Source organism: Trachinotus anak, unplaced genomic scaffold (genome assembly GCF_046630095.1).
Source record: "Trachinotus anak isolate AG129_WGS33_773 ecotype Australia unplaced genomic scaffold, CSIRO_AGI_Tana_v1 ptg000005l, whole genome shotgun sequence".
NCBI classification, from domain to species: domain Eukaryota; kingdom Metazoa; phylum Chordata; class Actinopteri; order Carangiformes; family Carangidae; genus Trachinotus; species Trachinotus anak.
Window position 1 is genome coordinate 13721923 of NW_027273856.1, and position 288358 is coordinate 14010280.

The following is a 288358-nucleotide window of genomic DNA, read 5'->3' on the forward strand; positions in this document are numbered from 1 at the left end:
GGACAGCTTTCTCTGGACCACAGTGGTGGACAAAAGAACAGGTTAAACCACATGACCACCTTTATGTGTAACACACACATCTGCCAGGAGACATAGGCTGTGGGGTTGGAATCAAAACTGAATCCTTTCAAATCCCTTAGCTTTCAACTTCTGTGCTTCGGTCAGAAATAACTGAAGCCGAAACATTTAATCTAAATCTGTTAACACTGTTTGTTGGCAGAGAAGGCAGAAACAGTTTTGAGTGGTTGCCTCATTATTGTTGTAGATATGGCCTGAAAAAGAGATGAGCAGTATGAATCTGACACGCTGAAATCATACGCATCAGAAGAGAGACTCTGAGCCTCTCTTGTCATTGGCTGACTCTTTTCTGATTGATTTGATAAAAATATATCAGGTTTCAGGTAAACAGAGAAACCAGATCCTATAAGGTTGGATGGTGGGTCCAGGTGGGCGGGGCTTGGGGCATGGGTGAGAGTGATGACTGCTTTGTTGTGACATCACAAAGTTCCAGAAGTCCTGACGGCTGGTTTTAAGGCTCAGTTTCTGAATACAGGCTGCGTGCATTTCTCTGTGGACTGAGGCTTTGATACTTTCACAGTATTAATATAGAACCTAGACCTGCTTTATGATCAGAAAACACATATGGTACCTTTAATCTACAGTATACAGCAACACTACAGCTTTAGCTGTCTGTGCTCTCTTTCAGGCACAACTCCAGGTCAGACAGTAAAACAATATGTACTGTATACTGTATAAGCTTCATTCTTTTACAAAGAGTGGAGCATTAAATTTCATCTAAAATCTGGAAGGGACAGCGTTCCAGACAGAGCAGCCAGATGTCTGTTTAAGAATACAATTCCCTAATTCTGTTGTGGATTAGATTAGTCTGGTGGAAACAAACCCTTGCCCTATGGGGACTGAAGCCCCAGGTGTGCGCCCACACACACACACACACACACACACCTCCACCCCAGCTTCCTATCCCTCCCACCCTCCCCCAGGACACATAGCACCCCAGCCATACAAGATCTAGGAAGCACGTGGCAACGGGAAAAACTGAGATTTTGGGAAGTGGCATCAGACTGTTTAGAGGGGTTAATGACAGAGGACTGGGGGTTGGATTGGGGTCAGTTCAATTAGATGATATGAGACTGAATCTGTTTACGCTTTTTCTGGTTTCCAGGAAATGCCAAGTAGTTCTTAAGGTATTGAACTCAAGCCCCTGGGGCAACCAAAAGAAGACAAGCATTTAATTCTGGTGGTGTTCACAATCTGACTGCATCTTTTTAACTTCACCTTTCATTTTATATTTTATGAACACTGGAAATATTCACTTAAGTTATTTGCGACATCTTGTGATTCTATAGTACAGTGGAGAGCAAGTCTCTGTACAAATGCTATTGTCATTTTGAACCAGGATGGTCTTGGTCACATGTGTCCACCACTTCTTCTTCTAGGTGTTTTCTGCTCTGTCCAGGTAGGATCATTGAACCGAGGGCCACACCCTTCCACTGGTCCTTGCAGTGATTTTAAGATCAGTGTTTTACTTGTAAGTCAAGTGTTTAGCTATATCATGGGGATACATATCAATACCCCCTCAATCAATCGCCACCTTAATGTGCTGACAAGGTTTGTGTGTCTCACTCATCCTGGGAGTTGTGTTACTGGGAGCATTAGCCCATGGTAGGGTCTCACAAGGAAAAGGGTCTGTTCTCCGGGCAGAGAACGGACTACGAGCAACGACAATTCAACAACAACAGCATATGAAGAAAACCTCCCAACTCCATCCGTACTGTGGACAAGCCTTTATTCTTAAGTCTTTATATACTGGATAGTTTTGAGCCCTATGAATACGTTTTGTATTTTGGACATTCGTATGCATGGGTGTTCTCTAGGATGACCTTTTTCATGATGTAATGTTAATTATTTTGTATATGTCTTCAATGTTTTTGTGGTTTTTCATTGTAAGTTGAACTCACCATTTCTTGTTGTGCAGCAGTGTGATCATAGTGGGTCATTTAAGAGTTTGCTCTTGAACGTCCAGTTCTGCTGTTTGTTGTCCTGTTGCTGATTAAGTGCAGCCACTCCCCTTACAGTAGTTCATTCACACATGTACCTCAAGTAATCATGGTGTAACCTCAGCTGGGTATATATATATATATATATATATATATATATATATATATATATATATATAGTATATTGTCAATTGTTAGAGTAAGAAACTGTTGTTACCGCTGTTTCTTACTCTGATGATAGCCAGATGACAAAATGAGAAGCCTGCTAATGGCGCTGGTTCTTCCTTTGATCTTTTAGAGGACAAATCAGAGCTGGGAGGTGACCTTTTGTGTTATTGGTGTGCTCCAGACCATAGTCTGCATGTTTAGAGCTCTATTTTGTTACATTTACAAGAGGGTGTAAATATACCGACTCTCTGAAGCAAGCGTGACTGCTGCTGTACAGAAGCCAGGAAATATTTACTTACAACATTAAAAATAGACATAAACATTACCAGTATGCATTTTGGCAAGATGGATATTAACACCAGACAAACATAATCCACTCAACCTGCATAGGAGGCACACACAGCATTAATGCCAGGTGTAAAGGTTGGCTTTGTTTATTTCTTATTACAACTCCACAGTGTATGATGAAGGCAGGATAGCAGCCTGTTTACTGCTGGTAATTGCTTCCTCACTTCCCACAAACCCCTGCTGGTCTCCCAGTGTTACGCATGGCATATTAGGAATGATGAAGCTGTGGCAGATGGGCACACTCCCCCTCCATGCCCACTTGCCTTATTTGTGTCACAGGCTGGTGAGGCAAAGCATCATTATCTGCTAAGTGGCTTCTTTTCCCGGGGTGTGCAGCCAGGTCCCTGCTCCGAGAGGGAGATAAAGAGCGAGCGAAGGAAAACATGAGCAGAGTGAGGGACGGAACGAGAGGGAGCGAGAGAGGACGTTGCCCGCCTGTGGTTCTGGTAATCAGCTGGAGTGCAGCCCCGTGCCCTGCCGTCTGCACGCCGCTGAGCCTCAGGAGACTGTTTTCTTTAGGCTGTCATGCTTCACAAAGCTACTATCCATTCAACATGGCACTGAATTAAAGGCCTGTGATTTATTTGAAATGCTCCATCTTACAGCTTCACACTGGGATGCTAAAGGTAGTCGTTTATGTCCAAGAATCAATTATCTGAAAGAGCTAATTAATAAATGTCTGAATTAATCATAGGAAGAATATGCCATCGCAGTCCTCACAGAGTCACATCTGACCGCCATAATTGGTTCGGTTCATCATCACCTCCAACTGTGAGCATCTGAGGAAATGGCTACCATTATCGCTGATGACAGTGCGGCCAGCACTAATGGCCACGTCGTTCATCACAACTGCAGGTGTGTAATTGTTCAGGAGGGATTCTACTAACAGACAGAGAAAAGCCAAAACCCATTCTGGAACAAAAACCCTGCTGCAGCACAAATAAGATGAGACAATGCGCTGCAGTATTTGCCACATGCTGTCAAGACCTGGCTGGCCATCTTCCAGCAAAATAATGTCCAAGCGTATGAACACACAGCAACCAAGGGAAGGACGCAGAATACACAGCAACTGTGATAAAAATATGCCGTATTCAGAGGGAGGCTGTAGCCAGGCAACAACTCAGAGAGACACATGAGATGTTGTAAGGCTCCTCAGCAGGAGGCTGGAAAACAAGCCCAAATAAACCATGTTATTCATCAGTCTCCATTTCAACCATCTTACATCAACAGCTTCAGCCTTAACTGGACTCAAGACTCCATTCATTCTTATTAGACCTGTCAGTTCAGCCAGTTGTTATCAGCAGGTATCCCAGCTTAATCTTATACTGCAGCACAAGGAGACACAGAGAGCCCATGATTGATCTTGGTGATAGAGTGGATCAGATGAACCCATCAGACCACTGAACAGCAGGAGCTGTCACAGTTTAGGTATCTAGGTATTTAGGTTGTATGTTCTGAAGTCAACCCCCAAGCCCTCTGTGAGCCTAGTCATTCAATATTAGGTTGATACTACTTAACAAATTGCAAGTTACTTTTGTGTTTCTGGATAAAAATCATTCAATTGATGTCTAATGCTGAGCAGTATGTGTAGCATGTGTTCTCTGTGGCCTATAGGGAGCCATCGAAAAGCCCGTAACAGTGGCCAGAGCAAGACTTCTCCCACTGAGACAAGCTGCTCAGGTTAGATAAAGATATAGCGTTAACACTACATGAAATGCAGCACACACTATCAGGCTGGAACAAATCAGCTCATGAAAATCTTGAAAATCTGAATTACACTGCCTTCACGTTATGAGAGAAATGACTCCTCAAATATTGCATCAAAAGAAATAAACTTTATGAATAGATACATTTTTGGAAGCATGCTTATTTAATTTTTTCATCAGAGTGGAATTTTTAAGATTAATATTAATCTCTAATCTTTTTGGGTGTTAGGTACAGAGCTGGAGACCTGATTAGCCTAGCTTAGCATAAAAACTGGAAGAGGAGGCAACAACTTCCCTGCTTCTGTCATATGCCTACCAACACCTCCTAAACTCTAATAAACACACACAGTACGTCTGGTTTGTTTAAAAAAAAAAAAGATAATTTATGCTAAACTAGGCTAAACAGTTCCTAAATTCAGCTTCATACTTAAATAAACAGTTTACCATTTTATATTACGTATTAACTTTGTTTCTTAGATTCCAATGATAAGATTGATACCACTCTCACATCCTGTTTAATAAGTGCCAAGCTGCACTCAGGAAGCGGTTAGCCTAGCTTAGCATAAATACAAGAAACAGGGGCAAACACATAGTATGGTTCTCACATAGTAAGCTCAAAAGAACACCTAGCAACACCTTTAAAGCTCACAAATGAATCAGGTGTATCCTGTTTACTTCTTCTACATATAAACAGAAGGCATGTTCAACAGTTAGTAGTTTTAGAGGCAGTTTTGCCAAGTGTAAGTTAAACATGTCCTGAATTTAGCTTCATTTTGGAGAAATTTGCATGAATCTATTTTTTAAATTTGAGATGTTTGTGTGAAAAGTAGGCTACTAAGGGATGTGATTACCCTAGCTTAGCATTTAGAAAACGACAATTCATGGTATAGGTCAGGGGTCGGCAACCAACGGCTCCGGAGCCGCATGTGGCTCTTTCATCTCTCTGCTGCGGCTCCCTGTGGCTTTGGAAAATAAATAATGAGTATATAATTAAATTTATTTTATTTTAGTTTGTTGGTATTTTAAATGTTATTCTAAATTTGAAGATTATGGTGATCTTGTAACATTAATATAAAATGTGTTTCATTTTTTGTCTCTCAAAATATTTGTCACAAGCGCCAATGTGGAACGCCCGCCAGCATGCGATTTATTGAGCTTTTCGACCCCCAGTAGGCCAACCATGGATAAATCCAAGAAAAGATACGTTTTTGAAGAAAACAAAACATTTAATGCTACGTGGGCAGATTCATTCGCTTTCACTGCTGACGAGGAGAACTCAAATAGACACTTAGTATTTCATTTGAAAGTAATTCAACCAAGCGTCTTTTTTTGCAGAGTTCAAAATGTTTTTGTTGCAAGCAGAAATAAAATTTTGTTTTCTCTGTAGCAGTTCATTGATTTCATAAATGCAACACACTATAGTTTTTTTTTTTACATAGCATAAAGTTAAAAAACAATATATGCAGTGTTATCTTCATTTTAGATGTCAAATGGGTTTTGTGGCTGCCAGTGTTTTCTTTTCTGTGGGAAATGGGTCCAAACGGCTCTTTGAGTGTTTAAGGTTGCTGACCCCTGGTATAGGGGAAGTTGTGTGTTGGGAATATTTCTGGGTGATCAATTTGGACCTTGTGAGTCTCACAGTCAGGTTTGGCAGGTCGTTCGTTAGGGAGTAGCTCCATCGCAGAAAAGCTGGTTTAAGGTCTCTCTGAACTGGTTTGTATGATGTACTGTGTGACCACATTGGAAATCAAAAGTGTTTGTAGTTGTTCTGAATGGCCACACTCAAAGGTGCAGTAAAAAGTCAGCTGTCATAGAGAGAGGGTGGGGGCGTTGTTTAAATGTGGGAATAACGTCACAGGGAGACATATTTGCACTCGATTGCATGAAAAGTCCAACAAATAGTTGAGTAAAAAAATAATTTCAAAAAATATAGCTAGAAAGAAGTAAATTGCTTAGCTCCTTTCTCATCTTTGCATAGCCGTTGGTTTCAGAAAGTTAAAGAAATGGTGGGTGGAGGGGGTTTTTGAAGCTATCTGACCTTTATTTCTCAAAAAAAAAGAAAAAAAAAGAAAACACCAGCAGGATACAAGAAAGAAACTCCACATATCTCACCCGTCTATTGAACAAATATTGTGATGACTGTTCCATCTCCAGCCATATATTTGGAACAAGTTTGACTCATTAGAACCAAATATTTACATACACAAGTACTAACGTCAATCATTACATATTTCAAGAATAAAACTGACAAAAGATTATAAGAGAAATACAGAAGAGAAATACAAAGACGTGCTAAATTTACTGTAACCACAGCAACAGTCTCCTGTTGTTGAAGCTGCATCTCTTTTCAGTCCAGTCAAGACAGCTATATGTATAAAAACTGCAGACAGCATACCTTTTCTCACTGCCTTTATTGTTTAAGCCATCCAAGTTGTTGAATTCACTTAGAATAAAGAGAATGTGTGCACTTCATTTGACTGTAACTTATAATGTGATGAGTGATATCCTCTCTAGTTTCCAAACCAACCCTTGTTTTGTAACTGGAGCCCATGTGGAAATCTGGCCAGGAGGACGGTGAAATGTAAAAGAGCCAGGAGGAGTTTCACTGAACCAAAACCTCAAAATGAAGTGAGAGATGGAAGGAATTTTGGCATTTTTCTCACTTTTATACAGTGAACTTCAGGCCCTCTCTCTGCTCCTCTCGTATGTGAGTCTTCCTCCTCCTCTCTGCCTCTGCTGCCTGTGAAGATTGGTTCTCATTGATGGACCTCAGTGAGGACAACGGTTCACTGAAGGCAGCAAAGATATCAGAGTTATTTTATCTGGAATTTTATCTCGAAATCGTATTTTTCTGAACACAATTTACTGATGAGTGAGTCAGTGAGGGAGATCTAGTGCACATCAAAGGATTTAAATTGTTAAGAAATAATAATGCAGACAGTGATGCACGCAACTGTTGCTGAGCTTGATTGGCACAAATTTATTTGAACTATTTGTTGAGTTTCTACAAACACCCTTTGCTCTGCTAACTCTACAGGCTCTTAACTCTGTAGGCTCTTGCTTGTTAGCAAGCTAGAAATGTATGCCAGTATCTCCAGTCCTTTGTTATTTTTCATCGGATCAGATGTTGCATTTTGCTCCACCTAGAGAGAACTCCTTCTTGTTCACATTCCCTCTGTCTGATCTTGCTCGGTTCGGTTTTGTTAGCCACTGATTACATCACCTTCAAGTGACAACTTGAACACATCACCTGTGAACGAGGACGTAGAACGTTGCAGTATCTTAGATTATCTCAGAAGTGTTATACTGACTGTGACTGTAACTGAGGAATAGATTTTGAGGTCAGCAATTGAGGACGATGGAGAGAGAAAAAATTAGAGCACAACCACATTTTTTGGAAATAGTAACAAAGTTTTTGACATCCAAACACATACCTCCTTCTGATCTGCTTCATCGCACGGTCAGGTGTTATTTTATATGATGTATGGTTCACTTTACATTCAAATCACTGATTGAATAAGTGTACGTGTTCACCCCTGACTTCAAGAGAAGGCTTCAAAAATGTTAATGTATTTAACAAGTGAACAAACTGCATGGTTAACACAGAAACAGGATGAAACGTATTAAGTTTATTGTCGATTTCACAGTGTCTTCGTTACAGTTACAGTAAGTTATAATCTGTAAGCCTTCCCACATTAAAATGCCTAAAAACAACTAGACCTATGTTATATATTTTGTTTAGTTGTGCACTTACATTTTACCAAATGTTTCTAGCGCTTTCCAAACCCAGAGGAAATTTCATTTGGTCACCTGTCATCACATCCCCTATGTGCATTTGACTGCCAGAGCCACCAAAATTGGCTTTTAATCTAGTTTTAAGTCACATTTTTATGATACACCTTTGATACCAGATTTTCAACGGCATATTTTAACTAGATGAAGGATGTTAGCCATCGGACATCTCAAGTTATCAGAGAAAAAAGCCAAGTAGCTCACATGCTCATCGACAGAATCAAGAGTGAAACAGAAAGTCTCACCAGTAGAGCTACAAGTGATTAAGCTCAGGACAGGCCAGGTTTAATTTGAATAGAGAGGTTAAGTGGCTGAGACTGAAGCTCAACTTATTCCTGAGGAGGGAAATGTAAGACTGACTCCTCTTCACCCTGATCTGTGACCTGTAAAGATCTGAGAGCAGCTGGTTTTCCATGAACAAAAAAAATCCTATCTTATGTTTTCTAGTGAGTTGATATAAATCTGGATAATAAAATGTGGCTGGAGAGGGAGTCTGATTCCATTCCATTATCTTTAATGGTATCTTCATGTCTTTAGAACAAAGACACATGTGACAGTGAGAATGAGATAAAATAAACCACTTCAATGAGGAAATAAAAAAAGACAGAGGCTAATTTTACAAAGTGAGACTCTTCCACACAAGTGTCAGCAAACAATAACACCACGCTGTCATCAGGGAATTCCAGCTCATCTAAAATCCCTCCCTAAACGCCTCCATTAGGCCCCTGAGGTATCGCGGCTCTAATCTGGGCTTTATTGCAATTCCTTTATGGCGAGAGGTCAACCAGCAGAGGTCAACTGCAATCTGGCTGCGAGTGTCACTTTCAAAGGCAGACATGCGCCTCCGAGTGACAGCAGTGGCTCGCCCCAGGCACTCACCCGCCAAGTTCATTAGCTTAATATCCGTGGACATCTGTTTAACGGGCAGGCTGCAACTACATCTTACCTAATCAGAGTGCTCCTTTGGGAAATCATCCTGAGGATGACGGCATCAAACAGCAGCATCCCTGCCATCCGCAGGGCCGCTCCATCATCACAAGTAATTAGGATCTCAGTGAAAAGAAGCTGTGTCCTGACAGCTTTCTTATCATTTTATTTTATGAGTGGGAGGAGGATACACAGCTCATGTAAGGCTGCTATTCATTTCATTTTACGCTTTGAGTTGATACTCACAGCCGCGAGACCCAGAGACAAGTGAGCAGATTATGTCTCTATTCAAACTGCTTTGGTCTTAAGGGTCAAAGTAAAAGGCTGGAGAGAAAATGATATTCAGAGACCCTCTGCTTCAGTCTGACAAATCCCTTCTGGATCAGGCACAGTTGCTGTGGGAATGGCAAAGCCTGTTGGTCAGTCACTGCGGTCAAGATGGAAATATTTCAGCATCTACTCGGTGGAGTGCCATGAAATGTGATGCAGATAGCTAGCTAGCTGCTAACTGCTGTGTAGGACCGCTGAATAAGCATGATAACCATGCTAGCTAGCTGCTAACTGCCTTGTAGGACCGCTGAGTGGGCTGTAATTCATCTGTAATTCATCTGTAAAAGAAGAGCATATTATATGTTTCAAACCTCAGCTCACAATCGGCAGGACCTGGAGACTGGGAGGATACACAGGGTGAAATAAAGAACTGCAGCATCTTTGATTTCACTGAATCGTGGCTACACAGCTACACTCAAGACAAACTGCAAACTTCAGCCAGGAGTCTTAGAGGTCAGCAATGATACCCTGTCAGGTAGTCTATTTCACAAACCCAAGACAAGTTCTGCAATTGAAGCTCTATGATTTATTTCTCTGCAAATGTGACCATAACACACCCACATCAGGACAGCGACACCTGGACTGCTGATATATGTGGTGCATTGTTAACTGCTGCCATCAAACTAAAGTCCAAAGAGTTAAAAAAAAAAAAAAAAAAAAAAACCCAGTCAAAGGAAAGGAGCTGAGACAGTCTGAGATTCTTCAGTGGACAGCAAAAAAGAAGAAACATTCTAAAAACCCACTTTATAACAATTCCAGGTGTCTTTAAATCTCCATAGACAGACTGCAAGTGTTAAATCCATTAGCTGTCCATGTAGAGCTGCACAAAAAAACACCAGAAGATATGAAGCTTGGCGTCTGCATCCACTGCGTCCTCAGGTTTGTTTTGGCTGTTGGCAGCGAGACAGCACAGTCCAATGAGTAAACCATGTCAATGTTTAAGCCATGAATCTGGAATGTGAAGCACACTGTATATCTACACACATTTGCATTACCCCCTTCATGTTCTCTTCACTTCAACTCCTAATAAACTAAACTGCAATTCACATAACTCTGTCAAACATTTCATTCTAAGTCTTAATAGGACGCATAGAAGATGACTGTATCATGTGTGAACTGGCTCCACCTCTGCTCCTTCATGTTGTCCCAGGCTCCTCCAGCTCTGCAGAGGCTTTAACAAGCCTCAGTTAGATTATAAATTATACAGAGCTCGTCAGGGCTGCCATCCAAGGCAAACTCTCCCAGCACACATGACGTGACAGCTGATCTGCAGTTCATGTGAACACATTGTGCAGATGACATGGAGAGATAAATGAAGAACCACTGAATCTACAGAGACAAATCCACATGTTAAACTAAAAGAAATGATTCTAGAGTAAACTGCAAACCTCCCAGAAGTCTGATAGCAAATCTACAGATTCATTAGCGTTTGAATTTCTAGCTTATGGAACTTCAGAGGCACAGTGGGCGACAGATATGAGTGACTCTGCGTACTGCACTTGTACTCTGGATGCTTACAGATGAACACCAGATACACCAGGTTATAGACTCTATCAGACTGGGAGATGGGAGTTTGGCAGCTTCATGTCAACTTTGACTTTCCAATCCAACATCTGCTCAACACATCAGCTTTCCTTGACAAGGTTTAGAAAACACATGCTGGACAATTAGGTAATTAATTAAATACTCAATTGAAATAAAAGTCATAATCAATCTATGAAAATAGATATTTTGAAGCAGAAATGCCATAAATTCACTGGTTCTGTAAATTGTAAATTGGTTTTGTGATTTTAATAGGTCACCTTGGATTATTGTGATGATAATACTATTTTTTTACTATTATCTGAGGTTTTACAGAGTAAAAGATTGATGGACTAATTAAAAAATTATGTTAAGATTAACAAACAATGAAAACAATCAATAGTTCCAAACACAGCAAACAACAATTAGCACCAGACTTTTGCTCCTGTCGCCAGCTGCAGGCTGGGGAAAAGGAATGTGCATGAAATACTAATTAAAAAAAAGCAAAAAACAAAAACAAAGTAATTAGGTTAATATTAATGAACACAACATATGATGATAGTAATACAAATAAATATGGAGTCTTGGCTTTCCTTGAGCCCCTTAATACCAGTCAATCAGTTTGATTGTCACAGTCAATCTGAGTGTTTTTGTTGAACATGTTCATCCCCTTGTGGCCACAGTTGACCATCTTCTAATGGCTACTTCCATCTGATAATGCTCCATGCTCCAAGTCCCACCCACCTGGAAACACCATCCAATCCTGCAGGATTTGGTTTCTCTTAGTGTTTACCTGAAATCTGATACATTTTCAATGGATCACTCAGAAAACAGTCAGCCAATCAGAAGAGAGGCTCTGAGCCTGAGCCTCTCTTCTGATTGGCTGACCTAAACTGACCTAAACTGACCTAAACTAACAAAAGTAACTTTTATGTAAATAAAGACTTAATGCCCCCCACGTGTGAAATCTGGCTCTGCCTTTAAGAGACCAAAAATGCCAAAAAAAATTGGATTAAGGCAAAAAGGAAAAAAAACAAACAAAAGAAAAAACAAAACAAAAAACAGTTCCTTTAAGACGCTGCAAACTGAATCTGACTCTGAATGCTTTCCACAGAGAGACTTTCACAGAGAGATCCAAAGAAATCCTCAGAGGAAATTTGTGTTTTTGCAGCCTTTTATTAGAATTTCAAGAGTGAGTGGATGATGGGAGTGAAACTAGAAAATGCCTTTTAACATCTGCCCAATTCAATCCTGAACCATTCATCATTCCTCGTTTTCATGAGTGCCTATCTTCCACTGGAGCAAATGAAGAGGCCATGGGATTTTCAAGGTTTGACTTGTGAATCCTGTTTGCTTTTTTTTCTTGGGGCTCACCACAGTGACAGAGCTCAGCCTCCCTTCCAGCGGGTCCCTCTACCGCAGTACAGGAAGTGAGTGTTTTCTATGGGGATACATGGAATGCCAGAAGAACAGTACAGAGCCCAACTTAAAAAGCACTCACACCAGGACAACCTGCGGAAGAATTCAGGAAGTGTCGGCAGAGCAAAACTTTTCCAGGAGGGGGGTTGTGGGGAAGGCTAATCTTTGGGGCAACACTACCCCCTGCTCAGCTGGAAAGGAATGCACCCTTTCACAAGTTGAATTGAGGGAATGCCTGGCACGGAAATAATAGGAGAAGAAATCTGAATTTCCCAGATACTGTTGATGAGAGTGGAACATCTTGAGCCATTTTACCCTTTTCCAATTAGAAGATCTGTGCTTCACATAAATGTCATGTTAGACATGTTGTTACTGCAGCCCTTCGCTCTCTGGAGACGAATACATCTGGAATGAAATATTTTCTTTTCTGTTTCTTAGCATCACCAAATTCTGGACAAACTTCTTGTATGTTTCTGTGCACGTTTTGCTTTGCAAACAATCAGATGTATGTTCTTGTATTTTTTTAGGATTACATGTGACCATATCTTAAAAAAAGGTATGGACAGAGATAATAGATTTTGGCCATAATCTGAGTTTAAAACAAAGCTTACAGCAGTAAGACACAGAGCTCGGGCCATATAGCCAGGGCTCATTTTAAACTGACTCAAACAGAGCACAGCCTCTGACTGAGGAACAAACTGCTGCTCCGCCTCTCTGCCCCTCACTGAGCAGAGTAGAGGGTAACGCAGGAGTGGATTTTTACTCCTGCCACCGTCCTAATCCCAGGACAAAATAAAAAAAATCCTGTCCCCTCCCAATCTTGGAAGAATGACTCCTGTCATGATGTTAGCACACAGAGTTGCCTCTAGTCCACATCAGTTACTGCAGTGCAGCAACTCAAACAGGTGTGTGGTCAAAGCTTAATGAGTAGTTCTAATGTAAGGGACCCGTCATGCACACGTCAGGTGGTGGGTGGTGCAGCCAACCAGCAACCAGCCTCCAGAGCAGACAGGAGAGGGTAAAACAGAAAAAGACAACAGAACGACAGCATGATGTTCCATAGACAGAAAATTATATTCATTCATATTAGAACTCCATTTATAAAAACTGACTTATTGTTATTATGATCCCAACTCTCCTCTTTAGAAAATCTCTCTAAACCTAGTGACACATGCTCTAAGTTGTCAACACTGTGGCTGTAAACACCCACAAACAGAAAGAGTTTGTGCCAATTCATTTTGATAGAGTAACGGCCAATGGGAACTCTAACTCAGTCACGTGGCTTTCAGCTGACCAACAATGATCACTCTACGCCACCACTCAGTCACTCAGTCACTGACATTCATGATTATAGGGCTGGCCCAGCTGTTGCAGTCCAGCCAATAACTGTAATCTGTTCTAGTCTACTACTGCAAGGTGTCATGGGCTTAGACTCTCTTCTAACTTAATGTATAAGGTTTCTGGAGCAACGGTGTAACGACTAGTAACGACCGTCCATGCCAAGTTCCTAAAATGTGTGAGTGTGAGTGTGAGTGTGTGTGTGTGTTTGTGTGCACCATGTGATATCATCACCAGCTCAGTGAGTAATTTTGCCTCCAGTTCCTCACTTGCTTGTGTTTTGGGCCTTTTACAGTGCATAATTATCATGTCTCACAGCAGCAGGTACAGTATGTTACCTGAGTGGAGTGTGATGCTTTCACCCCGAGCAATCAGACCAGGTTAAAGCAGGACGGGGACACGCTGCAGGTTATGTCACCTTATGTTTAAATCAGTAAATAATGAAGATGTCTGTTTCATTACTTTATATTCGTTGATGATAATCATCCACTTACAGTGTTCAATTTGACCCAGACAGACATGATCACTATAAGCAGTTTCCTCTGTAACCTATTTATTTTTCTAAAATGGGCCATTGTGCATAAAGAGTGCTTCTACTGTTAGTATTTTAAGTATATTTAATGTTAAAACTTATGAGCTTTTACCTAAAGTGCAGAAGTTCTATATTTTACAGTTTCCTCTTGTTTTATTTGAAGTGTTGATATCCATATAAAAACATTTCAGTGTAGTTTCACATCCCCACTGTCAGGCTTCTGTCAGGACTGCTAGCATTAACAGGTTGGCGAGCCAATGAGAACAGATGCTCGGAGCCTCTCTTCTGATTGGCTGACTGTTTTCTGAGTGATAAAATAGAAATATAGCAGATTTCAGCTAAACACTCATAAAAATTAAATCCTGTAAGGTTGTATGGTGGGTCCAGGTGGGCGGGGCTTGTGGCACGGCTAAGAATGGTGACTGCTTTGTTGTGACATCACAAAGTTCCACAAGTCCTGACAGCTGGTTTTAAGGCTCAGTTATCTGAATACAGGCTGTGTATTTATGTATGTATGTGCTATCTGTGCATTTTGCCTATGGATTTAACACTTAGATACGTTTACAGGTTTTGTATAGCATCTAGACCTGCTTTACATTCAAACTACATGATAGTTTAAGTATAAGATATGAGGACTACTTTGCCAACTGATGGCAGCTAGCAGGGATTTTAAAGATAGATTCATGTGTTTTCAGGCCTCAGAAACATTTTTGTGTGGAGACACAAAGAGGGAAATTTCACACTAAAAACACAGTCGTTTTGGAAGATACCCAGTGTATTTGTCAAACTCAGAGCTGCTGAATTCAAGAGTGCATTTTTTGCACAGTTCAGGGTCTGTGGATTTTTTCCTCCCATTAGAGCTGGATGAGGAAGGGATCTTTTCAGGGCCAATATGGAAAAATTACAGCAACCCATAACTCTGTCAACGGATGTGAGTATTGTTTCATGAAAAGCTTGAGAAAATGTGAATCTCTCCTTTAAACTTGGAGGCTTGTCCTGCTAAGATCTATGTATCCTGTCAGTGCCCGGCTGCCTGTGTAGCCTGGGAAAATGAAGCCACGTCTGCATATCTGTGGTTTTGTAAGGAGTCGGCTCTGCCAGTCTGACTGTGCCACACATGGCCCTGTATGTCCCCTTCTGGAAACACTATAGGTGCTCAGCATTCTTTGTGGCTTCCTCCAGACTAAATTGGCTTGTTTTCCAACACAGGGAAAGAATATATGTACAGTATAAACAGAGGCAATGAGGCTGATCTTCCCTCCGTGTACAGTGACGTGGAGCTTTTACCAGTGAGGTCATGTCATCTATTCAAATCATGAGCTCATTCACTTCTATTCATAGTTTGACTCAAGAAACTTCAATCATGTGTTGCCTTAAATCATGGGAGGAAACTTGAATATTACCTCTGTAATTACCAAGGAAGTTTTTCTCTATAAACAGACAGAAAGTGGGCCTAATCACAGTATGATATCCTCTTTTCCAACCACTGTGTTTGGCTAGTTTTTGTGCCACATATACATTTGAGGCACATTTTCCATTTGCAAGTCAGCAAATAATCGAATCTTGGGAAGTGTATCAGACAAGCTGTCACAAGCAAATTGAAATGTGCATCTGTTTTATGGAAAAAATGAAAATGAAAAGAAATGTCAAACAGAGTTATCTGAGTAACTTCTCTCACAAGCTTGAGAATCTGAAGTAAATCCAAAATCCAGCCTTTTCTCCATTATTTGATAAGTGTTCGTAAAAACAGGATTTTGATTCTCCATTGTTTTGCAAATTTGTACAATGAAGTTCGTAGCTTAGTTCTGTGGACTTGTTCGTCTGTGTTTTTCTCTGTTTTATCAAGTAGGCTTCGAAGGGTTCACCTGTTGGACGCACTGCTCGGCCGCATTTGAAGAAGCCTTTGAAATGTGACTGCCTAGTCACATGATGCAGTCAGCCTCAGCCTGTGAAGGATGCGGCCCCTGAATTGAGACACAACTAGTGTCTTCGGAATTCCTATGCACAGACTCAGATGGCTTGTCACCACAGTCAGTCAGCCCTGGGTTCACCTGCTGGGTCAACTCATCCAACCCTGAAAGATGGACTCTGCCCAGCGTACACGTTCACTTGTGTCCAATGAAACATTAACTTTTTTGGAAAGTTAAAAAAAACCCCAAAATGTTTAGAAATATTTTTTACTAACAGGCAGTCTTACTCAGGTAACTGACGTTAGCCAGCCAGCTAACTAGCGTTAGCATAATATCAACTTTAACCACTCCCTTGTTGTAGCTGAGTTTCCAGGCAGAAAACAAAATACACAAGTTTACAAAACCACATTTATAGATGCAAAGCTCTGTTCTCAATACACCTTTTTGAACAATATAATATTCAGTACAGGAAACATTGTGTCACCTCATTCTATAAGCAAGAGAGAGTATTGCAAGTGTTGACCCTGGGGGAGCCATCTCTCTCCTCAAACTCACCCCACATGAGGGTACTGGCAGCACGAGGTGCACCAGGAGCTGTGGTGGACGTTTCCTGCACACTCAGCACCTTGGATGAATGGCTGTTCCTCCTGTTCTTTCGACAGCCTATTAAAGGCTCCTGGTGCATATCTGCTTCACATCAGGATGTGGGGATGTAATTACGGTTCCCAAGTAAAGGATGGGGAACAGCAGAGGAGCACAACAGCCTTTTTTTCCACTGCCACCCTTTCTGTGCCAGTATGGAACTGCTGGGTAACCAGTTCTGCCATTGAAAGTTAAGGGAGTTTCTACATAGAGCCACTTCATCTTATGTCCCAACCACTTTTCAACAGTTTTTTTTTTTTTTTTTTAGGAAATACAGATCTATGACCTCACACTTCTGGCATATTCCAGTTGTATTTCCTCGAACATCCATAAATTTGCGTTGCCAAATATGTTATGCAGGAAACATAATTTCTGGATTGTGTTTTTTCAAATCCACACAGACGTCGCAGTGAGGGAGTCAGGTTGGATGGTTGGAAAACATGAACATTGTTGTGGAATTATTATTTCTGAGTCTCTTTGCTGACTTTTTGACTCTTCTGCACTTGTTATCCTGTTACATACATGTACAGTGAGTGCTGTGCAAAAATTACATAAAGTCACTTTAAACAAAGTCAGCACCGCACTACTCACAGATGAAGTGAATAACATTGATAAGCTCCTAACAATGGCTCACATCAGCATCTGAGATATATTAGCCGGTAGCGAAGATCATTAGATGTTGATTTGGTTGAATGTAAGTTGTAACGTGAAAAGATTCAGTGTCAGGACAATATTTAATGCCAACTTCAATGTGATGTAGAATACTGACGACAGCTGATGATATTCTGTTGGTTTTAAGTTGTTTTATTAAGTGACCAGAAACCATTGTCTTCCAAACGCCTCATGTCAACACCATCGTGACATATAAAATACTAACATTCTATCATGAGCAAAACCCAACGTTTGCTAAATGTAACAATGTCAGTTACACCCCCTTTCCACTGGTGATAAAATAAAGGGCTTTTGTCTGCAGAGGAAAAGGGTACAATCAACATTCACACCAGGATCAAATGACCACATGACCAGACACGGGCATTCATCAGGTCTGGCTCCGACTGACTGCGATTGGCATTGAATGTGCTAATTTTCACCCCTTTGCTGCTGTAAAGGGTGTTAGCCAACGACGGGTTTTGACGGTTAGAGTCAGTTTTCTTCCTGATGTTACATTGATGTCAGGTGCTGCTTGGTATGGTCAAAAGATTGGGTCTTAGCTCCGACAAGCAAGGCTCCCTATCAGGTGTAGTGAGTACCTACCAACAAGTCCAGTCAGCAGCTCCAGCTCACTACTAAGGCCGGAGAAACACTGGATGTGTCGCGTGTTCGTGGCTGCTGTGGAAGTTTGGCATCTCACCTATTTTTCACGCGTGATGCATGCGTCTTGCATCAAAAATAGACAGATAAGCGCCTGTTGACATTTTGACATCATACCAGCAACATGACACAAAACTGGCGTTCTGTTGCCATGGCGCCGCGGATGGCTGCCTCGGTGTGTTGGTGCGCACTCTTTTGCCTTATTTTCTTTATAAATTCAGTTTCTGCCTTGGTTTCCGGAGCTCTTTCACCAGAGAAGAGCTCATTAACATCAGAGAAACAACTCCAGAGGATTTTTTCCACCTTTCTCGACTCATCTGTGGGATTATTGGACATTTTGGTCAGAGGTCACTGACCGTTGCTCTCGCAGTGAAACGCTGGAGGAGAGGAAAACGTGCCGGTGCGCTTGCGCATCTCCACCGGCACGGACTTCGCACACCGCTCCCAGGTATCTTTCTCTCCAAGGTGCGTTCACTGCCCAACAAGCTGGATGAACTTCAGCTACTGGTGCAGAAGAACAGAGACTTTTCTTCATCTGCCGTCCTATGCTTCACGGAGACGTGGCTGTGTGGATCGATCCGGACTCTGCGCTGGAGCTGGCTGCTAACAGTGGCTGGTGCAGAGACGTGACAGTGATCCTGCAGCACTGTTCTCCTGACCTGGAGACTTTCATCATAAACTGCAGGCCCTTCTACTCCCCCCGTAAGTTCACCTCAATCATCGTGGTCGGTGTTTCCATCCCACCACAGGCCACAGCAGATACTGTGTGTGGAGCGGACCAACCCGGACTCCGTAGTTATTGTCCTTGGTGACTTTAACAAAGGTGACCTCAGTCATGAACTGCCCAAATACAGACAGTTTGTTAATTGCCCGACCAGAGAGGGGAACACTCTGGACCACTGTTACCCCACAATCAGTGGTGCTTATCACGCCGTCCCCCGGGCTGCACTGGGCCACTCTGACCATGTCATGGTCCACCTGATTCCCACATACAGGCAGAAACTAAAACTGTGTAAACCTGTTGTTTACAAGAACCTCCAAGAACCTCCAACTGCACCAATCACCAAAACAAATTCCTTGTTTGTGGAAACATACTTGGCAATAAAACTGATTCTGATTCTGATTCTGAACTGACACCTTCCACTGCAGTCTCTGTGTCTAGGCTGAATCTGAACATCTCATAGACATGAAAAAAGCAGCTGCATGTGAAGACGGTGGTGTTTTAGAGACATTTTCTGTCAAAAATAAATCTAATTAAAAATGAAGAGAAATCAAACATTCAAGTATCCTGCAAGCTCTATGTAAACAGAGCTGGCAGGCACAAAGCCACTGTGAACACACACACATTTTTTCCACAGCAGATCATCAACAGCAGACACCCATGCCACGCATCCAGTGTTTCTCTGGTGTTAAAGGACTTAAAGGATCTGCTGCTAATGTCTTGGTACCAGATACCACGGAGCACCTGTAGAATCAGTACACAAAGGTCCCGCTGAGCACAGCAGTGGCTCCTCTGTGTATCATTAATAGAGCTCATGGGGAATTTCAGGGAGTTATCTGCTAAAACACCATATCTTCAGCATTTAGGAGGCAAATTAGGCAAAAGGGCCAGAAATACTTGAGAATTACTCTTCTGATCACAGGAGGCTTGGTAGAAAAACTGCCTCCTGTGATCAGAAGAGTATCGTTTAAGTCGCACATGGACAAAATATGCATCTCAACAAATGAAAGTCTAATAAATTTGTTACTTTTGTAGCTGATGTTTACAGATGTTATTAGTTCCACAATCAAAGTTGTTATTGTCATAGTTTTCATTTGAAAAGCAAATCAGACTTTATCCTAAGTGAAGTACTTTCTAGACCAGCTTTCTCTCACACTTTGGTGGTAACACGTGCTGACCTGTGACATCATAGTGCAACTCTTCTGCTGACCTCCTGGAGGTCAGCTTGTATTCCTGGCACAATGTGACTGTCAACACTCATTCCCCAGCCTGATGCGAGAAGCGCCACATAATCAGCGCCGTCGTCACTGAGCAATGTCATTAGGAACGCCTGGCTGAGCTTCTATGGCCGACCCAACACTGAGCACATCAGCGCCTGGCTGCTGCTGCTGCTCTGTGACCTCTGAGAGCACCGGCCCAAAGACTGTTAAGGGTGTTAGCACTCAGCTGCATGCCACTCTGCTGACTGGACCCATTTGTTCTGCAGCAGAGAAGCTGTGGCAAGCTATGTCACTGCACCTTCACATCACCGACTGACTATATTGTTCTATGTCAGACATATGTGATGTGAAAAAGTCACCATTAGGGCTCTCTGTTTCTATGCAGATAAATATAAGAAAGGCATCTTATTGTGAGCTGCAGGCAGAAGTGCTTAAACTGCAGACTGAAAAGAGCATTAAAATATCATCGGTGCAGTGAATGACTCTCTTCTTGTGCTGGGGAATAGTTTGCTGTCAAAATTTAGCCTCAGCTGACACACATAGTTAAAGGTCCAGTATTTTGTATAAAGTGAGATGTCTGTGTCCTTTTTGATTATAGAGCAGGTCTAGGTTCTATATTAATACTGTGAAAGTATCAAAGCCTCAGTCCACAGAGAAATGCACACAGCCTGTATTCAGAAACCGTGCCTTAAAACCAGCCGCCAGGAATTCTGGAACTTTGTGATGTCATAACGAAACACCCACCACACCCCAAGCCTGGCCCATCCGCAACCACCTTCCAGCCTTGCAGGATTTCATTTGTCTGAGTGTTTACCTGAAATCTGCTCTAATTTTATTCAATCACCCAGGAAACTCAGAGCCTCTCTTCTGATTGGCTCTTCACTGACCTGTTACTAGAGCTCCAGAGAGAAGCCTGAGAGAGGAGATGTTAAACTACACTGAGATGGTTTTTGGAACTTAAAACCACAAATATATCTTCTTATGGAGATCAGTACTTCAAATAAAAATACTGGAAAAGTGTAAAATATGGGACCTTTAATAATGCTGTCTGCTTGTGTGGAACTTCCCTGTCCTACATTCTCAAGCTTTATATCACATTCAGGGTAGTAATTCATCTCCTTGTTAGAGTGCATGCCTTAAGCAAAAGGCATTAGTTAAAGCTCAATTAATCAATGCGGTTGCTAATGTAGTAGCCTGGAACCCATTAAAATAAATAAGCAGTCCCATATGTTCTCTGGAGTGTAAATGAGTTAAAATGTGCTCATTCCCTTGTTTTAATTCATGCTTTCTGGCCACTTTGTCAGTAACTACTCAGTGTCCAGTGAAAACCTTTTCAGATAGATACTCTGGCAAAAAGTCATGATCAAGAAAAGCCAATTTGCCAGCGTCCACCCACAGACCGCAGTGTCCTGAAATTTTTTATTTATTGAAAAGATACCAGTCAGTAGGAGCTGCCCAGAAAGGTCCTGATGATGCAGAGGAGGCATTTAAAAATGGAAACAGCACAATTGAGCAACAGGACTTAGTTTTACAATGTTGCTCCTCACAGTAAAGAGAGACTCACCCCTTTCACTCAACATTTAGTGCTTATTCTGAAACTGCCACTTCATCTCCTTTCAGTACCGAGCTCTCAGGCCTACTTCAACTCTACTGTAGTGCTTTCATTCCAGCTGATATTTCTAACTCCTTCAACATTCACACTTCAGCTGGAACTTTCACATTTTTCAACTCCTTTCAGCAGTTTCACTTCAAATGATGCTTCATTCAGACACAAACTGAAACTTCAGTGTCTTTTAGGACTCCAGTTGACGGCCATTTGTGTCTGCATACCTCTGTTTCAACTGCCACTTCACTATCTTTCCGTGCTTCAACTATAGCTACAATATAATATCTTTTAATACAATATAATCAACTACATCTATTACTAACTATGTTATAGTCCACAGAGAAAGGCACCATAAAAATATGATCCAAGATCCGAAAACTAAACATCTGGTATTATTTTAAATGTTTCTCTACAAAGTTCAAGAAAAATTTATTTTTCTATTTTTATTCATGTACTTACTAAGACATTAGGTAGTCTACATAGAGCTCCTCATATTGCTGATGAGGCATTTACAAAAAATACCAGTCTAAATCAAACCATTTCCCCTTTTTAATTTCAAATCATGCAACAAAATGTGGAAAAATGTCTCATCTTTAAAGGCATTGTCCCTTTTAAGTATTTTAAAGTATGTAAGTATTTTAGTGTGAAACATTCAAAATTAAAAAACAACATTGCAGAGATCTCTACTGAAGTTAGCATGCTAACCAGCTAACCCGGACCCTGTCATGGAGATGACTCAGTTATCATCAAGTGAGCCTGATCATGTCATAACAGGGGGGTCATATAGGACAAGTTGCAGAAATGGAAAAATTCCTTAAGTGGACCTTGAGTTGAGATTGTTTTGTCAAACCACTACATCCAAAGTCAAGAATGGACTTTGAATCTTAAAGTTATGTCGTGTTTGACTGAAACATTTTGAAATACTGTGTTTAATCTCAGGTGCTAAGAATCTCAAATATTTCAGAAGCAAACTATTGTTCTGATATGAAATTAGCTCTTGAGTGTTTTGTTAGAGAAAAGACACTTTCAGCTCCTGAAAACCACATCAAAAGCTATGAATTGTACATTAAATGTCCAGTAATAAGTATCTTTACAGTTGTGACTGACTTCAAAGTTTCATTGTAGCTGAACCGATTCTGAAAGTACACAAAGGGCCATTTAGAGGAAGTGTCTTCAGTGCATTTAAGTTCCTGTTTTGTATGTTAAGTAGTCAAGCCACCTTCAATAGCAAAACTACTTGGCTCTCAACTCTGCTTCCTTTTTAGCTTAATATAGCCACAAGGATGCACAGAAGCAGACATGAACATGAGCACTTCTTTGGGCTTTGTATACATCATTAATCAGAATTTAAAGGTGACATATTTTACACTTCTGTGTTTTATCTGTAGTGTTGATCTCCATCAGAAGATATATTTGTTGATTTAAGAACCAAAAACCATCTCAGTGTAGTTTTACATCTCCTCTCTCAGACTTCTCTCTGGAGCTCTAGTAACAACAAGTCAATAGGACCTATAACAACAGGTCAGTGGTCTGAGTGATCATATAAAGATATTTCAGATTTCAGTTTTAAACACGCAGAGAAACCAAATCCTGCAAGATGCAGGTTGGCTGGGCTCTGTTGTGACATCACAAAGTTCCAGAAGTCCTCATGGCTGGTTTTAAGGCTCAGTTTCTGAATACAGGCTGTGTGCATTTCTCTGTGGACTGAGGCTTTGACACTTTCACAGTATTAATATAGAACCTAGACCTGCTTTATAATCAAAAAGAAAAAAAGACATGAAAATCTCATTGTATACAATACGGGACCTTTAAAGTTTCTTGTAGAACGTTAACAGCTGTTCACTTAAGGTAACTGTTGGAGATGGAGCAGACGTCTCTGCTTTGTAGCTTGAAGAACTGCAGTTAGACTGCTGGGACTGGCTGGGCTTGTCTCCAGCTGTGTGCAGTGTAATGAGCAGCAATTACTCCATATGACAAGTTAACATTAAGTCCCCCGCCACCACCGCCGCACTGTGTCAGCTCACCCTGGGAAGGCAGCGCTCTGAGCTGAGCACTTCTTATCAGCCCTCAGTTAATCAGTGAACTGATCCTGAATCAACAGCTGTGCTGCTCTACATTTCTGGCTCATGGCCTTAAAACACAGTTTAGCTCAAGGATTTTATTTTCCACGTTCAGACTGTTTCACTCGGTTGTTTTTTCTAGGGACTGCAAATATGGTGGTTAAAGGGATCATGTGTGATTTCTCTTTAGTTTGGCTGTGGGGTCTCTGCACTGCATTTCCCAGAGTCATTAAGCTCTTTGTTCAGCTGATTAAACATCATTGTCCCTGCTGTGAGCATGTTATCCCTCAGAATCATATTTTTACTGTTTCTTTATCTAACTGTGGAGCTGTTGTTACGCAGTTTCTCGGTTTCAGTGGATTCTTCCCAGGGACTTTGAAGCCTATTGTTTCTTGATCTCTCCTGTCACATCTGTTTGACTTGTGTCAGATGTTTTTATGCCATTTGTTTGCAGTGCAAGACCAAATTAAAATAAAATAAAAAACCTTTCTGGCATTAAATGAACAAAAATAAAGGCTTTCCAGAACAGTAATTTAATCACTACTAAGTCCAATTTCAAAATGGACACATTTGCTAATAATAATTTCAATTTTTTTTTATCTTGACCACGTTTTAGGATGCTTAGTCAATCCATTCCTTAAATACACTTTGGTAACAGAAACTCTATATATGGACACATAATCCTGGGTCACGCCCTGTGCTGAAATATAGAAATACGTGATCTGAAACATCCACAGCAGGGAAGCAGGAAGCAAAAAGGTCAGGACTGTGTGTGGGCTTTATTAACCAGCCTCCAATAAAGGAACATATATTCTTTAAAATTCTTTTCTTCACATGAACAGATCAAATGACTGTGTGTAATGTGAAAGGTGTTGCTCATAATGAAGAACCCACTGAGAAATCTGCACCCACCCCCCAACCTACTATTATTATTTTATTAACTTTCAGCTCATTGTTTTGATTTTATGGCCCAAACATGTCTGTTTTAGACACTGGCAACAGCAGGCAGCTGATTTCAGTGTAAAACCCCTGATAAATCCACTGTACACTAACAGAGCTGAGAGGTGAGAGAATGTTTGACTGAGATTTGTTTGTTGGGCAGAAACACAACTCTAAATGAATCCTTATGATTGAGTGAATAAAAATATAGTAGATTTCAGGTAAACACTCAGAGAAACCAAATCCTGCAAAGTTGGATGGTAGGTCCAGGTGGGCGGGGCTTGGGGCATGGCACCTTTAGACTGTATGGGACCTTTACATTAAGTGAGTAATTAAAGTAAAATTGAGGAGCATACGCAACAATATTTAGTTTAGGCCTTTTTGGTTTCTTTTACATGCAAATTTCACTTCATGTTAATGAGGTTTAAAAAGGCTTTTAGGGTATATAACTGAGGTATTTTGTTCCCTAGGGGTTCTTCTTCTACTTCTACTTAAATCCACTGTATTGAATCTATGGTACAGACATTATGTTACAGAGGTGTTAGGAGTTAAAGCACATTCCCTTAAGCAAAAACCAAGGAACTGCTCTGCTGTTCAGGCTCCTCCACACCCTATACTTTCTGCAGACAAACACAGCAGAAGAATATGAGCTCCTTGTGCTGACATTTACTGTTTGCTCAACGTGGAACTGCAGCCAGAGATGCTATAACTCAGTTTAACTACCGTGTTGAGTTTAATGGAGTGGCCACACAGCAAACTGTTGTTGGCAGTAAGATAACATCCACTGTTACGGCTCAGTCAGCTGATTGCAACATACAGCTGAGCCGCTTAGCTTTATGGGCCTCAGGGCGTCTTCATCTTTAGTAAAACATTATTTTTTTTAAAAACACAACTAAACAGCCTCATTTGCTGGAAGCCCTGCATGACCAAAAGTGTAAACACTTTCATATTAGTTATCACAGCTGAGGGAGGAAAACATCAAAAACCACAGAGTTAAAGAAGAAAAAAAAAAACAGAGTGGCACACTGAGTGAAGCAATACTGGAACCAACAAGAAGTGAAAGTGATAAGGTCACAGTTTACATGAAACTGGCGTCTGTTTGAGTCACCCACAACTTCTGTGTTAATGTCATCTTTCCCATTTGCAGCAGTAACTATTACATTTATTTTTCTTCTTTTTTTTCATTTATTTTTCTTTATTATTCTTGACTATGAGACATTTTAAGACATTTTTAAATAATTTCTGACACTTCTGAAATGAGTGTAGATTATATCATCCTGTCTGTTAAAATGATCTATAAATACATCTATAATTCAGTGACAGACTCACCTGCAAGGAAGATCATGTGATGTGATTGAATGCTCCAACGGCTACTAAACAAACCTTGTGGTTATTGCAGCTGCAGTTATGCACAGTTATGCTTCTAACTTCTATCATTGTGGTATTTTATTGTCTAATCTGTTTATTCCTCAACCCATTTATATGCATGATCATCTGTAGTTTTACTCAACTTGTTAAAACCTTCTTTGACAAGTTGAAGTTGACGAGAGAAAGTGCAGAATAAGTGAAAAGAGGAAGTACAGCACAGTTCATATGTTTACTCTGACTGCTCTCGGTTCCATATTTCACCATGTTTTTTCCACGTCATTTATAGCAAGTCTGTGTGCACCCATGCCCTCTCATACTGAAGATTATCACATAGAAATGAACAAAAACACCTTCTCCAAACTTCCTTGATATATTAGCACAACTGTCTGTAGCTGTACTCTGATCATAAGTTGCCATTATTACATTAAAATAACTGGATCATTTGGGATCAGCTCTGTGAGAAACAATTTTAGATTTAAATTAAAACAAAGTAGTGTTAAAGGGGCTATATGTAAGTTTGCTATTGCTATTGCTGCATAGCCCACGTTAACATTAACAGCTCTTTACTTAACAGTCTAGAAGAAACGTGAGTTCAGCATCAATTTTTATTGCTTTACTCATCAACAGCTGTCTCCAGTTGTGAAAAGGAACCCTCTTTCTTAAGTTTCTTTTTCTTTTCTTCCACTGAAGTTAGCTAGCTCTGGTGTCTGGTCACTGTAGTGTCCTGTCTGCCCGAAAAAAGTAGCTGCTCAGATGTTGTGTTCATCAAATGAAAACCATGCAAACGCTTCATCAGATACACATACCTACTGTAGATCCTGAGTCAGAGCATTAGTGACGATTACTGAGCAACATCCAACTGGTCTGCTCTTGAAGGTTGCTCTAACATTACAAAAAATGTCCAAGAATAACATTCCTGTCCATCAGTCCACCAAAACAACATACTGAAAAGACCACATGCAGTGGATATTCCTTCCCTGCTACTTGCACACAGTCACAACCTCAGATCAGTGCCATAAAGATGCTCATCTGTTCCATCCATACATCCACTCAAACATAAAACTGGATATGCTGAAAAACTAGTATCAAATGATTCTGTATGGTGGGGAAAGACCTCATTTTTTCTAAGGATCTCTTAGGGATTTGCTGTAATTGTTGTTCAGAATGTGAGATGATAATTTAATGATAAAGTATGCACAGTTCAGTTTTTTAAATAAAAATTAATTTATGGAGGAAAATCCCAGGAAAAGAGAAATATCTAAGTATGTATATGAGGTAATCATTTTATAATCACATGAAAACCTTCAACCCTTCTGGTGACCGGCTGCTTCTGGTATACTGCCACTGTGGACAGCTTTCTCCCCCACAGCCCCTCCACCTGCTGAATGAGTAGTTCTGACCAACTAGTGACAGACGTAGTGACCAAGACACTTTCCCTTCACCAGATTCAAACACTGAATGTTTTATAATCTGTGTCACCGACATCTTATTTTAAAGACTGAAAAAAATCTCTCTGGATATATTGAAAATTGTACCTTCAGTCACCACTGTGACATTTCAAACAATGTTAAATGATTCTAATGTCATATAATTATATATCTTGCGCTGTCAGTTTGTCATTAACTTTAATGTGGAAACTGCCACTTGATAAATAGAAAGCCCTGTCAAATTAAAACAGTTTTGGGACATCAGTCACAGTCATGACTGTTAAGGCTGCAGGCTGAATATCTTTTCAGTGTGACTGCACTATGCAAATATTCAATAAACTGATATAACTGACAGAAGTTTGTTAGAATATCGTTAGAATCTTTGAATAATGAACCTTCCCTGACAATATTAATGGATGATGTTGCAAGTTGTTAAGAATGAGAGAACAAAGCGACATTCCAAAGCTAAGGATGGTTTTGTGCTCTACAGTGATGTTACAAAGGTGCTACAAAGGTGCTGTTGTTCTCTGTTAACCCTTTCAAAAATGTTTTGTCTGACAGTATTCGAAGTGAAAGCGCCTCACTAAGGTTTTTTTTGGGTGAAAAGCTGTTAACGTTGACAACCCTCAGTGCTCTATGGGCTTCTATGGTATATTGCTGGGTCAGGCTGTTTTCACAGAGGGGCCCTCTGCTCATCAGGTATAAAAAGGAAGGTCTCCAGCAGGTTGACAAGCAGTTCAGCTCCAACAGCAGCAGCACCACCAGCAGCAGCAGCAGCAGCAGCAGTATTGCCTCCAGTAACAACACCTGGCAAAGATGACTTCCAGCAGCATGAACATGATGAGCAAGATCATCTTCTACGAGGAGAGGAACTTCCAGGGCCGCTCCTATGAGTGCATGAGCGACTGCCCCGACATGTCCTCCTACCTGAACCGCTGCCATTCCTGCAGGGTGGAGAGGGGCTGCTTCATGGTCTACGACCGCACCAACTTCATGGGAAACCAGTACTTCATGAGGAGGGGCGAGTACGCCGACTACATGAGCATGATGGGCATGAGCGACTGCATCAGGTCCTGCCGCATGATCCCCATGTACAGAGGTTCCTACAGGATGAGGATGTACGAGAGGGAGAACTTCCAGGGCCAGATGCACGAGCTGATGGAGGATTGCGAGAACATCATGGACCGCTACAGCATGTCTAACTTCATGTCCTGCAACGTGATGGAGGGCCACTGGCTGATGTACGAGCAGCCCCACTTCAGAGGAAGGATGATGTACATGAGGCCTGGAGAGTACAGGAACTTCAGCAACATGGGCTGGGGCAGCATGAGGTTCATGAGCATGAGGCGCATCATGGATTCCTGCTACTAGACGACGACTCCTGATGGTGCAGCAATTCGTTACAAAGCAACTCATCTGCAGCAACGTACGCTGGCTGCAACAACTGGATGACAAAGATTGAAAACAACTGAACTGCACATACAGATGTCTCTGACTTAGGTGTGGCTGTTTAAGAGAATAAAGAAATCCATGAAGAAACATTAATAAAGTCTACTTTGTTATAAAAACATGTTGGAGTTTAGAGTTCTTCTTTTCCTCTCTTCTAATTATTTTCCTACTTATTCCTAAAGGTACCTCATCAACCTTGCAACCTTCCCATAACCTTGACCAGCTAATGCAGGCAAATGAAAATAAGTTGGGTTTTTTTTTTATATATATAAAAATGGTTCGGGTAGGACTAGGTAACAAATTTTGATATCTATATGGTACCAACAAACTGGAGAATTAAAAATGTCAGTCAAAATCCCACATGTGGACTGACTCTACATTTATAAACCTACAGTATATTTTAAGATCACTTCTGACGAAAGTAGTGATATGGGAAATAATTACAATAACAGGAAACATGGTTTTGGTTATGTCTTTTTTTCCTTCCTCTTCTCTCCACCGCTCTCTGTCTGTGTTTTAGTGCAGGGCTGGGAACTTCCACACTCTCCACATAAACACAGAGTAGAGACCAGAGCAGAAGCCATGGAGGGGATGTCCCGATCGCCATACCTGGCTGGTTAGCTATCTTGGCTAAAAAGCCAGTAAATGAATTAGCCTTGGGTCAGCCTTCAAGTAAAATGCAGAGGCGCCCAGCTGTGCTAATGATGCTAACAGGAGTTTATGCTTGCCATAATTATTAACCCGATATGGACTGAAGTCTTGGCTCCTCACATGTCCCACCTCTTTGCCCATTTTTGGATTAGCAGGGAGTTAGGTGGAGTCAGGCACTGCCGAGATTGCATCAGAACTACTCCTCAGAAACCTGTGGGTAAAGTCCATCTTTATTTACAGTCTATGGGTGATAATGAGTCTGATCAGATGTGTATATTTACCTAAATAATCATTACAATGGCACCTGACACATTGAAATTACAGCTGAAGCTATTAAATATGACACGCCTTATTTTTCACAAGTTACTTGAGCCAAATGAAGCTCAGCTTCAGTTCAAGCAGGAAGTTTGCCTAATTTCATTATGCCTCATTCATTCACAATCCTCTCTCCCTCTCTCACCCCACTTATTTAGCTGATAACAGGTGTTTTCAGTAACCAAAGAGATTTTGCCACAATCTCAACCAGCCAATCATTTTGCCACTGTCAAACTGTAAAACCTGTTCTCCTCTCTTCTGCTCTCAGCTGTCATTTTAGTGAGTGAGACCTCAGGTCTTCATATCCAGTATCAGGTTGAGCACATCAGAGTCCACTCCACATCATATCAAGATCATCATCATTCTCTTCTTCCCACCACCACCGCTGCCGCCAGGGATATCAGATACGGTGACATCACGATGGGGTCTAATTGCCAAAGAGTCTTCTTCTCTTGTTTTGCACAAGGCAGTAAAAGTTTATTTGTTGGCTCAGACAGAAGTCTCTCCTGATTGAAATACTGGGGTAGGCAGGACCTGCTTCAACACAATAAAGCTGGTCATCTTAAGTTATTGATATGATATGGATGAAAGATTAACTGGAAGAAAACAATTCCTGAAATTGTCAACATGACAACATCCAAGTTTCATTTGGCTGGTGATCAAGTTACACACAGTGTTAGCATTAATTTGTAATTTATATGACCTGGTGCTGCTGGCAGCTTTATTCAGCCAATACAGATCTGTAACGTAGCTACACTAACTCTTAGTTTGTTTTTATTTTGGTTCCATGTCACTTCACTAACTCTCCTGTCATTTCAGATCCTGCCTTCCTTCCCTGCCATACAATCTACTCATTTCCTTCACCTGGGTTTCCCCACCCATCTCCTCCTCACCTGCAGTCCATTTGCTCATTAGTTCCTCAGTCCATTTTCATTTGTTCCCTGCCAGATTGTCTTGTGTTCTACGTTGCCAAGCTTTCCAGCATATCCTAGTACTGCCTTCCTGCTCTGACCCCGTTTTGCCTGTTTTCTTGGACTACGAATACCTGCCTGCTCCTTGTCGGATTTGTTTGCCTGATTCTGATCTCCTGGTTTTGACTCTGCCTGTTTTCTTGGACTAGTAAACTGATCTTCCCTTGCTACTCGCCTGCCTCTTTGTCGTGCTTCTGGGTTCTCCTTTGTTGGCTCCAGTGACCGTGACACAGATCTATTAAAAGGCCCAATACCAGTTTTTAGGATCAGCCTGGGACGTCTCTAGGAAATGCTTCAAGGAAAAAATTAGATATAGTTAAAGCAGCAGATGCTTTGAAATAATACCTGTATCAAAGTAAAAGTATTGGTATTAGTATTGTATCAGTAATTGTATGTTGATACCCCGCTCTGTCTCCACAGCATCGTGCCACTGACCCAGACAGGTAGGTACTGTAAATACGAGCTGAGCTAAGAGGCACTCATGGATCTGGGAGGGTTTTTTGTTTCAAAGTCACTTGTTTTTAATGTCTACAAGTCCCCCTGAACAAAACGATACATTAATCAATGGGCCCTGGGGCCCGTTCTAGTCTGTTAGTCAGCTCTCTAACTGATTGGTTATGCCAAACCATCAGTAAGATACCAAGAGTCAAGAGAGTGATAGTATTAAATGACTCAGATGATTAACTGCTTACACTAACAGGAATCTCCCTGTATTTTAATTATTGATGAGCAAAGTTCACAGCTCTCTGCATTAATCCTAATAATAATAAAGTCAGGCTCCCATGATACAGGTCAGGGTTTTTCTGCTTTCTTGCACCTTGTCTGCTCTTTTTTCTCATGTTAGAAGTTGTAACAGCACCCATCACTCCCTGATCAGCCTAATTAGAGCAGATCTGACAGATAAGAGCTATTATAGTTGGGCAGCATGATACTGGTGGTGAGCTGGAATCCAATAAAGCCTGTGGCTCCTCTGCAGTACTTCCCACTTCTTCATAGCAGCACATATCAGTAGCAATGACTAAGGGATTTCAATTCCAATAGCCCAAGTCCATGTCCCAGTAGGAATTAGGATGCTGTTAACAGATTTATTGAGAAAGAAGGAGGCAGTGGTGGTGGTACATGAGACACAAGTGTGAGATGAAAATCCCTGGGATTACCCACTAGCACTAGCAACCATGAAAAGCAACTGGAAATGTCTGGGAATGCAGCTACCACCTGCCCACAGCATTCAATACTGCTCTGACACGCCGAGCAAATCTGCAGCAGGGTGTTGTTGGAGCATGTGTATCTGAACATCACCCTTAGTGGCTGAGTTAGCGTGTTGATCAGCATCAGTGGCAGTTGTCAAGAGACAGCTAACTGAGCCTACAAGTTTCTCCTTGTTTTAAATATCTGCAGTTTGTCTTCTTCCAGCAGCAGTGCTGAAAAAAATGCTACTTAAAGGAGTTATTTGCAAGTTTTGCTATTGCTACATAGCCAACATTAGCTTTAACGGCTGTTTACTTACCAGTCCAGAAGTAATGTTGTGAATTAAGCATCAAACTTCATTCCCTTACTCTCTAAGAGCTGTCTCCAGCGGTGGAAAACAGTGCCAATGTTAACTCATCACGTCTTTTTTCTATGCTAACGAGCTAGCCTTGGCCTGTCTCATCACTTTATGATAGAAATTCAGTGTAGCCTCTTCCTGAAGATTTTGTAAAGAAAGACATGAGTTTAGCATCAAACTTGTCAAGAGACAATCCCCACCACCTGAAACAATGTTCACCGGCAGACAAAACTTACAAATAGCCTCTCTAAAACTGCACTAATCAATATTTTATGTTTATACTAGATGAAGTAACATGAAAGGTGTTGCTCATAGTGACAAACCCACAGAGAATTATTCCCAACTCTGCAGTTTCCCTCAGCGCTAATTTAGCTCATTGTTTTGGCTTTGTGTTCTACAATCTTCTTGTTCGGTTCAGCATCAAACAGCAGGCTGACAAAGTTAGCGACTGACTGGTGAATACAGCTGCATCAGGAGTTCGTGGAGAGCAAAAGAAGCCATACAGTTGTGCAGGAACATGACTCCAAATGAATGCTAATGTTGCCCCATGTCTATTTGGTACCTGCTAGATTAATGCAGCTTTAACAGTGCAATGAGATTAGAAGAGATGATTGACATTTGTTTTTTTTCCCTGCTGATGTTCTTAGAGAGAGCAGACGCTAAAATCTGCTCATTACTGTGCATTTACAGGAGATTGTGGTGTTGGTGACGATGATGATCTCTGTTAATCAGCTCAAATGACCCTGTTTGTGATGTGTTTTCCATCTGACAATCCAGTGCACTGTGCAATCGTTGCTTTGCTCTGTTCACCAATGCCTAGTGTCTGCCAGAGACAATCCACTGCTATTAGCTGTTGTGTATGTCTGAGTGTGTCCACCATGACCCTGGCTCTTTTCCCCTTTCTGTTTCTTCTATGCATCTACAGGCCTTATATTCCCTTTTTTAATTAAAAGAAAAATTTCTATCAAGTTTCTGCCTTTGTAACTTTGGTCCAGTATCTCATTCTGATTTATTGGTTGTAAAATTTAAAGTTACTTTTCAAAGCAGACCTTGGATATACAATCAAAACAGTGGAAGAACAAAAACTATTTCATTTTGGGTGCATTATTTTCTGTTGTGGTGTTTTCTCAGTGGTGAGAAAATCATTAGCAGGGTTGAATTGTAATTTTTTTTTCTGATTTCCGCTCATGCAGGCACACAAGGTAGATTTAAGTTGGCGGTACAACAGTAGATGGCTCCAGTCTTTGTGGTGCATTCAAGCACTTTTAACAGAAATCACTGTGGGGTAACACATCACTGTTTGCTGCTGAAGTTTTTGAAATTTGCTCGGGGAGGTCAGAGCCTACTGCTAGTGGCTTTAAAAGAAACTTTAAGAAAAGACGTGACACAGTCATCTTCATTACAAGAGCTGAGACACTTCCAAACAGGGAACAGAGGGACAAATCTGCTGAGTTTGACACCGAGTGTTCCTGTCTCTAATGCTCCCTCTGCTTCCTCCTGTGCCTCTGGTGTCTTGTAGAGAGATCACAGGAAGAGAAAGGAAAGGGGCAAAATATCCCCATTCACATCTTTTCATGAAGAGAAAGCAGCCATCTGCCAAATGCCTCTTCACATTAACTTTGCACCATTGAAGTCAGTGATGGTGCAGGACAAAACTACACAGTGCTGGAGCCATTATGGCTGGCACATCAGGTTCTCCAACTGATTTATTTCTCCCTCTCACTTTTTTTCCCTACACATATCCCTCCACAGAAGCTGAGACCTGTGTTTCAGGGGGTTAATACAAGCAGACAACAGCAAAATGTTTTGTCTGAGAAGAAAATTAAGGAAGAAGTCGGACAGCTGCAGAAATAATTCATGGATTGTGCTGAAAATAACTCTGTTCAATGTTTTAATGCTGCCGTCTGTGATCTTGGGCGGTGATCCAGCATGGCAGGCTCCTGTTTGATGAGAATCATCCATTTGGAAAAAAGATATAAGCGGGCTAATCCCAAACTAAACAATGAGCTCATCTATATGGATCCACTGACTATTTAGGCCCAGTAATTTGAACGGTGACACAGGTCGACAAATACACCAGACTTCCTCTAAAAGGGTACGTCTTGGCAAAACAAAGGGAGCTGAGAGTTACTGAGTAGGTTTAACAAGTCTGCGGGCCACGTTTGAGATTGTTTGGTTATTTGGGCGCTGGCAACAGTGGCACTAAGGTTAGTCAAAAACCTGTTAGAAGAGAACAGAGCCTGGCAGGAGACAACTGCTATCAAAGCCGCTTTTGTGAGTCACATCAAGACAAGGCTTGAACCGTTTGAAAAACAGCACGGGGGTGAGTGAGGCCAGCATTTTCTTGGACACAAACAGCACTACTGGGGAAACCAAACCAGAGTGGTCAACACAACACTCGACTGCAGCGCTAGCAACGAAAATTGGAATCATATGAATGACGGTTGTCGTCCGTGGTCGCGGGGACATGTTAACAATGGTGGGAAAAGGATTAGACACTTTAGGGGCTTCTCGGCAGTTCATTGTGTGTTAAGTGGCGTGCTCGCCCCCAGCCTGTGCTCACATCAACTCACACATCAGTTTGTGATCATAGCGCAAACTCATACGTAACAGCTGGACTACAATCGGCAAGTCTGGATTTATTATAAGAATTAGAGGTGCAAGGGAGAACGGGGGCGGAGGGGGGGGCAGGGGCAGGGCGGGGATCAGTCTATAGCCAAAAGATCTCCCACATATGCAAAGAGAACAGTGTGTGACAGTTTTATAGCACTTTCTGCTACTGATGAACAAGAACATCTCTATTAACTATGCCCATCCCTTTTTGTATGTGCAATCAATTGCACCACACTATCAGACCCCAAATGCTGTTTGAAGGTGTTTCAGTGTCTCAGCCCTCCCTTATGAGGTAGTTGTCTGGTCCAAGCTGAGTTAGGTCCAATGAAAACAAACACTTTTACCTTTAGTTGTGTTCAGATGACAGCACACCTTCTCCTTTTGTGTTATTTCTCAAGTATTCATGTCACCACATCAGGTAAAGCACTGTGTACATTGTTTATAATGGGTTCCTCTGGTTGAATTGTTTACTGCCCTCAACTCATCAGTTGTGTGGCTTTAGTTTGATTTAGTCTTTTCTATTTAACAAGCCAGAAAATTAGGAGTCAACTTCAGGATTGAATCAACCTGCCTAGTGAACCTCAGGGAAAAACATACATCTGTGAAAAGTGAATACATCCTGCAAATGAAAGCATGTTGAGACAACACCAGTACTCCTTTACTGAATTACTTCCACTACCCCACTGAGGTATTTACTGACATATTTTATGTTGTAGAATAAAACTTGAAAATGTCTTGAGACCTTATTTCAGTTATCTAACCAAAAACCCATTCAACAGAGACAAGAAGAAGAGTTCTAAAATGCAACTAACTCCAGGTTTTAGGATTCACTCCTTGGTATCATAACTGAAAGGAGTGATGACTGACCCACACAAAACAGGACCCACGTCGCAATAAAGTAGTGAAAGCTCGTCCTGCAGATGAAATAAGTTAGTTTTTCAGGCCTTTGGCTGAAACTGAGTCTTAAGGATCAGTTTCAGAAGCTGTACTGAAAATGGAGGAGGTGCCACCTCACTATAGGCTTTCGGACAGAGCTAAAGGCATTTAGTTGCATTCACTCTCAGTAGTCAACATTATGCTTTTTGGAGTCTTTGTTTTCAGATCTTTATTTCACCGGTTGCCATGGATTGAGGCTGACAGACTGGAAAAGCTCGTTTAGGGCACAGAGGGGAGGCTGAGATGGAATATCAGACCAATGACCCCAAGGCCAAGGACAGGCAATGTGTGTGCAGTGGTGGCGGTCTTTCACATTGACTCTTTGTGATTTCTCTAGTAAATGTACATGGGAAAAAAAACACATGTGAACTTGTTGAAAAAAGAAAAGAGTAAGAGGAATCTAATTTCACACTGACTGAAGCAAACAGCTGCACGTTAGTCAGCCAGTACAACAGGCTCACCAAAACTGGACAGCTGAAGACCAGAAAGACGAGGCCTGGACTCATGAATCTGGATTTCTGCTGAGGCAGCAGATGGTAGGGTCAGAATTTGGTGTCAACAACATGAATCCATGGACCCAACCTCCCTTGTGTCAACAGTCTAGGTTGGCAGTGGTGTTGTAATGAGTGGGGGATGTTTTCTTGACACACTTTGGGCCTTAATGCCAATCAATCACTGTTTGAATGCCACAGTATTGTTGCTGAGCATGTTCATCCCTATATGGCTGCAGTTCACCATCTTCTAATGGTTACTTCCAGCAGGATACTGCTCCGTGGCACAAAGCTAAAGTCGTCCCAAACTGGTTTCATGATCATGACAGTGAGTTCAGTTCAGTCCTCAGACCTGGATCCAGAAGAACACCTTTGGGATGTGGTAGAACAGGTGATTGGCTGTGTGAATGTGCGGCTGAGGAATCATGTTGACATGCAGTTATGGCAACATGGACCATGACATAAGGAACTGAGGGTGTTTGAGAGCGAAGCGAGAAAAGGCGTACGTAGGATATATTTCCCAGTCAGAGGAGGATGTTTGTGAGATTAGCAGCAGACTTGAGTTGACTGACTGAGCTATCTTAGGCTGTGCTTCATTTATTCGTCTTCTGCTGTTTTTTTTTTTTTTTTTTGTGGCAGCCCAAACAGCTTTGCATGTAGCACTGAAAAAGTAAGACGCAGGCAACCAGATTTATGCATCTAATATGTGAAAACACACAGGCTTTGCATTTATTTGAATGGGGCCTGTTGTTCAGTGTTTTTACATGTGATAAGCCTTTAACCACGTTTATCTGTTAATCCAGAACTTCCTGGATTGAATTTCATTGTCTCACCTCTACCTTAACAATCGCCCACCACCACTGCCACCCGCGTTGTATCAACGCAGGACTATTTTCTGTCTAAATGCCCAAAGTGTAAAAAAAAAAAAGTGTACTATATCACACAAAGACTTTATTTGAATGTAAGACACTTTAATTCAAGTGTAAATGGGGACTCCCTGTTCAGACCTGGCATTAACATGCATCTCTGGTCACCACTTGGGATCACATCTCACTTCCCCGCTCGATATGCAAATAATCAGGTACGTGGTGTTTTTAGCCAGTCCGACTATGACAGACGGTCTGTTGGCAAAGTGTTTGTGAGAGAGAGAGAGAGCGGGGCACACAGAGCAGTGGGAGTCCTTTCACTGCTCACAGCTCTACAGTGAAATCATGTTTTAGCCGTTTGAAAAGTGTGAAGTGAAATATTATAGTAAAATAGAGTAAAATATTTTCACTTCATTGTGAAACTGTGTTGGGACTAATGAGACTGTGGCAGAGGATGTCAGTAGAGTAGGTGGCCCTTCAGTGTGGCCTGGGGCACATTTGCATTCACACTGCTGAAAGAAGCAGTGGCCATGTGTCCCAGCAGTGGCACCGGCAGGATTATATTTCATAGTACGCACTATAGTATAGTAGGCACTATAGTAGCCCATAGGCTACCTTTAGCCTATGGGCTAAAAATCATTAAAAAAAAGATATATGTACAGTGTGCTCTCATCCTCAATGCTTCTCAGGTGCGCTCACACCTGAACTTAGAGAAGTCCACTTGTGATCGGATCACCTGAGCCAGATGTTAATACCAGGTCTGAACTGGGCCTTTATTGTTATATATGTATGTAGACATGGTTTGTCCCTGCTCGGACCTCAGGTACTCAGCACTGCTGACCAGGAGAACCCCAGAAGCCTGACTGTTTTGGAGATGCTATGACCTGGTGATTGTTAAAACTGCTCAGGTCTTTACAGCTGCCTATTCCTCCCACATCCAACATGTTGACGACAACAGCCGACAGTTCCCTCACCGTCTAATATATACCAGACCTGGACATGTACTGTTGTCATTATTTGCTTCAGTGTAAATCATCGTATAATAATTCTCCAGTTATTACTTGACCCCATGTTTATGCTTGTTAAACCCAGGTTAGGAGCAGTTTGGATAATGCCTGCTGACTCACTGTTGACACATGGGATGGTTTGGGATCCTGCTTTAGTCTGCAAGGGATGAAACAGATGGGACAAGATAAAGAAAAGCACATATCCAGAGTTTTCAGTCCTGGGAGTCTGTGGACTGGACTGTCACATCTATTGTTTGTCCAGTCAGCACAACAGTTTCTATACATACAGAATATTAGGGTGACAGGGAGTCGGCCTGGCAGCCACTGTGTGGCTATTATCCAGGTAACAAACTACCACAGCAGGTACCCAGAGGCAGACAGACAGATTGCTGATTGTCACTGGTGTTATCTGAGCCGAGTGGTGGCAGTTGGCAGGGTAGGTTTCACCCTGTGCAAACGTAAAGCGACAGTGTGTTATTGTGACAAAATCGAGGAGGGGCCAGTCTTACTCCAGGGGGGTTCTGTTGGCCAGAGACAGGGGCACCATGACACAGGCCAGCTTTGTAATGTGAGCTGAACCCAAACTGCCTGTTTCCCTTTGTGTGAGAGGTGAAAATCTGCCGTGGCAAAACTGTTAGACTGTTACTGTGTTTGTTTCCAGCACTGAATAAAAGTCTGAGTCAGATCCACTGAAAACACTGTGACCTGTTTTAAAATGATACATTTCTGAATGTGGTTTAGTGTGATCATGACAAACAGAATAATCAAGATGGAGAAAGGGAGCAGCCCACTGACAGAACAGCTCAACACGTGGGGTGGAAAAAAAGCAACTGGCAGTGAATTATGGGAGCATATGGCACAGGATGGGAGGAGCGACTGGAGTCATCAGTTTGGCTAAAAGGAGAAAGAAGCAAGAAAAATCTGTCACCTCATCTCTGGCAGCAGGAAAATAAAAAGTCTGTGTTGTAATGTCTTCACATGTGTGTTTGGTGATCTCTTATCAGCATGCACGGTGAAGAGAGGGAGAGTGAAGGGCTGGGAGTGGAGGGAGGGAGACCAATCTGAGAGGGGGTATAACCCCATCATTGGCTCCTCTGCCGGTCAGGGAGCCCCACACTTCCCTCCCCTCTGCCAGCTGCCACCACCGCTGCCTCGTCAGGGCATTGTGGAGCTGTTGCCATGGAGATGTGGGTCAGAGCACTGATGTGCCAGTACAGTATGGATTTGGCGCTGGCAGCGGAGTGCAAACAGCACGGGCTGGAGCCGGCAGTAAACTCTGGCTGAATCTAGGTCACCGGGATTCTCTCGAGCAGAGGCGCAAGTTACTGCAGAGAGGGTGCGAGGCGGTTGGAGAGGGGGGAGGAAGGGAAGGAGGAGGAGGAGGAGGAAGGAGGAGTGACTAGGGCTGGGGAATACCGGCTCACACATAAATGCATTGCTGTAACAGCGTTGCACTGCAGTCGCTGGATATGAATAAAATGAGAATCAGAGATTTCCCATTTTTGAATTTGTGAATGAGACCAGATCAATGAGCTTTTTGTTGGTGCATCCAAATGCAACACAGAGCAATTTCTTCAGGTTTAGTGTGACACTACAATGTTTCTGCAGTCAGTCTAAACAGCCAAGAGACATAGTTTGCTGCAAAACACAGTGACTCCATGTGTTTTTGTGTGAGACAGCTGGTTAATATTTAAGTTCTCAGGAACTCGCAGAGAGTTCCTTTGTATTTACTTCCTGGTCCTCACCTTTCTTTATCTCCAAACAACTGGAAATCCAAAAAGGCCAATAAGAAGTTTCGAAATGAGTAATTGTTTAAATACAGATAAATATATATTATTACTTATTACTCATTATTATTTCTCAATATAAATGTAAAATGATTTTATAATTTCTTAAAACTTCAACCCATTTTTACAAAATTTCTTTCATTACTTTTATTGTTATAAATTAAAACCATGTTCCCCTCGGGATGAACTGTAATACCTTTGGTGATGCACTGACTTTTCATGTTGCAGCAACATCACTTTAAATTTCATTTTATCTCATATCTTTGGTTTAGGATCAGATGACAACAAAAGCAACATTCCCAGCATCCTCAGCTGCACTCTTTGTTTAGTGCTAATAAGCTACTGTTAACCTTCTCACACACTTAATTAACACAGTGTCACAAGTTAAATTTACCTGCTAAACAAGCATGCTATAGCTGTCATTGTGAGCATGTTTTCATGCTAAGGTTAGCATTTAGCTCAAAGCACCACTGAACCTAAGTAGAGCCTCACAGAAGCATTAGCATGGCTGCAGACTCTCAGTCCTCAGATAGTGGTTCTCAGTTTACCAAAGCTGGTAGTGATGATGTTAAGAAGTCTCTTGTTTTATGGCAACCTCTGAACTGTGTGGTCAACCTTATCAAGGCCTTATCAAGTGCAAGTAGAAGGAGTGCATTTAGCATATTTTAGCAAAAGTATGTGTGTTTGGAACATACTGAGACACATGGACTTTATTCAGCTTGCCTCTATCAGAACCCACTGTGACTTGAGACTAAAAAGAATTCATGTTGACAGTTCAGGTTCAAGCACACATGGGGTGAATTCTGGTTACTCACAAGTTTTCAGTAAATTACACAGGACATGACGTACAACTTTCAGCAATTTCCTGCACTGATTTATTCTGGGACAGGTTACTTTTCTTTTATCTTTCTTCTATATTTTTTTTGTTTTTGTCAGTTGGTCCATCTGTCAATTTACCCAGTCCTGTTAAAGCACATTACAGCATAGAGGTGGGTGGGTTTAATGTCCAGATAAACATCAGAAATCAACATCTAAGAATCATCATCTACAGTAAATTTACATGAAGTTATAAAGTGGGCAAGAAGATTTCAAAGAGTTTGTCCAAAGACAATTAAAATACAGCCTTTATGAAATCAAAAGACTGGTCAGTGATAGCTGACTAATGTGTGTGAACTGGCCACTGTAGGATCAGTGGTTACATAACCTTTACATTGAAACGCAACTTAACCGTGCACATGCATGTATGCGCCTCTGATCCCAGAACAGCAGCTTGCTATCTAAAAATCACACACTGGGCTTTATGCCAGCTTTGTTTGGTTCAATGTCAACAAGTAGAGCCGCTGTGATGAAGGAGGTCCTCTTAACGGTGATATAGCGGGATCTCTGATTAAAAGGGGCTTCTGACAGTGTAGGAAACAATTCCTCCCATTCTCCCTCCATCACCGCTGACAGACAAAAGCCCAGGATGAGAGATGGATTGCTGTCCCTTCCTTTTGAGTATCACTTGTTCAAAGGAAAATGCTAATGAGGTGCTGGAAAGCCGTAGAACTGGCACGGTGTGGCCATTGTCATTCTGATTCACCACCTTGACAGGAGAAATAATTGACTAACTTTTTCACTGGTTAACAGGAGTGAACTGGGCAGGTTCAGGAGGAGTACACCAGTGCTGCCACTCTCAGCTTTAAAAGCTTTACAATCTTCAGTTAAATACATGTAAAAAGAAACAACTGGACCCTTTTCTTTAAAATGAATTTCTTTCATGAAATCCTGTAGATTAAAGCAGATTTTGGGGCCACTGAAGGACAGCTCAACGAGTTGTGAACAACACTGACATATTATCTCTAAAATTAGCTGACTTCTTAGCAAACAGTTGCCTGTTTCCACATCCAGCAGACAAAGAGCAACTTGAGCATTCATTTGGACCCATGTTTCTGTCCACCTTGCTTATGGTGTCCACCCACTCCTGAGAAAAACATCTGACTCTTTAGCTTCTAAATGCTCCACTCCAGCTGTTTTCACTTGCCAGCCTGCTAAACTGCTAACTTTGCTGTGTGCCGTGGAGCAGGTAGAGTACAGTGGGTTTTTTCTGTGGGTTTTTCTGCTGAACCAAACTTGGTTGTGAGCAATAAAACCAAAACAATTAGCTAAAACATAACTAAAACGTTAATTTGGATTTTAATTCTCTGTGGTTTTTATAAGATTTAATAAGGGCCAACTTGAGTTTTTTTAGCACCTCAGCCAGTGTTTGAAATATATGGGGACACCTAGTTAATTAATTAATTATTATATGCATAATTTGGTTTAATTCAAACCAGCTGCCTCCTGCTAAAAAAGTTCAACGATGGTAGTGAGAGTAAACCAAAACAGTGAAGTTAAGCAGTGGCTCCCACAGAGCTTGGTCAGGTCAGCAACAAAACAGTCTGATAATATTTCACTAGGTGATAAAGCAAAGATCGAGCTGTATAAAGATAATCTCATGAATGTATAAACTTTATGGCAATGAATGGGCCACTTTTTCGAGAGGTCTAATCACAACTGAACCAGCAGGATCTGTCAGGAGAAACTACCCATGATGGATGTTTTCAACGTTCTGAAAACTCAATTTCAATTTGAATTTTTGTGGCTCAATGTTAAGACTAATCATTAATAACGCACAGGTCGATCTAGTACAAGTGCACCGCGTTATTGGCTAGCATCAGTTTCCTCCAGGCTCACAGTCCAAGAGACATGCAGGTTAGGTAAACTGCGAGTGTGAATGGTTGCTTGTCTCTATATGTCAGCCCTGTGATAAAGTGGTGACTGGTCCAGGGTGTGCAAATTAGCTGGGACTGGCTCCAGCCCTTCCACAACCCTGAAAGGATAACCGTTATAGCTAATGAGTTCATTTATCCAAAAACTACAAATAGGGAAGAAAGAAATTTGCATTTGCAATGACCAGTCCACTGCATACAGTACACCTCAGCCCATGGCAGTAGGTCATGACTCGGACTTAAGTCAAATCTGAGTGAACATTTTAATTGAAACTCAATAGGAAAATTACAAATCAGATTTTTGTGTCTTGCATTATTTAAAAAAAAAAAAAGAGTTTAATCTTGGTGGGTAGTTTAAAAGATAAGATTTTGCACATTAGTTACAAGAAACTATGACTTTTATGAGAAGCATGCTGGACACTTTTTAATTATTTTTTTAATGTGCTCTTCTTACCAATCATTACACAAATGATCTTTTAATTTCACAAGTGTATGTACCTCATCATCTTAATTGAGTGTGGTCATTATGTTATTGCTGCTAAATGCCGACTTTTTAAATCAACACTTGTATTTACACACAATAAATGATGCTGACAATATTTAAAGCAAGATTAAATTCTCGAGTGAATACACTCAACACGCAGAATCACTGATATGTATTTACTACAGCAGTGTGATCTGCATAAAGTCGTATGAAGCAACAGGTGACCATGAAGTCCAGGTTTTCAAGCACATGTAGATTTAAAAAGGCTGACTACTGTTGCCAACAAACAGATACTAAAAAAAAAAAAAAAAGCAGGTAACAAAATAACACCCAGTGCTATAGAGGTGATGGGTGCTGTGAAATAGACCATAATGAGAAAATGTAGGATATCAGTTTCAGTTTGATGGGGATGGATGAGCGGCTGCGACAGCCTCAGGTGGGTTCTGCTATTTTAAAGTTGCCTTTTCTCTTCCACAGATGCTGCTGACGCACAAGCCAGGAACCCTCAGCCAACACTGTTGTCACTTGTGACTGAATTCACCATTTACACAAGATGATTGTGTAACCAGTAAAGGCCCTATCACTGGGGAAACCTGGAGACCTTTTATTCTAAACAAGAAAGGAGCAGCAAAACAAAATTAGCTGAGATAAAGCATCTATTCAACTGACACATGTGCTGATTAGGTCACTGCTCACCATTAAGATATCTTTGCTATTTTTTCCTGATAAACTGGACATGATGTAACTACTCATTTTGCTATTTAAAATTGAGTGACTGAGAGAGCTTGGAAAATAGAAAGAAGGGGGATGTGTGAAAATAAGCAGTAGGCTAACTCATTATGGTGTTTGCAGTGTCCATTCGCTTACTGAAACAAGCTCTGAGAAGTTCTGAATAACTGAAGAAAAGACATCATCATCATCATAGATGTCAGAAGATGGTTTAACTGCCTTTTACTGAAGTATGTTTTATTACATTGACAAAGAAAAGGTTCAAAGAGGTCAAAGGTAAGAAAAAATACCCATCACAAGGTTGCATGAAGTTCTTGCACGTTTGGAGGAGCTGGGTACCTGGGACACTGAGGTTTCCTCCATCTCTTCTCTGTTTTTCTCAAATCTGCTTTGTATCATATTTCAAATAAGCCAAAAATAAAATTCTACTTCGTCTAAATCTATGCCGCCTGCTAAAGCAGGTGGTGCCAGAGGCTTTGATGACACCGTGACAAGGCTAATAAGTGAGCCAATGAGTTAACCGCTAACACGCTAGCTAGCAAGCTAACCGCTAACACATTAGCAGTGTTGGGCAAGTTACTTGAAAGCTATAATCAGTTAGTCATGACACGTCATTTACTGAAAAAGTAATTAAATCACTTTGCTAACTATTTAGCAAAGATAAGTAAGTTACGCTACATGTTACTTATCCTTTATTACTGAGACCATCGCTGTCGAACTGTCCTTAAACATCTCAAAATCCTCCACACACAGATGTCACATATTCAGTGTTTAATACCAGTAAAAAAAAAAAAGCCGTGCAAATGCAGTGAGCTCATGAGTCTTCATAATGTGTTACAAGCTACCAAACAACATAACCAACAATGTACGCTTCACATTCAGATCCGTCTCCTCAACAAACTCCTGAGTGTGGGTCTGACTGAGGCGCAGACATGTGGCTGAGGCTCTCTCTCTAATGTTATATTGATATGCACTCCTTTTTTCACCTGTCAACGTAGCACAAGCAGCGGTGGTGGGTGAGGCACCAGTCCTGATCCAGATTTCTCAATGAGGAAGTCAGAGTAGATGTGCATCCAGACCTAGTTCTCCATTTTTTTTCCTTTTTTTATGTGGGAAAACCATGTTTTAAGGAGAGGAACTTAAATAGACATCTTAGAAACTGTAATGAGCAGGCCTTCTTGTATGATCTTTATCAGAGGGACATTTTAAATACAGTAGAAATCCTGGATGCTAAATTAGCATACATACTTTCAGTTGAGTGGTTAACAAACTACTACATTTTGTGGCTATTTGTGTTTTAATCACTATGTTATTGTCTGTATTACCATGTCATGTTATAAGACACTGTGGTTGAGGGACATTAACACACAGTAAAACTGCAAATTTACAGCTACAGGGTGCAGGAAATAATTCAGACAGGTCAACCATTTCTACAGTTCTATCTGTGTGAGTGACTGCAAAGACCTTCCTGAACAAACTGAAAGACTGTCAGCTTAGCAGCCGTGGTATTTTCAATGGTCCCTAATTCATAGCTGCTCCTTTTGTATCCCTCTTCAACATTGTTCACATGCCCACTGATGCCTTTATTCACCCAGACAAATCCCAAGCAACTGTGACCACATCCTTTCCATGAAAACTCCAACTACAGCAATTAGGGGACTGTGAGTTGCACTGTGCAGAGGGCTTGGGAACATAACATTCATAGACCTCGGAAGACCTTTCAAAAGAAGACAACAATGCCTTTCCGGCATTCCACAGGGAATATGTACATATGCCCTTGAGTGAAAAAGGGGGGAGAGCTCACATTCTCAGTCATATAGGGCTCACAATTAGTCTCTGCCAGAGTACAACAGAAAGACGTCCAAGAGGTCTCGTCGAGGATGAAAAAGCCCTGTTGAGATTAACTGTTTAATTCCAGTCAACTGAATTAGCTCTGATGATCTGTGGAGCCCAAGGCCACACGTTCAACCTGTTTCCCATAAACCCAGCGCAGAAAAACGTAGCGGCGGACGTGGGATTAAAACCAGGCATGAGCAGCAGTGCAAGTGTGTCACATAACGAAGAATTCCCTTCCATCCGTCAAAGGGAATTACAAGCGTGACGGGACATAATGTGCTCATTGTGCTCGGCAGCATCACTTCTTATCTTCAGTGAGAGGAATGCCAAGGAGGGGTTTAGGGAGCTGCCACAGGTTTGCAGCTGTTGGGTACAGTGCCTTGATATATCGAACCAGGATTCTCAGTCAACACGAGGAACCTGTTTCTCCCCAGCATGAGGAAATCTGGGCGAAATATGGATCAGAGTATATCTACAAATCCATAAAATATGATGCCTCAGATAATAACTGAAACATAACTTAAAACCTGGAAAGATAACCTTTACACTGATCTTTTCAATCCAGATGTAAATACAAATACATTGACCAGAAAGAGGTTCCATAATCAAAAAGCTGATAAAGCCATAAAGAAAAAAAAATAAATTCTGAAATTTGTTTGTCATTTATCAGGCAAAAATGCCAAATTTTTTTGTTGTTTACACAGCTTCTCATACACAAGTATTTTCTGTTTGATATTATTTTCATTTATTGTTAACCAAATAAATACACTTGATAAAATTCTACAGATGAATGGAGAAATAAAAAAAAATCAGATACCACTACATCAGTTTGTGGAAAAAATAAAACATGAGAGGAAAATGAATTTTGCACTGTTGTACAATCAGTGTAGAAAAAAGCCTTGATGGAGACAATACAAATAAAGGTCACCGCTGCTACACGACAGGTCAAGTTTTCATTCTGAAGAAAGGACGAAGCCATCACATCACACATTAACAATCACCTCATGTCGTTGCTGTCAAAAGAAAACCATGCATCGCCATATTTGATCATTTTTAATTTTTCAGAGAAACTTAAGTATTCAGTGTTCCTTTCCTTGTTCCTGTTTCCGTGTTCCTGCTTCTTTTTAAAAACCACTGGATCAGCTAAAAACACAGATTTTATTTGGAGATGCATGTTTTTCACAGGAAAGTGAGGATGTGTAGGGAAAACGTGTTTCCAGAAGAACATTGGTATAAAGGACTAAATTAAAAATGATTATTTTGCACTGTAATATTGTCAAATAGCTCAATAAGACTTTGGGTTTTGATTAGAGGATGATGGCTAAGGGATCATTTACTGCACACCTGCACTACAGCACCAAACCAGACACTTATTATGTGTGTGAAGGAAGATCACACATGTTTAACCCCAAAATTTCCTATTTAAGGTCAAGTAAGGTTAACAAAATATCAGAGAAGCACATGACAGGCTGTGTAACCACAGGCCTGCTCTGTGATGAGTTTCCAGCATCTTTTTACCACAAGAGGAACTCACAAACCAGCATCAGAAACCTATATACTGTATGTACAGTACAGCACAGTGACTTTAATTCTTTTGTTTAAAAGTGTCAGAACTCAGGACAGTGTCCCTCACTGCAACATAGATACAACAGTAATAGATTATCAAATCAGGTGGATAAAATTGCAGACACATCTTGTTGTTTTTCAAAACCTAAAATTTGGCACTTTTCAGATTATAGGGTTTATATGAATATCTCAACAAAGACACATAAAAACAGTGTGACTGCTGCAGGAAACACCATGAAAGTCACTGTATATTCACTGTATTCATATAGTGTGAATCACTGCCATAGATTATTGTACTTATCTTGCTTTGGATGTGAATGATGGCACAGTTTTCAACTTCTGTTGAATTTTAACATTTTTACATTAACTAAAATATAATACGCAGTGATGGTGTCACATAACGAAGAATTTAGTTTGTTGAGACAGGGACAATAAGAAACTCTATACCCTGTGGATGGAGAGCCCTGTAGTGTTTCCTCACCCCCGGCAGACAGGTGAATAAAAGGGCTCATTAAAAACCTGTTCACTTCTCTGAGCCCTCTGATCGTGTCACCACCCCAGCTATGACTCATTAAACTGGTACACATGGGAAACTCATGTGGCTTTAAAGGTCATTTTCAGACATTTGCAGCACTAGTGGAGGTGGCGGGGAGAGGGTAGTGCCTCTTGGTTAGCTTCTGTTTAACACTCAGAGTAAGACATGACAACTAGAGGCCAGATTGCCATGGAATGTGTTGTGTATATGCATTGTTCTCAGGTGGGGTCTTCTTTTGGTGACCATTGTGACATTTTTTTCTGCTACCATTAGGATGAAGATGTACACCTAAAGATTAACATCTAACAGGCAGATGCATCCCTGTAATAGCAACATTCACTGAACAGTTCACTGGGGTCATTCTGTACAATCATTTTCTGAGGTGTATTGAACATTTCAGCCTCTCGGTGCTGCCAGCCAGGTGTAAATCACTTACAACATGTAACAATAGCAAACAGTTAAATATGCAAAGATAAAATCCTAATAAATTCTTGTCTTGCTCATCTCCACGTGATATCACACATCTTTATCAAGCTTTTGAAATTCATGAACATTCTCACCGACTAAAAACTGGATTACACCAAAACCACTGTTTAGTGAGCTTATGGCCTGGTCAACTAATGAATGAATTAGTCGTGGAAGCTCAGTGATCCAATGACGACTTGGCAAAGCTATGGAGCTAGCGAGCTAACAGCTAATGTGCTAACCGATTGGAAACATGCTAATGCTAGTTGGTAGTGGTGGTTAAAAACTGGACCACTGTTTCTCTGAGGGTTAACGAGGCTCATTCTCTCCCACCGTCCGACAGCTCAGACCACACTGCCACCCTCCACATAGTGGGTTATAAACAAAGGTACAGGATGCTGTGGTGACAGCAGAGGTCAGGTGTTGGACCACACAGCAGGATGTGCTGAGTGATGCTGACTGTGATATATTCCAATCCAGCTGTGACATCAGTGAGTGACAAGTCTCCACAGTGACGGTGGACATTTTTGAACCACAGACCAGGTTTGATGGCTCCATCCACGCTGCCTCGAAACCTGCAGCTCAAGAGCTCAGAGATGTGGTGAACTGAGACCTGGTCAAAGTTGCTGAGCAGACTCTGTTATAATCAACATTATTATTACTATCATTGCACATTAACCTTTTGGCAAATCCTCTACAGTATGCAGCCATGCAATAATCCTTGATTTCTGCCAGCTAGTTTGGTAGCAACCTGTAGAATAAGTTAACATACATTTTTTCAAGGGACGCGTTTGTACCATTAACTTCTGTCTCTTAAGCCCACGTGTATTTCGTGGAGCTGGTAATTCAGCTAATGTGCTTCAGCCTCTTGTGTTTTGGACTTTCCAGTTGCCTGTCCCTTTAGATCTGCACTACAACCCCTGGTTAACAATAATTTTATCTAGATCAGTAATTCCAGAATGAAAACACAAACACTACCGTCAATTTGTCATATTTTAGTTTATAAGTTGAAATTCAACAGAATTTGAAAAATGTGCCACCATTCACAGTGGAGTCTTGGCATATTGGTAGTGGCAATGTATATCTGATTCATTTAGAACTGTGGTTTCCAACCTGTGGGCCGCGACCTACTGGTGGGCCGTGAAAGTATTGCAAGAGGGTATTTTTGAGATGGGAAAGGGTTGGGAACCACTCATGTAGACGAGTCTCTGAAGTTCATCTCTGAAACAAAAGATTCAAAGTAAACAGATCTAGTGAATGGAGCTCCATGAAAGGCTGTTTTAACTGTTTCTGACCAAGCCAAAAGGAAGATTTTCATACACATACAAGCCCAAATTTTAATTAGGGTTAATCAGGACAATTAGTGTTGGGGTTCAATCACGTTACCATATGAGTTAAATACCCAAATCCAATCTATTCAGGTTTAAGTTTTAAAAAATGTAGCATCATTTTTAAATGACCCTCACATGCCACCCAAACTATGAGGTGATTTTGATCTTGTGCAGTGTTGATGTGTTGTATCTTTAATCTTGTTTGTCCACATATGAACAGAACCTGTGAACAGAACCTGATGCAGAGGAGCACATTGATTTCTTGCTTGTGGAAGAAAATAATTTCCTGTGGTGCCTGCTGGTATCTAATATTCTACTTGGTACTGGTTTTACATTCATTATATATGTTATCGACAGGCGCTCAGCTGGTGGGCTCTGTATGTCCCTGCTCTACTGTACATCCAGGCTTGTTAAAATGTGTTGAGCAGAGCCTGGATATATACAGTGTATTGTCAGGATCTCTACAATCCCTCTCTGTATCTGTTATATAGGGCTCGGTGTTCTTAGAAAACACAAGTCAGGAAGCGTCTCTGTGCATCACTAATCAGGCATTCAGGATGTTTTTACTCTGCTGTTTTTGTTTTAGAGAAATTGGATTGTGTGTAACTGTGTGTTAGCACTGGCAATGCTGCCACCAGTCAATGGAGAATAAAACAACATACACATCCATTCAAATGTTTTTTAAAAAAAACATGAAGATAAAGGGAACAGCTGTTGTCTGATGTTGAAAGAAATTGTTTCTGTCCCCATGGACTCGTATCAGCCTCGCCAGCAGGAAGCTGGTACCAATTTAAACTGGTCTTTGATCTTGGGGTACATGTATGTCATCCAAAGAGGAGCTCAGCCATACATGCTGAAAATGTACACTTATTTAGATCATGTAAGATGATCTGGATTAAAGCATCCAGTAAATTGTAGGCTACATATTTATAGAAGTGGAGGCCTGTAACACACCTGCCATCCTGTACACCGGAAATCGAACCACCGTGTTCCCCAGAGGGAAAACAGCAGCCACAAATCAACGTGAAATGAGCAGATGAGACACTCTGAGCTCGTAGCCACTGACCGTCTCATGAAGAATAAGCTGGCCGCTCTCTGCGCAGTCGCTCTAGGTTAAAGCCAAGCATCCTTCAGACTCGATTGTTTTATCATGAAGTGAAGACATGAACTCTTGAAGTGGATCTGTGGAGGTTGATGGTTTGTACTGTTAATGGAAGTAATTATGAACTGCAGCCCTTTCAGCGTCTCTGTGCTACAGAGAGCTCAGACTTGTACTTGTTAGCTAACATACAAAGCTCTTGTTCAAGCACCTGACACTGGAGTGGAGTTTTTGTAGGTGGTGTGGTTACACCAATAAACACCGACAGTGGCTTACCAGACCTCTGTCGCCATGCTTATAATAATAATAAATGGTCATGACTATGTTTAGGCACAACAACTACTTGGTCAGGTTTAAGAAAAGATGGTGATTAGGGTTTAAATAAGTACTTCCTTAACTTTAGCTGATCTTTGTCGTCATGGTTACAATAATAATGTTGTTGCCTTTGTAGAACGATCATGGATAATAGAAACAACATAAACTGCTGCTGTCACATGGGAATCGAACACCGCTCTCCTGTGTCATATTCATCCATCCACCCCAACCTCCTCCTGACGTGGACTGTGTCGCTCTGTCACCGCACTTTTCCCTTTGCTCCTGCTCCGGTCATAATTATTACAGCCACTAGCTGTCTCCTAGCAACTAAATGTAACTATGGGTTATAACAACCTGCTGCACGGACGACCTTACAGGAGAAAGGTCTCAAACCTTCACGACTTTCCCTGAATGATGTTTTGTCTTAAAGGCTTTCATTTGAAACTGACAGTATTAACTGTGACAGTCTGCTAGGGGCGGGCCTGCGGGTTGGGCAGCTGGATCTTCACTGCGTCTTAGGTGCCTTCAGCCATCCTGTAAGGTGGAGATGTTTCTCAGTTATTCCATTCTTGGAAATTAAATGTGTATCACCTCATTTTATTCTTTCAGCTTCACATAAGTGAAGACGTCTCTTTGTGCCCACTGGGACTGGCCTGATTCCTGCCTCTTCTCTTAGTTTCAGTGGATGAGAAGGTCAGACAGGAAGAGGAGCTGAACTGACTTGCTCTGATCTTACCCACCGACTGTAGATGATGTCTCCGTGGTGCTGCCTTTGCTCCCCTTGTGTTTTGCCGCCTCTTGTTTCTTGTTCTCTCCTTCTCAGAGAAGAAGAATAAGCGGATGGAGAGTTCCTGAGCTGGCAGGGGCTATGTGCCTATGAAGGAGTGATGACAGAGGCGAGAGGCCAGAGCAGCTCCTCGCCAGCTCAAAGCCGTTTTGATAACGTTATAGTTGCTGGACTTTTCATTTGGGTTGGAGGCCACCGGTAGTCCTGTTTTCAGTTTTTGTTTCTGTTAGGTTAGTTTGCACTGTTTTTCAGTAGGCTGGGGGCGAGGGGTCTGGGTCCCACAGCCCATTGTGTAGCTGACCTATGACCTTCCCCTTCCTTATTTTGATTTTGGCTGGGGCCTCCATCTCCCTCCATCTGATCTGGAAGTTACTCTGTTAATTTTGCAATAAATATTGTTTGTTTTGCATAACCTCATGGGAGTGTCCGACAGGTTAAGGTCTCGTTCAAGTCATTTTCTTTTGAAGCCACAACATTTTGCAGCTCAGCCCGTTAGCAGTGAACAATTTTCTCTTTGGATGTGTTTTTTTTCTGATGGGAAATGTGAAGATTTGTGCGGAATCACCTTGAAAATATCTAAAAGGTTGTGATATTAAAGCACAAACCCTAACATTTACAATCTGTCTACAGATAACAACTTAAAGCCTGTGAGATCTTCATTATTAAATCAGTTTACTGTTGCACATGTAGTTGAGACAGGGCTAACAGGATTGTATGCTGTGAATGTGGTGTGGGCTGAGCTGAATTACTGCCACAGTCCCTGTTGGTGTAAAAATACCAGGTGCAGCAGGGCAGTGCTGTGGCCTGGAGCAGATATCCAGGAACTGCTGCCTCCAACACCCAAAACAACCCCTCTAAGGTTAGCACGCTGCCAGCTGGCCGCCGGCCACGGAGCCTTTCCTTCCCGCTCAGATCCCCCCCAGCTGGCCTCTCTGTGATTATCAGCAACTGATGAAAAGAAACACAGAGTACACGGACCTGCACGGGAGCTCTGACACCCACTGCCCCGACCTACCTGAATCAGATCAGCCCACTCAGGTGTCAACCCCCCTTGTATATACCCCAAAGGCTACAGACAGGCTGGTCTAACTGAGAGAAAAGGCAAAGGATATACACATAATGGCCTTTTGTTGCCATTATTGGTTCCAACTGTACAACTCATATAAAAATATTCACATTGAAGTTGCGATTAGGGGTGGGTTCTGATAACCAGCTCCATTTTGATTCCAGTTACAAGTAAAATATCAGGATTCATTATGTCTCTGTGGCCAACGAATCCTTTTTCAAATTTTTCATGCCTGTTCTTTATTAGTCTTTAGTGCCCCATGACACCACAGGAATCTGCACAGACAAAAAGCTGGTGGTTTAGACGTGCTCACTCACAGGAGCTAACAGTTAGCATACTGGATCACAGAGCTGAAGCACGAGCAAAAGAGCAAGCTAGCAAAAGCACTTCTACAAAACTTCAAGCCAGATCTGTGATGTGCATTTCAAAAGAGCGTTGTGGGTTTCAATTAATACTCCACACAACTGAGCTCAGTATATAATACCACTCCACCATGGAAAGTAGTGCCCAAGCTTTAGGAAGGTCTTTCATAAGATATAATGACCTTGTGAAATGAGGGTCAGTCTCAGCAGCAGGGCAGACTGTGCAAAACTGCAAAAAATGAAAAAAAACAAAAAAACAACAATATTGAAAAATATTGGATCACAATATTCCATATTATCGAATATAAGCCCAAGCCTATTACACACACTGCTTTTAATCAGAAACAAACACACATTTTGGAAAACCCCCAAAATAAGCTGGAGGAAGTAGGAAATGTCAGAGCTACAAACCACATGGCCGACCCGTGTGAGTGGCAGAGAATGGATGAATGGATGTCAGTTCGAAGTGGAATCATGTACAGGTGAAGCAATAACACACACAGGAATGATCCTCCAGACAAATCACATAGGAGCAGCTATTCTTCTAGTCTGTTGTTACATATTGTCCCCACATGGGTCGATGCGGTTGATGTGCTCCAAATTACCCCTGATGTATAACATTCAAATGTTATACATCAGTACAGCTCGTGTGTTCGTAAGCAGTGATGGAGGAGGCATATTTACATATCTCTCAAATATGATAACAGCTCTAACCGATGCTGGTCTGATGCTGCTTGTAGTTGAAATGAGGCTTGGGCAGTGCGCGCAGCGGCAGTCCTGTTTACTGAAGCCAGGGGTCAGAGCTTCACGCCACGCGTTTGTCATTAACTGGGAGCAACTGGCCAGAGGACGATCAAAGGAGCGGCTGCAGACATGTAAACTGGGTCCAGGTCCTTGGGGAGGGAAACTGTGTGAGGCCCGATCAGCAGCTCAAGGACTTTATATCAGGATTTCACAGCCTCTAAAACTGACAGTTGATGATTTGTTTTACTGATTTTACTTCCATTCCTTCCTTCCACTTACATTGGGACATTGTTGGAAAACGAGTGGCAGGTAGTTTACAGTACAAACAGCTGTCTGCTGCTGCTGAACACAACACTGACCAGAGGTTAGAAGCTGAAACTCCAAAACTATGAGCTCAAACAGTGTCTTAGGCGCTGCCTGACTGTGTCCCATCACCTAGGCCCCACTCCCACGTTTTTTGGTTTGTTCCATTTCCAGTTTCATCTTTTAACTTCCAGTTGCTGTTGCTGGCCTCCCGGTCTTGGTACTCATCAGTTCAGGCAGTCAACTACACGTTTCTCAAGGTTTGGAACCCATGTCCACATTTTTTGAGGTGGTCATGTGACCTGACATCACCACATCCACCTCAGATATGGGATGGAAAGATCATCTTCAGAGCAAAGTTACATTAACTACCTTAATCTAAGTCCACGCTACTACTTTTTACTTTCACAGCTCTTTTGTTATGTCCACACTACTTTTTTTGAGATTTCGAGCCCCTAAAACTGAGACTTATGGAAACACTGCTGATCCCATTTTAGTTTGAAAACTCCGGGGCTGTGTTGTAGTCTGGACAGGCAAAAACTGTGGAAACGATCATGCAGACACCTACGGTCGCTCCCTGATTGGCTCTTGTCAGCCTCCAGTGGTGAAAGCAACATGGATAATTAATAACAAGTGTCCTTGTTGTTCAGTTAAATTCTGCATTTTAATACTAAAACTGTCTTTGCTATTGCTCGTTTGTAGTATTTTCCAGAACTAAACAACTATAAAGTAGACAATCTACTTCCTGTTTACACCAGCTCACGCATGGCCAGTGTACATGAGTCGTCATGTGATGTGTTTTCAGGTGCATTAGTATGTACACAGATCATTTCTGATATGGAGCTAAAACAGTCATCTGGTCATTGTTTTAAAATGCAGTTTTAAATTGAAAATGTCATAGTGTGGATGCAGCCTAAGCTAAGAGAGCTGATATGTGTCAGAACATCTGATGATGCTGGCTGAATAACAACATGAAGGATCTTTTGTATAAAAAGACTGTTGGTTACGATCATCCCATCTAATAAGTCTGAAAAACAAAAAATGATTTAAAGAGTCATTGATTCATGAAACTGTCCTGTCACACTGGAGCCAGAATCAAAGAGCATTGGTCTGTGAAAGGTGTGGGGCGACAGACCTTCTCTACATCAAGGTCAACATGAGAATTTTACTTTCAGAATACAGTGATAAATACAGCTTCATTTTCCAGGCCAATACTGACAGACGTGTAGTGACTGATGTACAGTATTTTTGTGGGGTCAAAGGCATGTGGCGCACAGGCAGACTAAACATCCACTCCTGCTGTATCTGTCAGCCAGAGGCATCCCTGCAGCCGCAGCCTGTGCTGAGGCAGCAATCTGCACAGACAAAAGTCCTATCAACACACACAAACAACAGTCTGACCCCCAGCCCAGCAGAACTGACACACGCCGCCACCCGCTCTCTGCCTCTGCCCGTGAGCCTGCTTTAAATCAAATCCTTAAAAGGGACAATGATGAACAATCGTGTAAACACGTGATGGTCAGATCAGCACTGAATCATAAATATGAAAGCTGTGGTCGAGGCCTCAGAGAGAAGCACTACAGGGAAGTGACTGACCTTCTCCTGTCTCCATCCATGACAGGTCTCCATCCTGTAGGGTGTCTGCACAGTCTGTACAGTCCACACGGACTTGCACACATGAGCACAACCATGGCAAACTTCAGACCTCTCACATCACAGACTGCACGTTTGCACGGTCCACAGACATCTATGGGGAGGACTGATTTAACGTGGAAGCAAAAAAATATATGATTGACACAACTTTCCTCAACCTTGAAGAGAAGAGAAGGGTTTATGGAAAAATTATAACCCAAATGTAAACAGGGAAACAGGGATCCAAGCAACCATTACATTTAATATTACTCATTACTCATTTTGTTGATCAGTGAAAATGCTCATCATAATCTAACAGGAGCCCAAACATCCTCAGTGTATAATCATACAAACCAGATTAAAGCAGCAAATCCTCACATTTAGAAGTTCAGATATCTTCGCTTGATAAATGACAAATGATTAACTGATCATTATAATTAAAAGTGATCAACTGATCAAATAATTGACTTTTACAGGAAGAGTTTTTCTACAACAACAACTTGATAAGTAGAGCAAACAGTCAGCTGGTCCTTTAGGCCTTTAGTTAACTCATCATGTGAAGGGACACGACTTGAACTCATGATGTTTCGTGGTGAAATGGTTCTGAATGTGAGATAAAGGTCATTATGTCATTATTAAACTGTACAGATGTGGCTGCCCGAGCTGACAGATGTGGTGATAGCTCGCTTGGATTCAGAGGCTGCCCGTTAACTGGTTCATCATGAGATAACAGCCACAATGGAAAAGTAGAAGAGGAACTAACCCTCATGTTTCTTATCAACCCCCCCCCACTACCCCCACCCCCCACCCCAACAAAGCAGCCCCTGGTTTGTTCAAACACGTGGGTATATGCAAATAAAATCCCGCCGTGTGGAGCATGAAGTCAGTGAAGTCACCGCGAGTGATAAGGCCAGCATGGTGTTTGACACGCAGGGTGCCCGAGTCGCCATCTGTGTGGCGAGTACAGAGGCACACCCAAAACAGAAGGAGATATTCCCTGAATGCTCCCAGCCAGGGCGGGGGACCTGAGCCGAGGAAGAAACAAAGCGACAGGAGCAGGAACTGGGGCCAGATCCACAGTGGGGAGTGGAGACCTGCAATTATACAAGCCAGCGGAAGCAGCTACCCACCCCCCCACCCCCAATCACACACACAAAACTTCAGCTTACGAATAAGAAGATCACATTTCTTGCTTTTGTGCGGCCCGAGTGTTCGGTTCCTATACCTTTTGTATATGAAGCACGTAGACAAATCTCTGGCCTTAGCAGCCAGGTTGAGTCAGGCTATTCCCACAAAGCACAATAGGCCCAGCTAATAGCATTCCTGTAATGGCAGCAGAAAAGCTGTGGATAAACATTTACGCTTGGCCAGATTGAGTTTTAAAGAGCCTCTTTTCTCCCCTTGTCCTTGTCCCTTTCAGACAGGTCAGTGGGCTCCTCCCTGGTGTTTTGTGTGATGCCATTCAAGGCGTTCCATCACTCAGTGCCCCCAACTCTCTCCGCTGTCCTCTGCTCACTGAGCTGGACAGCAGTGACCCTGGGATTCCTCAGCAAGGAGAAGTGCTGAGGGTTGAAGAAGATGAAAAATATGAGGAGGGGAAGTGAAGAAAGAAGTAAAAGTCCAAAGAGAAAAAGAAAAATCCATCTTGAATTGTATTGTTCTTGTTACATCCCCGTCTTTCATATTCATGTTGCGGATGCAGCTAATGATTATTTTCATTGTTGCCCTTTTTTTTTGTCAATAAATGTAAGAAAACTGTGGAAATGACCCCTCATCACACGTCAGAGCCCAGGCTGACGGCTTGAAATGTCTTATTTTGTCCAACACTCAAAGACATTCAGTTGAAAATGATAAAACAGAGAAAAGGAGTGAATTGTCACATTTGAGAAGCTGGAGTCAATCAATCAATGGTTTGGAGCATTTCTGGATGAAAAACCAGTTGATTAATCAGTTAACAGAAAAGTTCCCAATTACTTTTCTGTCAATCTGCTCATTGATTAATGGATTAATGGATAGAAAGACAAGTGCTTCAAATTGTATTTAAGTACTTGATTAAATTTTGTCATTGCTACAAAAAGTGTGTGTGGCCCAGCCACCAGTTTCTCACAAATATCATATTTTGTGATATAGTTATATGACACATAGTTAATGCACAACTCCCAGCTGATCTCTCTTTCTTTCTCACGTGTATCTGTTTGACTATCAGATGCTCTTTGTGAAAGTCCCTCTCACCCTCACTCTGTCCCCTGTTCTGTTGTGTCCAGAGTAAAAAACCCAAACAGGCTCCAGAGAGAGTAAAACTAAAAACGCTGCCTCGGTGTTCCTGGGTAAGATGTGAGCCAGCCCAGGGAGGGTCTGTGTGGTCACCTCTAACTTTCTCTGTGACACCTCGTTTTAAATGCAAACACACAGACATAGCGGAACTGTCATTACCCAGGGTTCATGCTGATGTTGTCAGACGATTATAAAGTAAGGATTTTACCAGCAGGGCTGCAGCCTGGGAGCGACTGCTGGTTAATGTGAAGTCAGAGATGAAATCACTTCTTCATAAATGAGAATCACTGCATCCTGAAACCGGCGCACAGTGACAGTCATCACAGAGGTGTATTGGGCAGGAAATGAAGACGTGTCTCTGTGTCCCGCTCGGAGCCACGTGCCAGTGGTCCTCATGTGTCTCATCAAACAAAGATGTCTTCACTAAAAATTCCTGTCAGTTGGCAAACACTGACTTTCTGTTTACGCATCGTTACAGTTGTGTTAGTGAAAGCCAAGCTGCTGATGAGAGATAACGCTGGAAACACCGCTGCCTCTTCACTCATTAACCTGTCTGTTACCAGCGGACCCTCGTGTGGGAGCCTCTTATTATTCTGGCTTCACACGCTACATCAGCACTGCTGTGTTTCAGTTTTAAAACACTTCGCCTTTGCTACGTTCACGCCTGGCGTCCACACTGCTCTGCGATGCTCCTGTTTTCATTTGAAAACTCGAACTTGAAGTCTGGATGGGCTGAAACTGAGACTTTTGGAAACAATGACACAGATTCCCGCCTCGCCTCCTGATTGGGTCATGAAAGCAACATGGATTATCAAATAATAATAATCAATAAGCTTGCAGCTGTTGTTCAGTTAAACTCTGCAGTTTAACGCTACAGCTGTTTTTTGCTGTTTGTGGTATTTTCTGCAACTAACCAACTGCAGTAGACAATCTGCTTCCTGTTTACACCGCCTTGCCCAGTGTACCTGAGTGGTCATGTGATTAACGCTTTCAGGTGTGTTTCAAGTGTGGATGGAGATGATCTCTGACAGGGAGCTGAAGTGGTCGTCTGGATGGAGATGGTTTTGATTTTAAAATGAAATGGTAGTAGTGTGGATGAAGCCTCAGTGATCAGTGCGGTCCCTTTTCTGTGGCACTCTTACACTGAGGTGAGGTTTTAGGTTTCTAATGTCACCTGCACATACACTTCATAAAAAAAATAAATAAATAACAAAAACATATAGGATGTATTTGTAATGTTTTGCAAACATTTCAAAAACAAAATTATTTTAAATGAATTTGTTAACACAAAAAAGGGTGAAAATATGAACAGATCTGAACACTTTTTCTGACAAATGTTTCTGAACGTTCTTGCCCCTGAGATGCAGAAGCTGAAGTACAAAGTAGCATAAAGTGGAAACAGTTCAGCGTAGAGTGTGAGCTCCCTTCCATCTGAAACTGAACATACTGCAGTTAACACAACAATAACTCAGATCAATACATTATCCTCCACATCTTCCCCAGGAAACATGCGCCGCCTTGTCTGAGGAGCGAGTTCAACTCACGCAAACACACAACAATATGACTCAGATGAGCCGAAGCAGGAGGTGAAGCAGCTGCGGGGGGAGTAGAATAACTTTTATCACTGTGATCACAAACAATACGACACAGCAGCCATCATTTTAATCCTATAATAAAACAAAGTTATGATGTTTGTTTTGTCGTTTCTGCAACATCACACACACAACACACAATCTGGAAGAAATTTGAATACACAGGAAGTTACTGTGTTACTGTGTTAGGTCACTGTCTGTGTTACCTGACCATACAGCTGTCCATGAAATTAAAACAAAATAACTACTTTAATAATGGACCAATTACCAAGTATTTATGGTGATTACAGTTGTGATGACTTGTTTCTTTTCTCTCTTATTTGATAAATAACCGAATATCTTTAAGGTCTGAACTCCAACTTGAATACGTCACCTCAAACTCTGCGAAACCAAAATGGAGATTTTTCAGTGTTTGACATTTTATAACCAAGCAACTAATCGATTAATTGAAAAGATGATCATCAGATTAATCACTGATTAAAAAAAAAAAAATCTCCGTCCAGACGACTGTTTTAGCTCCGTATCAGAAACGGAGTGCAGTTTTGGTGCAGTGCAATTATTATGAAGCTAATTTTAAATTCAGTCATTCAAACCAACAACATGAAAAAGTCAATAAGGAAATTACCAAAGGCACTTGGTGCTTTTTAATTGGAATCAGCACTTTGTAATAGATTCATTTCTTGTTTTTCTTTATTTCTCAGGAAGCCCATGAACTGACTTCATGTCTTCCCCTTTCCTGCAAAGGTTCATTTTCCACAGAAAGACCGCTTCATATTCCCTTTAACCTGTGACTGACTGGAGTTTTCTGTGGGTTTTTCCAGACCACTGATTAATCATTTAGTGGACAAAAAGACAGACCAACAGGGACGTCTTCGAATTGTTTATTTTGGCTGACCAGACCAGTCCAGAGAGATTCTGTGTATTTTTGACCCACGGTTACTGATGATGCACTGATGCTGCACAAAGCTTAAAAAAATTACATGATCTTGGAATTTTTTTCTGATGGTGCGTGATTTATTCTTGACCTAAAAAACACTACATTGAAGGTCCAGGTGTCTTAGAGTTTGCAAAGTCTAATGAAGACCATAATATGTGGTTGAAAGCTGCAGAAAAAGCTAGCAAGAGGGGGATTTTATGCCAAGTTTTCTTGTGGTGCTGTGTCTGACTAAATCATATGATCAGGTATTTCCATTGTTTTCACCAGCCCATGTATTTGATGCCTTGCTCACGGGCTCCAGACAGGACACACGACTGTAGGTGGAAACACGGGTCATCCAAAGAAACTGAATGAAGTCATGTCGTTTGCATCCCAGCTGAGAGTGGCCCAGCAGTGCTGCTTTGCATTGCACTGGGTAACATTTGAAACTGGTGCAGGGAGCCCCCCCGCTGCTGCTGGTTCTGGCCCCGTGTCTCTCGGTGCAGCAGAGGACAGTTGACTCTGCCTCTCTGATGGATTTGCATTGCAAATGTGGGCTGACGGACTTGTTTGAACACTCACAACCTCCCCCATTGGGGACATCACATGGTCGTCAACAAGGCTGCACCGGGTACACTTCCAGCCCCCCAACCCCTCTACTACCTCTACACACATACATGCACATACAGTAGGGCTTTTTCCAACTGTTGTTTAGTTGGGAAAGTTCCTGAAACCAGCCAAACTTGATTGACTTCTTTTAACAGAAACTGTGTCTGTTTCCAGCCCCTCCATCTTCCCTGTGTTTGCCCTCTGTTTGATCACATCTTCATGCAAATGATACCTGACAAAGTGGATGCAGGTGGCGGCTCACTCTGAGGTGGGCAAACTCCATGTGAAAACAAAAACAGGCCCAGGTGGATGGTTAGAGCAGCAACACTGCAACAGCATTGTGTCACTTCAGTCAGTCCAGGTCCTATAACTGGCTACATGTCAAGTTTATTAAGTGTTTAACTGTATATAAAAGAAATGAAGTTAAGTGCAGCTATTTAATTTAAATATATGGCTCATAAAGCAGAGAATTTGTGGCCACAAGTTTGACCCAACAATCTCTCGGTGCTGCATTAAAGGTACATGTTAAAAAATTGTACATTTGAAGTTCCGGCTGGGAATAAGGACCATGATGACTTTCAGATGAGGAGTAACTGTGTAGTGCTGATCTGTGATGTCAAAATGAATGATTACATCGCACAGATTGTTTGCTGTTGCCAGTCTTAATATTCTGTATGTGTAACAACGAAACGCTATTTTGTCATTTTGATTTCGTGAACACTGTGAGGTTTTCCTGTAAAGTATCAACTGCTATGTATTCTGCGTGTTAATGTTTCTAATCAGAGCAGACTCACTCTGATCTGATCACACTGTGTCATAATCAGTACAAGACTAAAGAGTGGTTCTCAGTAAAGTGTTGCTGCCTGCATCGATGTTCTCGCTTTAATTTAGTTTGTTTGTGTTGACAGCATTTTGAATTTTGTGTATTAGGACTAATTTAATTAAATTAAAAAAAAAAAACTTTACTTGTCCCAACAGGACAATTTAAAGGGAGAGTAGAGTGGACAGAGTGGACATAAAATTTAAAAAAATTAAACAAAAAAGAACACACACCAGTGCAAGACAAACTGTGTGCATTAAGAAGCAGCATTAACAAAAGAAAAACGACGACAATGACATGAAGAAACAACATCAGTACAGAAAAAATGTAATATTATAATAAGAATGACAATAACATGGGAGAATCACATTACCAGTGCAAATAAATAACATTGGGTTTGACTCGTCCTCTTGACCTGGCCTAAAATGTAAACCACTATTTAAGCTGGGACGATGGCCTCCAGTTACATTTAATTTATCAAATTGTGATAAAAGAAAGTGATTGGTGCAAACAGAAAGAAAAAGAATATATTTCTATAAATTGTTTTTATGCATTTTATACTTTCGATGATTTACTTTTTGGTAAGACGCCATACTATTGATTTAGTTAAGTGTTGCCTGTTGAAATTCCATTATTTCTACGGATCCTGAACGCAGCGCTACAATCTATTGTTCACTCCCTTTCCCCCAAACCCCGCCCACTCCCCGAGAGGAGGCTGTGATTGGCTGAATCGGAGTGCGGTGCCGTCATCGCTTGGAGCGCCCATTCATCTCTGCACTTGGGCGTTGGACTCCGCATCTTATTAGCAACAAGGGAAATTTCTCCATTTTGCAGCCCTGTCTACAGCGACACGGCCACCGATCTGGGATTTTATTACTCCTCCTCACCTGCCAGCTTCATCCTGCTATTAAAAAAAAAATCCACCTCACTAACTGGACTTTGCTTTACATCTTCCCTGTGAACTTTTTGCTTCGTGCAGACAGTGAGAGAGAGAGAGAGTGGGGGACAGCAGCGAAGAGCTTTGCGTTTCAACAAAGAGGCTTGTGGGTCTTTGTTCGTTTTTTTGGATCAGTTGAGTTTCTTTGTTGGAGCGAAGAGCATGGGAGCGCAATTGTCCAAGACAGCTGGAAAGGCTGAAACCGCGGCTGAAAAGCCAGGAGAGGCTGTTGCTTCACCCACCAAGACCAACGGACAGGTAAATCATATTTTAACACCCAGCTCGTTGCATCCATCAGAGGGGGGAATCTGCTTGTTCTGGAGGGGGGGCTGCGCACTGAGGGCGCAAATCCGTGCGTAATTGTGGATAGATTGAATGGAGATCAGTGGTAGGAGTTTAAAGAAAATGGAAAGATGATGATTATTATTATTATTTTGTATATGAATTTATTACACTTCATGAGCAACAGTTGAACATTTGATATTTTCATTTTTCTTCAGCGCAATATTGAGCTGTGTTACAAGGAAAACGAGCTTTTATTTTCTGAGGAGAAGAAGAAGCCGGTTTGATTGAGCCTTTTGTTGTTCAGCACTTTGAATGATGGGGTTTGAATGAAGTCATGTGTTCGATAGTTGACTGGTGAATTTCCTCCAAAAATAATTTCTGGATGATGATGATGATGATGATGGTCTGCTTGGTTTGGAATGAAGTCGCCTCTCGGTCGTAATTAGTGAAGTTGTGGAATAAGACGAGATGCACGACGTCAACAAAGGCTGAGTGCGCCCCGAGCACCACGCCTTTTGTTACAGATGCTCGACTAGAAAGTGGAGATGGCTCCTCGGCTATCTCACAGTGGGGGGGGGGGGGGGGCTCGGGGCTCGGGGCCGCTCGTACAGGTCTTAGCAGCTCATATTTTTAAAGTTTGGATTCAGTGGGGATAAAAAAAACCCATCAATTCAGAACCTCGTTGAGATTTGGTAGGTTTTAGGAAATGCATGTGAGCTCTGTTCTCTGTGATGTGCGGGACTAATGAGCATCTGCTGTTTTAATGAGCAGCTGCTTTGCCTTGGCGCCCCGCCGCCGGAGCGGCCCCGTACCGACCCCTGGCGAGCCAGCCCAGGCACTGCGCGCACTGCCGGCCTGAGTGAGAGTGTAACCCGGGGAGAAAAGATGAAACACGGTCCGTGTTGTAGCCTGATGCACGGCTGTTATTTTGTGTGTGAATTTCCCCATGTGAAGTGTGTGTTTGCAGTGAAAGCAGATAAGAGGGTCCAGACCAGAGTGAGTCTGCTTTTGTCACTGCTGACTTGATGGTGTGTGCTGCCCCTGGTGTCCATCTGTGGCAATGTCCAGCTGGAGGCTTGAAACCATGCCAGCTGTGTTCATGGCATTAACAGCCACTGTTTCTCTCCTCAGGAGAACGGCCATGTCAAAGCCAACGGGGATGCCTCTCCTGCAGCGGCCGAGAATGGCAAAGAGGAGGTGCAGGCCAACGGCAGCGCCACGGCCGAGGAGAGCCCCAAGGAGGAGGCCGAGAAGGCCGAAGCTGCCCCCGCTGAGACGGAGGCTGCAAATGGGGAGAAGGTAGAAGCAGCAACTCCTGCTCCTGCGGAGGGAGAGGCAGCAAAGGCAGAGGACGGCGCCACACCTTCCACCAGCAACGAGACCCCCAAGAAGAAGAAGAAGAGGTTCTCCTTCAAAAAGTCGTTCAAGCTCAGTGGTTTTTCTTTCAAGAAGACCAAAAAGGAGACGGGAGAGGGGGCAGAGAACGAGGAGGCGCCTGCTGCAGCAGCATCCACAGAGGAGGCCAAGGCAGAGGGCACAGAGGAAGCAGCGGCCGCGAGTGACGAGGCCAAGCCCGCTGAGGGGGAGGCTGCACCTGCTGCAGAGCAGGCCAAGGAGGAGGTAGAGGCCAAGCCAGAGGCGGAGGCTGCACCAGCAGCAGCACCAGCACCAGCAGAGAAACCTGCCGAGGAGGCCAAGGAGGCCGCTCCCGCTGAGGAGCCAAAGGCAGAGGAGAAGCCAGCTGAGCCCGCGGCCGAGGAGGTGCCCAAGACAGAGGAGGCCGCCCCAGCCTCACAGGAAGCAGCATCGGCAGAGGCTCCGGCTGCAGCTGCTGAGGCCGCCGAATAAGTTTGGAGAGAAGAAGAAATTAAAAAAAAAAAAAAAAAGGAGAAAAAAGATAATCAAAGAACATTTCCCTGTTTGTATGTTGGAGTGATGCCAGGTCATGGCTTTGAAGAACTTGTCTACATCCAGGGATATTTTAAAGCTTTTCTTTATTTTTTATTTTTGGTTTCCATACCCACCCCCCCTCACACAAAACCCATCTCAGTCCATCCCAACGGGCCTGGAAGGTGGGTGGCTTCAATATGTACAACAGATTACAAACACCCACACTCTGCCATATATTTTTTCATCAGTATTAATTTTTTTTTTCTTTTTGAATTTTTATACAAAATGTAAACAAGATGGTATGGACATGCCCACGGTATGAAGGAGACGGAGGGGTCGAGCTGTAAATGAAGGGGGGGAGGAGAGTTCAGGGAGGGCAGGGGGGAGGGAGGAAGGGGGCCTGGGAAATGTGCCGCAGACTATTATGAAAAGAGTAGTCTAAAAAAACTATGAGACCAACATCTATAAACACCATACGGTTTACAACACTAAGTCATTTTTACCATAAGACGACAAAAGGATCCCAGAGTTAGGTTTTTTTTAGGAAGTCATATAAACTCATAGGAGCTTTTCACTTCTCATTAGCTGTACCAGTCAGTGATTCAGTAGAAATACAAGTTGTATAGGCTTTATTGTTTATTGTTGGTTTTATGACCTTAATAAAAAAAAAATGTAAGTATGTATAGGCGGGGTGTTTTTAACTGTGATTATTGTACAAAATGAAATCTTTGATCTCAAGAAGCACATGAAGTTTGCAGCTCTTTTTTCCACCCGCTCATTTTTGTAAGATAACAACACACACACACACACACAAACACACACACACAAAAAAAGAAGTCATCCGGGAAGACCTTCGTAAGCAATTTTTGAAATCGAAAACCAAGCTGTGATAAGTGGAATGGTTAACTGTTTATATACTGTGGTATGTTTTTTGATTACAGCAGGCGATGCTTTTTCAGTGGTCTTTGACAAAATTTAAGGAACCTATCAGATGCAAATGTTTGTGTAGCATCTTGTCTCTCTCTCTCTCTCTCTCTCTCTCTCTCTCTTATTTTCTTTTGTAAATACTGGAGAAGCTTTGACCAATTTGACTTAGAGATGGAATGTAACTTTGCTTACAAAAAAATGCTATTAAACTCCTCTGCTTAAGGTGTTCTAATTTTCTGTGAGCACACTAAAAGCAAAAATAAATGTGAATAAAATTTGAGCTGCATCTGTCGTTATTTATGGTTTACCGGCTTTAAAGGTCCCATACTTGACACTTCTTCTGTTTCATTTGGAGGGTTGGTATCCACAAGACAATATATTTGTAGTTTTTAAGAACCAAAAACCATCTCAGTGTAGTTTTACATCTTTTCTCTGGAGCCTCTGGTGACATCAGGTTGGTGAGCCAATTGCCTCTCTTCTGATTGGCTGACTGTTTTGTGAGTGATAAAATAAAAATATAGCAGATTTCAGGAAAGACACTCTGACAAACCAAATTCTGCAAGGTTTGATGGTGGGTCCAGGTGGGCGGGGCTTGGGGCATGACTGAGAGCGGTGACTGCTTTGTTGTGACATCACAAAGTTCCAGAAGTCCTGATGGCTGGTTTTAAGGCTCAGTTTCTGAATACAGGCTGTGTGCATTTCTCTGTGGACTGAGGCTTTGATACTTTCACAGTATTAATATAGAACCTAGACCTGCTTTATAATAAATAAACACATGGACATCTACCTTTAGACTACGTGGGACCTCGAATGATTTCCTTCATCTGTACTGCAGCAGTTCGGTGGCTTCAAGACAAAATCCAGGGTATAAATATTTGTTATAGCTTGTACAATCAGATGTTAGAGTATGACGAATATAAAAATTGCAGACAAAAGCTGTGGCTCTACTGTACATGGCCAAAAGTATATGGACACGAAAGCATTACACCAACATGATTGTTGAACAAACCTGCAGGCGTTAATGTGCTGCTCTAACAGCCTCCACCCTTCTGGTTTCAGGCTTTCCACCAGATTCCTGAACTTGGCTGCAGTTCCAGTTCATCCCAAAGCTGTTGGACAGGGCTGAGGTTCAGGATCTGGGAAAACCATTTCTCTTGGTGCACTAGGGTATTATCATGTAAAAGGAATAACATAGGTGGAGCATTAAAGGTCCCCTCCAGACATGTTTTCAGACATATAAAAATACTCTGCTTGGGATAATATTTTATAGCTGACATGGCTTTTCTGCAAAAAAAAGAAACATTCAATTAATGAGTTAAAATTGTCTTTCAAAAGTTTGGAAGAAGCTCATTTTCCACGTCACACTGGTGTAAGTTGCATGTGGGACGTTGTGATGTCATAAAATCAGATTATACAGTGGAACTAAGAAGCATAAACCAGAACACACCAGACAGTGATTACAAACTCTATTTAGCACTTCAACTACTGGTCAAAAGGTTTAGAACACCCCATTTTTCCAGGTTTCATTGACTTGTCAGCAGCAGTACAAAGGGAAACAGAACAATCAAGTAAATGTCATAGAAAACTGTTTTTCAGAAATGAAGACATTGGTTCACTTCCATCTTCCCTGCAGCAGTGGAAGTAGACGAAGCCTTGAAAGTTGAAGTAAACAATTTGTACAGGTTGATGACTCACACACCTTCTGTCTGTACTGAGGCAGTGACACTGTTACTACACCCTCTGATGCATTATTAGGATAATATTATCCTGCAGGAAGCAGGGCTGCGTATTTCTATCAAAATGGTGAGAAAAAGACGAGTAACACGGGAAGACAGACCGGTTGGTCGGAGGTTCATCCTACAGGAAGATCATGAGCCACAGCATTAGAACAGAACCAGATGGAGGCTTCACATGATGAAGACCAGCACAGTCTCCAGACTGAAACCACTTGGAGCAGGTTTGGGATGAACTGGACAAAGCAAACTGCCACACATTAGTGGAAACTTCTGCAGCAATGTTTTGTTTTTTTTAAATAAAGCTGTAGTTTATATAAATCTCTGCATGTAAAGTCAGAGATCTGCAAGTTTCCACTTTGAGATGCAGTTGGAGTGGGTGGGATGCAGCTGCTCTGATACCTATGGATTGTAATGTAAGCCAAGGCCTCTAAATGAATGTGTTATAGGCCGTGATGTGACTTGATTTGACTTGATTTATTATCTGAGAAAAATGTTGTGAACAAATCTGATTTTGGATGGAATAAGATCCACAGCAAGGGAAGTGAACAGGTGATAGAGAACAATTGTTGGTCTTAACAATTGTACTTTACCGTAAAATGGAAAGTGAGTTTTCTGAAACTCAGGAGTACAATTACGCAAATGAAAGACTTTAAAACAGCAGTGTCTCTACTGAAGCTAACATCTGTCTATTTTAAGTCAATGACCAAAACTGGAAGTGGTGATCCTCATCAGAAAGAGGAAGGTGAACAATTCGTAGCCGGCAGTGAAGGTTTCAGGTGACTCAGACTGAAGCCAGAGTCAGTCCCTGAATTAACTGACCATTTAATGGCAGAGAAAATTATTCCAGTACAAACATCTTATTTCCAAACATCGTCCCACCTCAGTCATGGCTGATGTTCAGTCAGTGTGACCTCCAGGCTAGCTTAGCACGAACCTCTGCATGTGGAGTAACAAAGCTTGACCTAATGCTAGACTGAAACTAGGTTAGTTTTCTAACTAGTTAGCTTAACTTTCAGTGCAGAGGAAGTATTCACTCCGGGACTGTATTGAGTCTTCTACACAGGACTCCATTCAAAACTCTGACTATTCAAAGTTTCTTTGACAGCTACAAAGGAAATATTCCTGATAGGACTTAATGTTCAAATTAATTAGGAGACACTTTTCAATTCGCCAAAACTTTAACGACCAGTTTAAGCATAACTAGCAGACAACTTCTACTTTTTTCAACTGTAATCAGAGTTGCCTGTTGTTCCTTCAGCTCTGCTTCGGTTAAACCAGAGATGGTGGATGACAGAACCGAGGAGCTTTGTGATCCATAAATTGTATTATGTCAATCTTTGTCACTGGGTTTCCTGTATGCCCAGCTGCCCAGAAGAAAGGACTCATGTTGGACATGACTTATTTTGTGCTGGTGATATGTTGTGGGATCTAATAACACTAATTTAATTCTGCATTGTTTGCAGTAAATATGAACATCTACAGGGCACCAACAGACTCAATAAATGGTACTGGAAAATAATCAGATGTAATAATACGTTAAGTTACATTACATTTTTAACTGGGCAGTTAGTAATCTGTAACATATTACATTTTAAAAGCAACCTTCCCAACGCTGTGCATACACATTATGTTCCGTACTGTACCTTCAGATGTTATCTCTTGGGTCAGACTGCCCCCATGTGGCCGAACATTTTCATTACACACAGCTCAGAACAGCATTACAGATAAAGTAACACACATTTCAAGGGAATAGTATAAAAAGTTTTATTGACAAATGCAAAATATCAAAATTTAAACATCAAATCAGAACAGGTTCGTCTTCAGATCACCCACAGTTTTTTAAAAACAAGCAAGTCAGCGTTTCCTTCAGAAGATCAAGCACATTGGGGAAAAAAATGGTTTCAGGGTTTAACGAGTCAAAGACAAGTGGTGGATTCAAGGAACCCACTGATACACTACACAAAGGGAGATGCTTACAATTCACAAGAGATTTACAAGTAGAAAATGGAGAGTCATAATAAATATAATGCTTCTGACAATGATTCACTGAAGAGCAGGATCCTTGAGGGTGAACAGCACCGCAGGGTTGTGTTTGTGTGGGAACGATTCAGGCACTGCTGGTCTGCTCAATCTTCACACTGTAAAGACAAACGAGACGATCTCAGCTTGACTGTCATTCTGAGGTTCACAGGGAAAATATGGATGTTATGGACTTTAATTGGCCAAATTAAACATTTAAAAATGTAAGTGCTAATTCAAAACAGATTTGCCAATACTTTCTATTTTCATGCACTTTAGATGCACAACTAAACGCAGCCATCCCACTAAGTCCATGAGCAATTCTAAAGATGTAAGAACGTCTAAAGCTGTGGTCCCATCCACTGGTCCAGGCCAAAGTACAACACGTCTGTTTGGAGTTCACACCTCTTTATTCAAAATCAGTTAACAGCTGTGCAACTAGACTCTACACAAAACCAACACAAAAACGTATTCAAGAACTGACAAAGTCATTCTGCGTGTAATGTTGTCTGCTGGTCACAACAAGCTCAGGAATAAATGAGCAGTGACTGACAATCTGTTCAAAGACTAAACATGAAGCTGGAACATGATAGACTGTATTTAGACAGCACCTTTCCAACAGCAGTGTACGAAGCAGTCCAACACCGACCGACACTTCATTTACATGCACACAACTAACCTGGTTACTGAGGTCCTGTTCAGACCTGGTGCTACCATCAGTCTCAGGTGATTTAATCACAACAGCTCTAAGTTCAGGGGTGAACGTACCCAAGATGCACTGAGGATGCATTTGAGATGTGATCACTCAAGACCACATTCCGAGCTGGTCAGGGCCAACACAGTTTCACTATTTCAATGGCTAAAACATTATTCAGTGTCATTAGTGTTTTTATGAGACTGTCACTGCTTTGCTCCAGTTCAAGGTGGAAACACCCAGTCATGGTGTTAACTGATTATTTCACTCATCATGTCTTTATTATAGAAAAAACATAATATGGACATTAACAAGGTTTAGCACTTGTTTTTCATCAGAAGGATCATTCAGAGGAAGTGGGCAAATGGGAGTAAACACAGAAACAAAGATATCAATAGAGGCTCTTCACCTTTTTGAGTCTGTCTTCTCAGCGCTGCCGTCCTTTGATTTCTCCTCCTCTTTAATCTCTGGATGGAACAGAGAGCAAATCAATTACATCTAGAAAAATAACATTTCCACTTGTTTTCCTCAGAGTCCAAGCAGCAACTACCCACCAGTTTTCTTCTCCTCTCCTTCCTTCTTGTCTTCGTCAACTCTGGGTCTCTTGGCTCCTTTCTTGTGATTGGCCACGTTCCTCCTGCCGCCCTCCCCCTCGTCCTCAGAGTCAGAGAACTCTTCATCGCAGGCTATCCTCTTATCTGTGGCACGAACTGCAACCACACAACAGGACACTGATTAACAACATGACAGGGAGACATTCTGAGGACAAGGTTGTGTTGTTCTTGTGCGTGGATGTAACGTTACAGCAGCAACTGATGAGAACATTTACTGCTGAACTGTGAGATCATCCCTGTTAACGACCAATCAGATTGACAGCTCTGTTATAATACATCCAGTTGCTGGGTAAAGTAGTAGGAGCTCTTCATCATGTCTGAGGAGTTGTCTTGAAAGTATTTTACATATTAATTGAAATTATTTGGATTTTTTGCCAGTATGTTCAAACAAATACATGTATACACACACACACCAGTCAAAGGTTTTACATCACCTCAATTTTTCCAGCTGTTCACATGTTTTAATGTCTCAGACTGAACAACAACAAAGATACATTGTCTGAGCCCCTCCAGATGTTTTGCCCTGCTCACACCCGGAGCTCAAGGATGTGAGATATCAGAGACCCCTCTGAGCTGTTACTAGTCACAATCAACTGGGAAAATACAAACAAACAGGCCAAAAACAACATTGACAGGGGTAAATAAAATTCAAGTGGACTGATTTCGCTCCACTTAATTTCTTCAAATGTGTGGGACTCCTGTTTTATATGTGCCGCACTACTGGAGACAGAATTCATTTGTCAGTGTAATGTCTCCAGCCACAGTCATGTCCAGAAACACATTCCAGGTAATATCCTGGAAGCTGCACATAAGCAAGGCTCAGAGGGAGATGTAACAAATCATAGAAAACACAGTCACCAGTGTATGACTATTTGCAGAAAGCTTTACCATCCCCAGCAAAATGTGTCAACAGATGAAATGGCTGCAACTAAAGCAAAAACTGGACTGTGTCACCACATGAAAAATAAACCCACCGAGGCTGGAATAAAACTCTTCATGTTGGCTGGTTCCAGCACCGGTTACACAAGCCATTTGTCAGTTTACACAGGCAGATCCCAGTTCACACCAGGTCATGGAGTCTCATACAACTTTGTTAGGGCTTTATGGATCACAGACACCTGTGACATGGTTATCACCTAGATTGTGAAAACTTCTACACAAGACTGAAGCTCTTCAAAGACCTTCTGTCTTTGAGCGTTCATGCATGTGGTACACCAGAGATACAAGAAGAGAAACCCCAACCTCAAAAATAAACGCACTAACTAAAAATTCCAGCAGAGGAACAATAACGTGGATCACAGATGGACCACTGCTCTTCACAAAGTGGGTGGACACCAGAGAGGTGCCTGTCTGCTCAACAACTCACAACCTGTACTCTGGTGAAAATGTGAGAAGACAAGGAGAGGGAGTGATGGACAGTAGCAAACACATAATGTCCTCATACCAACCCCGATGGCAGAGTGTAACACACACATGGGTGGAGTAAAATTATCACATCAGCCAATTCAAGACTTTTCAGTGCACCATAACATAATAAGGTGGTGCAAACTTAACTCAACACTTCATTGACATTGCAGCCACAAACTCCTACATCCTTCACAAGGAACTGTGTTAGATAAAACAAACAACCCATGATTCACCTGAAATTCATGGAGACCCTAGTTGCTGAACTTCGTGGCTATTTGTTATTCGTATCCCCTGCCTCACCACCCAGCCCAGCCAGACCTACCCCACCCACACAGACCTGCACCCCTGTGCCTATAAAACCAGACACTGAGGAGGCAAAAAATGCCGCAGGAGGAGGCTGGTGTGTGTGCACTGCAAAATAAGACTGCAGTGAAGTGCAGACAGTGTGGTGTGGCACTGTGTCTAATGTTGGACACTGACTGTTTTGCAGACTGACATGATTCTGGTGCATGCTGAAGTGGCTGTGTTTTAGTGTAGGTAGTAGTAGTGTATAAAGTTGGTTTCAACACTTTGAAAATAGTTGAAAACACCTGGTTTGTAGTGTTGTAAAAATGTAAATAGTTCAGTATGTACATCATGTGGCGCTGTTAATTTTTTCCCCTTATTCCTAATGCTGGAGTCACACTGGCTGTGTGTCTGCTGCGTCGCTGCTACTGCAGCTCTGTCTGTTTACACAGAGTTTGCAGGACACTTGAATGTTGGATGCTCCTCATTTTAAATTTCTGATTTATTTTTGACAGAAAATGCCTCTAAAACTCCACAGTCTTCACATGCAGCTGCTAAAATGGATAAAAAAGATATTTATATTTTTTCACTATCATGAATCTATCTATCATGTTCAGATTCAGGCTAGACACAGACTATAGTGAAGGATGTCAGTTTTGTATAACATTGCTAAAAAAATCTCTGTGTGTGTGTGTTTAATGCTGCACATAAGATATTTTGAGCTCTCTACCTCTAGCCATAGTTGTTGTGTTTCCATTGAGGTGCAGGACCTTATATTGCAGAGAAAAATGAGCCCACAGTGAGTAAAAATATGACAGATGGTAAAAACACCCAGAAACTATTTGAAGTTCAGAGGGTGAATCTAAATTCTTTACTCAGCCAGCAGCTGAACACACTTGTGAGTTGTAGGAGATCCCACAGACGTGTTGTACCTGCAGTTTGCTTTGCTTTCACCTTCAGTCCAGTTCATATGAAACCAGCTCTGTGGGGTTGAAGTCTGGAGACTGTGCTGGTCTTCATCATGTGAAGCCTCTGTCTGGTTCTGTTTTAATGCTGTGGCTCATGATCTTCCTGTAGGATGAAGCCCTGACCAACCAGTATGTCTTCCTGTGTTTTTTCCTTATCATTCTTACAGAAATATACAGTCCTACTTCCTGCAGCACAGTCTGTTCCAACACTGCCTTTGTATGACAGACGGTTTGTGAGTCATCAACCTGTGGGAATTGTTTACATTAACTTTCAAGGCTTCATTTACTTCCACTGCTGTAGGAAAGCTGATGTTCACCGGTTTCTTAACCCATGAGAAAGTCCTGTTTGCTATTAAATTTACATGATTTACTTATTTACATCATCACAAGTCATTTCCAGCTGAAAGGTGTTCATTGATTGTCCCATACTAAACAGCTGTGAGTGCGAGTAACTGTGTGTGTTGGCACTTTTAGGGTCAGCTACGACCGAGCACCTGATACAGTGCTCAGGATTTGGAGCTGTGCACACTGACAGTTTGCTGAAATTTTAATGAAATCTGGAAAAATTGAGAAGTTCCAAAACTTCTGATTAGTAGTGTGTATAATACACTGTAAATATGTATATGGATGGACAGAGCAGAGGGTGAGTGTTTCAGGAATATGAGGTTTTGTACCTCAATTCTGCAAAAAATATATTGATAGTGTAAAACAAGAAAAAGGTTTTTTATACAGTTTTTTTCTATTATTTCTACTGGGGGTTAATAAGGTCTGAGTTTTGGCGGTACACATGAAGCCATTTTTACTACATGTAACTAAAGGGATTGTGGGTAAATGATGGGCTCTCTTACTGGACAAGCGTTTGTCAGGATCCTCCGTGTCTTCGTCCACTGTGTTGTCTGGGACGGCGTCCTCTGGGATGGCCTGCATCTGAACTCCGGGAGCGTGAGGAAGCATCCGCAGGTTCTCAAACAGGCGCTGCCTGAACAGTCAGACACACAAAACCAACACAGTCAGGTCCCTCTGGAGCAGTTTATATAACCAACCATGAAATCCACTCTCACATGGCCATTACTGAAGTGCTGTGCCAGCAGTCTGTGATGATGGTGATGTAGGAGATTATTTTTCTGTTTCAGTCATTCAGCTTTTTAAAGTTCCTCTCCAGACACGTTTTAAACAGTGTAAAAATCCTCTGCTGTGATTAATATTTTCTTTAACATTTTCCCACATAAGAAGGAAATGGAAAAATGGAAAACTGGAGATGGAAGCACACCTATGCTTACTTCCTGATTGACAATTGCTTGTGCTATGTTGACAGGTGAGAGAGCAGAGAGTATTGAGATGGTTAGAGGAGGAAACATCAGAGAGACTCAGCCACATGTTTGAGCCTCAGTCAGACCCAGACTCAGATGAGGAGCCTGTTGAGACCAGAATCAGAGACTAGAAGACAGATCAGAATGGTTAGCGCAGTTAGCATCTTTTATCTGTTTATGTTGTTTGTTAACTCGTAACTGGCAGTGGCTGACACAGTGTGACTGGTCGTGCCATTACTAACTCTGGCTCTCTGTACTGACAAGGTTTGAGCTGTGTTCAGCCCCACCCCCCACCCCCACAAGTTGACAGGATTGGTTCCTTAGGTTCTATGACATATGAATCCCTGTGTGTCTGAATCTGTTGGTAAATACTAACTACTGACTGAAGGAAAACGTCTTTACGATACTGTGAACAAGCTGAAAAGAGTGAAGAGTGAAGCTCTGACATAAACAGGACGTTTCACTTTTACTTTACAGAAATGTTGTTGTTGACTTTCACAGTGGCTCTGATGGTAATGTCTCAGAAACAAAGGTATGATCAGTGGAGCTCTTTCTAAAACTAGACAAGGTAAGTTAACGATGAACACCCACTGACGGTGCTGAGTGTTTTGAATTAAAATGATGAGATGTGATTGAAAGCTCCAGAAAAATCCAGAAAGTCGACATTAATTCAAGGTTTAGATTAAAACCATAATATTCATCATCACCATTAATAATATTTATGCAAAGTACAAATGAGTCTACTTACTTGATCTTGTCCATGTACTCCTGTGTGTTCTGGTTGGTCATGTTGGAGGGGCTGATGTGCAGCTTGAAGTCAGGCCCAAAGTATTCAAAGTAGTCGTTGTAGGGCAGTTCTGCAACAGAAACATCACTGAGTGAAAACAGAGCCAAGACCAACAGCTGCAGAAGATATATACGCTGCAGATAAAACAAATTGTCAAATTATCAGTCGTCTGGAATGAGAAAGGAGCGATAACACACCTGTTAATATGATTTATTGAGGCTTTATAACCTGTACTGATCCTCACTGAGTGCAGGATGAATCAGAGCGAGTGGGGAGTTCAGTTAATGTCCTGAAATTCCATTAAGAGGACTGCTGGCCCATTGGACAGCTTGTGATTACATCCCCTCTCTTTATGTTACACATGCTCAGTGGAACAGACAGTCTGCTGACTCAGCTCTCTGTGAGCAAAGGTAGCAGGCAGCCTGTCCCTTTCCAGAGGTGAAGTCATCTTACATTCTCCCACTGACCCCCCAGATCCATCTAACACCCCAACACTCAACAGAGCAGGCTGAAGAGAGAAGGAGGTGAAGCACGAAAAGGTTCTACTTTCAATCTTCAGTGCCTCTCTTTCCTAGAAACTGCATTCAGCAGAGCCCAGTCATTGTGTTCAGTCCATGTTAGTGCACAACTGTAGTGTATGGGGGTTGCCACAATACCAGAGTTTTGGTAGTCCAATACCACTGAAATTCCACGACTCTCGATACCACAGCAAACTAGAATTACCTCCCCGTGGTTGTCTGCCTCCGCCACTCAGACTAGTTTCAGGTTACATCCCTGTTTATCCAGAGCCATATAAAATATGAACCATTTGTGTGACATCTTGTCATAATTGCTGTGTCAAGTCTTGAGTAATGGCTAAAAAGTGTTTTGTGAGGTCACACTGACCTTGACCTTTGACCACCAAAATTTAATTACTTCATCCTTAGTCCAAGTGAACATTTTACCAAATCTGAAGAAGTTCTGTTGAGGTGTTACTGAGATATTGTGTCCACAAGAATGGTGATGTATGTGCCACCTGAAAACAACATGTCTCTGGCCCTGGCTGTTGTCAGCACAGAGGCATAGAAACGGGAAAAAACAGAGGCTGCTGCACAGACAGTGTGCTAACACACATGCATGTATGCCTGTACACACACACACACACACACACACACACACACACACACACACACACACACACACACACACACACACACACACACACACACACACACACACACACACACACACACACACACACACACACACACACACACACACACCTCTTTACAGTCAGTGTGCAAGCAATCATTTGAACTGACTAACAATGGTGTGATATTCATGGAAACAGTCAGTGTTATAATCTGACAGTCTGAACAGTGATGACAGCAGCTGCTAACATTGTGAGCCCCCAGCTCACGTTATGAGCTGTCACTGTGTTAGCCTCAACAAGCTAACGTTAGCCACTGTAAATGTGTGTGGAGCGTTTCTACAACACGTCTGCTGTCAAAGTTCACAGACAGTAACAGAAACATTTCAGGATGTGAAAATGTTGACAACAGGTTGTTGAGATAAAGTGAACTGAGACTCACTCAGCCTGAACTCTGCACAGACCTGATGTCTGTCTCTGAGCTGCTTCCTCCTGTGGCTCTGTAACTTGTCCCTGATGATCTGTGTCAAATACATAATATCTCCATAAACATACACCATTTGTGGTGTGTGTTTTTTTTACACAAGTCACTGCAGATCTGTTGCTGCTGCCATTCCATATGTCGTTATTGTTTACTGTGCTGTTCTTCTTCTTCTCTACGAGTTTGATGTCAGACAGGAACAGCTGTAGTGTTATTATACTGTGTTATTATACTTCATCAGTCCTGGACGAATCCCCCTGATGTTTTCAGCCTCTAATCACATGAAACACACTGAGAAGAGAGTTTTTTCTGCTCAGAACTCATCTACAGCTGGGGAAGGAGGTGGGGGTAGAAATTTGTAACCTCTTAAGGCTCATGAGGCAAAAAAGTTTGAGACATGCTGCTCTGGCCTATCACAACATGGTCAGAATAGCTATTTTTCAGTGACCAACCATCAGGGATGTCTGTGTCCAGAGCCACAGCGGTCTCGTAGGTCCAGCAGCGGGCCACGTTACGGATGGTGTATCCTCCTCCACCTAGCATGAGCAGCGGCAGGTTGAAGGACTTCATGTACTCCACACATTTGGCATGTCCTGGGGGACACAAGAGACACAATGTAGCACTAACAGATAAAAGAATAAGCGATGCTTTCACATGTATTTAAGAGTCCAGAACCATCAGACTATCATGTAAATGTTAGTATTTATTTGTTAAATGTGTGTGTCCACATACCGCGGATGGTGAGGTTAAAGCAGCCCAGGCGGTCTCCTGAGAGAGAGTCTGCACCACACTGAAGGACCACAGCGCTGGGCTGGTACATCTCCATCACCTTGGCCATCACCTGCAGGACAAAGATCAGTGTGCATCACCCTTCAACTTAAATGGAGCTTTTAAATGTAAAAAGACGGGTTTTGTTTCGTTTTGTATCAGCAATGACAAAAAACAACTTGAACAACTTCCATGTTGTGGTGTATTCATAATGGAGTCTGTGTTGCTGTCTGTGCTGCGTGTAAACACAATTTAAATAAATGTCCAAATGTTTTTGGATTCTTACAGAGTATCTCTGTTTCAGTGTGTGCTCAGAACTGCTTGTTGGATGGTCGGATCACTTTGAAAACAACTTTGAACCCCCCCGCCCCCGACTCTCCTGACTTCAGATTTTTTTGGGGGGGGGGGGGGGTGCAAAGTCGATAAAGTACCTTGGGATTTCACACGGTTGTACATCACGTTGTATAAACCACTTCTAGCATAACACATCTCTTACACCCAGCAACATTATAAATCATCAAAGTAATAACATTTTTTAACTGACTTTTAAATTTCCATGGTAACCTGATGAGCACTTCCTGATCTGATCATCTGATCAGAGAAACTTGAAGCTGAATTTATGGATTTTTATGAGGCAGCAGAAAATCTGACATTTTATTAAGGTGTCCTTGCAACACTTCACCAAACAGTTGCTACACATCCAGTGGACATGGAACAAGATTAGCATTCACCTGGAGTCATGTTTCTGGCCACCTGATCAATCTTAGTCCAACAGTCACTCTCCTTTTAGCACTGGTTTGTTGTCCACCAACCACTATGTTCACCTGTTCATCTCTCACTGTCTGCTGTTTGTGGCTCTGTATAATGTACAGTGTGGGTTTAACATTCAAACTGTCCCCTTCACATTACACACACAGACCTGATCCAATGTTAGATTAAAATATTGTTTAGTGCAGCTTTGAGTCTCGTAAGGTCAGGTATAAACACTCGAATAACGTGCAATAAAAGTCTTATTCAAGGTCATTCGGGTATAAAAACGTTTTCCTGGTATCAGCTTCCAGTGAGCTTCTGAGAAAACAAGTTTTATCATTTTCATGATTTAAATGTCAAACTCACAGGCTTGAAGATTTGCTCATAGGACTCATCATCAATACCATCCCGCAGAGGGAAGTTGACAGCGTAGTATTTGCCTTTTCCAGCTCCAATATCCTAAACACAGAGAGGAGCAAAGAAAAGAAGATGCATCACAAAATTATCAGAATATTCATCACAGTTTTTAAGTGAAAATGTCAGCTGCAACAAGACGACTGTGCCTTTTCATGAGTGAAAACTCACAGAAATCCATATCGCTTTGTCACATATCACTTCAATGGCAACAAACAACAGACTAACAATCCAGTGTTTGCTGTTGTCATATAAAAATTATGACTGTAACTAAGTGAGGATGAAGGCAGAGGCTGACCCTGAGGTCTCCGGTTCCAGGGAAGTACTCCCCGTATTTATGGAAGGACACAGTCATGACCCTGTCTGTGGTGTAGAAGGCCTCCTCCACCCCGTCTCCATGGTGGATGTCTATGTCAATGTACAGCACCCTCTGGTGGTACCTGGGAGAGAGGGACAACACAGACAGCAGAGGTAAGTACAAACAACACATAGTTTGGTTAAGTATTTTCAAAAGAAGAAGAAAAAGGTCTTTGAGACAACATTTTGAATGTGCTTTTTGTTTGCATCAATGGACGTCATGTGAAACGTAAATGCCTCCTCACGCTGTTGAGTTGTGTAAAGCTGTTGGTGAAACTCACTTGAGCAGTTCCAAGATGGCCAGCACGATGTCATTAACGTAGCAGAACCCAGAGGCTTCAGACTTCTTAGCGTGGTGCAGTCCTCCGGCCCAGTTCACCGCAATGTCAGTCTGCTGTCGGTTCAGTTTCACTGAACCAGCTGGGCACAAAATAAAACATCTGGTTTAATTGACCTTTACAGCTTTCAATAAATATGTGACAGATACATTGCCGATATGACCTATGATGTTACAGACTATGTACTTTTCTCAATTCCCAACAGATTTAAATATGTTAAATTGATGATTAAGGCTGTTGTAGCAACAAGAGCACAAACGTGGTTCTGTGCGGAACTTGTTCATGTTAGTGTGAAGCCGCAGTACACTGTAGGATCCAACCACAGGTTATAAAGAATCTCAAGTCTTCTGAAGACTGCAGCTGACAAAGCTGATGTGATGATCTCTCATTCAGAGAAGACAAAAACTACTATAAAGGAAATAGTGGCAGGAAGCTGGTCAACCAATATTTCCTTAATTAAACACCCTGAAAACCTGTTTTCTCAATCAGCTTCTTACTACAAGAGCTGGGGTCATGCAAGAATAGTTTTATGCCAAAATGACAACAGTTCCAGTTTCAGTATGGTTTTTAGGTTTCTGTCTGTGCACTTCTCAAAGACGGAGGTCTGATGTTGACAGGACTTTCTACGCCCCGGCACCAATCAGGATTTTGAACATCTGAATCAGTTTCGAGGGTGTTTACAGATGTTTCCAGGCCACTGTCAAACTGAATAACACACCCACACAGTCTTAATGAAACAGATGTTAGTATGTTAAACAATTTTTTAGGTTAAACTTGAACTTTGATTTGTTGTTTCAGTCATGAATATTTAGTTTTAAACAAAACCTGAACCCTAGAAACCCATATTTTAACCGCTTTAATGTTTAATGCCAGAATTATATATATTATATTATTATATAATAATAATTCTGTCAGCAATTTTATTACAGTTTAGATATACAAGGCTCAGTGTTGATGATTTAGAAATTTAAAGGCTTACTCTGGGTTTGGTTTGAAAATGTCATGAACATTTCTAAAAGAGTCAGATTATGAATGAAATCCTCTTAGTGATAGCACTGAGCTTTGAGTCTTTGTCAGAGACAGGTAGTACAGCATCACACACTGTATGTAGACAACTTCTGCTGCAAAGGCGACTTTAGTCCTTTTCCACATTCATCTGAATGGTGACAGTGATTTAGCAACAGTTTATTTACCATAAATAAATTATGATTTTACACTCATTGGTGTACCAGATGAATCACTGTACAATGTGGCAAATTCTATTAAAAAATGTTTGATATAACAAATAATGATAGTTGTTCAGTAATAAAAATATGGTGTAACAAAAACTGTGTTTTTTGTATCCTCTTAATTAAATCGTTGTCCAATATAGGTTTGAAATCTTCTCTGAGTCAAGGATGTAATGTAAACAGGCACTGATACATCTAATGATTTCCTACCACAGTCCACAGACGTGCAGGTCAGGTGAACTAGGGACTCTACACTGACCACAAAGGTGAATGTGAGTGTGTATTTCTACATATGTCAGCTCCTGTGAAACTCACTCCTCTGAGGAGGCATCCTGCCTCTAACACACTACATGCTGGTTTGTATAGATATCTTGCATGGTTTTGCAGAGTTTGATCTCTGTTATATCATTATTAGGTAATAAAATCTAGGAGTTTGCTGTGTTACTAATCTATTTCCATCCAACTTACCAGCAGAGCCACCGGCAGAGAGTTGGCAGAACTCAAACAACCCATCGAATACAGGACAGTCCTCTCCAACATTGACTGCAAGACAAAAATGATGAGAAACCATTGGACCACTCTTATGAGCACAACAATAACACAGGAACAGCAGCTTGGTGTAAGGGTCGTCTTTTAAAAAGTGTTTTCATATAAAGTGCTACTCTAACCTTAAAGAGTAGCACTCTGTGTTTCTTTGGTAACATTTCTTTGGTGGATCTGGTGGATGACAGGATCTGTTGGAGGAGCAAACTGACAGACAGAGCCATGGCTGTGGCTCCTGATGCTAAAATACAAGGTTAGCTCGTCGATATCTCACCATAATGTATGTAATAATGTATATGCTTATGCTGCCGAGGTTTTTTTTTTCCCGAATCCCACACTGTACCCCACCCCCCCAAGAGTATAGTTTGGGTTCTGTTATTTTTTTTTCTCCTCTCCTCTCCACATGTCCCCCCCCCCCCCCCCCCCCCCCCCCCTTTTGCTGCGCAGTCATCCTGTTATGTCTGTCTTATTATATGTTGTATGCCCTATGTGTAGACGAGGTGATTGTTGTAATTTCGCTGTAATTGTACTTGTACTGTTACAGTGACAATAAAGCTCATCATCATCATCATCATAAACTAACTTCAAGCACATGACAAACATAGTGGGCAAGCAGTGTGCGTGTGGTCAAATCTGCAAGAACCGTTGCAGCTTGAAGATGTACCAAGCAAGAATGAAGTGTCTGCTGGGAAGAGGATGAGCACAACACACAGGAGTCCCACCATATGAGGTGCAGGAGGTGCCACCCCACTGGAGACACCCCAGAGTGCCAGGACCCTCCAAGTGTTGCACACTAATTCCTCTCACATCAAGTCTAACATGAGGTGGATCTAACAGCCTAATGCTAACATGATTTGACTATGTAAACAGTTCAACAAAGATGTCAACCAAATTCTGGAGTGGGTCAAGAACAAAATCCACTAATCAGCAACTACCTTCTTTTGTAAAGTTGGTGGAGTGGGCCCAGATGTGTTTCAAACCAGCCAAATCAGTACCTATGGTGCTGAGTAAAGGGAAGGCTAAAGACAATTTCTGGTTCTATTTCGTAGGCAAAGGCATCCCAGCTATTACAGCAAGGCCAGCCAAAAGCATAGGGAAGGATTTTGACAGCTATCCAGCCAGGGACACAACATCCATCCAGTCGACCTGCTCTGTTCTCTATCCTGATTGTCAGGCAGGTTGTCGTGTGTGGTACAGTCTGTCAATCACACAGTAGCTTCACACTAATGCATAACCCTGCTTTATGGTCTATTTTCCTCTAAATGGGACCATAATTTTAAAAAATGAACATTATGTTGTAATGAAGACTTGAAAGACTAGAGACTGAAACCTTAAACTCATTAGGAAAACATTTACTGAGGTGATAAATCAAGTGAGAAGTAGGGCCATCCCCACAGACTTCAATAAAATCAGACTTCTTTTTACAACCAGTGGAGTCGCCCCCTGATGGTCATTAGATGCAGGTTTAAGGCTCTTCAGCATTGGCTTCACTTTTCAGGCCCCCAGAGTCTATGTCCATTTTCCTACACAGTCTATGGGACAAGTCCAGCCTACTGAGGAACTTCAAAGCCTGGGTGTATCAGTATGACTTTCTTCCCCGAAACCTGCAGCCAATCCTTATCTACGTGGTTCTGATCTCAACACTCAAGACCTAAGAGAGGAAGGTCAGCAACCACCTCAGGAAATGCCTGGGTCTGCCAAAGAGCCTGACCAGCATCATAGTCATTGGACAACACATCAGGAATTCAAAGTGACAAGAAGCAGACAGGTAATACACTACAGGGAGTCAAGTGATCCCAAGGTGGCTAAAGTAGGGATCCACATAAGGACTGGTGGGAAGTGGAGGGCAGAGGAAGCTGTTAGGGGAGCAGAGGTAAGGCTGCATCACAAGAGGTTGGTGGTAATGGTTACACAAGACTGAGCCGGGCTGGGATCCTGTCCATCCTCCCAGATGAACACCATCAGAGGGAAGTAAAGGCAACGGGGAGTTTGGATAGGATGGGAGAATACTGTCAAGAGGAAAAGTGACCATGGCTGAGCTTTGGAAAGCCGAGCCACAACACATCTAATTTCTCATCCAGGTGGTGCCCACTGTGCTCCAAGCTAGGCACCCTGGAGCACATCCTAGCTGCACAAAGGCACTTGGAGAGGGACAATAACAAAGAGGCATTATCAGGTCCTGAAAACCATCAGTGAAGACATCAGTGCAGGACTTAAGTGGGTGAAGCTATCCCAACCCACCAAGCAGACCATCACCTTTGTCAGAGCCGAGTGAAACCCGCCATAAGAGCATCTTTGAAGTTTCTCAAACACAGAAAGGCATTTGAAGAAGTCTCCTTGAACAATGTGAAATTGTGATTTCTTTCTGACAATATATAATTAACTACAACAACAAATGAATGAATAGTTAAAAAAAAAACTACTTACAGCGCTGCATCTGCTTGCTGAACTCAGACATGTTGTCTGGTCGTATGGATTGGAGAAACTTGATGTAGTCATCACTGTGATATTTTGTCATCTCCTCTGCTGTGGCTTTATGTGGTCTCTGAAACACAAAATACAGTAGCTGGATGAAAACTAGGCCAGAAGAGAAGAAGACATATTTCATATTTCATCTACATCTCACATTCTGTCACAACAGCACAGCATACAATAAATGAATGATTAGAAACATACATAGATTTCCATTTTCCTGTACAGTCCATAGTTCAGAAGCAGGTTGTGAGTCATCCGGATGCGATGTGGTTTCATTGGGTGCCCCTGTCCATAGTAATAATTTCCTATGTCACCTGCAAACAAAAACATAGGAAACATAGGTTAAAGCCCTCGTTCATAAGCAGGAGTATGTGTATGTGACATGTAGGGATTCATGACTGATACTGACATAAATTAAATATCACAAAATTCATATAATTCAATAATCTACTTCATATAACACTACTGATATTATGTTAATATATATCCTGATGATAATGAGTCCCATTGCTATGGATCTTGACCTTAAATTGGGCCATGACTGACATTGTTTTGTCCAATATTTTTTCTATTAACAGTAGATCAGATTACTTATCGCCAACTCTGCGGCTGACTGGAGCATTTTTAGCCTCGTCCATGCCATTGCTTTGGTTTTCTTCTGATCCAGACCAGTTCAAGGGGTAAGGATCAGCAATTAAGTACTAATGAATCCAGTGTACACCAACTGTCCAGGATCAAGATGAAGACAAAGTTAGCGAATACTGCAGCTTTAAAACATTTGAAAATTGCCCTTTTCTCATGTCAGTTTCCCTCATTTGGTTTTCTTTCTTTTCTACTAAAATTGAATTTTATTAAGGCAGTGGTGTCTTACCCAACAATAACTCCACACCGTATATCCAAACCAACCATGTTTCACATAAACAAATGTCTAAATAATTTTAACATCTTCACATTTCCACATGCACTCATAAAGTGATCTTGTGTTATCTTAAGTGATCTTCATATTTTTATTTTTTTTTTTTTTTGAAACTGTCAACAAATTCCATGAAAAGACCAAAACTAACACGTTAGTCCGTCTCTTAATAATGTCTGACTTCCCTATTCCACCTGTGGCACTCAGCCCTAAACTCATTGGTTCCTACTGAAGACATAAATCCTTAAATGTTTCACAAATATATAGTTTCCTTTTTACAAAAGGCTCAGTGATTTTAATAAAAACAGATGGGAACTGTAGTTTTTAGCGAACATTACTTCAGCAGGTGTAATCCTGGGACCATTTTCAGTGGTTAAATAATACACATTTAGTGCTCTAGTTAGTATTTCCAACTTTGGCTACATGGAATTTCTTTATGTAAAATGTAGAATATTGCCAGCCTTGTTGTTGGGTTATACTGAGTTGCTATATCTAGGGAGAAATATTCCTAAATTTAATGAAAATAACCAGCAACAATATGATAACTTTTGACTGTTTGGCTTATTAAATGATTTAGAAATTAAAAAGATTTAGACAGAAACTGGACCTCTATGCTGTAGAACATTGTAATATGATTGTGTTGCAGTGCATGTAAAATTAATGTAGGATTACATGTGACCAACCATATAATTGAAATAATCTCTCTCCCATAGTTTGTGCTCCTCTCTCTGTCCTCATTCTGCAAGTGGCTCTGACTCTGGAGCTGCAAGATCCAGATCTGCCATTATTTTTATTTTTACTACTACTACTAATAATAACCAGTTCTGCTATCATTGCTGCTGTTATTATTGATAAGACCCTTACACCTATGGGTATTTCTATTATCATTTTCACGATAACAATCAACAGTATATACAGTAGTTCCTGGTCTCTCCTCTCCCCACTGTCTCTAAGTGCTGCTCATTGTGGGAAGTGTTGGGTTTCTCTCTTTAATATTATCCTCTAATGTGCTTTCAGATAAGGGATGTTGTGATTTGGCACTGTACAAATAAAACTGAACTGAATTCAAACCAGCTTTCATCCGAGTAATGTGAGTATTTCCAGGCTTATCATCACACTGACAGTCTTGGTCAGTATTAGTGCAAATTAACAAAAGCTTCAAACATGAGTCAGGCCATTGTGATGCCACCAAGTGACACCTTACGGCACTGCTGCAGTGTAAATGAATAAGAAAGCCAGATCAGCATTTTACTTATTGTGACTGACCGTGTCCTCATTGACCTGAACTGCTGAGTTTAAAAATAAGTGATTCCTCTAGGCAAGATCAATGGGGACACTGTCCGTTTCCTCAACTTGAAATTCTGCTAACTTGGCTCAAAGAGGCATAAACACTTCTACGCACCAATTAGGCCTGAGCACACTGTGCGTGGAATAGTTGCACATTTCGCTTTGCGGCTTCAAAGATGTAACTTTGACACACTGGGTCCACGGTTTCTCATCACTTCCACTCATCCATCCGGGTACTTATAAATAACACGGTGCACAAAGCCTGGTCTGCGGTCGCAGTTTCACGGCTCAGACAATGATGATAATGAGTGCTGCGACCCCCCCGTTAGGTACGTTCACGTTTGGCTAATTGCATCTTAAAACATTAATTTAGCATTAACTTCCGTTCATTTCTAGACTCTCACTCGGTTTACGTTAAGTGTAAAGTACATATTTGATTCGCTACGCTATGGTTTTTAAACCAGTTAACACGCAGAGTAACACTAGTTAACGCTAGCTCGTTAGCTAACTTGTGTTAAACACCGTTCATTCACCAGCAGCACCAGCTGAACTGGCTAGCTAAGCGGCTAACGCGAGCTTTGCTAGTCTCAATTTGGGCTTCCCACTGAGACTCTTCGGATGTCCCGTACCGTCATAGTAGTAGCAGACCTTCTTCTTCGTCCCACCGGTCGTGTAAGCCATGTTTGGAGCAGTTTTAAAACAAAAAAGTTGGTTTGAATTGGCTTCAGCGGATGGAAAACTGAATGGACGGATGAATACACGGCAGCGAAGCGGAGCGGCGTTGAATGGGAGGCGCAACTACTTCGGGGCGGGGCGGGCTGTTACGTTGTAAAGTGGCCCCTGGCCCCTGGCAGCAGAAAAGATGGAGAAAATGAATACTGTTGTAAATATCATGGGTAAATTAGTCTTTACAGTACATGAGGAAATGTAAATGTAAAAAAACTCAAGGGCTTACAGGTAGGCTATATAGAGTACCTATTATCAGAAACAACCTCTGCCATACTTTATGCAAAACACATTTTTTGGCCTAGTACTTCACACTTAGCTCCAACAGAAAGGAGTACAGCACTTTATTTACTGCTTTGACACTAGATGTCAGTGTTATCTTTGTGACATTCTGCTCAGCCCTTAGTCCACAACAAGTGAAGTATAGAAAAACACTATCTGGCAAATACTGTGTGTGAATTTAACATTGGGTTACAGTGTCTGCTTGCAGCCAGGCATCTAATGGTTATATGTCTTATCTCATGCACAAGGTACACTTTGACCCCCTGTTTCCTTAATCCTTGTAGAGAAATTCTGCGGGGGTCAGGGTCAGCACCCAAGATAAGCAGAAAGGGTTTACTAATGGTCAGGACCAGATTTACCTGTTATGGGGGCATAAGGGTAAAAATAAGATCTGGGCGCCCAGAGAACTATCCTGCTGCCTCAAGTACCCATCAGATCCAGTGCACACTGCAGACTGCAAATGACAGATGACAGTATATTTGACTCAGAAACCAAGTGGCACTTTGACACTGAAATTCAACCCTGTCTCAGTTTGCTGTGTGCATGAAGTTATGTGATAATTAGTTTTAACATAAATGTGTTATGGGGCGGCACGGTGGTGCAGTGGTTAGCGCTGTTGCCTCACAGCTAGAAGGTTCTAAATGTGTTAATTAATGTGTTAAAATCCAGCATCACCTTTTACTTTTGAAGGTGGATATAAAGTTTATTGAATTTAAATTAATCAAATTGCCACTAACCAGCCATAAAACCTAGTGCCTTTAGGTTTGACTTCATCAGGACTTGAACCAAAGCCTCCAGGTAAAAGTGTTGTCTCCATGTTTCTTATACCATCATGCTGCTGCCTAAATCTTGCCTCTTTTGTGGTACTTGTTTAAAAGCAATTTAAACATGGTAACAAGTTGTTCGTTTGGTAACTTTTCTGACACATATCCTACTTAAAACCCAAAAAGTTGAAGGGTTACCCATCTTTTATCTAACAACCTATATCAACCTACCTAACAACTTTATATCAAAGATATAAAGCTTTATGTTATATGACATCTTACCGTGTCCAGATAGAATCATGATTTATCTGTGGTCAAACAGAATGTGATTCAGTTTTATCTTGGTTCAATGAGAAAGTCCTTGTCCCCTTCAAGACCTCTGTACTACAATGGTAAACATTTTGAGAAATATCTATTTTTGAGACTTAGATTATAGGATTGATACCACTCTCAAATTTGAAAACAGCTGGGAAAGCAGCTAGTCTGGTTCTGTCCGAAGCTCAAAAGCTGGGCTAATCACCTGCAGACTCCAGCTGCACAATTAACGCACAGACATGAGAGTGATATCAGCCTTCTTATTTTATTTATAATATGTTAAAGGTCCCATATTTTATTCTTTTCTGATGTTTTATTTTAAGTTTTTATCAATAAGAAGATATATTTGTGGTTTTAAGAACCAAAAACCATCTCAGTGTAGTTTTACATCTCCTCTCTCAGGCTTCTCTCTGGAGCTCTAGCAACAACAGGTCTATGGCTGACTGTTTTCTGAGTGATTTAATAAAATATACCAGAATTAAAGTAATCACTCATAGAAACCAAATCCTGCAAGGTTGGATGACGACTCCAGGAGGGCGGGGCTTGGGGCATGGCTGAGAGCAGTGACTGACATCACAAAGTTCCAGAAGTCCTGACGGCTGGTTTTAAGGCTCAGTTTCTGAATACAGGCTGTGCGCATTTCTCTGTGGACTGAGGCTTTGATACTTTCACAGTATTAATATAGAACCTAGACCTGCTTTATAATCAGAAAACACATGGAAATCTCAGTTTATACAATATAGGACCTTTGAACTATTCTTTTCAATAGCAAAAAACAAACAACATGACACAATAAATCAGTTGACAAATGTCTACATGTTCTTTTAATTTAACCTTTTTTTTAACAACACACATGATACAGAATGAATATTTGCACAGAAACAGACAGATTTTGTTAATCATTTTAGAATAAGCAGTCGGTTTGACAAGAATCATCAGAGGACAACCTTTTTTTTCAATATGGCTTTTTTGCCAGGTTATTCGCAAAAGAATGAAAAATCTGTAGGGGAAGAAACAACATACTTACAATAAAACACAAGCTTGAGTGTGAAATTCTCTGAGGGCTTTGAGTCAAACTTATTCTGATGATCCTTTTTTGGACGATGATAATCTGGGGTGAGAATTAGAGGTCACCATCTAATGGATTCATCACAGCACGAATTAGAAAGAAAATGTGATGAAAAACGATATGAACAAAAGACAACTAATTAATACAAGATCCTATAATGTTACTGTTTAATGGCATCTTGATTGCACATGCAATTTTGGTCAAATTAACAACATGACGGGGAACAAATGAACAGTTTTGTTGTTTATCAGCTGTCATTTTGTCATCTTTTATGGGGTTTCATCATGAAAAAAAGCATCACACTTAAAGCTTATCTTAACAGCATGGATGTCAGTGTTTGATAGTCCCTTTAAAAAGCGACAAAAATAATCTCTTTAGTTAATCACAGTTCAGTACTGGTTCTTTTCTTCATGGGGGAACATTGACAGACAGGTGAATTCATTTGCAAGATCAAGTGCTTTGAACTGAATCTTTTAGTAAAATCAGTCAAACTATTTTGTTTTAATTTCACACACGTAAAAACAAACTTACATCAAGTTCCTTTTTATATTTGGTCACACTGTGGTTCTTGTATTAAATTCAGTCAAAGTGCTATTAATATCTTATGAGATCTCATAGCATGGCATCTTTTTAAAAACAAAAAAAAAAAAAAACACCAATCCAAGGAATCTCAGAGGAGAAGTTCAGATCTCATCAGGGCCAGTTGAATGTTCTACCAGTGATCTGGTAAAACTTCTGATTGAAGGGGTGAAAGAACTTCTGCAGTTTAGTCACCACTGACGGGTCCACCTCTGGATGGATGCGGCCCTTGCTGCCTGCCAGGCACTTGTTGAAGACAATGTTAAATCGCAGACAGTAGAATCCCCTGGTAGCATTGAAGTACAGGTTATATTGGCTGATCCTTGAGGGTAGGTTGAGGAAGCGCTCAACAAGCTGCAGCTCTGGCAGTGGGTCCGTGATAAGGCGGTCCCCGTCCACAATGTGGAACTGCTCCACAGGAAAGTACTTCAGCCAGCGCTCCAAATGTTTGGTGTAGATGCTGGTCCGGACAGCCTTGTACTTTGTGTTCACCTCACAGGTGTTGGCGTCGATGGCCAGCTTCTCAAACTTGTGGTAGGTCTTGTTTTTGCGCTCCTTGCCCTCCAGAACTTGAGTGTAGTCAGACACAGCTCTGGTGGTGGGCTCCCGGACGATGATCAGCAGTTTGATGGAGGAGTTCATCTTGAAGATGCGTTCAGGGACCTCCTCTGTGATGAAGTAGGCGGGGCTCTTCTCAATGGTGATCTGATGAGGGAAGGAGAAGGGCATTTTCCCTCTGTACCAGTCAATGCCCCGGGCGTAGTTTTGGTCATTGTCAAAGAAGTGGATCTCCTGTGAGGCCTTGACCACCGCTGGGTGCAGGTTGAGCATCTCCAACAGAGCGCGGGTGCCCCCCTTGCGCACCCCAATGATGATGGCCCGAGGCAGCTGCTGGACCAGGTTGTGCAGGCGGATTTGCTCTTTGGTGGCATTGCCCTTACGTAATTCATGGAGCAGGCCACGCTTGAACTGCAGGGTGCGGAGAGGGATTTGCTCTGGCTCAGGGGGGGTCAGTCTCCTTTCGATGGGGCAAATAGGCTGAAGCCTGAAAGAGAACAAAGAGAAGAGAAATGAAAAAGACGCTATAATAACTTATATTAAAAAGGATCCATATTCAAAGGGATGTTTGATTTGGTTAAAGTACTAGAGGGCAAGATTTTATTGAAGATGAGTTTTTTATGCAAAACGCCCAGGAAGTGCTAAACACACACGGTTTGCCTTGGAAATTAATTTAATGAAGTCTGAGTTTCTAGGTGCTGTGCTCTTTGCCTGTTCAGCCATGACAGTCTTTCTAGTCCATAATGCAGCATGTTCTCATGAGATATTCAAAATTCTTTGCACAAAAGCACATCTTATTTTTCATTTGCACACTCTAAAAAATCTACAGCTTATCAAGTAATATATGTCTAATACTGAACCCTGAAGATGAAAAAAAGGACCAGTGCAGTATTTTTATTACAACAGTTTTTCAATTTCAATAAAATTTTCAAAAAATTCACAGAAATCAGTGTTAGCGTCTTACAGGAGGACACAGTAATACACAACAATGCACTACAGTCAAGAAAACTCACATAAATCCTAGAAAATTCCCAAAAGAAGTTGATTTGTATTGGAAACAGATGGGAGTTATGTGAATGTTGATTTCTTTAAAAATTGTTTTCTGCAAATAAGACTTGTAGGAGTGAATGACAGAGAAGTGATGAGATGAACAGTTCAGCAGTGTAGGTGAAGGAGGGTTTCATGCAGGCTGCTTTTAAGGTTCAAAAACCCATGACCAAAACCAAAATCTAAAAGCAACAATATTACATTTTCTGGGCTGGTTGGAAAACACAACACTGACATATTGTCACCTTACAAAGTACAGCACATGTTTGAATTACGTCCAACTAATATAAGTCTAATATTCAATCCTTCAGTGCTCAGTACTTTTCCGCTGTTCAACGCTAAAAGCTCCACTACATTCACCATGTGGTCGTTAACTTTATCTGCTCTCTGGTGCTGGAGAGGAGCAGGTTTCTAAAAACCTCTGTAAACAAGGTTAATAAGCTTAAAGATGCTGAGAAGGTTCATAAAGCTGAGGGGAAACTGCAGAGTCAGTCACTACAAGCGGCCCCCTTCCACATTACAAGTATTTGTCATTTGACCTATTGTTCATATAAAAACATTGATCAGTGCGGTTTTACTTTTTCCAGCTCCTGACTTTGCACAGACACGTTTGAATTATTTACCAGCTCAACAGCCATTTTCCTTCGCCACACGTGACACCTTTCATATCGCACAGTCATTTAAGTCAAGGTTTTGATTAATGCAGCTTTAACCAAAATGGTTAATGATAATTATTGTGACAGGAGGCGTAATATTACCGCTGTATTACACAGCAGACACACTGGATGTGTGGTGTGTACGTTGTGGCTGCCGTTGCTGATCTGCTGCAGAGTGACACAGAGTGTGTGTGTTCACACCGGCTGTGTGTCTGCTGCGTCGCTGCTGCTGCAGCTCTGTCCGTTTACAGAGAGTTTTTAGGAAACTTGAATGTTATATTTCTTCTCATTTTTAACTAAATTCTGATTTATTGACAGAAAATGTCTCTAAAACACCCCTGTCTCCACATGCAGCTGATAAAATGGTTAAAAAAGATTGTTATTATGTTTCCTCATGTCTATGACATGTTCAGATTCAGCCTAGACATAGAGATGATAGTGGAAGGTGTCAGTTTTGTGTAATATTGCTGGTATGATGATGAACAGGTCTTTTCTCTGTCTATTTTTGCTACAAGACACGCGTCACTCGTGAAAAATACACAACACAGCCGTGATGCGAGAGATATGCATCCCACGCATGTTTCACCCAAGCAGTGTGCCCACTCTGATTCGTTAACACAGACATTCCACAGCCGCCATGCACACATGACACATCCTGTGTGTCTCTGCCCTTAATGTGTGTGTTGCTTTTTACTGCTGCAAGTGTTTAAGTTAAGTTTGAGCTAATTAACTACTATTTTATAACTATTTTATATAGTGTTGGGTTGTTTAATCTACAGCAATGCATCATATTCTATGAGATTATCAAATGTTTGTTCGTGACACTGTCATGTAAGAACCACAAATCTCTAAGAAGCTAATCTGAGAGGGTTTTTTAATGGTTTATTTATCCAGATCAGCTTCAGTTACTTTAAATAAACATGTAATATCTCTGTATGTGACAGTGATGACTTACCTATCCAAGGTCCCAACCCTGGCTACGAGATAAAGGACACTTCCGATAGCGAGGCTGCCCAGGACGAAGAGCTTCTGTCTCAGCAATGCCTGCTGTTTGAATAGCATGGCCCTCCATCAATCTTCAGGACTGCGTCTTCAGCCTGCAGAGAGCAGAGCACATAAACCACTAATCACCAGGGGAAGAGAGACAGCCTAATGTTTATTAACACACACTCAATCAAGTCTTACAAGTGATTAAGCCACACTCGCGCGCCTGAAAAGTGCTGCAGCGCCATTAGAGGAAATGCTCACCCACCAACCACCACTTTGTTACTTTCATTTATTTATTTCTGACAGCTCCAGAATCAGATTAGATCCAGTGCACAGGCCTGGCTTTCAGACCGGACCGTGCGGTGTGCAATAAAGTTTCATTTTGAAGCAGCTCAGTGTAAGAATCTTTGAATAAAACCATTTCAGTGGAGAAATGATCCAACTCCCTCATGAATAAGACCACCCCACCTGACAGAATCCTACCTGCTTAACCACCTCCACAAACCACAGCAAATACAAGGCCTAATACAACATATTGTCTTCTCCTTCTGCTCCTAGTTGTGGTTCTGCAGGGTTTGAACGATGATAATAACAATAATGAAGGTGCTAATGATCCAAAGTTACATATTTCTGTTAAATTTACTTTATTCATTTAAAGACATGTTTGCTTTTGTCCTTTCTGCACCTTTTTTTATGCCTTTTCTTCTTTTATTTTACCCAGGTGTCACTATCTATCTATTCATCATCATCATCATCATCATCATCATTTCTCCCTTTTTTTCTTTTTTCATGTCACTTTTCAAGATTTAATTTATTAATTCCCTGTTTTTCTTTTTCATTTTCATCACTTTTGTTGCCTGTTGCCTCTAACCCTGTTAAACAGGACGGGGGACCCTGTGGACCCCCCCTTCCCAGAGGCCATGAAGAACCACACCTGTCAAACCCTTCCAACCCTCCAGTTCCCCAGCCCCCTCCCTCGCCAGATCTTGTTTTTCCCCTTTTCTTGTTTCCTCCACTTCTCTGTTTTCATTTTTCTTCCTTCCCGTGTTTATGTGTTCACTGAAACAACATCCCCCTAACCAACTGCACACACACACACACACACACATACACACACACACAAACACATCATCTTTGTTTATCCACCTGCTGTGTAATGTTATTTCTTATGAAAACAAAACCAAAACTTTTTACTGTTTGTTTCATTGCCATCATCTCAACTTGTTTCCTGTTTTCAGGAAAAGGTTCTGATAATCTTGGTGCATACCACCAAACAAACAGGTTAGCGAGTCGCTGGTGAACATCAGCAGCTAAAGAGGCAGATGTTTTTCTCAGAAGGTGGTGGAGTTTGTCAGGATGCTAGTGACTCCAAATGCATGTTCATGTGTAAATAGGCAAATGTTTGCTGAAGATAACAATAATAATATTTACCAATGTTATACTTTGCATTAATTGATTAGGGGGGGCAGTGCAACAAGCTGTAAACACAACATTAGCAGTTTTCGTACATCCAGCAGACACACAGCAACATCAGTGTTCTTTTAAAAACTAATGTCTAAAACTAAAGTCAAACATTTTACCTCCTTTTATCATGTTTTGGTTTACGTCATCTTCTGAGAAAATTATCTGGCTCTTCCTCTTAGCTTTAGCATTTTTTGTTTGTTTGTTTGCTGCTTCTTGACCTCAGTGAAAGCAGACTTTAACATCTCCATCCCTAAATATCTCAGATTAAGACTTTAAGATGAAAAAGTGTACGGATGGTCACATTATGTTAATGCTTACTGCTGGTTTGACCATTAGAGAAAATGCATCTCTTCCTCCAAGAGAGGGCAGTGCTTTTATACAGATGGGTAAATGCTTGGTTCACTCTAACTAAACGAAAGACTGTTTTTTTGCGGATCGATTCCTGCATCTGGAAACTTACCGCAGTGTGACTGGGTAAATCACATTATGGAATAACAGATCTATACAGAAGTCATCGCACTATTACAAAAGGGCCAATTGCACTCTAATCCAGCCTTTAAAACTGCCTACCATTACCAACAGAGCAGATCCTCTACAGCATCTCATAAACAAGTAGAGAGAGGTTCTGACCCCGGTGTGACTGGAAAACATTTCACTCATATTGCCTTGTGGTGACTTCTGAAGGGAGACCAGCAGAGCAATTTCAATTTTGTCAGTCTGACAAGGCAGAAGAATAAAGCCAGTTAGCCAGGGGCCAGCCCCATGTTTGTGGAGTCCCATTTGGAAAAGAAATGTTTTTCATTACATCCTGTATCTCTGAAACAAGTGGGAGCCATAAATTCAATTGTTTCCAATGGAAATAATCTGTTCAGTATTTTCTTTTAGTGGCAAGACACACCATTCTCATAGTACAGAAATCCCGTTCTTTTCCTCTTCTTTCAGGGCGCGTAATTATTTCAAGGAAATGAGATCATATTATCCAGAATGTTTGTTTTAGATTAAAGTGAGACTAACTTCTTGGAAAACAAACAAACAAACAAAAAAAAAAAACCCAAAAAAACCAAAGAAAACTTTTTTCTCCTTAAATTTAAAAAGTTTAATTCCCAGGCAATAATTCAATACATTCAGGTGGTTTGCTGCTACAGTCTTACTTTAACTGCTATTTTCATGGCTTTAAATGATAGATATTGCTGTACCAATTACATTACTGTGTCAGTTTGAAGATTTTAAGGCTCTTGTCTGTAGAGTGCTGCAGGAATGAGTCCTACAACCCTTAAATAAATTAGCATTTTAGCACTTCTGGTTTCCTTGTCCTGAAGTTTTTGGTTTGGTTTGGCTGAATCAAACTACAAGTTGAAGTTTAGTGGTGCTGATGCTGAAGTCGTGGTGGTTCATGGCCTAACAATAGCTTTTTACTCCTGATTGTATTTAGGCTTCAAACATCATAAAGTGGTGTCATTAGTGAAGATTATCCTGCTGAACAAAACCTGTCACGATCATTAACTTTTGTTTGTCACACAGTTTATTTTCTGCAATAATCCAAAAGCCCATGTAAAAATGGCTTTTTGTCAAGGGAACCAGGGTGACACTAACATCCACATAGGCCTATAAAAATACATTGTCCCTGTAGCTCTCTATTTGTGTTACTTGTACAATATGTTAGCGTTGTCCATATTTCCATGAAAATATAATTATAATATATATAATTATATAATAATTAGGGTTTAATTACCTTAAACAGTCATGTTTGTGCAGTTAATGTAATTTTTGAAATAATGGTTTCTGGACAGGTCTAGTCCACAGAGAAATGCAAACAGCTTGTATTCAGAAACTGAGCATTAAAACGAGCTGTCAGGACTTCTGTAACTTTGTGATGTCACAACAAAGCAGTCACTGCTCTCCCCACCAAGCCCTGCCCACCTGGACCCACCATCCAACCTTGCAGAATTTCGTTTTTCTGTTTACCTAAAATCTGCTATATTTTTATTGGATCATTCAGAAAACAGTCAGCCAATCAGAGGAGAGGATCAGAGTCTCTCTTCTGATTGGCTCACTGACCTGTTGTTACCAGAGCTCCAGAGAGAAGCCTGAGAGAGGAGATGTAAAACTACACTGAGATGGTTTTTGGTTCTTAAAACCACAAATATATCTTCTGATGGAGATCAACACTTCAGATAAAACACAGGAAAAGTGTAAAATATGGGACCTTTAAATATGCATTTGATGATTCATGACATTATGATGGCTAAATATAACCCATAATCCCAGAAAATAATGTTGTTTGCTGTAGTCTAGTAGTAATGCTAATTTAATACTGTAGATGATATTGTCTGCTTATGTTTTTGCAGTTTATGTAAGAGCAGAAAAAAAGCACTCTAATCCATGCTCAGATATTATTGGTTTTTGAAATACGCTAAAAAAAAGTCATGACCTTTAAAATACTGTTGAAATACTCTTAATAGAGCCCTGAGTCAGACATACCTACTGGGCCTGGTTACGCTCGCTAAGCTATGATTGGACAGTCACAGGTTTAGCCAACGCTCATGTCACTTAAGGCCACAGTAATGTTCAGCAAAACATACATGGTGTTGTTTTAAAGACTCAACAGTCAAACTCATTAAAATGGAATCTCTTCTGCAGTGTATAGACAGAGTCTTTGACCTGCAGAGAGACAAAGCAGCTCTCAGCAGGCACTCCTCTGTTGCACTAATAAATAGAGAGTACCACTTTCTGCACATTCTCATGACTTATTTATAAGCATACATAGAAATTAATTGTAAGCCCTGTCAAAGACCTACAACCATAACAGCTGCACCAGGCCAAGAGCCCAGCAGGGCACTCATACAGAATGATCAATTATGGAGCAGTTTATTTTCATAAACTATGCACTGGGCAAAAGCCACTACTTTTGTGTGTGCGTGCTTAACTCTACCATACAGCCAGAGAGAAGCATATACAGTACTTCAGAGAGGTACTTGAGAAATGACAGCCCTGCTCCTGCCAGGTAAGATCACTGGGGAAAGGAAAGTGTAGAAGTTATTTGTCTTGTCTATAAAGCAGATTCTCATACACTGTGACCTAAATAAACTCTGCTGTTTTCTCCTTGCAGCGCTTCACGACAGTGGAAGGTTTTGATCGCACAACCAGAGGCTGGCAGCATCGCCGGAAGAGAGAAGAGGAAAAAATCTTTTTTCACAAATGCTAGGTGTGATGCAGTGAGCACAGAAATGCTCAGCAAGGGAAATAAAATACGTCTGCAGATGGGTGAGATTGAAGTGCACTGTCAGTAATAATCTTGGGGGGGGGGGGGGTTCTCCCTGCAGTAGATGTGCTTAGGGTGTCTGATCATGAAAAGTTTTTCACAGTGTTCAAAAATTTTTTTCTGTGGGGGAGCTGACATGAGTCAATAATAATATATAAGACTTTTACTAGTTTACTAAATTGAGCAGTAACTCATCTCTAAAGCAAGGGGAAAAAAAGCTGCATTATTCACAGCATCCTGAGCACAAAAGTGTTACAAGGAAAAAATCTGATGATGTTTCTCATCAGGAGGCTAAAAATGTTTCTTTTGTTTTGTGTTTGTTTTAAAGAGACACCATGTAATTTATTTAAAGAAGATGTCACATATTCTTTTTACAAGTAAGAGGTTGAATTCATAAACAATAAAACACATGGTTGCTCCTTGGTATGGTATGGCCTGTGGCTAACTAATGTAATCTACTGTTAGTGAACTTTAGATAGATATGGCTCTATAACTGCCATTACTGAGCCAGCCTGCTGGCTTTATGGCCATTGTTACACCATATTTAAGCATTTACCATGTTGGCCACAGTGACCTTTCTGCAAAAGTTGCACTGAATCTAACCTGGCGTTCTAACAGTACATGTGTTGTCAAACTGAAGATTAGATTTTCTGGTTTTGCTTGTATTTTGTCTGTTTGCATGTGTTTTCTGAAGTTGCAGTGGCTCTCAGGGCCACTGTGCTTTTAGACTGTGAATATGATATTCTGCTCAGTGAATATCATAGTAATCTAACCACTGGGCTGATATGCATTAATATTGTATATTGCGATATTTCCCTACATATGGGATATTTTTCACAATATCTTTTTTTCCCAGCTGTGGAGTCTGACCCCCATTTCACTGCTCTGCTTTGTTTACTGTACACTGTCCCTTGGCATGTGTGGTTTAGCAGCAGCATCTCTTAGATGTGAATACTAAAATATAATAGTATAATTATGTAAAAAAAAAAAAAAAAAAGAAGAAATGTAAACAATTATGTTGTGTATCTCAATATTAAATTTTGGATACTGTGATATTAAATTTTGGATATTGCCCAAACCTCACCATTAGCTAACTGATATCTATTGTGGAACATTAAAGAAAGCATATTTGACCTGGCAAAGATCAAGAGGTTCCTCCTCTGAGGACCATGAAAATCCACAGTAAATTCAGTGGAAATATTGCCCGTATTTGTCAAATTACCAAAAGTGTCAGTCGAGTGGAACTTTTGACCTGATGATGGTACTAAACAAGAAGTCAGTGGGTCAATTTATCATTCAGGATCATCCTCTGGGGATTAATGAAGTTCATAGTAAGAAAAGTCTCCTCTTGTGCTTGTTCGAAATGCAAAAACATCTGCATTAACAGTCTCGTCCACAACACACACAGATCACACTTTTTCATTTTCCATTTTCAGCTCCTGACCTCTGCATGTCTCAGATCACCACCACTCCCCTTTGACCACACGCAAAACAGGAATGAAATGGAAAGCAGGTCATTTCCTTTTTCTCCCCCACACACACAGTTTTGACTGACATGTGTCACGAGTAATCAATCATAAACCAGCTCTCAGTCTTCATGGCTAATGGGCTGAGAAGCAGTGCAGCAGAAACCACTTACAATAGACACTGGAGCAATTAGAGAAATGCTGACTGGGCTTTTTGTGTGCAATTAAAACACTGAAAAGCGGTGCTGTTTACAGGCCTGATAACAAATATAATTAGTTTCTAAATACTGGAAAATGGAATATATGAGCCTGATTTAAAAAAATGACACTGCACAAAAACCTGTTTAGTTATGACATCACTTGCTGCGATGCTGTGTTCTCATCTTTAGACGATTAAGCGAGGGCACTGGTAAAAATAGACCACTGCAGCTGAGCTCTCATTGGATTTCTTCCTATATTGTTAATTAATTATTTTACTGAAAACACTGTTGTTGGAATAAGACAGCCAATCCCTTCAGTCTCGCACACACATTCACACGCATACAGTATCTCATAAACTGTGGGGCCCGGGGACTCAGCAGCAGCAGTAACAGCTGGGTGGTGTGACAGAAAGAACCTTCATGGGGACTCGTGCTGTATTGTGCCCAGATCTATCAAATCAGTTCAGTGCTATTTTCTGCACTTCACATAACTCAGTGAGGCTTTTCTGTTATTCCAACAGTGGGCTGCTGCTTTTTTTTAAAAATGTGAACCGAGGTGCACAATATCCAGACAGATGGAGAGGGACTTGAGAGAACTGAAGAACTGTTTGTGTGGGAATAGTCCCTGACTGCATCCTACACCTGGCACAGCTCGCAATGCAAGTGTCCTTCCTAGTTTCAGACCAAGTCTGTCAATCACACGGTAGCCCCACCCTAAAGCATACTCTGCTTTATGGTCTATTTTCCTCTAAATGGAGCATAATTTAAAATGAACATCATGTTGTATTGAGGACTTGAAACTAGGGACTGAGACAATAAACTCATCAGGAAAACATTTACTGAGGTAATAAATCAGTGAGAAGTAGAAACATTTTCCTGTGGACTTCAATACAATCAGACTTCTTTTTACAACCAGTGGAGTTGCCCCCTGATGGTCATTAGATAGAATGCAGCTTTAAGGCTCTTCAGCATTGGCTTCACTTTCCAGACCCTGAGTCTACGTCCATTTTCATACACAGTCTGTGGTTCAGAGCGAAGCAGTTGTCATTTTCCCGTCTAGTGCCCAGGTGGTCTTAGAATGAGGTGCGAAAACAAGTGCATGATTTACCAACACAAACCCAGTCTGAAGTTAGTGGTAATATTTTTCACTGTTAATGTCAGGATGCATTATCAAGAAAGTAATAAGTCCCTACATAGGCACGTGCACAACTCCAATACAGTTTGTCTGTTACGCACAAGCAGCAGTTGCAACAGTAAAATTCACATTGCACAGTGTGCATCACAGCGTAATAAAGCTGCATCTGCATGTTTGACAAAGAAAACATATTTTTTTTTTGTCTCATTAAGAGGTCCGTTTGGTATTGTGTTGTTATGGAAATGTAAAAACACGAGTAATTATTCATCCTCCAGTTAAAGAGCTGGTCAGCAGCTTCCACAGCTCGGGTCAAAGTTTGTAGTACTTTTTGCAACCTATCCTACAACCTATACCTACAACTGAGAGTAGGCAACGTGCTTCCTGTTTACACCAGCTCGTGCATGCCCATTGTCCATGAATGGTCATGTTGGTGTGTTTTCAGGTGTGTTAGTATGGACGCAGATCATTTCTGATACAGAGCTAAAACAATCGTCTGGACGGAGATGCATTTCATTTTAAAATGCTGTGTTATAACAAAAAAGTAGCAGTGTGGAGGTAGCCTTAGTCAGACTCATGCACTAAATGCTTGAGATGATTTCTTTAACTGAAGTCTTATAGAAAGCTGTAGGAGGCTGCCATCACTTGCCCTGATTTCTGTCATTTTTGCAATTCCTCTCTACAACAGCAGTGACCACTGTGTTATCACAAGCAAAACACATAATGGGGAAAATTGTGGAAAATAAGACAAGGATTGAAAAATGGCATTAATTTGCCTTGAACGGTTTGAATTGTTGATGGACGGTGCGTTCAGCTGCCTGTTTGCCTGTTATTTGTGGAGAGAGCCAGGAAGGGACTATAAATGGCAGACACCACTGCTTCCACTTCACACATGCTATCCTCTGACAGAACTGGTGCATGCTCCAAAGCGATCAAAGATCGAGTCATTCAGTCATCAAAGGCATTTACATGTGAGAAAGGAACAAAACAAATAACATGCAATTGGCTCTTTGTGGGTGAAAATAAATTCTCCAAAGTTTGATGGAGTGGCAGCGGCAGCACACTGCAGCTCTTAGTACTGGAGTTGAGTCAGCTGAGGAGAAGAGAGACGGGGAGACAGAGCGAGGGCAGAGTAGTGATGAATAATTCACCACTATGTGCTTTATTATTGTTATTGATGCACAAGGGAATGATTCTGCTGTTCTCCAACCTTTGCCGACCTCCACTCCACTAAACCATGAGTCCATTTTATGATATTACACCTGCATTATTTATCACCCATTGCCACAGATCCCTTAGTCTCCAGCTCTACCCCACCGTCATCTTCCCCCTGACATTGTGTATTTTATAAGAAACACTGAGGTAAGAAATACATGTACAGTATACATTTGCATGTGAACGTCTCCTGTATCTCTGACTTTCCTTTTTTTTAATTTTTTGCACACACAGCAAAGGTCCATCAAAGTCACAAAAACTCTCCTCCAATATATAAACTACCATTTATTTTCAAAACCTTTTCAGGTCGTCAGTGGGTTGGCATCTGAGTTTGTTACAAGTTCTTTATATATGGTGCATAAATGCAAAAAAACCCAAAATTTACTACATATTACTGTACATAAGAACATCAAATATCATTGTCAAAATAGTTTTTAGCAGGGGCGAAATCTAATTTGTATATTTTAAGTTATAATATGTAACTTTAGCTCACTAAAATACCTAAAAATGACTACACCTATATTATGTATTTTCATCCCAAATGATTCCAGCTATTTTCAGACCCAGAAAAATCTTCATTTGGTTGCCTGTCAGTGATGTCATATCCCCTGTGCTGATGCATCATTGTTGTGTTTTCTGCCAGAAGCATCAAAATGTACTTTTATCCAGTTTTACGTCACATTTTTAACTTTTTACACCTTGGTTGTTTTCAATTACGATTTTTAAGTGGATAAGTGGATAGCAGATTTTAGTCATCTGGATCTTAACTTAAGAGAGAAATAAGCCAAATGTTAGACAGCTCAGGTCCCAGCTGCTCTGAGACGTCCTGTGTCTGCAGAAGAGCGTCTGCCAATCACTGATTTTTAATGAGAAACTGCTTTACTCTGTGTTTTAACTGGTTATAATCCCCTGGTCTGTTTGTTATGGACAACAACTCCCATGATCCCAAGCTACTTCACAGTGTAACCCAACTCTGCCTTTTTTAAATTTTGATTGTGAGACCCCCTAACAGCAGAAGTTACATCCTGTATGTTTGATTATTAAGTCATATTGTATATACACATATAAGATGTGACACATTAAAAGCTGACCAATGGCAGATACAGCTCCTCTGCCTTCATGTTGTATGGTGAGTGAGGCCAGTCCTGCAGGCAGCACGCTGTCATGAGAACTATGTGCTCACACACACACACACACACACACACACACACACACACACACACACACACACACACACACAGATTTGGTAAAAACCTGTGCTCCCAATGGCCAGTCCGACTATGACAGACATATCCGTTGTCAGTGTGTTTGTGTGTGTGTGTGGGAGAGAGACAGAGAGAGAGACAGACAGAGAAAGAGAGGGGTGAGGAGGGGCCAAGCTAATCAATGCGCTGCTCACAGCTCTACAATGAAATAAGATTTTACCCATTTGAAATAATAAAAAAATAGAAAATCAATATGTGGTGGTGGATGTTGATATTGTGGGGGCTGCCACAAATAAATCAATGTATGGGAAACACTGGCTAATAAAGAAATTGGAAACAACTTCATATAAACAGACTAACACAAACTCATATAGTGAATTTCCACCTGGGGATGATTGAAGTCTTATCTCAGATATCACCCAAGTGAAGGCAGGATCATGGATAAACAGCACAAACATAAACTGGTACTTTCACATTGGAACTGAACACTGCTCTCCTGTGTCATAGTCCTGTGTTTTGTTGTCCCATCCATCTGACACCCATATCACCTAGCAACAAAACGTAACTATGGGTCATAATAACCTGCGTATGGCTTTGTTTTTTATAGGACAGGCTCCTCTGACAACAACAGGAGAATATAACACAGGGAGTGAGTTTTGACCTCAGACACAAATATCCGGCTTTACTCCTGACGGTCGTGTGACCTTCAAAGACCGAATAAGACAACAGTCATAAACGTTCAGCTGGGAGGCAAACAGGAGGACATATCCTCACAACACTCAACACATGCACACAAATACACACACATACTGTATGCATGCACCCTACGCACAAAGACAAACACAAAAGCACTCCTTTGAGAGGTTCAGGTGAATGACAAGACAGTCTTTCAAGAGGTGTAAGAACATACATCTGAGTACACACGACTTCAAACAGGAAACTGTCATGGTGTCATCCTGCACTGTAGTTTTGAGAAGATGCCAAAAGGGAATAAAAACTTTCCAAAAATAGGCCAGGGCTGAGCAGTAACCACTTCTGCACTTGAACAGCATCATGTATTGCAATTACACAAACTAGAACTACCTCCTTGCATTTGTATGCCTCCGCCAAGTTGCAGGAAATATGAGCTGTGTCCCAATTCAGGGGCCACACCCTTCGGAGGACATGGTCTATGAAGGTGTGGCCCTTCATACCTGTTGTAGACCAGAAAGGCTGAACCGAAATGAGACGGTCTAGCCTATGTGGGGTTTTTGCTTTGCATTACCAGCTGTGCCCACGGCTCCTGTTGCCTAGCAACCATGACAACACTTACTTTTTTCTCACAAAACCTTGAGGTTTTGAGGCCCTTGGTTTTAACAGTTGGATGCAGCCCCTGTGTTGGGACACAGCTTTGGTCACAGTTTCCCTTTTCTGAGTTACAGCGTTGAATAATGGCCAGAAGTGTTTTTGCAGAACATTATGATGTCACAGTGAAGCTGCCCTTTGGCCTTTGGATATAAATCACTTCATTATCTTATCCTATTCAACATTTGTGTTAAATTGTGTCATAATTGTGTATGATGTCTTGAGGTTTGGCCAAAAACATGTTTTGTGAGACACAGTGAACTTTGACCCTTGCCCACCAAAATCATAAAAAGGAATATTTTTTGCATCCTGAAAGCTTCATCTGGAGGTGATCTCAGACAGAGCTCAGGCAGGTGTAAAGATAACCTGTCAAGTGTGGCCACATTATTAAAACTAGTCTTTGAATTAAAAATCTTTATTAATCTTTATTTGTAAATAAATAAATACAAAAAATTAATAAAACTTGGATGTTTCATATTTCTAATTTAAATATTTCAAAAGAGGAATTTGGTGGTCTTGGCCAATGGGAAATCAGTAATAAAAACAATCTATTTCTAGCAGCCCACCCTAACACAGCAGGCTAAACCTGGCCCTGCCAGACATATGACTTCAAATGAATGCTAATGTTCATCACTGTCTGCTAAATGTATAAACAGGCAAATGTTTGCTAACACATTGTCACATCAACTTTATGAGGTGATAATAATTAATTGTCTTCAGCCCTCAGCTTTTCACACATCTCTAAAAGGCCAAAGAAAATCAGTGAACGCAGATGTCATATTCACAGCAGAGTTTCAGTCTGCTACACTAATTTACACTCTTAAAATCTAACATATAGCATATTAGATATGTTAGATAAAGTGTCATGCATCATTTAAGGTGATTTATTTATTCATTTTTTGAATGATATCAGTCAATAAAAAGGAGATACACAAACAACAAATTTATTTACAAGTAATTACAAATAAGTATTTGTTAATATTGTTTAGAATTTTTCATTTATTTATTGTATATCCTGTATTATTGTCTATAGATAATGTTGTTGGATTCTGCAATTGTATAAGGCAGGTGATGGTTGCAATTTTAAACCAGTTAGTTGATGTTTTATGTTTTGCATCACCACAGAGTTTATGTTTTTGAAAGTACATATTATTATATATTGACAGTATTATGATATTATATAAATATTTTTACATTTTGACAGCTCTAAAAAGTCTGCTGAGACTGTGAAAGGCACCTGAACTTTTTACAGGTGACCAGCTCAGCCCTGCTCAAGCCGAACTAACGCGCATCAGATTTCATCCGTTCCCAACCATTCCCAGCTGTCTAGTGAAGTTCTGTTTCCAGGGCAACATGAATGTGCGCCTCATGTCACATCTCTGCCTGTATCATTGTACATGGTGACAACTAACAAGATTAAGTAAGAAGGCCTGTTTTTAGTTTTACAGTTAAGTGCACTAATGGGATTTGCTAGCGGAGGGTGTGTGTTACGGTGAAGAGGGAGGTATCCTAGGAAATGTGTGTGTGTGTGTGTGTGTGTGTGAGAGAGAGAGAGAGAGAGAGATACTGTCTGCTCTCTCCATCTCTTGGGTAATCCTGAATCACATCAGGTAGAAACATCTGCTAGCAGAGAGGTCTCTGGAGCAGCTGTGTGCCTCTAACAGCTGGTGCCTCTAACCCCCCCCCCCCCCCACACACACACACACCTCCAGAGTAGAGGCTGTGTCCTCACAACCAACCAGCTCCAGGTTCTCCTCTGTTTCCCACAGCTCTGGAAGGAGCAGGGAGCTGCTGGAGCCTGGTCCTGGCCCTGCAGGCAGACTGACAGGCAGACTGACTGACAGACAGACGGGCGGTGTTGCCGGGGCCTCTGAGCGCCGCCTGTAGTGTCTTCACTCAGTTCCCAGTGCTCCCTGCAGCACCTCGCCTCTGTGGCTTCATTTCATCTGATTTTCTCCTATGAACCTGACACACTTTTCCCCACAGTGGGCGCTGCAGCCTCCCCTCACCAAGCACTGACATCAGAAGCTACAAACTTTATGGTCTGAAGATGTGAGCTGTGAGCTCTCAATCATTTTAGCACCTGTACCTTTGCTCTGCAAAAGTGGCTTCATCTTGAAGAGCCTCTATTACAGGAAGTGTCATTCACATCGGTTTCTAACACTTAATGATTATTTTTTGGAGTGCTGAAATGAAAAAGTTATGATATTTTTAAGTATGTATCTTTTTTTGAAGGCCAGATTTTTGGTCTTCCATTGTTTACTACTGATTTAGCTACAGCTGATGATGATGATGATTATTGTTGCCATCGCTATTAAGTTGTCACTAATCAAAACTGTAATCCTTGTAAACCCCTGTAAAGTGTAATTGTAAATTATAATCCCTGCAACACCTGTAGTAACAACAAGCATGTTTTAATGACACAAAGTTCTGTTCACTGTGAGTGTCTTGCTCTATTCCTCCTTCACGACAGTTTCACTCAAAACCTAAAATGTCAAACTTCTTCCTTCCTTTGGGGACCATGAGTTTCTTACCAAATTTCATGGTAATCCATCCTGCAGCTGTTGAGATACTTCAGTCTGCCATTTCTTGAGCTATGCAGCTAGTGTGGTTAAAAATGACTTTTTTTTGTAGTATATTTTACAACTTTTACTCTGAAATTTTTGGGTCAGTGGTAGTACTGGGCGATATGACTTCAAATCAGTGTGAGGGTTATTTCAAGCTTTAACAATGATTACGAATAATGAACCATTACTTTGGTGCTTACCCAGATAACAAGATACATCTGGACTACACTTGGGCCACATGCTTGTGTTTCTTTTGGCCCAATATACGCCCCAGTTCCATGGCCCAAGCTGAACCAATTCTAGCACACATACAGGAAATGTTCTGGCTGTCAGTCAACACTGAAGCATAACAGCCAGAATCTGCCCAGATGTGGAAGTATATGGGTCAGACTCGGGCCGTGGAACTGGGGAGTATACTGGGCCAGAAGTTTAACTTTGCAATCAGGCTCTCTCATTTTTTTAAGCCATGCAACGTGATTGTGTTCCAAGTTACAAATTGGTGCTATTTCATTTGGTCAGTATCAATGCTGCATTCACCACTGGTCACAACTGATAAACCCAATCAGGAGGCGAGGCTTGTGTCTATGTCATCATTTTCAGGAGTCTCAGTTTCAGTCCTGTCCAGACTACAACACAAACTCAGAGATTTTAAACTAAAACAGTGTTTCCAAAGGTCACAGTTTTACGGGCTCAAAATCATGCACAGTATCTGTATGTGACTTTGTTTCAGTCACATCTCTGACGCCTGATCATCTTCTCCCTGAGATCCTGCTGCAGATAGAAGAACATGCCAGGTGCTTTACTTTTGTTCACATAGATGTAAAATTAATAAGACCAAATTCTATCAGTAAATTATTATGCGCATCCACACACACACACACACACACACACACACACAAACACATAGAGACACACACCACCAGGGGTAAACAGATACCACGATTCCTTTAAGGCTGAAGCAGTGACAGTCTGTCCACACAGGAAAAATCTTGTCATCTCATTTCATAGCTGGACTAGCAGAGGCCTTGGGGGAGAGCAGGGGGGGGGGCAGGCAGAGGTTAAAGCTGAGTAATGCGTTAAGTTAGGAGTCTCTGAGTCATGAAAACACTGCAGGGACTGCTGGGATATCTCGGCCACCTCATGCATTCACCTCCTCGTTCGCCGGCTCAGCCTCTGATCAGCTCCTCCTCGCTGGCTCGAGATGCAGCAACCTTGGGCCATCCTTGTAATGTAGCTTCAATCAAAGACTCAGCCCTGGATGCTTTATGCGTACACCCTTTGAAAACCATGTCAAGAGCCGGGGAGGATCCGTCCACCAGGTTCGACTGTTAAATGACACTGATGCTGATCGGATGTTAGCGGGGGGTTCGATGGTCTGTGTGAATGTCCTGGGGATTGCTTAAGACGGGAGGAAGTGAAACCACGGGTGGCTCCTGGCATAGGGGCAGCCCTGCGGTGGGAGACGACATATGCGTGGAGCTAATTAGCCACGGAGCGCTTATGCAAAAAAACAAAAAAACCTTTTAACTGTTTCCAGCCATCAAGCACCTTGTGATTCCTTCTGACAGGCCCTCTGCTCTGCTTTGCATAAAGACGACAGCCTGGGTGTTTAAAATTTCATCCGCCTCCCTCAGCAGAGGCCTATCACTGCCCAGGATCACTTCTCCATCAGGCTGCTGGCAAGTGGCACAGCTCAGCAGGATGGAGCTATCATCTGTAGCACCTTTTATACAGCCTGTTCAAGACGGGAATGTTGCACCTTCGTGACATCTCTGTATAAGAGGTACCAACGGGGAATCGGGGTCATTTTTGCTCCAACATTAAGCTGGCAGTGGAGGGAGTCACAGAGCTGGATCATGTCTAAGTAAAATGGAATGTGGGCAAGATGGGACGGACACAGATGCCGATGTGTTTCATGTCCTGCTATCTATAATTCCATATGGGGCAGCATTATGCCGGCTTTCTTTGGTTCAGTGTCGAGGGCTGGGAGTCGTTCAGTAATCTTTGGTATCAGTACTGAGCTTGATTGTGTTGATACTGAGATTAACATGAACTACAGGAGTCTGCAGACCAGAGAAATCCAACATCCTTGTCTCATGTCACAGCCCTGTTGATCCAATCACCATTTGCTTTGTATTGTATTAACCTTCAGCTGACACTGATCCACAGAGATGTTCAATGACACTGTGACAGGACACACAGCTGTTGACTGATGTGTCGTCTTTTGCAGGAATCAAATCACTGACCTTCTGGTTATGAGCCTGTATCTGTATTAATATTAAGTCAATAGTCTATGGCACTTGGCTGGGAATGTCTTGCAGGGCGATGATGGTCCCATCACACCACCTGTGTGAAAACGAACTGTAAAAATGCAACGATTCCTTTTTAATTTGCGCCCAACTGGTTTGTTGTGTAGATGCTACACAACTTCACAACACATCATCACTCTGCCTCATAAAATTTGAATTTGGGGTCAAGCTCCTTAAACTGACTCTTACGGGATTAATAATAGTTTCTCCAACCCACCATGGCTGTTGTTCTGTTGTAGTTTCCATCCTCCTGAAAACTGTCATTTTTGACGAGTGTTGGAAAGTTGTTAGATTGTAACAGCTCCAGAGATCCTGCTAGAAGTAGGGCTGGGTAAAGAACCTCAGTACGTTTTTGGTACTAGCCGACATGTCTATAGCACAAAGTATCTAAAACTGTTAAGTACCAAAAACAGGTTTAATTCTTTGATCAAATAGTTATGGTTTTAAACCTTTTTTTCCCCACTTTTTAGATTGTTTCTTATCATTAAAAAGGTCTTTATTTGATTTATTGTTGTATTGTTATTCATGTTTGACAAAAGTGTCTATGGTAACTGGATCTGTTTATTAAAGCACTAAACCAGAGGTCACCAATAGGTGGACCGCTGTCTGGATCCGGACCCAGATGCTGTCGTATACAGACCCAGAGGAATAACCTTTAAATTATTTAGATTGATTACATTTTGAGTCTTTCAGAGAGGCTCTGAGGCTCTCTCCTGATTGGTTGACTGTTTTCTGAGTGATCACATAAAAATGTAGCAGATTTCAGGTAAACACCAAACACCAAATCCTCCTTTCTGAATACAGGCTGTGTGCATTTCCTTTAAAGTATAACAGGGTGGAGAATGCAGGCTGATGCAGTGGTGTGTGTACAGAAAACCACCTGTCTGGATGTGGGTGGACATTTATGATTTGAGGATGAACATCTTTATAACTGGACCCTCTGGAAAAACTGGCAGCAAGTTTCCCGCAAAGGGTGGAGCACATCTGGATGTAGACGTGGAGGAAAGACATTCAACAAACAGGATGTATCTGTGTGGACGGTCTGCCAGTTTCCACTCCGCATCAGTGAGTAGAGAACTCATCACAGAGAGGCACTTGTATGGATAAATGCTTGTAAATACACAACAAGGGTGTTATATATGGGCAAAAACACAAACCAGAAGCAGTTTATCTGTCCATGAAGCTGTTAAAGATGAAAGACGACTCTCAAAGTGTACTTTATGTCTGAAATGGTTTAAATAGGACGTGAAATTTAAAGATAGTTAAAAAAAAAAAATAATTAAAAAAAACCCCAAAAACACAATGAGGTCTTTCAAAGATTCTACACACAAACACAAACCCACTTCAGTGTTGTCAGAGTGGAGAAAGCAGCAATGAGGTGCCCATCATCTGCTCAGGGAGCCACTCAGCTGTTGCCAGACAGACAGGAAGCTCTGCTTGGTTAGGCAGATTCCTCCTCACATGTCCATCTCACTGAGTCTCCCTCCAAAGCCTAGGCCTAGCATCGCTAAAGTATGACCTGACATGTCCATGTCAGTCCGCAGCAGAGAAAACACAAGAAAACAACAGTGCTTGAAAGTCTGATAACCGAGGTGTCAAAAGAAGACTGATTAACTAATGAAGACTTTTAATATTCCGAGCTTTAAAACTACATTAATCGTCTTTGTCCGTGGATCAAATTAAAATGTAATGAAAAAAGTGTTGCTCATATTGATAAACCCACAAATAATGATCATCTCTGCAGATCCCCACAGCTCTACGGAGCATTCTCGCCTGTTATCGCTCATTGTTTGATGGCCACAAATGATGCTCTCCACATCTCAACAAACTTCCAGCAGAGGCAGGCCACTGAAAAAAAAAATGGACAGGGTACCTTTAAGCTCACCAGATCCTAACCAGAGCTAATTAATGCTAATGTTGAGTGTTTAATTTTAGTTCAATTTTCAGCAACCCCAGCCAAACCTGTTGTTCAAGATATCTTTACAAATACATTAGTTGGGCCTTAAGCTTAGTTTCCTCTTACAAAAGTGAAGCATTTTGTTTAAAAATATGAACAATAAAGCATAAGATATGTGTATTACGTGTCCAAATCTGTTTTAGAAAAAGGAAGCCCCCAAACTGTTTTATGTTTGAAAGAATTAACAGTCCGATCACTGTACTACAGCGCTAGGGCTAACTAGCTCTATCCTGCAATTCAAGGACAATACTGCTTCTCTATTTCCATGTCTTCCACATACATCATCAGTAGGGGACATGTAGCCTGAGCCTCAGCCTGTTAGCACAATATCATATAAGCAGCAGTCAAGCACATTAGGCTTGGGATCAAAAATTTTAATAGCTCAACAAAGTCCAGCCCAAATATTGCGATATACAATATTATCCAATATCTGCCCAAGCCTAAAGAGCATGTTTTAGACTCCTTTTAATGGCTCTCATTTTAAAACCAACAAAGTTAAAGCTAATCAGCCAGTTAGCTGCTAGCAACAGTCGTCATTGCAGCCAGCCATGAAGACTTTTAAGTGGTCAATCTCATCTGCCACCGCAACCATTTTAAACTTTGTATGTGCTGCACAAGGGGGGTTGGACCGTAGCAAAGCACACATTTTTTCTGAACTTTCTAATTAATATGATAATAACATGTAATTAAATATGTCATTAAAATGTTAATATTGTGTTTTCAGCTTATTGTGGAGATCTTCTGCCCCCAAGAGGCCTGACAGAAAAAAGGAAAATCTGAAAAAACAGTTACTCCTTTAAGATGTATTTCTGTGAGAATCACACCAAAGACAAACTGCTGTGACTTTCTCCCTGATGTTATCTGTACAGATGTATGCAGTCATGGTATCTACTGCTTCATGTTGTTGGCTGCTCTCCAAACCATAAACATGTTGTGGATTATTAATTGAAATATGTAAACCCATATATCATACATAATTCTTGAGCAGGAAACATTCTGCATTCGACAAAAGCCTGAAGCCTGGAGCATACGATTCACTACATGCTTCAAATACTGATTCTCTATTAATAATACATCCAAATATAGATACACCTATGCTTTGCTTTTCTTGGAATGCCACTCAAGCCACAATGAAATATTTATTCATCCTTGCTGCTTGTGCAACTACCAAGGGACCCAGACTGACTCACTGTCAGTACTGTGTCTATCTGACCCCGGAACTGTTTCTCATGTGTTTCTGAAAAGCGTTAGCATAAATCCATATGTATAGTGTATGAGTGCCATTTTTTTTTTTTTGTGTCTTAGTCAATAGGTTGTACTTTCCTTTACTAAGGATTATGTTACTTTCAGGGGACCTTAGCGTCTGAGAGCTCATTTAGCAGAGGAGGGTAATAAATCACAGACGTTGCTTCTGCCCTGCCTGTGCTCTGATCCCTAGTTAGTTTGGACGTGAAGTGTAGGTCCCTCTCTTAATTATAATTTCTTATGAGAAAGCATTTATCTAAGTTACAATAAGGGCAAGAATCCATCAAAAAAAAGCATATTCTTCATCCCACAGATGATAACTTTTCTAAAAGACAATTAAAGCAGCAGTGGAAGCAACACAGTGTCACATTTGAAGATGTTAAGAAGTTCACAAATTTGCAGCGGCTTCAGCTGCACACGCTCACTGAATATTGTGCAAATAACCTTTGTCCTCTGCAAAGCACTCTTGTTGCCCTTAAATAAACACTTCATAAGATTATAATGCAGGGGATGGAGGGGCATCCATTAAAATGCTCCAGATCTCACACAGCCAGACACTGGAAGCCTCATTCGAGAGCAGAGAGGTCTGGAGTCACAGAGGAAACAAAGCTCAGCTCTGTTATTAATGGGCTCAGTCTGTCTCGGACACGTTTGCCATTTCTGTAATGTCACAGAGCAGTGAAGGAGGACGCAATAAAATGCAGTGCCTGGAAGCTCCACTTATTACAATTAATAATTCATATGACTGCATTAACTAAGTGAAATCCACAATTTCACATGGCAGGCATGGATTTTGTGTGTGTGTGTGTGTGTGTGTGTGTGTGTGTGTGTGTGTGTGTTTTGAAGGTTGGAGGGAAGGTGGGGGGTGGGGGGTGGGGGTGGGTAGGAGTTGGGGGGGGTCTCCAACAGAGCAGGGGGAGACAGAATCAAAATGCTTTGTTACGGCCAATGAAGACTGCAGCAAATGCACAGGCCATGAATAATAGATGGGATATGTTGATGCTGAATGATAAGTTTACTTGCTCCTTTTGCCTTTTTACCTGGTTTTTCTGCCGACCTGCTCGCTCTGTTACTTCCTGTTTTTCCCTGTCTGCTTTTGTCTGCCAAGTCTGAACAAAGGTGAATTGTATTGAACTTTTATCTGTGTCTCTAAGTCCTGCATATAAGTTCTTGCAATCTTAAACTGTGACACATTTTTCTGAAGAACGAGTACTTTTGATGTTTTTGCATACACATTGTTAATAATACTGCTATTTGTAGTGGAGAATATTCTGGAAAACAGGGATGTTTCTTGATAAAAAATATGATATACTTATATAAAACAAATGCAGCAATACAGTTAACGGCAGACTGTTTCTGATAGGCCTGGTTCTAGTTGCATTTGAGGTGAGTAAAAGCTTACACAGCATCAGCAACAGAGGAGGTTGATGATGTCATGTCTAGCTGACTACCCTCTCAACTTGACATCTGCATTAAGTGCTGTAAAGTGACATCAGGCACAGCTAAAAATATGATTGCAGCAGCCAGTCCAAGAGACAAGAAATCTGGGTTTAATTACATTCAAAACAACCTACAAAGTAAATGTGGCTTTAATCTGATTTATAAAAAAGTGCTTTAAAGTTCCCATATTGTATAAAGTGAGACATCCATGTCTCTTTTGATTATAAAGCAGGTCTAGGTTCTATATTAATACTGTGAAAGTATCAAAGCCTCAGTCCACAGAGAAATGCACACAGCCTGTATTCAGAAACTGAGCCTTAAAACCAGCCGTCAGGACTTCTGGAACTTTGTGATGTCACAACAAAGCAGTTCCAGAAGTCCTCACCACTCTCAGCCGTGCCACAAGCCCCGCCCACGTGGACCCACCATCCAACCTTGCAGGATTTGGTGTTTACCTGAAATCTGCTATATTTTTTTATTAGATCACTCAGAAAACAGTCATCCAATCAGAAGAGAGGTTCAGAGCCTCCCTTCTGATTGGCTCACTGACCTGTTGTTAGTAAAGCTTCAGAAAGAAGCCTGAGAGATGAGATGTAAACTACATTGAGATTAATTTTGATACTTAAAAACACAAATATATCTTCTGATGGAGATCAACACTTCAGATAAAACACAGGTAAAGCATAAAATATGGGACCTTTAACTTCCCAAAGCAAGAACATAGCAAACAACTTAAAACAAGTAAAATTTCCTGAGCTCCTTCTTAAGACTTAAGATTTAATTACTTGTTGAAACACTTGTATGGTGCATATTTTATACAACAGTCATGCACTGGAAGTTGTGCTGTTGGAGTAAGATACCAGTGATGTTAGTAGTCTGCAATGACAGAGTGAGGCAGCTCCACCAGTCTAACAGCACATGATCCTAGAAATAGATTGAGTCAGAGCACCATATGCTGCAACGCAAGAAGATGCATGCAGAGATATTTTCTCTTTGGCCATGGGAGTGTGTGTCTGCAGGGATTACACTCAGCATGATAGATTAGGAGCTTCTTTAAAAAGATGTTACAAAGTCGTCCTGTTGTTGCACACCTGTTTTTGGCCTTTTGTTCTTAACTATGCTGTTTTCTATTTTCTGTCGGAGTCATACCATCAGCACAAATCAGCGTTGGCCAAAAATTAATGTTGCTGAAAAATAATGATGGTGGGGGCCATAATGTGTTCCATGCCTAGCAGGTGTTTCAGTGATGCAGCAGTTACCCTTCACGCAGCACACAAACAGCTCGAGGTGAAGCTGGTGTCATTTCACATTTCGCTCTCTCCTTCAAGTTATTGTCCTGTGAGTACATCTTTAAGTGGTGACAATGTCATTATGCCAAAGCGCTGAAGTCAAGGGCTCGTGTGAAGGGCAGTGGTTTATGTGTCTGTTTTGTTCCCTGTGTAGCCTGGTGGCAGCAGTTTGTCATGTATACAGGGAAGGTGACTGCAGTTACACCCGCGTGTCATTTGGCCGAGATGACCTCACTGTGTTCCTCTCATGACTTACGCATTGCTCCTGTCTTTTAATATCAACTTCAATTATGGCCCAGGACCAGCAGCTAGTCTGAAGTGCCCAGCAGCGATACGTGACAAAAACAAAAACAAAACAAACAGAAAGCATGAGGTAATATTGCTTTGTGCAGGTTTCAGCTCCATAGTTTCCAAAACGTGAATCATCTAACCAAATAATCTTGCTTGTAAAAACAAACATGAATGAATAATTTCAAAGTAATTACAAGAACTATTAGATTAGTCTTCCTGGGTGACACGTGGATATGAATAATTTACCCCTCTGTGTAGGTTAAAAATAACTTCTGTTTGGTAATACCAGAATACCCGTCTTTTTCTCTGAGCAGCATTTTGTTATTGACTTTTCCTTCCTTCCTTTTTCTGATGAAGTTTCTCAGAAAAGGGAAGATGGTGGACTGGATGAAAGTGACACTACACGGCAGCAATTCAATAAAAAGTGAACTGACTGGCTCATAATGATCACGTACAGAGCAGTGAAGCGAGTGGTGTTCAGATGTCCATGCTCTCTGCGTGGACGCACAGTCTCTCTGCTCTCACAAAAAGCAGTGCAGCAGCAGCTGTTTCCGACAAACCCCAAAACACACATGAATTTAAAACACCTTCACGTTCAGATTCAAGGCCAGAGCTTCATGAATTTAGCAGCAACGGTGTGTTTCATTACCAACTGAAACAATGAAGCATTGTCGGTCTGTCACAGCTTCAGATTAGCTTCTTTTCCATAGCAACATCAGCTGAAGCAACTGGACATTGTGATACATGGAGCTATTTGCAAACTAGGCTTGGGAATGATATTTCCATGTGCAGTATTTTTCAAACTGTGTTTTGTTTTACAGCCTTGCACAGTTTGCTGAGTCCAACCCTGATTTCACTGCTTTGCTTATAGTACATTGTACCTTGGTATGTGACAAATAAAAATTTCAACAGCTGTTCAAAGTGACAGCATCATTTACTGCTAACTATAATTACATATTATAAAAAAAACATGAAACATAAAAACAATATAATGATGTATATTTAAAAAAAAGAACATCAAATTATGGAACATAAATACAACAACTTATCTTATATATAAACAAACAGAGCAAACTGGTGGCCATACCACAAATCTATTGCATTAGATTGTGCACTATATTGGGGATAGTTTGGAATATCATTAAAAGATCTTTTTTTGAACACAAATTTACATTTGTGACACACAATCAAAAAATTGCAGCTAAAAAATCCAAAGTCCATATTGAAATTTCAATAATATTTTGACTAATTATTAAATTCTAGTTGCAGCATCGCTTATACCTGACACAAAAAATACAATAATGTTGTTATATATAAAACCAAATCCTGCAAATCTAAAATGAAACACAAAAAAAGATAATATAATTATAATGGTATAGATAATGGATTATCCATCCATTATATTATAATTATGGATTATTAAAAAACTATGCACCTATATTGTGGATAGTAGAAGATTATAATAATACTATTACATTTTATTTATAGCTCCTTTCAAGGCACTTGAGGAACCTTTACAACACAACTCAAACATACAGTGGCAACAGAACAGGTTTGAATATAAGTTTGAAGAGGTGTGTTTTGAGGTGGGATTTGAAGGAGGATGTCATCATTGATCATTAAAAGAAATTTTTCAAATGCAACTGTACAGAGTAGAAACAGCCTATTCCCAGAAGTGCCCACTTTGCAACACTATTACCCGTAGACTGGTGAGTGGTAAGGCCACTTCATGTCCACTGTGGAGTCGTCAGTGGTAAATACTGCACTGCTGCAGTCATTTGCACTACATCAAGCATTGGGGCCAGTGTAGTCAACTACAGGGAACACGCTGAGCCTCTGTGTGTTAAGACTAACAAGGCCAGAAGACGCATCACCCCGCAGACTAAAAGCACCTCTCGGCTGGAAAAGGTAAGAGATAAGGCTACAAGAAAAAAATAGACTTAACCTACATTGAGACAAACCCTGCAAAATAACTCTGCTGCTTTCCAACCTTTAACCAGTCAGCCGTTATACACAGTGAAATGCATTTAATTACTGGAGTCCTTTGTTGGGGCTGTTCTCATTGCGTTGTGCTGGTGCAGCTATTGATTTCAGGTTGTCCTCTGCCTCATTAGACCGTGGCAGAGCTCTGCCCCGCAAGCTAAAAGGGAACAGCATCAATCCATAAATAAGCCGACTACACAACATCTTCTATTGTGTTGGGGTGAAATATCTGGATGCCTGAAGGTGTGTGAGCAGCGAGCGCTCAGCCTTTATAGTTACTCTGGAACATTTAACAGAGCTGCCACCTTTGATGCCCATGGGGCTGACAGAGCATCGGGGGGCTCAGGTTTGCCAGGGCTCGGTATTTGCATTGAATCAGAGGTAATTGTGTCATTATAGTTATTACCACTTGCTCCTTGCCAGTGGCCTACACAGGGGGGCAGAGACTTGGGTGAGGACAGGCAGTCAGAGTCACAGCCAGGATCAAAATGATGATTCCTCTGAGGATGTGCCGCCATTGATCTGCTTCAAACTCTGGGGCTGCTGGGAGAAAGATGTAAACCTCCGCTCACCACACGGCTATAGACCAACGGCCTGGCTGCTCCTGTGTGCCTGATCAGTTAATTAGAAATGCTAATACAGCTGAAGGGCATGTAAAGGGAAAAATTAATTCTATTTCAAACTCTTTGAACAACCAGAGAGAATTAATCTTCCAAACCCATCTCACGATTTCACCTGCTGATTTTAGTCTGGAAAGGCCACCGAGGCTCAGATGTACAGTGGATGTGTGACAGTTCTTTCTTTCCCTCAGACATCAGCACGAGCTCTAAACTCTTTGAATTTGAATCGTGAAATAAAAGTGCAGCTGCAGAATCATTTCATTTTAGATCTTCAACAACAAATTCAGGGGTTGTTTGGGGAAATGCAAAATCATGTTATTGTCTATATGTTTACTTAATTGTCTCTAACATCAGTGGTTATCATACTTTTTCTTATCAAGGACTCCACAGAAGGAGCAGGAGAAGAGAGGAATCCAAAAGAGTGAGCGTCAGGTGAGCTGCAGCTGTGCACTGAAATGAACTCACGTCAACACCAAGATGGGCCAATCAGCTGCATCCCACAAATCATGACTATATTTGTACCGACAAATGAAAAAGTGCCCCCACCTCAACAAAGTGTATCAGAGTTCAACACAGTGCGATCGAGCATGTTTCCATTTGTAGAGCTGCTTGCTGAAAGGGGACCTTTGTGTCTCCTGCTTCATCTTTAGCCACTATGCAGAGCTGCCTCAGTAAGACTGAACTAAATCTCTGTGATCTTAAAAGTAACTGAGGGAAATTGATGGCTAGGCCTCCATAGCCTGTACTTTATAATGGCTGACAGCAAAAGGGGGGGGGGGGGTTTCTATGGCAAATCTGAAAATTTAAATTCCAGCCCCTTCAGAGGCGGGCTAAGTTTGTGCTGACAGGTGATAATTTAAACACAGTGGAACAGCTGGATCCAGAGCCGCGCCTCACGTTTGAGTAGACCTGCGCCTGTGTGTGTGTGTGTGTGTGTGTGTGTACATGTGCATTATCTCGAGCCCATACGTGCTCGTTCGACGAAGCCTGTCACATTTCCTTTCAATGAATTCCATCCACTCACAACGTTTGACTTCATGCATATGCATGGGGAGTCAGCCTCAGAAGCCAGGAGCCAGTTAAGGTTTTCAGAGAACTCTCCGGCTCCTCAGCACACTGCACACACACACACACACACCTCCAGAGATATTTTTCCTCTCCCTCCTCCTTATTCAAGTGCCTCTCTTACACACACACTCTCTATAAACCTGCAAAACTTTCTGTGACTTCAAAGTAAGGAGGGTCTTTTTTTTCTGAAGTCCTGCAACTAGACATGAATAATGTCTAGAAGGTGTTGCTGTCGTAAAGTGAAAGTGACATTAAAGGCCCCATATTGTATAAAGTGAGATTTCCATGTGTTTTGTGATTATAAAGCAGGTCTAGGTTCTATATTAATACTGTGAAAGTATCACAGTCTCAGTCCACAGAGAAATGCACACAGCCTGTATTCAGACACTGAGCCTTAAAACCAGCCGTCAGGACTTCTGGAACTTTGTGATGTCACAACAAAGCAGTCACTGCTCCTAGCCACGCCCCAAGCCCCGCCCACCTGGACCCACCATCCAACCCTGCAGGATTTGGTTTCTTTGAGGGTTTATTTTTATATTTTTGTTTGTATATTTTTATTTGATCTCAGTCAGCCAATCAATCAATTCTGATTGGCTGACTGACGAGTTGTTACTAAAGCTCCAGAGAGAAGCCTGAGAGAGAAGATGTAAAACTACACTGAGATGTTTTCTGGTTTTTAAAACCATCTTCTTATGAATATCTACACTTCAAATGAAACAGCAGAAAAGTGTAAAATATGGGACTTTTAAAATAAATTTTGCTAAAACATCACAATACAATATATATTATGGGGGCTTGTTGTGACTGTCTGGTTCTGACTGATGCTGTCAGGACTGTAATTTGATTGATGCAGCATCTCTGTGGGTGGGCACTAAAAATAATTAATCATCTCAGTCCCACCAGCTCAACATGGAATTAACCAGCTAGGAGGCTGCTGCTGTTTCAGGACGTGTCTCTGCTGCAAGTTTTAACAGTTGCCATAGACCGAACTGGATCAATGAAAGAGAGACAGCTAACATGTTAGCTGGAGGGAAAGAGAGAGAGAGGGAGGGAGAGTGTTGAGACATGGGCACACTGATTGATGAGCATGATGTGGATTTACTGCCCTGCAAGCCAGACCCCCCCCCCCTCTGTATAATGAGGGACAAACAGAACACTGAGTATGTGGAAGTTGTCCGTGGCTTGGCTACCACTGAAATAACATAAATGACAATGATAACATCAGCCAAGGTCACTAATAGTTGGACCAGGGTCTGGATCTGGACCCAGACGCTGTCTTATCTGGGCCCAGACTTATAACCTATAAATTATGAAAGATAATTAAATTTTGATGGAGTGTTTCTATTTTAACCGGCGCAGCTTTTTCTAGCCTTTGTGGCACTAGTCACGTGATACTGCTGTCGCAGTCAGTGAGTGATACACACACACACACACACACACACACACACACACACACAGGTAACAATCAGAGAAATAAGACGGGGAGTGGGATATAAGAGGTGTTGAGATTGTTTATTACAAAAATGGCTGAGACTGTTAAGATGTGAAATGTTGAGTTAAAAAATTTGACAAAGGAGACGTCCAGCTCCACTTTTTATTTCATTTTTTTTCCAAAATGAAGCAATTCATTTTAAGATGCACCTTTTTCAACTTTCTCTTGTTATGGACTTATTACAACACTTACTTCACTTTAAATGACAAAGAAACATATAGTTAGTATTAGATAAGTTATAAGTCATTATGTATTTAGTTATGATGCAAAGAAAGGAACTCCATGTACTGTATGTACTGCTCTCTGAGTGGCTCAAGGTTTGCAAGGAAGTTTACTACCTTGACCAAAAACTGTAACCAATAAACACTCATACAGCACAACAAAAGTATGAAGACTGAAGAGATGCACTGATAGGCAGAGTCTAATCAGTCTGCAGAACAGGCTGCTATGACATATATGAAAATTCAGTGCACACACTCATTAAAAAAAGGAAGAGCTGCCGTTCACTAAATCCAAGATTCACACTGAATTGTTGAAAAAGAGCAAGTGAATCCAGCTCACAGCTATGACACAGCATGTGCACAGCTCACTGGAGATTCACTGAAAAAGGAGAGCAGTGGAAAGATAAAGGTTTCCTCTCATCTGTCCTTCATGACGGATAGTGACAATATGTCAACCAAAGAATGAAAGGCTATGGTACGTACGTATTAATCAGAAAAAAAAAACAGCATAGCAGGAACTATTCTGATCCTCTACCTCAGTATAATTAATAATTACTAACACCAAAAAATATGAATGTGTGTTGCGTTGCATGTCGGTTTCAGTTGTGCTCCTACATTTTGTACTACATCATTTTTAGTAGGAAGCACCACTGCAACCAGTGGAAAAAGTTAGTCCTGAGCTGTGTACAGGGTTAGGACGTACATACACTGTGTCTCCTGCACCAGCTCTCAGATGTCACTGCTACTGGGAAATGCCTAGCTGGTGTCTCGAAGCTTAGTCACTGCTATATGCATAATAGCCAGAATATAATACTCAAAAAAACACCAAAAAATAACTTTTTTTTTTTTTTTAGGTTTTAAAGGTCCCATATTGTATAAAGGGAGATTTCCATGTCTTTTTTTAATCATAAAGCAGGTCTAGGTTCTATATTAATACTGTGAAAGTATCAAAGCCTCAGTCCACAGAGAAATGCACACAGCCTGTATTCAGACACTGAGCCTTAAAACCAGCCGTCAGGACTTCTGGAACTTTGTGATGTCACAACAAAACAGTCACCATTCTCAACTATGCCACCAGCACAGCCCACCTGGACCCACAATCCAACCTTGCAGGATTTGAGTTCTTTGAGTGCTTTCCTGAAATCTGAATTTTTTTATTAAATCACAAAGAAAACAGTCAGCCAATCAGAAAGAGCTCAGATCCTCTCTTCTGATTGGCTGACTGACCTGTTGTTACTAGAGCTCCAGAGAGAAGCCTGAGGGAGGAGATGTGAAACTACACTTTTTGGTTTTTAGTGCTTAAATATATCTTCTTATGGATATCAACAATTCAAACAAAACAGCAGAAAAGTGTAAAATATGGGACCTTTAAAAATGTTCAAACTGAATTTTCAAATGATACATTTGTGACATAGCTTATATAATATTCTCCTGCCCAGAAATGCAATCATAACAGTGAAGTGGCATGTTAACATCTGCTGTTTCACAGATGCCTGTATTTATTTGTGAGCTACACTCCAATAAATCCATGTGTGATTTATGAAAACAATTTTTCAGGAACTAATGCATCACAAACATCACAAATACCATCAATAATGAGTAGCCAGCTGGGAGATGACTAACGTAGTATCAGCTAAAAAGACTCAACCACACAAAACAACCTTTAAATATTACAGGGTCAACAAAGTTTTAATAGGAGAGTTAGGCATTGCCCTTCATTTGATTTATGGTTTTTGGTGTATATTTGCGCTGTTTACACATGCCAGCAGTCTTAATTTGGTGATATTTCAAAACGGAACTGTCACTTCATTCCAGAATAAGCCTATAAAACAGCGAAGGTGCTGACACATGAGAAGAGATATGAGAGGTAGGATTAATCATGTGCCACAGAACGTGTATAAGTGGGGACGTAGCTCAGCTAAGCTGGAGGGAGAGAGGCAGCGAGCGAGAGCGGGAGAGAGCAAAGACATGGGCACAGTGATGGATGAGCACGGTGTGGATTTACTGCCCTGCCCACCTACACTCAACTCCACCCCCACCCAGCTGAGCGTAGTGCTGAACTAACAGCACGTGCTGGCGAGGCAGCAGCAGGTCTCTAAAGCAAGACAGGGAATCAGGACAAAATCAGAGGCCAAGGCTGGGGACGGAAGCAGAGTCACCTCTATGTGCAGAGCTGTGCAGAGAGGAGGCAGAGCTGATACTAGACCAGGATATTAGTCCGAGGTGTGCACTTCAGAATTAAAGTTCCTAAATACTTTGCCCACTTGTCTCCACAGCAGGCTACTGTCTCTCTCCCTGTTGACTCCCGGCTGTTTGTCTCTATAGTTTCCATCATTTTCATAGGCCTAACTGTGTGCTGTTGAGAGAGGCTCGAGAGTCAAGCAGAGAGGGGAACAGCATTTTTGGATGTTTGAGCCTAGAGGATAATCCTGGGATCTTTGGCTGGTGATTAGCTATATCCAAAGTGTGCTTGTCAGGCTGCACTTGACTCAGCCTCTTCTAAGCGTTAAGAGGCAGCAGTAGCAATGAAATGAGCAAATTACGTCGATTTATCATCTCTGTGCAAAATCAGCAGGAAGTTTGAGAAGTTTGAGGCAGAATATTGTTACAGGGGAGAGCAGCTCCTCTCAGGAAGAGATCGGTATAAAGGTTGTGTGTGTAGCGGGCGAGAGAGAGAAAGAGAGAGAGAGTGGTTATGCTGGTGATTGGAACAGAGAGTTAGCTAGTTAGCTAGAAGTTAGCTGTGTAGCTGTGAATGTACAATGTGATGTATATGCAGTTTAGGCTGTTTGTCAGTAAATAAAAGCTACGACTCCTCAAGACTGAAGTTCCCTCGTCTCCTCTGTGCTACAGTCCAGATGAAGAACCAGGATGGTCAACAACACTGAGGCGGGAAAATACAGTTTTCTACAATGTCACTGGAGTGAGTCATTGTCAGTTAACGCTAAATATGTTGAAGATGACAATAGAAGTGATTTTTAGATGTTTCCTCTATACCGCACATTCAATTTCTTTAGTGTCAGTTGAAAGGAAAACGGTTCTGAAAAAACCAAGCCCACAGGTCGTCTGTCAGCAGGTTATTATGACTCATAGTTAGATTTTGTTGCTAGGCAACATCTAGTGGTCGTAGTAATGATGACAGGAGCAAAGGGAGAAGTGCATTGCTGTAGTTTATAGAGCGACAAAGTCCACGTCAGGAGGAGGTTGGGGTGGATGGATGAATATGACCCAGGAGAGCGGTGTTCGATTCCCATGTGACAGGAGCAGTTTATGTTGTTTCTATTATCCATGACCGTTCGTTGTTATTATTGTTAGTAATTGTCTAATGTTGAGAAATTACTAGTTATTTTAACACAACCAACTGTGCCATGACCGTTATTATAATAACCATGGCAACGACAGTTGGTACACTGCACTTGGTACAGTCTGCGTGTTTATTATTGTAACCATGACAACCAAGGTCTGGTACGCCTGCCGCTGTAGGGGCACTATTACATCAGGAGACACTCTTTTGGGTGGTAAAAGAGGGTTGAAAAAGGAGCTGAACTGTAAACTGAGATGATCGTTTTTGGAGTGGGGGGGTGAAGGGTGGGGGGGTTAGTTGGTTGGTTGGTTCTGCTCGTTGTGAAAGTCACCGCACGGCACAGCCACAAACGTTAACAGCAGTTGACTAAACCCTGTTTGGTCCCTGTTCGCTTCAACCAATAATCTTTTAGTGTTTAACCAACACAGACAAAAAATCCTGCAAGTGCTCAGAAGTGAGCAATCTTCATCTGCTGATGAAAACTCTGTGATATGGTTCAAAGCTCCTCTACCTGGACAAATGTTGTGCATGAAAAAGATTTTATCTTAAGGACAGCACTGTCCACTGAAACAGATCATTCTCCTGCAGAAAAACAACTCATGTGAGCTTGTGTTGTGATGTCTGTGCGCAGTGCACCAGGCTGAACTGACCTCTGTGGGTGCAGCCGTGTGCCTTTGGCCACTGCCTGAACTTAAAGATACTAATAAGCCTTCTTTTGTTGCTGAATTTCAAGAACTGTGACTGTTTAGCTGCTCAGCAGGAGGGAGGGGTGTGTGGTGTAGGAGAGGTCAATACATACCCTCTATTCCTCATGACTGCCAGAGGTGGAGTATAGCACCTGGATGCTTCTTCATGCGCACACGCAGATCCAGTATCTATAACACAGAAAGAGAAATTGAGACTAAAACCAAATGGACAATCACTAATTTGAGATCTATTCTACAAAGAAAAAAAAAATACAGTGATGAGAAGTTTATAGAGCAGAAACTTAAATGGCAAAATTTCCTGCCTCCACCCATTCTGAATTACAAGTCATCACACCAATGGAAATGTCAGAGTGATTCTCAGCTCTCAGCCTGGAGAAAGGATCATCCAGTTTCTAGTTTGCATGACAAATAGGAGGCGAGGCAGTGCCTGGCATCCAGTGAGGAAACTGTAAGCTCAGTTTAAAATACACCCTCAGTTAATTAAAAGTGTGTGGACGTCCGGTAAGAGGGGGCGCTCACATTTGAAAGTCAGAGCCAGGTTATGAAAACAGTGACCACCGCTGAGTGAGGTTTCCTTCAGGTTCAGAAAATGAGAGCACATGCTCCTGTGTTACAAAGGAAAGTGTGAGAGGTGAGTGTATCTTAATTGTGCTGCTCAGAGGAACAAAAGCACCAACACTGTAAAGGGTATGAGGCCAATCCCCACTGGGATCAATGATGCTTAGAGCATCTGCCCCACGGTAACTGCAAACGCACTGCACATTACAGAGGCAGGAACAGCTCACAGGCATCAGAGCCTGGCTGATAAGCGAGCAGCAGCTTTTCATAGACATATCGGCGCTATCAATGCAGGTCAGTTAATTATTATTTAAAAACAGCTAACGAAAGTGCTTCACAGAGAGATTAGATTGTTTTTTGATGACTACATTCAAACAAAATCACAGACATAGTTAAGAGGACATGGTTGGGTGTGTAGCAAACTATCTCACAGCTTAGGGCCAACAATGGAAAATGTCAGATGAGTCAAGGATTTTAACTGGGCGTGTGGAATGAAGAGCAGTGATTGCTCAACACATCTGTAGGTAGTAGGGGATGAGCAGTTCAGTCCATGTAATGCTTAAAAAAACAAATGAAATAATCTTGACATCAATTCCGTACCTCAGAGGTAAGAGATGAAAAGAGGCCAGTACAGGGGAGACATGGTCTCTGTTCTTGGTGCCAGTGAGGAGTGGAGATAAGGAGGCCTGAGGGAGTCCTACTTGGAGAGAACTGCAGAGGTTGAGGCGAGAGGAAATAAAAGCACAAACTATGTTCTCTAAATCTGAAATGATTTAAATTAAGCCAATGATCTAAGATGGAAGAAGCTAACGCTGACAACTGAGTTGATCAGGTGATCAAATGCTAAAGTAGAATGGGAAAATACATTCAGTGACAAAGGAGTAGTTGAGAGAGCCAAAGATTAGCTGTAAGAAACTTTTTGCCAGTCAGGATTTTACTTTCTCATTTGAGTTGAGCAGCGTGAATCATCAGGTTTTAGTATAGTTAGATGTCATCTGCATAAAAATGATAAGAGATATATTTCGTAAAAACAAACGATGGATATACACGGAAAGTAAAATAGGTCCCAGAATGGAGTATTATAGAATACAAACTGCAGTGCCAAGGATGTGTCTTAAGTCATGCAGAGACAGTGTCTGTTACATAGTTTGTCCACCAGAGAGCTCATAAGTTTATTTTTACACTGTAAATGTCACTCTCACTACACATCATGGACTTGGTTCCTCAAAGTTCAGCTAAAGTTAAATTGTATGTCTTATTTTTTTTCTGTTACAGCACATATATATCTGCCCCTAAAAATATATGTTCCATGCTCTGCTGTACTAAAAAGAGAGAATTTCTGAATGGAAGTATTTTTTAGGCATGTGAGTTTGACGTTTGTGATTCACAAATCAGCTGCTGTATTTCCTGCTAATTACAACTAATACATACAAGTGCAACACGCTAAGACATGCAACATGGTAGCATTGCTACTGTCAGCATGTTAGCATGCTGACATTAGCATTTAGCTGAAAACACTGCTGTGCCTACAGTCTCATAGAGTCGTGGCTGTAGACTGAAATTGAATTGATTTTTTTTCCTACTACATCACACGTCCTCCAAAAGGATAAAATGATATTTAATGTTATTTGTTTTCATGATTGTGCTCCCTGTCACTGCATTAATCAGTGCCATTAGTTTTGTCTGTGTAGATGAGGGACTTTTTTTGGTTGCAGTTTTCATACAACCAATCAAACTGTCAAATCAAATCTACTTCATTTTAAACTATAGCCTATTTGCATAAAGCTGTAATGTCACCAACTGTCACAGAGATATAGTCAGACAGCAGCCTGAGACACAGGAGCTATACACTATAAGTAAACCCTGATTATCTTATTTGTTAATGTCTCTTCCTCATCTGAAGCCTGGGACACGTCTCTGCAGACGGAACACAGGTGAATGTGGATGGAGGCCATTCTGAGACCTTCAGAATGGCCTTCTGGTTTCTCTCACACACATTTGTCTGTACAACTGGTTTAAGTTTCTGTTTTTCTTTTTTCTGTCTTCTGCCCCATAACACCCTTCTCTGGGGAGGTTTACTGATGCCTTTGTGTGTATCCTTTCCAAAGCATGATTCCAGGTTAGAGTTGCCCTGTTAAGTTTTCTTGTAAACAAAAAACAACAAAAAACTCCAATCACCGCCTTGCTATGGTCACAATCTCCTCTTCCTGAGTCACAGCATTGAATAACGGCCAGGATTCCTTCTGTAAAACATTATGATGTCACAGTGGAGTTGACTGTGAATATAAAATATAATCTCTTCATTTTATGAAGGATAAAATTGTCATAATTAGTGTATGAAGTTGTGAGTTATGGCCAAAAATCCATTTTGTGAGGTCACAGTGACCTTTGACCTTTGACAACCAAATTCTAATCAGTTCATCCCTGTGTCCAAGTGAAATTTGAAGAAATTCTCTCAAGGTGTTACTGAGATACCATGTTCACGAGACCTGGACAAGCAACCTGAAAACATAATGCCTGTGGCCCTGGCTGTCGCGGGCACTGAAGCATAAAAAATCGTATCTTTATATTCACTGTTAACTCACCATTATGGTGCGGCTCTTCCTTCCTCCACTGTAACTAACAAAATAACTAACAAAACTCTTATCTTCACCCAGGCTTTGTAACTTGTTTGCTTTGCCTCTTCATTCCCCTGCTGGGGCTCAGCTTGCCTGCTACGCTGTAAATAAAAGACATACACAGACATGCCCCCTCAAAGGGAAAAAGGAAACATCTTTGATATTTGCACAGAGATAACGTTTTCTTCCTTTTCATATAAATTATAATAATAATAATTATGTATCCTGTTTGCAGTGGTTAGCACACAGCAAGAATGTTCTGGGTTCAAACTTTGGTTCTGGGCCCTTCCTATGTGGAGTGTGCATGTTCTCCATGTGTCTGCGTGGGTTCCCTCCAGGTTCTCCAAACACGTGCGCATTAGGTTAAATGGTGACTCCAAATTGCCCGTAGTGTGAATGTGAGTGTGAATGGTTGTTTGTCTCTATATGTCAGCCCTGTGATAGACTGGCATCCTGTCCAAGGTTTATCTCACCCTTACCTAATGTCAACTGGAACAGGCTCCAGCCCCCCCATGACCCTGCATGGATAAGTGGTATAGATAATGTATGTATGTATGTATGTATTATTATTATTATTGTTGCTGTTCAACCCCAAAAAGGTGAATGTGGTTTTAATTTTTAAAAAATGTACATATGCATACATTTAAAAAATCTAGTATCGGTCAGTCTCTAATAAGCACAGAGCTTGTGAAGTAAAAAAGTAGAATATTATAAGCATCTGTGCCTTCCAGGCCCACTCACTAAGGACAAGGCAAGGAAAAAATGAAATGAAATTACTGTCATAATAAATAATCTCCTTGCCACTTCTTTCTGCTTAAAATCAGACTATAAGTTATCCCATGGAGAGTTATGTAGTCCAGCAATACCAAATTATGAGAATATTATAACATAAATTTTGAAGTCAAAGAAAATAACCATCAATAAGAATTATATTCAGTCCGTTTCCTCTCTCCTCAAAAGGAACCAGGAGCCTCCAGGTTATGTTGTGATTAAAGTGCTGAAGACTAACCCCGGAGGTCAGGGGCTGCAGGGTCAAAAACCCTGGGGGCCGGCATCCCCCAAAATGAATGTGCAGCACTTTAATCACGTAAAAAGAGAGGGTGCATGGAGACCCTGCGAATCACACAGGATGGGGTCACACATAGAGCAGTGAAATGGTGCTGGATGTGTGCCGCAGTGTGGAGATTACTGCTCCTGTAGGACAACAGACTCTGCCAATCATGACCGTGCTTACACACTGTGGTGACAGGAATGTGTTTGCCAAGCCTTGCAGAACAAATATTCATTTAATTTATGCAAATATGCACAAGAGTATATTCATTTTAATTATTAAAATGAGACAGCTCTGTGTGCAACAGATTGTTCTGCTGGTGAATCGGCTGCGTCTTACACGTCCCCTCTAATTATTAACAGCAACGTTGTTCATGGATGAAACAGAACAGAACTTGGAGAGAGCAGGATTCCCTGTGGCTCGCACCAGTGTGAGTCAAAAGGAGATAACATTTTTTCACACTGTGTGGATTTCTGCTCTGTCTCTCTCCATCTTCAACTTCCCCTTTGTACAAAAAGAAGCCTCTATCTAAACCGTAACTTTGGTTTATTAGCACTTCTTATTTTTCTAGTTTCTCTAGTGATCATCTGTGGGTTTCGATATGATTGTACTCACCAAATTAATTGCTGAGATCAGGAAACACGGCAGCAGTTTCAGGGTCCTGGTGCGTGCTGGCTCATTGTCACACTGTCATGTACGTTATGTGATTATGGTAACACCTGTACTTTTTCTGCTACCACAGGTAGTAGTGTCAAGTGTCTGCAGTGAAAAAGGTCCATAGGGGTGTCAGATAAGGAAATGCCAATGTGGGTTGTTTTGAAAAGCGATGAGAATCTGCATCCAGTGTTTTGTTGTTTAGTTTGAAGGAGTTGCTGATCTCAACATTAACTCGGTGACCAGAGTGTTATAAAAGAAGGACCCAAGTTGTTGTAAACTGGAATTATTACGTCAATCTCTGCAAAGCTGTATTTCTTATATTCTTTACTGCTCAGTAAAGTCCAGCTCAAATATCACAACAAGGCGATATACAATATTATAGCAGGAGGTGGGGGTGGATGAGTACTAACTGCTCATATAATAATACTAAGTACTCTTTCTGATTCAGGTGTTTGTTTTTATAATATATAATGATAGTTCAAAGTTTTATTTGTGTCTTTAATGCTCTGGTCAAACTATGCTTTCTGCCCTTTTTCATGGGATTACTGTAGTTTCCCCTCTGAGTGTGGGTCACAAAGCATTTCCTAACAGTCTGTATGTCTGGAACCAACACACCTTCTCTACTAATAACTGGTGGAAATTACTTGAGTGGAGCTCAGTTGTCTTCAAGGCAGTTTATCAAGGTACAGACAATTAGTCTGGAAGTAGACGACACAGAGCCCAGAACAGCTTCATAACAGTGTCTATAAATGGCTAAAATATGGATGGGGGAGACATAGATTGAAAGCAGCAACACAAATCTTTGCACTGTGGATAACTCAGAGTAACAGAGCTATATAGATAGAAGCTAAATCATGAAATCATATGATAAGATATGGTATGGACACACAGTATGCACATATTTAAGGCATCTGTGTGTTTTAAATGAAGCGCTTGTTGGATCATGAAAGGGGGCCTGAAACTTGCTGCCCTCACACATTTCTGACATGGATATTGGTGTCTTCAACAGTGTTTAACCCCCCCCCCCCCCCCCCCCCCCCCTTTTCTTATTAACTTGATGTAAATATCAACATTCTGTTAATTTCAAGTAAATTCAAGTTAGGATTTTATATTATAAACATGAGTGATCATCAGGCCCGGGCCCATACTTACTATTCTCAAATAATGCAATATTTCCCACCGTGAGGTAATATCAGATTTTTTTTTTTTCTTTCTTTGCAGCTTTGCAATTTCGCCCCGCTGCCAAATGTAACTGCTGCTTAGTGGCAGCAGTGCTTATACCTGAAATGTAAAATACAATAAAATTATAGGCTATATTATTAAAAAAAAACTGAAACCTAAAATACAATTTTATAATTATGTATTATCGCAATATTTCAGCTGGACTGTATTGAGATATTATGTTTTGGATATTGCCCAATCCTAGTACTCATTACTACATTATGAGTACTTATTAGTCATGGGTTGGACAACACCCATCTTCAAACTTGGTCTTTATTTTGATCTCAACTACGCACCTGCAAAGTTTAATGTCTCGCAGGGTGTGACACTATCGTGGTGACGAAATCTGTCCACCGACAGACAAGTAAACAGTACTCAAAAAAAAGGGCTCAAAACCGATGACACACACACACATGCACAGACTCACATAGTGAAAACAACACCAGCCATATTCTGGTGGACAACAATAGACTGTATATTTAACCATATAAAGTCACTTATCTGTAATCCAAGTGAAAAAATAGCACTCTAGAGATTAAAAAAACAGGATTATAAATAGGCAAATTCTGTTCCCAAAGTGCTTGGAAATTGACTTTATAAAGTCATTCAGCTTTCTGGAGTCAAACTTTTTCCCAAGAACAGCAGAAACAATCCCCAGTGTGACTGCGTCCATGATGTCCCCTGCTGCTCTCCTAGTCCTGTTTGTTAATTAGTTTGGATGTCTTATGTGGGGCTATAGCAGTAAAATAATTAACAATGACAAATAGCTTTTGTGTCCACTATCTCTTATCCCACCTCCACAGCTGTGGGGATCTCTCTCCTCTGCAACCTGTTTTTATAAGGCCACGGAAGCCAAACTAAAACTGCTAATGTGTTCATTTATAACATGACCTGGCATCAGACTTGGGGAGAGGGAGGGGGAGAGGGAGGAGTTGGTTGGGTGAAAAATTGCAGCGTCACCACATGAGTCCACTTTTAGCCCTCTTGTATCAAGTCACTGCGTATGCGCTGATACAGCCCTGGAAAGCAGATGTCCTTGTGTGCGTTGTGTCCACTGTGATTATTAATGGGTGGGACATTAAAGGCTGAGCTGGGTGGCACCACGTGCGGGAGCTGGATCTCCCAGTGACAGACAGGAAGACTCGACATGGCGACACAAGTCAATCAAGGTGGAGAGAAAATGGAGAGAACTGACTGTTGTAGAGATGTGATATTGTTCTAATAGCCTCTACTGGAAGACAGTCATGATGTTGCATCTGGTTATCCACATGACAAGTGACAGAAACAGCTGTGTACAGAACAGAAAAAGAGAGTAGAGAGAGAGATAAGTCAGTCAGATCAGTCCCCTCCATTTCTGACATCAGAAAGTTGCAGGGGAAGGGGTTTCTGAAGAAGCCCATCTGAGGAGGAGCAACGCCGCTTTAGCTTTAGATACAGGTGCACCTGACAACCTGCAGTGTGCAGGTGATAGTACACTCGGCCGGCAGTTTATTAGGTACATCTCTAGCAAAAACTAAAGCATGGGTGTCCTTAGGTCTCGGTCTCTCTCTATTCATTTATTTCATACAAAAATCAAGAAAGAAGATAGCCCAGAATCTATTCATTAGTTATTCCAATCATTCACCAAAGACCTTGAAACTATCATATATTGTTGATCAAAAGCTAGAAGAGGTGGAGGAAGAGACGCCTGATGCTGTAGCAGCAGGTGAGTCAGGATGTCAGAGAGACACTGACTGACCTACAAGCTCAGGTTGGTGAAGGAGAGGGCTCTCGAATGTTTTTGACACAGGCACACCGTACATGTGATTATAGCTGGTCCAGCTGCTCTGCAGTCACTGTGATATTACTGTGGAACATGGGCTGAGCATAGACAGACTGTGGGATGACCTCATTCTGCCTTTGTAGGATCCACCTTAAAAGTCACAATTTTAATTTCCCCTGAAGCAACAGGTCATTACAGCAGTGACGTAGGCTGCTAATCACTTATCATGATTATTGGACTCCGTCAGTGTCACTTTTAATTGTTTAGAGGTCACTGCACATTACACATTTGTGTGCCATTCAAACATCTGTGTGTGTATTCACTGAGAAGAATTATCTATGAGGTTAGAATACATGTTCCTTGTTCATAGTGTAGGCCTACTAATGACTAATGTACATTTGAGGACACTACACAGACTAGTTTGTGTATGTGCGGACAATTCATAATAATAATAATAATAATAATAATATGTATGTGTATATGATATTACATTTAATAAATAAAATGTAGCCTAAAACACTTCATATATTATTATTATTCTATATTAGGAATACAAGAGAGAGTGAAATGGAAGGTGTAACAGACAAGGTGGTGATTGAATGTAGGCTAATATAAGACAATCAAACAAAAATACAGTGTAAAAAAAGAGATCTAAAACTCATCATCTGCTGCTGCTTCCAGCAGTGTTGCTGCAACTGTGATATTGGTTAGTGTGTTCAAATAATTGATGAATAACATGTGTAATCAATTTGGAGGCAGAAGACTGAAATATTTGGACCTAGACCTGGACCAGAGAAGACTGAGGAAACTGAAGCTGTTTAGTACAATGGTACCAAAGCATTTGATGGGCTAGCTCATATAGAGTTACTCAGGAAAACTATGCTGTATTTCAAAGAATAATATCACATATTTTGCACTGATAGAAAGATAGTCCAGGCATCCCTCTCCTGAGCCACTGTCACCACTTCCCTCTGGGGAATCACAAAACCTTCCTCAGCCAGATGAGAGAAGAGATCCAAACCAGCTTGTTCTGGGATTGCCCATGGTTTCCTTCCAGTTGGAAGTGTGTAGAAAACCCCTAAAGGGCAGGCATCTGGGGACACATCCTCCTCAAATGCCTGAGCTACCTCAGCAGGCGTCAAGTTACGTCTGGATGTCTGAGCTCCTAATGAACCTCTAAAGGCCAACACACACGTGGTGTATGATCAAAACACCCAAACCCATTATTTTAAATGTAAGCCCACACACTGGTGGTGCCTTGAGTCATCAGGATACACCACCGTCCCACTTCCTGGTGTTGACATTCATCAACTCTTCTGAAAAGTGGCAAGTGTGTCATATTTGCCCCCACATCAGCACATCCTGGATACTGTGCTTGGACTACCTCTTGTATCTTTATGGCTCATTCAGGAAGTGCTTCAAACTCAACTGACACAGATCTAAGGAAGCAGAATCCACGATGTAGCAAATGTGTTGCACTTAAGGCTGAGGCCAGATAACTGTGAAGAAAACTCACTTCAGTTGCTTGCATCCACAGTCCACATCATTCTCCTGGCCACTCCCCAAGCTCTCTCTCAGCATGATAGTCTCGTACAAAACCCTCATGCCTGATCAAAAAAGTCAATGCCCAGCCAACTGTGGAGAAAACTAATTTGGGCTGCAATCTCATTCCCCAAAAGCCCATGTCCATAGTTGAGGGTTGAAATGTTGAATCGAAAACTTTGCTGCCAGACTAAACGCCTTCATAAACTCATTCATAAAAAAAAAAAAATCAGTCAGAAACTTGATGACATGATGAAAAGCCGAGCTCAGCTGAGACATAACTGAAGAATAGTTCCTCCAGCTTCCCATGTTGCCAGTAGTAAGACTAATGATTCAGTAAGGTTACATCAGTTAACTGCCCTGTCGGCTCTCACACACAAAGTACTGTTGCCTTAAGTCAGTCAGTCTTAATGTGACTGTGAAACAGGTAGCATAAATTGCAATAACTATAAAAAACAGCAGCTTTTTAAGTATTAATTCCCTCTTCACATAATTGGATCGAATACCAAGGTGCCTGTCAGTATTTTTTATGGGACTGCCCTGTCAGGAGTGCAGATTGTGTTTAGAGGCAGAGTGGGGGCAGAGCACAAAGTGACAGTGAATCTTGGAAATAGGAGTCTTTAGAACATTATCTGCCATAAATTACAGAGAGGATCTCTGCTCAAGGTCAAGCTGTAAAAGTGACAGCCTTCAAGCGAAGCCCATCATCATCAAGAAAGCGCCGTCCAACTTTATCAGTGTCACCCAGTGTTTGTTCCACCGACAGCCAGCTGAGCAGGGGGCATGACCCAGTCCTGTGTTAGGCTGGGCCAGTAAAAGATGGTCAGTCTCCATACAAACCTGAAGAGGACTCATAACAGAGGACAATTACTTGGCAGCTGCAATAAAGACTTTAAGGTCCAATATTTTACACTTTCCTGTGTTTTATTTGAAGTATTGATATATTTTTGGTTTTAAGAACCAAAAACTATCTCAGTGTAGTTTCTCATCTCCTCTCTCAGGCTTCTCTGGAGCTGTACTAACAACAGGTCAGTCAGGTCAATCAGAAGAGAGGATCAGAGCCTCTCTTCTGATTGGCTGACTGTTTTCTGAGTGATTGAATAAAAATATAGCAGATTTCAGTTAAACACGCAGAGAAACCAAATCCTGCAAGGTTGGATGGTGGGTCCAGGTGCGCTGGGCTTGGGGCATGGCTGAGAGCAGTGACTTTGTTGTGACATCACAAAGTTCCAGAAGCCCTGATGGCTCAGACAGCTGGTTTTAAGGCTCAGTTTCTGAATACAGGCTGTGTGTATTTCTCTGTGGACTGAGGCTTTGATACGTTCACAGTATTAATATAGAACCTAGACCTGCTTTATAATCAAAAAACTTGAACTTTGGGATTACTTCACTCTTGTGTGGCACCTAGTAAAAGGTGTCACAGTACATCAGTACACAGTACATGTACAGTATACTGTACAGATGTAGCAAAGACACTCCATTTTATTTAGATGTTGATTATGACCGATTTGTTAGCAACATTAAACACAGACACTGGAGGAATCATGCAACATATCAGTGGGTGCTGCCTTGACAAATACCTAATATCAACAGTATTTTAATTTACTCGCTGAAATCACAGAAGCATTAATAGAAAAGGCTGCCAGAGCCATTGTAGTTTTATGAGTGCCCTGTAACTGAGGTGAATGGTTTCAATCTTTTTTTTACAAGCTGCTCCTATCAGGTAGGACCAGCGATCAGTGAGACTGGTCTACAGGGGATTAGCCCACTCTGATCGTCCAATCTAATTTATGAAGCAGAAAATATGAGCAGATGTTAACCACAAAGCTGGGTGTTGCTCTTGCAGGACTTTGATCAGCTGCAGATGAACGACACACACGCTGCACCACATAATGGGCCAAGATCTTATTCATGCATTCAGATAATATTCACTTCAAGGAGTATTCTTGTTGAAGGTCAAGAGCCTTTGGTTGTTCAAAGCTGCCAAACTGACTCTAAGTCAATGACAAACCCATGTATACATGTGTATTAATGGGCAATGCAATGCAATGGTGCACCACATGCACTGATTTCCTACATTTACATCCATTTACTTGTTGGTTTCAGTTCATTTCAGTACAGTATGAAAATGAATTTGCAGAGGGATCAGAATGGATAGGTAATCCATTCTTGTTGAATTTTTGTTGCCTTTATTTTTGTATAATAGTTTCACTGTAAAGCAAATGTGAGCAGAGACTTTGCTATCTGAGGTAGGAGAGTTGGCAGGTGAAAAAATGGCCATGTCACATATTGTTAGGAGGCTGATTTAGTCCTGCTCTAAGAGGTAAAAAAAACAAACGTATTACTCCACTTTAAGATTTACAACACCGGTTGTCATTTTGTGTTATGGATTGATTTTAAGATTTTATTGATTACTTTCATGGCTCAGTCTCCAGATCTCTCTGTACCAACAAGTGAACTGCTTGAAGACAGGTAAACAGATGTACTGGCTGGATTAAAGCTAGAGGGGTTTAGGCCTTGGCTGTCAGGGCACATTGGCTCTGGAATGAACTGGTTTGCTAAACCAACAACTTCCCACATCTTATAACTCATTTCATCTATTAGCCTAATAATATTTTTTACACTCTAACTTTTAGATACTTCTAAAATCAGTGTGTTATGTAATTATACATTGTACCTCTGATATTTTTATATTTTATTTTGGGTAACTGTAAAGTTGATCATGAGTTATGCTATACAAGTAAACTTTTTAAATGTATTACTGTTATTGTGTTTTTGCTAATTAATCAACCTTTATCATCAACCTTTATTTATTTTCTCAAGGATACATTAAAGGGTGAGCCTCATTTTCAATGACGCAGAAAGAAAACAAACCAAACAGCAGAAATACTAAAATCCAATCAATTTAAAAGATTTAAAAGCATGTTTCTTAGCTGTCCCAATGTTACCAGGAAATCGATATTTAAAGTGCGTTGTAGGTTAGTCCAGGAGTCTGGAGCACAAAATCTAAAAGCTGTCTTTCCAAGTTTTGAGCTGACCTGAGAAACATCCAGAGCAATCCAGTCCTGAGAGCAGGTTTGACAGCACCTACACTGAGGTCTATTAGTGAAGTGAAGGGAAAGTGAAGTGAGGTCATTTGGTAATTTATTTAAGAAAAAAAAAGAAGTCTCTCACAGAGAGAGAGGACCAGCCAAGCTTTTCACAGAGAGTGCAATGATGGTACTGTAGGTATCCCCAGTAATAAATCTAAGACAAGATTGGCAACCAGCATCTAAGGGCTACAGGTTGGTAACAGCAGTATGTCAATATATTACATAACTATAATCCAGGACAAAGAAATATAGCTTCAACAATCTTTTTTTCGACTGTACATGACAGGTTCCATTTCTGTAAAGGAAGCTAAGTTTTGACCATCACTTTTTTTTACAAGATTGTCAACTAAAATAAATTTATCACTAATCCATATCCCTAAATATTTATAACTCTTTCAATTGCTGTACAATTGTTTTAGCTCAATGAGTGCCTCTTCAAAAGCATTAAAAAGAAAGATTTAGATTGTCGACAGCGAACTGCATACAATCAGCCCAGCAACATAACATTGTGTCATCTGCATACAAATGAACATTACAGTTATTTAACAATGGGGCAATATCATAGAAAATATGATGTGAATTTTGAAAAACACCTTTAGAAAGAATAGTTTAAAAAGTTTTAAAATATCTGTAAATCCCAAGGTTTTTTGAATCCACGTCATGTAGAGAGGAAAGAGGAAAAAGACTGGAGACTGGAGGAAAATTATGGAAAGAACTAAAGTCACTGTTGAATTCAGAGATCAGTCAGACTGAACTGTGAGCTAGCTTAAAATGCAGTGGAATTCTGTCCGAACACACCTTGAGAAAATAATTCAGCTGTGAGAAATATTATCAAAATTCTAAGAGGTAAGTTGCTTATGTAAAATTACCCAAAATCAGTCTAAATAACAAAGTATGACAGCATCTGGGAAAATGAAGAGTTTCAGAAGCAATCCTAATCCTAAAGTGAAATACAGTCTTTAATACAGCAGCAAGTGACCACGCTGGCCGGAGCAGCAACATCTGACCTTTCACCTCTCTTGTCCTTTCATCTTCTTTGATGCATAGCTGGCTTTGTAAATCTGAGCATGCTGCGTGTACTGACACCACACTGCATTATGTGACCTCTTGCTGATATGCCGAGCTGCTAACGTTCCTGGCTGCCTTGTGCAGCTTTAATGAAAAATATAATCCCACGCTATCTCAGACGGCACTATTACATTTGCCCAGACAGTCCGTCAGCCTTGGCTGACATGCGTATTCCTCTACACAGGGGACGGTGACATGTGATAACACTGGGCTTATTCTGCTTTTTTTTTCTTAGCCTCCAGTGATAATTTCCACAGGGCATGCAGTCAATCATGCTGTGCTACCCTGTCACCGGCAGCAGCCCCAGCCTTCAGTCGGACTGCACCGCCTTCATGGAGAATAAACCCCACCTGCTTTGTTTCCTTGTCGTCTCCATGCATCTCTGCTGACTGGCAACAACTCGTCTGGTGACAGCACAGTGAGCAGCAGCGGTGTGTGTATGTATTTGTGTCTGTGTGTGCGTGTGTGTGTGTTTGTGCCAGAGATAGGCCTGCTCTGAGATTCCATGTAATCATCCTGCATTCAGCCTTTCTGTCTTTCTCTGTCATTGCTGTGTCAGGTTTCCACACAGATTCATGGTAATGATCTTAGCTGATGCAACTTGTAAGATATGTAGGCATGACCAGTCAAAGCACGGTTCTGCAAATGTGTTTTTTTTTTCTCTGTTTGTTTGTTGAGTTTCAATTCTCAAGTGCCTTGTTTGCTGATACACTTCAAGGTTTAAAGGTCCCATATTGTAGAAAGTGAGATGTCCATGTCTTTTCGGATTTTAAATCTAGTCTAGGTGCTATATAATTGGGAAGTATCTGGGAAGTATCAAAGTGTGCCATTAATGGAAAAAATGCACAGTCCATATTCAGAAATAGTGTCTTAAAACAAGTCATCAAGGCTTCCTTAACTTTGTGATGTCACAACAAAACAGTCACCACCCTCAGCTATCCCGCCAATAAGGTCTACGTGGACCCACCATTCAATCTTGCAGGATTTTATTCAAATGTTTACCTGAAATGTGTTATATTTTATTTGATCACTCAGAAAACAATCAGCCAATCAGAAGAGAGGCTCACCAACTAGAGCTCCAGAGAGAAGCCTGAGAGAGGAGATGTAAAACTACACTGTTAGCTGATTTCTCTTAAGAGACAGAGACACAGGTTATTTTTGTTTTGTTTTAGCCTAAACAATCAGAGGAGAGGGATATATCCATCATGTAATTTCATGGAAGCTATGGTAACTCTGTCATTGCTGATCGAAAGAAGATGTCACTCTGCATCCTCTTACAATGACCTCCACAGCTGCAGATTGATTTTAGTTAGTCTGTATTTTTCAGACATGTAGCTAATACCTAGTTAGCAATGTAGGCTGATGATGTCGCCATTCTTAATCTTGTTTACAATTGTTTTGTCTGTGAGCACAACACCAAATCTACTTGAATCACTGAACAAACTGAAGATGTGGGGAGTGATTCAGAGATTTGGAACTGGACCATTAATGTTGAGGATGACCCAGCAAACCACTATCTGAGTTCTCAACAACTGGCCAGAGAAATCCTGTATCTCTGGTCACATTTACACTTGATATGAACACTTGGATAGATAACCTGTATCGTGACCTCCAGTCCATTGGCCTTTATGTTTATAACTGGTATTGTTAAGCGTTCTTGTTTTCTCTATTCTGCTTGTACTGTCATTGGGTTTCAATATGCATTTAGGTGGGGTTGATGGAAAAATGGAGCATCCCAGGCAAAGGGCTTCTACTAATAGTTCTTGCCAGGTTTTATTGCTGTGTAAGGTGACCCTGCGACATTGTAGGGAAGGTTTTTCCTCAAAAATGTGGTCAAGCTGCAGATAATTACACCTGCAGATGGGGTCCAGGCACATTCCAATCAAACTATCCTAGGATATCCAGATACAGATCACAGATACAGATCACAGATTGCAGATTGCATGTGTACATATGAGGTATGCATTTACATACCGGTCACAAATTAGGGAAATACCTGAAAATGAGTAAGAGTTGAGGAACAGAACGACAGTGCCCCCATCCACGAGGCACGAGGGGTCACTGAATGATTTGAGAATGAAAATGATGATATGCTATGGCCAGATCACCAGATCCAAACCAGCTTAATGCAAATGGGAGAGTCTGGACTGACATGTTAGACAGCGCTCTCCAACACCATCATCAAAACACCAAATGAGGGAATATTTTTTGGAAGAATGGTGTTCATCCCTCCAGTACAGTCCAGAGACTTGGAGAATTGATACCAAGGAGCAATGAAGCCGCTCTTAAGATGTTCCTTCCTAAGACACTTTCTGTTGGTCCTTCCTTTAATTGGTCATCTGTATGTATTGTATATAAACAAAAAAAAAAAAAGGTGATGTTTAACACATCTAAGTTTCTGCTGTGATGGGTTATATCTGTGTTGTGGCAGGAATCTGAGACATATCTCAAAACCTGGGCAAACAGTTGATCTAATAGGAGAAATGGGGCTTTTGATGCAGTAATGGGAGGGGTTGGACATGAAAAGGGCACCTTTAAACAATACAAGATTATAAGACTGAAAGCCCATAATTTGCAGAACAGCTTGGCATCCAGCTTTGTTTTCCACTTTCCAAAACCCCTCCACAGTAACCATCAACTGTTTGTCCACATCCTCTGAAAACGGCACAAAGTGCTGAAGCAGTTCAGAGGAGACTGCATGATGGTAAGAGACGACCAGCTTCCCCCCTACCCTCCCTGCCAGGACTGATGTGAAAGCTTTTAAAGCGACTGCAAGTGTTCATTAGAGATAAGGGAGTTTGTCTGCCCACGTAATTGCCCAGCTCCTGTGGCAGACTGTATGTGCCAGTCAACTATTACCAGTATGACAGCGGCCTGCCATGCTCCAGCAGCTGCTCTTGTTCCCTGACATTTAGACCCATTTAGACACATTATAACTAAGAAGCCAACAGGGCCTTTTGTGTTTGGCCGTTTGGCTCACAGAGAAGATTAATGAGTGGAAAGTGTGGGAAGTGGTGAAAAATGTGAGAAGAAGCCAAAAAAAATATCATCGCATCAGTAAACTGCAGGTTTGTGATTGATGAACATCACAGCAGAGCGGGACAACATTATCTTTACAGAACATTTCATACACAAGGATTCAAAGCACATTAACGCTGAGGCAGACGACTGAGAGACTGTTCCATGCTAACGGCTGATAGATGCTAACGGCTCTGAGAGGCTGTACTTCGGGCTAAATGTTAACGTCGGCATGCTAACATGGTCACAATGACATGTTCAGGGAAAATTAGCAGGTAAAATATTAACTATATTCAATATCTTAGTTTTGCTAATTAGTAATAAACACGAAGTAGAGCTGAGGCTGATGAGAACATCATTAGATTTGTGGGTAGGCTGTTGGTTTTTAACCAAAATACTGGAGTTAAATTTCGCATGAAAATAGCAGTAGATGAAAATATAAGGGGCATATTTCAGTCTGCAACAAGGGGGTGCACCAACAGAACCACAGAGCCATGCCTGGAGCTGTGCTAATAACGTGGATAATTGTAGACTAAGAGAAACAAACAAAAGATATGGGAGGACAAAAATGAGTAAAATTTATAGTGAAGATCTAAAAAACAAACCCACTCAGAGTGAGAATTATACAATGACAGCTGGGGGGGTCAACAACTTCTCCGGGATGAAAGGGAACCCAGAACAGTGCAGACATGTGCCTCTGTGAACAGACTGACACAGTCCTTACAGTATCTGTAGAAAGGACAAGATTTCCCGCTGGAATGTAGAGGAGTATAAGGTGGATGTATAAAGAATCATAAAATGGAAATACATAAGTAAAGTACAAGTACCTCAAAATTGCACTTAGTGCACATGGATTCTAATATTGTTCAATTACCCAACAGATAAAACTCCTGAATGCCTGAGCGAAAACAAAGAGGTTGCCTGTTATAAAAGCTAATATGTAAAGGTAACTAAACCACCTCTGCTACACAAGAGACTATTCAAATGAAATAATAAACTCTATACTGACATCAAAACATATCTCTACAACAACAAATCCCCCATTCTCTCTCTGCTGAGCACCAGTGTTTGCTAAAATTTGATAATATATGACATTTTATAATTGTAACAAAATGCCAAGCCAACAGTGGAAATGAAAGGGCGTGCTATCAGCTAGCTAACATTAGTTAGCTCAACTGTAACTTAAGGCAAAATTTAGAAACATTTTTGTTCCTCCAGAGATACTTGACACAATCTAACTCACTGATTGTGTCATTTCTTTTTCAATAAACGTCCAATTCACTTCACATCTGACAGATATTATTCTAGGTCCACCAGGTGTAATGACACCATTAATATTTATGATTTTATTTGTCCAGATAATGCCCAGAAAATGAAGGAGTTGCTGCGAAAGAAAACCTTTTTGTGATTACCTCTCTGTGCCAGCTTGCAGGTCATTAAAATAAACCTGCTCCACCTCCAGTTTTTAATCTGCTCTGACCTCTGACCACAAAGTTAAAATTAGTGGGGACCAAGTCAGAACTGCTGCACTGTTGATCTCACTAAGTTTCTTTAACAAACATAAAAATCTACTTCATGACTGGGGTACAGACCGGCTCAGAGGCAGCATGTGGCTCAGGTGGGAAGCCTGATAAAGAGTCAGAACACTATGCCTTGTTCAAACAGGAATATGAATATGCAATTCTGTTCCCAGACCAGTCTGATGCTAGAGCAGTTATTCTCTATGAAGACACAGACGTCCTGCAGCACATCCAGTCAACAGAGGTGATGAGGCCCGTGGTCGAAAGTTGGGGACTCCATCTTTCTTTTGCATCCTGTCTTTTAAGAAGCAGTTTGTGTTGTGCACTTAAAGTTCACATCTGTGCTTCTGCATATTTTACCCCATTAACTACAAATACACACACTTACAATATAACATCAACCCATTTTAGGATGATCTAGAAATGTTTATTCTTCGCTAAAGTTATTTTCACATGGAACTGTAGATGGTACAATTATGTAAAATCAAGTCAATTTTATTTATAAAACTCAAAATCATTAATGTATCTAAACATATCTACACAGTTCACAAAGGGGCCCAGCAGATCATTTTTCCTGCAGGGACCTTTCACAGGATTATCTGACTTAAAACGCATCACTGCTCGTACATTGACTTTTTTAATAGAGTATTGACATGTCTGGAAAATGTGTGAAACAAACAGGAAAACAGTCAGCAGTGTTGTACAGTTTAGGGAATGTCCAGTCAGTGGGAGAAAGAGCAGTTTGGTTGCATTAGTTTGGCTTCAGCAGTTCCTGTGAATCTATGGGAGGTGGGACATTCTTCTCTATCATAGCCTCACTTTGTGATTTCAGAGAACAAGACAACTGTATCTCTACAAACAGTAATCTTCCTTAATTCTGTAATGCTGGCAATTTTTCTTCCTTGAAAACCTATAGGAACTTAGCAGAACATTGTCTCTCTTGCTTCCCTTTTAAATGGCCTGTTTAAATGGTATACTGTACAAGATTGCAAACTTTACAGCATTGCATAATTTCAAAGAGAATATTTTTAGTGTTTTGAGACAGACTGGATCTACCCTGCAGCTCCGACTCTCCCGGGAGGGCCAATTAGCTTGTTTTTCTTTTCTTTGATCATCTGAGCTGAGATGGTGCAACAACATGCCACACTCAGGTGATGATATTATCTCCTATTAGTGATGTTCAAAGCAGCTCTTTCCAGCGTCCCTAGAATCAGTTCATGAAAAAGATTCGCTCACTGAACCGTTAAGAGCTTGACCGGAGCTCCGACTTGAAACAGTGTTGATTCCTCACGATCCCCTGTGCTGTCACTTCGACAATCACACAAAACTTAGCTTATAATTCTCGAGATTTTAAAAGTTGCCTTGCTGAACATTGGAGATGAATGCTGGTTACCTCTGTAATTTTCTTTTCTTTTAACCCGTGTCTGTTTGCTTGCAAAAAGTACTGAACCGATTTGCATCAAGCTGGTGGAGGGATGGAGCACGGGCCAGGGGAGGACCTATTAAATTTAGGTGTGGATCCAATTAAAGGCATGGCTATATCTATGTGTGTGTTTGTGTGTGTGTGTGTGTGTGTGTGTGTATTACAATACCGATTTTAAAATATCAACAATACCTTCTCTGTATAATAATATACTAATAACTATATGTTCTTTTAGTGTTTCAAGGAAATAAACGGCTGAGGGCTTTTGAAAAATTATAATGAAGTGTTTAGTTTTACAAAATAAAATAAATAGTGTAGCTTGACTTTACATTTTTTCTTCTGTATGGTTCACTCCAACAGTTAACCAACAGTCTCATCTCACATCTTAACAGCGGAATAGCTTTAACACGTCAACTTTCTCTGATGTTGTCTTTTACCGTGTGTGTATCTCACTCACTGACTCGCATCAAAATGATTGGCTGAGTAGCATCACCTGGTCAGTGTTGTTAAGGGTAGAAAAGCTGTGTTAAAATAGAAACAATGTCAAAATTTCATATTTCTCAAAAAAAGACCAGCCTATCAGAGACCTCTGCCCTACACTCTCCTCTATTAAACGGGCCAGCCTAACATTTCAAGTTAAGTCAGCAGGGAACTTGAAGGTGTGTGTTTGTGATCACGTGGCTTTGTACGTGTAATCACAGGAGGAATAAGGCCACGTATTAACATGTGCTAACTCCTGGATACATTAGCGGTTAACTCAGAGAGAAGAAAGGCCTCAATGTGAGTGTATCTCTGCACGTTCGCTCACAACTGACTGAGAGCTGGGAAGCGAACGGATCATTTCAGGAAGTGATTCAGTTCAGTTCGCTGACCCACAAGATTTGTCCTTTTAAACAAATCAAAGCAGACGACACAACGCGAAAAACAACACAATCTCACCTGCCTGTGTGTAAAAGCAGACACCAGACAGAGATCAGATCTGTTCTGTTGTGATATGTCCAGGTGATGATACGTGGCACCACAGATGAAGACGAGTCCAGCAGTAAAAAATAACACAAAGATGCTTTTGAGGATTTTATCAGCCCACTGTGCTTTGAAGTGGATTAAACAGAGAGTGGGTGCATTAGAAAACTATCAAAGCAGAGGATGACTCTGCAGAGCTGGCACGAAGCCATGACCGGATCTTCAGGAGGGGTTGCACATAATTTGGCCCTGGCACTAAGTTGCCTCAAGAGGACTTCCAGGCTAAGGTGAGCATGGCCAAGTCCTCCTGCAGCAAGTGACATCCATAAAGATGACAGCCGCCCTGCAGGAGACGCTGCTGGGGACACAGGAGAAGAGACGTGCCCTAAAATGACCAAGCTGTTCGGGGGTTGACGAAAGCGCCTAATGATAAGAAGTGGCAGGGGTAGCTGTGTTCCTGTTGGCAGGCACGGGGCCCATTTGGCATAGCTGCACTCGCTGGTGAGGCGGTGATAACTTTAGATTGCTGAAATCATCAAGCGTGAAGCTCTGTAAATGGACATCAACAGGAAAGATAAATGGTGATGAGTAAGCCAGCCAAAGTTGACACCCTGCCTGTCTGACTGATGCAAACACACCTCTTAAGTAACACAGTCACCTCCAAGGTGGCCAGCACGCATCAAGCAGACCCACCCCCCCCCCCCCTTAAAGTTTGATCTAACTTCTTCCAGGCTCAATCAGTGGCCTGTCACATCCTGTGATCAACATTAAAACAGTAAATATGAGAAATAAACAACTTTAGTTTTCAGCTTAAAAGAGTTATTTTTCACCAGTGGGAGGAGGATGAGCGAGCTCCCTCCACAGTGCCCCCCCCCCCCATGAAGTGTTATGACAGTAAGTTTAATAAAGCATGAAAAACTCATTAATAAGTAATGCTCTGCTGTGTTGCCAAATAACGTGGGGAGCATCAGCTGGGGGCCCGATGTAAATCACATCAACATGAGCAGCCACACATCAAGTCACTGAAGCCAGATCAGGAGTTATTTCAGTGAAGGAAGCTCTGCCTGTGAGAGCTGTGATGCATCACGAGCAGAGGAAAACTCACAACATCCTCCTGTGGGTTCGGGTGCAGACAACTCAACAACTTAACGACAGAGCTGGAGTCTGGACTCTGGATTTTTCAGCCTGGGCCTTATTTTCCCATGTTTTGATCAGAGTCAAAGCATGTCCACTATAAGTAGTTGTTATTGCCACAGACGGGTTCAGATTGCGATAATGAGTCTGAGAAACAGTCATTTCATTGCTCTGTTATTGTGTGGCACTTTTACTTAAAGCTGAAAGTCACACAATAACACAAACAAACTAATGATCGAGGCAGCAGCAGAAGAGAACTCCCATGTTCTGCAAGGTAAAATTACTGTTTTTGTCAATGGAGTCTGGTGGCTGGTGAGCGATGTTGCAGCTGTTTCTGCTTAAACAAAAAAAACAGAAACAGCTCTTTCCTTTGGTAGGGTAGTAGGTATTAGGCTTAGTAGTTGGTTAGTAGTAGCAGTAGGAGGGCATTAGGGTATTAAGTAGTAGTGTAGCTGGGTGGTAGATAGTTGGGTTACCCTACTCTACCCTAAACCTGTGCTAACCCTATTCATAATATTGTTAGACACTTGACCAGTTCAGATTGTTATAATAACAATCTGTACTGGTCAGTGGCAAAACCAAGCACTTTTAGTGGGCCTAATTTGATGCTAATCAAATGCCCCAGCTGTTTCACGTTTGGCAGGTTTACTGCTGTTGCTCAATAGTCAACCAATTGCAAAGGTTTCTGTCCCTATTAATCAGTTACACTAAAATAACAGGCTCAGAAATCCCACGGTTATCCTTTAATACACAACTATTAGTTTGATATCACTGCCATCATCTCACTGCTGAAAAAGAAACATATTTCCCATATGTAACTATATCTTCAAGCGTCAACACAAACACATCTCTCATGGTCTGTGACAGAAAGGCAGCAGAAACCAGACAATAAAAGGAAGACAGGGGCCGACAGCTGATATAAGCTCATAGAACATTGGTTACATGTGTGGGCCACGTGTGATGTATGGTCTGTTATTGCACAGACCTGTGCTGCACACATCATAATGGGCTCCTGCTGCTCTCACATTCCAATGCCAAGCTCTGAACCATGAAAATAATACTGAGTCAAGTTGGCTTCATAAAATATGGCCACTTTTGTTAAAAAAAAAAAAAAAAAGAGGAGAGCTGAGAAGAGGAAGTAATGGGATTCTGCTGTTTTACAGAAGCTCATCTGTCTGTGGCCACTCGTGCAAGCGGTTTATTTACAGCAGAGGATAAAAATGCATTCCAGTGATAACAGAGCTCATATAAACTCTGCCTCATAACCTAGACCTTGATCGTCATCTATTTGCTTTGTGCCACAGATGCAATCATGTTGCAGCCGCGCCCTTTATGTGCAGCCCATGTCACATCTTAACAGATTTATTTACAGCTTCCTTCTCCTGCTTAGGGCACAGAGTGGCCTGACAGGATGCAGTACACAGTGCAGGAGTGCAGTGGTGTACATGTGCACGTGTGCCAATAGTGTTTTACTAAAAAACAGAATTATGCTGAATGAATGCTGCTTATCTGACAAATCAAACAGCAAATAATTCATCATTGTCCACTATTAAACAAATAACATGATGCAGCTGTAGCCTGCTATAGAGCACATTTCCTACAGGGTAACAACTATTTGCCGATCCTGATGCTAATGAGCTACAGTGTTTGGATTAAGAATATTTTTCCTTGACTGTACAAATATCTTTCTGTCAACGGAGATAAGCGAAGAATCATTACATTCATTTTCCTAAAAGGTAAAACCCATTATTGTGACAAAAAGCCCACGAGCACGCTGCCCTCAGCTCTTATCCTCTCATTGTGTGTCAATGTGCAGGGTAATCCAGGGGAAGAGGCTGATTCAGAACCATGGACAGCAGCTATGCCTGACATGATTCTTCTTCTACTTCGACAAAAACCATTATCCTCGGCAGCTGCTGCACAGTAGCCACTTCTGGACTTCTACACGGTTTACGCCAAGGTTTCCCTCTGTAGACCAACTCTATTTTAATTTAATTTAACTGGAGCAATGAGATAATTTGCAGTTTCACTGCAGTTTTAAAACTAAAAAGGTTCAAAGATTTTAAATAGGGGATGTATAACAAGAGAAAAAACCCCATAAAACTCATTAAGAAATAATAGTTTTAAAGAATAATTCAAATTTAATACAATATTTATTTTATTTTGTTTTTTGCCATTATTTACACAGCTATCATTTATCATATATATCAGTTATATTAACGTTAAAGGTCTCATGTTGCGGGGCGGCCTGATGGCGGAGTGGTTAGGGCACATACCACATGAGCGGATGCTCTCAGCAGGCGAGTGCCGGTTCGACTCCTGACCGGCCCGACTCGCTCCTGCGTGTCATTCCCCCTCTCTCTGCCCCTTTCCTGTCACTCTCTACTGTCCTGTCAATAAAGGCAAAAATGCCCAAAAAATATCTAAAAATATCATATTGTATAAAGGTAGATGTCCATGTGTTTTTGATCATAAAGCAGGTCTAGGTTCTATATTAATACTGTGAAAGTATCAAAGCCTCAGTCCACAGAGAAATGCACACAGCCTGTATTCAGAAACTGAGCCTTAAAACCAGCCGCCAGGACTTCTGGAACTTTGTGATGTCATAACAAAACAGTCACCTCCCTCAGTTACGCACCAAGCCCAGTCCACCTGGACCCACCATCCAACCTTGCAGGATTTGGTTTCTCTGAGTGTTTACCTGAAATCTGCTTTATTTTTATTTGATCACAAGAGCTCCAGAGAGAAGCCTGAGAGAGGAGATGTAAAACTACACTGGGATGGTTTTTGGTTCTTAAAACCACAAATAGATCTTCTTATGGAGATCAACACTTCAAATAAAACACCAGAAAAGTTTAAAATATGGGACCTTTAATTCTAAACACTCACTCTGTACACGATGCACCTCCCATCTGTCAGAGAAAGTTTTTTCTGTTTTGTCAAATGCTCTGCACTGCTGGCAAGCTTTTATCATGTAGTAATCATTCCCTCAATCTCTCTTGTGTTTTATCAGGCAAAGCAGACATTTGTGTATATAAAAAACGTCAAAGATTATTACATTGATATAAGTTTAGAGCTCAGCTGAAAATATATTAGCAGAGAGACATCTCAGCTGCCTGCTTATAAACCTTGTTGAGCACTATCTTGTCAGAAGCTGAGTGTGGGCCAAAGGCAGACAACTCGGTCACAGGGAGTGTTTTTTATCTTCTCATACAAAATAGAGGTAGTGAAAAAAAATCAGACAGAAACAGACTCATAAAAGCAACCTTCAGGATTTACCCCCCTGAGGCATGTCTCCTTTAACGACTCTCATAAATGTGACAAAGTTGAAGTAACATGCTCCATTGTGTAGCATGTAATGCGACACAATCTGTATAAATGATGCAATGCAGTGGCACATATTTCCCACCTACATGTAGAGACTGAAGCTGCATAAGTTAGAGAAGTCACAGGTGGGTTCATTATGTGGAGCGTGAAGGTGTCAGCCTCATTAAACCGAAGTCAGATCAGTGGAGTGGAAAATGATCATACCACTGGGACTGTAGGCGTTCCCTGTGCAGCATATTTATCATGGTGACAAAGAAAGAAGACAATCAAACAGAGAGAGATGCTGCTCAGCTTTACAGAAAACCCAATGCAAATATGTTGAGGAAAAACTTCATGTTGTTAGAAACTGTGACTGTTGTCTCACAAATATACATCATCATACATGTGAAGTCTATGTACAGTATTTGATTCAGATATCTGTGTGTTTACATATAGAATAAAATTACTGAATTGTGGGGGAGTTGTTCCAGCACGGGCCTTGGCCAAGGCTGGTGCTGGAACGCAGATTAGATTATGATTGTTTGGGTTAGGACGAGCAGTCGTATTTCAATAGACACAGCTTACTCTGTTTGTCCATTCTGGTCATCTTCATCCATTCTCCTTTTCAAAGCTGCAAGCTTCTCCAAGATGTGACCCATGTTGCGATTTATGTCCACAGTCTGAGCATTAACAGCTCCTTCCAAGGTGGGTCCCAAGTTGCGGTTCACAATCACAGTCTGAGTGCTTACAGCTTTACTCACTCCATCAATTATGTCGGGCAGCGTGGGGATTTGGACTGCTGTCACCGTCTTACGAATTTTCCGATACAATGCCTAATCCAATCAGCAGAACGCCTGATATCACAATTCCGAATATGTAGAGATCTTCGATGTCCTCAACGGAAAGAATCGCCAGGCACACGACCCTCCACTGCTCCCAGGAGTCCCTCATGTAGCCAGCGGCATACGTTCCGCCAGGGCAGACAGGTTCCCCCGAACCCGGGCTTCTCGTCGAGAAGATCCTGTCAATTGCGTTGAGAGACCAGTTGACCAATTCCATGATTTTAGATTTAGAGAGCAGTGCGGAGAGAGGCTTCCAAGGTTTAGACAAGATAGGACGAGACGTGAGACAGTCTGTCCTGAAGGAGTTGGCAAGACTGGTAAGTAAACAGCTGTTAATGCTAATGTTGGCTATGTAGCAATAGCAAAACTCCTTAAATAGCTCCTTAAAGAGTAAGAACATGCTCAAATTCTGCTAGAACCCTAGTCTCCACTTTGATAAGCCATTCGTTGACTCCCTTTCAGTTTGTTGATTTCCTGACATTACTTTGCATAATTTGTCAAAGTAAGAGACAAACCTGTCCCAGAACATTTACAGGCATAGCTACATTTTCCTCATATGACATTGGCCTGTTACTTTGACAACACTGCCTGTTTTAGTTTGTGGCATCTTGGAGATGGCTCTGCTGTAAAAGGTGCACTGTAAATAAAGATCATTCATTCATTCATTAAGCCCACAAACGTCTGTGTGCAACTGTTAGACAGCAGCTCTGTTTGGACCAATAAAATGCCTGCTCTAAAGTTTACTGAACTTATTCATATCCCCGGGGTGTATAAGATATACCATTTCGATTTCAATATCCCTTTGGAAGAAACTAAATTGTGAGGCACACTAAAAGATTCAGTAGTTCGACTTCTGTCCTACAGTTTTGTATTGTGCCAATAGTACTCTAGATGATATGTTGTTTAGAGAGTTCATTAAAGTGAAAGTCCCATTAAAATCTCCACTTCTATATCCCCCAAGCATCAGTAACACTTCAGCTCTTCGCAAAATCTTCCAGAGTGCAGCTTTAAGTAAAAGAGAGTGATGTGGCAGGTCGGTGGTCACTCTACTAAAGATAACCACTGAAGGTCAAGACATTCATCCACGTATCCGATGTACTGATCCAGGCATTTGCTGGCGTTTCAGAACAGATGGCCCTGCTGACTGCCCTCCGTCTCCAATCCAATCACTGCTCCACCATCTCTCCCCTGTCCTCCCCCCTCTGTCTCCCTCATCTCCATTGTGCTTGTGAGGCGTAAGGGGCACCTAATCATGGAAAATGCTGGTATGGTCCTCAGCCGGATGAAGGTAGCACGGGAGATAGAGGACGTTCATGACCGGTGAATGCATTTGTTAACCCTGAGGTCAGACGCTTCAAACAAACTGTTATTTTAAAGAGTTGGTGCATTTTCTTGTCTCTGCTTTCACCTTCTTACTTCTCCAACCCATCACCCAAACATGACTCTTGCTACACTTCCTGTAAAGTATTTTTTTCTCACTCATTGTCCAAATTCTTCACTTTTGGTTTAACCCTCATTTACCGTTCTGTTTCGTACATTCAGGGTTTCCACACTCATACTTAATAATAATCATAATTATGAAGAAGTTAGTAGCATACCTGGATAACTGCAGTCAAACAATTGAAAGGTCAACTAAGCTAACTAGCTATCCTTAATAATGCAGCATAAATGCTAATTTCCCTCACAACATTAGCCTCTTCTTCTTCTACAGGCTTTGGTTCACTGCCAGATTTAGGTAAGTATTGGAGATTGGATTTTTGCCCATTTCCAGCAGAAGCAAGCAGCTGTTTTCAGCTTCAAAGTTCTGACAAACCCAGCAACCATGACTGCCCAGCACCAAACAACAGGCAGACACAGTGTAGTACTTTGCAGCTAAACAGCCAGATATTTTCCTCTGGAAGTAGAGTGAATATTGTACTAATGTTTCACTACACTGCTATTTAAATGTGTAGTAATTAGGGCTGAGTTGCAGCAACGTGCAGTCTGTTTAAATATAACTTATTTGGACAGTCACCCTACAGAGAGTTTACACAGTATTTGTAACATGTCAAAAGGTTATTAGTGGAGTTTCAACCCTTCATCTGTTGCTAACCCCAACCCCCACCCCCACCCTAACTTACTGGTATTTGTAGTCCCCTAAAACCTAACCAAAAAGAGGTTTATTCATTTTTGGTCGAATAATTGTGTAGAATAATTGTGTATACATTGATGAATGTTCAACTAAGATTAGTGTAATATTACAAATACACTCTGTAGGGGGACTGTCCAAATAAAATGTTAAAGCCCAACTTAATAATCACAGGTTTCAAACAAACCTCCTTCAGTCACGGACATAGTTCTCTGACCTGGAGACTTTTCTAACCTAGAACTACGGTTCATAGGTGCATTTCGTTTTTGTTTGCTTTTTTTCTGTATGGACTCACAAGAAGCAATTGTGTAATAATAGACAAATCTACCTCGACTAGGCGCGGCATGGCTAATGAAGGAATGGATTGATGGACAAATAAATGCATATAGAGTACATGTACTAACATGTCTTAGATGTACAAGGTCCAAGTCTGTATTGTATTTAGCTGTGAATTAGAACAAGGTGATAAAAGTGCAATACATGTGCTGAAGGAGCAAAACTGTAGAGAAGGTTCATTGCTGCACTTTGCTCAGGTGAGAGGAAAGCAAAGGGGTGACTCAGCAGAAGAACGAGAACTCGCCCAGCTGTGTTTCCTTCAGCACTTATAACTGCAGCCTCAGAGATTTTATACCATCCAGCACACAACACAGCTTCCCCAAGAGGAGCATCGTCCAGGCAGATAGTCTCCAGGTGCTTGTGTAAATGTTCCCCCCATGTGTGAACAAATACAACCTGAAACAAACCGGCTCTGAGCTTACTGGATTTCTTTTTGTGGGCTAATATATACCCCATCTTCCTCTGTTCGCCACCCCCGAGGTCAACAGAGCAACAGTATTGAGTCAGAGATATGGCAGGCATGGCAGCAGAGCTGTGCTGATAAAAACATCTAGGTTACATCCCAGTGGATGTTCTGTACCCTGACTTGAAACACATTTTCACCTCATTCTATCCTATGACAAAAACTCTTGATGTATTGTGTGTGATTCTGAGGAGGAACCCTTGTCCTGGGAGGGGTGGGAGGGGGCAACGGAACGTTCACCACCTGTTTCTCTGTTCTGAATTGTAACAGGTTGCATAATGTTGCATCTTTTTGTCACTGCTGAGGGTTTTATGCAGTTTTGGTGGAAGGTGACATCTTGTTATGGAGGGAACTGAGCAGAAAGCAGAAAGCAGAAAACGTTAGTGTGCTTTTCCTTTTCTTTTTTTTTTTTCCTTTGGATTTTCCATATTTCAGATAACTGGAATCCTGCTAGAGTTGGCTGTATTTTTGTAAAGAGGATTATTTGAACATTGCTGACTTTTTCCCAAAGAGCACTCAGAAGAGAAGAATACTGAATGGTAATTTGAAAATGCCCTGCCTTACAACTTTAACAAGTAGGGCCTATATTTTTATTTGTGTTTACGTAGTTTTAAAGGAGACAAATGATCAAAATCTATCACTTTTTTAAAAAGTCAAGTTTGATATTTGGATTTTTTTATCATAATTCTTCTCCTTCTCCTTAAACATTGCCAATTGGCTGCATATCCTAACTGTAAATCTTGTTATTTCTATTAGTGATGGCCTTTTTTTATATGAGCTTTTGGCAAGGGTCCTGAGAATGAGTGTGGTGCAAAGTGGGCAGTCAGACAAGGTCGTGGAGTCGACGTTGCTCCTCTCACTTCTGCTGCCTCACTTGGCTGCCAAGTTGGCAGGTGATTCCTCTGATTTGTCCTTATTTTTGTTGGTAATTTCATCATCTGTGCTGCAGAACCCAAAATGCTTTCACGCACTGTTTCTCAGATGCTTCAGCGTCACAATCATTTGCTCACTTAATATCCTCCTCCATTCACGTTTATCAGCTTTGTTTACTGATTGGTTTGGAAATAGCTGATAGTAGATTTTGAGAGCGCCCTCTGCTGGTCTGGTCTGTTGTGCTAAATGACTGTAAACATTATATTCAAACAGATCAGTTTGAAATTGAATATTTTTCTTATGTTTGAATGAAAGTTCAAATTTCAAGTTGTTGGCTGAGTAGGTTCCTTCTGGGTTCAAAGAAATCGGACAAAAAGCAAAGTTTTAGGTAAACTTGAGTATTTTTCTATAAAGGAAAATGTCACGTCATATTTAAGTACTGTACTTGACATTACTCAATAATATAATAGTGAGATATAATCATTAAATTAATAATGTTCCTGAACAGCTACATCGTTAGCAAGCTATGCTTAAAATGAAGAACTTTTTTTTGACAAAATAAAACTAAACTACCTACATACCTGCAACACTGCACTTTACCTGCTTTAGCTAACACAACCTTTACTCTGCAGAGTGACAGAACATATGCTTCACAGCTTTGAACCCTGAAAAGTCTGAAAAAACAAAAAATAAGCTGTTTATGCTCTATGACTACTAAGCTAACTGCAAGCTAGGCCTAGCTGTCTGAAGATAATATGAACCAGCTGGACTCTAGATGTGTTCATGTTTTTGAATGACTAAAAGACGCAGCCCATTCTCTATTTTTCTAAACTTCAAAATTATACAGTGACGTGTCAAAGTTCTGTTTCTTATACATATCATTTGGCCAGTTCATACAATTAAAGCTAATTATCTGCAGTTGTCATTGACATCTGTCATTATACCTGAAAATCAGGGGCTGCCATCTAAGACTTTCACTGCCTACACCTTGGTATGGCACCGTTAATTATAGAAGTGACACAGTAATTACAATCAGAGCTCTCTTTCAAATCATAACACCTCATTCGTCACAACCAACAGATGGACTTCCTGTTTAAACAATCAGATGCTCGCACAGCATCAGGGTAGAAAACACGTCTCCACAATATCATTGTACCTTATATATGGACATTTTCACCATTTAGACACACAGCAGTTTACTGGAAAAGCATGCACTTACTGCAATGCAAACCTTTTTTTTAATGATCCGCCACCCATACGAATAATGTACAAACTATAATGTATTAGAGATGACTGCAGTGTAAACAGGCAGAGCTTCAAACCTGACAAACTGTGTCAATACAGGATTTAATCAGTATTATTGATCAGCCCCACGGGATCATGAGTACAGCCTCTGGATGCCTGTTTCATCTCTTTCCCTGGAAAATTATAAACAACAACATGGCATATTTTCCATCCAAATCCTTCAGTCTAGCAGCTGTCACTGATTCCCACACTGAAAACTCTGAATGCATGTCCAACACAGAACATGTCAGACAGGGAACCTTTCCAACATCCATTAAAATAGAGTTAAACACAGGTGTTTATTCCTGCAGGTTCAGAGTGAAACCAACCACAGCCTTCATAAAATCCAACTACTCTACCCATCAAGACAAGAGGAGGGTGGTGTGCCTCTTTAATATCACCGGCTTTCCAAAGGTGATTACAGGCATCACAAGTGCTAATGACCACAAACAAATGTCTCAATGGAAACTATTGCATTTTTCTGCTGTAAATGCCTTACCTTTTTTCCTTAGCTAAGGAAACCTTTTAGGAGATTCTGTGCAACACCCTTAAGTAACTCCCTCAGCTAAAGGGAAATTCAACCTCAACTTAAGGCATTTGACGTCTGACCAGATCGCTGGAGCTAACAGCTAATTCTACTTCCTGAGCAAACAAAAACATGATAAATAAATGTAGACATAAATGCAAAATGAATGAAATGAAAAATTGCTATTTCTCTATTTTTAAATTTTATTTATTTATGCATTCCTACATGTATTTATTTACCTCAGAATTTCTGCATTCATCTCATTATTTATATATACATGCATTTCAAAATGTATTTATGTATTTTTTCTGTATTTCTACCTCAGTCTTAAGCAGGACTGGTCATAGCGATCTAGAATATATTGTACAGTCATTCCAAAACATGTCTAAGAAGTTGTGTGCTCATCTCTTTCTGTCTGCAGCAGCCATCACAGTATCCAGACTTCAAAGACCCACAGAGCTCTCATCGCCAACTTCAGAGACCTGTAGAGTTTTTGGTTTTTTTTTTTTTTCAATCCCAGTATATTTCAATCCCAGCATAGTTCTTGTTCGGCGCAATGAGGGGTCTACAGCACAATGATTTGCTGATATATTTCCCCCTTTATTCTACACCCACTACCTCCTCATTCAGCACTGCAGCTGTATGCAACAGAAAAAAATCCATTCACTCACTAATATAGCACCGACCTCTATCTGGTTAACTATAAAAACCAAGACCAGTCCCCACATTGTTGTAGCCTCTAAAATCTGCTCTCATCCTGTGGGAGCAGGTGGGTCTGCTCATGATTACAGGTGACGCAGCTAATTGACAAAAAAAAAAGGGAGAACTGTCTGCACCCAGCTCAGTCACAGTGGACTGCATTAAGTATTAATAGGATTTTCATATTTTGGCTGCATAATAATTCCTGTTTTTCAGGCTTTATGGCCTTTGACACATCCTTTATTAAATCCCTCAGAGCATTTAAAAGCCGACCTGAATGCAGAGCTGGAGAACTGACCTGAGACTGCAATAAACCTGTGAGGACTGCTGCTGCCTTCTGTTGGACAGAAGCTTGGAAATTAAGCCACGAGCAAAGGAAAGTCATGATATATTTCTTTTCTTCTCAAACTGCATCAGTAGCAGGTTAAATATACTTTGCAGTTAATATATAATGTAATTGATGTCTTACTGTACAAAATATGTTCAACCAAGAACATAAGATCTGCAGTGATGCAAAGCTTCATAGACACCTACAATACACCAATGCAAGAAAGACTTAAAGGAACAGTTCAGCATTAGTATAATGATGAGTCATTATTTGACCCCAGTTTCTACCTTTCAAGAATCTATTCCTGTGCCCCAGTTCCATATCTGACCATATGCTGTGTAGTGTAGGCAGCATGTTCATACTGTGAGGGCGACAAAATTAAAAACATTAAAAAGTACTTTAAAATGACCAGGATGGAGCCACAGAAGTAACACAGTGTTTGAGTGAATGGGCGATATCCAAAATATAATATTTGAATGTGTATTTCAGTGTTAATGTACAGCTTGGATGTGGAACAAAGCCGATATCCAATAGAATAGAATGTTTTAACCACCCTCATGGAATTCAGTGGAATAAAGTGTTGGCATCAAGAAAAAGGAGCAGAGGCCTAATTATCACTGAGGACTGGAGCACAGGCTCTGCAGTTTCAGTTTGATGTTCTCACTACCGTCTGTCTGAGCAGCATCCTCTTATTGTCCAGCCACCAAATACCAGACATCTGAATGAAAGAAAAATTCTGGGTATCAATCATCACCGTGCAGTCACTATGAACAACACAATATAAGCTTTGTGAGCAATAGCGAAAGCGTGTTGAACTTTTTTGCCCTGGGTGAAATTGAGGCTGCCCTACACTTCTGTTTGATTGAGTTTTGAGTGCTGCACCAAACCAAGGAAGAGAGCTGGACTGTGAAGCTTTGACATCTACAACTTCTGGGTTCATCACGTGACGCACACTGGCACAAAAAGCATTTTTTCACACACAATCATTGGAAAAGGAAAAAAAAAGTGGCTGGTGAATACATTTTTCTGAGCATCACAAACATTGTGTGAAAACCCTTTTGGTGATCAGAATGAGATCCATCAGGTCCCTACAATTGCCCTTCGATTACATCTGTTTGTCCCATTAATGTGTGTGTGGGGATACATGCCAATACATGTCTCAGCAGGTGAGGGGCTCCACTGAGCATGCCCAGTGGGCCCATAAATGCAGAAGCATGAGGAGGGGGGAGAAGGGGGGGCCATCTTCTGAAAGTGGTATCCAGTTGGTGGGCTGTGCACAGCCTGGATATGCAGCTCTGCTGCACTACTCAGGAATAAGGTAAAAAAAAACATAACATTTATATTTTAATCTGTAGATGACATGTGTAATGTCACTAAGCTAAGCACAAACTCGAGCAGCAAAGAGGAGAGTGTTGTTGAGTAGGGATGAGTATCAAACTTTGATACTTTTACAGACCAACTGAATTGGTTTGATACTATCGATGATCGAAAAATCCCCTGTCACATTTCAAAACCTCAGGAGGAACCGAGTAAATCTCATTAGCATCAGTGAGCCAATCAGCATGCAGCATGCTTGGACCAACATCTAATAATGCTGGTGATTGGCTGTTGGCTTTCACAGTCACAGCCCCAGAGTTCTGGAAGGAGCTCTCGAGGAAATTCCCGTTTTTACTTCATTTTAGATGAACCAAGGCAGATGTCTCTCGCATTAGATTTGTATGGTTTGCACTTTTTTTAACTGGTGACCTTGTATTTGATTCTGTTTTATTGTCCAGATTACTCAACCCTTTATTTCATGGTTTTATTGGTTTTTACTGTTCGCCCTCTTGCTGGTGACTCTGCCTTTGGATATTTGCACTATAATATTAAGACACTTTAATTGTATTTCTGATTTGCTTGTTTTGAACTTTGCTTTATATGACCTGCGTGTTGTATCCTGCTGCTGTGTGTAAAAAACACATTGTAACATGGTTTTAGTAAAGTGCTCTATAAATAAAGATTATTATTACATTATATAGAGACCAAGCTTAAAAATAACACTAAAGTAAAACTAAAATTTCTACCGTAATGTGTATTGTAATTCCTTTGTGTTAAAATGGATTTGATGAAATTGGTATGGTTAAGAATCAGTATCGAAGTCAATGTATCAGTATCACTACTGATGTTGAAAATCTTTAAACGACACCCAACCTTATTCTTGAGACAGTAATTGCTTCCTAGTGACTAAAATCATTTCTCAGTATTTATAATAGTTTTTGCATACTTTACTTTATTTATTTATGCTCTATGCTATTATTCTTATTCCAGAATCAGAACTAGATTTCAGGTTCACTTTAGGTTTAACAAAATAATAGAAATTTTGGCCCAATACCTCATTTTGTTGTTAGAGGTGAATTTAATTTAAATTTATGTTTCTTGGTCAAAGAACTGTGGATTTCATTGAGTTCCCTTATTAAACTTACACCCCTGAAAGAAAGTCAAATAAAAGCCCAGTTCAATCTATACACAACACATACACATGAAAAAGAATTCAAAGTGTGCGTTGCAGGACTGTGGGTTAAGGTTGAGACCATGAACCACAGAATTCTGGGTTCTGGTCAGACCAGTGGTGTCAGCAGGATTACAGAACGGCCTGTCCACTTTAGGTCTCCCACTATGGTTGCCACCAATCCGGCATAAGGATGGTTCATCCTTATAATACGGGATTGTTCCGTATTTCAGGATGAAATGCTGCCCAATTTGTCCCGTGCTGTGAATAATCTAATGTTCAGTAAAACCAAACTGGTTATAGTCTAAAGTGGACTGGAGAAGTTTATCAATGAGCAGTCGACTGACCAGCTCTGTGTGCTGTGAGAAAATACATGTCTGCTGCCTTTTATATATAAAAGTTACCAGGCAGCATGGTGCACTGGTGGCTCACCTGGTAGAACTCAGGCCTCAAAGGCTCATATTGAACCACAGTGGTCTGGGTTCAAGTCTGACCTGAGGCCTTTTGCTGCATGTCATCTGCTTTCCTCTCTGATACTAATTGTAAAGCAGTAGTTCATTACAGGTGGCAAAGTTGGCATTTAGCAGCCAACAGACTCCTTCATTTGGCTAAATAAACAAAATCATTTTAAAAAAAAGCATGCACAATGTAAACATATCTCTAAAGCTGAAGCTCCTCTTCTCCTGGTTTTCAGTGAAATAAAGCCAGAATTAAGCAAACCCTTAAACCATGTACAGCTTCTCAGGGGAAGTACCGACTGTTTACATCAAAAGAGAAGCCACACTGATAACAGCCTGACATTACTAATTCTAATAAAAGTGTTTGATTCACTCTTATCATGTGAATAATTCAGCTTGGCATTAGATGAAAGTCAGTCAGGCACCATCTGAGACAGCCCACATATGAGCATCCTGTGGTTTTATTGTCCCCTGTGGCAGTGAGTCTCAAGAAATTCAACGACCTTTGACATTAAGCTGATAAAAGTCAAAAAGGATCGTTTATCTGCTCCATTGCATTTTTTTTTTTACACTTTTGACAGTTTGAAAACAGACCACTAATAGCACAGGCAACCTTTTAATTGCATAGCACTGCCACATCCTGCTTTGTCACAATACATTATTAATGAGGATAAAAAACCCCTCGGTCAGAGCAGAGACCTCCGCAGTATATCTTTCCCACACACAATTCCAACATACCCCACAGAAAAATGAAAACAGTATGAATTAAAAAGGCTGACGCACGCTGTTAATTTCTGTAAATGACTATCCTGCCACTCGCGCGGCAGTATTTTATCTCAGCATCAGTTTAAAGAAAACATTAATCTCCTCGGGCGACAGAAACCAATAAAGCATTAAAACTTTTAAACTGTGCTCAACATTTCTTCTTCACTGGCGTGCATGCAAAGGCTATTTTTAATTGAGTTTATGGCTCCAACCTGCTTCTCAAACTGCATCTATTTGAGCCCCAGTCACAGGGCCCCCCGTGAAAGAAAGCAGGGTAATAGAATACAGCCGCAGGTCGTCACATTTAATAGTATGACTCATCATTAACACTTGGCAACGGCGATCGATCGGGCGTAAGTGAAAAGAATACTTGAAAACAAGGCTGGGCTGGAGACTAAGTGCTCCATCAGATAAGGGAGAGCCATAACTCAGAGCTGGGAGGGAAGGAGGCTGCTGCTGCTGCTGTTCCTCACTCTGAAGAAGGTTCAGATTACTGCTCATCAGCGTCACTCTCCACGCACAGAGAGCCACACACTCTGAACGCTTCCTTCTTCTGACAGGATGGCTGAGGTTGACAGGTCTCTATCAGCTGACAGGGCCCTAACCAGGATTTTAGCCACCAAAAGTATAAGTACAGTATTGTATTTTTATTCTATTTTCTATAAGTTTTATCTCCTTTCATGAAGGTTTTCAATACTGTTCTGTAACCTTGTCTCAGCTATGATTCTGTTTAAGAAATAGTCCCTTTACCTCAAATAGTCACATTTAAAGATGTTTGGTCTAAACGCCTACAGAAATGTAATATATGAAATATATGTTCTCATATCAAGAGTGATCTTCCCATATATGTCTCCTACATTATTGTCACATATATACATCCTCTGGATATATAAAATTATAACTTTATAACATATGAAATGAAATACCCAGACTAAAATTTGTATATGTGCATATTTTACAAATATGTATATGATGATTTTTTATGTGGTATAACATGTAACCACATATTTTATCAATATATATTTAATTTATATACACAAGTTTATTAAAGTTTATCAAAACAACATACATGTAAAAGTCATATATGCTCATATATGTTTTTCTCATTCATTTTAAACATATCTATCCTCATATTCTTGGAATGTGGTCTCAGAATTACTGTTTATAACATCAACATGTATTGACAGGCTTTGGGATGGATATATATTTATGTAACATATGCCTACAATATAAGCATAGACACATAAATATGCATATTCATATTGGCTAGACATATATTTTAATAAATAAATTTATTCCAATTTCTGACAGGTTTCACTTATAAATATTTATATTTCTAAATGATACATTTTTTATACATTTTTACATTTTTATTTTAATTTTCATATGTACATTTATTTCATGTATGGAAATTCTATACTATTTATATATTTGTAATTAAAAAAATCATGATATGAATGAATGTCTAAGTATGCTTGTGTCGATATTCAATAATATCAAATATCACAATATTTCCCACCATCTGTGATATTTTTCATAACATCTAAAACATGTTTGCTTTTTTGTTTTTTTTTTTTGCAGTTTTGCACAGGCTGACCTGCTGTCTGACCCTCATACAATAACATAATTATGTATTATTAAAAAGGGACAACCGAATAATATTGTATATTGCTGTATCTGGCCTGGACATCATCAAGACATAAATCGCCCAAGCCAACAATTGAGAGTGTAAAGCTAAACCGATACACAACGGAAAACTAATACAACAGGCAGAGACACAGCTGCATTGACACACAACCACAGATGAGCAAATCATGTGTGAAATTTGTCAAAATTTCATACAGCTGCCAAAAACACAATCTGTCCCCAACACTCTGTAGCTGCTTCTCTGTGGACGTCAGGCCTTTTCTGTATGCGTCTGTCATACAGATGATCGATGAATGATACTGATCCAGGAAGTGATGTAAACAACACCTACCTGATAGCATCTCAGTGAAAAACTCACTAACTTCACTGAGTACAAGCTAAAAAGTTCCCCAGTTCACTGTGTTCAGTGTTGCTGTTGTAACAGTAAACGTCACCTTCTGGGATATTTGATTCAGTCCTCCAAATAAAAACTGATGAAATCTCTTGTTTCTTAAATTATTGCTACTTGGTGCTAATATTTTGGGCTAAAAACAGATTTAGTCACTGCTGAATCAAATACACTTGATCATCAGACCATGGACCTTGTGCTGACTGGGAAAATACTGAGTCCTTTAGTGCAGAAATACTGGGAGCAGGAAATGAGCTCTGCATTTCCAGTGGCAGCTCTGGCTCTGATCCATTAAAGTCAACATTTCAGTTTGCCACTAATGTAAAACTCATCCAGCTAAATCCAAACATTTTGAGAAATCAGGCCATGACTGGTCATAAAGTGTGTTATAGAAGAATAGTGAGCTGTTAACGCAGACATTTTCATTTGACGGAATCCTAAAGCAGCCTGTAAACGTGTGTGTGAGCAGATAATTCGTGAGTATGTGCTGTAGAACTCTGGGCTTGCTTCCAGCAAATTACTGCTTCTGCCTGCTAGACACTTTTGCAACTTCCTCAAATTGTCAAAGCTATCCGTTAACATTCAAAATAGCCTCAGCGACTCACACAAAGCCAAGACGCCGAGGAGAAAGTGGGTCCATGAGCAGCACAAGTCTGCCAACACTGCTAAGTATTTCATGCTTATTGTTTCTGTCCCCAGGCGCTGAAGATTTTGAATCTTTAAAATGTACTGTGCAGTAATACTTGCAAGCGCTCCATCCACAGCCCTGCAGGGGATGCAATGCACTGCCAAAGTCATTTGGTTGCCATGGTAACTCTGACAGCACCTCCCCATAAAAGCCCTAATTGATAGCAGCGGATAGCTGCAGAGAATTAAGCATCACGCCCGGATCACTGGTGCTATGTGCAGACTGACTGCCAGACAAAAGCCACGTGCAGACCAATATGTGCAGCCAGTCGAAGCTTCAGATGTAAGGGTGCTCAGCTGGGACAAATCCTGAGACAATCCTTAAATCACCCATATTTGAAGTCAAGTTTACTCCACCAAAAAAAACTTTTTTCAGAAAAAATCATTTCTAATGATCTCATCCTATTGTCAGCAGTCCCATTCTTTCTTTTTTTTCTACCAACTCTGAATTATCCCCAGGGGAGAGCACTTACCGCAAAATTTGATGAACCTGCCTCTCATATAGTTAGAGCTCCCATTACGCTGCTGAAATGACCTGGAGTGAATCAGCTTGCTGCTAGAAATATAATTATGAATGATTTTTGCATTTAGAATGGCAGCATTATGTTCAAGCATGTCAATAAAGCCTGAATGGTAGGTCTTTTTTATGGCTGTGTTTCAGCAGCAGCAGTGGGGGCTAATGCTGAGAGAGAGAGAGTATTGAGCCATGATACCTCACGGTCTGTCTGCACACAGCTGGAGCAGACAGGCATCAGCTTTTTTTTGTCAACACAGGATGAAAACGCTGGTGCCGACAGAGAGAGGACTGCAGGGGCTTTGTCTTCGTCTTCCTCGCTCCGGTTGCTTGTTTTCAAATTAGACGTCTTGACTGGGCTCATAAGCGACGTGACAGACGTGCCAGCAGAGAAGAAAAAGTCGAAACAGTGAGTCAGACCTAGGATGGTGATGAAATAGTTCAGAATACAGTGACGTTCAGGCAGATTAACTCCCCCGTGCTGGACTTGACGCAACACCGAGCCCAGACTAAAGAGAAATCCAGAAAGCAGCCTGTCACCAGGTACTGATTTCAGCTCTGTAGTAGTTGTAGATTTTAGTGGATCACAGATGTGTCACATATGAGTAAAAGCTGGACCAGCCAAAACATCCAGAGGCCCCAGGAGCCCACATAAGTGGTCTCTTTCATTCATGCTATACACACATAAATGCACCTGAAGCAAATTTTTATTCTCAGAGTGTATTTTTGTTTTATGCACAGAAAATGCATGTGACCTACACTGAACACTGAGCCTGAACACATCCTGTAGTGACACAGATGGAGGACTGACACTAGCATGATGCTGTCACCACATGGGCCGTAGGTTGGCTACTGTTGAATAATCATGAATTTTGCTCGACAACTGAAGCAGCAATAATATCAACCAAGGTTGGTCCTGCATTATTACCAGGGTCCCAGTGTCAAAGTCCAGTTTTAACAGCTCGTATTCCAGTTAATCTATGTACATGTGAAAACAATTGAAACAACAAACTTGGGGCAAGCATGTGCAAGCAAGTACTAAAAGTAGATCTTATTCCTCTGAGCCATGCAGCTCCACTGTTTCCAAAAAAATTATTAAAGACACATCAGTGAGCCACACTGTATCATTTTGACTCCCAGATCCTGCTTTCTCAAATGCTCAACACCAAATGCGGATTAATTCGCCACTGAAAATAGTCCCAAATGCAGTCTTTACTACTGTCTGGATCACGTTTGCTAAAAACGACAGTGGCTCAGCCATGAATCGCTGAGACTTTTTCTGAAAATGAGCTGATTTATGTCTCCAGTAGCAATGAGTGGACTAGAGGAGGACGGAGAAGTCGCAAAGCACTGAGACATGGACAAACACATTGTTGGCTAAAAGTTCAGCAGCGTCATCCTTAAATGGGAACTTCGACATGACTGGTTACATGAACAATGACAAAAGCAGGTAGAGTAATGGTTAACAGGGGTCCAGCAACAAACTCTTGCCTCAGGCCCCCCCAAAATGATTAGTATGACCATGAACGCTTGTGTCAGCCAGGAGGAAATAAGAAACTGTTGTACAGAAATAACAAAAAAGGACACTTTGGATTTGAGTTCAACCTGCTGCCATAAAATAAAATATTTCAAGCAGTTTGCATCACATAGACAGAAGCAAGAGAAAAGTAAATGAAGGATGTGTTAATACTAAAGGATGAGTGTCACTAGCGATGGGCTGTTTGTGCTGTCACCTACAGGCTTGCCCACACAACATACTAATCTAATTTTCATTGTATTTCAGTGCAGACGACTTCATAAACATTCTGATTCATTTTTACTGTCACAAGCTTCATTTTTATATTTAAATATTATTTAAAATTCTGTATATTATTGTAATATTTGTGTTGTTTTCTATACATGTTACTAAATTAATTAATTAATCACATGATATTGAAAAAAAAAGGGAAATATTGTGATGATATCATATATCATGATATTTGGGCTGGGCTGTATCAAGATATTACATTTTAGATAAACAAGCCTATTAACTGGTTAAATTCACTGCTGGTTTAATGAGTGACTTTATCAACTAAGCCCTATAGCCTAAACATGGGAGCTTGTAGCCCTCTCACATTATTTAAACTCTCAGGAATCTGTATCAGCCTTAAAAATCCAGCATGGCTCAGGCTGTATTATCGCTGCAGCCTCTTTCTCAGCTGCACGTAGAACCGTGCTAAGTGAACAGGAGCGCCTCCTGAAACCCCAACTGCTTACATCTTAAGCACGAGTGGCTGCCCTGGGAATTAAAGCCCCTTTACCCCGACCATGTCTGCACTATCCTCGACCCACTGAGCGCCGCAGGCCCATAAACAATCCTCACGGCCAGATGAGAGATCATGTTTTATTTCCAGACACCTCATCCACCTGGACTGAGGCTTTGTTTACTCAGTGTTTCAAACTTATTGCTCTTTGTAGGGCTGTGACTGCTGCGATAGGAGGTGGAGGTGAGGCAGAGGAGAGGACGGACAGTCAGAGCGAGAGGGGCGGGGGAAGAGAAGCCATAAACACGGTCATGATTTATGTGTTCAGAAGTCAATTACACAGCAAACACAGACGCGGTAATAAATATGGATCCATGCAAAACTCCAGCACAAGTGTAGTCAAAGGCTTTAAAATGCAAGCACTGCAGAGAGAGAGGTATCACATTTCACTGTTCTGCACTGAGGAAAAAAACAAACAAATAAAACACACTCTACATTAAAGTGTTTTACCCCATGATTTCATCCTGCGGTGTATTTTTAGTCCTCTCAACAACATTTGACACAGTCGATTATAAGATTCTCTTTAGTTAAGTTATGGACTTTAGGACATTATTCTTACATGTTTTGTTATTTCTGCTTGATGAACAAATGTGAATCGTTGATGGTAACAGAAAGTATTCAGACCCCTTTACTTTTTCCACATTTTATTGTACTGTAGAGGTCCACCGGGAGCTCCTTGGACTCCATGGCTTGGTTTTTGTCCTGAGATGCACTGTGAATTGTGGGACCTGATATAAACTGGTGTGTGATTTTCTAAACTGTGTCCAATCAATTCAGTTTGCTACAAGTGGACTCCAATCATGCTCTAGACAAAACTATAAATACATGTTTTCAGCTGTCATTGTGGGTTATTGAGTGGAACTGATGAGAGAAATGGAAATGGTATTGATTCAAAATTAAATCTATAACAAGCTACTGTATATGTCCAAAAGGAACAAACCTATGCTCAATTTTAAGAAGAAAAACTTTAAATTATTTTTCAATACAAACAAGAATCATCCTATAGACTCAGAACAGATGTTAGTAAATCGTGGAAGTGTCTGTTAAAAAATCCAGAGGAGACCTTTTCAAGGAAAATCTTTCTTAGAAAATCCACATTGAAAATATGTCTAAAAAGTTAAAGGTACCTTATGAAATGTTTGACCACTGGCAGTACTGTGAAACTCCCAGTGTTGGGGGAACAGCATGTAATTAAACAGGAAGTTTCATGACACTTTGCAGTAACTTGCTGGTAGTTCAACTAGATTTATATGTGTACAGTTAATTACTTAAATTACTTTTTTTTTTTTTACAGTTTTTTGTGTGGAATTGTAGTTTCAGTAATTAACTACACAAGTTGGACCACAAAAGGAAAGAAATTCTTATTTAAGCAGTTATTGTTTACAAAACCATAGATGACATTCCAACACTTTCCCATGAATGTATGTATGTGATGTATTTTAGTTTTTTTGGTTGTAGTTACAAAATTGTGTTATAATTCTGTATCACTTGTACACTGTCAGTTTGATCCCTTTGAACTACTTTTTCTAAGTAGCTATAGTTAGACTTCCCCCTCAGGTAGCTTTGCCGTAATTCAACTTTTTCCAGTGTAAAGTAATTGGTAGCCGCCAAAACTCTGCTTTAAAAGTGGCTTCCCCAATAGAGTCCGTAAAGAGTGGGTCCATGCACACGAGCAGTAAACAGTCCTGCTGGTGAGTTTATGCTTTTCCACTGATTGACAGACAGTTTCGTGAACGTGCACCAACAAAGGCAGGGAAGAAGACGACGACTGGCTACAGCAAACATGAAGGTTTCAAGTTCTGCAGATTTTATATGGAAGGAAACGTCTTCAGCTTGTTTGTTAGGCCTCAGGGATACACACAGTGAGTGTTGAGCGAACTTGACAGGTAACCACTGAGACATGATTTGTGTGTTTTTTACACTGATGCAAACTAGTGACACAACTTAAATATGAACCTTTAACCTCAATTACATCTGGTAGTAGATTAAAAATTTATTGATAATCAAATAATCATTTAAATCAAGACAAAATATTAAATATTATCTGGTAACAGCCTGTACAATGTGAGGATTTGCTCATTTTCTCTGTTATATGTCAGAGTAAACTGTACTGTACCGTTTTGAACAGTTTCAGGGAAATTCTACAGGGCATTTTTCTGATATTTTACAGATACTGTCCAAATTATCAATTATGTAAATAATCCTGAATTGCAGCTCTTATGTGAACCACAGAGCAAATTAAATTGAAACAAGCTTTTGGAGCAAGGTGTACTGTAGAAACCAGGGGAAGAAAAAAGAAATCATCTAATTAAATGAATCCGGGGATTGCACTGTGGCTCCGCTGTGGGAGGACACCAAAATTGCATCAAGCAAATCTGGAGAATGGAACCCATATGGCTAATGGACGTGGGTTATGGTATTGTTTTGGAAGGCTCCGCAACATGCCGTCCTTCAGCTGCTACAGCGGCACAGACCTCCACAAATCATTACTGCCGGATAATAGAACACACTTGATCAGACCCAGGAGGAAGGGATGCCAGGGAAAAGTCTGTGAATAATGATTACGGTCACCTTAGTCATATATCACCATCCTGGAGAAGATGACTTGGATAAAGGTGTCAGCACGGATGGCTGACAAATTTCTGCACCATCCTCAGCTTTCAGTCCCGCAGAGCCACCCTCCTCTTTGTGTCCTGCCTCCTCCTGCCTCTGTAATTGCTTGCTAAGCCAGAAATTAATCCATGTTGTAGCCACCCAAACACAAATTGGACATAGCAGGTTGACCATCATGAATCGGGAGTGATGACACAGCACACCACAGGGCCTCACTTTCACTGAAGTGGCCTGTTCACTCAAGTTATCAGGAAGCGTTAGCCAAGGTCATGTTGGTACAGAAGGTGGGCCTTTGCCTGAATATTGGATGCATTCAATTAGTGCTTCTGCAAAGGCGAACGTGAGTGAAATGTTATAACTGGCTTGGGCGTGAGGGAGCGGCCGGAGTGACGCACTGGAAAAAGGCTGCTGTAAGAATCCGACTGATAGACTAACTCTCTCCTTTTCTCTTCTCTCTTCACAGTTTTACTGGAGTTGGCAGCCTCTGGAGCCCAGCTCCGCTGTGTCGTCTGCCAGGCACGAGGCACTCCATTTGTTACTCCCAGAAGGTCACTGAAGAGCGTTTTCAGGCACCTTCCTCAATGTCCACTTCCTCCCTGCCCACAGGAGTCATTAAGATGAATAGGACAATATGCTGTCCGGGCTGCTGCTAGGTGTGTGCCATGGTGACCTCTAATAGCTCAAATTAGACCTTCAGGAACTCATCTACAGTTATCCCCTGATGAGATCCATACTCAAAAGACTGTGATGCATGGGTGTCATTCCGAGGTGATGTGGAAGTTGTCTTTAGGTTGAAGTGAAAGATTGCAAAGGGGACAAACGGGGGGGGGGGTTTGACAGTCAGTGTAGTTACGACTGAGGACACCAGCGTTTTTAGATTTTGTATATTCAAATCTGACTACCTGATGGTCAACAGAAACAAATAAAACAAATAAAACCTGCAGTTATACTGGAGTACCTGTTTAGGTTTTGGCCGATACTCAATAATATCAAATATTTTTCATAATATTGAAATTTGTTTTTTTCAGATGCTTTTATCAGTTACTACTACTAGAGGATTCGCACTAGGTTTGGGCCGATATTCAGTTATATTGAATATCATGATATTTCTCGTCATATGGGATAATTACTTTTTTTTATGGGATAATTACTTTTTTTTAAGAGAAACAACTGTTCACAAGTGGCATGTGACTCCAACGACTGTCGTTATAACACAATAGGGCTCTAGCGAAGTGGAAACCAACTCTCCACCAAGACAGTCACTCTAACGACTGTCGTTGGCACATGGAGCACAAAGGGAACCAATGACATCATCAGCCTTGTGAAAACCCCTCCCTGAGGTCAAATACCTGGGTCTCCACACCAGATAGTTGGACCAGTCCCAGCCTGGTCAGGTGCGAGAAGGAACTGATGAAGCCTCTTGGATGAGAGGTGAAACGTCTTCCTAGACAAATAACCAAGTCCAGTTGCTTTCGATTTAAAACTCCTTTGAGATACCTTTTTTTTTTTTTACATAATATCAAATTTTACAGTTTTGCACAGTTTGCCCTGCTGCTAAATCTGACCCTCATTTCACTGCTTTGCTTACTGTACATTGTACCTCGGCATGTGACAAATACGACTTTGAACTGCTGTTTAGTGGCAGCATCACTTATACCTGATACATACAATACAATAATATAATTATATACTGTACAAACACTTAAAACATGAATTACAATAATGTAATTATATATTATAAAAACACACCTGAGATATAAAATAAAATAATATTATATAGCAGCATATTTGGGCTGGACAACATCGAGCTATTATGTTTTTGATATTGCCCAGGTCTCTCAGCTGACTACTGCTTTGCTTACTGTACATTGTACCTCGGCATGTGACAAATACAATTGTGTGAACTGTGTTTAGTGGCAGCATCACTTATACCTGAAATATAAACTGCACGCCAAACTGCAAAGAAATCTATATTGCAGTATTTGGTCATACAATACCATACACCATACAATAATATAAGACTGACAAATTTAGAATCATATTTTCTAAACCTTAATCTGAAATAGGGTTGTAAAGGGATACTTATGCACTCTGAACAGATACAAACAGATACCAACCACTGTCCACTCCCCCGACCTGTGTCCTGACTGACACAGTCACATCCTAACACACAGACATCATACAAACTGCTGCCATCAGCGGCGTTCACTCGTTACACGTCAGGCTGTCAGGATCTCCAGAGTCAACACATCAGTTTAGAAATCATAGGAAAATAAAGGTGCGCTCCTCAAACTTGAGCAGACATCACTGTATAATCATCACATTCAGACTTTCAACTTCAGTATCAGAGTAACTCCAGGTGATTGTTGTCTTTGCACCGAGAAGGAGGAACTGCTGGCAGCCAGAGCAGTAGATGTGTCAGACTGTAAACAAACAGGCTGGAGATGCAGGTTCAAGTTCAACACTCGACATTCACTCTTCTGTGTTTTCACCACATTAGCTGTGCCAGCTGTTCCACAGGTGTTACTTCGACGGCGCGATCAGATACTGATGCCTGGCACTGCGCAAGGTTCTTGACAGGGGACTGGAAACTGACAAGCGGAAGTGTTCCCTCGCAGCAAAAGTAAAAAGGAGCCAGGAATATGTGGTGAAACGCCCTACACCCATTTACCACAGAAGGTATTTTATAATTTCAGAGACTTTCTTTATGGTGTTTTGGTGGGAAAATATCAAATCAAAATCCTGGTCACAGCTGTGGTTAGTGGGTTTTTTCTGCTCCACCACCTCCATGGTTAGTAAACTAAGACAACTGTGTTAAATTAGAAAAAGATCACAGAGATTTTTTTTTTTAAATGACTTGAGTCGGGAAAGATCGCAGTCATCCCTAAAAAAAGAGCAGCTTTTAAAGAGCATGCTACTACTGCCAATGTTTTCAATGTTCCTGCAGCCACAAGAGCTCGCTTCATCAAAACTGTATCAGGTAAAATTATATATAGCACAGAAAGAAAATGTTATTTCCTGCATCCAAGCCTTTATTTCCTGTTCTATTCTTTTTACTCTCAGAGCTGTAAGGTAGCGTGGAGCATGTTCAAGTCTGAAATATGGTAGATGCAGGAGTGGAAGAAGCAAGTACCTCCAGGAGCTCATATAAGCAGCATTATCATGCAGGTGGTATTAAACCAGAGCTCTGTAACATGCAGCACACCTAATATGGCTCATTGCTCTGGTCTCTGCCTTTTCATCTTCATCGTCACAGACCGCCACAGAGCTTTAGGCACTTAACTAATAACAAAAGCCGTCTCAGATAGTTAATGCAGAGTAATGATGACAAGCAGCAGCACTGAAAATAGCACCTGTCGCCCCAGACAATAATAAATCCCCAGAGACAAGGCTGCTGGTGGTGCACCGACACAAACACAAGGGATGAAGGTAAGAAATGTTTGAGGGCTGAGGCAGCGGATGTGTGAAGTTTGAACTGATCCTCCTGAAAAATGGTGGTGGGGGGGAATCTCAGTGTAAATGTGCCACATGCGTCACAGACAAAGACTGTGCTGAAATCAACAGTAAACACTGGATGTGGCAGCAGGTTCACGATCCAGGAAACACTGAACAGTGTGTAAGTTTGAGCTGCTTTATGCTCTGGTGCACATTAAGATTTTTTTTTCTCTTTGAAAAATACATGATGTTTGGTTATTGAGCTGCTGCAGCAGTAGAACAATCCTGCAGAGGGGGAAACTCAAGTTTGTTGTATTATAGTTGGAAGTTGATCATTTATGTGACAGAAGAAGAATTTATGATATGGTTGGGGAAACTGATGAAGCAATAATGCAGTTTCTGCAATAATGAAAAAAAGAGCCCATGAACTCAGTGTGGGTCCCACCTGAACTGCATGCAGAGCCTAGTTTGCACATGCTTGGACTAATTAGAACTCCACGGAAAAAGAAAACATCTGAGGTTGTGTTTACCTGCTCCGCATCCTCAGCTGGACACGGCTCCCCCCTCCAGCCCGGCGCTCAGCAGGACCAGTCGGGACGCAGCGGAGGTCAGAAAGCCTCTCCACATCCCCCACTCCCCCCTCCCGGAGGATTTTGCAGGTTCAGGTTATACGGGCGGTGTGGAAGTCAACACGGCTCCAACTCGGATGCTCTGCTCGCACTGGAGCAGCCAGGTGCGTAAGAACGGAGAAAAAACACGCAGAAAGAACTCAGTGTGCGTCCGGGATCGTTACCTCTTCTCTCGCTTTAGTGGGCTGTGAGAAAGTGAAAACAGACAGCCTCCCCCCGACTGAAGTCCACTTGTGTCGGAGCGCCCCTCCTCCAGCACCCCCGGGGATGAGTGTGGCGTCGGGGTGGCGTGGAGCCTCGCTGTGGTGCCGCCGACTGGAGGAGGCTGCACGGGGAGAGCCGGGGCGTGTTCCTGGAGGAGGCGGAGGAGCGGGGGGGGGGGATGCGCAAAGATGCTCAGCTCATTGTGAGGGCGTTAAAAAAGTTTCTAAGAGCGCATCAGGGAGGAAGTCATTTAGCCTCCGGAATTCTGACAGCTTCGAGCTATTTACTGCGGAGTTTAGGGGATGAGCTGTAGATTATTGCTTTTAAATTCTGAGCTTGTTACATGAACATTATATATGTATATATATATATATGTGTGTGTGTGTGTATATATATATATATATATATATATATATATGTGTGTGTGTGTGTGTGTGTGTGTGTGTGTGTGTGTGTGTGTATATGTATATGTATATGTATGTGTGTGTGTATATATATATATATATATATATACACATTATTTTATTTTATTTTGGCTGATCTGATTCAAAGAATCGTGAAATCACCTCCAAACTGAGGGTCTCAGCTAAAAGTCTTGTCGCTGAATTCTGAACGAGCTGAAGCCGAGCAGCTGAAAAGAGAACCGCAGCAGTCCGAGTTAATATCTTTACCCCGGAACGACTGTCAGGAGGCAGAGCGGCATCAGGAGGTCGGTGGTTCGATCACGGGCTCCCACAGTCCCCAGTTTGCCTCTGATAGCTGTTCCGTCAGTGTATGAATGTGTGTGTGTGTGTTTGTGGTGTATGTATTTACATGGCACTGGTCTTACCATATTATAATATTTTATTTGTTTTGATTCTTTTTTTGAGGAATTATCCAGTAATTCAAAGGAAATCAAAAAACAAAGATTACAGTCTAAAAGTCTAAGCTTTTTTTTATGAGACATAAATATTTTCTGTTACTTGTCTAAGCACTATTTTAAAGATGAACTGTTACACCTCTGATGCCTGGGTGTGTGTGTGTGTGTGTGTGCTCTGTTGCACGTCTAACCATGGCCAACACTGATGTCACAATTGGCATCACTGCAGCACAGTGAGAACTTAAAGGTCCCGTATTGTATAAAGTGAGATTTTTTTGATTATACAGCAGGTCTAGGTTCTATATCAATACTGTGAAAGTATCAAAGCCTCAGTCCACAGAGAAATGCACACAGCCTGTATTCAGAAACTGAGCCTTAAAACCAGCCGTCAGGACTTCTGGAACTTTGTGATGTCACAACAAAGCAGTCACTGCTCTCAGCCACACCCCAAGCCCACCTGGAACCACCATCCAACCTTGCAGGATTTGGTTTCTCTGAGTGTTTACCTGAAATCTGCTAGATTTTTATTCAATCACTCAGAAACAGTCAGCCAATCAGAAGAGGGGCTCAGAGCATCTCCTCTGATTGGCTCGCCAACCTGTTGTTACTAGAGCTCCAGAGAGAAGCCTGAGAGAGGAGATGTAAAATTACACTGAGATGGTTTTAGGTTCTTAACACCATAGATATATCTTATGAATTTCAAGACTTGAAATAAAAAACACTGGAAAAGTGTAAAGTACGGGACCGTTAACACACTGTGTGGGAATAAACATTTATCTGCAGATGCAGAATTTCTGCCTTCCTCACTTGTTCCCCCTTACAGTTTTGTGATGTAAAGATCTTTGTTAGTCTGTGAACTCCTGATCTAACAGAAATGTGTGTGTGTGTGTTTGTGTGTGTGCATGTAAGACACAAAGGAGATTTTACATTCCAGCTTACATACAACTTGAGTGTGGAGTCAAATGGATTTCATGTCATATCAACAATATTTGAGCTCCCTCTCTGATTGCTCATATCCTCCCGAATAAGCTGTCAGTCTGACACAGCACATTTCAGTTTGCTGGTAAGCAGCTCAATCTGCCTCGTGCAGGGGGTCCTGCTGCTTCATCCCACACCCGTTTCACAAAAGCTATTTGAGGAAGGCTGGTGTCTCGCACGCCTCGCTTAGGACCGCCAGATGGTCCTGCGTAAGAACTTTGAATTATTCAGCCATCCCACAGCAGATTGAAGCTGTCATGTGTAAGACAACTTGGCTGGCCTCTTCCTGTGCCAGGGAACACCAGCGGATGACTGACTACAACTGCTGCAGAGATGCTACCAAGTTACGCAACTCCACACTGAAATTTCACTAATGCACAATTTAGGCCTGGCTCACAATTTACTGCAGCCATGAAATGTTTTTTTTTTGTCAGATCAGACTCGGAGTGTGTTATGCTTTCACAGACAGGGATGAGAATCATAAATTATTCACCTGATCCAGCTTTTATGTGTGAATGCTGAGCTTACAGCAGCGCTGGCACATCTAGAAACAAGCAGTTAAGCTCTTTAATAGATACACAGTGTCTGTTTGTGCTGTTCTCTAATGCACCACATTAAGTGAGAGTGTATCAGACACAATTATGGAAATGACTAAAGTTGGACAAGAACTGGTGAAAAAGCCATAAACCAAAACATTGTCATAAATTTTCTGGAAGACATCATGTGGGTCCTTAGATGTTTAATGTGCTACAATTACCCACACTGGCCATTAGTGATATTAGAGTGAAGCTTTACTGATGGCAGGGATCATGATGAGAGCCATAATTTAGCAGGATAACTCCTGTCACTTTAACACAGCCATTGACACTATGAATACATGCCATTACCAAATACTGCTGTATAATATATCACCACATTAGGGATGATGTATGTGCCATATTTCATTTTCTCCTCATACCTCCCTCGTTTGCCTCCAACTAAAACCAGCTGCACTTTGTCAAGGTTGAGATGATCTGAACCGAGGGACACGGATGTGGTCTCGTCTCTATTTTTGTTTGCTGTCAGAGTGTGGGCGGGGGCATGGGGGTGGGGGCTAATCCTTTCAAAACAAGATCAAGAAATCCACTTCACATGGAGGGCGCTGTGTGTATACCTGAGTGTGTGTGGTGTAATCACTCTGAGAGTGGCCCATTAATCCAGTTGGGTGGGGGGGTTCAGCGCTTTGATCTCCGGTAGAGTGGCTGCAGAGCGAAGCTGTCGAGCTCACCTCCTCCACTAAGAATCACTCAAAATTAGGAAAGAGACTTCTTATGTGAAATGGGTTAATGCCGCCTCTTCAGTCAAGAGGCCCGTCTCCCTCGTACATGCAGCTTAGATGTGAGGCTCATTTTGAGTAAGTGGGCCAATTTGAGTCGAGGGCCTCTTTGCAGGAGGGAAACGAGGTGGTTATGTACTCTACAAAACAACCTGTGTGAAGAACATTTAACCAATCTGAGATCCTTACACTGTGATTGCGTCAGGTCTTCACTGCAAGTGTCAGCTAATTGCATCTGACTGATGTATATGTGAACATGTACAGTGTGTGATGCGTCTGAAGCCTGCTGTGTGTTAGCAGACTACAAAATTTAAAGGACCATTGGGAGCAACACACCGCAGGAAACTGGAAAAGTGAGCTTAAAGTTCTGATAAAGTTACAATGAATTTGTATTTTAGCTGAATTATTATGAAAATACCTCAACATTTTGCATTACAGTTACATTTACATTTGAGATATTATCACCTTAAAGGAGCTATTTGTAAGTTTTGCCATAGCTACATAGCCAGCATTAGCATTAGCAGCTGTTTACTTACCAGCATCAAACTTCATTCATCTCCAGAGATGGAAAGCAACCCTCTAGTTTTGCCTCAATACCACTCACTTTTTTCGACTGAAGTTAGCATGCTAACCGGCTAGCTCCGGCCCAGTCAGAAACCCAGTCACTGTAGCGTCCTGGCTGCCCTGAAGTAAAGCTACTAAGAGGCCGTATTATAACCTCCTGTATTGTGAATGCAACGATAACTGAAGCTCTTGTAAGTAAATAGGTGTTAATGCTAAAGTAAAGCAAAACTTACAAATATCTCCTTTAAAATGGTATTTCTGTTATACATGCAGCTGTTTTTGTCTTCATCAGGTCACTTCACCACCACCAGCGAGATGCCAACTCTGTCTGCTGTTGATGAAAATGCTAAGAGCAAGCCAAAAAGAACAACAAGACCATGAGTTAAAAGTAACTTTGTGCCCTAGAAATTTAGCTTATGATACTAACTTGCAGCAGCAAATATATTTTGGAGGAACCCTCCCGTTCTGTTGTCTCTCCTGAGAAACTCCCATATTTTGCGTGCCCACAACTTGATTGGAGTGGTGTGTGCAACTGCTTCTCTGTGCAGACAGGTGGGACATTTGCCTGCAGAACTTATTCATTTTGTTAAATTGACAAGTTAAACAAAACTTTGAAACCCTGAGAAATCTCCCGTATTATGCAAAATGATTGATTGATTATATCTTCCATTAACAATGAAAAGCTGCAGTCCACTGTGCCACCTCTGATGCTCGACTGTGGTCAGACGCGTGCTGTGTTGCATGTTGTAAATGCTGGTAATTATCATATCCGAATAATCTTGTCTCAGTGTCACAAAAATGTTGACACTGAGACGTCTTCAGCCAAAACATCTGGTATGGCAGTACAACATCTGCTCATTGTGACTACAGCATTATTTAACTGCTTTATGGTTATGTTTAGGAACTGGCTGCACTTGATTAAAGTTAAAAAAAAAAATCGTCACACAGAAAAAGTCAGCAGTGACTTTGTTGCCCTTACAGAAGGAACTCAGGATTCTCTTCAGTCACCATTCACTCAAAAAGACATCGGTTCAGAGCATCATGCAGTAAACAAGTATTAGCTACATATGTATTTTCTATGATTTTTCCTTTTACAAATGGAAACTCATAAGTGATGACATGCACCTCGTCTCATTTCAGTACACTCAGTTTTGCCATGACCATTAGCTTATGGTGGTAGCTCAATAGTAGCTACCTGTAGATTACTGACTACATATAGATATTGCTGATGGGTTTACTGAAAGTTATGACTTTTCTATTCATGCTACTGATGTTCTAACATGTCACAGACAAGCTTCCCAATGGTTTCATCACAAATATAACAGAAGAAATAACTAGACTGTACCTCACCAGGAGACATGTTTGCGGTCCCACCTGACCTCAGTCGTGTCACCTAATGATGATGTCTTTAAAGCAAAGATATGAGAATCTTGAGGGATGGAGGGAAATTTTAAATGCCATGATCCTGTAATTTTTTGGCCACAGTGGCCACTGTTCAGCAAAAGTTACATAACCCTGCTTTAAAGGTAGAATCCCTGATTTGGTTAGGATACCCAGTAGTGCCCCCCAGTTTTACAAAGACATTAATGCACTATTAATATTTGAAACAACACAACTAACAAACTAACATTTGGGGATTTAGGAAGCCATAGGGAACTATAATAAAATCATGGAGTGACTTTTTTTTAACAGTGCAGACAGCTTACACAAGATTACACATTCTTCTCCTTTTTACATAATAATTATCACTGTGTTTTTGTGCTTATACTGAAGTACAGGATTGTAAAATCAGGTTGAACTAAATAACCCCACAGTGAAAAATGTTGAAAAATCAGATTTTTCTTGTTTTTCATTGCTCTTGGGTGAAAAAAAAAATCAAAACTGTTTTCTCTTTATGCAGTGCACCTTCATGAACTTCAAAGAATACACACCAGCCTGTTGTTTGAAGCTGCTTGTTAGGACACATATTGACACCCACATACATAACAGGCTGCATGTGTCAAGCTCAAGGAGGAGAGGGTGCGCTGGGCTCCCGCAGACGCAGAGATAGGCAAGGCTGTAAATATTCATGGCGGAGCTGACAGCATGCAGTGCCTCTCCACTGGCTCCTGTCACTCCATTGATCTCTCATACATGACTTTCACGTCCAATGACCGCCCTGCCTCACCTCAATCATGTGGGAAGACGTGCCCTTTTCTCCTGCCTGCTTGATGTCAGTTCTTCCAGGAGACAGGAGCATGCTGATGACCCCCTACATCCTAGGCTCCTACATCCCCCTTGTCATTATCGTATGCACTTTGGAGAATCTAAATCAGCTTACAAGCTTTACATCCTGTGTATGTTCTCAGACTCTGATCCCTCTGATCTTTGCACTCAGGTGTCAAAATGTAAGTTTCCGATGTCCTTGTTTCTCTAAATCTGCCTTAAACCATCTTCTTCTGTTTTTGATTTCCTACATTTCCCAGAATGCCCTTTAAACCCAGAGATGAATGGAGAATGACAGCTACAACACAACTCAAAGTTCTACAGTAATTGTGACTGCAATGCCTTATGGTCCGTAAGGGCTACATTGCTGGAGAAACTGTCCCATCCAGGATTGGGCAGGTTACAGTGTTGGACTGTTTTCTGTTGACTGTTGTCACTGTTTTGGTCGATGACTACTTAGTGTTAATTACCAAGTTAATTAATTAACTTGAAGTCCACCACATTTGATCCAAACTATAAACCATATACAGCAGATGTGGCATCAGTTCTATTATCAAAAAATGGTAATTCTAGATTTTGTTTTGGAAAAGTTTTTAAAGGATAGAATGTGGACTGAGAATTATGTACAAGCCAGCTGATGACAATTTTCTGCTGTGATCCCAACAATAAAAGTACATTACCCTCATCGAATTCTACTTTTCAGTCATATTTATGTTCTTCAAAATGTAAACTTCTTGAGGAGGGTTGATAAGTTGTGGTCCAGGAATGGTTAAAGAGTTGATAAACTCCCTTTGATAAATCTCCCTTTAAAGTAGGCTACACAGGTGAGAACGGTGTTGCATGTGCCTTGTGTCTGTGGTTACTTGAGTGGAAAGCTTGTACATCACAACCTCAAAGAAGCTATTTGTAAGTTTTGCTATTGCTACAGCAATTGTTGCATTTACAATACAAGACATTATGATAGGTCCTCTGAGCAGTGCTACTTCTTCAGGGCAGACTGGACACCACAGTGACTCACTATGGGAAAGTGACGTAATGGGCCAAGCAGGCTAGCTGGTTAGCATGCTAACTATATAAAAGAAAAGTAGAGATATAAATAGAAGCAAAACAAAAGGATTGCTTTCCACCGCTGGAGACAGCTTGTGATGAGTAAAGAAATGCAGTTTGATGCTGAATTCACAACGTGGTAAGTCAGTGTGTCTCCGGAGTAACAGTTGTTAATGCTAACAGTGGCTATGTAGCAATAGTAAAACCTACAAGTAGCACCTTTAAGATAAATTCATCACTAAACAACTCTCTGTTTCATTATATCAGCTCACCAAATCCCAGAACCAGACAGTGACCAACCCTGGTCAAGCAGCTAAGTGGAACTCAGCTATGATTCCTTTTGTATTTACACCTGAGCTGTTCCTTCTGTGACATGAAAAAAAGGTTTGTTGCTTGTACCTGTTGCTCCATTGGACATTCTTTCATCAATGTTGAAACAGAATCTGAAACCTCATCAGGTGGAAAAGAAAAAAGTTTGAGGACAAACAAAACCATCACAACCACACAAAAGACTGGTAAAATGAAATCATAAATGCTATATTGATTTCACAACATATCTGTACAACATCTAATCCTCCATCCATCCACAAGCTAGATAGTTTGTTACTGTTGCTTATGTTCATGCACAGTGTATAAATGTTTCAACCCCCAAACTGTTGTTTTTACCTCTTTTGCGGGATCCAAGTCTTACTGGGGGGAGTGAGGGGGGTCAGACCTCCCCATTCCTCCCAGTAATTGAACCCTGCTGTATGTAACTACGTTTCAGTCCTTATGATCACCGATTTCCTGTGCACAGTGCTGCTTTTCTCAGGTTATAATCACCCATCCACACTAAAAGGCACCAGTCCCACATAATTACTTTCATAAGGCCTTTATACACTCGCTTTCAGTGTGTCTTCAGTGGAACAATCAATACATTGATAGAAGAGAACCTGTATTTACTGTTGCTCAGCAAAGATATTAAAGACACAGCCGTACTTTTTTGCATGCAGCGTGCAGCAGCAGAGCCTAAGACACTTTGTTCTTCCTGATGTTCCTTCTCTATCCCCTCTGGCCCTTGCTCTGGTCATGCTTCATGAACCCTGGCTGATGTACAGGTGGATCTCAGAGATGGGGGGGCCCCAGGCAGACAGGGGTCACAGCCTGTTTGCTGAGAGGATGAAGAAATCTGTCATTATCCTCTGCAAGACATTCCTCTCACGTTGCCTGGGACTTGACTGTTAATTGCCCCAAGAATTCGTCCAAACAGAAACACAGGGAAGAGGCGCCACAGATGGGCCGTGAATCGATAGCTTTCATGAGCCTGACAGAGAATCTTCGTTTCTTTACCTAACAAATGTTAAAGCATGACTTCCCGCTAGGTGTTGTTATTTTAGAGATGATGGCAGCTGTTACACTGTGAAAGGCTTCCGTTATTCATCTACCCTGCACTTTCCAGTTGCAGTCTACAATACAGCTCACATTATTTGTCAAAATGTTATACAGACATGCCTGTTCAAATGACTGAATGCCATTTTGTGTTTTTTTGAGTAAACTAAAGTGAACTAGTGATTTTTTTTAGCACTTTTAGAAATAGGGTGGTCACTGTTTAAATTCAAACATGGAAAGAAAAATCAATAATTGATCAAATTTTAAAATCAAAGTGTATAAGTGCAACAGGTCTGATGTGTAGCTACCCCACGGTTGAGTGTTCATAACATGCACAGTCACTGTGACCCAATGTATGCTCAGTGCATTGTACTCTTCATTCACACTAAATGGAGAAACAATGACAACTAACTTTCATCACAGAAGGACAATCATCATAGAAAGAAAAATGTGCATAAAGGAAATGCAAGTAGATGCTGTACAATATTAGGTTGGTCAGCAGCTACAGGCTGTCGCTTATACACTCACTGGCCACTTTATAAGGAACATCTGTTCAACTGCTCGTTAAGGCAAATGTCTAACCAGCCAACTGTAGTACCAACTGAGCATCGTTTAAACACCACAGCCTACCTGAGTATTGTTGCCGACCATGTCCATCCCTTAATGAACACAATGAACCATCTTCTGATGCTGCTTCCACCAGGATAACGTAACATGTCACAAAGCTCACATCATCTCAAACTGGTTTCTTGAACATGACAATAAGTTCACTGAACTCAAATGGCTCCACAGTCACCAGATCTCAGTCCAACAAAGAACCTTTGGGATCTGGTGGAACAGGAGATTCACATCATGGATGTGCAGCCGACAAATCTGCAGCAACTGTGTGATGCTGTCATATTAAAATGGACCAAAATCTCTGAGGAATGTTTCCAGCACCTTGTTGAATCTATGCCACGAAAAAGTCCAACCTGGTACTAACAAGGTGTACCTAATAAAGTGATGATTGATACTTTCACAGTATTGATATAGAGCTTAGACCTGCTTTATATTCAAAAAAAGTCATGGAAATCTCACATTATACAATATGGGACCTTTAAAAAGAGCAGTAACTACATCTTCATGGTGGAGCATGAAAATCGAGTTTGTTAAGTGTTTTTCTTTAGAATAAGAGATAAAAGAAAAGAAAAAGGAAACTTTGAGGTACAGATGAAAAATCAACACTCACAGTACAACCATATATATATGTATATATATATATATATTTATAATACATAATACATACTTGTGTACATAATACAGAAATAGTTCACTAGTCAGAGTCAGCACAGACAAAGGTCAACAAAGTGAGCAGGGCTCAGAGCTGAGCGCAAAGAAACTTAATGGGGTAGGGCAGCTCCATCAGTGGAAAGAAAGATGGCTTTGCTGCAAATCCATCAGCAGCAGGAAACAGTGAGGAACACCAAGGCCATCTCAGAGGCAAACCAGGTCACAGGATGCAGAGGGAAAGTGTAGACAGTGCAAGGGACTTGGCTGGAGGGAATTTAAGGGTTTTATACTCTTTTGCTTTTAGAGTCTTTTGTCCTTTTCATTTATTCTTTCACATTGTGGCAACAAAGTCTGTGGTTTTAACTGATTGTACTGGTTCTATGAGGCAATTTGAATTTGATTCTTTCAATGTTAATCCATATATCAGCAGGTAGATGAGACCCTGTCTCCTCCTCGCACAAGGTGTTGCTCCATTTACTACATGTACACTGCAATCAGCCCTATACACCTGACAACATCACCAGCTGCTGAAGTAGCTACTGTACAAGCAAACAGTCAGAAGTCGATTCATCAACAGACACAGAGGAAACCCCATCAAGCCAGTTTGTCCCTGCAGGAGAAAAGATTAAGAGAAGAATCTGACGGCAGGCATGTTTTAGAAGAGTGGAGGCTGAGCAGAGTCTACAGGAGATTTAAGAACACGTCTGATAATCCTGCAGGATGCTGCAGCACTAAGGCCACCTTGAACTGTGCAGGTACTTTATTGACCATATAGACATACAGTACACACAGACTGTATTGAAGGAAAATGCTGAGGTATTGCAAGTTGACAGCAGAGGTGGAGCAGCAGCGAAGCTCAAGAATATGTTTGTTGCTGGGTTTGTCCCAAAATAAATTTTAAAGTAAGTCAGAGACAAGCAAACGAATAATAATAAAAAAACTTAATATGGGGAGCATCATGTAAATTTATTTGTTTGCAAATCAGACATCGTTGTGTGAGAACTCATTTTGTAGTTTGCTGTTATTTCATGTTCCTCATTGTTTTTGTAATACAAATATTCATTATTAATTATCTTAACAATAATCAATTTTCATATAATCTTAAAGGTCCCATTTTTAAAACTTTCTGGTGTTTTATTTGAAGTGTTGATCTCCATCAGAAGATATATTTGTGGTTTTAAGAACCAAAAACCATCTCAGTGTAGTTTTACATCTCCTCTCTCAGGCTTCTCTCTGGAGCTCGAGTAAACAGTTAGCCAATCAGAAGAGAGGCTCTAAGCCTCCCTTAGTCTCTTATTAGCAAGCCTCTCAAAGAAACCAAATCCTGCAAGATTGGATGGTGGGTCCAGGTGGACTGGGCTTGGGGTGTGGCTGAGGGCGGTGACTGCTTCATTGTGACATCATAAAGTTACAGAAGTCCTGACGGCTCGTTTTAAGGCTCAGTTTCTAAATACAGGCTGTTTGCATTTCTCTGTGGACTGAGGCTTTGATACTTTCACAGTATTAATATAGAAAATAGACCTGCTTTATAATCAAAAAAGACATGGACATCTCACTTCATACAATTTGGGACCTTTAATAGATTCTTCATTAGATAGGCTGGTTGGTAAGCAATTGGAATTTGCATGTTCTCCTACAGTCCACAGACATACAGCTCAGGTGACTGGGAGAATCCAAGTTGTCCATAGATGTGAGTGTGAATAGTCATTTGCCTCTGGTCCCATTTACAACAATGTGATCTGATCTAGGGGTCTTTCATATCTTTTGCCTCTTTCATTTCTGCTTAACATGTTTTCATGCCCCTCAGCTGATATGACCCTGTGTCCCCCACTGTCGTCAAGGACCCTTTAAGTTTCATCTTATTATGTCCTGTGAATTTGTAAATGTGAAACTGTGTCCTGCTTGAATCGCTAAGATGATAGTGAGGCAATCACCTGGAGAGAAAAACAAGGACTTAATAATGAAATAACAGTGAAATGGAGAAGCTCAGCGTGTGACTTGAGTGATATTTGCTTGAGATCACAAATAAGGATTTTAGCAGGGGTTGTCATTTTGATTTATGGATGTCAAACACACGTTAATAAGTTACGGCTTTGGTGAGTTCAGGTTGCCAAAATCCCATCTTCCACATCCCTTGTCTTTCATTGGGGGATTTCAGCTCAATGGCTTTAATAACATGCATGAATGGATAGGCATTTTTTTAAAGAAAGAAATTTGTTGCAGTAATTTTTTTTCTTCCCCTCCTCTTTCTGCTATTAGCAAGTAATCAATGGCCAATTGCCTTTTTAATGCCTTCTCCAGGATCTTGTTGAAAGTCAGACACACTTCAAGGTATTCGCCTTAACTTCCTCCACGGCTGCCCCTTCATTTCTGCTCAGCAGTGGGTACAAATAATAAAGATAATGTTCGCTGAGTAATGATTTCCCATTTTCTCCTTACTTGTACCCTGATATTAGTTAGATCAGTATGGCAGTGAAAATTAATTTTCTTTTCACTTAGAGGGGACATTACCATGATTAATTTCAGCATGGAGTGGAGGAAACCGGAGGATTGCTGCAATGTGAGGAGTGAAATCAATTTGCTGGCGAACGTGGGGTATAAACAAGTATGAAATTACCCTCTCTGTCTTCTCCTCTAAACGAAAGAGAGCATCATTTGGCCAGGCCCCTTTGTGCTGGAAACGTGACCCTCTTTGGCCTTTCACTGGGATGACAAGAGCTTGGAAATGAATTTCTCTCTATCTATCGGCCATTATTTCAATATCACACACACCACTTGTGTGGCTAGCGACTGGAAAACCAATTTATCGGCAAAGATAAACACAAAAGAAATTTAATTCAGTGATGTTTCTGTTTGGATTTATATGGAAGCAGTTTCAATTAAATCAGCAATTGAGAACCAAACCAAAATTCAATCACTACTAAATATTGATGAAATTTAAGTACCACACACATTATTGCACTGAAATGTTTGCAATTTAAGATATCAAATTCAGATCTTTATATGCAGTGTCATGATTTCTGTCTCAGCCCTGTTTATTTTAGCCCTCTGCCTCCCGGTCTGCTCCTCCCGTCCAGCAGATGTCCCCAGACTTTCTTCCAGTTCCCAGATCCACCTGCTCACCTGTTTCTCATTACCAATCACTGGAACGTTCCTGCTACCTACTGCTACCTGTTCCCAGGTTTAAATTTGCTCATGTATTTGGTGAATGTATCCATTTGCAACTAATGAACCATTAACGGCACTCAAGCACCAGAAGGTGGTGGTAATGCACCAAAAAGCTGTTTGCCAAATGGCGCGTGAACTGAAATTTCAATTTGTTTTATCTGTATAGCGCCAAATAATAATATACATTATCTCGAGGCACTTTACAGGGTAAGGTCGAGACCTTACTTTGTTACAGAGGAAAACCCAACAGTTCCCACAAAGAGCAAGCGCTTGGCGACAGGGGGGAGGAAAAACGCCCTTTTAACAGGAATAAACCTCCAACAGAACCGGGCTCAGGGTGGGCGGCCGTCTGCCTCGACAGGAAATCATAGCACATCTTGCAGTTGGTGACTGTAATATAGCCATGGAGCTTGTATCAGCCTATAATCTATGTTGTGTTCCTGAACTGCTGCATCATTTGGTGCCTAACTTGCATTCCATTTACAGTAGCCTACACCTGTATTGCACCTCTTTTTTCACTTTGTGCATCATATGAAAAATGTATATAGAGCTGAATTACACTTGTAAACTGATCAAGACAACAGGAGTTAACATTGCAGTTACTTTCCACCGCTGGAGACAGCTCTTTGTGGGTAAAGGATGAAGTTTGATGCTGAATTCACAACATTTCTTCTAGACTGGTAAATAAACAGCTGTTAATGCTAATGCTAGCTATGTAGCAGTAACAAAACTTACAAATAGCTTATTAAAAAACAACAAACCAAAAAACAGAGGAAATGAAAGTAAACTGGTTCATTTTTTGGGGGCCTGTGTATTAAGCTCTGAATGAATGAACTGAACTTCGAGGTAGCTCTTATTTACCTCATTTGCCCCTCTGCATTTATACCAGCTTGTATAAATACAGATTTGTTTTGTTATGGTTGTGTGAGGTAGTTTGTGTTTGTGTGTTTGTGTGGCCACTAGCAACAGGCCACCACGACGAGACTCCAGTTGTGATTAATAGTCTCCAGAAAATGTTTCTGCTCTGTGTTCAGTTCCAGTGCTAAATAAACAGCATATCCTGTAGTTGTGTGGTTTACTGGAGCACAGGACTTGCTTTAAAACTAAGATCTCTGCCTCCCAGTATTTCCTCTATGGCCTTGTTCAGACTGCCAGCCAAAATCCGATTTTTAGGCCATCCAGATTGGAACTGGATGGCTCTTTTGAAGTCTGAACAGTCACAAATCACATGAAATCCGATTTTTGGAAACCAGATCGAAACCACCTTCGGGAGGTAGTTTCAGATCGCATTTGGACAGATGCGTCTCAGTCTGAACAGCTCCAAACACTCAGATCGGTTTTGACTGTCCGTGACGTCACTCTATGCGACGCCAGACCCAGCTCTTCGGGTGGAACCACACTCGTCGCTGCTCAGAAACTCCGGCAGTGAGTGCAGCACGAAGCATTGTTGTGTATAATCCTACCAGCCTCCTGCGGCGTTGCAAATGTCTAGGGCAGGGGTGCCAAATACGTCGATCGCGATCTACTGGTCGATCGCGATCTGTCCAGTAGAGGTGCAGATCTACTGGTCGATCGCGATCTGTCCAGTAGAGGTGCAGAACATCTCAGACGCACTAGACCAGGGGTGCCCAATATGTCGATCGTGGCATTAGAAGAAGTAGAATCTACTTCTTTTAATGTCGTGCGATCTACATTTTTTCCTCAACTTCATTGGGAGTTCCGTGCGATCTACCTGCACTTCTCTTGCGATCGACCAGTAGATCGCGATCGACCTGCCTCCATCATGTTTGTTGTTGTTGTTGTTGTCGCTGTCGCAATTATATGACATATATCAGACGCTCCGTTACTACAGCAACCTGTCAGATCAGTCAATAATGTGGCACAGTCTGAACAGAGTCACATCCGATTTGGACACTTGCTAAAAACTGTGTGGACAGTCAGCCCTGAAAATCGGATTTGAGTAGGAATCTGATTTGAATCAGATTCGCCTGCAGTCTGAACGCGGCCTAAGTAAGCCTGCCACATTGGTGTCAGAAGTGGGATTGGTCACATAGACACAAAAATGGTGAGAGAGATCCAACAACTACAGTAAGCCATTTAGCAGACCCATATGCACTTGGAAAACCTGGCATGTCCCGCGAGGGATGAGAGTTTTTCAGGTTGCCCTGATGGCTCCAGTGCACTGCACCCCACCAACCCTAGAGGCCAAAAGTGTCCCGACAAAGAAATGTCTGCTGTCTGCCGGCACTGGCTTCCCCACAACTACCAGATGGACAACACCCTCCTGCCTGTTTCAGATACTGAACCCCTGCTGCCCATCACTGCACCTGCTTCCAATGTGCCACTACCACAGGCTTCCACGCCCAGGCTGCCACATGCCGCTTCTGCTCCGAGAAGACCAGCCTAGCTGCCCAAGTACAATGGAATGACACAGCTAAAGCCCTATCTATCACAAGTTCAGCTAGCAGCATGGTACAGCGGCTGGAGCAATGAAGAAGCTGCCATCCACCTGGAGTTGGAGGGAAAGGCATTGCAGGTTCTCTTCGACCTAGACCCAACAGAGCAGCAGGACCTCCTGGCCCTGACCATGGCACTGGAGAGATGATTCAGGCAGCTAGCAGTTCTTGCCTGTGCAGAGCAAAGAGCAGCCGCTGCTGCCGAGAAGGAGGGAGCCTGGGTGCCTTCATCACATGCTCAACATAGTTACCCGTGGTTCCCAGCAGCAGCTCTGAACGGGCTGAGTCAGTGCTCTCAATGCGGCCTTCCCCCAAATGGCCCCTGCTCTCCAAGTCAAACTTGCCTTAAATTTTTAGATCTGATTTGAGCTTATTGAGATAGAGCGGCTTTTGAATGTTAGGCATGTGAACCCAAAACTAAACGTAGATTGGTTTTGAAATGACAGAACTTGCCAATGAGTATTGATAATTTCAAGTCAAAGTCAAACCACAAAATTCAGAGAGATGTGAAATGTTGTAGTGCAATAAATTCAGTGGTATTTACATTTCAACAGTATTAAGTTGTGACTGAATTTCCTAATTTTGTGTTTGGTTCCTGATGTAATTCAAATTATTATGGCAATTTGCCTACGTAGTTTTACACTGTTGATGGTAATAAAGAGGTTGTGTTATTGTGATATCTACTACCAGCCTCATGTGAACTCCTTACAATGACCAGATTTTGCCCCAAAGTGAAGCCAAAAGACACCCTAACATTACACCCACTCAGTGTGTAATGAAACCATCTGTTGTTAATGTGCTGCTGTAACAACCTCCACTCCTCTGGTGTCAGTCTTTCCACTAGAAGTTGAACCTACTGCAGGGATTTGCTCCCATTCAGTCACAAGAGCATTAGTGAGGTTGGGTGATAATACCTGGCTCACAGTCAGCATTCCCATTGATCCCAAAGGTGTTGAGACAACTCTCCTGTCAGGCACAACTTTCCTGTTGGACGAATCTGCAAAAGCCCAGATTACCGTCAATTTCTCCAAAATACCTAACTTGAACATTAACTGTTGGATTGTGACAAGACACAAACAAGACACAAACTCAATGAACTGGATGAAAGCTGAATGTGTTACATACCCCAGCCTCCCACATTACCTACTGCTTTAGCACTGAATGTTGGTCAAAGTCAGTTCAGTCCTCACCAAACTGAGAAAAACATTTGTTTGTGAAACATTGTCATATTGAAACAGGGAATGACCAAATGACCACTGTTGCCAAAAATGCACACGAGAAAACATGATGTAAACCTTACAATAAGAAGTGCTCCTTTTTTTAGATATGGCAGACCAACATAAAAAGGTACAAGAATAGGATCAAGGATGGGGAATGCATTTCAGACATACAGTGTCCAGTTTGCTTTTCTGAAGCATGTGCAGTTGTTTGGATGGTCTGCACAGTCACAAATTTTGGCCCACACATGGATGTCCACACCCCAGATAGCAAAATGAAATTTATGTGTCTTATATGTCTTATATGTCTAGGTCATCAGCCAATATGCTTTCACATCAGGGCAGATTCCAGCAGTTATCCTCCAGTATCATCTGACAGTGGCAGGATTTTTTGTGTGTGTGCCAGAATTGGTCCAGATGTGTAAGTAGTATCTGATAATCATGCTGTACATGGGCCAGATTCAGGCCAGAAGAAAACAAGCATGTGGCCCAAGTATGGGCCGAATTTATTTCACCACCTGGGACAGACCTTCACAGATCTGGCAAATGGTGAAATTTACATCACACAGACTCATGTGGGTGTAGAACCCATGAATCAACTTTCAGGCTGCATGTCACTTCAGCCCAGCTACCAAAGTGTTCTGACAAGATGTGTTGAGCCACAAGGTTTTAACTTGGGTTTGATGTGTTTCACTCAGCACTCCTGTCGTGGTTATTGACTTTGACATCTCCTGACATCTCAGATCTGCAGAACACCAGCACTTTTAATTTAATTTAATATACAGTCAACCCAACTTTATATTAAATGTCACATGTTTTTTTACACTTTTACAGTTTTATTTGAAGTGTTGATCTCCATCAGAAGACATATTTGTGGTTTTAAGAACCAAAAACCATCTCAATGTAGTTTTACATCTCCTCTCTCAGGCTTCTCTCTGGAGCTCTGGTAACAACAGGTGACTGAATAAAAATATAGCAGATTTCAGGTAAACACTCAGAGAAACCAAATCCTGTAAGATTGGATGGTGGGTCCAGGTGGACTGGGCTTGGGGAATGGCTTAGGTCATTGGCTGGTTTGTTGTGACATCACACAATTACAGAAGTCTTGACAGCTCATTTTAAGGCTTAGTTTCTGAATACAGGCTGTGTGCATTTCTCTGTGGACTGAGGTTTTGATAACAGTATTAATATAGAACCTACACCTGGTTTATAATGAAAAACACATGGAAACCTCACTTTATACAACATGGGAAATTTAAATTTAAATTTAAATTCTCTTGGTAATCCTCACGGCTAAGTTGTACTCCAGAGACTGGGCATCAAGATTTCTGAGCTATCTGAGCTATTAAAAAGAATTTGGTGTCGTCATCCCTCACAGGAGCTCTGAGAGGCATGAAGGTTGCTTACTAGCTGCTACAGCCGGACACTGAAAGTCATCACACTTGTCAGGTCAAGATGGATGGCTAAAATCCTTGCCTTATGCTGAGAATCTCTACTGCAGGACTGATGAAGACAGATGAGCACTAATGTGGGCTGATTTTGGGGAGGCTCTGTGCCATCTCTCAAGTGGACGGAGGCTGGAGGACCATCAGGGTGGGCAGGCTGGTGTCCTTGGCCGCTGGAGCGACTCGAGCTCTGCGTCCTCAGGGATGGACCCACTGACTGATTAGAGGGGTAAGGGTGAGATGGGCTGCCAGTGTTTTTCATCAGCTGCTCTGAGACAGAGCATTGATGTATGACAGGAGCTTTCCTCTAACACTTGGTCTGGTGGATCAATAGAGTGAGAGCTGCCTGAGCTGGGGAGGGATCTCATGAACGACAAGTTGCTTCAGACTGAGAATGATGGTGGGTCTTTCTCCCAGGCCCTCCGACACTGGGGAGTGACTGAGGCTGTGATTGGAACACTACACAGAAGCCTCTGAAACTCACCATTCCTCAGTGGACTGAACAACTTTCTGCAGAGCATGTGAAAACACTTGAGAGAAGTCCCTCTCTCTTCTAAAGTCTTCTGTGTTGTTGTCAGCATGTTGTTGTTTTCTTAGATATTCTGATTTTGAGTTTTTTTTGTACCTTCAATCACTAGCTTAATTCAGTGTGAGATAGACAGATGGATAGATCAGAAACAGCAGGACGGTGTGCAATTTAAGAAAGCTGAAGTGCAATAAAAAACTGTGCAAAATAACAGTGTTTACTAAAATAGACAGTATGCAAAGATGGTAGTGCAGCTGTGTGTTCATCTGTCACACATAGTTGAGCTCTTGTTAAGTGTTGTTGTGAATGGTAGAGACTGTCCTCCTATAAAAAGGAGCTCATAGATTGACTGTGCAGCAGGTTATTATGAACCATAGTTACATTTTGTTGCTAGGCGACATCTAGTGGCCTTAGTAATGATGACAGGAGCAAAGGGAAAAGTGCGGTGATGCAGTTTATAGAGCAAGTCTACATCAGGAGGAGGTTGGGGTGGATGGATGACTATGACACAGGAGAGCGGTGTTCGATTCCCATGTGGAAGTAGCAGTTTATGTTGTTTCTGTTATCCATTACCATTCAACAAAGTTAACCATTGGTATTATTGTAACCATGACAACAAAGATCGTCAAATGTTGAGGACATTTTATTATTTATATTAACCCAAATCACCCTCATTTCTTAAGCCTAACCAAGCCATGAGAGTTATTTTAGTAACCACAGTGATAAAGGTAGGTACACTAATCTTGGTACATCCACAAGGCCATGTATTTATTATTATAACCATGACAATCAAGGTCCAGTACACCTTCAGACATAGGGGCACGTTTCAAGAGATACTCCTATGGGTCATATCAAAGGGTTGAAAAAAATGACCTGTATGGTTGTTCAGGTTTTAGGACTGGTTTTAACGGTAGGGATTAATTCCTGAAATGCTCTTTATGACACCAGGGCTGAGTGAGTTTGTTAGAAAATGAGCTCTTCTGTCTCTCTGCATTACGTTGTGTAGGGGGTGGTATGAATTTTCCATGATGAAGAGCAGTTTGTTCAGTCACCTCCTTCCCCTCACTCCCTCAGATGTCTCCAGGTTCTGACCAAAGATGGTCCCGGCCTTGTGGATGAGTTTAGGACCAGCCACAGCTGACAGCCGCAGCAGATTAATACCAAGTGTGCCAGCTGATTGCTCAGGTACATCAGTCAGGTTGATGATGTCACAGACCCACACAGCCTATGAGATTTAACATTAACAACACAAATGAAAACACAAACGTTGGGAGAGAGAAAGACGTCTGGACTACATTGCTTAACCTGTCGCCACCACAACCCGTCTTTGGATAAGGGGCAGAAAATGGATGGACCTCTTTAAAGGTTCAAGGAAGGTTTGATACTGATACTATGATACTATTAATGGTATTGATTATCCAGCACACCTGGTATTTATCTGTCGTTGTTTCCTTTATGTAAGTATTCGGACACTGTTACAACATACTTCAATATTCAACCATAAAACTTTAAATTAATTGAATGGGCTCACATTCTCCCTCTTGACTGTCAGCGGAAAGTTACTCCAGCATGACCAATAGGAGCAGAGGGACAGCGTTCACTCGGTCATCATGTCTGCAGGGGCAGGGCTTCTATCTGACTGCTCACTCACTGCTGGAAAGTGAACTGCTAACCTGGCAGAACTCACTTGAACCTTGACTCAGACGGAGTGAAAACGGCGCAGCTCTGAGGATCAACGAGCCATTTAAACTTGCTGACTTTTATCATTTTTACTGGAATGTCGTGAAAGGCCTTAATAAATCAATTAGATTAAAAGAAACATATCTGTCATGTTCATTTAATAGCATATTGGACACTGTTAGTGTTCGACAGGGGTGTCATAACATGGATTGATAGAGCTGAAACACATTTAGGGGGATTGATGGGGTTTCATTTGATTTCATTACTGTGGATCAGTGTTGAAAGGGCCAAATGATGTGCAAGCAGCAGTCAGTGAGATTATGTATTTTTAGTCATCTTTCAAGTGGGCTGACTTAATGCCAACTCATCCTCTTTCCACGGTGTAAGCATGAAGGATGATAAACTTGATAGATTCTGAGACTACGGGAGGAATCTGTAAAGACCAAACATGTACAGAGAGAATACACACAGATAGAAATTCTCATTGTTTCAAAATCACCAATCACTGCAGCAAAGTTCAACTGGTCTGGGTTCAAATTACAGGGGGGATGGGGGGTCTGAACCCCTGATTAAGGCTTGGACCCCCCCCAAAAGAGGTAAAACAACAGGCTGGGGGAGGTTAAAACATTTATATATCCTTCTTACCTGTAATTGTAAATATTACAGTATGTTTCTCATATTCATACCTGCAATAATCTTGTACAACACTTTCAGAAGCCCTTAAAGTGGACAGTACCATTTCTTAACGTTAGTTGAACATCTCATCTACCTGCCTAATTCCATCAGTGGCTCACAGGGGTTGAATTTGGCTGGAGCCCAAAGGAGTTGAGCTCCGTCCCCTTCAATATCATAACATCATATCATGCTTGTATTTTTTTAAATCTCCCAGAAAATCTAATAGTGTATGAGCAGCAAATACAGTTGCTAATGGTGCGAATAGCACCATTTAACACTCAGTAAAATCATTTTGCTCCGTGGTGAGTTTAAGGCCACTTACCTTACCTTACCTGGGATCAGCAGGGTGCAAGGAGCCCCTGGCCAACTGTCAGTCCTGCTGGCTGGTAGGACTTTTGCTTACATCAGTGTAATTTTAGATACTGTAACTTTGCTTGTGCTGGTGTAAGTGTCAGTTGGACTGCTAAACATTGACACATAGTGTTATGTTATGACAAATAATATGGCAGAAATTTTTTTTTTTTCCATATTTGTGCCTTTATTCAGAGGTGGACAGTAGAGGGGCGACAGGAAATGTGGTGAAAAAGAGGGGGAGTGACATCCGGCATCATGGCAATGACAGTATTTATGCATATTAACTACATAGCTACCATGATGACCTGCAGCAGATTTCTTCTTGTTTTTTACATTATTATTTCCATAAACTTTACACTTGGTAACTGTTCCCTGTTAAATATAACCTTGAATTGTAAGAGTCACTGGTACAGTACGTTTATATTTTACAAGATATCTCTGTATGTGTGTTGATCCGTATCTGCTGTCTGTGTATACTTGTAACTGGATTATACAGTTCTGTTTTATTTTCTGGTAACAAGGGAGGTTATAGGGACAAATGACAACTTTTAATTTTCAAAGATTAAACTTGAAGCAGATAGTTGGTCTGTAAAGAGGTTTACAACAGTTCCAAGATGTCAGTAGTTAACTTGTATGCTTAAATTAAAGGTCCCATATTTTACAGTTTTGCTGCATTTTATTTGAAGTGTTGATATCCATAAGGAGATTTATTTGTGGTTTTAAGAACCAAAGACCATCTCAGTGTAGTTTTACATCTCCTCGCTCAGGTTTCTCTCTGTAGCTCTGGTAACAACAGGTCAGTCAGCCAATCAAAAGAGAGTCTCTGAGCCTCTCTTCTGTTTTCTGAGTGATTAAATTAAAATATAGCAGATTTCAAGTAAACACAAAACCAAATCCTGCAAGGTTGGATGGTGGGTCCAGGTGGGCGGGGCTTTGGGCGTGGCTGAGGGCGGTGACTGCTTTTATATGACATCACAAAGTTACAGAAGTCCTGACAGCTCATTTTAGGGCTCAATTTCTGAATACAGGCTGTGTGCATTTCTCTGTGGACTGAGGCTTTGATACTTTCACAGTATTAATATAGAACTTAGACCTGCTTTATAATTAAAAAAAAGACATGGAAATCTCACTTGATACAATATGGGACGTTTAACACCAACAGTAAATAATGGCTAAAATCTTAAAAAATTTCACCAAATTTGTAATTGAGCAGACTCATCCTTTAACTTCTGAAAAGTGAGCTCAGGGCAGTGTTTGCAAGGTGACCCAGGACACACTGTATAACTGAATGTCTCAGTTGGCCACTGTTCAGTGCAATACTAAGTATGTAATTCACTTGATAATTACATACAGACGAATTAAGGATAGAAGGTAATTACAGGCGTGAGTTGCTTTAGTGCTGTCATACTGGGTGCATCCTGTTCCACACCAGCAGACCCTGGCACTCGCCTCTCAAGAGTTATTGGCGTCTAACAATATTAGAGACTCAGGAAATTGGTAGTGGGGCAACAGAGCGTGACAATCAAGATCCATTTCCCTTTACTGTGGCCTTGTATACCAAGTAGCCACAGGACTGCTGGGTGAGCCCAGTCATGACCTCGTGAAAAATGATAACATGAGCCTTGCGTGGTCCGTCACTCTGTCACTCCAACACCGAACCTGCCTGATTTATATTTTTCAATTTTGAGCAAGACAGTTCAAAGAAGCATAAAACTGATTCATAACAGATGATAGCTTCAGGTTCATGCCAACAACTGTTGCCACTGGAAATGCCGTTTTCAGAGTTAAGAGATGACAAACCAAAACACTTATGAGGGAGCTCCAGATAAGTGACCTGTAATGCACCTGTAATTAAATTTGCAATTAAATTAATAGGAATATATGAAAAACTGTGCTTATTGGATTAATAAAATCATTATTGAGTAGCATTTCCACTGTGAAATTATGATGCCAACATATTGTCTAAAATCGTGAAGTGAAGGTTAATATTATATTTTTCAAATTAAAAAAACAAAAAGAAAACAAAACAGTGCAACATTTACATTAGAAGACGTAGCGCTGGATGTGTTATAACCTCTATTAGTATTAAAGACAACATTGGCTAAAGATGTGGCAACAGAAAAAAACGTACAAAAAGTCCCTTTAAAGCAAGACTGTAACTTTTACAGGGTAGCGGCAACCGAGTTCACAGGTTGTAATCGTGATAATTGTAAATGCTAAAGCAAGTGCAACAGTAGCACAGGCACAGAAGAGTCATAAAGTCAGCAGACAACAAAGTTATAATAAAGTAAAAAAATATCAGCTACACAGCAATATCTCTCTAAACTTAGCTAACATTAGCCATCATAAGCTGCTGGTCATACCAGACTAGGTAAAGCTGTAGCAGCCTATGAATCAATGGACTGAAACAAGAATGTGTTTCATAGCTTATGGTATTTCTTCTTTTCAAACTTACATGGTCTCAGTTTAAAGGAACATTGCAGTGTTCCTCAGTCTGAATCCTGTTATTGTATTATTTTGCAGTTTGTAAATTAAAGTAAATTATTTCCTCATTTTTCCTACTGTTCCTTTGAAATGCACACAAGCTACTTCTAAGGTGTAGCTGGCAGGAAGTGGATCCACTATGGTGATGCAATTTAGTTATTTGTGGTTATTAGTATAGCTACAGGAATTTCCAGAGGTCAAATTTCTATATTTCTAATACTTGAAGTCCAACTGAAAGACAAGCGTGGCAGCATATTTTCTTTTTGACAATGAATCCTATGAAAAGATGAAAAAAAAACCCCAAAAAACATTAAAGACTAATCTACTAGCAATTGTGTTATTGTATTGTGTGTGTTTACAGAGTCTGATACATCTTATTCCTCTGTGCCATAGAGCTCATCTGTTATACAAAAATTATAAACCACACATCAGTGAACCCACACTGTTACAGAGAAGATAAATTTATATGGCTGATACATTTAATGTAGACACAGAATTGTGTCTTTTATTCTGTATGTATTTTAAGTGCAGTCTGTACCATGGGTTGCTGCATTATTTATTAGAAATGTGCAACAACACATTCCATTAACAAACCACAAATGGAATCCAGTGAGGCAAAAATATCTTGACGGAGGAAACCTCAGTTGTATCTCTCTGTATCACTCTTCATACAACATCCTCATTACAAGTCTCTCCTTGAACCATTTTTCTCTTTCTGCCTTGAATGTGACACTTTATTAAATATACAACACAGTATCTGATTCGCTGAGCTCTCCATAGGATAGGCATTATTTCAGTTTCAATGAGGTTCTAGTTTTCACTTTTCGGAGTATGTGATGTTGAGGCATTATTGGTTTTCCAGACAACATGGAACAAGCATTCAGCCAGACTGGATTTTGTCAGTAGTTTGCTGTGACAGGACAAAGGTCCTGCTTTTCCATCAGTAGCAGGCAGGGTGGTTCAACCAGATGCCCTCTGTTGCCACGATGGAACAGATTCGTTATGGCAAAAAGAATTTGCAAAACTACTTCCAGAGGGTGTGGAAGCTGTTTCTGACTTTGCGTGATGAGACCAAACTATGTAACTCATGAGTTTTTCTGCTATGTTGTATCTTCTGTGCAAACATTTTTCCTTTCCTTTTCCTTTCCAAGCTTTTCCCTTTGCACACTTGACTCCCCTGGTGGAAGGGGCACTCTCCTGTGTCACCTAGTTTTGGACTGTTCTTGTTGTAGTGGATTTAACTTTTTTTGTTTGTTTGTTTTTTTGTGCAATGGCACTGGGTGCTTTATGCTTTATTATTGTATGTGTTTGTTATTTTGAAAATAGAAAGTGCTTCTAAAAAATGGTAAAATTTTTGTGGCACCAATGAAGAAAAAACAAAAACAAATGTCTTACCTCCAGCGATAACCAACCGATAATCAGGAAAATAACAACTGTGGGTCATGTGAATGTTCAGCGAAAGCCAAAGGCAGAATAGAGAAGCAGGAAGTATTGACGGACTAACAACTTTGTTTTGGTTTTTTAATAGAACTTGTTGACAGTGTAAGAGGTCAAAACCTAGTATATGGCTGGACTGCCTATGGTCAAATCCTGATTTTAATACAAATTAAACACAAAGCCTGTGTTGTGATTTTGGCCATTACTTTACTTGTATATAAAATAATCACTCAGAGAGAAAGTGTTTTGTCTCATTTCCTGTTGCTGGTGTTTCTGTTGTTTACATGTTATTCAGATCTGCTGGTTTCTTTAACAGTTACCAATGACTTCTCTCCCTCCCTCCCTCCCTCTCTCCTGCTCTCTCTGCTCAGTGGGTCTTATGTCTAGTTATTCCTCTGCCTCCTTTAGTGATAATGATACATGTAATGAAAGTAGATCATTTGCTGTGATGGAGACGAGACTCAGTGAAGTGGAAGCTCTCCTTCACTTCTGTGCAGTTCTTGAGCAGCCAGTAACAAGGTGTTGTCCTAAGTCCCCAGTCAACATCCAGACATGTCCCAGGTTTATACTCAGTCTGAAAAAAAAGTCTCTAAATCTAGCAACCATTAGCTAAGTTGACAACACTGTAGTCTGTTAACACCTCCTAATAGAACCTGTTTGCAGCAGAAACTCCCAATTCAGTGACGTGCCAATTGGCTGACCAGTGGTGGAAATATGATCACTCAGTCAGTCAATCAGTCACTCAGTCAGTGACATTTGGCCCCATTGTTGTGGTCAAGCCAAAAATATTGAATATCCCTGACCCTGCCTTTTAAACTGAAGAATTTCTAGATGCTTGCTCAGTGTGATTCTTGCCATAGTCCTTTTTTCCTATATCTCTACAGCTGAGATGCTTGGTAAAACAATTAGTACAATTTGTTTTCATAATAAGAGCCAGGTTAACCAGCGTCACAGGTAATCAGTCCAAATCCTGAACATGGTGCAAGACCAGATCCCTCAGCATTTGGTTCTACAGCTACACCCAACACTGTTTCACATTAGCATAACAGTCACTTTCTGAGCAGCTGCTCAACATTTCTTCCATGTTTAGTCCAGTTAACCCATTCCATAATTCATGACTTTATTTGCATGTTAATTAGCAAATAGACTGAGATATGTCAGGATTTAATTGCTAATGGGGCGGAAAGGTCAGTTCAGTCAAGAGTTTATGAGATAATGTGACAGCCAATGAGCAAAGACAGCAGAAAACATGGGGTGTGCGGAAATGAGTCTGGGTCTGGGTGGCTTTAAACAGGAGTGAGCAGATAGGTGCTTCATTAAGGTAAAACAGTTATCATATGTGTTTCATTGTGAATGATGCCCAGCAAAAATTAAGTGTGAATGTATTCGTATGATCCATTTCTTGAGTTATTACCCAGTAACAATTTAAGATACAAAAAACAAAATAGTGTGTTGTAACTAAGGAAAAAGTCATTAATAGTTCACTAGTAGTTCCTTGATGACCCTGACACCAGGACTATGACTTAGATAATGATGGGTTGCAAGAGAACAGACAGTAAGATACGATAATAAATCATGAGGTAATAATTAGTTCATAAATAGCTGTGAATCGACAAACTGACAATTTTATTCACAAGTCATCCTTAATTAACTCTGAACTCACTGCTGAGCAGCTTAAATCTGTAACTACTCCTGCAGCACTCATCATTTAAACTTTACTCTCTGTGCGATCTAAAGTAAAATGATACATCCAAACGCACACACACACACACACATTAGTAATTCTGTAGTAAGACCAAATATATTTACGAACTGACTGGTATAGTAAGTCATGAATATTTGTGAGTGGTAGAACTGAACCTCTGAGCAACATACAAAGTTAATGCCTAGTGTTGTTTTGTCTGGAGATGTTACAGCATGATCATTACTGCTCTTTCGTGGCTTTCTATTGGACTGCAGACATGCCACTCAAAACCTAAAGCCAATACACATTAGGGCAGGGTAGACAATCACAATGGAGGGAAAACTGGGCGCACATGGTAAGTGATATAAAAAAAAAGAAACGGGAAATAAACCAAGAGTCCAAAGAAAGAAAGAAACAGTTAACCTGATCCCATTGAAGAGGTGGATGAAAACTTTAAGTCACAGTAACTAAAAATATTTGCATTGACTTAATGACCACTTTAATTTCTGCAAACAAAATGATCATGTAGCAAGTAATCCAAATATTTAAACTCTGAGAACATTTGACTTTTCTGTTCATCAACTTAAAAAAGTCAAGCGGTTGCTTTAATTTTTTATTTCTTTTTTAAAAGAAAGAGGAACCAAAAAGTCCACAAGGTTTCTGGTGCTAAAACTGACATCACACCTATTCTAGACAAAACAGACAAAAGAATGAGACAGAAAGAAAAAAAGATAAAAAATAAATACTGTCCCGTCTAGACCAAGCTGTTCATTAGATGGTGCAGTGACAGTGAATGTGACAGTACAGTGGGATGTCCTTCTCACAGGTTGTAAAGCACAGCGAGGGCTCATCAAGGACACAGACGCTCCGGTCGGCCTTGTTATGTCGGAGTCAGAGAATGGCTGTGAACCCCCCGGTGGCTGGACGAGTGCTGGAATATCCACTTAAGGCTAAGCCAATCTCTTCTTTTTGCATATCGCTGAAACATCACTTAACATTTCACCTCAACACTTCAACTTCACAGTGTTATAAAAGTGACACATATTGCCTACTAAAGGAAATGGGAGCATGAAATGGACCATAAATCGTAAGAAGCACAGCTCTCTCCGGAAACATGCTGATGAGTTCTCCAACTTGGGTCTAAATATTATGACTCTGCAAGGATGTGTGTGTGTGTGTGTGTGTGTGTGTGTGTGTGTGCTGCCAGCAATCAACCAAAGTGCAGATCGTTAGCTGTTTTACACAACAGATAGTGTTGTGTTGTGATCGAACATCACGTCAGACTCATTGGGAGAGAGCCTTCCCCTCTATAACTCTCATCCTCTTGAAAAAGGTTGGGGTTAGTGTTACAGTCAGGGTTAGATGATGAGATTTTGTTAGACACTGAGTCCTCTAGCTTGGAGTTTAAGTAGTGAGTCAAACCAAGAAGAAAAAAGAAAAGAAAGAAAGATATGAGGAGGTATAAACCCAGAAAGAAAAGGATAAAAATGAAATCCAGGCTAACATCAAACCTATTGGACTGTTGTTTGGTGTTGTTGTTCTGTGGCATCACTATGGGCCAATCAGGAAGGACATCTGCTCTAATGTGGTTTTTAAAGTATGGTTCTTAGTCGTTACTCGCTTTATCTCTGCTATAAAAATAAAGCAGAGATGCCAAGAAAATGATTTATCAGTCATCAGTGAAGCACTTTGAACTGCACTAACCCAAATGCAATAGAACTAAAGTTTGATTGATTGATTAATTGAGCCGCTTGTACACTCCCTAAGCCCCTGGGATGGCAAATGTGTTTCACAAAACCTGAGGTAACATTAAGCTTTTATTTTCACAGCAAACATTAACATGCACAACTGTTTAAAGCCGACTTCCTGGTATGTAATCTTAGCTTAACTAGCTAGCATTAACTAACCTCATGGTATTTGCCAACTCAGTGGTGGAAAGTAAATACATTTGCTCAAGTACTAGACTTCAGTATAAATTTGAGGTACTTGTACTTCATGTGAATTTTTCTATTTTCTACTAATATAATATTCCACTGCATCTCAGAGGCAAATACTGAATTTTTTTCACTCCACTACATTTATCTGTCAGCTTTAGTTACTAGTTCCTTTGCAGATTCAGATTAACAATACACAATTTAATCAAAAAAATAAATTATGATATTCTTAAATCAGTAAGGCTTTTATTGGTTTCCTGGGGTAATTTCACAATCTGCAGCAGTATGTAAAGTAATAGGTCTAATATATTTTTGATATTATCTCCACATTTCCCAGTTGCGACGTTAAATGCATCAGTAATCAGTAATATAATATCCTGAAATGGGCCATTCTGCATGAGTAATTTTACTTTTGGTACTTTAAGTATATTTTAATACTAATACTTCAAGAACATTTCAAAGCAGGACTAAGGGAGGAAGACACTTTACATGTAGCACAGCTGGATTCGGTGGGAGAGGAGGGAGATGGAAATGGAACTGGGCTTGGTTAAAGGGTTAAGAGGTGAAGACTGAGGTGAGGGGGATCCAGCACACTTTCCCCCTCTCTCAGTGTTTTAAGAAAGTAAACAAACCACACCATGTGTACCCTCCGTTCAACAGAGATCAATTATGCCAACAAGGATGTGCACACCTTTTTGTCATATTGCCAAACAGGCAAACACTGAAAGTGTGCACCATGATAACAGTTGAGTGTTTTACCTGAGAATGTGTGTGTAATTTTGCCTGTACATATGTTTCAGTGTGTTGCCAATACAGAGGTTGGGAGACCTTTTCTGAGAGGATCTTCAGTAACACAGAGAAGTACCCATTTTCCACTCACTTTGATGGAAATACCTCCAGTGGAGATTAAAAAAAGTGCTTTCCATTCCTGTTAGCAACCTCCACCCATTCTCAGATCTACTCAGATCCATTGTCATGGTTTCAGTGTTTAATATCCATCAGAGTGATCTTACTGTATCATATTTCTTTTATTCTTTTATTAATACCTCTTGAAACAAAAGGAAAGTGCTCTGAGAAAGCATCATTTGGCCTCCATATTGCTGTGGGGTTAGATTTAGGCCACCAACATTTTTGAGATTTTCAAGTGTGATGGCCTCTACCGGGGCTTGTGTGTTGTGTGTTTTCATACAACTTCCTGGTTGGGTGGAGCTGGAGACCATTGGGTAAGTGGAGGCAACTGACCACTGTCCTCCACCTATAGATTATTTCAGCCCTCCCCATCCTGGCACTAAGGACGCTTCCTCCTCCTCCTTTGCACCACATTGTCCCCTTGTTGGAGTTTAGATTTTTGGTTCAGTAACTTTTGCATTTCTTACATTATCTTTTGTTAAATAAATCTTTATTTTTGTTGAATAAAGTTGCTTTGTTTTAGCTACCTCCGTGTGCGTCTTCCCTCATTTGTTATGGTCTCAGAGCTGGGCCATAACCCAAGTGGGCCATGAGTAAGAAAAGGTTGGGAACCACTGCCAAAGAGTAATATAGTACAGGACTATATGTCTGTACAAATAATGCTTCATTCTCACAACCAATAACAATAGGCTCAGTATACAAACATCTGGCAGTGGTTATAAAGGCAGTTTACTTTCATTCAGAGAGGGAGATACTAACTTTTGACCCAAAGCAATTTTTACTACCACTAATAATAAAAGGTGAACTAGGGGGCTGTCTACAATGTTGGCTGTCTACAACAGAGTTGGGGCAAAGGAATGTTTCCAGACCAGAGATCAACTCTATACTGGAGTACTGAAAGTTTTGTGTTCATAATAAATTGATGTGATGGACTACATTAAGGTTTCCCTTCAGTATGCTCCCGGAGTACTGTTGAGGGGGGATAGAGGTCTAAGTCAAAAAGAGCACAGCAGCACTGGAATTAAATTTTCAACTGGGCTTAAAACTTAAGCTGATTGTTATACTCTGAAAGGCTTCATTTGTGTATTCAAATCACTAAAATCTTCTTCTGGGAGTTTGCAGGTCTGGTATGATGTAGAATGTAAAAGGAAACAAAGAGGCAGGATCCGGGCAGGCCAGAGAGACAGGAACAGGGGGAGGGGGGCAAAAGGTGAGAGGAAAAAAGAAAGGATGAAAACAAAAAGAGAAAAAAACAGGATGACAGATTTAGGGTCAACAGAAGCAACATTTGGTAGGATAGAAAGAAGCAACTAGTGTCGTCCAGGATGAAAAGTAAATACTTGCCATCAAGAGAAAAAGAGCCAGAGGTGTGAGGGGAGGCCGAAACCCTCAACTGAGAAAGGACCCATGGTGAAAGAGGTTGGGTTCAAGTGCCTGAGTTGATGTTGCTGGGATTTGTGTGTACTGTTAGTTGAGGGAATAAGAACCTAGTGCAAGAAAAGCAGCAAAGTAACAGGAGTCCAAAAACAGGATGTTTGGGCACAAGGCACCCCAAAGCCCTAAGAGGCCACAAACTAACTGCAAAGGAAAACCGCTGCACTTTACCTGGCCCCCGCCCAAGAAGCCCATCAAAGCCCCTAACATGCAGACTATTAGAAGACACTACAATTTCCCTGAATGTCTCACATGCACACTATTGGTAGATGCTACAATATACAGATGTTCCCTAAATGCCTGACAAAACAGCAATAGATGGACGCTAGGCTACAACACACATAATCAGGGGGCTTTTTGGGGCAACAGTACAGTCTCTTTATGGGAGGTTTAAGGGAGTTTATATCATTGAAAATGTGTCAATATGAGGAGACACCGGTGCCCTTTTTCCTCTTTGGGGGCCCAAACATTTGCCTGTTTTGCTCCTCTGATCACGTAACCATTATCAAATTAACAAGCTTTTTCCTTTGTTGGTGAGGTAATAATGCCGAGCTACGCTGTGAGTGGCCAGTTGTAGTGGTAGTGGTAGTGGTAGTTTTATGCTGATGATGTGTAAGAGTCTGTCACTGCAGCCATTATCATTATGCTGCATTTCCTGCAATTTCTTCACAATAAAAGCATCCCATTGAAAAGCTTTTAATGTGAAGCAGTAACAGCAGGAAAGGTTTGGTTTGTAAACAGTGAATTAGGCCAGAGACATTTGCATAGATGCTACAAAACCACATGTTTAGCTGCTGAGGACACAGCATAGGGAGGAGACGGTCACGGGTTGGTCTTGCCACAAAGTGGCAGCAGTTATCCCCCTCTGAGATAGAAACGCATGTTGGCACAGCTTGGCTAAAGCAGACCAATCTAGGCTAACAGAAAAGCGGACAGGCTTGAAAAATAGAAGCAAATAGAAGGGAAACAAGGTAGCCACGAACAGGCAGGAAATTAGGAGACTAGTTAAAGGAGCCATGGAATAGGAGTCAGAAGTAGTAAACCCCAGCAGGGTGTGAGTGTTAAGGGGGATTATCCTCCTCAAAATTCATACCCGAAATACAAAAAGAAAAGATAAATATGGAGCAATACACAGCTGCAAGTCTTACTCCCAGCTTTTCCATTCTGTTGCATGACAGTTAACAAAGAGTGAGAGAATGACAGAATGGATTTGCCGGCAAATGAGAATCAGTGATAACGATAGAACAGCAGAGGCTAATTGAGTCCAATCTACAGCAGCCTGGATTAATTAAGGGTCAGGGGAGAGCACCTATCGATTCAGCTCCTAAAGATCTTTCTAACTGGACAACAGGACTGGTAACGATCGGGGTATTCTGTCCACTGTTGGTGTCCCTTCACAGAAATGAGCTCAAACAGGAACAATGCGCAGACACTTTTCAGAGGTTTCATGAATTTTTGGATCGTTTGTAGTCAGACGGAGCTTTAACTGATACTTCCACAACACACACTGAAATCTGTGTAAAAAGTAGCATCCTTCTCAGATTGTTGTGCAACAGCTTACAGTTCCTTCCCATGTTTATATTGACTTCTAGATTGAATAGAAATAAATGATTTGGTAGTCTGCAAGGCAAGGCAAACGTTAGCAGTATGCTGGTGTATGTTTGTAGGGATGAACAGCACTAATAAATAATGACTGAGCGAGGGATGTACTGTATAATGTGGGTGTGCAGGTAAACAGCTGGTGCAGAATGTGAAACAGGGTCAAATAAGCCCAAATGTCTTTGGGAGTTAAAACACCAGAAAGTATCAGTGCTGATGCAACAAACAAAAACACATGGATGCAGAAGTCTGTCTTAAGGAGCAGCGACACATGAACATCAGAGGCTTTTATTCCTGCTGTTGTAAAGACCTGCGGCCGGACATGCAGTATGAAGGATGTCTTCATGCATACAGCTGTTTACTGTATATCCACTGGTATCTATGGAAACAAAACGTGTGGTCAGAATGCAGCAGGCTTGGGGAAAATTTAATATCTCTATATAGTCCAGCCCAAACATCACAATATATGATATTACTGTACGTGTGTGCTTAATATATAACTATATTATTGTATTTTATGTTCAGGTGGTTGTTTATGATATATAATTATATAGTTGTATTTTATGTTTCAGGTATTTTATTATAATATACAATTACATTATTGTATTGTATGTTTCAGGTGTTTTTATAACATATAATTAAATAATTAAATTAAATTATTATTTCATGTTTAAGGTGTTTTTATAATATAGAATTATATATTAATATTGTCTGTTGCAAGTGTTTTTTTTATTATAAATATATAATTATATTTTAGGTTTCAGGTGTTTTTTTAATTTTATATACATATATATATATATATATATATATATATATATATATATATAGTCTCAGGTATAAACAGCAGTTCAAAGACTGCAAGACTGCAAAAATCACTGTTGTGAAAAATAACTCATATGGCAGGAAATATTGTGATGTTCAATATTATTGAATATGGGCCCAAGCCTTGTACTGTTATTTCTTTTTAATCTCCACAGCTTTATGCATTTGAGTTCTGTTGTCTAGTAGTCTACAGTTCAAACCCTCTGGTCCGACGGAAGGTTCATATTACACTCAGTTTTAAGTGTACATACACACAGTCAGTTGCAATATGAGCTGCAGAGGTCTCATATGTACTTCCCTGAATCATCTGTGTATATGTACCTGGAGGATAACTAGTATATCCACAAGCTGAAGTCCCAACTATAGGACTGACTTAAGTTTAATGATTCATGAAGCATTACAGGACTGAAGGTAGCTCCTACATTTGAGGCAAAGAGAGGCAGAGGACCCTGAGTCACTGAGACCTGCTCACTCTCAGTCAGCTGCTGCAGGCACTGAGCCTCGTCACTTCAGCGCTTTGTAAAAATAGAATAACAATGAACTTTTTATCAATTTTTTTTTATGGTGGCCATTTAATAAGGACGCAGCAATCAAAGAACACCAGAGATGACAGTTTGACAGAAAAATAGGACACTGGGAAAAATATCCTCAGCAGTCTGACACAGAATCATTCATCAAACCAAAAAAATGTGCTCCTCAGACCCTCCAGTTGGTTTGACAGTTAATTAAGTGCATATCAAATAATCACCAGGTAAAACATAAATAAAGGCAATTTCACAGACGTCGCCAGATTAGAGAAATCACCGCTTCATGTAGAAATACCACACTGCAGACGTAGTAAGTTCATTCATGAAACACGTCACCCACAGCAATGGTGTCAACCCTGCTCCTTCTCTTATCTGAGGAGTTCCCTTTGTTTCTTACTAAACTTTACTAAACTTTACTAAACTGTCAGCAGCTTTGGGGATGGGTCTGAAGAGGAAACGCTTCTAGGAGCTTTTAGTGTCATTTGGGACTCCCGGTGGTAAGACGACATCCTCTGTGAATACAGCCCCTGCTCCAAATCAACCCTAACTGACTCCAGAATATCTTTCTGAGACTTTTGCACAACCAGCTAAAGAAGGCAACACTCAGGAGGTTGAGATCACAGCATAAAAAGTGGCAGCGGTGCTATTGGAGATGATATGTTTCTCTCCAAAACTTTATTGTTGTGCTGCTGACCTCACTACACATCCTGATGTACTGCCTCCACTGTCAGGGGTTTAACTGCATCTTGTGCGGGGCGCTGCTGTGATTTAGGGGTAAAGATGCCGACCATGAACAGAAACGTTTGGCGGGACCTCCCTCCCTCCGTCTTATGGGGGCGTAGAGAAAGAAGTGTGTCTTTCCTCACCGGACAGACCCCCCTCTAAAATGGTCTGGGGGTTTTCCAAAGCAGGATGAGACACAAGGAAAAAAATGTTATAAAATTGCTCTGAATAAAGATCCACCCAAATTAAAAACCCTTGATTGGAGGGAAAAGAGGGTGGGGGGGCTTACCAAGATGCTATGGCTGTCTGTTGCATGGGCTCCTGATTGCTGTGCTGGGTGATAGGGCTGAGGCCCCCCTGGTGTGGCCTCTCCATACCCTTACTTCATAAATATAATGATTATGATTATGATTATGATTATCTATCTATCTATCTATCTATCCATCTATCTATCTATATTAGTACTGTATTATTGATTGTTATAATACTGTCTGTGTATATTTGTGTTCATGTAAATACGTGAAGATATAATATTTTGCTATTTCACTATTATAATGACATTCACCAAATAATTGCTATTATTGTTGTTGTTATTGTCATCATCATCATCACTATCATTGTTGTTATTATTATTGTTGTATATGATGGACTGTCATGAGAACATCCTACCATGCGCACATACACACACGACCCATAATGTACCCAACATAATTCAATCTTCAGCCCTAAATCTTATTTCATATACACTATGTCACGTCAACTGTCTGTGTATTATGTTTTATTGTTTCCCAGTCACAATGTCTTCTGTCACTTTCTGTTTATCTTGTTTTTCACCAATAAAGGGGGAAAAAAACAAAACAGAGATGTATCTGGTTCAAATCCAGCTGCAGTTGTTTCAGCTCCCTGGTCTATAATAAAGGCTTAGAATAATCAAAATATTTTACCATTAACAGGATTAATTTCTGATGCATACAATGCCCTGGGGAAGACAGGATACCAGCCTTTTCAGCAGCTTGCTCTAACAAAACAAAGCATCACTGTGTATTCAGGAAATCTTAGGAGAAGGATAACAACAGTGAGCATTCTGTTTGACAGCCAACTGATCTGAAGACGGTGTTGAGCAGAAAGAACAAAGTGCTGAGAGTGAGAAAACTAAGGAATTACAATATTGTTTGCTGTTATTATTCACATACAGTGAGTGTATGATTGGTGACATTGAGGTTTGATGTAAGGATGAAATATTGCTTGGCTCCTTAAAATGTCGGCACTAAACAAAGAGGTGACTCCTCCGATGGCAGGAAAGGAAGTAAACCTCGGGGACCGGTGGCTCACCGCGGAGCCAGCCTCTCTGTCTGTTCTGCTGCTGTGTAAACTCCAGCGGCTGCAGGAAGAGATGGATCCACACGGTCGCAGTCTCTGAGGAAGCCCTCATTGCCATGGAGCTCAGCCTCTCTGAGACACCTGATCTGAATCCAATCACGACAGCCGTCTGTGTGTGCTCTCTGCGAACACCAGCCGCCCAGGAGACCGGCTCCTGCTGGCCTCTCTGTCGACATGAATCTAATGCAGATCCATCTCAGGCCCCCTGCTGCCAGCCCTCTCCCACAGCTGAATGACACACTAGAAGGTATTTTTCAACAGCAGCTGTAATAAGGTCTTTGCCTTTGAGCAATGCTCATGGGATGCTAACCTCGCTCTGTCCCAAATCAACAGCACCTCACTACTTATCTCATTTATTTAATCTGTCTGCAAATAACATGTTGAGGTCCTCACCTACTGTTGGCGTGGTAACACCACACAAAAAAAATTTCCAGAACAATTCAGCATACAGACATGGTATCAATCTCCTCATCTAACACTGAGCAAGCTTCTTTCCGAAAAAGTCAAACTGAGCATAAAGCAAATTTTGCAGGTAGTGAAGTCGCCTTTAACATCACTTCAAGACTCGACTTGAGGCAAAAAGATGCAAGCATCTGTATATATCCAGTAATGGCAAATGAACAGATTTCACATACAGTTGATAGTAACAGTGAGAAATGTCATGTTATAATATAATCTATTAACACATAATAATAATGATAATATATTAGGGGCGGCTGTAGGTCAGAAGGTAGAGCATTTCCACTAATCAGAAGGTTGGTGGTTTGCTAATGCTACTGCCAATGCTAATGCAAGAAAAACACTGGTTGGTGCATACACTGTTTGCAAACTACAGCTTAAACCTGTGCATTCAATTTGTTGACTGTTTCTAATAAAGAAACACAAAGTGCACAAGGGTCAAATTTGTTAACTTTGTAAAGCTAGCTCATTTACACTTTCCTGATGTTTTATCTGAAGTGTTGATCTCCATCAGAAGATATATTTGTGGTTTTAAGAACCAAAAACCATCTCAGTGTAGTTTTACATCTCCTCTCTCAGGCTTCTCTCTGGAGCTCTAGTAACAACAGGTCAGTCAGCCAATCAGAAAAGAGGCTCTGAGCCTCTCCTCTGATTGGCTGACTGTTTTCTGAGCGATATAAAAATATAGCAGATTTCAGGTAAACACTGAGAGAAATCAAATCCTGCAAGGCTGAACGGTGGGCCCAGGTGGGCGGGGCTTGGGGCATGGCTGAAAGCAGTGACTTTGTTGTGACATCACAAAGTGGCAGAAGTCCTGATGGCTGGTTTTAAGGCTCAGTTTCTGAATACAGGCTGTGTGCATTTCTCTGTGGACTGAGGCTTTCATACTTTCACAATATTAATATGGAACCCAGACCTGCTTTATAATCAAAAAGACATGGACATCTACCTTTAGACTGGATGGGACATTAAAATTAAGAATTAAACATATGATAATGCGTTTTCAATTCACAAAAAATGTTCATAATTTTGTTTCATTGATGAAGAATTTCAGATATTTCAAAATATTCAGTATATTTAATATTTTTATTTTATTTGCTCCTTTATTTAAAAAGTCCTTTGTCTTTGATGTTGATTTCTTTGTCTTTTGAGGAGAATAAACTGAGAAGAAAAAACCTCAGGAAATGTTACATACTGTGCTCTTTTTGTACAGGTGCAAGTTTGTGCCAATGATAAAGATGACACTTCTAAATACTGCAGGGCTCATTTTTCCCTGCTGCTGTTTATTTATTTGTAAATTATCTCCAGGTCTGTGTATGCCATGTTAAAAATTTTTTGCATGGGTATGGCAGGGCTTTGTAATCTTGCTCTGCAATGTGTTGTCATCACTGTGAATGTGCTGTTATTGCCTCTATTAAGGAGATGAATGAAGAAGGGAAATGGGCCTGAGGGAAACTTATTGGGCCTCAGTTGTTCATATCTCTGTCAGAGGCCAGATGAGATGCACCGAATGAAAACCAAGCTCCAATATTTCTCTTTGATCTGCAAAAGCCTTGGGTGCACTCGCATTCTGCAATTGAGAGATTAATATGTCTGTCGTCATTATCATTAACTGTGTGAGAGGGATGGAGAGGGCTGGCTGTGGGCTTTGGTTCATCTTTTTTCTGTACATTATCTTGAGATTTTTTCTTTTTTTTTTCCAAGATGATAAAACAAACAGAGCGTGAGTCCGACTTCATGTGAACAGCAGGGGAATTATAAACACTGATGACAGAGTTTGCAAAGATGACAGTAAATACCATTTGTCTTTGTGGCTGCAGGTAAAAAATGAAGTTCAGCTAAGAGGCGATGAGGCTCAGTGGAGCACACAAACATACTCACGCAAACATATCCTCCCAGATAGTAAACACTTTGCACTGAACCATTTTTCAACCCAAATATCATATAGATTTATTTTAAACTGCAAATATGAAGAAACCTGATCATTGCAAAGCACTGTGTCTGTTTCTCTGCACACTATAATATTTAAGTGGCTCTGGATGATTAATGCAACACTCAGCTTCCTGCCTGCTCATACCAGATTGAAAAAAATAAAAAATAAAAATCATCTTTCTGAATCCCGTTTGTCTCGGATCGTGCAGACACAGTGATGGATTGCTCCTCTGTGTGAATGCAAGGTGGCGCGCGTTAACATTTGCTCTGTTTCTAAAAACACGCAGCGATATTTCCATAAATGCAATCACGCCACGAACCACAGACGCTCGCCTGGTGCCCAGGTTGCTGGAGTCAGCATGTCTTGCACCGCGTCAGATTCTGGTGCCTTTCACACTCTGTCTTGAGGAAAATCTGTGATAATCTGATGGTGGTTTCACATTAGCAAGCACAGTGCCACCGCCTAAGTGGATGAAACCATCAGTCACAATGTGTGTCTCTAGTTGGAGTAAGAGTAGTTGTACAGAGTTTTGCAGTCATTTTTCCTGCAGGACTATAGCACTATGCTAAATCATAACTTTAATCAGAGTCCATCATTTGTGCTGCTTTTAAGATATTACTACATTTGAAAATAAGGGGCATCAGTGTTTTCTAACACTGATGCCCATTAGCAGTGGCAGTTCTAGTGTGTCTCAGGGCCCTCAGCAAAACAATTGTCAGTGGGGCCCCTCCAATCAGTATTCATCACCATTATGCAATAAATAATCTGACACCACTGAAAAATGTGTGAAATCTAAACAGCCAGACAGAGACATGAATAGGCTGTGATTGGGAGTACCCAGCAACCAATCACTGATCCCCATTGTTTTGATTCTAAATGATTTAACTTTACCTACACTGTTGTTCACCTCAGAGTTATAAATAGTGAATTTATTCCACTGCTCTGCATAGAACAGTTTTTATGCCTCAATAGCAGAGCTGGAGGCATGTTGTTGTCAGGCTGTACGTCCGTCTGTCCCATTCTCATGACCACGATATCCCAGTAACGCCTTGACGGAAACATTCATTATGAATGAATGAAGGATGAACTGATTCAATTAGGTGGTCAAAACACAGTTTTGGCCTTTTGAATGTGGTATTTCAAGACTACCTTGAAGGAATGTGTTTCGATTTGACACAAACATTCACTTGGCCTCAAGGATGAACTGATAAGAATTTGGAGGTCAAAAGTCAAAGGTCACTGTGACCTCACAAAAATTTTTTGGCCAGACCTCACAAATTCATACACTAATAATGATACAGTTTAACTCGATGTCTATAAGGTTAAAATTAAGTAATGAGATTTTATATCCAAAAGGTCAAAGGTCAACTTCACCTTGACATCACAATGTTCTGCAAAAACACCTCTGGCCATTATTTGGTGCTGTAACTCAGGAAGGGGAGATTGTGACCATATTTCCTGTAACTTGGCTGGTTGGTGGAGGAATACAACCAGAGGGCAGTAATTTCAGTTTGTTTGAATGTTAGTAGGAAATGAAAAGCATGAAAAGCAGCCAGTAAAGCACCATGGAAGTCGACAGCGTGCCTCATAGCAGCAGCGACGCGGTTGTCATTCAAAGGATGCAGAGGGAAACGCCCACACAGAGGCTCCAGGCGATTTCCACGAAAACTGTTTCATTCACTTTTGAAAAATGGTAAAATATGTACCTATCAATGTCACACATGAAAACAACTCCGGAGATATGGCTCTTTTTATTTAAACACTTATCACTACTACCATTTTTAACATCAGGGTATAGTGGTATCGCTATACTACTGTGCACCAAAATAAATGTGATTTCTTTCATCTTACAATTATCTCCTCTACAGGGGCCTAGTAATATATCACAGTGGTATTTAGAGGTAAATGTGCTGCTCTGGATTATTAAAACCTCTATTACCTGCGTCACTGTGGGCTATGGGGGGCTGAGCAGCCATCTGTGGCCTGCTCTGCTCTGCTCCCTGCTCTCCACTGCTGAGCTGGACTGAGGCAGCGACAGAGACGGGGATTAGTGTACAGGCTAAGAGAGAAAACAGGGGGAAGATGGAGGCGCGAGCGGCTAACATTCGACAGTGTGAGCTGCCTGTAGTGCAGAGTCTGCTTTTTGAGGCCTACTGACATTATCAAATGGATTGACATTTCAAATATTTGCAGAGCTCAGCTGGTACAAATGTGGTATAAGTGAACCATGGACCTCCTCCAGCAAGCCATGCATGGCCATTTCATTACGAGCACAGAAATGAGATCCAACAGCTGCTGCTTCCCAGACCTTTACAGTGCACACAATGCAATCTGAAGAGCAGGTCCTTTCCTTCAAACAGGCCATTGCCTCGCACCGACTGTAATAGCTTAAGTGCAAGAGATGCATTTTGAAGCACTGGGATCTTTGATTTAGGTCAGAGTAGCTCAAGCAGTGTGTGCACTATGTCCTTCCCCCACATGTGCCCTAACACCTGTTTGAGGTGGCAATAATCAACATAATGTTGAGGCTGCGTCAACAACAGTAAAGCCTGTGGTGTGTCTGAAAGATTGTGGAAAAAACAAAACAAAAAAACAAAAAAACTACTGTCAGAACCACCTTAGAAAACACGAGTGCTTTGAAACTAATCGTGCCAAAACAGTAAGCACCATGAGTGAATATGCCTCGGTTCACCCGCATGAAAAGACGCCTTGTCACAGCAGAAATATTGAAAGAAAGCTCGGAATCCAGATAAGAGCGAGACAAACACAGCAGAGGAGCGCCACTGATTGAGGCGTCTGAAATGAAACTGGTTTTGTGTCTGTTGTCAGACTGTATGAGAGTGAAGACGGTGCCCATGGCTGCAGCTGCTGTCGTTGGGTTTTCACACGCGCTTTTCATTCTGTGACTTCACGTTTCAATTTGTCTCCGAGGCTCCAGAATGACGCCATCGTTTTTATGTTTTAACTGCACTTTGTTTCTTACTTTTTACAGGTTGAAAGAAAAAAATTTTTTCAGGAAGAAGAGTCACCTGCCAACTAGCTACTGTGACGAAAAGGTCATCTGAAAGAAAACTGAAGTTCATTCACAGCACGTCAGCTCATGGGTCCATTGGGTTTTAAAGTCTTGGTGAACATTTTTCAAGTCTGGTGATGTTAGTGGCCAGAGTCAGGTACCTGTAAATTAACCCATAAAAATGATGTGTCTGCTTAAAGGTCCCATATTTTACAGTTTTCCAGTGTTTCATTTAAAGTGTTGGTATCCATCAAAAGATATATTTGTGGTTTTAAGAACCAAAAACCATCTCAGTGTAGTTTTACATCTCCTCTCTCAGGCTTCTCTCTCAACACACACAGAAACCAAATCCTGTAAGGTTGGCTTGTGGGTCCATATTCTAAACATCTTTACTTTTGAATCATCTTATTTCAACATTTTAATCATCTACATTTTTTAGACATGTTTTTAAAACATTTTTATCATTATCTTTATTTTTTCAACTCACTTTTTGAACACAGCTCTGTATCATACATTGTAACAACTTTTTGTGCAATTTTACTTAAGTCATATAATTATTGACCACATCAAAGTAAGTCAGACACCAAATAATATCATCACTGTGCACCAATCACAGCGCTGCTTTTCATATCACCGTCTCAGCACTGAGCAGAAATCCTTTCCACACATGCTGTCAGCCAAAAACGTATTTTGCCTCTTCATGTGGCTCTGAAGGGGAAGGAAGAGCTGAGTGAATCAGCGTGCAGCTCTGCAAAGAAGTACCAGGATGAATCACAATGTTAGACATGTGTCATATTAGGCCTATATGATGAGAAGTGTGAATAAATCCTCGGTTCATTATAGAAAACACTGTGGAAGATTCACCAGGTAGTAAGACAGGAGCTTCTCTGCTGAGCCCCATGCATCATGAACGTCTGTTAACACTGTGTAAAACAAACAATACACCACAAACGATCTGACCTTCTGAGGATAACTTCTACCTGACTCGTCCAAACATCTGAAACGCATTTTCGGCTCACGCTGCTTGTGTGTAACTGAGCATATGTGCGTTGTGTGCACGCTCATGTAGGCGTGCTTTGTGGGTGATAGGGTCCTGCGTCATTGGTGCACACTGGTGATTAATGCACCTCCGTTCTCTGCTTGCTCCAGACTCTGTCTCCTCTAGGTACTAAAATCCATCCACTTTGCCACACACACAGCTGAGTTTAGCTAACCACATGTTTACAGTTGTTTCTTCTAGTTAATTTTTTCTCACAAACCGCTGATCTAAATCATTAGCTGCCATTATTTTTTTTTTATGTGGAGGCCCAGGACTAAGACTCACAGCCCTTAACTCATCATCATGCAGCTGAATGAAAACGTCTGATTTGGGGGTAATCATCCGATCATCAGATGATTACCACAAAATCATTTATCTATATATCCTTGTATAACAGGCACAACGAGTTTGCACATCTGACAGGCAGCCTCAGACCATCATGCTAAAATCCAATCTCGATGAGATTTAAAGTGTCATGTTCAGGTATTAATCTGTTTGAATTTGATTTGGAGATAACTGGAAGAAAAGGTTTAGCACCGGTGCCAAATTCTGTGGCACGGCTGCGTATCTGGAAAAACTGAACCCATGCAGGCCTCTGTTGGTGGTTCATATTCATCTTGAAATGAGAGCCACAGGGGGAAAAATGCAGCAGAGAAATGCTCTTTGAAAGTTCAGCTAAGTGTCTGAGGCCTCTTCGAAACACTGACTTTAATACTGCGTGCAGTGTTTTTAATACTAAATTCCCTCTTTGTGTTTCCACATGCTGGGTTTCATCTGTTTCCTCACTGATCTGCTCAAACACCAGCATCACTACAACAACAAAGATTTGGCTAATTAACCCTGAGGCAGCTGAAGACTTAGATTTAAGAAAGTATTTTTGCACAGAATAAGGATGATAGATCTCATCCCTCATCTCTAATAGTGATGTCACTGCATAAAGACACTGCAGACAGAAAATATGAATCTCACCATAAAATTTGTAGTCTTCACTTTTTTTCCATGATTGTCAGGCAGGTCATTGTGTGTGGTAGAGTCTGTCAATCACACAGTAGCCCCACCCTAATTCATACCCTGCTTTATGGTCTATTTTCCTCTAAATGGATCATAATTTAAAAAATGAACATCATGTTGTGTTGAAGAAGACTTGAAACTAGAGACTGAGACATAAACTCATCAGGAAAATGTTTACTGAGGTAATAAATCAATGAGAAGTAGAGACATTTTTACACAGACTTCAATACAATCAGACTTCTTTTTACAACCAATGCAGCTTTAAGGCACTCAGAAGGGCGTTAAGTTGAAATTTTGCTCACTCACATCACTTAACTTGCATCCACATTACCCCCTCGGCTTTTTCAAAATAACCCCTAGCATCACATTTTGTATTGCATTTTTTGATACAAGTGAATCCTGATGGATGATGAATTTAAAACAGTCTTGCAGTATTTCTTTTTTTTTTTTTATGAGATCAAAAAAAACTCTTCTCTTTGCCACACATGCTTGAGGTGCAATTCATGCACACACTTGCAAGACTTTTTCATCAAGAAAGGCCAGAAGTTTATTTAGAATCTCTTCACCTCTCACTGGGATGTAAACACATTTCTTCTTTCTTTCTGCAACTTCACCCAAACACACAGCTGGCCCACCGGCCATATGACAAAGGTAAGTCCAATATTCACTTTTTTTTTCTTAGCTCTATTTTGGTGGAAGAAAAATATCTCCTCAGTGTGTCTGTGCATGCCTGCTGCTTGGTGCTGCACAGGTAGTGTACAGGGCTTAGCAGAGCTTTTTCATCCTACGACCGGGAGCAGTGATGACGACTAGGGTGACACTTAAAAACACTCTGTGGAACATTAGAGTCAGATGGTGATTCTGTGAAATTTGAATGTAGCCATTTTATCCAGTCTTGATTTTTTTAAAAAGTTGATCAGTGCAGCTTTCAATAAAGGTGCCAGTTGCACAATTTCCCCAATTTTCCTATTAGTATTATTATTATTATTGCTGTTTAGGGAAACGTACGACTTTTACTCCACTACACAAATACTTTTGACTGTATTCTGTGTTCACCACAGGAGAAAAAAACAATCACAGCCAACTCCTCCACCGTCAGTCATGTTGTGTTTCTTCATTTTTGAACAGCTCAGTTTGAACCTGTCAGTGTCCTAATGACGGCTGCGCTGGATAGAAGCAGAAGATTCTTCACCAGAGCACCACAGCCTTATCTGAAGCCAGTGCTTGAAATTTGAGAAATAAAGAAAGATTCCTTTCATTTGAAATGTTTGCTTTTTTAGCCACAACCAAACTTCATCACTGCCTGTTAAACAAACAGCTTTAGTTGTCTGTCATTTTGTCTGTCATTTTGTTGATTTCATTTCTATGATCTTTGCAGCATATTCTATGAGCTTTTTATTCTACAGGTTCTACAGTCAGTCATTCAGTAGGTTTTTTTCAGTCATTAGGTTCTGTAAATGTGGAGCAATACAACATGTTGACATAAAAAAATGTGGGCTACTGTTGAATACTAAAGTATGTTTAAAAGCAAGTGCAGTACTTTAACTGAAGTAAAAATTTGACTGAATAACTTTCACTTGTATTTGAGTAATATTTGACCAGGAGTATCTATACCTTGACTCAGGTAATGGAGCTGAGTACTTTGTCCACCTTTGGTATTGATGATACAATATGATACAATATTGTATAAAGGTAGATGTCCATGTGTTTTTGATTATAAAGCAGGTCTAGGTTCTATATTAATACTGTGAAAGTATCAAAGCCTCAGTCCACAGAGAAATGCACACAGCCTGTATTCAGAAACTGAGCCTTAAAACCAGCCGTCAGGACTTCTGGAACTTTGTGATGTCACAACAAAGCAGTCACTGCTCTCAGCTGCGTCCCAAGCCGCGCCCACCTACACCCAACCTTCCAACCTTGCAGGATTTGCTTTCTCTCAGTCTTTACCTGAATCTGCTATGTTATTATTTGATCACTAAGAAAACAGTTAGCCAATCAGAAGAGAGACTCGGAGCCTCTCTTTTGATTGGCTAACAGTTTACTCGAGCTCCAGAGAGAAGCCTGAGAGAGGAGATGTAAAACTACACCGAGATCTTTTTTTTTTCTTTAAACCACAAATATATCCTCTCATGGATATCAACACTTCAAGTAAAACCCTGGACCAGTGTAAAATATGGGACCTTTAAATTCTGCACAGTAATCAAGGCTCTGATGACAGAGCAGTTTGTCTTTGCACAAAGACCAGACACATTCCACCACCGTGTGCTGATTTAATTTCCTATTGATTTAAGTAAGAGAGGCTCTTTTGCACAGCATTGAGAGGTTTTCATCTTTCGCAGTTTGGCCTCGCAGTTGATTTAATGCAACCTGTAATCCCCTCATGGACCTGAGACTGGAGAGCACAGAAACAGGGAGTGAAACAGAGAGAAAGTATGTGTGTGAGTGAAACAGCACTCTAGTCATCAGGACAGTGACTCACACTCACATTATTACACTATGTTCCAATGAATAAATCAAGATGTAGCCAGGTCCAAAAACAATGGAGTACAGAGAAATCTCTCTATATTAGTCCTTCACATCAGCTACTGCTGCTCGCAGAGAAGGAGTTTTACACAATTAATGTGATAATGTGAAATTAAACACCTTTACTCTGAGTGCTCGTCTTTGACTAATGCATAAATTGGCATTTTGGTGCTGAATGAGACCCGGAGGTGTAATGGCTTAGATGGGGTTGATGACAGAGATTAGTCTTAACAGCGGGCAGGCATGGTCGGATCAGTCCTGCTCAAGGAGAAGCTCGCCGTTAAACGCTGCCTCTGGTTTTCAAATGTCCTGTACTGTACATTTAAATGCTCCTAATGAGGATCTTAGAGTGAGAGGGTGTTATCTCCACCCTCAGAGGCGCTGCTGTGTCAGTGTTCACGATGCCCGGCATGAGACAAATCAATCAAATCTGTTGCCCCCCGGGCTACAGTACACAATTACAATACTTCAAGACTCTGCATGTAATTTATTCAGGAAATAAATGAGCCATGTACAGTAACACCTGAAAACAATTACAGCCCAGATTCAGAGCAGAATGATTTCTGTGCAATGGCAAGGTGGGGTCTTAAAATCCACCCTGGGGCACTCTCTCTTTTATTCAGTTTCTCTTTTATTTTGCTACTTTTGGGTTTTATGAAATATGATTAATATATCGCACAAGGCTGCAATGTGGAAGGAAGCCAGACTGTTACCCCTGCCTGTATTCATCATCATCTCCTGTGATATCATTTTACACTTGTTGTTGATGTTTTATACAGCGGCGGAGAATAGACAACATTATACAGAGTTAAAAGGTCCATGTGAGAAATTAAGAAACAAACACCAACGTTCACTTTGATTCAACTCAATAAATACGTAGTGTGGCCAGGTGCCTCTGTTCAGCTGGTACTTCTATTTTTGATTTAGCCAAAAAGTTTGATTTTTTGACATAAGGTACAGAGTGATATGGATGCCCCCAGTCTCAAGTCAGTTTGTGTACAGGTACACAAAATGTATTGATGTTAAATCTTTTGATGTCATAAAGTGAATGTTTTTAGGACCCAAATGCAGACAAAAGGGTCATTTCATAAACACAACGAAGTAAGGGCTTACAAAAACTGGTGCAAAAGGAAAAACCTGAGGTTCAGGTAGGAGACACAAAACTCTGAAAATCAGAGCCAAGGGAATCTGGCAAAACTCAGGAACATGAGGAAACACATGAGGGGACTGAACAGGAACAAACAGTAGCAAAACAGACAAACTGACAAAGATTGAAGGGAAGACAGAGTACACAGCGCAGGCAGTCCAAACCAAGTCCAAACAAAGAGTCCAAACCAAGTCTGAAAGTCCAAAACTTTGAATTTTGTGACAGCACAACTTTTAGTTTGTGAAATAATAATAAAAGGTAATGGTCTGCGTTAAAACAGAAAGAGTTCATAGTGATTTCAAATACAACATGTTTACTTATATTTAGCCAAAACCATGTTTCCCTAACCTTAACCAAAATGCTATGTGGACTTTCTACCCCTGCCATCCACCCTAACCTACGCCCTGCTGGCTGCACAATCATAAATGAATATAACTGTCCAGGTACACAAAACCAATAGATTAAATTTTGTGTTTCTGGACACAAAGTGGAAGATTAGTTCTGGGAACTGCTGACCACAATGAACTGAACACATATGGTCATCAGGGTGGAACTTCTACTGTTTGGAGTAATTAAAAAGTTGATTTCATTACAGTACAGAGTGAAAATAAAAGTTACATGATAAAGTTATGATTAATTGTGTGAAAACTAAATAAGCAGGACCATGAAATGAATTTGTTTTGTCAAACCGAAGCGAGCTGACAAGTTGATTAATTTCCTCTTTTGCTCCTCGTAAACCAAGACCTAAAAATAACAGACAAAATTCAGCCTGTGAACCTGACACTGATCTCTGCCACACACTACAGTACATTTGGGCTGATACCTCATGAGCACGCTGACAACAGTCCTGGTGGTGGCACTTGTGTCATCACAAAGGTCCAGCAGACACCCTTTCATTAGCTGACTTTGCAGTCAGTTGGACAGGAAGCTGGCAGATTAGGTGGCTGATCCAGGGGTAAGCGAGCAGTCGACTGGAGAAAAAGTAGGAGAGCGTCTCCTCTGTGATTAAAGACCGCAGCCCCTGACATGCATGATAGCCCCACGACTCCTGAGACCCCGGCCAAGGGAAGATAAAGTGATGGCTCTCCTTCTTCCTCTCTGCCACGTCCTCGGCTGCAGCTGTAATTCACTGGCCTCTGGTGAAAACCTTTTTAACAACTTCCCTATAGCCTCTGCACCCCATCCTATCTGCACCGCTCGCAGGGGTTGGAAGGGTGGGCAGGATGTGATTTGAAGAGGAAAAAAGAGAAAGAAAGGAAGAAAATGTTTTGCACTGATTTCAGTGGATAGACCTGCAGCGAAGAAAATGTAGATACAAAGATCTCTACAAACAGAACGACTGAATACAGATGAAATCCCGGCAAACTTTAACTAAAAAAAAAAAAAATAAAAATCAGGTCTGCTCAGAGGATAATTTAGTATCATTTAGACTCACACATGGAAGAGCAAAAGGTTTATGCTCTCAAATCTGTTACATCAGAGGTCTTACTGTGCACACAGTAACAGCTCAGTCATATCTGTCAAGGCCTGTCATTAATTCAGATGCAGTCGAGGAAATTAATTACACTGTAAATGTTGATCAACACAAACGGCCATCGTCTCAGGGAGGTCACGAGTACGCCATTCATCATCTGTTCCTCTGAAACCCAGTCCAGTAATCATCATTAGAGCTCTGCAGCAGGACTGGAGCTGCCTCCCTTCAGCCTGCTGTATGATGCACTAAGTATATGATGTCATTTAGTGTATGATATGTGAATACTGTGGTGTGATATGTACAAGGGGATCAGGCTGGGAAAGCCAGTGAGGCATTTTTGTGATAAGAGAAATAAAATAATAAAAAATGAAATAAAAACAGAATATTATTTAATTATTTCCTATAAAATGAGTTGATGCCGTTCATTTGAATTGCCAAACACATTTTAATTGCTGCCCCGGCTGTCTTCACTGGCAGTGTCTTTTCCAGTCCAGTAAGTGGACAATGTTGTGGTGACGCTCATCAAGAAGAAGTTGCAGCACAAAACCTCAAATTGCCATTTTTACATATATTTTGTTTGTGTGTGGATTAAACAAACAAGATATATGTTAATTACTGAGCTTTAGACATGTTGTACATTGTACATTTGAGCCGTTTCCCCTGCTTTCAGTCTTTATGCTAAGCTTTCTGAATCGGGTTTTGAACTCATAATTAGCCAAGATCATCATCTTTCGCTACCTTTTATCGCTCAGTTGACTAAACATAACCACAAAAATGTTTATCTGGTTTTTGTAGCCACAAATGGAAAATTAAATATGGTAGCAGAGAGTTTTTTGCATGCAATGACCCATTTTAAGGGTTTTTATACATCACTTAAACAGTTTATGAAGCCTTTAAACTTACACAGTAGAGTTGAGGAATGCCAAGGCTAACGGAGCTTAAAAGCTGTTTCTGAGAGAGGTGACTTACTGAAACAACACAGCCATAGCATCTAACATGCTGCATCAACCAGCTTCCATCATGGCCATGTGGATGCAGAACACTGCATATCACATCAAGCTGAGCATCACACTTTATCATACTTCATTTAACTGACTGATGTGGCGAATATGTTAGCTAACAGTTAGCTGTTTACCTATCCAGGAGACAAAGAGAAACAGCAGTGTTCATCTGGAGTCATGTTTCCATTCATCTAATGAATGTAAGGCAAGTATTCCCTCTCTTTTAGCTCTGTTTTGGGTCTCCACCACCACCTGAGGCAAATATCTGGCTCTCTAGTGGCTAAACGCTCCACTTAGTTCACCAGCTGATATCTGACTCTGTCTTCTGTTTGGAGCTAAGCCAGTAGCATGAAGCAACCCCTCCCTAGAAATTACATTTGTATTCAATTTATTCCCAGCAGCCAATAAGTGTGGAAGTAAATGTAATGCTAATTGGATGAGATTTACTAATGACCAACAACCCCCTGATACAACCTATTGTAGTGTCTCCATGGTTACAATAATAAAGACAAAACAAAAATAAATACTACTTGGTTAGGTTTAGGAAAAGATTACTTACTCAACATTAGACAAGCTTTGTTGTCATGGTTACACTAACAACAATGTGATTAACTTTGACGGACAGTCATGGATAACAGAAACAACATAAACTGCTCCTGTCACATGGGAATCGAACACCGCTCTCTTGTGTCATATTCATCCATCCACCCCAGCCTCGTCCGGACGTGGACTTTGTCGCTCTATAAACTATGTCACCGCACTTTTCCCTTTGCTCCTGTCATCATTCCTATGACCACTAGATGTCGCCTAGCAACAAAACCTCACTATAACCTGCTGTACTGTTTTTTTTAGAGGGAAGTCTCCTCATAACATAATGAGGAAATGTTATAATTAGCATATCTAGCTAGTCTAAAATATTTTGGTACTGAATGTATCAGTAAAATGTTCAATGTGTTTTCCACCAAAATATCAGATCTTGCAACACAACATTCTCTTGTTGATACATCAGTATTAATACACTTTTTATGGTTGTGTTTGGGCACTCACAGTCGGGAAAGATCAGGTTCTTGGTCTACTTGGTTACTTCTTTAATTCAACTGAAATGACAATCTTTCACTTATCTTGACTGAAGGGTTTTTGTTGTGTAAACCTGACCACAGATGGGACTCTGGATGCAAACCCTGGTCTCTGGCGTGAAAGTCCTGCACTTTGAACAACAGCCATCAACCTTAACCACCCAAAAAAAAATTGTTGGCACTTAACAAAACCCAGGCAGCAATTGTGCCTGTCACCACAAATTAACTGGGGGAAACAATTTCATAGCATGTCAAGCTTTCGTATTGAACACAGCTGTCTGCAAGAAACAAGGATGATGAGACTGGTGAGAGTGAATCACATCAGTAAAGACACTTTAAATTCATCCTTGTAGACAACGGCAATGATGCTGATGATAGTCAAATGTCAGATGGTAAATGGATTGCACTTATATTTGGCTTTTCTAGACTTCTACGTTCTACATTTTACGTTTTTGCTTTAAAATCATTTTTGCTACGTTTACACCTGGCGTCCACAGTGTTTGAGACTTTTGGAAACACTGCTGACCATGTTTTAGTTTGCGTCATAGTCTGGATGGGCAGAAACAAAGACCTATGAAAACGATCATGCACATACACGGTCGCTCCCTGATTGGCTCTTATCAGCCTCGACTACCAGTGGTGGAAGCAACATGGATAATGAATAACAAGCCTTACTGACCTTGCTGTCTTTGCAGTTGTTGTTCAGTTAAATTCTGCATATTAATACTTACACCGGCTCACAGGTGTCCAGTGTATGTAAATGGTCATGTGATAAGTGTTTTCAGGTGTGTTAGCATGGACGGAGATCGTTTCTGATACAACGCTAAAACGGTTATTGTTGTTGTCGTTTTAAAATGAAAACCCCGTAGTGCAGAAATAGCCATAGGCCACTCTCAGGTGTTTAACAATATATCCCACATTCATCCATTCACATACACAGTCATACACACACTGACGCATTGATGGACCAGTCAGGGGCGATCTGGGGTTCAGTATCTTGCCCAAGGACACTTCAAAACACAGACTGGGGGAGCTGGGGATTGAACCACCAACCTTTTGAGTAGTGGATCAGTTCCTCTGCCTCCTGAGCACAAACCTGCAAATGTGTATAATTTGCACAAGGATTGTAGGAATTTGATCATTACATAAAGCATTATGTTTCCCACAAAGAAGCTAATGAGGGTCAAGGGACTAAATCAGAGTACAAATGCATTTTCTAACCCAACATCCTTATCCTCTGATATTTTCTGCCATGAAAGACAGGATTTTTTTTTAATATACCAAGGTCCCAGTGGAATCCAGAGTTGGGGAAGTCAGATGCACAGAATTAACTCTTCCATTCTTCTCTACAGTGTCATTTCCCCTGTCATTACTTTTATCTTGTGCCAGAATGTCAGGTCAGCAAATCTGGGGGTCTGAGTTTAATTTAGTTTAACAGCCCCACTCTCCATTGAAAGTCGTGGCCTCGCCACCTCAAGTTAAGATTTTCCTTAAAGTCTGTGTTAAAGCTTCCTTAAAATAAAAACAGTTGCACAAAACACTCCTAAGTCTTCTCCTTAAAATGTTCACTTCATTATTTAACATTTTCTTCTTTATCATAGTCTTACACTTAAAGAATCACTTAGAGTCTATCTATCTATCTATCTATCTATCTATCTATCTATCTATCTATCTACCGCATCACAAGTGCTAATGGCAGCATATCAACAGTCTCCATGGAAACACTAGAATTTCACCGCTGTAAAATCTCTTTCACTGCTGCAAATGTCTTAACTAAGGAAACCTTTGAAGAGATTCTGTGCAACACCCTTAAATAATGGATCAGCTAAGGAGAACTGCTTCTGTAGAAAACTTAAGTTGTTTTGTGCAGCTGGCCCCACACATTAAAGTGCATGGAGTCTTCTTTCCTGCTGCTCTTGCATCCAAACTGGCTGGTCAGTCATATTAATCGTTCTGAAAGACAACTTGAGCGGAACTACAGTCCTGTGAATCGCTCTGCCAACCAAAGTGAAATATTTTCAGGTTTCATTTCAGTGGGACTTCACAGAGAAACACCTTTGAGCAATGTAATGATGCCTGTGCTTTGTAGCAATAGGCCCAGAGCATTTGTATGTGTTTGTGACACTTCAGCCTGTCAGACAGACAGATTTTAGTGCACAGGAGAACAAAGTATACAGACATTTAAATGCATAAAAAAGAACTTAGCTCTTGTAAAATATAAAATAGCATTTTAAAGCTCCCTGCAGTCGATGCATGAGCTCTGCGCCTTGGCAGAATACTTATGGTGGTAATCTCGCTGGCATCCAAGCTGAGATGATGGAATAATGCATTTTACTTTGGAGGGGGGAGAGAGAGAGGAATAGACAGGTCTGCATACGCTGACAAGTGGAATGTATGAAGAGGCACATTAAAGGAGAGTGAGAGTGGAATACAGAAGAAGCTGGAGCTTAAGTATCAGTTCACACTCTTCCCGTAGTGCACCAAGGCCCATAATTCCCCAGGAAATGGATCACATCACTGTTGTTTGCTCATTAGACAGGAGGGAAATTCAGCACAATGTTAACAACCACATCACCTTGCTCCTGTGTTTTTTCTTAGACTTGTTTATGCAGCAGACATTTATTTTGGGGGTAGAGTTAAGGGAGGATGATCCATCAGAGGCTGCAGTTAATAAAATTACGGCTCACACTGGCTCGTCCATCCCTGTGATTCATCACCTGCTGCCAGCAGCTTCCTGCCACACCCTATCAGTCTTGGCTGCTGAAAACCACACGTCTGAGGGAGACTTTGGGGAAATCAAAGACAAAAAAAAACAGCAATGGGGTTTTGATTAGCAAAACATTTTGTGGTGGCACCGCTCGGTCCTGATGTGTGACAGTTGTAAATGAGCGGCCATTTCCTGGCGATGAGGAGTGACTGAGCTGGCTTGGCGAGGGCATTCACCGCCACCATCACAGGAGGACGAGGGTGAAGGTGGGTGGGGAGCGATGAGCAGGCAGAGGCAGCTGTTGCAGCCTGGGGGTGACCTACAGGAGGGAATAGCACATCTGTAACAGCTGACAGGCCAATAAGGGCCTGACGTCCCATTATTATCAGCAGCAGGAGGATGCATCACAGTGGGAGTTCTGCACAGAGGCTGCACTGAGTTTCATCTGCCGTGACCAGTGGGGGGACCGCCGTGCATCTGGTAATTATTTCACCTACTGATTCCATCCGGACCTCCTTTTATTCCACTAATAAATATACGATGAACATAAACATGGGTTGTTTTATTTGTCAGTGAAATCAGGAGCAAACACCAGCAATTAGCAACAAAATACAGCAGAATAAAACTGCTATTAATGGGCAGGGACATGGGAGGCTTTAAGCACTTTAATGGCAACAGCTCAGTTATGAGCCATAATGGCAGTAATGGTCTCATACGAAAATGAGATGTGTAAATCAGGAAGAAACAACAAAATGATGGAGAGGAGGGGAATTATTCAGCTTGACTGAACATAATGAACAGCTCACCAGTGATCAGTGACTGTTGTTCTGTGTTAGGTTTGAGAGCTGGACCTGACTCTTTGAGTAAAAGAGATGCTACAGTTTTCAGAGACGTCTCATGCTGATTTTCATTAGACGCCACAATTTACAGACAGATGCCAGCTACAGCACCACATTATCAGGGGCTCCGCTTAGGGGGGTGGGGGTTAGGCCAACGGCAGTCCCCTGCAAAGTGTCTGAAAGGAGGTTTATAGTAGTAATTGGAAAATGTGAAGGGCCACTCGGGGCCCTCATGAAAAGAAAGGAAGAGGTTTTCAAAATATTGGACAACAAATCTTTTCACAGTAAAAGTCACAATGTACATGTGACATATAAATGTGTCTTAAGGCTATGTAGAAGAATTTGCTCTTTAAAATAATCATTTTATAGAAGTCATCACATTTCAATACCAACATTTGATTGGGTAACAGGGAAAGAGCTTTTGGGAACTTTTGTAATCATAATCCAAAATGTCTGACTCATTCAGATTTGAGGTATTTTGCATTTTACTGTTAAGTTAACATCTTATATTTCCGCCCCACCATCTCTGCTCAAACTCTTACAGCAGGGGTTCTCCATATGACAGCCAAGACTATCAAAGTAAAACAAAATACATGCAGTGTCACAAAACTCTCACTGCACTAGAATACACAGAAAACACCATATCAAAAAAAGACAGCAAAACACAGACTAGCTTCTGTTTTTCAGCTGAATTCTGGGTGCTGCCACTTGAATAAGTTAAAGACATTTTTCTTATTCGCTGTTCTGTAGATGCAGTGGAAATTTTATTTTAGCCTACATGAACCAAGTTATGCCTCGGTTCAAAAACATGAAATAGATGACAGGCTGGTTAGGGCTCCAAACACTGGCTTTATTACAGTCTAGCTCAAAGATGTGCTGTGATTTCAGTTCACATGCTAGGTGCCATAAATCCACTGTAAAACACAAATGCTCTCCTCCTGATGCTGAAATGTTCAAATATCTTTGTAATCAAAGTTTCTGCAGCAGCCAGGAGCAGAGCCATACTGTATTTGGGTTGTGCATCTGTATCCATTCTCCTGGACATGATATCTCAGTTACGCTTTGATGAACGATTCAGATTTAGCACAAACATTCACTTTGACTCAGGATGAACTGATTAGATTTTGGTGGTCAAAGGTCAAAGGTCAAGGTCACAGTGACCTCACATAAACATTTTGGCCTTGTGAGCGCGATACCTCATTAACACCTTGAAGGAACTTGTTGAAATTTGGCACATATATCCACTTGCACTCAAGTAACCAATTTGATTTTGGTAGTCAAAGGTCAAAGGTCAAAGGTGATTTTGGTAGTCAAAGGTCAAGATCAGTGTGACAAAACACTTTTAGTCATTACTAAAAGTGTCATTACTCAAGACATCTCAGAGCAATTATGACAAATGGTTCATATTTGATATGACTCTGGATAAACAGGGATGTGATCTGAAACTAGTCTGAGTCACAGAGGCATAAACCACGAGGCAGTAATTCTAATTTGTAATGAAGCTGCTAGCAAAAAAAAAAAAAAAACCTCAGGCTACTGTCAAATTCAGCACTGATGTCTGGCCTGTAATCTACAGGGTTGCTAAGGATATTAGTCAGCTGTGGTTCACCTGTAGTAGATATAGTAACCAGTCTTGTTGGGACAGACAATATGATTGCACCTCACCTACTAGTACATACATCAGGAGACACAGCTGCAGTGTTTTTACTGCATCAGTCTTTGATAAAGTCATCAATGCAGAGGAGCCGGCAGACAGCAGAAAGTGCTTCTGTCATCATCCTGAGATATTAGGGAAACGTGTTTAAGAGCAGGTGAATGAAGTAGGGACGAGAAGCTAGGCAGCTCCATTTACAGTCTCATTACTGGGAGAGAGTCTCTGCTGCGCTCTCAGAGACGGCTGGAAATGGCTCCCAGCATCTCCGCACTCACTGTGCACTGAAGCAACCTGCCAGCGCCGCAACGTGTTGACGCAGAAGAATGGAAACGCTTTGTTCACCCCGTGTGTGAAGTTTTGTTGCCACACAACTGGAGAAAGAGGGGGAGTTTATGAAAGCGAGAGGGGCTTACGAAGCAAAGCTGAGGCTTGCCAGCTTGTTTCCTGTGCTGTTAATGATCAGTAACAGTATTATGCTGCTGAAAGAAAAGAAGAGGAGAAGGGGGGAGCAGAGGGGTGAGACAACCACCACAAATCAATATGAGGAAAGCAGATGAATAGATTTCCAGTTCAAACGCTCCCACATTAGCTCTGCTAATGACCTGCAGGGCTGCAATCCGAGGTGTTGGACATGGGAATGCACTCACAGGGGGGTAGGTGCTATGATCAAATCCTAGCCCAGATGTCCTCCTCTCTCACTCCGCTCACATTCTTCAGAAACATTTTAAACAGCCATTAATTTCCATCTCCTCTCCTTACACGCCATTTCTTCTTCACCTCACTCCCCCAGCTCACAGCAGGCGCTGCCTCAGTTCTACAGGGAAGACTTTGGAGTTGGTTTCGTTCTGTGTGTTCGATTTTATCCGAAGAAAACAAACATTTCTCAGGGGGAAGCTACGCCTCACCATCCACCCCTACGCCCCGCTGTGGTAGAAGAACGTCACACTTCTTGCTTTGGAACCAAATGTTGCCAGTTTATTATTACGTCAGCAATCAATTAAAGCCATAGACTTAAACATGGATGTAGCCTCCATGATGTCACCAACAGCTTTCAGCTTTTCTCAGAGCAGGCTGCTCCATTGTCGCCATCTTGGCAGTGCCTGACTCTAGCTAACTCCCAGCTAATGCAAAAGCAGGCGGAGGTGTGGTGTGTGTGTGGAGCTGAGACTTACCTGCATGTCTGTAAACATGTTCACTGCTACTGTGACGTTGGACAGTTTAACATGGGACTCTATAGGGACTGACTCACTTTTAGAAGCAGCTTCAAGTGGTCATTTGAGAAACTGCAGTTTTTGTCATTCCTGTGTTGGCTTCATTTTTCAGCACCGGAGGTTGTCGCCTTAATAGAACGTACAGTATATCATGTGATGCAAATGACCTTTTTGTGAGTTAATTGTTAAAGTATAGGAGACAGGGTTTCTGTTCAGTTTGTGCACAAAGGAGTCAACACAAATTTCCAGGTTCTCCAAATGTATTTATTTTTTTATTTTCACAAAGGTAAATGGTTTAATCATTAGCTAAATGTTAGCTGCTATATCCTGTTGCTTGTTATTCCAAAATAAAAGTGATTTAGATGAAACTGTTGGTTTGTGCACAACCTGTCTGACTGACTCTGTGGGTTTCTTGCCTCTCCCCACGTCATTCTAGTCATGTCACCATTTTCCCAGCTCTCAGCCATTGCATTAGCAAACACAGTGTCATTAATACTGATAAGAATGATAGCCAAAGAAAATAATAACATTACAAGGCATCTATTCACATCCCCCTAGAGCTGTTAGCATGACTGCAGACTCTTACCTACTTATGTGTGTGGGACCTCTTCAGTCATCAGGAATACTGTCAGTCAGCTGCGATGACACATATTCCAGGTGACTGACAGAGTGACCTGCAGTGTCTTCAGTGAGCTGGTTTCTCTTCAATATAAAACAAGCCACTATTTGTAATTCCACTGTAGTTTCTGAGTGCTCCCTGCACATGGTAGATTTCATAAAAACAGAATGACAGCCCGTTGATTTTCCACATTGCTATGCCTCCTTTTCCAACCTGAACTTTGAGAAATGATGCAGAGGAGAAGACAGCCAATGCTTCTCTTGTCTCTCCCAGCTGAGATTCACCACAGTACCTTCTCTGCTGTCTGCTTTGCTCCTGGCCAGCTCCCCTCAACTCGTCTGGTCCGCCTGGTTATCAGCTCCCTGCTCTCCAGACCAGTGAATGGTTCACAACAAGAAGAGAGCAAAGAGCTCAAGAAGTGTGTGAACTGGGAAACTAAATTATCTAGAGTCTGTAGTCTCGGCACAAAGCATATTATTAATGATGAGAAAGCACACAAGCTCAAAAGAAGCAGAAAAAACGCAGAGCTTTTTTGTTGCAGAAATAAGCTTTGCTGGTGAGTTTTGGGTTTTATTGTTCTCGACTATTTTAATAATTACTTTTAATAATACATTCAGTAATACATCTGAGCAGGTTGAGGTTTTAGTTTGACTTGTAAAAGACTTTAAATTTTAATTGCCATTGTCAAAAGAGGAAGATATATTCATTTACAATCTAAAATTAGAAATTGCACAAAAAAAAAAAACCTCAAACTATTGTGGATTTGATTCATTGTGCAGCAGAAACAGCTGGGTTCATATTTTTATACATTCAAAATGATTAGTGTCTCTTAGGCACTTGTTGTTATTGTACATCCACAACCAGTAAATCTATCTGGCATATTTTTGTAGGCCAACCTGGCCCTCAACAAAAAGCCAATGGGATTTTTTTGTTTTTTATTTTTGGATTACTACAGAAATACACTCTGTGGAAAGCAATAGTTTATGATACTGACACGTTTTGTTCAGCAGGATAATCTTCACTCATGACATCACTTTATGGTTTTTGTACTGCTTGACACTGAAATATTGTCATTAAAATCCTGTTATTTATATGTGTATGTCCAGATCTAAATTCTTCCATTCTTGTATTTTGACCAATACTCACCAAATCACTTCTAGCCCTGAACAGAGGTTCCACCACCAAATCACTAAATCAACAATTCTGTGTAGATGATGTTGATGATTTGCAGTTAAGCATATGTCACACATTAAAATATATTTATGCAGTGCCTTGATATCTTACACTTGTCCCTATTACAATCACTAATAATTCATTTTCATGACTTTGCCTGGAATTACTGACAATACTGCCATTGTTTGTATTGTCTCTTCTGTAAACTGAAAATCTATACATAAATGTTAAGGTTTATCACCATTTGTACTTTAGTTTCATAATTTCTTCCATCATTTCTATTGGTCATGATGACCCTTCAAAGTTATGGCAAAGATTTGGGATCAATGCAGAGCCAGAATTATTGTGATACTCATAACTGGGTGGCAGAAAGATAACTGAAATCTATAAGTCTGAAATAAGCCTGAAAGTGAGAAGCCCTCAGCTCTGTCCTCCTGAGTGCTGTAAAAAGAACCTGAGGACCTCTGAGGTCTGCTAAATTGGACTTCATGAGACCTGCTGTGGCACTGTGTGTCCTCTCGTCTAATATTTTATTTTATTCATACATTCTGTCAGTTCATGCATCTTTCAAATGGGGGGGACTTGCACATAATCCACAGCCCCCATAGCCTGTGCATCCAAGTCCAAGAGAAACAGGAGCAGTCAGATGCTCAGACAGGTTGTAAACAAGCTCATCACTGCCCAGTTATTATCACTGTTGTCACATTAAGCATCTGCGCTGATCCTGGATTGAATGTGTCGAATTAGAGATGTGTTAAGATCAAACCCAGGAGCAGTGAAGTATAGAAACACTACAACATCCTAAACAGACACAAACTCATCATGTAGCTTTTTGCACCGTTACGCCTTAATTCTCATGAAACTGTTTGATAAATACAGATGCTTTGATTCATTACTTGTAGATGGGCATTAAAGGTTGTTGTTTTCATTGTGATAATTTAATTTTCATACTAAGCATTAGACCAGAAACTCTTTCTTTTTGTCTCATCTCAAGTCTATGAGACGTGACTTGGTTAAAAAAAACGTAGAAACAGCTCTGTATACACACAAACAGTGTAAACAGATTCACACCATCAGAGAGGCAGACCCATAGCCTGGATATAAAAATGGACATAGACTCTGGGTCTTAAAAGTGAAGCCAATGCTGAAGAGCCTTAAAGCTGCATTCTATCTAACGACCATCAGGGGGCAACTCCACTGGTTGTAAAAAGAAGTCTGATTGTATTGAAGTCCACAGGAAAATGTCTCTACTTCTCACTTGATTTATTACCTCAGTAAATGTTTTCCTGGTGAGTTTATGGTCTCAGTCTCTAGTTTCAAGTCTTCAATACAACATGATGGTCATTTCTGAAATTAGGGTCCCGTTTAGAGATAGAGGAATACATTAGGGCAGGGCTACCATGTGATTGACAGACTGTATCACATACGGTGACCTGCCTGACAATAGGATGAACGGATAGAGTATGGAGCAAGTCAGATCCACCCCTCACTCCTCCTCAGCTTCTTCTTCTTCTCCTCCAAATATGGTTTCTTCTGGTTTAAAAAAAAAAAAACAGTAACCAGTGGCTGACGTCATGGTGGGTTGCCACTTGAGCAAACAAGGTAAATGCTTGGAGCCTCCAAGGGAAAATGGCCACCGAGCTGGCCCCTCAAATTGGCACATTTTGCAATAACAACTATAAACCTCCTTAAACCTCCCATAAAGACGCTACACAATGCACTGCCCTCAAACCCCATAAGTGGGGCACCTGATGATGTGTGCTACGCTTTGCCTACATGGGAGGTGTTCAGGGGACATCTGTAAATTGTAGAGTCTACCAATAGTCTAATGTGGGGGTTTAAGGGTTGGCTCTTTGATGGGTTTCAGTGTGCTTCTTTGTCTGGGGGCCCCCCAGAGTCTAGGATCATGTTTAAACCAAGTTTAAGAAGAGCCATTAGCTTCTTAGACTGCCTGATGTTACTCATGTTGCTGTTACCTATTCAGTGTCACTGCCAGTATCCCAGACAGGAGGCATGTTTTCTGAGAAATAAATTCACAGTGTAGTTCAATAGACTCACTCACTTTTGACTATTTCATTACAGCTGTCAAAGAATCAATATCCACATTAAATGATTTCATTTGCAAAACTCACCTTCCTCCAGGCACCCAGTCCTTGGAGACTTTAGTGGCAGCTATGGTTCTATTTGCATGTGCGGGTATGTCTGTGCTTTTATGTTTTGGCAATATCAAGAGAAAAATTAATTGAAAACTTTTATTACCTTGAAACTTATTGTAGGAAATATGGCATGTTTGTAAATGAGAACATGACTAAGTTGATGATAATCATGGTGAATGACGAAGATCAGCAGCAAATTAACCTTGGTTCTTTTACAGCTCGGGGTTGTGATAGATGCTTATCTTGGCATTATATTCACCTCTGATAGCAGTGACCTGACTTCACTGAAGTGGAAGCAAAACTAATAACACTAATAATCTTTTTAGCTATGAATTACAACCCACCAAAGGTGAAAAGGTGTTGAAGCTGCCTTCTCTTCTGCTATTTAGTATGTATGTGAGACTTGTCTCTAAAATCCCTACGTGGTTGGGATGAAAGTTTGGTGTAAGGACCTCCACAGATAACTTGACCTGTTTAGAGGCGGAGCTTCCATTAGTGCAGACTTTAGTCAGAGAAAATAGGTTTTTACGTGGGTAGAAGTATCAGCTTGATGCATGATGATCATTTTGGTTATATACTCAGACTGACCGAATGTGTCCATATGCTAAGTAGTGAAGTAGATCCTATACTATGTGGTACTGGCATAAGGAATCAAAGTAGTGGTACTATTTAATATACTATTATGTTCTGCCATCCAAATAAAATTTGGTCATAACTCACAGCTTTATACATGAGAGAGTCTTAGTTTTGTTGCATATTTGCCTGAAAATGTTAGAAATTGACAAAATTGAAATTGAGGAAATTGGTTGATCATTGAGATGTTGTTAGGTAAAGTTTATTTCATTAGTCTCGACAAAATTTAAATACATGTTTTATAATTTCGTAATGTAAAGTTATTCTTGTGTAAAAAATGAGCTTATTGTCTGTGCAAGCACCTTAAACAGCTTGGTAACTATGACTGGTGTAAAGACAAAAAGTCTGGAGGACTTAGTTTAGGAGGAGGGAGGGTTTGGGTGGATGGATGGGCCACGAAAAGTGTTGCCACTGCCACTGCCGCCATTCGTTTCTGGTGTGAAACCAACTTGGTTTTGCAAAGGGCAACGACTCACCCTAAAACACTTCAGGATATCAAACTACCAACACTGCCACTAGTGGACAACCACAGCCACCCAGGTCCTGCAACCTGAAGGAAGTATTTATTATAACCCAAACCATGATCTTTTCCTAAACCCAACCGACTGTGACTGTGACTGAGTGTTTCTCATTGTTACGGTGATGACAAGGGTCCTTTACACCTGCCTTGGGTTGTATCTGAGGGAAGGGACAAGAGACCTATATAGTTTTTTAGGTGGATAACTTGTTGATTTGTATTGTGGTACTTACTTGTGGTCAATAACAATGTAACTTGAAGACAAGGAGTAATAAGTAGTAGTAAGTAGCAGTAATGACAGCAGCACCTTCGTCCTAGTAGAATGCTATTAATAATAAATAATAAAGTCTGGCAGTTGAAATAATGATTTAGGACCTTAATTTTCCCACATTTGAAAATAGTAATTAAGTTTGACATTATGCAAAACTACCTTGATAATACACAAGAAACTAATCATGGAGCTAAAACTTTTAATATTAAAAGGTTAGTATGTCACATTTCTGGCAAGCAAAGGTTTACTGTTGATTTAGCACACCTGTACACAGGGTGACATTTACTATTTATGCAGAACACAATCATCGCTTGCCAAGAAGCAATCCCTTGAGCATTATTAAATTGGCCCTGGGTAGCATGGCATATTTATTCCCTCACAGGTTGTGAAGGCTGTCACAGGTAGGGTTATTTAGGTTATGATTTAAAAGCGTTCCAGGCTCCTTGCCACTGACAGAGCCAAACGTGTGAAAAGCCCCACCGCTGAAGCAAAAGCATAAAGGAAACAAGGGATCAAAAACAAGTCCTGCTGCATTTGGCGAGGATGAACACTGGTGCTACAGCAACCTTGACCTTTTTGTTGACACCCTCTAATTTGGCCTGAAAGGTAATTGGGTGGATGATGGATGTCTTGCTCTTTTATTATGTTGATTCTGCCACTGGATCTCAAACTGTCAGGATTTCTTCTTATAACGCTCTATCATGGGCACTTTGAGTAACAACAGTCTTTATTAATGGCTTTAATCGATGCCTTGGAGAAGCTGCCAAAGTCATTCTGTTGTAGACATTTCTCTGCATACCATGTGATATTTGATAACTGATATACACTGATATACAGTTGTACTTTATACGAATGTCTTTTTGCTGCTCTTATTTCTGCGCTCTTTACTCCTGTGTTTTGGCTGCTGTAACGCACAAATTTCCCCGTGGTGGGATCAATAAAGTCCTATCTTATCTTATCTTATCTTATCTGAAATAAGCCTGTACAGTGCCTTTAAAAGGTATTCATCACTCCTGGAAGCTTTCATGTCTTATTGTTTTACGAAGTAGAGTAAAGGTAGATTGAATGTGTTTTTTTTCCAGATTTATCAGTGGGGTTGAAGGAACACTAAACATAGCATATACTAACAGTGGTGAACCTGACCTTAGTCACCATTGTTACAAGGGTTTAAATAAGTTCTTCCACCATAAGCTGTTACATTAACACAACTCTTCTGTGTGAAATTCCTGTGTGACCCATCCATCCACCCTAACTTCCTTCTAGTATGGACTTTATCACTCTATAGACGATGTCACCAGACTTTTTTCTTTGCTCCTGTCACAATTACCATGGCTGCTAGACGTCACCAAACAACAAAATGTAAAAACCTAATAATAATAATAATAACCTGCTGCACAGATGACCTATGGCCTCATGTTTTACAGGAAGGCAGTCTTGTATATTACTGTGGAGTCACAGAGATTACTTTTAACAGCCAAGAAAAGCCAATGAGAGTATGTTTCATGTGTATGTGCGTTGCTTGGCTAGCCAGCCCTAGACACCTGACCATAGACTTAATATAATGCATACTGCAAGCCATAAATCCTCAGGTAGTGCCATAAAACACTTCTGTTTGTCTTCTTTTGTTTCTCGGCAGTTGGCAAACAGCTTTTTGGTGCATTGCCACCAACATGTGGCGCATAAACCTAAGCATTGTTAAGCAAACAAGAAGTGAAGGACTTGCGATGAAGGAGGCTCAGACCGGAGAGACTTTGCTTTGACAATTGATCAGAGAGCAGCAAGCAATGTCACCCTTACAAGAAGCTCTCATGATATCTCAGCTACAGTTTGCCAGAGAGCACAGTCTACTCACCAAACTGAGCTTCTTGACCATCAGACCAAATTCAGTTTTTGTCAAAGTTAGACAATGAGCTTCAACATAAAGCCAATGATACACAAGAATGGCTTTAAAACAACAATAAATTAATACATTTATCTCCGAGTAACTGACTCCAGATCTCAATACAACTGAGAATCTGTGGCTGGTCTTGAAAAGGATTGTTCGCTCACTCCCCTCAAGCAGCCTCACACAGCTCCAGTAGCTTTGTGAAGAAGAATGGAGGAAACACCCAATAAAGCTAGTGGTGACCTTTTAGTATCACGTTGTATCTGTTTTCATTTGCTCTTTTTAGTTGATCAGTGTCAAAAAGCCACATTAAATCAACTCTGATTCACTGCTGTAAGACAATGACACATGAAAATATGTCCGTTTTAAGCCACTTTCCTTTGACGCAAGGAATGTAATAAAAACGAATCAAAGAGAGATTTCATTCGCAAACAGCACCTCTTCAGACCACCATGATCCTGCTCATAACAGTAAAGCACCGCATTCAATTTCCCATACAGAGATAGGCTGTGCAGCCCAGAGACTCAGTAACAGATGACAGTGTCCAGTTTCCAGTAGTGTGGAAAATGAAGGCTGCCTGTGGAAGTGAGAGAAAGCTGCTGGCTGTCCCCTGAGCACGCTGGACCGGGCAGGGAGGGTGGTGTCACTGTGGCGTCGGATGGCCACCGCCGCATTAGCATAGCAACAAGTTCCTCTCCGGGTCTGCCTTTCTGTCTGTCTCCTCTGTGTCTGCCAGTCTGCGACCATCCTCTGGGACAGCAGGTCAAGGCCTACCCCAAGGTTGGACATAAGAAGATGGAGTTGACAGACATGACTCCACTGGAGGGATGGAGGGTTTTTTTTGTTTGTTTTTTTCCCAGGTTTCTAAAATGTCACCAAGACACATAGTCCTGCCATCTATAGTGATTGAGAACGGAACCCATCTCTGCCTTTCTGTGTAAATAAGCTGAATTCATTTATTTCCCAGTCTGACTTATGAATCATTTCCAAGATGGACAGCCAAGTGACCCCCTGCATAAACTCTCCAAAGAGGAGGGAGGGTAGTGTCACTGAAGGGGAGGTGGGGGGCACTGTCAGGGTCAACCACTGTCTTCCATCTTGTCTGGCAGAGTTCAGGCACATTATTTTTTCAAGCCTAATAGGTCTGGAATGGCTCAAGTGTCCTTGTTGCATGGTGGGCTCAAAGACTCACATATGAGTGAGGGGGGGTGGGGAGGAATAATAGGAGGCTGTTTCATGTTTAGTGTAAGTTCTCCTTCCCTGACATTTAACTCATCAGGACATATAGACTAAAAGGGGCAAGCAGATACAGTAGAAGGGATTAATCACAGATGGATTCCTAGCAAACACAGCACAGTACCCAGAGGTCCAAGAGGTCAGGGGGGCTTCTGGGCCAGAGCATCTTTGTGAAGGGTCTTGTCAGAAAGTCATAGAGCTCAGTTACAAGAAGGGATGCATTTATCCACTGCAAAGACTCACAAAAAGCTCACAGAGAGATACAAGACAAAGAGACACAATCTTACTGCAGAGAGACAAAATGACCACAAACAGACACAAAGACTACAATCACCACCTTGTGTTTGTATGCTTCCACCAACAAACCAAGTCATAGGTCACAATCTCCCCTTCCTGAGCTACAGCAATGAATAACGGCCAAAGTGTTTTTGCAGAACATTGTGATGTCACAGTGAAGTTAACCTTTGATCTTTTATAAAATGGATATAAAATGTCAGGATATAAAATGGTATCACTTCATTTTATTCTAATAGAGATGTGAATTAAATTGGATAACAATTAGGGTATGAATTTGTGAGTTATGGCCAAAGACGTGTTTTGTGAGGACAAAGTGACCTTGACCTTTGACCTTTGACCACCAAATTCCGATCTGTTTACCTCTGTTTCCAGGTAAATGTTTGTGCCAGATGTAATGAAATCCCCTCTGGTTGCTCCTGAAATAGCACCTTCACAAGAATGAGATCACTGTGACCTTGAACTTTGACCTTTGACCACCAAAATGTGATTGGATCATCCTTGAGTCCAAGTGAACGTTTGTGCCAAATTTGAATTTTTTGAAGAAATTCCCTCAAGGCCTTACCGAGATTTCACATTCATGAGAGTGGGACAGACAACCTGAAAACATGGTTCCTCTGGCTCCGGCTATCGCCTGCACAGAGGCATGAAAACATCCAAAGAGACAAAACAACCACAAAGGAAAATAAAATGACAACACAGCCACAAAACAACCTCAAAGAGAGAAGAAATTAATACAAAGTCTTTTCAAGTCTCAGGGGTCTTCCTCCTCTGTAGGAAGGTTGTGGGGGGGGTTTATGTGTCTGTGCCTGGGGACCCATTGTCTTATTATGTGTCCGAGGGATGAATTGTGCTTGAAGAATACTCATTGTTGTCTGAGCATACAATGAGGCTGCTTAGTCATGTCTGGCCCGTGCCATAATCAATCGACAATAAACCGGATGGAAACATACCACTTAATATACCCTCCACCCATCTGCCACCTGCACTTGCCTGGCCCAGCAGCACCTCCCCACAGGTTCCAGCGTGTCAGTCAAACCCAAATATGAAGCCAGAGAATCTTGTTTTCTATACACTTACAAACCTGCCCTGTCCCCCAGATGCCTAATTACAGCAGTTTCCATTAACATATGGCTCTGTCAGGATGGATTTCCGCATGTCTGTTCTCTGCATGTATGAGTGGAGAAGAGTGTTTCTCTGCCATGTCAGAGACCCACGTCGCATCTGTATGCAGGTATGAACCAGACTTTTCCCAACACTGAAGAGAAACTCTGTCTCAGATGAGTCTGAGCACTGTAAGGTGAAAGAAGGTCAGGTGGGTCAGTTGTTCAGTATGTAAAAGATGTAGTTAATTTGCTACTATGTTCCTTATCCTGTCTCCTGCACTTTATGTTCATGTGCAAAATGTGCAGAATCATGAAAATGGCAGAAGGTATCAGTGTACTTATTAAACAGTGCACTGTGTAGTAAGAAGGGGTGAGCTTGTGCACAGCCTTAGAGTTTACAGCTACATTGGTAGCTGTGCTAAGGTTCATTGAAATATAATCAAAACCGCAATATGGCCAAGTGCAATAATGAAATTGCAGGAGCTACAAAAAAAAATTCACAGGAGCTGCAACTTTTTGATAAAGTTAAAATGTGTCACAACATTATTGGGTTGTGGCGCTCCAGGCCTACAAATCATATTGTCCAGAAATAAGGAATATGCTTATTTGGTACAAAATAAGTCAAAATAAAATGGAAAAATGACCATTACAACTGAAATTGTGATTCATATCACAACAACAGTATGATTTTTTTTTTTTTTGGCATATCATTCAGCCCTACCTTTAAGCTACATTTCCACTTTAAACACAAACAGATCTTTGGAAAGAAAACTTAAAAATCAGGTTATTTTTATTGAAATTTTCCGATCCTCATTTTGTAGTCCTATAGTTTTTTGGGTTTTTTTCTGATCCCCTGCAGTCTTCCTGCTTGTGCCCTGTGCAGCTGCTTACTGTAGTTTTGATTTTCAGCTGATGCACAGACCAACTCTTCACTTTTCTCACTTGCCTCACTACCTCGCTTCAGGTTCACATCTTTGATTAGAAATCAATCCATGTTTAATGTTTTGCACTACATGTTAGCAAGCACATTAGCTGAATTAATGCGTGAGCAGATTTGATTTGCCAGATCAGTGACAGATTCAACCCCCTTTCATTTATAAGCAATAATGGCAATATGCTTATACAAATTAAAAATACATGAAAAATGAGATCATGTCCTCAGTTTGTGTAGGAATAAGTTAAACATTTCCTCTCATGACAGCTGAACCTTCCAACAAAAAAACAAAGAGTGAGTGAAAGGCAGGATTAAGGGGAAAAACCAACAAATAATAAAGTACACAAATGAAATTCAGGGACAGGAGGCTGCATATGATACATTTTTTAGTTTTTCAGACAGCTTGGTGACAGACGAACAGTTTTTTTCACATCTCAGTTAAAGATTCAATGGGACACTTCACTTTCCACACTGGCAATTCAGCCCGATAATATCTTTAAAAAACTGAGTTAACACCTCGATGTGCTTTCACTCTGCCAGCAGTTTTTGAATGGATAAAATATTCCGCTGGCATTTACATCAGAATATGAAGAAGTGAAGTCAGCACGCCTTATCGACTCTTCAGGCCTGTGCCAAATGGACCATCAGTTGTAGTGGCGGCAGCCCAGTGCTCTCGGACACTCCAGACTGTTCTCTGTCCACACACACACACACACACACACACACACACTTCCTGCGAAAGATATTGCACACTTCAGCTGGCTGACTAATGAGAGAGCACTTTGACTGGTTTGGCCAGAGGAGAGTGTGAGACAGGAGGAGGTCTGAGGGTTTCAGCAGGGACGGACCGGCAACAAAAAGCACCCCAGGAATTTGCTGGAAAGCATCCCCAATTTGATACACCGACTTCAAACCAACACGTTTGTCTATCAACCAGATCATTAATTAATTTTTTTTTTTTAAACACACCATAACTTGTGTTAGGCCAATGGTTTGGCCATTGGCTGCAGAGGTACTGCTTGTGGGTCAACAAATCTTTAGTAAAACAGTACAATTTTGGTGAAAAGATGTAATTATAAAAAAATAATAATTAAATATTAATAATGTTTTAAAATGAAGTGATCTTTAAAAACATTAAAACCAATTAATGATCAATTAATAAATTAATCATCATTAAAAACCAAAAAAAAAAAAGAGCTTCCCTTGCATTCAGTCCTGTCCTGAGTGTTTGATTGTTTGTTCATTAAAATAAAAAGTGCTCTGAGAAGGCATTATTTGGCCTGCATATTGTAACAGGGCCGGATGTGCGCTGCCAATATTTTTGAGATTTTCAAATGGGCCACGAGTTGGAAAAGTTTGGGAACCACTGTGTTAGGCTAATATGTTAAAAGATCAAATTAATTTTCCCTGGTTGTCTTCCCCATCTATCTAAGCAACACTTTAATTACTTTAATTATCATGCTTTCATTATCAGCATTATTTAATATTAATATTAATATTAATATTAATATTAATATTAATATTAATATTAATATTAATATTAATATTAATATATTGCAAATTAAAACCAGCACACTCTATCCACAATATTCACACATAATCACATGAAGCACACTATAGTCACAATGTTTATTGTGTGTGATTTCCCTTCTGAAGAATAGAGTGCAGCAGGATGGGTTTCATATGTCTGAGAACCTACCAGGGATGGTGAGAATGTAACAGTCCAGACACAGATCTCCCTGCACGTGGCTCAGGGAGCCAGTTGGTTACCCATCATGGATGATGGACTCTTGCTGTCCATTTGTTTGCCCCGCTTTAGGTCACAAACAAACACATGCACACAGGCAATGACTTTAGCCTTGTCAGACCTACAGATACCCGTCTTCTGCAGTCAGAGACAAATCAACACAATCTGTTTGTTTGCCAGTGTTTTATACCTCTAACATATATATACAGATACTGACTCTGTGATGCAAAGGAGAACTACCTGATGGTGTCAGCAGGCAGTTCATCATCATCATCATCATCATCATCATCATCAACTGCAGAATTTTTCTTTTTTGGTGCACCTTCTCTGCACCACTGGTCACAGGTTTTCTTTTTCTATGTGTTTCGACAACATGTGCTTCATATTAGCTGCTCATACTAGTTCATACTGGAGTTCTAGATAGTTTAAGTTGTGAAGATAACTGTTACCTAGCTGGAGCCAGCTGGTTAGCATGCTAACTTCAGTAGAAGAAAAGACATGATAGAGACAAGAGTTAACACTAGCATTGCTTTCCACAGCAGGAGACAGAGCAAATATATAACAAATATTTCTTCTACATGAACAGCTGTTAATGCTAACGCTGGCTATGTATCATTTGAAAAACTTACATATAGCTCCTTTAAACTGTCAGTTTCAGAAAGTTGCAGCAGATCCCTGAATTTAGATGCCAGATTCCCAACCAGTACTTCATCTGAAGCATTCTGATAGTGATAATACAAGAGCTGCTGCATACTCAGACTCAGCATTTCACTATTGTAGACAAGTCCAAGCAATACCCCAACCTCTTGTTTCTCTATGAGGACATGTTAACTGCCAGGCTTCTTCGTTCTACTCTCCCCTCTCTCTCAGCTGAAGAGCTGTAATGCACAAACACATCTAAAGCACTGAAATCTTCACATTTAGATCCTTTTCCCTCTGCCTCTCCTTAGCCACAGTATCAGTGTCTGACATGCCACCTCCTCCCCCTCCTCTTCCTCCTCCCCCTCCTCCTCCTCTCTGATGGTGGTGTTAATGGCAGTTTGTCTGCTGCCACTTGAACAGTCTCATCCCTCAGACAATCAACACTTGACCAGATGGACGTGAGGAGTGGCCACTGCATCACTGCACTACAGATTGGACACATAATGGATCACGGCAAAGGGTGGAATTGAGGGGGCCATTGTCACCTTGGTGTTATTTGTATTCAGATGCTGTAAGCTGCTTTTTTTTTTTTTAATATACATTTCTGCTTCATTTCTATACAGCTCGGTGACGTCTTGTGCTGCTTGTGATCATTAGTCTTACGTGTGAAGAAAGACAAAGGTGGAAAGAGTCCAACTTGCCGGCACTTTCACTTGAAGTAAATAAGAGTACCTTGCAGGCAATTTGCATTCCACTCTTCAAGTAATGAATTATACCCTGAAAGATTCTTTTTTTTCCTTTTATTGTCAATAGCCTTTGAGATATTACTATAGGGTGTGAGAATGTTATTTATTCCTGCGGTATTGTCAGTGTCTCTCCCCTCCACCGATCTCCAGCTGAATAGGGCTTGTAAGAAAAGCTTTTTCAGGCAGAACAAAGCGGGGCATTAATCATTCAGAAACGGCTGGCGCTGTCCTCAGGGATGCGATGGGGCTCAATGCAAAATCTGTTAAAAGAAATAGTTTTGGAGACTTCCCCCAAAGGTCAAGTAGATGGATTAAGTGATAAAAGTCTGATGAGATAGAAGTCAACAACACAAAAGCAATATACCTGGGGTGGAGGCCCTGTCTCCTCGCGACCTTTCCCGAATCCCTCAAGGAGGACAGACAGGCGCCCAAATGAGCGCAATCCAGTGTGACCTTAACCAAAGTATTCTGCTACTCTGAGCTTATCAGTGGCAAACTAGATAATCTCATAGGTCACTTGATAAGAGTTTTGATTCTGTGAGGGGGTTGGAAATATCTACAAATAACAATCTCCTTCAGTGAAGGACGGTGTGAGGCTGCAGGTGAGCAGCAGGAAACACTGAGATCAAGAGTTTGTTAAAAGCTTCCTCCATCATGAGTGTGCTTAAAGCATGTCAAGTTGCCAATTAGAGCCTTTTTTTTCTTGGTGGAACCAGTTTTTTTGGTGAAAGTGGTTTGGCTGGTACTAACTGTTCAGCACAATGTAAAATGCCTTTTCTGTATTTGCAGTGCAAACATCATCAGTCGCCCCAAAGAGTCTTTATTCTGGAGTTGTATCCATGTGATAATAAAGTAATGTGCAACGGAAAAAGAAACTGCACCTTCTAACAAATCAGTGTCATGGTACATAAAACAAGCTCGTATCTACGATATAAGGAAATACTTGTTGTCGGTTTTTCCTTTGCACCAAATTGTTTACCAGTGCCAAGGTTTGAATGCTGGTCCATCAGATAAATGCCAAACTTTTCATTTTGGTGTCACACAATCGCACAGGGTGAAATAAATCCAATATAAAAGAGGCCAGAAGGACAGATTCTTTATCAACACTACCCTTAAAAGTTAGTTCAGGTTTTTTTTCAGATACGATTGTGATTGGCTTAAAGAAACGCAAACAAATGGGTGCAGCCAGAGTTCTCCAGCGCTGATACAGAGCTGTGGAGGTAGGTGTGGCTATGCGAGGCTATCTACATGGCAATGGTTCAAATCATCAGGTAAGGAGCACTCAAGCAGTGTTGGAATGGTTGATATCAATGTTGTATCTTCACTGCTTTTAGTAGAGAGTCAGATCCAGACAAGCTTTGTGTAGCAGCTGGATGTGTGATGGGATAGTCAGCCTCTGCAAAAAGAAGAAATGCACCTTCCAGTAAGTCCTCTGAGATGGTCTCACTGTGAGGACGGGACCCTGGAGTGCTGCTCCCACTCACTGTGGCTTTGCCTATGAGTAATTAGCAATGTACTTTTCTGCTGCATCACTGTAGAAAACAGAACAGAGTTTTCACATGTAGTCTCGTCTCATTGTCACCTACCTGGTAACTTAACTGTAATGGAAATACAATGAAGGGTGATGGGACAGAGCAGCACTATGGGAGGCAGTGCCTGTTTTCCTCAGCCCTCCTCCTGGGTTCTGCTCTCTGAAGGTTTGGTGCGTGTTATGTAAGCTCAAATAATCCAGAACCAGACCGGACAGTGGCACTGCTTATACCCACTCAGTTTTACTGCCACTGACAGACTGGCAGTGCTGTCAAACTGCTGTTATCATAAGTGACAGAAATGTCAGTCAGCACTGACAAAAATGTGACACTAAATCAGATGGAAGTTGTGATAAAACAGAATCCTCTTTAATGGAAAGAAACAAGAAATCCTGCTGCATTAAGAGCCACTTTTTATTGACTTATTGTAATTGGGAAACTGACCAATAACCTGCCCTGCAGGATTCTCTGCTTTCATCCAGTGCATGCTGGGATATGGTTCTACAAAGATCATACAGAATCAATACCACAGATATGTCTCCTTATATTACCTGTGAGTTTAACTGATTGTGCTCCTCCTGTAGCGGGAGGCTGATTTGAATTCTGCTCAACACTCCCAGACTCATTTTAGTGTGTGTGTATGAGCGTGCATGAGTGTGTGGGAGTGGACGAGTGCGTGTTCTCTCCCTCAGCGTTTCCCGTGTCCCACTCTTGTCTGCTAATGAATACCAGTGGAATGAGGAGCTCTAATGGAATTACGCTTTAATGATGTTTGCTGTTTTTACGACGGTGATTAGTTAGATCAGTGTAATCTCCTTCTCCCAAAAATCTTCCTACACGAAAACCATAAGCACTGAACAGCTTCCCGCTGCCCTCCAGCACATCGTAAACAGCAGTAATGGCGTACTCCCTGGACAAAGCTCTCCCCATAAATGAAGGCAGAGCCTCTCACCAGATTCTCAACTGCAAGTGACGTTCACGCACCAATTACCTGATGTCTATATATGCTTTTTTAAATTCAATTCTCTACCAAGTGCTCCAGCCTCAGCCTGCTTAATGCATCCCAAAGCACTGCTTGAGTTCGAGCACTGCACACAAATCCACATTCAGATGATTTCACGTCAAGCTTTAACTGTAGCTACATGTTGTATACTATTAACTGCCAGTTCGATTTATGAAACAATGCATGGATTGTAAAGGGAAAGGATCCGGTTGTTGTTTACGAAACATAGGGCCTCCATAGAAAGGCTGTCTCAGGTTATGAAATCAGTCCTAACTGGCCAAAAGTTCTTAATGAGTCATAGTTGATCACACTTTAAGGCAAATAAAATGTTAAAGTAAAGATTTATGTAAAAATGTTATCAACTATCAAGAAAATGAGGATGTTGGAAAATATTTGGGGCTCAAGAGGTGTGGGAATAAGCTCTTTCTCAGAAAATGATGTTTATTTTAATTTGATGATCAATCTTTGATTTCTTTTTATATGTTTTATTAATTTATCCATTTCCCAATACACTCACTATGAAGTTGGAAAAAAAACTGCATTCACACTAATTGCTTTGATTGAGACTAAGATATCTGTGTAGGATGGATTGCCATGAAATTTTGTGCAGACGTTTGTGTCCCCTGAGGATGAAGCCCAGAGACGGTGGTAATCCTCTGACCTTTGCAGTGGAAATATTGGATGGATTGCCAAGAAATTTGGTTGAGACATTCATGGTCCTCTCAGGATGAATGGTTAGAAACTTTGGCTGACTTAATCCTTTTTATCTATTGTCATAATCTGCTTTGAATTAGCGTTAGCATGCTAAAATGCTGGTAAACATAAAATATAATACATGATAAACATCATGGTGATCAGACCAGCTAAATGCAGCATATTAGCATTGTCAGTGTGAGCAGGTTAACATGCTGACATTAGCATTTAGCTTAAAGCACCATGTCTAAGTACAGCTTCACAGAACAGTTGACATCAATGTAGACGCTTTGACTCATTTGCTAATGTGGGCAGCTTTTAATAAAGAATAACAGGCTCAGTGGCAGATGGGATGATGAGCAGACAGGCAACAGGAAAACACACATGTAGCAGATACATGGGCAAACACTCTGAAACATGACAGGACCTAAAGCAGGAACATCCACAGATAAACTGACAAAGAACAAAGGAAGAACTGGTATAAATGCAGGGGAGCTGGTGAGGGAAATGGGAGCAGGTGTGTGCATAGTTGAGGCAGGTCTGTGGGGAATCAGGGGACTGGACAGCCTGGGGACAACAGGTGGCAAGATGGAAAAATAGCAAGAGACAGAATAGCCAAAAGTAACAGGACTGGGGCAGGAGTCATGACAGATATGTTCATAGTGCATACCAGGGTTACAGGATTGGTTCCTTATGTTTGTGACCTATGGAACTCTGGCTGCCTGAATCCATTTTTTTTGTTTTTTGTTTATTGGGGGGGGGGTGTTGTTGTTGTTGTTTTGTTTGACACTGTCAAACGGTGGACTTCCATTATGGAAATACTCAGTTATGGCATTGGATGCTTATTTTGCTAAAATATGTCTTGTAACATGTAACATGTTAGATTTTCATTAGATTTTCATTGAAGGGGGTCTTTAACAGTGTGACTGAAAGTGGATATGAAGAGTCTGAAGAATGAGGTGTTCTTACTGGATCATTATTATTACTGATGGGATCATGTGTATATGGCATTTTTGGTTGCAGATAATTGAGGTAGAGAAAATATTAAAGGCCCCATACAGTCTAAAGGTAGATGTCCATGTGTTTGTGATTATAAAGCAGGTCTAGGTTCTATATTAATACTGTGAAAGTATCAAAGCCTCAGTCCACAGAGAAATGCACACAGCCTGTATTCAGAAACTGAGCCTTAAAACCAGCCGTCAGGACTTCTGGAACTTTCTCAGCTATGCCCCTAGCCTCGCCCACCTGGATGCACCATCCAACCTTGCAGGATTTTCTCTGAGAGTTTACCACAAATCTGTTATGTTTTTATTCAATCACTCAGTCTGCCAATCAGAAGAGAGGCTCAGAGCTGACCTGTTGTTACTAGAGCAACGGAGAGAGGAGATTTAAAACTACACTGAGATGGTTTTTGGTTCTACCACAAATATATCTTCTTATGGAGATCAACTTCAAATAAAACACAGGAAAACTGTAAAATATGGGACCTTTAACATTTTTATTACCCTGTTAGATAGTTGAATAATAATACATCATATTTTATAAGCTCCTCACTTGTGTATAAACTGTTCGTTTGTAAAGTAACTACAGCTGTCAAGTAAACGGGGAAAAAACTTTTACCTCAGAGATGTAGTAGAAATACATAAATTTGAAATACTCAATTAAAGTACTTTAAATTTGTGTTTAAGTACTGTGCTTTAGTAAATGTTTTACAGTTAAATTGTCCCAGTGGGTAAACATGAGTTCCTCCTCTGAGACGGGAGGATTCTGAGGTAGTACAGTGCTAATATAGATAAGCACTGACAATGGCATACACTGGCTTCTCACAGGGAAACTCCTCTCACTTGGACATCTTATTTTTATCTGCTAGTTGGTTCTTTTTTTAAAACTCTTCCAAGATAAATATGACTGCTCAGAACGGTCATCTCATCAGATATCACAAGAATAAATGAGATAAAGGGACCAACATAGCAGCTTTCCTGGCACCGCAACAGATAGTGACTGCACTCATCCATACGTCGTGAATATATATGCATACTGATTCATGGTCTCCTGTTTTCAATTTGCATTCACAATGCAGCCGTCAAGTAGATGGTCACCCAGGAAAGTGAAATATCTGCCCCTCTCTCCTGCAATTGACATTGCGAGCACAGCGCCAAGGCAAGTGGAAACAAACACTGCAAATGAGTCAGTCACATGGTACGAACGACCTTGCTTTATGACTTAAGTGCTTCCCACCTTCTCCTGTCTGATCTGCCACTTCCATCTATCCATCTAATGAAGTGGCAGAGGGCCAGGTTAATCAAGCGCAATTACTTTTGCTCTCATTTATGACTGACAGTGATGCAGCACTGTCCCAGCTGCAGCAGGTTTGGGACTGGACAGGATGGTGGACGTATAGAACAGACGGAGACATTTGAAGGGATATGTCTTTTCCAGAGGGTTTTCTTTGCTCTGCCAAAGAAAACACTGTACTGTACCAAAATATATTTGAAAGGATTGTTCGTTACACAGCTGGTCAATACAATCAATGCAAACAAAACCAAGGGAGAAGAAGTATGAATGTAGTGGAGTAGAAAGTGCAGTATTTCCCTCTAAAAGGTGGAGTAGATGTGTAAAGCACACATGCAGGAATGACTCAAGTAAGTAATTGACTGCAGTTTTTGGCACTTCCTTCATTTTTCAGCCCCAGAAGTTGCCACTTGGTGTTGATCTGCATGTGTGCATGTGCATCCTCATGCATGTGCACAAGACAAAAAAAATGTGGACCAATTAGAGCTGTAAAAATCCACAAGCAACATCTTATTCCATCTTTGACAAGTCCTACAGAAGCTCCTAGACTTTTTGCCAATTTAAAATAACTTTAACACTATAACCATGGTTTCAGCTGGATTTTAAATACTTGAGGATTGATTGGTTACCTTGCTTTTCTGTTCCTCTAACTCTTTTTGAATCACAGAACACCCATTACTTCCACTGATGTCTCTGCTTTCACCTTTCCATGCATCCTCTGTCTTTTGTTCTCCTTCCATTCTCCCTGGACAATATGGCCTCATTAGTTGACTGGTGACCCTCCTAATTTGCAACTGGCTGCAACAGTCTGCAAGCAGAGAGCACCCTGAGGCCCCTATCAGCTGGCCAGATCATTAGTGAGAGACTCCTGCCTTCCTGCCTGTACACATCAAAACATCTCTGCCTCTGTCCTTGAGCAAGGCGAGACAAGGGGAACATACGGCTCAATAAATATTGCATTGCACTATAGGGGTACCTTGAAACAGAAACACTTTCAGCTATAAGCACTGGTGGCAGTTAACAGATGTTAGTACATTTAAAAGTTGTACTTCAAACACAGGAAACATGATTAATATCTGATTTGTTTGTGTTCTTATCCACTCCGTGTGGTGTGCTGCAGAATTCAGATTTAAAGCATAAATCTGAGAGGTTTTTTTGATTTGGTGCACTTCCCAGAAATCACCTGTCAATCAAATAGAGCAGTCAGGACTGTTATGTGCTTTTCCCTCTACATTTATTGCTGTGTTTTGAGCTTTTGTAGGTGCCACTCATCTGCCTCCTCACTGCTTCTAGCAATGTTCTTGTCAGAATCATAAAATCCATCACTTTCTACTTTTGACTCTAACTTTGCTGAAGTGAGGGCAGAGCAGACAAGGGGTTTATACTGGACTTTTCCACATGCAGGCCTTCCTGGTTCTCATAGATATGGCTTTATACACCCTAGAGCAGGGGTCAGCAAGTAAGTTTGGCCTCAGGCCAATTTTTTCCTAATCCATTACATGTTGGGCCAGAATGTAATAAAAGGTTAATTTTAAGAAACTGATTAATAAAAATGCAACGTCAATTTATGTGAACACAGTCACATACATACGTTTGACTGATTCATTGAACTGGCGATGTTGTTTCAAACTACATCATGTCTGCTGTTTCAGAGGTCTGTCAAGCAAGGAACAGAACCTTTGAAACTTCCTGTCAGAACTTTTCATAATAAAAGCTAAAAGCTTGTTTGAACTTTTGAAATACTGAAAAAATGAACATTCTTGCACTTTTATTTTGTAGACCAAATCACTAAAGAGGAAGTGATTCTGTGGGTATCTGTTACTGCTATGACGGAGATCTATTGTGAAACCAATGTGGATAAAAGTATGATAAGCATCTTCAAGTGGGAGGAGATTCTCTATTTCGACATTAGCTCCATCTTAATGTGAGACAGTAAATTCAATATTGTAAAATCAAAAAAAAAAAAAAATCAGATTATAAAAATAATCTGGCAGTCCAGATATTATTGCTAGTGGGCCAGTTTTGGCCCGCAGGCTGCCAGTTGCCAACCGCTGCCCTGGAGGGAGGCCAACGTGAGAACTGCAGAGACGGTCCTCCCACTTGAAAGACAGGATCAGCCATTTGTGCAAATGACCCAAAACCACATATATTTTCGTCCATGTGATGAAGCCCTGGAATAATTATGATGGGAGCAAAGGAGGAAGTGGTGACAGTATTGTTAAGAAACGAATTCCATGTAGGGATGAGGTTGGGGTGGATAGCTGGGTCAACAAAACATCAGATTTTAACACAGGAGACCACTGTTCATTTCCCATTTCAAAACACAAGTCAGCGATGTTTCTTATTAAGCATCACTGTAATCCTTCAGTCCAGCTGAGCAGCTTCTGTGAGCTGCTCTATTCCTACTGTCTGGATGTGGAAGGAAGAAGCCCTCTAACCTGACTCCAGACCACCAGACAGCTGCTTGAACCCAGAGCCAGACCCCTGTTTTTTCTACCATATCTCTACATTTATGGAAACAATACAGTGTGTGGGTGGTTGTTAGGTATTCCCCCCTTCTGTTCTTCTCACTCTCCTCAGGTGCTCCTGATCCATAGTGAGTAAATGGCCCTGGCCACCACAGCCTATTTCAGGGAGGCTGGCTGAGAGGCAGTCCTCTGCTCTGGGTCCCTGGTGTAAACAGACTCGCTCCATCCTTTTGCTCTTTGGGTATGATGCCTTCCTTGTATGTTGCCGGACCCAAGGTAGAGCCAAATGTTTCATTGTGGCCGTAACAGTGGTGAAGACACACTTTCATATCTATAATTACAATATATAATTACATCTGCTAGCTGCTGTAATCCATCATTTGTAGAAATGAACTATAAAACAGACAGCAGTCAAAGAATACATTTTGATTTTGCTTTTCATATATGAAGCTGTGTCTGAATCCCCACACCTTGTCACTCCTTCACTCCCTACACACACATCAGTAAGTTGTGATTTCAAACACTTGTCTTCAATTTGCGTAATCAAAGAGAGGAACATCTGTAAATCTAAAAAACAGGACTAGTTGGTGTGACCATCAGCGTTGCCGTTAGAGCACTGCTACTGCCCCCCTTTTCTTTGTAGATTGAGTTTGCCTTTGATAATGGCCATCAGTAATAATAATCATCCATCACTGATGAGCAATCTGATAAGTGAAGAGTTGTTAAGCCACCTGGAGGGATCTCAAGCCTGCACTGTAAGTGGTTGACAAAAGGTGTTGTAGACCACCTCCTCTGTTTAGTAATGATTGTTCCAGTTTGACAAAGATGGCTAGTTTCACTTCAAACCATCCGTCTCCTCTGGCCAAAATGTGTACATTGCTGTTCCACCCTCAAATGAGTGTCCAGAGTGTCTTGTGGACTCCTTGCAGCAGACGTATGTTGTCTGTTGTTTCTATTAATGTCTTTGTGATAATACAGTGTAGCGAATACATTCCTTGGTCTTGACTCACAGCTGGAACCAGGAGGCAGAGAAGGCAGCTTGACACGCTGCCTTTCCTGCAATCTGCCTTTCACTGTAGTGCGTAATTAGTGGATTAGTTTGTGAAACTAACCAGTGGACACAGGAAATCACAAAGAACTTACCCATCCCCTCAGAAACACTCCAGTTTGCAATCAGTCAACATCGGAGAGGCTTGAAAAATGGCAAGAAAGTTTACAGCTGCCAAAGTTGTTGCAGCAGTTTTCATTTGCACTCATCCCATGAAGCTTGATATGTAGTATGAAGTCATTATTTAGTCCCATTTTATCTCAGTCCTTCTAACATTTGGTGAAAGTGACAGACAACACTTCCACTCAAAATAACAATAGCACAATAGTACATTTATCTATTATTTTATTCATATATCCTCTACTTTTGTGAAGACTTTGTTAAATTCATTTCAGGCTTCAAAACCACCCTTATCATCCCCTACTCCAACCAAGGTCGGAAGAAACCTGGATGTCCTGTTTGATGACCAACTATCCTTGTCTCACCATGTTGCATCTGTCTCTGTCGTGCCGCTTTCCTCTATACAACATCAGAAAAATCAGGCCTTACTTGACTCAGTACACCACCCTGCTCTTGGTCCAGGCCTTGGTTATCTCTCGGCTCAAGTACTGCAATGCTCCTCTGGCATGCTTCTTCTCAGATGGTCCAGAATGCAGCAGCCCATCTGGTCTTTGATCAGCCTAGTACACATGTCACTCCACTACCCAATAAACTACACTGGCTACCCAGGCTGCCCCAATGAAATTCAACTAACACTGCCTTCAGAGTGACTTCTGGCTCTGCACCCATCTACTTGAACTCAATCATTCAGGCTTATGCTCCCTCGCGGCCACTGCCTATTTGCAAAGAATGTCGACTGGCATTGCCATTCCTGCACACAAGACAACTTTAGTTCAGACTGTTCTCATCTGATGGTAGAACAAGCCACTGAAGTCTATCAGAGCAGAGGCATTCCTCTCATAGACTGCACAGAAAAATGGACATAGACTCCAAGTCTGAAAAGTGAAGCCAATGCTTAAGAGCCTCAAAGCTGCATTCTATATAACGACCATCCGGGGGCGACTCCACTGAGTCAGGGTATATTTTCACAAGAGATTTGAAGAATTTCTAAAATAGGACTTTTAGCTTTATTATTATTATTAGCTTTAAATTACAATAGAAAACACTTGGGTATCATATTATACTCAAGTACCTTTTAAAAGGTGAATCTATGAAGACATGTAAAAATTGAGAAAATTCCCTTAGACCTCAGAGGGTTAAAGTACACTTGTGAGCATTTAACTACAGCCAATTAGTCATTCAGAGAGTGTCAGTAAGGTCTCAGAGTACCAAATTTATCAGGCTGCAGAGGTTAGAAAAGTGTTGCCTCCAAAGCCATTAGCATCAACTTAGGTAGTCAGGGTTCCTCCCACTCGCTACATATTTCTGATAATTAGTATTAATGAACTGACCCACAGACCCACCACCAACATTTCACAAATACACCAATTTATATCTGAGTGTCAGTTTTTTTTTCCTGGAAAAAATAGTGGGGTTGAAGGTCTGTTGTTGTTACTTCTAATTGAGTCAAGTTTCTGGCTGTATCTCATTCCCACCCTTACAACACTATAATGTTGCTTGGCTCATTAAATTCTAACTCTAATGTGGGAGATTTTATGCCCTGCATGGTTAGATGGCAGCGACAAGTGTAAGTATGACCACAGAGACAGACATTTGTTATGTATAAAGCATGCAGATGGGCAATGTCTTCATTACAGTGCCGCCTTCCTCCGAATCCTTCCATGCCTCCTTTTTGGATAGGGTCAGAAATTATTTCATGCTTATTTTGGCTAAGCCCCCATTCTCACAATTATTTGAAATACATCAAGTTAAGCCTCTTCCAAAAAAAAAGCCCCGGTTGAAATGTCTAAGCAGTTGTAACAAAAAAATAAATGAAGTTCATTAAAAATGGAAAGTGTGCAGAGGATTAGTGAGGTAGAGCTGCTCAGCGCTGGCGAGACATCTCTATGAAAACCCTGCTGCTCAGGATCAACACACAAAATGGTGTTAATGCTGTTAATTGCCCCCAAGTCTGCGTCCCACAGTGTGGCTCTCAGCTGCCTCTCAGCTCTCTGACTAATCTGCACATGGTGTTAATCAATGCCACGACAATTTCCATAACAAGACAAACTACTTCAACTATGTTTGCAAAGAGGATTTCACATTCCCCCCATTTCCTCATTCGCTAGCTGAAGGACTGCTGATTCCTTATTTGCTGTTGCTTTAGAGGAGCAGTTGAATCTTGTCAGTGAGGAACCTAAATTAAATCCAGTGAATTGTTTTGGGATACAGTTCGTGGAAACAAACTTTTCCAAGTGAGAAATGGGCATATAATCCACTTTGGGTTCTGGAGAATGTCTTTTTTTGAAAAGCTATTCTATATTTATGCCTCTCCACGGGTTGTCAGTACATCCGTCCCATTCTCAGTAACACCTTGACAGAACTTTGGAATAAGCATTCATTAGCACTCAAGGATGAACTGCTTAGATTTTGGTGGTCAAAAGTCAAAGGTCAAGTTCATTATGACCTCACAAAACATGGTTTTGGCCTCTGGAATGTGCTATCTCAGGACCACCCTTATGGAATTTCATTAGATTTGGTACAAACATTCACTTGGATTCAGAAATGAACTGATTAGAATTTGGTGGTCAAAAGTCAAAGGTCAAGGTCACTGTGACCTCACAAAACAGGTTTTTGGCCATAACTCACGAATTCATAAGATAATTATGACACAATTTAACTCAAATATCTATGAGGATAAAATGAAGTGATGTCATCCAAATGGTAAAAGGTCAATGTCACTGTGACATCATAATGTTCTACAAAAACACGTCTGGCCATTATTAAATGCTATAACTCAGGAAGGGGAGAGTTTGATTAAATTTACTGCAACTTGGCAGAAACTAGGCCAGCATGGTGCTGTTCAACCAGACAACAAAGGTGGCTACACTGTGCTTGGGGATGAAAGAGTGATTGCAACCCGAAATTAGTCACTGATCAGAGGCTCTGACACTTTTACAGCAGCACCAACCTGGAGACGAGACGTGACAGATCAGCTTTACCAGTTTGCTCGCTGGCTAGCAGGTCACTCTTCCCTCCACTGTGTTTGCATGTGCTCTGCTCCTTGCAGTTGTGTGTGTCCTCAGTCTGAAAAGAAAGACAAACTCGACTGGCAGTGGAAGGGGGGTCAATTGGGTTTTATTCATGGGTTATTATTTATTATTTTGGTGGAAAAAGTGTATGATACAGGGACAGGCCGTTAAAGTAAGTTTGCACCTAGGTCAACACATCAATTCTGTTAATTACATTTACACATGAATATATATCAGTGGCATCGTCAGGGCAAGCAGAGCAAGCAGCGCAAGCAGCGCTTACCCAGTTAAAGCAAAAAATAGACATCAACTCAAATGAGGCTGAATTGGAAGCAATATCTCTCCTTACATCTGATCTCAGAACAAAGTTGTGTCCCATAAAGAATCTGATATTGTACTACTGCTATTATTACTCTTATTTATCAGTAACCCTAAGCCAGTCTCAGACAGTGTATCTACTGTGCAGATGTTAGCTAGAGCTAACTAGCAATGTGCGCACCAGGAACTAATTTTTAGTTTCTCCCTCCAGTTTGTTTACCTCTTTTTTTCCTCTTTTTTCTAAACATATGTCAACAACACAAACAAAAGGTTTTGATGAAGTTTAAACATTTTAAAATCACGTGAGCTTTTGCCTCAGTTTGTGCCACCCAGGGTGAACTAGCATCTGTTCATGTCCACTTGCATCATTACATTGACATTATATGTAATCTGCCTGAAAACACAATGAGATAATTATCATCTTTGAGAACACATCAGCTAGCAAGTTAGCATTCAATACACTCAGGTGTTACTGGTAAAGAAATGGTTCTCAAAGCTAACAAAATCACTCCTGCTGCTCATCTACCTTTTTCACCTTGAGTTAGAGTTAGAGCGATCTCTACTTCACTACCCTGGATATTGCTTGAATGTCTACAAGCAAGTCCTGTGGTGCATGCATCAGGACCCACTCAGTGCATTGATGTATTTTTGTAGGCCAACCTGGATGTTAGCATCACCCTGGTTCCCCCAACAAAACAATGTGGACTGGTGAGTAATTTGGTTTTCGTGCTTAGCATGAAGACATCTAACATCTTCAACCTCTGTAGTCTCATTCAGACACGTGAAAATATTTTGAGGTTGTGTTAACCACAGACTTTATGTCGGTCATCTAACATAAAATCCATTCAAAAAAACACAGAGACTTCAGGATGAGGGAGCTAACTAACTAAATGCTAACTAACTCATGGGTTTTAGGACTCATTCCTGCAGCACTCTGTTGGACTTAGTTTTTACTTATGGTCTGGATTTATCATCTTTGGTTTTAGGGGACACTTTTATCTCTGATCGTTTATGTCACATTTTTAACTGTTTTATGTGAACAGATATTCTCACAGGCAGGAGACGCATCTTTAATGACAACTGCTTTCAAGATTTTCTCGATTATTTGTAGAGTCTGGTGATTCCTTAGACTTGTTCTCAGGCACAAATGACCTAGTGAGCTGCTTCAATGATGTGATCTCAACTGCTTTAGATAATGTTGCTCCCCTGAAACAGGTATTCAAATCTAATTCTTCAACTGATCACTGAAAGAATCCGTGGCATAAAAAGGGAGTGTGGGGAGATTGAGCGACTGTGGAAGAAATCAAAGCTGTCAGTGTACTATGAGCATATGACATTTTTATTATAATAGTGAAATCAAAGATGCAAGAGCAAAATAATTCTCAGAGGCCATCACCTCCAACCAGCACAATCCTACATTCTTATCTAATACCACTGACCTTACTCAGTCCTGGTTCTCCTGGTTCTTATTTCCTCTCGTGCAGACTGTGAAAGATAACATAGAGGACATTAGATCGAAGATTCATCCCCCCACCTGTGTGACTGACATAGCTTCTTTTCAACTGTAGGAAATCACTATCCAAGAATTCAAATCAAATCAAACATATGACACCATCATCAAGCCAACTGTACGTAACGCCTGCCAGGTTCTTATTGGAGGTTCTAGATACTGAGGCCACATACCTCATACATACTGTACTGTCATCAACAGTTCATTATCTTCTGGTTGTATCTCTGATTTCTCTATTTGAAGACCACTAGTGTCCAATGTCCTGACCCCTTTATCCATAGCAACAACAGACCAATTTCTAAGCTTCCCTCTTTATCAGAAATTAAACATTCCCAACATCAAAGCATATTTTTGAAAAAACTAATAATGAAGATCACCGCACACTGCTCTTGCTCAGGATCACAATTTATTAATCACCATAATGTGTCGGTTCCTCTACACTTCATCGGAAGTAATTTAAACAGTTCTTATAGCCATGATCTTAACTAGATGATGCTTCACTCTTTTTTGTGCCCAGGTGTGTGACAGTGAATCTCCCTGGGAGTGTCTTTCAGCCATCAACAGTGATTTCTGTTTACTCTCTCATGTTATAGTCTGTTCCACACTAGACATATGTATTGAAAAATACCAAAAACAAGTGAGGCATCTCAAGTTAATCTAATTAAAATCTAATATAAAATAAAAATCTATTTACAAGATTATTTACGAAAATTACAATCTATTGAATGAAAACATCTGCTCATAAATCATTCAAAGTATGTGATCATATGAACTATTGGTATCTTCCATGTGCCATATATAGATTTCCTAGAGCACAACATGTCATGGGATCTCATCATTCAGTCCCTTAAGGGATAACATTTGTAAATTGAATAGTATAGCTTTCTTCCATTGAGAATTTCATCAATGTTACCACCTCTCTCGGGTAAAGTTCTGCAGTGCACCTGCATCAGATATCTGGATGTGCGAATATCTTCACTGAGATAATTAAAAACTAAAAATAAAACAACTCATGACACTTTGGTTTCCTCTAAACTTAGCAGTGTGACAGGAGAGTTAGCTCCAGCCTCAGGCCCGTGGTGTCACATAGCTTTCTGCAAAATATATGGCAGCTACATTCAAGTAAACACGGATAAAAGAATGTCATGGGTTTTCTGCAGAAACACTGGACACAGACACAGAAATGAAAGTCCTGACACTGAGTGACAGGAAGATTAATGCAAGATTATTATTGATCAATAAGGATTCGAGACTCACACAAAGAGTCAGGCTAAACTTTCTATAGAAGAACAAGGGACGAAGGAATGAGCACCAACTGGTTGATTACATATCAGCTTATGTTTACAACCAATAGCAAACACCCACAAGATATACATAAACATGTCTACCCTGACCCCTGTAGGCATAAACAGGACAGGGAGAACAGTGGGCTTCTTCAACGAGTAACAAGAGCGCAACACTTCTAATAATACAACCAATATCATTCAAAGAAGACAACTGATGATCTTACTTCCACATTTTGGTATTAAACATTATAAACCAACCATTCAACCTTCTATTATTTTGATAAGAACATGGAGAGCGCCCAATGTAAAGTATGATTTGAGGTAGGAAGTCTGTTTCAGTACTGTGCAGGGTATAAGTATTACAGCTTGTAAGTCCTACAGCTTTATAGTTATTGGAGAACATATTGTTTCACCGTTGATGTAGGATGGAATAATCTAACTGCTTTTTTACTGAGTGTTGTTCTTACATTTACATTTTCACATTTTCACATACGTATTAAATGAAAAACTAGGTATAAAGGTTGAAGTCAGTGGGCTGGGCCCCACTGGTTGGCCCCAAATACATTGCAAGTGGGCTGACAAATAATTTACAAAACAGAACAATTTTTAAAAAAAAATTAATTATAAATAAAAAAAATGTATATGTAAATAATGTTTTTTAAATGTTTTTAAATTAAATCATGCATTTAAAAAATGTCAAAAATGTTTAAAAACTCCTTCTTTTTTTCTCATAGTAAGGCCTGTAACTGTGCTAAGCCAATGATAGGAACATTTAAGATGCCACTGCCAGACCGCATCTTATACTTCTGTGCACCGTCGGTCTGATTGCACCTCTGTATTGTTACGGGGTCAGATGTGGGGTGCAGACATTTCTGAGATTTTAAAGTGGCACATGAGATGGAAAAGGTTGGGGACCACTGGTTTAAGTGTAAGTTAGAAAACATAAGAGCTGTTGAAAGTGTTTTTCATTTCTGGTGGAACAACACAAAAACAACTACTTCTGTCTGCACTGGGCACAAAGTTATGATATTTATATAGATCTGTATGCATGTGAGAAAGATCCACTGTAAGTTTAAAATCTGTGGGTTTGCTCCTCATATGCTGCAGCTCGGTGCTGTGGGCCAGAGGAGAACAGATGTGCCTGTCATCACATTATCAAGCAGAAGAAAAGGCATGACGGGGCCACTCGTCTGAAAGGAAACTGCTGCAATATTCCAAAAGTCAAATGATTCATCCGATCCGGCCCGAGCCATTTGTCTGTGTCAGAGTTTATGCGATGCTTCCAAACACTTTGCCCAGCCCCCCCCCTACTTCCATGTCTCCCATCCTTGAAAGCCAAATCAATCAAGCTTCCCCATGCAGGAAAGTGCTGAAATAAAGAGACAATGAAGTGGAATGAGCGAAAGCAGGATTGATAGCATTAAGAGGATTTGGGACAGCGCGTGGGGAATTTTCTGGGTTGCACTTTTTTTGGAGTTGGAGTGGCACACTCCAGTCCACACTGCTGAATAGGAGGTATGCAGATAAATGGAGTCAAAGCAATGTAATCATATATTCAGGCCCTGGGAAGCAGTCGCTGGCGCTGGTCTGATGGATGATTGCCTATCTTCATTTCTAGGAGCTAGAAAGACAAAGGTCTGCTGCATAACACAATCGATCTTTTTTTTCCTCTATGCTTCCAGGGCACGACGGAGGCCCTGAATACAGATTAAATGAATGTTTCTTTTTTTAATCACGCCCGCAGTGAGGATTACTTGAACTGACTTGTTCAATCTCTTCGTATGCAGACAGAGAAACATTAGATGGGATGTTGTCATAAACAAGCTTTCATCTCAGCAATAGTGCGTTATATCTCACTCCAGATCCAAACAAGTGATAAAGCTGCAAGGCTTGATTTGACTTTTATCTTTGATCGGGTCAGCTCATGTCCCGACAGCACATGCATGATGCAAAAATTTCCACCGGTCCACTGTTACATCAAAGCAGAAACTACACAGCAGCAACCAAATACACAAACACGCTGCAAATGCTCACAACACTGCCTTGGCTGTAGACAAAGCTGGCCAAGAAAGCACTCGGATTTTCTAATGTGCCACAGCTCGTTGTGACTTACAATAAAAAAGGGTCTCGCCCTTCAGCGTGACGTCCTCTCCTTCCTCCTCTGCTCGAATGAGCAGAACGTGTCAGTGGCAGGAGCAGGGCTGGATCTCTCAGACAGACCTGCTGCTGTTTCAAATCATCCGTTTGGTACGGTGGCCCTGAGGGCTCAACTCACTGCAACACATGTAAACAGACAAAGCACAAACACATTCAGAAAGAATCTTCATCAATTTGACAACACATGCTGCATATGCTCATAACACAACCAAATACACACACATGCTGCAATACTCACTACACAACCGAATACACAAATACAGTGTAAATACAGCAGATAACACACTCTAAAACACAAATGCACTGCAAATACTCACAACCACTCAAATACATTAATTCAATGCAAGTACTCACAACACAAGAAAATACATAAACATGCTGTAATACTCACTACACAAACAAATACACAAATACAGTGCAAATGCAGCAAATAACACGCTCAAAGACACAAATGCACTGCAAATACTCCTAACCAATCAAATACACAAACATGCTGCCAATACTCACACACAATCAAATACACGAATGCAAGACAAGTACTCACAACAAAACTTACTACACAAATGCACTGCAAATACTCACAACCACTCAAACACATTAATGCAATGCAAATACTCATAACACAAGCAAATGCACAAATGTGCTGCAAATACTCACAAGCACTAATGTCAAATTGTGTTGTTTTCTGATTGTGTTGTTTTGTCCTCTGAAGTTGCAGTGAGTTGAGCCCTCAGGGCCACCGTACCAAACGGATGATTTGAAACAGCAGCAGGTCTGTCTGAGAGATCCAGCCCTGCTCCTGCCACTGACACGTTCTGCTCATTCGAGCAGAGGAGGAAGGAGAGGACGTCACGCTGAAGGGCGAGACCCTTTTTTATTGTAAGTCACAACGAGCTGTGGCACATTAGAAAATCCGAGTGCTTTCTTGGCCAGCTTTGTCAATGGTCATGGCAGCCCTTGAACACCATTTGATAGACTTGGGCATCTGGACCAATGTCAAAGAGTACTTGGCAAAGCATATCGTTTATTGTCCAGAGGTGAAAAGGGACATTTCTGGCTGTTGTTCAGGCATTTAATTTCTTGGAGAAACACAAGCATCTGTTGTCAAGTTCATTTTTCAAAGTGGTGGAGGCTGATTAGCACTTTATAGAGAGCTAGTGCAGTCAGAGCTCCACGGGGATGCAGGGATGCTCTGTCAGGCTTTGAGATTTAGGCCAAGATTTGTTTCAGTAATGTTAATAATTACTTTGAAGCTGATCAGACAGCTGAGAGATATTTGACTTTGAAGTAGAAGGTGGGTAAGGAGCAGAAAGTGTTTGCACCGTTTTCTCCACTTAGTTCAGATCCTGGTTTCTGACTAAACAAAGCTGGGCTAACGCCTGCCTCTCTCCCTGCGCTCATCGACTTTTATCTGCGGGACTTCTGCCTTTGATCTCAGACAGTTAGCAGCAGACTGCTCCTCGACGTGAGCCTCTGACAAAATGGGTGAAGCATATGGCAACGCAGTGGGATTCTGGGTAATTTAGCCCCCTTCACAACGATCGCTCTGCATGAGAATGAAGCCCTGACAGAAGAGGTGAGGAGACTGGGCTGAACTCAAACTGTTCCTCGAACATGGCCATCGCTGACGAACGCCGTGACCCCGGGCAAGACCAGCCTGAGTCCTGCAACACTGTGGACAAGTGTAAACACAAAGCAGGCCTGACATTACCCTGCGTGGGTACCACTTTCCAACCAAGAAAGTTATCCATCCCTGTCTTTTTATCCAAATCATTATTTTACGCCACAGACAAACTATGGAGAGCCAAGGATGTCACAGCAACGGTAAGAAAGCATTTCCTTAAATTTCATATTTCAAGAGGCACTAAAAATTGGAATTCTAACATGAATTTATAAATGAACAATTAATCCATCGATCGTCCATCATTCTATTTGAAAAGGCATTTTAAAAATGGGAATAAATAACTGGATTCCCTTTTCAAGAATTTGTTAGTGAACTAATAACCCACTGATAAATACTTCAGATTTAAAAATGGATTTACAAAAACAGCATGAAACACTAATTTAATACAGTATTTATAAATGATTTATTCAATGAGAGTTGTATGTTGTTTTTATGAATCCATTTTAAAATTTTACGTATTTATTAATGGATTAATGGTTTATAAATTCCTTTTATGATTCCTATTTTTAATACTTAATACTTTTTAATAATTTATTACTTTTCCTGTGACATATATATATATATATATATATATATATATATATATATATATATATATATATATATATATATATATATATATATATATATTGAATACATATATATGGATTTATTGGGAACTGGGAAGAGAACCCTAACCCAAATACATAAAGGCGTGTTACACCAGCACCGTCTTAATGAGGGACTATAATCTCTAATTTTCATATGTAACACTGGTTTGCTAACATAATGATTACATTATATTAGTAGGAGATTCCATCCCATAGCACTGCCCCAAATGGTTATAAATAGACAACCTGTCTTGTAGCATCACTTCCTATATCCATCTATATGAATTGTGAAGCATACTTTTAAGATGTGGACACAGTTCAGATGATTCTTTTCACTCAACCATTTCTTAGTCGATGCTCCTGCATTGAGCAATCACCTATTTTCAAATATAGATGTAGTTTCTGATGTTAGGGTTGGAGTGGGGTCATCATGATAAGAGATCTATTTATTGACAATACTTTCACATTGTTTGATCAGCTAATGCCTAAGCGTTATTCCTGAAAAGCATCATTCTCCACTTGCATCCCATTGCAACCACCCAGCTCTCTGTTAGATTCCATTTCGAAACTTAAAGTGATAGTTTGGGTTATTTGATGTGGGGTTGTGTGAGGTCTACAGTCAGTGTATTACCTGCAGTAGATTCAGATCAGCACGTTCCCAGTTTGGAGAAGCAGCAGGAGCATCGGCACAGAAGCTGCAGTGGATATGGCCCCATGTAAAAACATGTTTAAAAAATACCCATAGAACAAAGCTAACATCACATAAAGCTTCAGTGGGCACCATTTTTTGTCTTATTTGCAGAATCTGAAGCAGGTCATTTTGGAAAAAATCAGGCCCCTCTGGCACCACCTACAGCTTGTAATGCAAAAATCCACCACTCCAGGTTCAACACCCAATCAGACCCAGTTTGCTGACTGTCCATCACAGCTTGTGCACATGCTGCAGACAGGTTTACCCCCCACCTCCCCCGCACACGCTGCCAGATGTGCCTACTACATGGCTCTGGCTTGAACTGTGCTCGTGCACCTGAGCGATGATGCATGCACACTCTCTGGCGTGCACTACCTCCTCTGTAGTCGGGGGAGGGACTTGGGGAGACAGTTTTGGAGCTCAGTGGAAAGTGGGGGAGGGACCTGAAACTTGTGTCTGTTAAAAAGTCCTGGATTTTTGCAAGGCTGTCGACTGCTGCTTTAAAGTATAGTCTATATTTTGAATATTTTACCACCTTATCTTGCCGTCAAACAGCCCTTTCCTTTTAGAAGTACAGTTTTTCAGCTGTTGTGCTGTCGTATTCCTACACGCAAGTGCATCTACACTTAGCTCTGTCTGACTCAAACAGGTGCAGAGTAATACAGGGCGAGTAACACAAGTTGAGCTGGTGGCTGGCTGGAGTTCAGGGCCGAGATGAGGGGGAAGAAACCTGGGAAGTGACTGGGCAGAGTGGATCTTGAAGATGGCAGGCAAGAAGGTAATTCTAGAGTCAAGGAGAACAGGTGTAAGGCAGGACTGGCAGGCAGGCAAACAAGCTTTCAGGCAGAGTTAAAGGCAAAACCATGGACTGCACAACTCTCTGACAGGGACTGGCTGTTGGTGCAGGGTCTTGTTGTCACGGGGTGAGTGTTTGCTGGCAGTCAGGTGTGTTGATTCCAAAGATAAGGAAGTGTGCAGGCATCTGTGTGCAGCTCATCTGTAATCATCGTCCATGGATGATTACAGATGAAATTTGAGACAGTAGCTCAAATTTCAAATAAAAAGTAACAGGCTTATTAGAAATTACAATTCACTGCTGCTCATTAGTGTTTTAACAGTGATAACACTAAGCAGAGACAAGAGTTATGATCTCCCCAGAGACAGTGTTTTGTCCACACACCCAGCCTGTGGATGTTCAGTGGCCTGTGAATGGAGCAGGTGGCCACTGTCACACACTGAGGAAACAGCTTGACTCAGTTCTCAGTACCGGGCAAGTGTCACCAGGTCTGGACAAAAAAAAAAAGAAAAGAAAAAAAAAACACTTCCCCAATGTCAGGAGTGTCATCAGGAGACATTCTCACCAAGATGAATCCTATTTTCAAATTATGGATAAAACTTTAATGACACAGGGCATTAAACGGGCTAATATAATTCCAATTAAAATGCATAGATTCTGATCTTTAATTGAGGACGTGAGTGAAAAGAACGGATGCTCTAAATGTTTAAATAGAGAAGAATTCTGTGAGGAGGAGGAAATCTGAAAAAAATAAAATTAGACTTCAGCCATATTACTTCTCTACCTCCATTCATCAATCAGGGCATGAATCTTTAAAGCTATGCTTTATATTACAAAGCATGGTGGTGCAACATGAATAATAGGGAGGGAGTGGGTGCTTCAGAAGTATAAAGTAACTACATGAGAACATTTACTCAAGTTCTCTGTGGAGGTGCTTGTGTTTTTTTCTCCTTTGCCTCCTTCATTTTAGAAGGTATTATTTTACTTTTTATTTCACTACATTTATCCATCTAGTTAGGGGAGACCGGGGACGGTTGCAGCAATGGACGATTGAAACAAGTCTTATTCCTCCAATAAGAAACATGCTAGAGTGATGATACTCATACTGCACAGGAAAAGAAAACAGAAGACGCATTCAACATCTGCTGTTGCATTTATTGAAACTAGAATTACTTCCTCACAGTTGTTTGCCTCTGTGACTCAGACTAGTTTCAGGTTACATCCCTGTTTATCCAGTCATAAATAATATGAACCATTTGTGTGAAATTATTCACACATATAACTGCTGTGTGAAGTCTTGATGACAAAAGTATTTTGTGAGCTCACACTGACTTTGACCTTTGACCTTTAACCACCAAAATCTAATGTCTGTGAGTTGAGTTTAAGTAAATGTTTGTACCAAATTTGAAGAAATTCCTTCAAGGCGTTTCTGAGATATCGCATTCAAAAGGCCAAAACCACTTTTTGTTAGGTCAATGTGACCTTGACCTTTGACCTGAAAACAATATGCCTCCAGTCCTGGCTGTTGCCAGCACAGAGACGGAGGCATAAAAAGTATGACATTTTTTTCATGAGCTGTGTTTTTATCCAAATTTACTCAGTTTGAATCATTGTTTTGTTGACTTCTAAGTGACACGTGTGAAGGTCATTGTGTAGCTATCACATGATGTTCTGTCATGGCTCACAGGGTCGGGATAGTTGCAAAATGTTGCAAAACAGACCACAAAACAGACCACAAAACACTGCTTTCCAACATTTTTAATTCAAAATCCATAAAACGGGCAGCTCATATTGTCTCAAAGAACAACAGAGGCAACAATAATTGTCCATTTTAACACATAAATGCAAACAGGTTATTTTGGCGTTATCTTGTTACCCTCTCGTGGTATTTTTAGCTGTTTTGTTTATCATAAGCAATGAAATAGATAAATTGTGCCTTTTTTGACTCAAGGTTGGCCTATGTTCTATGCAAAAGAAAACTCAATAACTGTTCTTTGATAAATATTATTGAATAAATTAATAATACTATCATATTATTGTAACATTTTGCATATTTTCAGAATACTATGCTAATAGAGGCAAAAGGCAAAAGTTATTTGGTAAAATTTAATGTATTTTGTATATGTTGCAACTATCCCTGATCCATGTTGCAACTGTGCTTATGATTGGGGCCAGTTGGAGAAGCTGGTGAAGGGGAACTAGGAGCAGGTGACTGTGGCAGTAACCCAGTGGGCACAAATATACTCCAGTCCTACATGTTTCCAACAATCCTTAATTATGAAACACAGGAAAATGTTTTGGTTGTCCTGTATTTAAACCCATTTTTATGTGTGTACTTAATCCCATTCCGTTTTCATTTATCAGCAATATTCATGTTATCGTGTCCTTATTGCATTTTAATTTTTTTCATTTTATTTTAAATTGTAATTTGCTGTAGGTTTCCTAGCTACAATATTAAATGCTGCTTTTGGTACCATAATGCACCGATAATAATAATACAATATTATCATATATGTGTAATAGAATGACATTAAAAAAGGGTCATTCTGCATAATGCTGAAGATAAAGCTAATAATGTACTTTGTGTAATGAGTGAACCCTTTTACATTACACTTAGTCATTTGATCCGTTGTTAATTGATATTGACCAGTGCAGCATTAAGTTGAATTTTAAATGCAGGACTTTAGACTTTAGTAAAGGATCAAAGTTGGTCTTGCACTGACTGACTGAGAAATGAAATACTGTAGGTCCTCTGTGTGGTTTGAGACAAACCCCAGTCCAGGACATCATAACACAGATGCCACACAGTCTTCATCTCCACCTTTTGATCATACCAGGCCCTGCCCCAGCCTGTGCTCCTGGTTTAACAAAATCATGCTTTAACCAGTTATTCATCCCTACAGAGTGCAGATAATTAAATATGGGGGTACTAATGTCAGGTCAGGGCTACTCTGGCTTTACTAATGAATACCAAGCTTCTGCTAGAAAGGAGCCCACTCCCTTCCTCAGCGAGGCATTTATCGCCACTGCCAGTCGATGCGTGATGAAGATGTGATGGACCAGGCTCGGGAAGAAAGGGGCTCAGGACTCCAGGTACGGGTCATTCATCTCCGAGAAGATGCTCCCACACTGCCCCTCTCTCCCTGGGCCATTAGAGTTTGAGAGATCAATGCGTAGCAGCCGCGGAGGAGTCCATCCATCATGTCACCCACACAGCAGCATGCTCCAACCCCAACGGAGCTGGCTTCCTGAACCTCACCCAGCCCCACACCACAAATATAATTACACTCAGTGTTTCACTGTTTCAGCCTCCTTACACTAAACCGACCCCGAGGACATCCTCATCTCTCAGCCAGCAGGGCTCCGAGCACGTTCACAGGTTGCAGCCACAAGGACAAATAAAGGAGAGATGAGCACCTGAAATCTTTTGGATAAACAAGGCTGTTAATCTGCTTTAAGTCAGTGCTTCCCAACCCTGTTGTCTGATCCACCCTTCAGCAAACATACATTTCAAATGTATACACATATATATATATATGTGTGTGTGTGTGTGTGTATGTATATATATATATATATATATATATATATATATATATATATATGTATGTATGTGTATGTTTAAATTGATTTTAGACTGGAAGCCATTAATTTGGGTGAATATCGATCGTAATTTTTAGTGACTTTAAGTGAATAATTCAACAGTTTATCCAGTAGCTTTTTATATCAAACAATTCATGATGAATTACTTTCTGCTTTCAGTGAGACCAACCTGTATACATATAGTAAAACGCACAGGTGCCTGGGTTTGAACTCAGCTGTGATGCTGTCACTGCAGAACAGAGGTGAGCAGCCAACTCCACTCCACCACATACACTGCAGGGTGTATTGCTCAGGATCCAAGGGCATGCAGAGGTGAGCGTGAAGTTGTTTGGATGATGCTTTCAAGAAAGCTGCAAGACGGATTAATGCAGGCCAAGCAGTCAGCCCCACCAGCAGGCACAGTTGGAGTGGGCACTGCACTGCTGCATAAAATCCTCCAGATACAGGTTTGGTAATGTTCACACTAAACGTGGGAATAGGGAAAAAATGTGTGAATTCTGTTTGTTAGGCTGTGTGTTTCATGTCCTGCTGCAGAATGAATATGGGGCCGATCGGACTTCTCCCTGATGGATGAGGACCTAAACATCTAAATAAATAAACGTTAAATACATAAAGAAACGAGGCTCACTCCTGACCTGATTAAAAAAAAAATATTTTCAAAAACTCAAATATTCTGAGGAGGCAAAAAGGCAGTCTGGAGTAGAGGTTTCAGCCAATCAAAGCACCGAGAACCTTACATGTGGGAAAGCTGAACAGTCGGATCGGCGTGATTAGCTGTATCCAGTTAATTAGATGTGCATCTTTCCAGGCTTCCACCAGAGCTGCTGTGGCAGCTGGGGCATCAAGAGAGGGTCAGGAGGGGAAAACTGCAGCTAATGAAGAGAGAGATGTGTGAGAGGAGGAGGAGGAGGAAGAGGAGGAGAGCTGCCAATATGCTGCTGTGGGACAGACAGCCAGATATGCAGCTGCCCTGTTAGGCAGAGGCAACAGGTGAGACTGACAGCAAACACAGAGACGGAGCTGTTATATATTCCTCTGATATTTATTTGTCACAAAGTATTCGCCGCTGTTCGACCCTTTATCCCACTGGCTCCCAATCTGTGGGCCAGGGTGCACTGGTGGGCCACCAAGGTATTGCTAGTGGACTGACAAATCATTAGCAAAACAGCACAATTTTAGTGAAAAGATATAATTATAAAAACTAAATAAATTGATAAAAATAAAGAAGTTTTTAAATGAAAATATTTAATTTTTTTTCATGGTTTCTAGTATTAAGGTCATTAATATCACTGTGTTAAGCCAGTGATAGGAACTTTTATACTGTCACCACAGGACCACATCATATTCTTGTTTCCTCTCTCAGTCAGTTTACATCCATGGCAAAAGGTGAAGGTTCAAAAAACTGGAGCATCAAATTGAAGAGTTGGTTACATGAAGAATTAAGATGAAAGAGTGAAGAGACAGGTGGTGAATCAACCAGAGATTCTCCCCTGTCACACAAAAACAGAAAAGTTGAGGTTCCTTCAACTGTTATCATTAAAATAAACAGTTCTCTAAGAAGGCATCATTCGGCCTCCGTATAGTTACATATACGTAACATTTTTGAGATTTTCTCTCTCCAAGTTTCACACACACTCAATCGCAGCACGTAGGGTTCAGGTGTTACGGCAGAGTCTATACGTGCGTCCATTTTTTATTTTTTTATTTTGTCAAATTCTATTTTGAGCGACTCTGCAATCCTCCCAAAGTGCTCCCTGATACCTGCAGGAGTCTCCTCTGGAGTTCCCAAGAGGTTGGGAATCAGTGCTGCCGACTGATTCAACAGCTTTGTCAACTTTGATTGATTGTTTCCATGGCAGCTATGACAGAGTCAGCATCAGGCTGATCAACGTGGCCAAAGACTGGATCAGCACATGTAGAGCAGAGTGGGTATTAACTTGCACATTTGTTAAGACTGTGAAGCACGATGATGATGATAGATTTCCACTGTCTGAGCACCAACTGTGATTTCTACCAGAATGTAATGTAAGACGATCTGTGTTACTCCCTACAGTGCACTACGACTACTGTCTGCCAAGTTATGTGCTTGTGTGTTTTTATCCACTATATAGTGCCCTTTCTGCTAACAATCCCACAATGCAATGCACTGCATTTTATAGATGCCAACATTACAGTGCAACAGCTGATTTACTCGAAACTGTGTTAACTATTGAGTGTGAAAAAGGGAGTGACTTCAGATGCACACACACACACACACACACACACACACAAACACAAACACACTGTGAGTATGGGCTGTCACATCACTCCAGGTGCATTAGTGGTATATGGAGCACAGTTTCAGGAAGGAATTATTACAAGACACTCAGCTGCTCCTTTTCAGATGCAACACTTTGCTTTGACAGTGAAGACGAGTCCTGTCTCTGCCTCTCTGCTCACTGATGAACAAAGGTCAAAGCTGTGATGGTTTCTCTGCTGTTTTTCTCTCCTTTGATGCAATGCAGCTGTCCTACATACAGTAAGATTTTAAATGATTGATTGATTGATTGATTGTTTAGAGACCATGTTAGCTGATGACAGTCTGCTCATATTTGGCTTTTCTCACTCAAAGTCTTACCTATTTGTACAGCAAGAGTTGTGGTTTTTATATGAACAGCTACTTTAGAATCGAGCTGTAGAGGACTAGAGTTTAAGCGGGCAGGTCGCGATCAGCTTTGGGCTGGTTTTGGGTTAGGCTAGTTTCAAATACAATTCAAATTAATTTAATTGAAAATATTTCAGCCCTCGTTGACACACAAGCAACATCTGTGTTTAACAGTGGTCACAGCAAGTCCAGTTTTCTACAACATCAAACACACAAACACAACAAACAGTTACTTTTTTCAGAAATACATGAGCAGAGCTCAGCCAGTGCATTTGTTTCCAACAAATTCGGGTTATTATGATTTTTTTTTTTTTTCTGCTGGCCGCATCCACAGCAGCACATTGCTCTGCTAGTGCGTGTTTTACCTGACCTAACTGGTAGTGCACTGATCTGAATATGACTATACATGACTCCCTTACACAGCGCCACATCAAATAACCTGAGATAAACCTTTAAAATCTTAATAGTGAACAGTGAGGCTCAGCTGAAAGTTCTATTTACAGCAGGGTAAGCAACTGAGCTAAGTGACGTGTTCTGTTCATTCTCCTTCGCTCCATTTGATCACTGTGTGGTGCCTACACACAAACACAAACAGAGCTCCACACACTTAAGGCTTCACTGCGTCACCTGAGTGATTGGTGTGTCTCTCTCACCTTCCTGTCTATTTTTTTTCTTAAAAAATCTGATTGAATGCAAAATAGGCAAACAAGGGATGTATGATTTACTTAGATAGAAAATAAAAGAACATTTATCTGCAAATTATGATAGTGACAAAGGAAGTGATGTGTCCTAATCTGGATCCTGTGCTGGCAGAATCTGAGGCTGCAGTAGCTGCATTGTGAGGTGTCTTTCTTTCTGAATGCTAAAGGCTACTAACAGGCTAAAGACTTGTAACATATTTACTGAAGGATCTGTGACAGAAGTGGGAGTCCCATCTATGCAGCCAATCACACCTGGAAACCCTAACACATATCAGATTAAGTTAATACTAAATTATTTGATTATTGTTTAGACTGATGCCTGCAGATCTGTGGAGTTCTTCTTTGGTGAGTCTCGGGCTCTGTGACTTTTGTGGGAACACCACAAAAGTGAAGAGTGAAGCGAAGGGAGCGAAGGGCCACAGCTGATATAATGAACAATACCTATGTAAATACTTCAAACCCAAATGACATTGACCATAGAAAAAAAAAAGAAAACACAATGGATACAATGACCACACACAAAAAATAAACAAAGGAGATTTAAAAAAAAAAAAAAGAAAGGGAAAAAAAAGGCCAACATGATGGTGATGTGTATGTGGACTGGTCGGACCTGATGAGACCGGACACCGAAAAATCATATTTGTGAGTCTTTTAATCCCTGACTGAACTTTAATAGAAGAACATTGTTAATACTGTTATTTTGAGGATTTGTAAGCTATTCACATTTGTAATAGAACAGAAGCAATTTTCCTGTTCACTGTGCTCTCTGTGTTCTCAATACTGGCAGTTATCTCTTAGACAATATAGACTGTACAGACAACTGTAAATCGTCTGGCTAACAAAGACAACAATATACAAAAATTATGAAAAAGTAGCTTTTGGAAAATTCTTGAAACAAGTTGAAATTCTGCTAAAACACAGGCAGAATTTGTCATAGAAGATTTGTCACAGTCAAAAGTGGATCTTAACTTCAGTACAGTGTCACTGTCTCTCACAGAGCTTCTCAGACACTGGCATCATAACGCTGACGCACAACATGTGAATCACAGTTTGATTCAAACATCGCTCCAAACACACTCTGCATTCTGCACATATATTGGGATTTAGTCGGAGTCAATCATCCATCACTGCCGGCAGACACGAGGAGGAGAGGCACATCCAGAGTCTTGACATGTCTCTGTGAACAAGGGAATTAACTCTGTGCTCATAAATATGTTGGCTGCAAAAGGACTTACCCATCCCATTCCAGGCAGCGTCTTTTCGAAATCCCCTTTTCTCTATGCAAACAAGAGCAATTCATTTGAATAATTCTCACTAAACCTGTCTCATCCACTTGTTTTCCCTTTGAGAGGCAATCACCTGTTGTCTGTTTGTAATTTATGACCACGGGCGAATGTGCTGTGGTTTTACAGGGCTGCATTAGAACACACTCTTGTTATTGTGAAGCATTAAGGTAAATGGGGAAAAATACACGTTTTAATGGAAACAGACAGGTGCTTTCCAAGGTGGGTCCTCAGCTTCATGTGTATCTGAGACAATAGGTGGAAGATGGATTTTTTTTTGCACTCCTACTTATTCATTATCCAAATTATGCAAATAGTTTATCTCTGTGAAATGTTTTGAAAACGCTTCCAAACAGTCTGGTGCAGCCTCTCCTCTGAATTAAGATGCATCAGGACCTGTGTTTGTTGCACTGTGGCTTTCTGAACAACTTGATTATTAGCTTGTGGGTTTACAGTGCTGCATGTGGTTAGCTTTGTAACACAATAAGGCCAACAACGCCTTGTTTGTGTAAGTAGCAGGCCTGAATTAATATTGAGCACACTGTGTAGCATCTTCCATCACTGACGGAGAGAGAGGATTACTGCAACTCAAGTGTAGAAAAGGAGTTTCATTTTATTCTTGAAAGGAACATTTTCATACAGCTTTGCATTTAGTTTTTTTTTTCTCAGACAGGCAGTTCCTTGAAAATGCTCACACAGAAGTCTGTGTTGTGGAATCCAACATTTATAGCAGTTGGTTGCAGCAACAAGGATTCTGCTGGAAGAAATAATCCCCCCTGAACAAGCACATACATTAACATCCAAAACACATTTCTTAAAGCGCATGGTGCAAGTGCTGTCCTGTGTTTTATCTGAAGTGTTGATATCCATAACAAGATATGTTTGTGGTTTTAAGGCTGACTGTTGAGCGTCAAATAAAATATAGCAGATTTCAGGTAAACACTCAGAGAAACCAAATCCTGCGAGGTTGGGTGGTGGGTCAAGGTGGGCGGGGCTTGGGGCATGGCTAAGGATGGTGACTGCTTCATTGTGACATCACAAAGTTCTGATGGCTCATTTTAAGGCTATACAATACAATACATAACAGGACCATTAAATAACAGTGAAAAACTGTGCAAAAGATGTGAGGACTCAGAACTCTGAGGAGCAGCAGACACATTACCTGGGCAGAGACCTTCCGGGGCTCAGTAGGCTGATATTTCAGACTGTATGTATAATGAACAGAATGCATAATGAACTGGAGTGCAAGTTGTTCACTTTACTGTTTTAGGTTAAAATGGTTCTGTTGGACCAAGCAAACATACACTTTATTAGGTCCACCTAGCTTGGACTAATTCAGCCTAATGCAACAGTCTTCCAATAAATCCTCCTTTCATGAAGGCTCTAATTCTCAGTTTCTGTAATTTAGAGACACTTTGATACAACCTTACCATCATTTTGGCAGCAACAGTTTTTGTTTCGTACAGTTGAATTATACAGGGAGGTGTTTCTATTATATTGTCCACCCAATTTATATCAATAAACTTAATATTAGCAATGCCAGTCAGTGTCACACAAATGAATCAACTCTGACATCCACCTTACATCATCTCCTTTCACTTCTGCACATACAACACCTCAGCAGCACATTTTCTTCCATTTCCATTTCATTTTATTTCACAAAAAACAAAAACATACAACCGTGATAATAGCAATGTGTGAAAATGGAACAGACCAATAAACTTCAGAAGCTTGTGAATAAATGGCCCAGTTTCTGCATGTACAAATACAATTTCAGCCAAAAAAAAAACCTAAATCCTAATACCTACTACCTAACACCCTAAAAAGACTAAGTAAATGATCCAAAAGCATCTGTTCCATCAGTCCAAACATTAATTCAATAGACAAGATCCACAATCAGAAATAAATGGTAAATGAAAATAATAGCACAAGAGAGAAACCAGTTCTGAAGACCCCAGCCTTTCAGGGTATACAAGTTTGGCTATTTGAATAAAGTCACAGTCTGTTATTCAGCATAATTACAACATTATACATAATACAATCATTGTGAAAGATATTACCTCCAGTAAGCTTATCTAAATCTGTAACAGTGGAAAAGAGGATCAGTGGGAGCATTTACTGTGGACCACGATGTTACATTACATGATATCACTGTAGAATCTGTAAGATAAACTAGGAAAAGTATTACACCAAATAATATTGCAGTCATTTATATGAGGCTCAAATAAGGACTGATAGAAGGTTTGAAGTGCTTCAAGTGGAAGAAAATACCTCAACTTAGAAAATAAACCAGGATATTTGGACAATGTTTTCATCAGCTCATTGATATGGCCCTTAAAGTTTAAGAATTCATCAATGTGAACCCCCAGGAATTTGGTGGATTTCTCTCTCTCAATTTCCTGACTGTCACATACGTCCATGCACTGTTCACTAACATAACAATAACTAACACTGATAACTGTGCTGATGTCCACACTCCATTGTTCATTTGTGTCACCACAGTTTAATAAATTCCTTTTGTTTTCAGTATAACCTTCGTGTCGACTCCCTCCTACTCATGTTGCTTGAGCCAGTTTGTGACTGTTGGGACCACTCCTTCCATCTGTTGCCCACTCTGTCTTTTTACAATCTGCAATTCCACTGTCATTGCTGTTTTAACATCGCAACACTTTGCATTGTGGGTTTTTCCCTTAGGCAGTCTGCAGAGTTGCAGGATTTCAGTAAGCACCTCACTGAGTTTAATAGTTTTAGTTGCATATGTGTGCAGTTAAATTGAAGAATCCTTATATATTATTAAATCTGTGATACTTTTAAGAAGTGCTGCATTAAATGTAGACAGTGTGTAATGTAAAGGCCTGGATATTAAATATTTTGCTGACACAAAATATTCATGAGATCCCTCTGTGGAGTGTCTGGGCTCAGCCTTAGAAGTGTGGTGAGGACATTCGGGGGGAGCTTGGAGCAGAGCTGCTGGTCTTACACACAGATAGCCAGAGCCAGTTGAGGTGGTTCTGGCATCTGACTTGGATGTCTCCTGGGCGCCTTTCATTGGAGGTTGTCTGGACTTCTAACTTGTAAGAGACCCCAAGGTAGACCAAGAACTCGCTGGAGGGATTACACATCCCATCTGGCCTGGGAACGCCTCGGGATCCCTCAGGAGGAGCTGGAAAATGTTGCACAGGAGAGGAACGCCTGGAATCTGCTGAGAAAATGTATTTATGGATGGATCTGATGGATGGATGTTTGGAAAGTATTAATGTGTGTTATTGGCGTTGCCTAGGTCCAGTATAACTGAGCTCTTCTGTTTTTAGACTTTTTCCAGCATGAATTTTATAACATTTAAAACAGTCATACTGAAAAAAGCAGCAGAGGCTTTTGAAGCTTCGGACGTCGTCAGTCACATGGTATTATTCACCACAAGCTCCAACTCAATGTATTGAAACATCATCACACGTCACAGGCGTGAAATGAGCCTCAGAACTCCATTATCATCCGTAATCCTCATCCTCTATCAAAAAGTCAACCCGAGGACCTTCAAACACTTTGCTTTGCCTTAAAGTTTGTGTGTGGTTAAGTGGGAGCTAATACAAACGCTGTGTTCTGTTTCTTCAGCTGGACACAACCATACACATTTAACACTGACTGCCACAAGAGCCTATTTTTACTAAAGTAAATTAAACTTCTTAATTGCTGTTAAGACAACAACAGGACAAAAAAGGCTCAAACGCTTTCTGAACAATATCCTGAATTTTCTCATTAAAAAACTATTTTCGTTCAGTTTGTGGCCTTTGTTCCACGACTGAGTGCAAGTTTAGACATGTCAAGACTGAAGGCTACTGGACAATCACTAAAGAGGCACCAGAGGATGCTTGTAGAAGAACCTGAAATGGATGGTTTTTCTGGAAAACAGCTCTGTGGGCACTTTCTAGTGGAATTCAGGTCATGTTCCTGAAGGGAACTGCAGTAATGCTCTACATTCTTGTCCAGTAACAATGATTTAACACACAATCTCAGTTTACCCAAAGAAACTGTCCAAAGAAGGTATCCTCAGTATCTGGAATTGAACACATCTCAACCATATATAAAAGACCAGACATAGATATTTTCTAATCTCTCTAAAACACTTGAACTCAATAATAATAACTCATCACACTTAAATGTCTAAATGTTATCAACCAATATATTCATGAGAAATATCCCTTAGGCCACAGCTTCCTGTCACCAACACTTACATAGAGAGACGAGAGGCACAGGAAATACACATCTGAGGAAAGTTAACACAAATGCTAAGCATAACCATTTAACAGTTTCAGTGGTGTAAAAGGCTGAAGGTAAAACTGTTACTGACTCCTGGTTTTAGCTCAGGTTCCCTCAATGACGAGGCTTCAGCATCAGTGGGAGAGTGTCAGCACCACTGTGTGGCCAAACTGGGAAATTACATCTAGACCAACAAACAGCAGTGAATTCAAGTACAGTTTATCATGATGTGCAAGAAAACCAGTGTATTTTTTAATATAATTGATGGTAGCTTATGTGAATTTTCAAATTGTAATATCAAGTGTTGTTTGTTCATTGTATGTTGTTGTCTAATGCAAATTCATCTAAGCTGCATTGAAATTTGGTGCATTTCCAATACATTTTTAAAATAACTAAAAATAATATCACTTTCAAAAATATTTAATGAATTTTTTTTCAATTGTACTCCTCTTTATAAGTATTTATTCATTTATTTTATTTTTTGTAATTCAAGAATTTGGACTATAATATACAGTATTTATGTCAGGTCAAAGCAATTTCTACAGCCCTGATACTTTGGTCCAAAAATCGGGCTTTACAGTCTGTACCAAAAAACTTTAATGAGAAAAATAAAAAATCTGAGGAAGAGGAACAGATCAGGAATTGTTCTTCCAGGACAAACAGACATGCCAATAGATGTCACACACAGAATAGACAGAGATAACAAAGTGCAAACAGAGGAAACAAGAAGAGAAGACACTGAGCAACCTCCAGGTGTCTTTAAGGGCTGCTGGGACCTGGATGTCGCAACCTCCCCCAAACCATGAAGACCTGGAAAGAGGACAGACTACTAATCCACACAGGGAGCAGAACTCAGGGACATACATTCTACAGACAAGAGGTGACTAGAGGATTAAAGTTAGTTGCAGACAACAAATGATGTGAAAACGGAAATAAAGACAAGAGCAAACACCATAGGGTCAGAGTGAGAGGACATCTTTTAGGAAGTTATCAATGTTCTTGTCAGCAGGACGACACAGACTTTAAATTACTGAGGCCTTAAGCTTAATAAAAACAGAGTGAGACCAATCCCCTGGCGGGAAACCACCTCAGGTATGGTGGCACCAGGGTTCCTATAAGAACAGGCAACTTATTAAAAGCTAAGATGAGTTTGAACTTTAAATGAGTCACCACTCACTCATACTGTCCACAATTCCCTTGCTGTCTGCTCCTCTGATCGGTCTTGATATTTGCAAAACAAATTCAAAACACAAAGGTTTAGAACTGCATTTCAGATGAAACAGCACAGCCAAAATCATACTAAATATAATGCATTTAATTATGTTATGAATAAAAGGACAATTATGTTAAAATACAGTATGATTATGTATAAACACTGGCATGGTTATAATGTACAATCATCAGGAGTTTGTTCGTGATACTAAAAACATCATACAAAAATCATCAGAGCAAGAGATAATCCACCTGGTTCAACAACTTCAGTAAATGTGTCAAGTGTCTGATTGAGTGTGTCGTGGTCAGAAAGAAAGTCACATTGTTCAGGCACTGAGCCATTACACTGTAGGTCCCATGAGAGGGGCAAACAAATAGAATGCATTTAACTCCATTATGAACGCAGACAGGTGTGGGTGCACTGTGCTGCAAGGTAGCTACCACGAGCAGGCTGGATAATTTAAGGGCCCTAGGAAAAAAAACACACAAAAAAATATCCGGCCCCTGGACAGCCAAAACTGTGGCCCAAACAGTATCAAGGAGAAAAAAGTCATTTCTGTGTGCACTTAGAACAACAACTTGTGCTGCAATTTAACTGAACAAAGTGTTAAACAATCATCACCAAGTTTAAAGCACATCCATGTGTCTCCATCCATTCATTCTGCACTACATTAACATTAGGCTACACAGTGGTAAACACACAGCTAACTGATAGCAACCAAAGCTATTTATAGGCTAACTGACATATAGTGTTGGCAGGACAAAGATAAATATATTAAATACCATAACGTAACACTCATAATAGTTAGGAATGAATGTAGTGTTTGTAGGCGTCTTCTTACAGAAACATAACTGCGAGCCTGCTGCTAAGACACAACTACCGACAACTTCAGTTCCCGCTGCTACAGTTTATATTTGAGTGTTCACGTTAATGTGGTGCAAAAAACAGTGAATATTGTCAAACCATTAAAAAAAAAAAAAAATCCAAAGAAGTTTTGATTTTGGGTGGAGATACATGGGTGTACTTTGAATTTTGGAAGTTATCTTGATATCCCTTAAAGTTCCTTTAATCAGTATTTCACATTAATAATGTGAAAAACCAGCTCATGATGTTAACTATGGCCTGAAACTTCATCAATGTGATTTACTCATCGTTCTCCTTGGCATCTTTACCAGCCGGAAGCGCGCAGGGGTTTTGTAACGCCACTGTATGCTCCCTGTCCAGCACCAAACAGCAGACACGCAGTTAGTGGAACATTTAGCAGTTAAAGAGTCACAGTTTTCCCAGGGAACAGTGGAGACCAAAACAAAGCTAAAAAGGACAGAAAATGTTGTTTTGACAAAACAAAACAAACAAACAAACAAACAAATCTAAATCAATATATTGAGCTTCAAATATCTGTTGCACATGAATTTGACACCTGCAGGGCTCCATGCAAACCTTACCATGCTCTTTTGTTTTCACCTCTCTTATAGCACATGCTATAGCAGCCTGAAGAGAAAAGCTTGAAGGGCGTGGACTTCACTCTAGAGTTACATAATTTTTTTTGTATCTAAGAAAAGCAGTGGTTGTTTGTTAATGAGGAGATAATCTTATTGTGCTTTCACTTAATGGGCTGCAGTAGTTACAGTAAGTAACTATCAAATTGGACTGGCCTAGCTAGTGAACATGACTCAGATCCTCTGGTAAGAGCTCGGCAGGTAGCCAGTGGAAACAATGTGTGCTATGCAGGGTGCAAGAAGAACTGGTTCATCGAGGTGGACGCAGCAGCTTTTCATCTGCGCTGAAAGACGCCTCTTCCAGTCAACTGAGTTTTTTTTTTTTTTTTTTTAGAGTTAGGCTAAACACACATACAGCCTGTCTGAAAGTGCATTCAGTTGTCACGCAAAGCAACACCAGGAGTGTTGCAGCTGACTGTCGTAGTCAAAGCTTCTGCACCATGTGTCGGTTACAGTCACAGTTTTCTATCATGTGCACATCAAACATTTTAGATCCTTCATTTAACAGCAACGAGTGGAACTTTAGATTACATTTGAATCTGTTACTTCATGAAAATCTGAAAAAGTTCGTGTTTGTATTCAAGTCAGCTTGATTTTGTTTTGATGAGTGTTTTTTTCTTCCCTTGTGTCAGTCAGTGCGCTAGTAACGGCTGGCGTCGTCATACGAGGTCACGTCCAGGTCGAAGAAGTCCTCCAGCTTCCACTGCAGGGTCTCGAACGTGGGCCGGTCCTGTTCATTCTCCTTCCAGCACTCCATCATAATGTCATACATGACTTTGGGGCAGTTGGGAGGGCGCGCCATCCTGTAACCATGGGAGACCCTCTGGACCACCTGGTAGTTCGTCATGGCTGGAATAATCAGGGAGGAACATGATCTCAGATCCAACAGGACAGATTTCTGCACTCAAATGTTAGTGTGAAAAGGTTTGCAGACATGTTGAATCTCTACGTTCAGAGAGTCATTCATGAGGTGTTACCTGGGTAAGGCATCTGGCCGAACGTCATGATCTCATACAGCAAAATTCCAAAGGACCAAACATCAGATTTTATGGAGAACTTGTTCTCGTTGATGGCCTCTGGAGCAGTCCACTTCACAGGAAATTTTGTGCCTTCTTTGGCTTCGTACACATTGTCATTCTCTTTCTACGAACAAAACAAGACACACAAAATACAGATTTTTACACTAAAGCTGATTAACCTGAAAAGTAAAGATCCACACTTTGGCAGGACCACGCTGGACTGTGGAGGGATATTTGATCTATTTGGGCATCAGTCAACACAAAAGAGTGTATAATGCATGCCAGTGAATGAGGGCATTCATTGTGTAAGTTGGTCAAAAGGTTCATTTACCAAATTGTTTCTTCAGTCTACTGTACAGGCTTTGGCAATATCCAAAACTGAACATCTCGATATGGTCCAGCCCAAATATCACGATATACGATATTATCGTGGGATTTATTATTGTATTTTATGTGTCAGATATAAGTGACACTGCCACTAAACAGCAGTTCAGTCTTTTATTGTCACATTCCAAGGCATAATGTAGAGTTAGCAAAGCAGTGAAATGAGGGTTGGACTTCACAGTAGGGCAGTACGTGGAAAACTTATTTAAAAAAAATAAATAAATAAAATAAATTAATTAATAAAATTAAAAAATAAATAAATAAAAAAAAAAATATATATATATATATATATATATATATATGTTTCCTCAAGTGTTTGTACGAAATCCAAGTTCACTGTTAATGTATCTACAGTGAATGTACTTCACCATGTATGGTATTAATTATAATAATACATGTAGATATATATATATATATATATATATATGTGTGTGTGAAAAGCACTTTAAAAGTCAAACCCACCATGAAGACCCTGGCAAGGCCAAAGTCAGCGACCTTGCAGATGTTGTTCTCCCCCACCAGGACGTTCCTGGCTGCCAGGTCTCTGTGGATATAGTTCTGTAACTCCAGGAAAGCCATGCCTGATGCCACCTGCGCAGCCATTTCAATCTGGTCAGAGAAACGCAGCGTGGTACCCTTATCCTCTGAAATCACAGGTAGAGAGTCACAAGATGAGTCACAGTCCTCCCAGTAGGACATGTAGCTAAGAAAGACTGGAGATATTAAACTATGAAAGGACATATTTGCATTATGTATTGACATATAACAATTTATACACCAAATTATTCAAACTTTTTTACTAGTGAAAACTGGTGGCAGACTCCCCCCACCGTTTGCTCCAGTATGAACATTTAACATTATGTTTTTTTTCAAATCAGATCATGACTTGAAAAAGTGCAATTCCAATCAGAGTTGCATTTTTGAATTAAGCTATAACTCACACAACAGCCTTAACAAGCTAAAAGCTATGACATAATTATTCAGTGACCGCTGATTTTGTGGGCTTTGTGTAGCTGTAGCTGATCAATGTTAATGGCACAACCTGGTGAAACTGCAAAATGTAACTCTGGGCTGTTGCATGTTCAGTTCTGTATTATTTACACTCAGTCAAAGATGGTTTCTCTGTATCATTTTGAGCTTTGAAGAGATTTATACACAGCAGACATTGTGATATGTCATAGCAGGAATAGCACAGGTGGAGTTAACGCCATCAATGATGGCTCTGTTCCATGTAATTGTTCCAGTAGGCTAAGCCAGTTAAGTGAACATGCACAGTATCTGTACCCTGAAACTGACACAGCTAAATGGAATGCAGCCCTCATTATGGTTATTAATTACAGCCGTTACTCTGACAGGTTTAAGTGTCTGGCTGAAGAAATGTACACTCAACAGCAACAAAGCAACAAGTGTTTGCTTGGATGAAAAACCTAGCATTAGCGCTCCACACAGGTAGCACTGGTGATGAGACAGCCGCTGGTGGACGGTGAACAGCAGTCACAATCTTCCACCCAAAGTTTTTAGCAGATCAAATCATCATTTTCAGCTTATTGTTAAAACAATGAATTGGTTTTTTGTTTCCAGTTTAATTTGTCAAATTTGCATGACGGGGCTAAGAGAAGGGGGGAGTTTTCACCACTAGTGAAGCATTTAAATAAAGTTGTTATGTGTCAATATATAATACAAATATGTTCTTACAAGAAATAGGTTTTTGATTAAATTAATAATTTAATTTAATTAATCTTTAAATTGGGAGCTTCAGCTTCATTTGGGGTTGAGAAACAGCTCATCCTGTTGGTCTGCACAGCTTAAACCAGCTGAAGCTGCTAAAGCACAGAGCTGTGCCTAAAACACTGTCAGCTGTGACTCTGCAGCAGCGTGTCATTACTGCTTTGACCAGACAACTGCAGCTGCTCCTGATACGTTTCACACCATGATTATCTTCAGGAATAACTGAGGAATAATAGTACACTTCTAATTTATTGTCTAATTTGCACTGGCAATGTCCTTCTCCCATCTTATGATGTGTTCCTGTCCTCATTATAATATTACAGGTTTTATTTTGCATCATTGTTGATTTTTTTTTGTTTTGTCTTAATGTGTAACGTTTGTCTTGCACTAGATGTATGGGGACAAATAAAGTTTATTGAACTGAATTGAATTACTGTTAATGTAGGTTTAACAGGCAGCAAATACACATCTGGAATTTACCATACTGAAAATAACAACAATTCAAATTGCAAATAGTAAAAAATATTGGATTGGATGTTTTCTGACTTTCAGTTAAATATAAACAGCGTCAAATGCTGTTTTCACTAGTTTTTTACCAAAGTTTTAATTTCAGATGGAAGCGACACCACATCTCTCACACTACAGCTCAGGGCAACTAATGATTATTTTCACTAGTGACATCTGCTCATCATTTTCTCAAGGAAATAAAAATCATTTTATATAAAAAAATATGTTGGAAATAAATATTTTAAAAAGCCCATTTGGTAATTTGCCAGAGCCCCACATTTAAGTATCCAGATGTTTTTTTTTCCTAACCAGCAGTCCATAACCAACAATATTAAATTTACCTTCATAAATTGCAAAGCATCAAAGCTTCACACTGGAAGGTGGAACCAGAGAACGACATTTCAGCTTGAAAAATTATAATGCTGATTAGTCAATTATCAAAATAGGTGCTTACTAATTTTCTGTCAGTCAAATCAACATGATAATATTACAAAAATTTAAAATGTGGAAACAAAATTAACAAAACCACCAGCATTAACGAAGCAAAAGCGAGTGATTAGCAGCCTGTTGCAGACGAGTGGAGCCCCAGGCTTCCATTTGAGTGAAAAGCTTGTGAAGAAAGTCAAGTTCTCTATTTCAGGATCTATGTAGAAATGGTAATGGTAATTTCACTACAGACTACAGCTATGGGTCAAACATATTTATTATCTTGGCCCAAAAATGTTGTTTGGAAAACTCCAGCAGGCTGTTGCACTGTATGCCTTTTACTGACAGTGGCTTCTGTCTTACCACTCTACCAGAAAGGCCTGACTGATGGAGCAGGCTCTCCCATCTCTGCAGAGCAGTTCTAACGTTCTGTTGGAGTGACTGTTGGGTTCTTGGTCACCTCCCTGACCTTCTTGCCTAGTTACTCCTGGTTGTCCCAACTTCTTAAATTTCACAGTTATTGAGGCCACTGTGCTCCTGGGAACAGTCAGAGCTTTAGAAATGGTTTCATGCCCTCGAACTGATCTATGCCTCGACACAGTTTTATCGCAGAGAGCTCCCTGGACCTCCTGGTTTGGTTTTTGTCCTCACAGGCAGTGTGAACTGTGGGACCTTACACACACAGGTGTGTTTCTGAACTAGGAGTGGGCCTTATAACAATGAGCAAGGGCACAAAAACAAAAGACTTCCAGTCTGAACTTTCAGAATAAAATCAGAGTTGAAGTGACAGACTTTGTGTCCACGAACTGATCATGTGATCACATGAGTTTAACTAAATCTGTGGGCTCACGATTTAGGTCGTGCAATGCAACTGCACTCAAAAAGATCTCACATGATCTTTGTGTCGCCCGCCCCTATCCTAAACTATGTCCAATCAGTTCAGTTTGCCAGAGGTCAATTAAAGTAAAGGTAAATTAAAGCAAACAGGATGCTCCTGAATTTGGAGTTCTGCAGCAAAGGTCAGATTACTTTAGTAAATGTGTGATTTCAGTTTCAGATTTCTAATCAGTTTTGTCTAAAAACAAGTTTTCACTTTGTCGTGATGATTGAGGGTAGTTTGAAAAAGGCAGTTCTATCCACAGAAAATTCTACAACACGAAGTTTGCAAAAAAGTAGGAGTAGGAGTTTAAACATGTTCTGAAGTCACTGTATGATTACGAACCTTAAACACATGCAACTCTACACAAATGCACAAACCTAAGATGATGCATGCTAATTGGCTGTAAATGGAAGCAAGCGAAGCCATTCTCTTCCTCATATTGAGCTCAGCATGTCACGCCATGCTGGCTTGATCCAAGGAGATAAAACGAGGGGAACATTTAGTGCACGTCCTTATCTTTCTACATCAGAGCAGAATGAGGCAACTGTAGACTCCAGGAGCCATCAGTAAGATCTCAGCCAGGCTCAGAGTTACTAAACCACAAATCTGAAAAATAAGACGAGAGCCTCTTTCATGGAACCATTTTCATGATCCAACTTTTACATAATTTATCTTTCAAGCCCTCTGTTCAATCTGGCCTGAAGTATTAACATCTTAGAAAAAAAGTTAAAAATGAAAATCACTTTCTATAGACTGCTGGAAGAGACTTTGTAAAAATAAAAGTTATGATGTGAAATATGTGTGGGTGGAAATGAAGTGTAGGTTTAGGCTCTGGCTCTCTGTCCCTGGTATAAATCTCTAGACCGTAGTCGGAGCCTTGCCACAGGTGGGCAGACTGCTTCCAGAGAGCTGCAGCAGTATCATTGGACTCTGACCCCACTATAAAGTAGCAGTGGCTCATAACCACATGTGGGGATGAAAACGAGGCCGTCTTACTCTGCAGGTACTCCAGCAGGCTGCCGTTCTTCATCAGCTCTGTGATGATGTAGATGGGATCCTCCATGGTGCAGACGGCGTACAGCTGGATCAGCTTGGAGTGCCGCAGCCTCTTCATGATCTGAGCTTCTCTCAGGAAGTCCTCAGGATCCATGGTGCCTAGGAAAGGTGTTCAGGCGATACATTATGTGGTGTAGTGTTTGTGCATTGTGCAGTTGTGCAATTCTTGCATTTTCTGTTGATGAATATGTGTTATAATTGTAGTTGTTTTGTTCTGGTCTGGTTACCCATAGAGGCTAGTGCTGTTAATGCTAACTATCCAGTTCATTTTCCACACAGGGAACTGGACTCGTTTTACAACCAGGTGACCCTGACTTTTCCCAGACAACTACTTGAAGGAAATTTCAAATTTAAATTAAATTTAAAGTCAAGAACCACCTGTTATCATATGACCAACGCTCCATACTCAACTCAAACTGCATTTGCTGACCGTGAGATGTGGTAGAAAGGGCTGGGAAAAGCTTATAAAAAAGCTAGTACGTGAACCTTGAGTTGAGATTATCTTGTCACAGGTGTTATTTTCAAGCTGGGGATCTCTGCCAGGGATCTCTGTGGGCTTACGAAGAGGTTATAAAACTCAAGTCTTTATAGATGCATAAGTCATTTTTAGCCATTTCAGAGCTGGACAAAGTTTTGTTTTCGTCATTTAAAGGTAAGTGTAATTCCGCGGGCCTTTCTGAATGGCGCTGTGCAAATAAAAACGATTAGTTGCTATACCAGGTTTAAGAGTCTTCACTGCAACTGATGTGGTTTCATTCCACAGGCCCTCGAAGACTTCACCAAACTGACCAGCGCCCAGCTTCCTCAGTAGTTTGATGGATTTGCGGTCAATCTCCCATTGGTCCACTGTGTTGTAGGAC

General features: G+C 40.9%; 5 protein-coding genes and 1 long non-coding RNA gene across 7 annotated transcripts in view; 3 read left to right on the forward strand and 3 right to left on the reverse strand.

Annotated features, from left to right (window-relative positions):
- Window positions 1-28024: 28024 nt before the first annotated feature.
- On the forward strand, window positions 28025-28873 carry LOC139621689 (gamma-crystallin M2-like). The gene has a single exon (XM_071478453.1). The coding sequence runs from the start codon at window positions 28120-28122 to the stop codon at window positions 28672-28674; it is 555 nt and encodes a 184-aa protein (XP_071334554.1). The 5' UTR covers window positions 28025-28119; the 3' UTR covers window positions 28675-28873.
- Window positions 28874-62924: 34051 nt separating this feature from the next.
- Window positions 62925-66469, forward strand: LOC139621693 (myristoylated alanine-rich C-kinase substrate-like). The gene is made up of 2 exons (XM_071478458.1): window positions 62925-63345; window positions 64504-66469. Exons 1-2 carry the CDS (start codon window positions 63250-63252, stop codon window positions 65218-65220), a joined length of 813 nt encoding a protein of 270 aa, XP_071334559.1. The 5' UTR covers window positions 62925-63249; the 3' UTR covers window positions 65221-66469.
- Window positions 66470-69675: 3206 nt separating this feature from the next.
- Window positions 69676-87497, reverse strand: LOC139621691 (histone deacetylase 2). Its single transcript, XM_071478454.1, has 14 exons — window positions 87323-87497; window positions 84695-84807; window positions 84446-84563; window positions 81944-82018; window positions 80190-80328; window positions 79850-79991; window positions 79504-79596; window positions 78352-78460; window positions 78072-78212; window positions 75971-76079; window positions 74761-74891; window positions 71193-71348; window positions 71048-71105; window positions 69676-70063 (listed from the first exon to the last, which is right to left on the reverse strand). Exons 1-14 carry the CDS (start codon window positions 87372-87374, stop codon window positions 70033-70035), a joined length of 1467 nt encoding a protein of 488 aa, XP_071334555.1. The 5' UTR covers window positions 87375-87497; the 3' UTR covers window positions 69676-70032.
- A 2080-nt stretch (window positions 87498-89577) lies between these two features.
- On the reverse strand, window positions 89578-174108 carry LOC139621692 (heparan sulfate glucosamine 3-O-sulfotransferase 5). Of its 2 annotated transcripts, none has more exons than XM_071478455.1 (4): window positions 173698-174108; window positions 125550-125625; window positions 93645-93786; window positions 89578-91473 (listed from the first exon to the last, which is right to left on the reverse strand). In XM_071478455.1, exons 3-4 carry the CDS (start codon window positions 93749-93751, stop codon window positions 90543-90545), a joined length of 1038 nt encoding a protein of 345 aa, XP_071334556.1. In that variant the 5' UTR covers window positions 93752-93786; window positions 125550-125625; window positions 173698-174108; the 3' UTR covers window positions 89578-90542. The 2 variants fall into 2 exon arrangements, with proteins under 2 accessions (XP_071334556.1, XP_071334557.1); XM_071478456.1 differs by lacking the exon at window positions 173698-174108 and adding an exon at window positions 130300-130370.
- A 2796-nt stretch (window positions 174109-176904) lies between these two features.
- LOC139621254 (uncharacterized) lies at window positions 176905-180603 on the forward strand. Its single transcript, XR_011690967.1, has 3 exons — window positions 176905-177505; window positions 178009-178104; window positions 180182-180603. It is a non-coding gene; the product is annotated as an uncharacterized lncRNA (long non-coding RNA).
- A 99477-nt stretch (window positions 180604-280080) lies between these two features.
- Window positions 280081-288358, reverse strand: part of frk (fyn-related Src family tyrosine kinase) — a 15285-nt gene continuing 7007 nt past the window's right edge. The window contains exons 4-8 of the mRNA XM_071478459.1: window positions 288216-288358; window positions 287439-287597; window positions 283364-283545; window positions 282476-282641; window positions 280081-282347 (exon numbers count right to left, since the gene is read on the reverse strand). The exon at window positions 288216-288358 is cut by the window's right edge and continues 26 nt beyond it. Of these exons, the coding sequence (XP_071334560.1) occupies window positions 282139-282347; window positions 282476-282641; window positions 283364-283545; window positions 287439-287597; window positions 288216-288358 (859 nt within the window). The 3' untranslated portion in view covers window positions 280081-282138. The remainder of the gene's footprint in view (window positions 282348-282475; window positions 282642-283363; window positions 283546-287438; window positions 287598-288215) is intronic.

Bases quoted from the DNA above. Each gene is read 5' to 3' on its own strand.
- LOC139621691 (XM_071478454.1), bottom strand. From the start codon at position 87,374: ATGGCTTACACGACCGGTGGGACGAAGAAGAAGGTCTGCTACTACTAT. The intron at 71,349-74,760 runs GTAAGAGAGCCC...GTGTGGTTGCAG, and splicing joins TCCTGACAAACGCTTGTCCA to TTCGTGCCACAGATAAGAGG. The intron at 70,064-71,047 runs GTGAAGAGCCTC...TTGTCTTTACAG, and splicing joins GAGAAGACAGACTCAAAAAG to TGTGAAGATTGAGCAGACCA.
- LOC139621692 (XM_071478455.1), bottom strand. From the start codon at position 93,751: ATGCTATTCAAACAGCAGGCATTGCTGAGACAGAAGCTCTTCGTCCTG. The intron at 91,474-93,644 runs GTAAGTCATCAC...GTTCTCTTTCAG, and splicing joins AGGGTTGGGACCTTGGATAG to GCTTCAGCCTATTTGCCCCA.
- LOC139621689 (XM_071478453.1), top strand. From the start codon at position 28,120: ATGACTTCCAGCAGCATGAACATGATGAGCAAGATCATCTTCTACGAG.
- LOC139621693 (XM_071478458.1), top strand. From the start codon at position 63,250: ATGGGAGCGCAATTGTCCAAGACAGCTGGAAAGGCTGAAACCGCGGCT. The intron at 63,346-64,503 runs GTAAATCATATT...TTCTCTCCTCAG, and splicing joins CCACCAAGACCAACGGACAG to GAGAACGGCCATGTCAAAGC.